Source organism: Sus scrofa, chromosome 9, assembly GCF_000003025.6.
Source record: "Sus scrofa isolate TJ Tabasco breed Duroc chromosome 9, Sscrofa11.1, whole genome shotgun sequence".
Taxonomy (NCBI): domain Eukaryota; kingdom Metazoa; phylum Chordata; class Mammalia; order Artiodactyla; family Suidae; genus Sus; species Sus scrofa.
The window spans coordinates 121,570,194-121,848,731 of NC_010451.4; the positions used below are offsets into that span (position 1 = coordinate 121,570,194).

Here is a 278,538-nt window from a genome sequence, read left to right on the forward strand (position 1 = left end):
GTTCTAAAGTCTTGGAGTTTCCATCGTGTCATAGCAGAAACAAATCTAACCAGGAACTATGAGGTTGTGAGTTCCATCCCTGGCCTTGCTCAGTGGATTAAGAATCTGGCATTGCCATGAGCTATGGTGTCAGTTGCAGAGGCGGCTTGGATCTGGCACTGCTGTGGCTGTGGTGTAGGCCGGCAGCTGTAGCTCTGATTTGACCCCTCGCCTGGGAAACTCCATATGCCATGGGTGTGGCGCTAAAAAGCAAAAAAAAAGTGTTTGTGCTTGTTTGTTTGTTTTAGGCAGAACTTCGCTGAAACCTTCCCTCATTCCCCACCCTGAAATACTGGTGCAGGTGCCTCTGCTTTACACTCTTGTTCATCTTAGATCGCCCCTGACGCAGCAGTTAGGACACTCCCACTACCTCTTGAGAGCAGGAGAGTGTCATCAGTCTACACACAGTGGAAATCACACTGAGTGTTCAAATATTCATTGAGTAAAAATCGCGAGTCCTACATAGCAAAAATAGGTAAGTTGTGTCTTTCTCAGTATTTTGCTTTTTTTTTTTTTTCCCTGTTATTCCTTGAGCCTTTTTCTAAAGCTTTATATGGACAACTTCAGCTTGGGATTCAGTCAGTAGGGCTGTGAATAAGGAAAGAGGAAGGGGACCAGTCTCAGGGGCACAGGGAAACCTGGCCCTTTTCTGGTAGAAGCAGGATCATTAGTGTGAGGCCCCCGAGGGAGAGGTGCGTGTTAAGAAAGAAAACTGAGTCCTCGAGGTCTTTCCCCAGTGACATTTAGAATTTGAGTCTTCATAAAAGAGCTACTAGCAAGTTAGCTTACATCTTTTTATGTTGCCTAAGAGGATAATTATAGTCCAGATAAGGAGATGGCTATGGATGTGGAGAGAAGATGGATAAGAAAAATATTTGAGGAGTTGCCGTCGTGGCGCAGTGGTTAACGAATCCGACTAGGAACCATGAGGTTGCGGGTTCGGTCCCTGCCCTTGCTCAGTGGGTTAACGATCCGGCGTTGCCGTGAGCTGTGGTGTAGGTTGCAGACGTGGCTCGGATCCTGCGTTGCTGTGGCTCTGGCGTAGGCCGGTGGCTACAGCTCTGATTCAACCCCTAGCCTGGGAACCTCCATATGCCGAGGGAGCGGCCCAAGAAATAGCAACAACAACAACAACAACAACAACAAGACAAAAAGACAAAAGACAAAAAAAAAAAAAAAAAAAATATTTGAGAGGCAGAAATGACAAGATTTGACAGTTCCATATAATATTACAGAGAAAATACCTCATAGAGGACTCTTCAAAGTGCTGTCCTACTAAAAATAGCGCTTGAATCTATGTAGCCCATCCGTCTTCTCCCCCGAGACACTAAGCACACAGTGGTAGACTAAATTCTTATGGCTTCATGTCTTTATGTTGACTTGTAGCAGTTTGAAGTAGGGAGTCACACAGTCAGGAATTGTTTGGTTGTGCGTAAAAACCTTGTTGAATCAGCAAAAAAGAGAAGGTGTTTTAAGAATGTCCAACTCAGACTCCAGAACTGGAAAAGAAGGGCACTGCGAGGACTGTTCTGGGTGGAGATTTCAGCAGCCATTCCCTTGGCTTCTCTCCTCCTGGTTGCCTTTGTGACTTACATACACCAAGAGGGTAAACCTGTTCAGCTCAGTCCAGGGTGTGGGTGATCCCTGAAAAGAATGTGTGATTAAACATAGCTGCCCAGGTCACCCCTTTAATGGAAACTGTGGGGCGGAGATAGTCTTCTGAGCTCAGGCCAACGAATGGGCAGATACAGTTAAGGGACAACTGAATATATCTTCACATTCATGGACCTTTATATAATGTAATGCTGCCCCTGTCAATTCATTTCATTTTGCCTTTAAAAACAAAACAAAACAGTGAAGGAGTTCCTGCTGTGGTGCAATGGAATGGCAGCGTCTTGAGAGCCCTGGGACACAGGTTCAATCCCCAGCCTGGCACAGTGGATTAAGGTTCTGGTGTTGCCACAGCTGAGGTTTAGGCTGCAACTGTGCCTTGGATCTGAACCATGGCCTGGGAACTCCATGTGCCACAGGGCAGCCAAAAAAGAAAAAACAGTGGAAAAAAAATCAGTGAAAGGAAATTAAAGGTAATGGAAATAACACAGAAGTTTCAAAATCTGGGTTTTGATCATGGCCCTGTCTAGATGAATTTAACCTAAGCGAGTCTTTTTGTAGTTTTGCTACAAATATGTTCTTATTTCCTCCCATTGCTTCTGTGTTTTATATGCTGAAAAAAAAAAGTGGGAGAGTTAACAAAATTTCATGTACTATTTTAATATATGATAACGATCATTAATTTGTTATAAGTCCCTCAAAAGAATCCTGAGCTTTCTTTTGTTTCGGTCTGTTTCTTGGGCAAGGGGTAGTAAGTGGCCATGTAACCCTGACTCAACCTTGATTTTTTAGGGCGTGTTTTCCCACTTTTAAAAAATACCATTCTTAGGCTAAACTAAAGAAGAGAAACTGATCCATTTTATGTAGCCGTCTATAAGAGAACATGTACCCAGTGTAGTTATGTGTATTTCTGGATGGGCAGTTTTTTTTTTTAATCCCTCCTCAATCTCTCTTACTTTATTTTTATTTTTATTTTTTTTGTCTTTTTGCTATTTCTTTGGGCCGCTCCCACGGCATATGGAGGTTCCCAGGCTAGGGGTCGAATCGGAGCTGTAGCCACCGGCCTACGCCAGAGCCACAGCAATGCGGGCTCCGAGCTGCGTCTGCAACCTACACCACAGCTCATGGCAACGCCGGATGGTTAACCCACTGAGCAAGGGCAGGGACCGAACCCTCAACCTCATGGATCCTAGTCGGATTCGTTAACCACTGCGCCACAACGGGAACTCCTCAATCTCTCTTACTTTAAATGGACTTTCTCTTACTTAGTCTACAATAAAGGTGAAAAAGATCTATGTAAAGATCTTTATATTTGAATATGTATTGTTTTCCATCACCCTTTTCTAGTTTTTGTTAACTAATAAGTGCTCATTAATGCTCCAAACACTGTTGCAACTGCTTTGCATGTCTTAACTGATTTAATTCTCATGATAACCCTGTGAGATGGTACTGTTATCCCAACTTGTAGACAGGAAACTGAAGCACAGAAGGGTGAAATGCTACTCGAGAATACTCAAGTAGGAGTTCCCTGGTGGCCCAGCAGGTTAAGGATCCAACTTCGTCACTGCTATGACTCGGGTCATTGCTGAGACATGGGTTCGATCCCTGGCCATGGGCACACACCCCCAAAACATACACATACATATATATAGTTCCCTGCACTATACAATAAATCCTTGTTTTTTATTTATTTCATATTTAGTGGTAGGTATGCCATACTCCTAGTTCATCCCTCCTTCCCTCCTTTCTCCTTGGTAACCAAAGTTAATTTTCTATGTCTGTGAGTCTGTTTCTGTTTTGTAAATCAATTCATTTGTATTATTTTTTAGATTCCACATGCAAGTGATAATATTTGTCTTTCTCTGTCCGACATATTTAGTATGATAATCTCCAGGTCCATCCATGTTGCTGCAAATGGCAATATTTCTTTTTGATGATTGAGTAATATTCCATTGTGTGGGTATGTGTGTATAGACACAAATATCACATCTTCTTTATCCATTCCTCTGCTGTTGGACATCTGGGTTGTTGCCATGTCTTGGCTATTATAAATAGAGCTGCTACGAACATTGGGGTACCTGTATCTTTTTTAATTAGGGTTTTTGTTTTCTCTGGATATATGACCAGGACTGGGATTGCTGGATCATATGGTAACTCTGTTTTCAGTTTTTTAAGGAACCTCCACCTATTCCCACCAACAGTGTAGGAGGGTTCCCTTTTCTCCACACCCTCTCCAGCGTTTATAATCTGTAGACTTTTTATGATGGCCATTTGGACTGGTATGAGGTAATACCTCATTGTAGTTTTGATTTGCATTTCTCTAATAATTAGTGATGTTGGGCCTCTTTTCATGTGTCTATTGGCCATCCTTATATCTTCTTTGGAGAAGTGTCTATTTAAGTCTTCTGCTCATTTTTTGAGCAGGTTGTTTTTTGATAGTGAGTTGTATGCCAATCTTGTAGGGTTTTTTGTTTGTTTGTTTGTTTGTTTGTTTGTTTGCTGTGCCTGTACCATGTGAAAGTTCCCTGGCCAGGGACTGAACCTGTGCCACAGCAATGACCCGAATTGCTGTAGTGACAATGCCAGATCCTTAACCTGCTATGCCACAAGAGATGCAAGAGAACCCCTGTAGGTTCTTATTTGTGATTTCCCTTTAAGCTCTTTTCTTTCTTTCCTTGTCACTCAGCTTTGTGGAATCCAGTATTGCACACACCAAGGGTCTAAAGAATTTGAGAACAGTGAGACAATCACACAGTCCTACCTGTTGACTCATATCTGCATACATTGACGTCATGCTTTTGTAACTAAAGGCCTGCAGTGTTGACTTACAGTTCATCTTTATCGAAATACCTTGTATATAACGTAGGTGTTTAGCTGTCCCTGCCTACTAAGAACCTTTGTTTGCTTGGTTTTTATTTTTATTTTTGTCTTTTTAGGGCCACACCCTTGGCATATGGAGGTTCCAGCCTAGGGATCGAATCAGAGGTGTAGCTGCCGGCCTACACCACAGCCACAGCCACGGCGGATCCTTAACCCACTGAGCCAGACCAGGGATCGAACATACATCCTCATGGATACTGTCAGATTTGTTTCCACTGAGCCCTGACAGGAACTCCCTAAATTTTTTTTTTATTAAAGTATAGTTGTTGTACAGTGTTGTGCCAATTTCTGTTGTACATCAGAGTGACTCAGTCATATAGATAGATAGATACACACACACACACACATACATTCTTTCCACAGAGCCTTTCTTTTTGCCTGCCCTTGGCCTTGATGCCATACAGCACTTCTTGGAATTCCCAAAGGAGGGTCCACTTGCATCAAAGGCATCAATGATTTCACAGAAACAGTTGGAAAAGGATGATTAAGAGCAAAGACCCTACAGTTTGGGGTCTGGAGTCTGACTGCCTGAGTCCAAATCCCAACTCCACACTTTTCTCACTGAATGACTTTGGCAGATGGGTTCTCTATACCTCAGTTTCCTCATCTCTAACATGGGGAAAATAACTTAACTACTACCTTAGTGTTGTGAGATTAAGTCAGTCTTACATACTGAGCATTTAGAAAGTGCTGAACACATCAAAGGGTACAATATTAGCCACTTTTGTTCACCTGAATTCTTTTTTTTTTTTAAGGGCCCCACAAGGACATATGGAGGTTCCCAGGCCAGGGGTCAAATCAGAGCTGTAGCTGCTGGCCTACACCACAGCCACAGCAACACCAGATCCGAGTTGCCTCTGTGACCTACACCACAGTTCACAGCAACACCGTATCTTCAACCCACTGAGTGAAGCCAAGGATCCAACCCACACCCTCATGGATCCTAGTTGGGTTTGTTAACCACTCAGCCATGAAGGGAACTCCCTTGTTCACCTAAATTCTTACCAGGGATTCTCACCTCCCCTTCTATGTGGTATTACCTCTGGCTGGTTTCTATTTCTACCTTTTAAGTGACCCTTGTGCAGAGTAGATGGTCCTTCTCCCACCTACACCTCCATCATAAGCCCCAGTCTATCACAGAGTTCATCAGACAAAGGGCTTCCGGTTACCAAAAACCACCCTCTCCAAAAATCTGAGAGTTTATAAAGAACAAAAAAGCTTTCTATCGCACATATATACATAGCTCTTTCTCTCATATTTCCATGGCTTATTCAGCTTCACTGTCCTACCTTCATCCTTAAAGAGGTCACTTTTATTCAAGCAGCTGTAATTTGTTGAGATTATTTTCCAAGTGCTGCACAGGCCACTCTGTGTTAACCACAGAGACGTCCCACCTAGACTGCCTTACAAGGAAGAACTTGTGTTGACTGCAGGGAGGAGTGCAGTCTGGGGACAGCCTCTCCTGTCAGCCACTTCATGGGTTGTCTCGGCTGCAGAGAGTCACTTTACCCAAGGTCATACCAGGGGAGGGGGACCGTGGTGCACATCCAGTGGCTGATTGGGCGAATCTATAGGCTCAGCCTTCTCAGCTGAACACAAGGCAATTTGGACGGGCCCTTTGCACTCCAGAGCTTCCCCATGATGTTGGCTGAGACTGTGGGACCTGCTTCACAGTGTGAATTCTCTCTCCCTGATCCTGCTTCCTTCTCTTCCCTTCCGCAGGTGCTCATACCCAGTGCATTTCCAGTAAACATCCAGCACACTAAATTTTTGTTTCCTTGTCTGCTTCTTAGAGACCCCCCACCCGTGTCACACTCTAAGGTTAGTGAAGTCTATCAATGGAGTAATAACAGCTAATGTTTATTGAACATTAATATGTGCCAAGCACTATGATAGGCATTGGGCAAAATTAAATAGTATCTCATTTAATTTTCTGAATCCTTTGTCGTCAATACTATTACCATCTCGCTGTTGCAGTTGAAGGAAAAAGAATACAAAGCTATACTGCGAATAACTGGGGAAACTAGAATTCGAATGCAGATTGTCTGATTCTACAACCTACATTCTTAACCATCACGCTACATTCTATTCCACCATCTACTTCTTAAGAAGCAAAAATAATATTAAATCATGTCCTATAGACCATAACATATAAGGATATAAGTCAGGGAAACATAGTGCATGACCTATAAGATCCTTTCATTATCTGATGAAACTTATACCTCTCTGTAGAGATAAAACCTGGTTAAAAGAAAAAGAAAAACTTTGGAAATTCTCTTAGGAAGAATACCATTCTAAGAACAAAGGCCTCCTGTGGTTCTGATTTCCAAATGTGAATGTAGGTTGAACTAGATATTTAAAATCTCTGTCAATGCGGATTCTATACAATTGGCAAAGATGATGTCTGAAAATACTGTAAAGGCCAAAGTATTTTGCTAGATATTGCCTCTGAAAGAGTCTTTATCTCTCATAGTCCATAATCTGTCCATTGTTCAACAGATGACTCAAGCTGGGTTCGAGTGATGTAATACTTGTCACTTGAAATACAACATCTCAGTGGGCAAATTGCAATAAAACCTTTCCCCTTGGAAACAGTCCCAAAGAATTAGATTTTCCGTTGTTAACTGCTAAGTTCCAAAGACCAAAGATTTGCTCCTCTGAACTATTTTTATTAGCCTTGGACAAGCAGATTGACAGACACAGAGAGAATGAAGTACTTTCGTGTTCAGGAAATGCAGCCAACTTCCTATTTCTGACCTCACCTCTAAGTTTTTATTGTTACTGAATCAGCAGCTCTGCTCTTTGAGTCATGTGGGTTATTCCTGAAGCAGCCCTTTTGCCTTTGCTGTTTTTCCTGAGACCAATGTGTGTTAGCTGGTTGGACTATAGGTTTAACTCAGATTAATTTTAGCAATTAATCTTTTGCCCTTATGTCATGTTATCTAGTTCCTCTAGAAAAGGGACGTAAACATCAAAATTACAGTGGTTTCAATATCTGCCCAAAACCTTTCACAGAGTGTTCAGGGAGTAGTATATATATGTACATGCTAAAATTATCTTTTATTATGAAATAAAATATAAATAACACAAATAAGAGAGAGGGATAGATAAAGCTAATGTAATTCTCATAGCTCTAGTTCTCTCCCATAATTACAAAAGGACCTTTTTATTTGTTTCAAATCTTTTTTTTTTTTTTTTGTCTTTTTAGGGTGATACTCTTGGCATATGGAAGTTCCCAGGCTAGGGGTCGAGTTGGAGCTGCAGCTGCCAGCCTACCCCACAGCCATGGCAACACAAGATCCAAGCCGCATCTGTGGCCTACACCACAGCCCATGGCAATGTTAGATCCTCAACCCACTGAACAAGGCCAGGGATTGAACCCACATTCTCATGGATCCTGGTCAGGTAGGTTTGTTACTGCTGAGCCATGATGGGAATTCCTATTTCAAATCTTAAATGTAAGCCAACGAGTTTAAATAAATGAACAAACCAAACATAAGACAAATTAAGTCAAAAAACACAAACAGTGCAATGAAGTTAAAATATATAAAGAGTATAAATGGATATGGATAATGCCAAAAAGCAATTGAACAGGAAAAATTTGGAAGTAAGGTGCTCGGATAATCGGCAACCCTGGTGAAGTTCATTTCTCAGCCAGTATGAGGTCATGCTTCAGATAACAAAATCCTTCTGGCGCCTTTCATCTGAGTTCTCCGAGTGCTTTGCTGACATTATCTAATAGCAAATATTATTACCCCCATTTTATAGGTGGAGAAACTAATACATTAGGATATTAAATAACTTGCTTAAGCATACACAAGGAGTCGGTGATGGAACCAGAAATTTATTTTAAGAATCTAATGTAAGTTTCTATTCATATCTACCAGGTCAGCTCTCCAGATAACAAAAGACATTTATTGGTGTAAATGTGTATTAAATGTACTTTTAAGACTCATATCGTCTTCTGTAAACAATTCAATGAATGCTTTTGTTGAGGGTCGTGATTGGTTTTTGTGGGAGAAATTTAAAAGGTGATTTAAAAATAAATTATCCCAGATTTAAAAAAAAATAGAGTAGAACTCATGTTTTTTTAATCTAATACAGAACCATGATGAAAGTATGTTAATTAATATCCAGTGTCCTAATGGTTATTTTGTGTGCGTGTTATACATTATTTTTGATAGGGTGGGGCACGAACAGGTCAGGTATAGGACTGATTCTATACTTTCTATCCCCACTCAATTCAGAATTGTCCCTGAACATTCTGTAATCTCTATGGGAACATATCATGGGAGAGTTCCCTTGTGGCACAGTGGGTTAAGGATCCCGCATTGTCACTACTGTGACCTGGGTCGCTGCTATGGCACTGGTTCACTCTCTGGCCTAGGAACTTCTACATGCTGAGAGCATTGTCAAAACAAACAAAAAAAAACAAAAAAACAAACACCCCTTGCTGATTTTTTTGTTGTTGCCCTTTCTCAAAAGTGTTACTCACTCTTTCACTTTAGTCCTAATCTCCAAGTTCCTATAGATCTTTTTTTTCTCCCACTGTACAGCACGGGGACCAAGTTATACATACATGTATACATTCTTTTTCCTCCCATTGTTCTGTTGCGATGTAAGTATCTAGACGTGGTTCTCAATGCTACACAGCAGGATCTCATTGTAAATACATTACAAGAGCAATAGTTTGCATCTGGTAACCCCAAGCTCCTGATCCCTCCCACTCTCTCCCTCTCCCCGCCCCCCCTCCGGGCAGCCACAAGCCTGTTCTCCAAGTCCATGATTTTCTTTTCTGTGGAAATGTTCATTTGTGCTGTATATTAGATTCCAGTTATAAGGATATATGTCATTCTTTTTTATGGCTGAGTAGTATTCCAGTGTGTACATATACCACATCTTCCTAATCCAATCATCTGTCGATAGATATTTAGGTTGTTTCTATGTCTTGGCTATTGTGAATAGTGCTGCGATGAACATGCAGGTGCATGTGTCTTTTCTAAGGAAAGTTTTGTCTGGGTATATGCCCATGAGTGGGGTTGCTGGGTCATTCGGTAATTCTATGTATAGATTTCTAAGGTATCTCCAAACTGTTCTCCATAGTGGCTGTACCAGCTTACATTCCCACCAACAGTGCAGGAGGGCTCCCTTTCCTCCACAACCCCTCCAGCACTTGTCATTTGTGGACTTACTAATGATGGCCATTCTGACTGGTGTGAGGTGGTGTCTCATGGTAGTTTTGATTTGCATTTCTCTAATAATCAGTGATATTGAGCATTTTTTCATGTGCTTGTTGGCCATCTGTGTATCTTCCTTAGAGAATGGTCTACTCAGGTCTTCTGCCAATTTTTCCATTGGGTGGTTGGCTTTTTTGCTGTTGGTTGTATAAGTTGCTTGTATATTCTAGAGATTAAGCCCTTGTCTGTTGCATTGTTTGAAACTATTTTCTCCCATTCTGTAAGTTGTCTTTTTGGTTTCTTTGCTGTGCAAAAGCTTGTCAGTTTGATTAGGTCCCATTGGTTTACTTTTGCTCTTATTTCTGTTGCCTTGGGAGAATGACCTGAGAAGATATTCATGAGGGTGATGTCAGAGAATGTTTTGCCTGTGTTCTCTTCCAGGAGTTTGATGGTGTCTTATCTTATATTTAAGTCTTTCAGTCATTTGAGTTTATTTTGGTGCATGGTGTGAGGGTGTGTTCTAGTTTCATTGCTTTGCATGCAGCTGTCCAGGTTTCCCAGCAGCATTTGCTGAAAAGACTGTCTTTTTCTCATTTTATGCTCTTGCCTCCTTTGTCAAAGGTTAATTGACCATAGGTGTCAGGGTTTATTTCTGAGTTCTCTATTCTGTTCCATTGGTCTGTCTGTTTCGATACCAGTACCATGCTGATTCTTCTTTTTTTTTTTTCTTTTTAGGGCTGCACCCACAGCATATGGAGATTCCCAGGCTAGGGGTCCAGTCGGAGCTGCAACTGCTGCCTTACACCACAGCCACAGCAATGCAGGATCCTAACTGTGTCTGCAGCCTACACCACAGTTCACAGCAATGCCAGACCCTTAACCCACTGAGCAAGGTCAGGGGTCGAACCCTCAACCTCATGGTTCCTAATCAGATTCATTTCCACTGCACCATGATGGAAACTCCCTCCTATAAATCTTTTATAGTCTGCCTTACAAACACAAACTTTTGGGTGCATAAATGATATTACTACTTATGACAAGAATAATAAACACAAATTGCTTATATTCTACTAATATCAAATACTGTTGCTAAAAGTTATACTGTTCATGGGACAAAAATAAAGTTGAATGATATTAACCTCATGTAAATTCTAATTACATTTCAGAATGGAGAACTAATAAATTTTTCCTTCATTTTGGCCTGAACTCAGGGTTAATCTTACCAACAGGAGGTCAAGGGCAGAGAGCTGCATATGAACATCCAGAGATACACGCTTCTTTTATCACCTGTGTGTGCTGGTTAAAAATGACTAGAGAGCTGGGGGGGAAGAGAGGGATCATGAACTCAGCAAATACAACTGTTTCTCACTTGGTCACTCATATCCTTTTTCGTTTGGCCGAAACACAGGAAGCCATATCCCAACATTCTTTCAAAAGAGTATCTAACTGCTTTGAGCAGCCATGTGGGGCAGTAGACAGGAATTTGTTCTGTATTCAGAATATGGGGGTTTCAGGAGTTCCCGTGTGGCTCATCAGGTTAAGAACCCAACTTGTATCCATGAGGATATGGGTTTGATCCCTGACCTTGCTCAGTGGGTTAAGGATCTGGTGTTGCTGCAAGCTTCAGTGTAGATCACAGATGTGGCTCAGATCGGGCATTGCTGTGGCTGTGGCGAAGGCTGGCGGCTAGGGCTCCAATTTGACCCCTAGCCTGGAAACTTCCATATGCCACAGGTACGGCCCTAAAAAGATCAAAAAAAAAAAAAAAAAGGGTCCCAGTGTGAGGTCTAGCATTTTCCAGTTGTAACCGAGTGAGAGCAAGCCACTTCACCTGTCCTCATCTCTGAAAGAGGGACAATGCTCATACCACTCAGGTTTTGATGAATATTAAGCAAGATGTGTGTGAATAGCAGAAGTTATTAGAGGTTATGTAATAATTATTTCTATAGTATATGCTATATAAATAAATACATCTACTAGTTATACAAAATACATATGTAATAGTTATACTATAACAACTTATATATGTAAAATAATTGTCAGCAAATGTTAGATCTGTATATCTGTTTGCTTTGCACAAAATTTTCAATTGGTGCTTGATATATGCAATCATGTATATTTCCAAAACCACCTACCTCTTCACCATCACTCTCATTTTCTTCCTGTCATTTTTTCTGTCGGACAGTTCTAGCTGCTTTTGCTCCCTTATAATATTTTGTGGACCTTCTGTTCATGCACCAGGATTTGTAACCAAATGCTCACACGTTCTCATTTCTTGTTTAACAGGTGGGAGCATCCAATTCTAGGATTCCAGGAGTGTTTTTAGTGGCTGATAAGCCTCATTAAAACCTGTAGGTCTTCTTCCCAGCTGCCTTTTTCTATTTTTGGAATGGCCACAGAAAATGTTCTGTCAAGAGTTTAAAACTTTCCACTGCCTGTAAATAGGGTAGTTTACCCCTTGCAAAGCATAACCTGGTTTGGTTACATATAACCTCTGACTTATATTCTTCAGCCTTTTTTCTAATTGCAGCTGTCTCAGTCTAAGATGTTCGTTGCACATTTCATCTGGATAATTAGTCCATAAATCAGCACTGAAACTGAGAGATGCTCTAAAGAGTGATATTCTTCTCTTTAAAAGTGTTCTAAGAAACAGGCTTTCTTGTTGTGTAGTAGAGGGATTACTATGTCTGTGAGGCTAAGCTATTTACAAGCAATGCCAATAGGGAAAATACCATAACAAAGTCACTCAGCATTGAGACTAAGCTTTGAAGATTCATGGAGATTAAGTATAGGAAAATATAATTTTTAAAGTTTAGAAACATTTCAAAATCACATATTTCAGAAGTATGCTTCTTCTTAAGAATAAAACTTAATTTGAGTAAAATGAGAATGATTTAGTACTTGGAATTAAACATATTGGTTTTCTCATTCACAAGTCCTGTTGAGGAAACCCAAGAAGATGGAAATAAATCACTGTGATAAAATAATCAGAAGTCAGCCTCACTGTAGTCCAGATCTGCTCTTCAACCCCAAAATTTATCATTTTTATGTATTGCTATACACTTGTATATACATATGTATCCACAGAATCAGTATAGACTCATTTTGGTTTTTATTTATTTAATTTTTTTTTTTTGCTTTTTTTTAGGGCGGCATATAGAGGTTCCTAGGCTAGGGGTCCAATCTGAGCTACAGCCGCAGGCATGCACCACAGCCACAGCAACTCAGGATCCAAGCCACATCTGCGACCTACACCACAGCTCACAGCAACGCCGGATCCCCAACCCACTGAGCGAGGTCAGGGATGGAACCCACTACCTCATGGTTCCTAGTCGGATTCGTTTCCACTGTGCCATGACGGGAACTCCGGTTTTTATTTAAATAAAAGTCAGGCTGCAGATATCTAAACGTTTCAGCAATTTAAAAAAAACGTTTAACAATGCTTTTATTCAACAATGTTTTTGAATGTACCAGTTGTTTCCCATGTCTCACAATTGCTGCAATACATTAATCTGTGATACTAATCCTATAATAATAATAATAATAATAATAATAAAGTAAACCTTAGGATTGTGCTAAATCCTGGTTTGCTTTTGACCTTACCAGAAATAGAGGAAGGAAGAGCCTCTCTAACCCCATTGTCTGGCTCTATTCCAAGAGCACTTCAGTACTCATCTTAGGGAGAGATTAGCCATCTAAAGTGAAATGTGGATTTGAAGCAATTTTCCAGATGATTCAGTCTCTCAAAAGCTACTTTTATCTGAACAACCAGATATTTAAGAAGTGGATTTCCTTCTTAGACTTCCAGCTAGTTCTCCTAGTCTACTTTATCGAGGGCATAAATTCATCTACCCATCCAATGAGTTTTTGTTAACTAAATGCAGAGCACTGTGTTAAACAAATCCACATTTTTTTTTTTTTTGTGATTGCTAAGAAGGGCATGCCCTTTGTGAAGGATGTGTTTGTCCTTTTCACGTCAACTCTACACCTTACAGGATGGGTTTCCTGAATCCTAGCTGCCTTTACCAACCACTATGAGCTAATAATTCAAAAACAAGATGAAAGAAAGTGTAGGTCCTACCACTGACTTAACTATTTGCCCCATAGTTCCATCTCTGCTTCAAGTCATAGCCTATATCTCAAAAATAGATATAGGAATTCCTGTCATGGCTCAGCAGTAATGAATTTGACTAGTAGCCATAAGGACATGGGTTCGATCCCTGGCCTTGCCCAGTGGGTTAAGGATCTGATGTTGCCATAAACTGTAGTGTAGGTCACAGATGCAGCTTGGACCTGGTGTGGCTGTGGCTGTGGCTTAGGCCAGCAGCTGCAGCTCCGTTTCAACCCCCAGCCTGGGAACTTCCATGTGCTGTGGGTGCAGCCCTAAAAACAAACAAAAAAGATATATACCAAAAAAAAAAATATATATATATATATATATCTAAAAGAAAAAAAAAGCTGTATACCTGTTAGAATGTCTGTCTTCAAAAAGATAAAAGGTAACAAGTGCCAATAAGGATGTGGAGAAAAGGGGACCCTTCCTTGTACACTTTTGGTGAATATGTGAATTTAGTGCAGCCACTATGGAAAATAGTATGGAGCTTCCTCAAAAAATTATATATAGAATTACCTTATGATCCAGTACTTCCACTTGTGGATATTTATCTGAAGAAGACGAAAATATTTAACTCAACTCATATGCATGCTCATGTTCATCACAGCATTGTTTAATAGCCAGGATTTAGAAACAAACTCTTTATCAAGAGATGAATGGTTAAAGAAAATGTCTCTCTCTCACACACACACACACATTCACACACACACTAGAATATTATTCAGCCATAAAAATAACGAAATCTTGCCATTTGTCACAACAGGGATCTTGAGGGCATTATGCCAAGTTAAACAAGTCAGCAGAGAAAGACAAATACTGTCTGATCTTACCTATATGTGGAATCTAAAAACAAGAACAAAAAGAAAAGAAAAACCAAACTCATAGAACACAGTGGTTTCTATCAGAGATGGGGTGGTGGGTGTGGAAGAAATGGGTGAAGGGAATCAAAAGGTATAACTCGCAGTTATAAAATTAGTCGTGGAGTTAAAATGCACAGCATGGTGACTACCGTTAATAATACTGTACTTCATATTCGAAAGATGCTAAATGAATCAATCTTAAAAGTTCACATCAGGGAGTTCCTGTCGTGGCGCAGTGGTTAACAAATCTGACTAGGAACCATGAGGTTGCAGGTTCGATCCCTGGCCTTGCTCGGTGGGTTAAGGATCCGGCGTTGCCGTGAGCTGTGGTGTAGGTTGCAGATGCGGCTCGGATCCCGCGTTGCTGTGGCTCTGGCATAGACCGGTGGCTACAGCTCCGATTCGACCCCTGGCCTGGGAAACTCCATATGCCGAGGGAGCGGCCCAAGAAATAGCAAAAAGACCAAAAAAAAAAAAAAAAAAAAAGTTCACATCACAAGAAAAAAAAATTTGTAGCTATGTATGATGAATGCTAACTAGACTTATTGCGATGATCATTTTGCAATATACGCAAATATCAAATTATTATGTTGTACACCTGAAGCTAATATAATGTACATCACTTACAGGTCTCCATTCAAAAAGCAATAACGAAATTGAAAATTGAAACTTAATATCCCTGTTAATAACAGTCAAAAACAGGTTAAATGCTGCCTTTATAGCTATTCTTGTTTCCTTTTACTCTCTGGATTTGATGTCAAATGACTTCTCTGACTAATATTACCTTGGCTTGTGTGCTCACACACACACACGTTCATATACATTTACGATGCATGACTGTGTCTCTATTTTCTTGTCAAGTAAATTTCTTATTAATACATTTTAGTGGTTTTTTTGAATAATTCTGCACATCAGAATACCAAACACCTTAGCAAATTCAAGACTAAGCCAAAAGACTGAATCTAGAAAAAGAACGTAACCAGAAAACCCATCCCTAAATTTGGTGTCTGCAGTTTGTCAGAATTGAATGGAGATTTGCAGGCTGAGTGGTTGAATTTATTATTGAAAAGGCGGTGGACAAGATTACAGATCAGATTTGATACCTAGGCTTGACAGTTCAATAGAAATATCTTTAGCCAATCCTGACACACAATTGCATTCAATTAACCTCAAATAGTGAATAACACGACTGCAGCTGTATTTCTCTTTTTCTCAATTTGTTATGTCTAGAGATCAATGTCAAATTTCACATTCTCAGGAGGGAAAACCTGTAGCTTTCACCCCAAATTTAATTAAACCCAAGAAACATTTAATTCAATTCAACACAAATTGATTGCCTAGTATATACAAGCATATATTCAGTTTTTATATTTATTTTATTATTTTATTATTTTTTAATTTTTAGTTTTAGTTTTTGGGTTTTTTTTTTTTTTTTTTGGCTCACACCCACAGCATTTGGAAGTTCCCAGGCTAGAGATCGAATCAGAGCTGCTGCACCTGCCGGCCTACGCCACAGCAACACTGGATCCGGGCTGTGTCTGTGACCTACGTACACCACAGCTCACGGCAACGCCGGATCCTTAACCCACTCAGTGAGCCCAGGGATCAAACTCGTTTCCTCACGGATGCTAGTCAGATTCATTACTGCTGAGCCATGAAGAGAACTCCGTTTTTTAAAAATAGCCAACAGTTTTGAGCACCTACTACGCGCCAAGTACCAAGCTCTGTCCTTTACCTGGGTTGTCTTTTTGATCCTCACAAAACCTTATGGTGTAGTAGGTACTACTGTAATCTCTACTAGACAGATGTAGAAACTGAGGCACAAAGAGGTCAAGTACTTTGACCAAAGTTATTTGATTTGACCCAGACCTACCTGACTACAGAGTTATCCTCTTACTCTCTATGAAGGAGACAAAGGGCTTTATAGTCTAATGTGCCAAAGGTGCATCAGATCAATGCAGAACTATCCGTAGTAGATACAGCCCTAAGGAGGTACACAGCATTGTGGAGTTTAGGGGTGCACTCTGCACATGTAGAGTATGAGCAATCATGGAATTTTTTTCTGTAATAAGTAGCTTTTGAGTTTATACTTAAGGAGTGTGATGGAAATGGCAAAGCAGGGTGATATGTGATCCAGGTTATGAAACAAAGGTCTAGAGGTAGGAATGAACAGGCCATGTCTGAGAGCCAACTTGGCTTGAACAGAACATCCAATGGGGGAAGTAATAATAGCCACTGTTGAGTTCTCTCTTTTATGTGCCAGGCTCTAGACAGATGTTATTTCTAACCTTTAAGACAACCCTATAGGGGACGTGTGTATATGTAGAACTGAATTACTTTGTTGTACAGCAGAAATTATCACACAGTAAGTCAACTATACTTCAATAACACTTTTAAAAAATGAAAAAAAGGACAACCCTGTAGTGTAAGTATCATTAGTCATGATTTATGGACAATAAAATTGAGGTTTTTGAGGTCATAGGGCAAGTCATGGAGCCAAGATTTGAACTGGAATCTTCCTCACACCATATCTCTACCCTTTCTATTTTTTTTGTGCTGCCTTACTTTAGGAAGATAGAAAGCTAGGCTGGTGTAACATTGAGAAAGGCTTTAAGGACTGAGATGAGAAATTTTTACTTATCTTGTCGGGCAGAGGCAGTGCAAGAACAAAACTCAAGCTGAACTCGAGGTAGACAACTGAAATCATTTGGGCAATAGAAATGAAAACCTAGATTAGAAAAGCAGTGGTGCATCTGGAAAAAAAAGGACTAGGTATAAGAAATATGTATTATTGGTATTTAGAGACAGTAGCTGATTGGGTAGAGCAAGGCATAGAGAAGAATATATCGTATTCTAAAATCTCTTATTTTATCAGTTCTCAAAGTATGTTTGCAATGACCACGAACAGGAATACAGGGCAGGAGGAAGAGCTGGTTTTGTGGGACTGAGGAGAGGGAAAACAATAAACATAATTTGGGAGTTGGAGGTACCAGTGACTTCTGTATCTCTGTCTTCGGTATCTATGTGCAGATGGGTAAGACAATGGAAATTCAGTCTGAAATCTGAGGCCAAGATCCAGTTATCCAAGAGAGTTGAGAGTCAAAGTTATAGTATGCAACAAAGAATATAAAGTTTAGAAAAATCCAACCTTGGTGTCTACTAAGAAGTAGTAGGAGTAAAAAGGAAGCCACATTGAATACCTATGATGCACCTGGTGCCATGGAAACTACTGGGAAGGATAACAAACCTTTTCTCATTAAGCTCCCAGTCTTTTTCCAGAGATTAATAACTTTTATGAAACTATAGGCAGTTAGTACAAAACAATATACTCAGGAGCAAATCTGTAGAGTATAGACAACAGGAGTTATGGGATGCTGAAAGGAGAGAAGTTGATGAGTTTGAGGCATTGTATTTTATTTATTTATTTTTTTGTCTTTTGTCTTTGAAGCATATGGAAGTTCCCAGGCTAGGGGTTGAATCAGGTCTACAGCTGCTGGCCTACGCCACATCCACTGCCAATGCCAGAACAAAACTGTCTCTGCGAACTACCCTGCAGCTCACAGCAACACCAGATCCTTAACCCACTGAGCAGGGCCAGGAATTAAACCTATGTTCTCATGGATACTAGTTGGGTTTGTTACTGCTGAGCCACAAGGGGAACTCCAAGTTTGAGGCATCTTTGAGACAAGGGGAGAGCAAAGATCAGTACAAGATGTAAGAGATGGAAGTTGCACACGAGCTGGTATGAGAGTACATTGCTCCCCACACAGTAACAGGAACTTTTGGTATTTCCTCTGCCTTCCAGGAGGAAGCACTGGTGTGAAAAATATATGAACAGCCTTTGGAGTAAGGGAGACCTCAAATCTTACATCCACCTTTTATTGATGTTTTCATATTGGTCAAATTACTTAGCTTTTCAGAACCCATTTTCTCTTTTTTAAAAAAGTGAGTGTAAGGAGTTTCCGTTATGGCTCAGTGGGTTAAGGACCCAGCTACTATCCATAAGGATGCAGGTTTGAGCCCTGGCCTCACTCAGTGGGATAAAGATCCAGTGTTGCCACAAGCTGTGGCATAGGTCACAGATATGGCTCAGATCTGGTGTTGCTGTTGCTGTACTGTAGCCTGGCAGCTGCAGCTCTGATTTGACCCCTAGCTTGGGAACTTCCATGTGCTGCTGGTGCAGTCCTACAAAGATAGAAAGAAAAAAAAAGTGAGTATACTACTTAATAAGATGGTTGAATAAGTTGTAATAACGTGAAAAACATCTATCCCACCGCCTCACACGGAAAGGTTGGGGGAAAATGTAAATAACTCTTTCCTTATCTTGTTTTTCTTGCTACCACTTGCACCACTGGGATACCCACATCTTCTGTTCTCTCCAGCGCAGCTTTCTGGAGACGCAGTACACGTTTTACTTATGTGCAGGATTTTTATAACTCTGTTTACCTCCTATTCAGACACAGTGGCCCGGCTCCCCTGACCAGGAGTCACTTTTCACACTCACTTTTTGGCCTACATTGAGGGGACAGTTATTGCCTTCTGCTTTTAAGATCCATTCAACAAGCATTTATTGAGCATTTATTGATCCACTCAACAAGCATTTATTGTTCCAGTTACTGTGCTAGGCCCTGTTGGGGTATGTATATACGTATGTGTGTACACACACACACACACACACACACACACACAGAAGAAAGGAGGGAAAAGAGTTGTTAAGACACTTAAAGATGAGAAACAGTCTCTGGATAAATAGCTATATGAGTTCAGAAGGTGGAGGAAAGTGATGGGTGGAGAGCTTGTGTGCAGAAGGTGGCATTATTTGCAGAAGAGATGTTATTTAAGCTAAGTCTTGAGAGATGACAGAATTCACCATGCAGAAGCTGGGGAAAGAGGATAAAGATATTAGAAGACATGATGGTCACAGAATCTCTTAAAGCACAGTTGTATCAATGCCAACATCTAAAGCGAGGAAACTCCGTTTTCCTTGTTCTGAAGTCCTAAGCCATTAGAGTCCTTGCTGAACAGAATTGTAACCCTCGCGAATAAAACGGCTACAGTGACAGCAGTGGGCAACTGCCGCAGCCGCAGAGCTGCAATTACTCTAAAACTGACTGGGGTACAGAAGATTTATTTAGACAACCACTGGTGAAACATCGTAAACTTTGGGAAGCTGCAATTTTCTGACTTCGAGTTCATCCTTGTCACAACCTCAGCTTGTGTGTTTTTTTTTTTCCGGCCGGAGAGTAGAAATGCGCAGCCAGAGGCCCAATTAGCTTCAGATGAAGGAGGGCGGGGGGAGGGGTGGGGGGAGGTCTCCGCTGCGGATCTACTTTAGCTCCTCCTGAATCCTGCAAGGAGAAAACTTCGCCACACTAAACATGGCGCCATCAAGTGTCCTTTCTTCGTTTTTTCTCACACTCACTTTTTGACCACACTCAACATGGCTCTAACAGAAGGTTGCATTCCTGTGGCAGCGTCTCGGGACAGTTCTCGCGAGGCTTGCCAAGACACCCGCCCCCACCACCCCGCGACTGCTCCCGCCCTGCCTCGCGCCGCCGCCACCGCCGCTGCCGCCGGCGCGGCTCCTCCTCCGTGTCAGTTGTTGGGCTGTAATGGCGACTGGGCCGCCGCTGCCGAAGTGACTCCCGGGCGGGGGAGCCGGGCCAGACCTGCGCCAGAGGAAACTGCAGAGAGCCGCAGCTCAGAGGGTGGCTTGCTGTGGGGGAGGGGAGGCAGCTTTTCCGCCTCTCCTTCCTTCTCTGCAGACCGGCGGATCCCGGGAGCCGGTCTGAGGCGGGCACCCGGTGCGTCCCCAGAGCGGAGAGGCCAGGCCGGGCAGCCCTGGGGCCAGTCGGGGCGGCGTCACTGCACCCTCCGCCAGGCCCCGCGGGATGCACCGTGGGAGCCGAGGGCGGAGGCGACATTCTCAGGTGAGCTGTGGGAGGACCTGGCCAGGACCGCGGACGCTCGCTTAGCCTCTGCTGTCTCTGTCCGCGGTCCCGGGTCCCCGGCGGCGGTGAGAGGCGGGGCGGGGCGCGGGGAGCCCTGGCCCAGCTGGGCGTCCCCGTCGGGGAGCCTTCGTGGGTCCTGAGGCTTTGCTAGGAGGGCCATTCCGAGACCTGGGTTTTAGATCCCGCTGTTGCCGGCGGTAGACGGGATTTTCTTCCTCACCTGCCAGTGCCTGCGCCTCCTCCCCCGCCCCTTCTCTTTTTTGAAAGATGTGAGATACCTTTCGCCTTTGGTCTCCGGAGAAGTGACCCTTCTTCTTTCGGAGATCAGGCATATTTTGGGAAATTCCGGGGAACTGGCCCCCGTAGCAGGGATGACTAGTTTCTGTTCCTTTTTGGTGGGGAAAAACATTCTCAAGTATTAGGGAAAACTTTCATCTTCTGCTCCAGTCTGGCGGTTGCTGAATGTAGTCTGTCCGTTTATTCACCAGTGATGTAGGGGGAGATTTTAAAAGCTTGTACGCTTTGAAAGTTGTCAGTATTTTCCCCGCCCTCTTCTAAGTGGAGCCTAACAAGCTCAATGATATTTAGCTAATGTCACACATATGGGGTTGGAATTTGGCTGGCTATCCTAAAGGATAGGAAGTTGCACATAGGCATACATTTAAATGTGGTTTTAGTGTAGTAGCAAATCCTCCATGTAGGAAAAAAGGCATTGTCAGGAATAGTGATCTGTATCCACCTATGTACCTACCAGCTTGTTTTGTTTTGATGGTGATTCTTGTTTTGAATTTGGAAAAGTCGTTAATGCTTATGTTGCCATGTTAATGAAACCTCCTACAGCCCTGTATCTAAAAGGTTTTAAAGGAAAGGCTATCTTAGGCAGTACTAGTAAGAACTTGAAAAGGTTTGTAGAAGTAATGATAAAATACTCGTCATTTAAAACATTTCTTAGTTTAAAATTTTGTTTTTAAACAAGGCAGAATGCCGCTAATAACATGAGATTTTAACTTGGGGGATTGGTTGTTAGACCAGTGGTAGAAGTTACTTTAAGTCCATGGGCGTGTAATAATTAGTTTTGGTGCGCTAAACTGACCAACTCCATTCATTGTAATAAAAATGAATCTGAACCATTTGAACCTTCATTGCATTGACTTTGATGCTCTAATCAGAAAAATAAATATCAAGCTAGAATACATTGTATGTGTGGATAAATACATGTGTATCTCATCTTTTCCTAGTGAGTAGCTTGGGCTTGTGTTTGTAATGATGGTGCGTTATAATACATAAACAATTTCATACACATGTGGAAGAATTTCTGTTTCTCTTTAGATATATTGGTGTGTAGTGTTATGTAAGAGCATTAATACTTGAATAGCCAGCCTTCTGTGGGGTAGTCAGTTTTATGAGTTATGAAGTTCCTGGACCAGGTATAGAACCCGTGCCACAACAGCGAACAGCCGCTGCAGTGACAAGGCTGAATCCTTAACCCACTGAACCACAAGAGGACTTAACTCTTCTGTTGCCCATTTTGTAAACATACCATATCATGGACAGAAGAAAGATGAAGTCCCTAATGAATTTTGTTGCTTAATAGCTGTGAGTTACAGTAGGAGCAAAAAGAAATTGTTTGAAATAACTTACATCATTTTTTGGTGTGCTTCCACGTTAACTGTTTTATTTAGTCCTCATAGCAGTTTTGTCAGGTAGATTTGATAAATGTCCTAATTTTGAGTTGTGAAGATTGACACACAAGAAAGTTCACTTATTATTGTGACTGATGCTCTTATTTCCGCAGATCTAGGACTTTAAAATTTTTCTACATTTACTTTTATTGAGGTATGACATTGGTTTCAGGTGTACGAAATAATGGTTCCGTCTTCGTGTATATTGCAAAGTGATCTCTGTAAGTCTAGTTAATGTCATATAATTAGTTTTATTTAAAATTTCAGCAAGTAGTATTTTTGTTTGTTTTTAGGGCTGCACTCGAGGCATGTGGAAATTCTCAGGCTGGGGATCAAATCGGAGCTACAGGTGCCAGCCTACGCCACAGCCACGGCAATGCAGGCTCCAAGCCGCATCTGCGACCTACACCACAGCTCATAGCAATGCTGGATCCTTAATTCCCTGAATGGGACCAGGGATCAAACCCGCATCCTCATGGATCCTAGTCAGGTTCGTTACCGCTGAGCCATGACAGGAACTCCCTGGGATTTAGTTTTTTAAATCAAAAAAAAGTTAACTTTTTCTTTCTTTTTGACAGGCCACTGGTTCTTTATGTTGATGTCTGTTAGTTCTTTAAAAACATTAATGTTTCCATAGCATTACGTTAATTATTAAGATTGTCTGTTAACTGTTGTGCACCCAGTGCCTAGCACATAATAAAATAGTCAATAAATATTGGCTGACTAGAGAGTGGTCTTGACTAGAGAGTGGTCTTGGCATAATACTTAAACAGAAAAACCCACGTTAGTTTCATGGTTCCTAGGCACACATCAACTCTTAAGAATATACTTACTTCAGGGAGTTCCTGTCATGGCTCAGCTGTAACAAACCTGATGAGTATCCATGAGGAAGTGGGTTTGATCCCTGACCTGGCTCAGTAGGTTAAGGATCTGGTGTTGATGGGAACTATGGTGTAGGTTGCAGATGTGGCTCAGATTTGGTTTTGCAGTGGCTGTGGTGTAGGCCAGCAGCTGCAGTTTGGATTTGACCCCTAGCCTGGGAAGTTCCATATGCTGTGGGAGTGGCCCTAAAAAGCAAAAAAAAAAAAAAAAAAATCTACTTAGAATAAGCCACAGGTAGGTCCTGAAAACTTTATTGACTTTTAATGATTTGCTTAGGTGTTCTGGCAATAGGTATTGTAATTTAAAGAAAATGGGAGCTTTAAGACCCTGACCTGTTGTACTAGTACTATAATTATGGGCTTGTAATAACTTTAAGTCATTTCTTAATTATAGCATTGAGAGTTTTAAATCTTAAAGGTCAGGTAGTCCAGTTCCCACGTTTTATACCTAAGTAAACAAAGGGTCATATAGAGGAAATATCTCACCCATAACTGGATGAAGATTCTACTACACAGCTCTTAAGTCTACATTTGTTTACTATGTCAGATAATTATCAAATCAGAGGATACTTGTGAACAAATTGGCACTCTCTTCTACATAAGTATTAATTAAAAACTCAAAACAGGCCTCTCTTTAAAAGAATCAAAAATACTTTAAACGTAAAAATGATTCTTAGCCCTCTCCTCTATCTTTCGGACTATAAATTGGTACAACTGATCTTGGAAATTTGGCATTACCTATCAGAATTAAAAGTGCATATGTTCTTTGATAGAGTCATTTCATTTTTTGGAGTTTATCTTACAGAAATTTTAATACAAGATCACAAGAACGAATCCATAGGGAAGTTCATTTTAGCATTATTACAAATAAATGTCAATAACATTTTTAAATAACAAAAAGTCCTAAATGTCCATTGGTAGAGGAATAGTTAAAATTATAGTATATTATGCTGTGAGGTACAATGCATTTGTTAACAGATTGAGGGATATCTACTCTTCATGAAAAGTAGATGCGTGTATCTTTGAGCACAGGGACCTAACAGTCAACTTTCTGGGTTCAAATCCTATTAGCTGTAACCATTAGCCGGTTACTTAAACTCATCTATAAGGTGGATATAATTATAGTTCTCACCTGACAGGACTGTTGTGCAAATTAAATGATTTAATAGTTAAGCCTTAAGTAAGCACCTCATAGGTATTTTCAGTTACTATTATGTACTCACAAGGAAGAATGTTCATGATGTAATATTGAGTGAAAAATAAGTTGGATTGCTCTGGGGAATGTGATTCAATTCTGTAACATCAAACAAGTGCATAGGCAAAGGAGTGTAGTTTGATTTTGTTTTGATTTTGTATGTGCATAGGAAAGGCTCTGTAAGGATAGACATTAAACTATTAGCTGTCCTTATCCCTGTGAGAGTGGATGACTTTTTTTACTTATATACTTTTGCGTTGTTTAAGTTCCACTTTTATAATTTTTGAAACTTTTATGAAAAAGAAAATATTGAGGCAGAATTTGTCTTCTATTATACAGCCATATAAATGTTTTTTGTTTGTTTATTTGTTTTTAGGGCCTCACCTGTGGCATGTAGAAGTTCACAGGCTGGGAGTCAAATCAGAGCTGTAGCCGCTGGTCTACACCACAGCCACAGCAATGCCAGATCCTTAACCCACTGAGCAAGGCCAGGGATTGAATCAGTGTCCTCATGGATACTAGTCAGATTCGTTTCTTCTGACCACGAACGACAACTCCAGTGTATTTGTGAATATAGTTTTTCAGAGCTACATATTTCATCCACAGAATATCACATGATTAGATTCTATTTGAAAATGTTGTTGATGGAAAGTTAAAATTAATCTTTGAAAATTCCTAATAAATCTGTTTTTCTACTAGCTTTGTCACCTTACATCTCATGTCTTAATTTACAAAGTAAGCACATAGATGGTTGTTTCTTAAACTCAGGATCCCACACTGTGCTGTTGGGTACCTTGGAGCACCATAGTAAACTCACATGGGGACTGTGGAATATTTTTAAATTTTTGTGGGAAACAGTAGTATTTGACAGCTGTGGGTTATCTGTAGGTTATTTTGACATCTGTGGGGCCATTGCTCAAACTATTAGTTTGATGTAGTATGCATGAGATTGTGTTACATTCCTTTTATGGAAGTATGTCTTCCAAGACCTAGGTTTTGGGGGTTGCTGTGATTAAAAAGCAAGTACTGTGCAAAAATCAGTGTGAAACAGTAAATGAAAGTGGTGGTATCAAAAGTGATTTCAAAATTTGAGAAGTTATGTAATGTCTATTAGATGTACATGTCCCACTAATAAGTAATTGTTATTTAATCATTAAAATATTTCTTTTAATTTACATATCTTTTTCAAGCTGCTACTAAGTTACTAGGGCATAAATACTTATATCTTAACTACCTAATAACTGGAACTGTTAGGGTTTTTTTTTTTTTTTTTTTTGACCTAGGAGTACCATAAAAAGAGTTATTGAGACACAAAGGGTTCTGTGAACTGAGAAAGCTTGGGAACCTCTTGAACCCTTTTGACGAGGATACCTATAATTAAAAAAAAAAATAGATGTTTTCATGGGGACATAATGTACATAGATAAGTATAAATCTATATAAAAAATCAAATGAAAATTTCATTAAAAAAACCCATTAGCCTTGTTAATACACTCTTTTTTTGGGTTTTTTTTTTTGTTTTTCTTTCTAGGTTAGGGGTTCCCAGGCTAGGGGTCCAGTTGAAGCTGTAGCCACCAGCCTATGCCATGGCCACAGCAACACCAGATCCAAGCCGAGTCTGCAACCTATACCACAGCTTATGGCAGTGCTGGATCCTTAACCCACTGAGCGTGGCCAGGGATCGAACCTGCGTCCTCATTTATGCCAGTCAGGTTTATTAACCGCTGAACCACAACAGGAACTCCCACCCTAATATTTTCAATTCAGTTCTGTTTGTCTTTATTTAAAAAATGCTCACTCCAACCTACCAGATGGATTTTTTTTTTTCTAAATCTACATCATGGTACTATTAAGCTGCATAGTTGAAAACATCAGGCTACATGATCCCTGACTTCTAGCTCTAATATGTTTTGTTCTCAGATTAGCTATAAATGAAGTTAGACTACACTTGTGTAATAGATGCATCTCTGAATATTCGTGTAGTTGCTACACTGTTTTTGGTATGATGAATTATTTAAAATTCTATGGAGAAATAACTATGTAAAGATTTTTTCCAGATGAAAGGATGTTTTCATAACTATAGGAATCTGATTTATCTTTGATAAGTTTGGAGTTTGTTGATTTTTTAAAAAGTTCCTCCTGTGGCACATTGTGTCCAGGATCTGGCAGTTGTCATTGCAGCCTCTCTGGTCACTGCTGTGGCATGGGTTCAGTCCCTGGTTGAACTTCCACATGCCAAAAAAAAAAAAAAAAAGTTAACCACTTAAAGTTTCTGTCGTTGTAAGTAGATTTGTAAAAGCTGCTTTGCAGTTGTGGCATCTCTCCCTTTTTAAAAGTAGATTTAAAAATCATTCATGAGTGATAACACTGGTTACAAGTTAATAGGCTTCATTTCATTCATGATTTTCATGTCTAAATAAATAAAATAAGAGTATTTGTTTAAAAAATCCTTTTTAGTTTTGGTGTGTGTTTGCTTGATTTTGGGTTTTTTGGGACATGTCTGTGGCTTATGCAAATTTCCAGATTAGGGGTGCATTTGGAGCTGCAGCTGCTGGCCTACACCACAGCTATAGCAACACCAAGTCCAGCTGTGTCTGCAACCTACACTGCAGCTCATGGCAACACCAGATCCTTTAAACCACTGAGCGAAGCCAGGGATCTAACTCAGATCCTCACGGATACTAGTCGGATTCGTAACCCTGCTGAGCTGCAATGGGAACTCCATTTTCATCTTGTTTTATAAAGTATAAAATGTGTATGTACAGATATAACTATTATTTTTTATATGATGTAAGAAGTTTTCTGCTTACTGATGGTCAGCCTTTTCATATTATATGAAATAACTGTTTTTGTTTTTTTTGGTTGGGTTTTTTTTTTTTTTTTTTGCCTGTTTGCATTTATGAATTGGATTCTGAGACTTATCAATGGGGTCATAATTCAGCAAACGGGTCTGGTGCACCTAGTGTGTGCTCTCTCCTGTGCAGGACTAGGGATATAAAGAGAAATAAAACAGCCTCGAAGTCCCATGTAAGGGACAAATATGTAAGTTGTAGGAAGGGGGGGGGTGCTGGGGCGGGGTAAGAGAATAAGAGGGAAGATAAAGTGCTGTGACTCCACAAAGTGGGTGCAAGTGTACTGTGCCAAGAAGTCAGAGGCTTCAAGTGAAAGAAAAAGTTGTATTTGTTTCCCTAACAGTCTCTAAATTATCTAAATTACTGAATGTGGAAGGAAACTTTTCAAAAGTATTTTTTCCTGTTTTTTTCTTCAGCATGTGATAAATGGATCTGTTTTAGAAAAGTTAACATATCCACTGAAAAATCTGTCTCTTTTCCTGGATCCTCTCTCCTCCTCAGAGTTAACCAGTGTTAATGGTTTCTAATGTATCAGGAAAGCTTTTGTAGTGAAAAATTTCACGCTATAGGTCATAAAACAGACCTGACTTGGAAACTATAAAACACTTCTGTGGGGATATATTCCTTGAAATTACTTTAGAAGAGTAGTTAAACTAATGGATATTCAGAATAACTAAATAGTAAAGTATAGACTTACTAGGGTTTTAAAGTAAAACACTAGGGGTACCTTTAGTCAGGCTCTAGTTTAACTCTTTGTTTCATTGGGGACATTGTGTTCTTTGTAATCCTTACCATGCTTCCTATAGTCCCAACTGGTGCCAAATGTTACAGTTTCTTCTGGATTTCCTGGACTATAGAGGTCATCCTTGTGTTTGTGAAAGTAGTTGTTGATGGTTGTATTTTATATGTAAAAATTGGTGAGGCTAAATTTTCAGGTCTTTTGTTTTTGAATATTTTACTAGATTATGGGAATGTTGGTTATTCTGAGAATTTACATGACGCAGTATAGTCGGTCTGATTTAGAGCTGGAATGTTTTCTACTTTTCCTAGCTTAGTCCCTACTAAATTTGTCTGTTTTATATTGAGACTGGATGGTATTACTGTTGCAGGGTTGTTGTTGTTTTTTTTTTTTCTTTCAACCTTTCAGGCAGAGGTGGTGGTTACATAGGGTCTGATAGAGATGAAAGAACTGAAATGTAGCAAAAGTATGGAAAATACTCTCTGGGAGAGCCAGGAGAAAGAGAAAGTCATTTCTTTGATCTTTATCCCCAGTAACTGCACATAGTAGGAACCCAGTAAATACTTGAGCTGAAGGAGTCTGAGTGACTGAATGAGAGCACCGTCAGTGAATGTGAAAGGAAAATTTGCTGCTCGAAGATAAATGAAAATTATGCATTTCAGAATGTCATTTTAGGAGTTCCCACTGTGGTAGAGCAGGTTAAGTATTGGGTGTTGTTTGTGCCATGGCACAGGTTTGATCCCTGGTCCGGTGCAGTGCATTAAGGATCTGGCATTGCCATAGCTGTGGTGTAGTCACAGCTGCAGCTCAGATTCGATTCCTGGCCTGGGAACTTTCATATGCTTCAGGTGTGGCCGAAAAAGAAAAATGCCATCTTAAATCTTTTTTATGTATATGTATATACACACACACATACATACATGATAGGTATAGGTCATCTTTTCTCAAACTTTTTGGTCATCAAGAAGACACGTTAGGAGTTACCATTGTGGCTCAGTGGATTAAGTGCCCGACATTGCCTCTGTGAAGACGTGGGTTTGATATTGTGGGCTATATCTATTGATATTTATTGTATTAGAAACATTTAAACATTAATTTAGGAGTTCCCATCGTGGCGCAGTGGTTAACGAATCCGACTAGGAACCATGAGGTTGCGGGTTCGGTCCCTGCCCTTGCTCAGTGGGTTAACGGTCCGTGTTGCCGTGAGCTGTGGTGTAGATTGCAGACACGGCTCGGATCCGCGTTGCTGTGGCTCTGGCGTAGGCCAGTGGCTACAGCTCCGATTGGACCCCTAGCCTGGGAACCTCCATATGCCGCGGGAGCGGCCCAAGAAATAGCAACAACAACAACAAAAAAAAGACCAAAAAAAAAAATAAATAAATAAACATTAATTTATTTAAAACAACATAAACTCACATCATTAACACATTTTTAAATAAAAAATAATTATTTTCCAAAACAAACAAAATTAGTGAGAAGAGTGGCATTGTTTGACATTTTTCAAATCTTTTTAATGCCTGGCTTAATAGAAGACATCTGGATTCTTATATCTCCTTCTGCATTCAATCTGTTGTGATATCATATATCATGTAGTCTTTGGGAAACTCCACTATATACAGTCCCAAGAAAATGAGAATGAAAAATACAAATAATGTCTTGATATTATTACAGAAATAGTTTTGACTTTAAATAGACACCCTTGAAAAGGTCTCATAGACCCTCACAGATGCTTGGACCACACTCTGAGAACTGGTGGTACAGATGATAAATTTAGGGTAGAAAAGGATCGTAGAGGTCATATAGTATAATTACCTCTTGTGGATGTTTCTTGCTTCTGCAACTGGAGTGACAGAGGGAATGCCTCAGGTTTGTTTTTTGGGAATAATTATGAGTTGGCTTCTGGATATGATGAGTTTGATGTGCCTTTGAGATTTCTGAATAAGCAGTGGGGCTATGTGAGTTAGGATATGAGAGATAAGATCTGACCATCATTTCAGAAACCAGTAACATAGAATCCACGTCACTGTATTGTTCTTTGTCTCCTAACTATACTGCAAGCTTAACTTTCAGAATACTTTTACTATTCATTTAAGTGATCAAAGAGTTTTATTTTCGTGTCCAGTTTGCAGTGAGTTTAACTGTCATATTATAAAGAAGTTGTTTCATGTAAAAGTCAAAGCATAAATGAACAGTACTGCTTTGTTCAGATTAAAGTCAAGTATCACAAGGACTAAAAAAGAAACTACATTTGATAGGGTTCTAATTGTATCATGTAAAATATAAGTGAAAGCTCCAAACAGTGGCCTCAGAAATAAAAACGGTGTATGTGTGTGTATGGGAAGGAAAGGGGTGCGCAAAAGCAGGGGGAAGTGGGGGCAGGGACAGACAGCTAACTTCCAACAGTTATTGAAGGATGACTCTAACTTGAAATAGAAAGTGGAAACGATTTTTTTTTTCTTTTTCTTTTTCTTTTTTTTTTTTTTGGTCTTTTTAGGGCCCCATCTGCTGCATATGGAGGTTCCCAGGCTAGGGGTCGAATCAGAGCTGTAGCCTCTGGCCTACGCCACAGCCATAGCAATGCCAGATCTGAGCCACGTCTATGATCTACACCACAGCTCATGGCAATGCCAGATCTGACCCACGTCTGTGATCTACACCACAGCTCATGGCAATGCTAGATCCTTAACCCGCTGAGCGAGGCCAGGGATCGAGCCTGCTGCGTCCTCATGGATACCAGACAGATTTGTTTCTGCTGAGCCATGATGGGAACTCTTGGAAACACAGTTTCATTAAAGCTATAGTAAATGACATAAAACGAATTTAAAGCGATATAAATAAAAAGCATTTATAAATCAAATAGGATGCAACTTAAAAAAACTGCTTAATAGCAAACTTAATCTGAAGCCAAGAAGAAGTCTATATTTCATGAATCACCAAAACAGTCACTTCATATAAGAAGTACAAAGGCTCAGAGAAAACTAATAATAGCTGAGAAATTTTAAAGAATTATATTTACCATTTAACTTTCTCTCTTATTATGCAGGCTAAGAGTTCATAAAGAGGGAGAATGGGAAAAGAACAGAAAAGGTAATTTTTAGAGGGAAGGAGCCATAAGAAAACCTCACCTATTTCAGTATTTCTTCATCTCTAAGATAAATAAAAAAGAAAAAAAAAAGGAAAAGAAGAAAAAGATTTACCTGCCTCCAGATTTTCTCAAGAATCTTCAACGATTAATTATTCTCTTGTACATATCTCTAGCTTCCTCTCCTCTGAGATTCTTCCTGTCAGCATTTATACTTAATCAAGCCTACTTAAAACAAGCACAACCCAGCACTCTCCTCCACTAGTGCTCTTTTTCCTTCGCAAACTTCTCAAAAAAACAAAAACAAAAAACCCCAAATTGGTTGAATACTCTCAGTCTGCGTTGAGATACTTTTCAGTCATTATTCAAGCCATTCCAGTGTAGTTGCCGCCCCCATTTCTTCATATTTAGCCCTCACTAAACTCCACCAAAGACCTCTTCACCTCTAAATCTAATGGGCATTTTCAAATAACCTGCATGGCCTTTTGGCAGCATTCATCACATTAGACTATTCTCTTGAAACACTATACTATGATTTTCCACCTCCTCTCTAGTTCTCTTTTTCAATCTCTTTTGCTAGCTAGGCCTCTTTTAAATCTTCAGGTTCAAGAGGGTTTGACCTTGGGCTCTTTTCTAACACTACACTTTATCCCTGGTGACCTCACTCATGCCCAAAGCTTCAAATACCATCTATGCCAATGACTGCCATTATGTGAATGACCATTAGAGGCTTTCAGAGGTTTGAGAGAGATCTAGATTTAATTTCCAGTTCTATTAGCTGAATGACCTTGGACTAGTTCCATAGTCTGTCTGATACTGTTTCTTCATCAGTGCAATGAATATATGGATAGTTGCCTCATGAGATTGGAAATAATGTATGGAAAACAATGTCCCACATAAAATGAACATGGAAAATATTAGGTATGATTATTATTATCTGTTTTCTTCTTTATGGTCATCCCCCATAGTGTTAGAGGTCTTCAATTTTGGCTTCTGGTTTAAAAGGATTGTTCTGGAGCTTTAGAAGAGAGTTGTTCTCAGGTGGTTGGGGAATGGGATTAGTTTTCTCCACTAATACTTATCTTTATGAAATCAACAGTGTTTTGGAGCGTCTGGCTTCACAAAGTAGACTTGAAGATGATCTCTAGAGCTATAGTTCTCAAAGCTCACGGTGCATTGGGATCCCTATAGACTTTTAAAAATGCAGGGTTTTCGCTTCTTCTCAGACCCACTGATTTCAGAATCTCTTGGGGGTAGAGCCTTGGCATCTGTTTTTAACATGTTACCTAGATGGTGGTTCTTCTAGAGCTGCTTGAGAAAATGTGCTCAGGAGATAAGAACTCTGTAGCTGCTTGGGGGAAGGTGTTGCATGGCTGCTCTGAAACTCACAGTGGGAATGATTGTGAATGTAGCTATGAGTTATTTTGGAGAGATTATAGGTGTAAAAACTAGTTGCAGAGGTTGAGCATAGGGAGTAATGATTTTAAAGCATAATATTTAAAAGATATTTAAATACAAAGGATGTTTTCTGTGTGTCCCTATTTGCCATGCATTAAACAGTGAGTGGGTATGATGACTATGACTAAAGGTGCATTTTGACATGTTATACTGGCATTTTAAGATTCATGTTTTGTGGTTTATTCTTTTTTTAATTTTTTGTTATTTTTTAATAGTTATTTCTGTGGTTTATTCGTATACCTGTTTATATCACGTGCTCATTTTTTAAAAAAAAGAAGCCAAGCATATTATTATGTTTCACTAAGTGTATATTCATCCATGTATATATGTGTGCATCTGTATATACATGTATATTTATGATTATATTGCATATCTCTGTGGTAAAGGTCTATTATAAACATGTATACATATAAATAGTAGATATAAAAATAGGGGAATTAAAGCTGAGGAGGGGAGGAGAGGAAGTCAGATAAGAGATTATTGTAGAAAATAGAAGAGGGGAGTTCCCATCGTGGCTCAGTGGTTAACGAATCCGACTAGGAACCATGAGGTCGCGGGTTCGGTCCCTGCCCTTGCTCCGTGGGTTAATGATCCGGCGTTGCCGTGAGCTGTGGTGTAGGTTGCAGACGCGGCTCGGATCCCGCGTTGCTGTGGCTCTGGCGTAGGCCGGTGGCTACAGCTCCGATTCAACCCCTAGCCTGGGAACCTCCATATGCCGCGGGAGCGGCCCAAGAAATGGCAAAAAAAGACAAAAAGAAAAAGAAAATAGAAGAGGGAAAAATATAGAAGAAAATATATGACTGGATAAAACAGATAAAATATTAATATACTATTAATATTTGAAGAGAGTATGCCATATTTGTTTTTTAGAGAATGAGTATAAATATTTTCCTAATTTTAAGCAAATTTGTTTAAATGAGACTATACTAGTGAATGAAAGGATTGGAGATGATAATAGAGGAAAAAGTATTAGGAACCCCGCCTCCCCCTTTTTTTTTTTTTTTTTTTTTGTCTTTTTGCCGTTTCTTGGGCCGCTCCCGCGGCATATGGAGGTTCCCAGGCTAGGGGTCTAATCAGAGCTGTAGCCACAGGCCTACGCCAGAGCACAGCAACGCAGGATCCGAGCCGTGTCTGCACCTACACCACAGCTCACGGCAATGCCGGATCGTTAACCCACTGAGCAAGGGCAGGGACCGAACCCGCGACCTCATGGTTCCTAGTCGGATTCGCTAACCACTGCGCCACGACGGGAACTCCCGCCTCCCCCTTTCAGCTCACTTTAACCTGGGATTTTAGGAGAAGGGATGGTATGGTATGGGTTTTAAGAGGAGAAGTATATTGTTTCCTGATTGAAGTAATTGAATATGATCTTGAACAGTGGGACTAGACTTCTCATTCCATTTATTTCATCCATGTTAGGATTCTGGCTTCTGACTGTCCATTGGATCTTGGAAGTTTTGTTACTGGATTTCAGTATAGGTTAGAATGAATTTAGGTCTTTTCAGGATGGGTACTCAAAACATCACCATACTTCCAGAATCAGAGAACTTGATTGCTAACAGACACAGAATTCTTAACAAGGCAGATGTGTTTGCCATATTGTAGCCTGATAGCACAGGTACCCCTCTAGTGATTCCCACAAAGGATCTGTTCAGCTGGAGCTATACCGTTCCCCTCTAATCCAAGAAACACTAGGATTTTTTGTGCAGTTTAAAGCCATGGGTCTAGTTAGTCTTTTGCCTGAGTAGCTGGGAGAAATGTCTTCCTTTTTTTCTGATGACCACATCTGCAGCATATGAAGTTTTTGGGCTAGGGATTGAATCTGAGCTGCAGCTGCTGTAACACCAGATCCTTGAACCCACTGCACCAAGCCGGGGAATTGAACCTGCACCTCCTCAGTGACCCAAGCCTCTGTGGTTGGATTCTTAACCCACTGCACCACAGCAGAAACTCCTGTCTTCTCTGAATGGTTTCTGCAGTTCAGTGAATCTAGATGACAGTGTTTTATTGTTCCAGTTTAACTGCTCATTGCCTTGTTCATGTCCAGAGAGTGAATAAATGAACCCAAATACAGTTTATACATAGTTCTTTTTTTTTTTCTTTCTTTTTTTTTAGGGCCGCACCCTGACTTGTACTCTGAAAACCGTAAGACATCAATGAAAGAAATTAAAGACACAAATAAATGGAAAGATATATACCATGTTCATGGATTGGAAGAAATAGTATTATTTTAAAAAGTCCATGCTACTCAAAATAATCTACAGATTCAGTGCAGTCACTGTCAGAATGCCCATGGTATTTTTTTTACACAACTAGAGCAAATAATCCTACAATTTGTATGGAACCGGAAAGATAACAGTTTTGAAAGATTAGATTCCCTTCTTTCTATGAAGAGATTTTTTTCATTGTATTTATTCCTCAGTGACTCTTTTTTTCTATTATTATAGAAAATGGTCATATTTTACATATATTCTTATGTGAAGAATGGATGAAAATACATTCTATTAATAACACTCATTGGGCCTGGAATAACCAGGGATTTTGAAAGGTGTATTATTGAAAAATTGAGGTGCTTCATGAGACTAGACGTATTATAGAACTGAATTGAAATTATAGGTATAAACCTAAACCAGGATATAATTTTTTTTTATTACTCATGAATTTATCAAATCTGTAGTTGTATAATGATCATAACAATCCACTTTCACAGGATTTCCATCCCACAGCCCAAGCACATCCCCCCACCCACCAGGATATAATTATTTCATGTTATCTGAAAATACTTTGAAATATAATATACATTGAAAAAGTATATAAGTTTACAGTTTGATAAAGTGTTGTAAACTGAGCATACCCACACAATCACCCAAATCAATAGACAATACTATTAGTACTTCAGAAGCCCTTCCTTGCTTCATTCTAATCACGCCCCAAAAAACTCACATGTGTAATGACCGTCCTTACTTCTAAAACAATGGACTGCTTTTGCCTGTTTGATACTTAAAAAATGGAATTATGGGAGATCCTATTGTGGCGCAGTGGAAATGAATCCACCTAGGAACCATGAGGTTGTGGGTTCGATCCCTGCCATTGCTCAGTGGGTTAAGCTGTATTGTAGGTCGCAGACATGGCTTGGATCTGATGTTTCTGTGGCGTGGCGTAGGCTAGCAGCTGTAGCTCCAATTCGTCCTCTAGCCTGGAAACCTCCATATGCTGCAGATGATGTTTCTCTTTGAGTCATGATATAATTTCTCTCTCTCACTCTCTTTTTTTTTTTTTGAAACAGAGAAAAGTTTATTGTAGGGCCAGGCAAAGAGCATCTGTGGCTCATGCTTAAAAGACCCAAACTCTAGTTTTTTTCTTTTTTTAAATTTTTAAAAAATTGTAAGATACACATAACATAAAGTTGACCTTTTATCTTTTTTTCTGTGTACAGTTTAGTAGTATTAAGTATTGTTGTTCATTCATCATAACCACCCATCTCTAGAACTCTTTCATCTTGCAAAACCGAAATTCTGTAGTCATTAAACAATGACTCTATTTTCCTTTTCTCCAAGCCCCCGTTACTTTCTGTCCTCATGATTTTGACTGCTCTAGGTACCTCATATAGTATTTGTCCTTGTAACTAGCTTATTTCACTTAGCATAATGTTCTCAAGGTTCATTTATTATAGTGTATGTGAAAATTTCCCTCCTCTTTAAGGCCGAATGTATACAGCACATTTGACTTTTCTTTTGTTGATGGACACTTTGGTCGCTTCTGCCTTTTTTTTTTTTTTTGGTTGGCATGTGAAAGTTTGCAGGCTAGAAATCAAACCCATACCACAGCTGTAACCAGAGCTACAGCAGTGACAATGCCAGATCTTTAACCTGCTGAGCTGCAAGGGAACTCTTCATCTTTTGATTATTTGGACAGTGCTGTGAACATGAATATATATCCAAATCTTTTTAAGACTCTGCTTTCAATTCTTTGGTTCTGGACCGTATTATAATTTTATTTTTAATTTTTTGAGGAACTGCCCTTCTCTTTTCCATAGCAGCTGTACCATTTTCCATTCCCACAAACAGTGTCCAAGAGTTCCAATTTCTCCATATTTTAGTCAACACCTTTTTTGAGGGGGTTGTTTTTTTTGGTAGTAGCCATCCTAGTTTGTGTGAGGTACATGATATAATTTTTAATGGTTTAGTTTTTTAAGCAAAAATAAAGTTATTAGATTATCAGGAACTCTTGAGAGGTTATAAAGCTAACTTTTAGAGATGACAGAATTCTGGCTTTCACAAAAGGCAAGATAAGTTTTTTTCACTAATATTTTAATATTGATTTTGAGTAAATGATGATGATGTGGTTGCAGGTAAATTGGCAGGATGAGGAGCAGCAAATCAAAAGAGGTGCCTTTACCAAATCCAAGGAACTCTCAAAGCACGGATACTCTTCAAGGTATGATTTGTTTTTTTAAAAAATGAACTTAATGCTTTATTTAGGCATATGCCTAAAAATCTGGGCTAATCAGTGCATGAAAATTATACATATGCTTTGATTTATAAGCAAGTGGATAAATAATCTTTAAAATTCAATTTTGTTTTAAATATTTAAAATACCTTGCCTTCTAAGGCTCTCAGTAGTAAACTGTTTTGTAAAGGAGACTGTCCTTTAAAAAAAAAAAATCACTTTGTGTAAAATTAGTCGTATATGGTAGCTTACAAATCCTGACTTAAAGTCAATAAATGGTATCATGTAGCTCCCAATGTAGTTACAGATCTATAGTACACAGATAACAAAAATAATAGTCTCATTGAACTCTTTTTTTCTTTTAATGACGTATTTGGGGTAACTATAATTTAGGGCATGGTATGTATACTTTTTAGGGCTGCACCATGGTGTATGGAAGTTCCCAGGCTAGGGGTGAATTGGAGCTATAGCTGCTGGCCTTTGCCTCAGCCACAGCAATGGCCAGATCCGATCCGCGTCTGTCACCTACACCACAGCTCACAGCATCGCCGGATCCTTAACTCACTGAGCAAGGCCAGGGATTGAACCTGCATCCTCATGCACATTAGTTGGATTCATTTCTACTGTACTACAGCGGGAACTCCAGGGCTTGATATTTTTTGAAGGACATTGACAAACTGAAGTACATCTCAAGCAAGATTATTGGGTTTGTGAGGGATTTGAAAATCATGTCACATGAGGAACATTTGGAAGAAACGAAAATATTTATCCTAGAGAAGGATGATTCAAGGTAAATATATGGGCTTATAGTCCTTGAAGGGCTATTATCTGATAGATTAAATAAATGTTACCTTTGTTTCTACTGTTATATCAAAGGTGGGGGTAGTTTTCTAATATTTTCATATTATAATATGAAATAGAGTATAATACAAGATTTTGTATTTGTTCAGCTCATTGGGATAAACTGAGGATATTGCTTATTGATGGAGATGTCTGATGGGCGTGTATGTGGGGATGTTAGTCCAGTTGTCCTAAGGACTAATGGGATCAGTGTCTAATACAACTCTAAACCATGTATTGGGAATCTTGCCTTTACTGGGTGGGAGAGAAATCATGTTTTGGTTCGATATAATAAAGTGCTTGCTGAGGAATAGTTCCGCCTAATAAGGTGGTTCTTAAACTTTTGAGTGCATTGGGACCTTATTAAAATGCAGATTCCAAGATACACTTCAGAGCTTCTAATTCAGTAAATATTAATGTTGCCCAGCAGATGTAACTACGACATGGGATGCACTTTCTCAGACCAAGGCTGCTGTAAGTAGTTACAGGTTCCATTTATTTCTTTCTGATTTAAAATTGATTTCCTGTTATGATTGAATAGATCCAAGATTAAAATTTTTTTCTACAGTGCTTTTTGATAAGAAAATAAAGTTAGAAATTTCAGTAAGAAGTTATTTACTATATATGTCAAAATGAACATTAATGATAACTATTTTTTTTGGTCTTTTTAGGGCCACATCCTCAGCATATGGACGTTCCCAGGCTAGGGATCAAATCAGAGCTGTAGCCACTGCCATATGCCACAGCCACAGCAGTGCCAGATCCGAGCCGCATCTGTGACCTATACCACAGCTCATGGCAACGCCAGATCCTTAACCCACCGAGCAAGGCCAGGGATTGAACCTTTGTCCTCATGGATACTAATCAAATCATTTCCGCTGAGCCACCACGAAACTCCAATGACAACTATTAAATAGAGAAGCAGTAAATAAGTTATCATGAACATTAATACTATGGCACATAAAATCTTCAAATAATTTGTTATTCTTTAATAAATTTGCTCATTTGGTGTGTTGAGATGAAGTTTAAAACATAGCATGTATTTGAGAATGTGAGGCTGTATCTATATAGAAGGCTCAGGGTCAGAGAGGAAATGAAAGGAGCAGCTTTTCCCTGAGTGGACTGTGAGTTACCTCCTCTTTTTTGTGTCAGTGATAGTCTCTTTTCTCTTAGCACTGCTGAAGGGAAATGATTATGGGCAACTCTTCTCATTTGTGTTCTGTCCAATCATGTCTGGAGTTTAGGAATCCAGATTTGACAAGTGACGCATAGCTCCTTCAAAGAGAGGCACTTTGCTTTTTCATTTGCTCTCTAGGCAAATTACTTTTTTAGTATACATAAATTCAGGTAGCATACAAAAGAAAACAAATGTATGTATGCTATTTTCTGTCCCCTAAATCTTTTGAACTGGTTTGAAAGTCAGTCTGGAAAAGAAGTTTTGGTCGTAATGCAGAGTCAGATTTTGGCTCCATGAATAGAGCAATCAATATATATTTTTATCTCTTCTGTGTGAGCCCTTATACATCTACAATGTAGGAATAGTTTTTTTTTTTTTAATTTTTTTTGTCTTTTGTCTTTTTGTCTGTTGTTGTTGTTGCTATTTCTTGGGCCGCTCCCGCGGCATATGGAGGTTCCCAGGCTAGGGGTCCAATCGGAGCTGGAGCCACCAGCCTACGCCAGAGCCACAGCAACACGGGATCCGAGCCGCGTCTGCAACCTACACCACAGCTCACGGCAACGCCGGATCATTAACCCACTGAGCAAGCGCAGGGACCGAACCCGCAACCTCATGGTTCCTAGTCAGATTCATTTCCGCTGCGCCAAGACAGGAACTCCTTTTTTCTGTTTTCTTTAAATTTTATACTGTAAATACGTAAGGGGAAAATGCTTTTTAAAATCACTTGTGGTTATATCAAAAGTTGACTTAAAATGTAAAGTGTACGGAAACCTGAATTCTATCTTGTGAATTTTGTCCTTAATGTGATACTTATTTAGTAGACATAAAACTATAAAAAGTTGTGGGCTATTTGGATAGTCCTAAATTTTAGTATAACTGGATCATTCTTTGCTCACTTTTGCATGTAAAATGCACAAAATATATAGGAATCACAAAGTATGTAGTGTAATGCTATGTAACACAATGCCAAAACTTACTGCTTAAAAAAAACTCAATAATTAAAAAAAAATAGGTCAACATAAACTCTTCGATATTTTTCAGACTTTTTTTTTTTTTTTTTTTTTCTTTTTAGGGCCATAGCTGTGGCATATAGAAGTTCCCAGGCTAGAGGTTGAATTGGAGCTGTAGCTACTGGCCTACACCACAGCCACTGCAACACCAGATCCAAGCCGCATCTGTAACCTACATTACAGCTTGTGGCAATGCCAGATCCTTAACCTACTGAGCAAAGTTAATGATCAAGCCTGCATCTTCATGAATACTAGTCAGGTTCTTAATCTGCTGAGCCACAATGGGAACTCCTTCAGACTCTTCAATTTTCTTATCTAAATTTGGGCAGCATTGGGCCAGTTAGTATAGCTTAAGTAGTAAATAATGGAAAAACTATTTTTTAAAAATAAAGCATTCCTGAGTTTTTTTTTTTCTGTTGGAGAGAGAAAAAATAGTTGGTATTGGAAAAAATAGTTTTAAATAACTAATTAAATTGATGGTAGCTGGTTTATTTACAGAATTAACATTTTGTTTTGATGGTGTTTAAACTTTAGCTGAGACACATTGAAAACAAATTAGAAGTAGCCCCTACGAGTACAGCTGTGTTTGATTCTGTCATGGATACCAAGAAACCTTCTGCAAGTGCTACCAGAAAAATAAGTAGAAAAGGTATGTATGAGGTTGATTCCAAATATATAAATATATTAAATATGAATTTTTATATTTTGTTTCAATTTAATTTCTTCTTTAAGTCCCATGTATTTCCTTGCTCTTTAGTCACAGACTGTATACCTCATCAGTATTTTACTTTTTTCCCTTTGGTACTGACTAGTTGTGAAGCAGCCTTGTATTCAGTGGCTATAGGTGATGTTTCCACCATCTTTTCATCAGGGACTTTAGCATCACTGGATCATCTTTGACAGAGAGTTTTCATTTGTTTTTAGTGTGAATTTGATTTTGAGTCTTTAAGGTTGTGTATGTCTTTTTTTTTTTTTTCTTAATTCACAGGTATATCCCTTGAAATTTAGTTGTTTTAAGATTTATATTTTTTTGTTGGGGTTTAAAATCAGAATTGGAATACTCTCATAAATTGACACAGTGTAAATATTTTCTTTGGTTACCTTTCATGGATTTAATTCTGTGGTTGCTTAATTGGTGAGCTAAAACCTGCAGGTTGGTGCTTTCTACTGAAACTCATTTAAAAAAAAATCTGTGAGACTGTTGGATTTTTAATTGGATACATTTTTTTGAGTGAGAGCCTTTGTTGGAAAGAAATTTTATTATTGATGTATGTATGTAAGTATATCTTTTTTAAGGCTGCACCTGCGGCATATGGAAGTTCTCAGGCTAGGGCTTGAATCAGAGCTACAGCTGACAGCCTTGCCACAGCAACAGCAGTAGAGATCTGAGCCACATCTGCAACCTATGCTGCGGCTCACAGCAACGCTAGATCCTTAACCCACTGACCGAGGACAGGGATCAAACCCACATCCTCATGGATACTAGTCTGGGGTTCATTACCACTGAGCCATGATGGAAGCTCCCAGAAAGGAATTTTATATATAGAAATTTATTTTGTGTTGTATGCTCAGAATACAGTCTTTCTGTACAGATTGAATTACTGTAATAAGTTAACCCGAATTTTTTCCACCTTGCATAATGTCCACCTAGAGGTTAGATACCTAAATCATTTTCTGGAGTTCCCGTCGTGGCGCAGTGGTTAACGAATCCGACTAGGAACCATGAGGTTGCGGGTTCGGTCCCTGCGCTTGCTCAGTGGGTTAATGATCCGGCGTTGCCGTGAGCTGTGGTGTAGGTTGCAGACGCGGCTCGGATCCCGCGTTGCTGTGGCTCTGGCGTAGGCCGGTAGCTACAGCTCCGATTGGACCCCTAGCCTGGGAACCTCCATATGCCGCGGGAGCGGCCCAAGAAATAGCAAAAAAAAAAAAAAAAAAAAAAAGACAAAAAAAAAAAATCATTTTCTTAAATACTAGTCAAATTCAGAGACAGTCGTATTTTATATAATATATTCTCATAGATTTCTTTTTTCTTCAGATGGTAGATACCTGGATGATTCTTGGATTAATGCTCCAACCTCCAAATCTTCTAAATCACGAAAAGAGAAATCTCGTAGTCCTCTCAGAGCTACCACCCTGGAGAGTAATGTAAAGAAAATTAATCGTGTGGAGTTTCGTGAACCTTTGGTTTCTTACAGGTTAGTGTTTTTTTTCCTCCAGTTATCATATAGGGTTAGCCTATAGTGTCTATGGTAAGATTATAGTTTTTCTCAGTTTTTCATAGCCCTTTGGATTTGGTATTACAACCTTTTTCATTTTCTAAAATGATAAAATCTTTTATATTATGAAATGCTGGCTTTTTGTTCTTTTACAAATTGAATATTTGTTGAGAAGTAATAATATTTGCTCCAGGCCACTGTCATTGTAATAAATATGTTTCCTACAGACGATTTTTTCAGTTTCTGAAATGTGAACTTTTTTCCCTTATAGTTCAGATTGGGTGCTCTACATAGTGAAATTTGTATTGCTGAATTTTCTTGTTCTTTTTTTTTTTTTTTTTTTTTTGGTAGCATTAATCAGTTATATAAAATTCCTTTCTCCTTGAGAATGTGAGTTGGTTTGTTGTTTTATTTTGTTGCCAATGGCTCCTTTCAGCAGTTTGATCAGATTTCAAGATTGATATATGAATTTTAATAGTATGGACAGTGTAAAATGCTTTGCATTTTTGTTAGCTAATTTAGAATATTCAGCAGATAAAATTAGAGATTTTTGAATTTGAGGGACATTTTACTAATGGTGGAAATCTGTTTATGCAGTTAGAATAGCAAATAGTGTTAGGTAATGGACACTGGACCTTATAGTTCTTAGTTTCATTTATAAGCATTTTTAGTAGTTTAACGTGTCTATTAGTAAATCAAGGTGTTTAATGTAGTGATGCTTGGAAGTACTGGGTTTGTAGTCTTAAATTTGAGATAAAAAATTTGGGTGACGAGGTAAATTATGAATTCATTTTTCAGTATGTTTAAGTTGATGCAATTTTGAAATGTCTACGTGAAAATAATTCAGTAGACATTTGGAAATTTAGGTAGGAATGTGAAAAGGTCAGGGCTGCAAATAAATTTGGGACTGGTCAGTAGTGTTGAAATGATAAAAATGGTGGAAAAGAAGTTCCCATTATGTCTCAGTGGTTAATGAATCCAACTAGGAACCATGAGGTTGCAGGTTCGGTCCCTGGCCTCCCTCAGTGGGTTGGGGATCCGGCATTGCTGTGAGCTTGTGGTATGGGTCGCAGATGCAGTTCAGATCCCGCGTTGCTGTGGCTGTGGTGTAGGCCGGCAGTTATAGCTCTGATTAGACCGCTAGCCTGGGAACCTCCATATGCTGTGAGTGCGGCCATAGAAAAGACAAAAGACAAGGAAAAAAAAAAAAGTGAAAAATTGAGAAAAGGCCAGGGACTTACTTAATCTAAGTAAAATTTTATAGTTTAGACAAAGGAGAAGGGAAAAATTTGAAGAATAATAAGATGCCTAGAAACAATCAGCATCAAAATTGAAACTAAATTATTGACTGTATTCTGATATTCTTCCTGCAAAGAATACTCATGTTTAAAGTTGTATAAATTGTCTTTTTTTTTGACAGTGATTTTTATTTTTTCCATTATAGCTGATTTACAGTGTTCTTTCAATTTTCTGCTGCACAGCAAGGTGACCCAGTCACACATACATGTATATGTTCTTTTTTCTCACATTATCATGCTCTATCACAAGTGACCATAGTTCCCAGTGCTCTACAGCAGGATCCCATTGCTTATCCATTCCAAAGGCTATAGTTGGCATTTATTAACCCCAAATTATGTCTTTTAAGAAAAGGAAAGAGTACCGATAGGATAACTGAATAGAATGCTCTTCACCTGGCCACCTCTGATCATCACTTAAAACTCATCTTTTATCACCTTCTGTATGAAACATTGCCAGATCTGTTTCTACTCCACTCCACTCCTCAGTTTATTTAACCCTTCCTCTGTGCTCCCATACTATTTATCTTGCTCTGTTAGAGCATTTTCATGTTGCATTATATTTTGATTCCATATCTACCCATTATGTTAGTTTATATAAGGCCGTCTTATTCTCAAAGCATTATCTTAATTCTTGTCATTTACTAAGTATCCTAAAGAGTGAACACACTTATAAGTAGTAAATATTTCATGGGCGAATGAAAGATTTTGTGAAATTACGTTTTTGGGGGTCAGTTGTCCTTCCCATTTTAAGACTGAGGCATGATATGTAAAGTACCATTTTATGCTTTATTTTATTCTCTACATGTGCTAATTTTAGACCTTAATCATTTTAACAGTGAATTGTTGCAATCTGACCAATAGGGTGAATGTAGTTTGATTCTAATAGAAGCTGCAGAGTGCACTTCTCAGGCCCTTGTGTAATAATCAGCTACTCAGAACAGGGTAAAATGTTTTTTGGGTCATAGACCCCAGTGACAATCTGATGGAAGCTGCAGACTGTCTCCTTAGAAAAATGCTCACACTTATGCACTCATGATAGATACAGTTACCATATTATGCTGTAGTAGAGTCATGACTTTAAGAATTTTTGTGATATTTAGAGTTTTAGGCCTATACACGAAACACCTCGATCAGTGCTATGCAGTGGAACCATTAATAATGCAACCCAGACACATGTGATTTCAGAATTTTTAGAAGTCACACATGCACGAAGATGCTTTACCCTCTTTATTTATTTTTTTGTTTGTTTTTGTTTTTTTGCTTTTTAGGGCTGTACCTATGGCATATGAAAGTTCCTAGGCTAGGGTTGAATTGGAGCTACAGCTTGCAGGCCTATGCCACAGCCACAGCAATGCGGAGTCCAAGCTGCATTTTCGACCTGTACCACAGCTCACAGCAACACTGAACTTAACTCACTGAATGAGGCCAGGGATTGTACCTGCATCCTCAAGGATACTAGTTGGGTTTGTAACTTGCTGAGCCACAATGGGAACTCCCTTTCTTTCGTTTTTGTTCTAAATCTTTTAAATCTGCTATGTAATTTACAGCACATTTCATTTTGGACTAGCCACATTCAGGTGCTCAATTGCCACAAGTGATAAATGTCTCTTTCAGATGTTGTAGGTCCAGATGGTTGTTATGTCTGCTTTTATAGTTTTGGTTGGATAGTTTTTCATGTACTCTTCATACTGCTGAGGCTTGTTTATATTAACCTCCCTTTTAATAAACTGCTTCTGTTCATAAAATATAACTTATTAGAATGATGTGTAAAATTAAAAATAGTTTGTGGAGGAAGACTTTTGCTAGTCTTTTTACGAATAGAGAATATGGACGTTGTGGTATGTGGTTTAGCTATGTCCGTTCTTTGCTTACTCCGGAGTTTCCCAATGTGCTTTATATAATTTGATGTTGTCAAAAAATTGTCTGTGGTTCAGAGAGGTTTATTAACCACACTTTTTTTTAGCTGCACCTGTGGCATGTGGAAGTTCTCAGGCTAGGGAGTGAACCTGCACCACAATAGCAACCCAGAACCACTGCAGTGACACCGAATCCTTAACTCACTGTGCCACAGGAGAACCCACTAACTACATTTGTTTGGAGGACAATATTTATTGTACTTCCATTTGTTTCTAATCCAAGTCTGTTTGTTAATTTGGAACATTATTTAGAAGTAACACATATGAAAGGCCAGAATTTGAGAACTTTTTTCCCTAGTACTTAAGATTTCACGGAGAAGTAAAATGTAGATTTTGGTTAATGCGTCTCAAGTGACTATCCAAGTCAGACTGTAATCTTAAATTCTGGGGTTCTTAAGGAAATTTCTCCATACATTTTTACATATTTTTTATTTTATAATATGCAGATTATGATATAGATTCTTATCACTATCTAAACTTGATACACAGGGGGCATTGAGATTTAATATTAGTGATGGTTATTTTGTTATTTTATTTTACTGTACTGTACTTTACTGTACTTTTATTTTATTTTATTTTCTTCTTTCTTTTTCTGCCGCCCTGCAGCATATGGAGTTCCTGGGCCAGGGATCAGATCCCGGCTGCCGTTGTGACCTGCACTACAGCTGTGGCAATGCTGGATCCTTTAACAGCTGTGCCAGGCTGGGTATAAAATCTGCATCCTGGCACTGCAGAGACACCACCAATCCCCTTGTGCCACGTGGAACTCCTATTTGTTATTTTCAACCTACTGGAATTTCTATGTTTTGGGGGCCTATAATGTTATCTTAGAGTTCTCCATTCAGTTTATATGACTGGTTTTTGTACTCTTTATTCAAAGCTTATTATTTTTTAATAACAGGGAAGTCCATGGCACACCCTCCAGTATAAGTCCCAGCCGTTTAGAGTCAAAGCATGTATATTGTGTGGATGTTAATGAAGAGAAGCCTGAGAGTGGGAACCGGATGATAAGCAATCGAGAAGATCGGGATATACGTTATTGTGATTTTGAGAGTTCCCAGACATCTGTCATCAATGATACTGTTGTTAGGTTTTTAAATGATCAGCCAACAATTGATGCATTGCAAAATTCTGAATGTTTGATTAAGATGGCAGCTCCTATAAGAACTGATGAAGAAAAGCCTAACAGAGCAAAAGGAAATGAGAACAATTTGAAGACTTCTGGGAGTAACATGGGTCATGATGTTGATCCAAAAATGTTACGGCTAACTGACTCTTCTCCGTCTTCTACTAGTACTTCTAATTCCCAAAGATTAGATACCTTAAGGCGGCGACAACATGATGCTAAACTAGAAAAACTCAAGGAGCGGATTAGGAAACAGTGGGAACATTCAGAAGAAACAAATGGCCAGGGCCAGAATCTCGGTCATATTGACCACCCAATAATGGTTGTTAATGTTGATAACTCAGTGACAGCAAAAATCAGAAAAGTGGCAACAGCACCACCTGCTCCAGCATATAAAGGTTTGTAATCAGTCTTTATATCTTTTTCTCTTCCTGCCTCCTTATCTCCCTTTCTTCCTAGAATGTATTTGAGTAGAAAGGATAATCTTTAGAAGAAAGTGTGATTAAGAAATCAGATGCTAAAAGATTAATTCAAGGTGCACGTTAAAAGTGCAGATTCCTGGATCGTATACTAAACCTAAACTAGAGTTTCTAGAGATGGAGTCCAGAGTTGGAATTTTAAGCCACTCCCTCAGGTGATTTCTTCTAGTTTGAGAATTTCTAATGAACATTTAATAAGTTGAACAAAAGAGAAAATAAAAATTAGTACAGAGAATTGAAAGGCTATTGTTCTTTTGCCATTATATTTGAATCATTATTAGGAATTCTCTCAAATGTAATATTAAAAGATAATTCAGTCAATGCCAGTTAATATTTGGTTACAGAATATTTTGGCACTGACATTTTGATCCTAGTGTTATTTTAATCTTTGAGTTTTGACATTAGGCTCTCTCCATGTTTAAGAAAACAAATATTTAAATCAGATTTATACCAAGATTGATAGATTTCCATTGAAAACATGTTTGTAAATCAACTATACTTTAATAAAAAATTTTTATTTTTTATTTTTTAAAAATTTATTTGATAATTTTTTTTTTTTAATATAAAGATGTTTTTCAGAGAGTATTTCTGTTGTCTGCCCAACTCAAGTTTTTATGTATGGTGGTTTTTATGCCTTTTTATGATCCTGAAGTTATCTTCACAGGGTCATCCATATAAAATTTTAGAGTTGATTCATTGGGAGTTCCCGTCATGGCACAGCAGAAACGAATCCGGCTAGGAACCATGAGGTTGCAGGTTCCATCCCTGGCCTTGCTCAGTGGGTTAAGGATCTGGCATTGCTGTGAGCTGTGGTGTAGATCGCAGATGTGGCTCGGATCTGGTGTTGCTGTGGCTCTGGTGTAGGCCAGCAGCTGTAGCTCTGATTAGACCCCTAACCTGGGAACCTCTGTATGCCGTGGTTACGGCCCTAAAATGACAAAAAAAAAAAAAAAAAAAAAAAAAGTCGATTCGTTGATGATGTCACTGTATGTTATACTTTTGTCTTAAACTTTTGCCATTTGGCTTTCTTTTGTGGATTTTTTTTTTCACGTTCAGTTTCTCTAGATAAATGTGTGAAGATCAGAGTATAGCCAAGATTTGTTCCTTCTGTTAATTTTAACAGAACAAATTTTACTGTGTACAGTTTGAGCAATTGCCAGTGTTTTGTGTTGCTTATTATGTTTTGGTAGTGATATTCATTGTGCATTAGATAAAAGGTAGATTGTTAGCATTTTATTAAAAATAATTTGTGATAAAATTGTGGACAAGTCCCTTAATAAAATTCTTTCATATGCTTTTAGTAATACGTGTGCCATGTGGAAATTGTCCACACTGGTGACAGAGAAAATTGCAAATGGTGGGGTCAAAATGTTCTTTTTGATTCTCAGATAGTGATTATCCAAAACTTGGGCTGTACTAATGTTAGACCCATTAAATGAAGATTGAACATTTAATTAAGGTTGTTCATTCTAGAAGTCAAAGTTCTGAAATTCTGAAAGTTATTCCACTAAGGCAAAGTTAAGGTGGTCAATTTGCATCTTTATTTTATTTAATAATTTACTGGGAGTTCCCATTGTGGCGCAGAGGAAAGGAATCCGACTAGGAGCATGAGGTTGCGGGTTCGATCACTGGCCTTGCTCAGTGGGTTAAGTATCTGGTATTGCCGTGAGCTGTGGTGTAGTTGGCAGATGCGGCTTGGATCTGGCATTGCTGTGGCTCTGGCACAGGCCTGAAGCTACAGCTCCAATTAGACCCCTAGCTTGGGAACCTCTATGTGCTGCGGGTGAGGCCCTCAAAAGACAAAAGACAAAACCAAATATATTTAATAATTTACAAAAATCCAAAAAATTAAAAAACAGAACAACCTTAAACAACCAGAATGAAAATGTTAAGTATAATTTTCTTTGAGTTGGCAACTGGATTTTGTATATTCCTTTAACTGACTAATTTTTAACACATTAGTTTTTATATTAAAATATGAATATAACTTTTGGGAGGCTAACTCATGAAATGTAGTATACATTTCAGAAATCATAACAAAATGTGGTTTACAGTATCTTGAGAAATGGATTTTTTTTCCAACAATGAACAACAGTTTTTCTGCCAGTTTTGTCAGTGTAAATTAAATGCATCTAATAATACTGTATTCTGAAGTGCCTTTTTTTTTTTTTTTTTTTTTAAACTGTTGTACCAGTGGCATGTGCAAGTTCTCGGGCTAGGGTTGAATTGGAGCCACAGTTGGAGCCTATGCCACAGCCACAGCAACACCAAATCCGAGCCACATCTTTGACATACACTGCAGCTCACAGCAGTGCCTGATCCTTAACCCACTGAGTGAGGCCATGGATCATATCACATCCTCATGGACACTGTGTCGGGTTCTTTACCCACTGAACCACAGCGGGAACTCCTAAAGTGATTTAATTTCATTTGTTCAAATACATAATAAATTCACTCGGTTCACAGTTCAGAAGATGAAAAGAATGTACTTTGAAAAGCTTTATGACTCTTGTCATAAAGACTCAGCCACCTCCAACCTTTCTGGAGGTTACTTGTGTTAACAATTTCTGTATCATTCCAGAGACAATTTTCTTACACACAAGTAAGAGGGGTGTGTGTGTGTGTGTGTGTGTGTGTGTGTGTGTGCGCGTGTGCACGCACGCCCGCGCTTCTTCTTTTTTTTTTTTTTTCCCGTAGTTAGCATATGAAACCCATTCTAAACTTTGGTTTTTCTTCTTTTTGTTTATCTGTTTAAAATTTGAAGTAATGAACACAATGGTGTTTTTGTGATTCTTTCTTGTCTTATACCTAGTTGTTTGCATATCTTTTACTTTCTGGCGTGAATGCCAAAATTGCTTAAGAGCCAGTATTGGTCATCTGTATTTTATTTCAGAGGTTGGTTTTGTTTCAGAGGTTACAGTATCTTGAACACAAGTAAATGCACAGTGTATTTTTTTTTTTTTTTGTCTTTTTGCTATTTCTTTGGGCCGCTCCCCGGCATATGGAGGTTCCCAGGCTAGGGGTGCAATCGGAGCTGTAGCCACAGGCCTACGCCAGAGCCACAGCAACGCGGGATCCGAGCCGTGTCTGCAACCTACACCACAGCTCACGGCAACGCCGGATCGTTAACCCACTGAGCAGGGGCAGGGATCGAACCTGCAACCTCTTGGTTCCTAGTCGGATTTGTTAACCACTGTGCCACGACGGGAACTCCCTTTTTTTTTTTTTTTTGTCTTTTTGGCAGTGTATTTTTAAATTCTATTCAGTAAGTTCAACTAGAAGGAAAAAATGTAGACAAAGAGTGGAGATAAAGATTGGGAGCAGAAAAAGAAAGCGATATAGGTATTGAAAGCTTCTAAAGTTAACTTATAAGTAAAAATGCAAATATAAAGAAAGGCTCACCCTCACCATATTGTATGGAATTGCCATACTCTTTTGTTACAAACTGTAGTTTGTAGTAGATTGGATACTATGTTTATATAAAGTTTCTTCTTATGTAGGTATAGCCATAGTTGTGTGTCCAGTGCCACAAATATCAGGCTCCTGCTGTTGTTCCTAAGAGCTGAATAGATTATTTTCTATTGGGCACGTAATTAATTTACTGATACATTTAATCTAACACTTCTTAAATGCTCTTATCAATTTTTGACTCCATTCTTTACATTGACTTAATTTTACAAAATATTTAATGGCAATTCTTTGGTAAGTTGAGCTCATTTGAAAATGTAGATCTTTTTACTACTCTGGTTATTATCTATATTCATTATTTTATCATTTTGCAAAATAGATTCCAAGTTCATTATATTTTCTTAAAGAGTAGTGATAAATTTGAAGTAGGAAATTAGAATGGTAATTTCTAAGAAAAGCACATGAGTAATGTTTGTGAGAATTTGAACAAGTGTGTTTTACAGACCTGTTTTCCACACTTTGGCTGCATTTTGCCTACTGAGGCAGAAGCCATGTCCATTTGTTAAGCTATAGGCAAAATCAGACAGATGGCAGCAATTAGTGCCTGTCTTCAAAGAAAAGAATGAGTAGTGTTGTCTCTCTCTTAGTCTTGAGAAGGGTAGCTTGTATCTCTGATATCTATAATTTATGATTGACATTCTTTTATCATTTAATTTAGTGCTTCTCCATTTGTGGTCTTTTTGAACAAATGTGTATTGCTTTATCTCACTGAAGCTTACTTTTTCCAAACAGTATTTGTTAACAGTCTATGTGGTAGTTAGTTATTCATTCCTCTTGTAAACAGCTTATAAAGCTGTTCAGCATCATTGGTTATTAGGGAAACACAAATCAAAACCACAGTGAGATACCGTTGCGCACATGCTAGGATGGCTATAATAAAAAAAGACAGACAGTAATAAGTGTTGATGGGGCTATAGAGAAATTGAATTCTCATACATTGCTGGGTGAGAATGTAAAATGGTGCAGTCCTTTAGAAAACAGTTTGGCAGTTCCTCATAAAGTTAAACATGGAGTTACCATATGACCCAGAGGTTCCACTGCTAGGTGTAATACCCAAAGGAATTGGAAACATATATCCACACACACACTTGTGCATGAATTTTTTTTAAATTTTTTTTTTTGTCTTTTGAGGGCCACACCCATGGCAATGGAGGTTCCCAGGCTAGGGGTCTAATCGAAGCTGTAGCTGCCAGCCTACACCACAGCAACGCCAGATCTGAGCCGCATCTGCGACCTACACCACAGCTCATGGCAACACCGGATCCTTAACGCATTGAGCAAGGCCAGGGATGGAACCCACAACCTCATGGTTCCTAGTGGGATTCGTTAACCACTGAGCCACGATGGGAACTCCAAGCAACATTATTCTTAATAGCCCCAAAGTAGAAGCAACCCAGGTATTCATCAGCTGATGAACGGATAAACAGATAGTGGTATATCCATACAATGGGATATCATTCAACAGTAAAAAGAAAGTTAGATATGTATTATGAGATGGATGAACTTTGAAAACAAATTGCTGAGTGAAAGAACTAGACACAGAAGGCTGCATATTGTGTGAATATGTTGAAATGAAATGTCCAGAATAGGAAAAATCCATAAAGATGGAAAATAGATTAGTAGTTGCCAGGGAATAGAAGGAGTGGTGTAGGGAGTGACTGCTGATGGTATAGGGTTTCTTTGCAGGGTGATGAAATGCTTTGAATTTAGATAGTGGTGATAGTTGTATAACTTTTTTTTTTTTTTTTTTTTTTTTTGTCTTTTTGCCTTTTCTATGGCTGCTCCTGTGACATATGGAGGTTCCCAGGCTAGGGGTCTAATCGGAGCCATAGCCGCCGGCCTACACCAGAGCCACAGCAACACGGGATCTGAGCTTTGTCTGCAACCTGCATCACAGCTCATGGCAACGCCAGATCTTTAACCCACTGAGCAAGGCCAGGGATGGAACCCACAACCTCATGGTTCCTAGTCAGATTCCTTAACCACTGAGCCACGATGGGAACTCCCCACTTGTATAACTTTTGAATGTACTAAAAACTGGAGTTGTATACTTTGATTTTTAGAGTATATTAATTACATTTCATTTTAAGAGTATAACAAAACTTTTAATGCACCTTTGGTAAGAATGTTCTGTATTGGTTATACATTAGGCTTTAATCCTTCTGAGACCAAGATTCGAACACCTGATGGGAAAGTGTGGCAGGAGGCTGAGTTTCAAAACATGAGTAGAGAACTGTATCGTGACTTAGCACTTCACTTTGCAGGTGAGAGTAAGAGCTTTTTTAGATTTTGAGTGTTTTATCATGCATACTATGTGATTTATAGTACTTAAACATAAGATTGTCACCAAACTAAAGATATTCTCCTTTCCAAACTGCATGGTATACTAAAGTAGTGGTAGTGCCAGTCATATGGCCCTCTTAGCCTCTAGGCTCTGCTCCAAGGTCAAAATTAGCATACATAGCTGATGAGACAGAAACTGGGCTATTTTTAAACTGAGGGACTTTCTGAGTTGGGCTGGTCTGATTGGAGGTAACATAGCAGAGTCTAGTTGAAATTTACTTCTACTAGACCTCTGAGATCTTTGAAATGTCAGTAATTTGGCAGGCAGCAGATGAGAAGATACATGAGGACGATTTGGAGAAAGAAAAGTAAACATTATTGGAAGAGATTAATGCTAGAGAATTGAAAATAAGAGAAACTTATGAAAGACTGGAAGAGGGAAACTAAAAGGTCACACTCATAATGTTATTACTTATTGAACACCTCATGTGATTTTGGGCAAGATGCTGCTGGTACTTAATCTTCTGAATTTTTTTACAGTTGAGGAAATGTAGGCTCAAAGAGTAATTTTCCATAGTTAAATAGAGCAGTTAAGATTTGAAGCCAAGCAGTTCCTGTCATGGCTCATCGGTAACAAACCTGACTAGTATCCATGAGTTTGATCCCTGGTTCTGCTCAGTGGGTTAAGGATCCGGTGTTGAGTGGCTGTGTAATAGGCCAGCAGCTGAAGCTGCCATTTGACCCCTAGCCTGGGAACTTCCATATGCCCAGGTGCAGCCCTAGAAAGCAAAAAGCTGTTGGGATTGTAGTCCCCTGGTGGCTCAGTGTGTTAAGGATCTGGTGTTGTCACTGCTGTGGCTAAGGTTCCATCCCTGGCCGTGGAACCTCCACATGCTGCATGTGCAGCCAAAAAAAAAAAAAAAAAGAACCAAGATTCAAAACCAACTCTGTCTGACTCTAAAACCTTAGGTTTTTCTGGTAATAAATATTGACATTAAGTGTCCAGTCCAGTTTTCCTGCTGTTACTGTTGGAACATTGTTTGAGAAATTTTTTTTCTCATGTGAAAGGAAGTATAATGTGATAGGAGCAAAGAGTTTGGAATCAGCTTACAGGGGTTCAAATTCTGGCTCTGCCACTTACCAGCTGTTTATGCTGCCTATGTTACATAACCTCTCCTGCTTGGTTTTCTCATCTGAAAAATAGGAATAATAACAGTATACCTCATAGAACAGTATCATTATAGACTAGGTGAATGATGTATGTCAGAACTCTTAAATAGGTCTGCCTGTTAGTCTGTCTTCCCTTTTGTTATGGTGGCTAACATATACTCTGCCTATGCTCTTATCTTAAACAAACCCATCTACTGTGTTTTAGATTTCATTTGCTCTTGTGTATTTAAGGCCATTATTTTTTACTTTTATTTGTATTATTATTTTTTGCTTTTTAGGGCCACACCCATGGCATATGAAGGTTCCCAGGCCAGGGGTTGAATCGAAGCTGCAACTGTCAGCCTACACCAGAGCCACAGCAACGCAGGATTCCAGCCGTGTCTGCGACCTACACTGCAGCTCACAGCAATGCCAGATCCTTAACCCACTGTTGGAGGCCAGGGATCGAACTTACATCCTCAAGGTTACTAGTTGGATTCGTTACCACTGAACCATGACGGGAACTCTAAAGGCCCTTGCTTTAGCCCTGTTTTCTTTCTTTTGCATCTTCAAGTTTTCCCTCTCTAAGAGGTTATGCCCATCAGTATACTGTTTGATAACATGCTGTTATCTTAGCCATCATAAAAGAACCTCTCTTTTGGCCTTACTCTTTGCAGCTACTGCCTTGTTTCTCTCCTTTTACGTAACAGCACAACTTCAAAAAGTTACCTTACCTTTATTGTCTCTAATTTTTCTCCATTTTACTTTTAAACCCTTTCTGTTAGATTTTTGCTTCTACTTCTCTCTGTGGACTGCTGTTATCAAGATCATCAGTGACTTCTGCATTGCTAAATCCAGTGTTTAATTCTTATTTGTCATCCTGCTAGATCTCTCAGCAGCATTGGCCATGATTGATCACTTCCTTGAAATTCTTCACTTGACGTCTGTCTAGGATACCATAAATGTTTAGTTTTCCTCTTAAGTCTAGCTGCTCCTTTTTAGTCCTATTCCCCCCCCCCCCGCCCCCAATCACCTCTGATCTCTAAACATTGGCATGCCCTGCTCTCGGTACTCAGATCTGTTTTTCTCTTTTTAAAATTTTTTTCTTTTTTCTCTCCCACCCCTTTCATTTTCATTTTTTTTTGTTTGTTTTTTAATTTTTTATTTATCTCTGTACAAACTAGGCAGATTCATCCATCATAGTTTGAGGATTTTGCTGTTTCTAATGATTCTCTGTTGTTCAGGACTGTGTGCTCTGCTGCTGTGATTCCCAGATTTATGTCTCTGGCCAGATTCCTCTAAACTCTAATTCATATCAGCTGCTAACTATGCACCTTCCCTTGAATGTATGATAGATTTCTTCAGCTTAATATATCCAAAATGGAGCTAGCTATCTAACTAAATGGGGTCAAGATATACCCCTTAAACTTACTCCCCTGGTAGTCTATCTTAGTTAATTCTATCCTTCTGATTGTTCGGCTCTCAAATCTTGAGTCATCCTTGACCCCTCTATTTCCCTCATAACATATCTAATATTGTTTGAAATACATCTAAAGCTTAACCACTTGTCCCTACCACCTAAATCCAAGCCATCCACTGTCAGTCACTCCTTTCCTCAGTCTTAGAAAAACTTCTCATCTTACTCCTGAGTAAAACCTGAAGTTCTTACAGTGATTTATAAAGCCCTGCATGATCTGGCTCTCAGTTATATCTCTTGGTTTTTACTGTTCTTCTCTTTGTTCACTTCTTTCACAATGACCTTGCTATTTCTTAGGCACTAGGTGTACTCCTGCCTTAGGGCCTTTGGCTCACACTTACTTCTTTTTTCAGAATGCAGAGCTCTGCATGTAATTTAAAGTACATTTATTCAGATCTGTTAATTGAGATTAATTTTTAAATTTATGTGTCTAGTCAGTATATTTCTCCATGTTGAAATGTAAAAATTAGTAGTAATTTATAAATGAAATTATCCTGACATTTTTCACTAGCATAATCATAAAAGGGCCCAATTTAGGAGTACTGAGTATTTTGCAAAGTTTTATTCTAGAAGTTCATAAATATCTCAGTTAAGTAGCATTTTTTAATGAAATAGTAATCTGTGAAAGTGCTTACTCTGAGATTTTAAAAATGCTATGATCCTGGCTTGGAAAGCATTGCTGTTGTAATTTCTTCTAGTTTGTGAAAATGAAGTGAATTTTCTCAAGGGTTTCCTGGGAAAAAAGAACAAAAAACAAAAACAAAACAAAGAATCGGAGTAATGGTGATCTTTAGACCTTTCTATAAGAGGACTTGTTATTGTAGCTTTTCAGTCATAGAAATAGCATCAGTGAAGTTTTCTCTCTCCCTCTCTGAACCATATACTTTATACACATTTTTCATATTAAGGGGAGAATGAATGGATAGGTAACAGTTGTTGTAATATTTGCTATAAATGTTTCTGTTTTTCAGATGATGGCTCTATGAAAGAGAAACCTGCTGATAAAACTAAAGAGAAGAAAGCGGTCAAGCCAGTACGAAAAGTCCAAAAGGTAGCACAGTTGTCAAGTCCAGAATGCAAAACAGGTTAGTTTTCTCAATATTAGGCCCATCCTCAAGTTACACATTAGTGAAATAGCATCTACATGGAAATAAATGTTCTCATTATAGACACATACAAATTCAGTATATTTCATGTATCTTTATTTTGTATATGTGTGCTTTATTGAGGTATAATTGACAGAGTAGTTGGTACATATTTAGAATGTATAGCTTGATATGTTTTCATATATGTATATACTCATGAAACCACATGTTCACCATGATGCTGAACAATGCCCCCCATTTTTTTCTGTCATTATTTTTAATAAAATTAACCAAATTAAAGGTAATGATTTTTATGTAGTGAACTTTTATATACAAAGGGATGGCTTAGGACTGTAGCTAAGTTCCTTCACTTATTTTCAAAAGAGTATAAATGTTACATAAGAGAAGTATGACAGTCCATGTCAGTAGTGGTCAGGCTGAATTCTGAATAAATCAAGATGGGAAAAAAGGGAATTCCCTAGTTCTGTAGTGATTAACATTTCAGGCTTGATACAGATTGCTTGAATTTATAACCTGGCTCTCTTATGTCTAGCTTTGTTCCTTTGGTAAACGAGTTGTCTTGGTTTTCCTATGTAAATGGGAAGGCAGTATTTTTCTCGCAAGTTGTTGTGAGAATTAAAATAGTACCAAAAGCACTCAATGTAGTATTTGGCACATGTTCATCACTCACTTGTTGGGTATAATTCCACTACAACTAATGATTATTATTCCTAGCTATACTGCACAATGGCTATTTAGTATGTCATATTTAAGTCAATGAATAATTTGGTCCGAGAGAGAATGGAGAAAGTTGGGAACTTGTCACTTTCAGTTTGGAGACATTCATACATTCATTCACTATGCAAACTTTTTTTTTTTTTTTGCTCTTTAGGGCTGCACCCATGGCGTATGTAGGTTCCCAGGCTGGGGTCTAATCGGAGTTACTTTTATCGGCCTACACCAGAGCCACAGCAGTGCCAGATTCAGGCCGCGTCTGTGACCTACACCACAGCTCATGGCAATGCCAGATCCTTAATCCACTGGGCGAGACCAGGGATCGAACCTGCAACCTCATGGTTCCTAGTCAGTTTTGTTTCTGCTGTGCCACAATGGGAACTCCCACTATGCAGATATTTTTGAGCACTTGCTATATATGAGGCACCAGAGTATTCTAAGCTTAGGCAATACAGTGGTAAGCAGAATGCACATAGCCCCTGCCCTCCTGGAACTTACAGTCTTGTCAGGAAAACAGTATCTACGTAGTTATAATAAAGTATAATGAATGTAGGGTAGGGAACATACAAGGTCTTATGGGAACGTAGAACAGTAGTGATGGGGCACTGGTTTTTGACCAGATACTTGTTTTTCTGGTCATGAACTCATCAGCAGTGGCAAGCGATATGTTTTGAGACCTCTTTGTTAACCCTTGATGTCATACGAGAATGACCTTGGTTATATACAAATCAATAAGATTTGGTAGGAACATGAAAAAAATATATATATGAATATGTATAAAATAAACTAATTCTTGGATTTAAAAAAAAGTATTTTTCATTTTTTTTTTTTTTTCCCTCTTTTTTGGCTACCTTAAGGCATAGGGAGTTCCCAGGCCAGGGATCAGATTTGAGCTGCAGTTGTGACCTATGCTGGAGCTGTGGCAGTGCCAGATCCTTTAACCCACTGTGATGGGCTGGGACTCAAACCTGTATCCCGGCACTACAGAGATGCCACCCATCCTGTTGCACCATAGCAGGAACTCCTCATGTAATATTTTTAATGTAATAGTAGTTGTCAGGGGGCATAATTTGAAATGAATTGCTTCGACTGCTATAACTTATAAACATTGATCTCGGATTGTGTTTATCCACTTTTGTGGTAATTCCCATGTGTGTACTGTGAAAGTGACTGAGGCAGAGTGTCATTAAAATGTGCTAAGCCTATATTAATAGTTTATCTGTAGTGAAAGCCCTCTTTTTCTACCAAAAACTGCATGAGAATATTACAGAAAGTCAGAATTGAGAAAGAACCACCCAGCATATCTGGAAGCTAGTATATGCAAATAACTACCCAGCGTGTTGATGGTGACTTGCTCTTGATTCCGAAAATTAAGCTGAAATTGAAGAGCAGCCTGTTCTCACATTTTCCTTAAGAACACAAAATTTCTTATAAATAGATTGAGCAGTAGACTGAAAACTTTTTAAATATTCTAGATAGACTGTTTAAGGTGCAAAAAAATTTCTAAAGGAAATAGCACACATTTATAATTCATTTTTTTAATAATAGATGTTTTCATTAGAATTGTACTCCCATTTAAACTTTTAAAGCCCCTTTAAGTGAAATTCTAAATAGAATTTTTAGAATTTATATATACAATAAAATTGTATCACAGAAAGCTTAAAAAATAGAAGAAAACAGATAAAAATCACTGCCCTTACTTAAAAGTACTGTTTTGTGTAATACCTTACAGTAATTTAAAAATCATAATAGTATAGTAGGTGATTATAATCATTGTATACATAAAATTTTATCTTTATCTATTAATATCTTAGTACAGGAACATTTCTGTTATTTTTTACAGAAATTGCCGTTTGAAGTGGCCACACAGTACTCCTTCTAACAGAAACATTGTTTAACTAAGTTCACTATTCAGTGTTTAGGTTACTTCTGATTTTATTTAAAAAAAAAAATTATACAGTAAACATTTTCCTTTATTTTTTTTCTTTCTATTGGATACATTTCTGTTACTTGGATTATTTGATCAAGGGAAATAAGCCTTTTGAGGGTCCCTGACATGTAATACTATGTTGTATTTTTTTTAGATGAAAGTATATCCACTTATATTTTGATTAGCAAAATATTTTGTATAAGTAGAGTGATTTTTTTATTGTAACTTTACCAGTTTGGGCTATGAATATAAAAGTATTTTTCCTAATTTAATTAGGTTTAAAGTGCTATGTCATTATTTTCATTTCCATTACATTTCTTAATAAATACTTTTATATATTTGTTTTAAAAAATGATTTTTATTTTGTAAACTGTCATGTCATTTTTTTGTTTTGTGAAGTTATCTGTTTTTTCTTTTGTTCTTTTTTAGGATTTTTTTATTAAAGTATGGTTGATTTATAATGTTCTGTCAATTTCTTTCTTTCTTTTTTTCTTTTTAGGGCTGCACCTGAGGCATGTGGAAGTTACCAGGCTAGGGGTTAAATTGGGAGCTACAACTCCTGGCCTACATCACAGCCACAGCAGCGTGGGATCCAAGCTGTCTCTGCAACCTATGCTGCAGCTCGTGGCATTGCCAGTTCCTTAACCCACTGAGTGAGGCTGGGGATTGAACCTGCATCCTTATGGATACAAGTCAGGTTCTTAACCTGCTGAACCACAAAAGGAACTCCTGTTCTGTCACTTTCTTCTGTATCATCTGTTTTGAAAAAAACGGTCTAATTTTAATTTTTTTACAATCTGAAACTAATAAATGAAAAGTTTTTCTCAATAAACAGCTACATTTGTTGGAATATAATTTTATTTTTATGAGCTTTTATAATGACATTTTAAAACTATGATATTGGCTTTTTGAATGCCATTGTTCTATGCAAAGAAAGTAGTGTGTGGTTTTGGTATATGTCTGTAAAATATTATGTGAAATTCCCTGCAGTACCATCCTCTTCAAAGGTAATCACTCTTAACTGTTGTATGTTTCCTCAAAATTTTTTTCTATGCTTAGCTTAATCATTTGTTCATTCAGCAGACATATATTTTACTGTGTGTCAGGTACTGTGCTATTTTTGGTAAACACTTATAGTTAAGACATGTTTTTGTTCTGTGCCAAAATTGTTAGATTCAGTGCCCTAGTTCTTGAGCTTTCAGAAATCATTGATATTTGGAACTTAATTTTCAGAGCATTTTACACTTAGTATTTGAGGTATGTGGGTATATCAAGATTTAAACAAACAGTTAATTGATTTTGGGGACTTAAATTAAAAATATAATTAGATTATAAACCTTTTGATTTTGGTATAAGATGAGCAAAAGGTTAATTACAAATACCTGTATGGTTGAATAAGATGTACTTCTTAGAGGTAAAATTTAAGTTTTAAATTCAATCCTATATGTATGCATATATATATATATATATATGTATGTATTTTTTTTTTTTTTTTTTTGCCATTTCCTGGGCTGCTCCTGCAGCATATGGAGGTTCCCAGGCTAGGGGTCTAATCGGAGCTGTAGCTGCCAGCCTATGCCAGAGCCACAGCAACGCGGGATCCGAGCTGTGTCTGCAACCTACACCACAGCTCTCGGCAACGCTGGATCATTAACTCACTGAGCAAGGGCAGGGATCAAACCTGCAGCCCCATGGTCCCTAGTCGGATTCGTTAACCACTGTGCCACGACGGGAACTCCTATTTATATGTTTTTTTATTATTATTTTTTTTTATTTTTTAGGTAGCAGTCATCTGATAAGTACATCTTCTTGGCGAGATGGGCAAAAATTAGTAAAGAAAATTCTGGGACCTGCACCCAGAATAGAGCAAAAAGAGCGAAGAACAGCATCAAGTGACAGAAGTGGAAGAGAAAGAATTACTAAATCTGGTGAGTAATTACATTGTTAAATTATCTCCAGTTCCATTAAATATTGGTTGTTGGTGAAAAGGCCAACTAAAAAGGTTGCTTGGTCCTAAAATACTTCAAGGAGAGGGTGAAAAATACCTTTTTTAAAGAATGCTCTAAGACTTTGTTTTATAATTGAGAATGTAGCTCAAAAAAAAAAAGTTCTATTGGGCTTGCCTGTGGATAATTTCTTTATATGGATGTTATAATAATCTTTATTAAGAATTCTTCTTGTGCTATATTAATTTCAGCTGTCATTATGAATAAATAGCAAAGCACCATTTAATCAAATCTTATTAGACTTTTAGGGACCTTTAGAGAATCAGATCTGTCTGTCTTATCTCTGCATACACAAACACAGGTTAAACATTCACAAGGTTGAATTTTTTTTGTTTGACAGATGAGGAAACAGGCCCTAAGAGAGAAGTGATTTTTCTTCTGGATATACATTCAGTGGGTGGCAAAATTTGATCTAGATTCACAGCTCCCTAGTTTGACTCTGAAATCCATTGCTTTTCTCTTTTTGAAATGCTTTGAATGCTATTTGAAGTAACTAGTTACTTTTTCATGAACTCTAACTCAGGGAAATGAAATATAAATACCTACAAGCCAGTTTTCCTTTTCAGTAGCAAAAACTTGTCTCAGTTAATTTGAGCTTCTGGAATGGATTCAGTAAGAAAGGCAATTTGATATGTAGAAGTCAGTATATATTTTGTATTTGCTCCTCTTTCATCTAGCTTAGAAATAAATTCACATGCATTTTCAATCTAAATTTAAGCCACATCAACATTTAGATGATAAAATGATTGTTTTTCTATATATATATATATATATATAATATTTGCTGTTACTCATTGGAGAGTTGTGGCATCCTAACATTGTTGGCTTTTTATAAACAGCTGTTTGGGGGTTTGGGGAGGGAAAGAAATAATAACATTAAATATGCCTATGGGAGAGAAATGGTAATTCTATGGTAATAGTTAATTCATATCAATAGCAAGATCTATCCTTATTTCAGAAATATAAAAAAATGCAGTTTTTAAAAGTGCCAAGGAAGTATAGTTTCTAAGAATATTGGTATTCTTCTTGTACTGTTTTTCTTTCCTTCTAAAATATTCTTTATAAGACTTTATAGGATATTCGAATTTGAGTTTAAGATGAAGTGAAATTCCCTAGTTTTCTCCTTTGTGCAATAAATTTTAGGAGTGAATATAGAATTTTAATACATCATTAACCGTTAGTCATACTTTTGCAGGAGGTCATGTTGGAAGAGCAGAATCAGATCCCAGATTGGATGTTTCACATAGACATCTTCCACGAAACTCAGAACGTTCTAGAAGTAGAGCTCGGTCAGAAAATAATGTAAAGAAATCAGCCCCACCTCTTCCAGATAATAAACAGGAGGAAAATGCTGCCTTAAATAAGGACTTTTTACCTGTTGAAATTCGTGGAATTCTTGATGACCTGCAGCTGGATTCTACAACTCAGGCTACCAGGCAAGAGACGGGAGAGTTACAGAATCAGAAGTCATCAACATCAATACAAGCTCCTAGGAGTCACAGCCCAATAAAAAGAAAACCTGACAAAATAACAGCTAATGAAGATCCACCTGTAATTTCCAAAAAGCGCCACTATGACACAGATGAGGTACGACAGTACATTGTTAGACAGCAGGAGGAAAGGAAGAGGAAGCAAAATGAAGAGAAGAAGGCTCAAAAGGAGGCCACTGAACAGAAGAACAAACGATTGCAGGAGCTCTACCGGAAACAGAAGGAAGCCTTTACTAAAGTAAAAAATGTGCCTCCTCCCGAGCCATCAGCAGCTAGGCGACTGCAGGAAACTTATTCCAAATTGTTACTAGAAAAGTCATTGCTTGAAGAGCCAACTCATCAACATATTACACAGGAAACACAGGTAATAAATAGTGACAAAAATACAAAAGGGAGTAATTCATGGTTAGAAAAACTCACTTGCTATACTATTTAAAAATTATTACTTGTAATATTCAGATGTATGCTCAGACAATGTTTATAGTAATGATGGTCTTTCATGAAGTTTATTTTTATGCAGAGTAATTTGATAAACATGATTGAAAATAAGTGTTCAGTTTATTTCCTAGAGTGATTGTTATTGATCTGTCTCATTGTTGTTACGTCCTTGCCTAGTTTTTATTTTATACTTAGCAAATAAAGTTAAACTATGTTAATAATGAAAAGCTTTATTTTATTATCTGTGCTGAAATTTGAGAATATCCTACTTTAGTGTGCCAATTTTGTGAGTATTGCTGTTTTTAAGGATAATAAGAATAGCATTTGAGTATGTACCATGTGCCATATATTATTTTAAAGACTTTAGGACTTAAGTGTCAATAAATCCTCAGAACCCTGAGAAGGGGAAGTGCTACTGGTTTTTCCATTTATTAGGTGAAAAAAACTGAGGTTTAGAAAGAGTATTGCTTCCTCCAGATTATGCATTTACCATTATTTGCCCTTGTTGGATTTGAGGTGTAATTTTGCTGACAACTGTAATGGCTGTTTTTAAGACAAACTAAATTTAAATTGGTTTATTTGAGAGCAAAAAGCTCCTGCACTTTATGATCTTTTAAAGTTGAAGTGACATAATACTTACTTTCTGTGTTCCTTGAATATGTCTTTGTGATGGCAGTCAGATAAATTTGATGTCCTTTTCTCCTAGACCAGACCAGGGTATCAGCCATCTGGAGAATCTGACAAAGAGAACAAAGTACAGGAACGTCCCCCAAGTGCATCTTCCAGTAGTGACATGTCTTTGTCAGAACCTCCACAGCCTCTTGCAAGGTAAAAAGGGAAGAATGAAAGATGGTTAAGGTTCTCTCTTTTCTTGATATTTAAAATAGTGGTCTATGCTCAGTGAATTTTTTAAATTGACCTTCTGTGTGAATGGAGGTTTATTTAGAAATTGGTTAATATCCTCGATGGGTACTTAAGTGTGGAATAATCTATACTTACTGCATGCCCTATTCCCTTGTTCAGCTTTTCTGTTGTTCAATTTCCAGTGTAGGTGTCATTTCCTTCTGGGGGATCACCTGCACTTGGAAGCACTCTTGTCTTCTCTGACCTAAACCCATGATAAAAATTTGTTGGATAAATGAATCACTGTGGAATTAATATTTTAAAGCATTTATGTCGAATACTTTTTTTAATGATATTTTTTTATTTAGGCTGTCACTTATTGCTTTGAAACATTAATTCATTGGCACTCAGAAAAAGCAGATAAAAATCTTGGTAGGGTTACCATCAAACTAAGAGAAAAGACTAGAAATACATCAGTGTGTGTTGGATAATTTTTAAAACGCATTTCTGTATTTATTATATTCAGAATTTCTTCATATGTCTCATATCAACAAATCTTAACATCTTAAAAACTAGATTTAGATGTGCATATGAATACATGGACAAGGACTTGGGATTTGATTTGAATTCAGATTGGTGATTGAAGGCTATTTTACTTAAATAAGAAAAAATTTTTTTTGCTGTAATATAGTGTTTGCACTAAAGTAAAACAAAAACTATTTGTGCATGAAAGTTAAGAAGATGATTTTCAGATTATAATATGGTTATAAATTATACTTTGAAATAACCATTTTAAGAAAAGAAAGACTTTGAAATTCTTCTTTGAGAATGTATTTTCCGGTTTGGGTTAATACTTCTAGTCCTCTCACCCCCTTGCCATCCCCCGCCCCAAGAGAATAATAATATTGATAAAATAGCTAACATTTATTGTTTGTTAGGTTTCAGGCACTGATCTAAGTACTTTGCATGTATTATTTTATTATTTATTTAATCCTTGTAATTCTTTGAGTTATCTCAGTAACTTTATGCTTAAAAGTACAGGATTTCTTTTCTCTTCATGTTCCATCATTCTCTGTTAGCTACCTTGAAAACTCCAAATTATGTATCTGACCTTGAGGCCTTGAAGAGCCAACTCATAAGTCACTTCACTTGGCTAGCAGAGTTCATTGTTTCTTATCTGCACCGTCCTGGACTTTATTTATTTTTGTATTAATGCTTCTGACATCATATTGTAGCTGTTTATTAGTCTCTCATCCCTGCTAGATCTTCTGAAACTGAAGAGTAAGAATTAAGTGTTAACTGGATTAAGTCTTTCCATTTTTGTTTACCGTCACCATACAACCTGCCAGAAAATTGCCATTCTGGTTACTTGAATTTCAAGATCTTGGATTTTTACTCAACACTACCTTTTCATTTATAATTTCCTTTGTATTTCTGTTAGTGCCAGCTTAGTTTGGGCTAATAACCTCACCCCTTTTTTACCTTTGTAATAATCTATATTCTGTGGAGTAGAATTCACTAGTCTTCCTTTATTCTATTTCCATAGCAGTCCTTACATATAAAAGACTGCTACAGCAAAACCTCCAACCAGCCCTTTCATGACATGCTTTTCAGTTCCCTTATCACCTTGGTTACCCTTTTCAAGATGATTTTTTTGAACTTAATTGGTAGAACTTCACATTTATTCATGCTAGTTTGGTTTAAGTTTGCAACCTGTCTAAATAACTTTGAATCATAATTTGATAATTTGTTGGGTTAGCCACACCTCCCAGCTTTCTGTCATCTACAAATTTGATAAGCATATCTTGATGTCATCCAGAAGTAATAGACAAGACCAAGGACAAAACCTCAGGTTATTTTTTCTAAGGATCTTCTTTTTTCCCCCCATTTTTGGCTGCCCTACAGCATATAGAGTTCCTCGCCAGCTGTGGCAGTGCAGGATAAAGATCTTCTTAATAGTTAACACCAGCCTTTAATCATTATGTAGTATTCCTTAATATACAGAGTGTCTGTAGTCTGGAAATAAGTGAATTGTATAATGTCATCTAAGACAACTTTATTCTGTTTCTAGACTTTATGGACACCCTATCCTGTATTGTATATTTCTTATTGGTACTCATAGTTTCTCATTGATACTTGTTTGGTGTTCATCAATTTTTCTAAGAGCTAGATTTTATTAATCTCATTTTTTTAGTATGTACAGTGTTAAACATAACTGGCATTTATTAAATATGTATTGATTACAATAATATCATGCCTATAATCTTAAGCATTTCTCTCTTATATAACATTATTTTTGTATGTGTGTATGTATGTATCTATCTTCTATCTACCTATCTACCTACCTACCTATTTTTTAGGGCCGCACCTGCAGCATATGAAGTTTCCAAGATAGGGGTTGAATCGGCATGATCCTAGCTGTGTCTGTGACTTTCTCCACAACTCATGGCAGCGCCAGATCCTTAACCCACTGAGTGGGGCCAGAGATTGAACCTACCTCCTCATGGATACGAGTCAGTTCATTACCACTGAGCCACAGTGGGAACTTCCTGTAACATTATTTTTAAAGGGAAAAGTAGAGCCAATATTGTAAAAAATGTTGCCCACAGAGTTTTAAAGGTTATAATGCCTTCTCTTTAATTAATTGCTTTAAAAAATATATCTTAGTTGAAGAAAGCAGCTTATAAAACAGTATGTATGATAAGATTCCTTTTTTTTTTTTCGTCATTTTAGGGCTGCACCTGCAGCATATGGAGGTTCCCAGGCTAGAGGTTGAACTGGAGCTGCAGCTGCTGGCCTACGCCATAGACACAGCAATGCCAGATCCGAGCTGTATCTGTGACCTACACCACAGCTCATGGCAATGCAGTATCTTTAACCCACTGAGCGAGGCCAGGGATCAAACCTGCATCCTCATGGGTACTAATCAGATTTGTTTCTGCTGAGTCACAACGGGAACTCCAGGATTCCATTTTTGTGATGATAACAAAACCAAACACAACGTACACATAGAAAAATGTTTGGTGAGATACAGTTCTGAATGAAATAATAATGTTGCCTCTTTCTCATTGTTTATTATGAGTGATCTTTATCCTTTTTATTCTTTGTCTTCCTTTTGTTTAAATTAGCTGTGCACTACCCTTATAAATAGAAAAAACAAAACTTGAAAAAAATGTGGCTTAGTTATGAGGTCCTGTGTTAACTAACGTATTGTGACTTTCATTTCCAGAAGGGACTTGATGAATCCTACATGGATGCAGCCTGACAGACTGAGTCCAAGAGTCCTTCATTCTCAACCACAGCCTCTTGTTGGAACAGCAGGAAATTTACTTTCCCATCTCTTGAGTCTAGAGCATATAGGAATTTTGCATAAGGATTTTGAATCTGCGTTACCAACTAGGAAGAATCATAATATGGCTTCAGGACCATTGACTTTTACACCTCAGCCATATCTGACCTCACCAGCTGCTCATCCAGATGCCTTGTTAAAACCTAATGCTAGCCAGTATAAGAGTAAATTAGATCGTATTGAAGCCTTGAAAGCAACAGCTGCATCTTTGTCAAGCAGAATTGAAAGTGAAGCCAAGAAATTAGCTGGGGCTAACATTAACTATGGCTCAGTATGGAACACTGAGTATGATGTGCAGCAAGCACCCCAAGAAGATGGACCTTGGACCAAGGCTATAAGTCCACCTGTGAAAGAAGATGCAGAAGATGTCTTCTCTGCTCGAATTCAAAAGATGCTGGGAACCTGTGTATCTCATGCAACTTTTGATGATGATCTTCCTGGTGTAGGCAACCTTAGTGAATTTAAAAAGCTTCCTGAGATGATTAGACCTCATAGTGCCATATCAAACTTCAGAATGAGATCCCCGGTCCCAAACCAGCAGGGCTGCTGGCACAGTTGTGTAAGAGGCAGGCTGACTCTTCTGGCTCTGATATGCAAGCTTGTTCTCAAGATAAAGCCAAAGTGTCCCTTGGTTCCAGCACAGATTCAGTCAGTGAGGGGCCTCTTCTTAGTGAGGGGAGTCTCTCTGAAGAAGAAGGAGGCAGAGATGGACGGTCCCCTTTGAAGTTAGCAGAAATCTTAAAAGAAAAGGAATTCTGTGCTGAAGAAAGAAATGCTTATGAACCCATCAAAGAGTTTCAGAAGGAAGCTGAAAAATTTTTGCCACTCTTTGGGCACATAGGTGGTACACAAAGCAAAGGACCATGGGAAGAATTGGCAAAGGGAAGTCCACATAGTGTCATTAATATTTTTACAAAATCGTATAAGTTATATGGAAAAGGTGAGAAAAATGACTAAGCCTCATAATATTGTGTATTAAGATAAATTATTTCATAACTCTGTACAAAATAATACTTAATACAAATTTTCATTGTTCATTCTGAGGTAATAGAGATTTATTATTGTCCGAACTAGTCCAAATCATCTGCAAGCTTCAACTAGAGTATTGTAATTTAATATTTAAAATTGTATTTTTCAGCTAAAACAATAGCTGATTGGTAGTTACAGAAATTTTGGTCTAATTTGGAGAATTTCATAGTGATGTTCACGATTGGTACGTATCAAGTGTATAGTATGTTTTCTGTGACCAGAGTTATATATTTAGATGGAAAAATACGTATACTTCCTAAATACAGTGATTTGTATGTGAATCATTGGGATATAGTGGTTAAGAATTGAGGCGGCAACTGTAGTAACATTTTAATATAGAAACAAATCTACTACTCTTTGTCAAAATTAATTTTTAAAACAGATTTTGAATAGTAATGTAGCTATCTATGTATTTGGGTCTTGAAACAGTAATTTCTAAAGGTCCCTTCTTATCCCCGAAATGCTGCAGCACAGCTTTACTTTTCTGTGATGGACTCAAATTCCTTCAAGTCCCTTTCTCTTTGCTTCTTGCCATGGGTGATTTATACTATAACCTTAGAATTCCCAGGTTGGAGAGAGATTGAGCACTGAGTCAGCTGTGGATACTGTGGTTTTTTAATTTCCATTCTACATAGTGAACAGTTTATCTGACAAATGAATTTCATCTGTTCATCTTATGCTTAGTTGCGTGTAAATTACATTTTTCTAGAGTTCATATTTAGCCACTTCATTATGATCTTGTCCAGACCTGTATGTGATATTGATCTCTTTTGTTTAATACTTCTATAGGTGGTAATTTTAAAGTGCTTTGGATATTAAAGTTCTTTTGATGAAAGCAAAGTGCTTTTAATCAATACCCTCAATTGTTTTTTATAAGAAAATTGGATTTGTTCCTAAATCCTTCTGTTACATTTTCATTAAAATACTATAGTATACCGAAATATTTAGAATTGAAATGATAAATTATCTTGGATTTGCTTCAGAGTAATCTTTGGGGGAGTTACAGGTGGAGAGAATAGGAAGTTTAACTGAATCTAGATTGATCATTTATTGATAATTGTTAAAGCTGAGTGATGCGATGCATTGATTTCATTATATGATTCTCTCTACTGTCATGTATGTTTGAAACTTTCTCTAATAAAATGTTAAAAGTGTATTGTTAGATAAAGGCATTTCCATTGTGGCTCAGGGGTTAAGAACCTGACACAGTGTCTGTGAGGATGTGAGTTCAATCCTTGACCTTGCTCAGTGGGTTAAGGATCCAGCGTTGCTGCAAGCTTGGCGTAGGTTGCAGATGTGGCTCTGATCTGGTGGTGTGGCTGTGGTGTAGGCTGGCAGCTTTAGCTCCAATGGGCCCCCTATCCTGAGAACTTCCATATGCCTCAGGTGCAGCCCTACAAAGAAAAACAAAAACAAAAATGTGTTGTTACACATAGAGATAACTTGAAAAGAAGCACTAATAAAAGCAAACTAAAATTTACCTAAATCCGGTTGCTAATCACAGTGTTGTAGAATGCTTTGCTTGTAGTGTTAAAAAAATTTTGTTTTAAAACACATTTCAATTGTTATTTTTGACAGGATTTGAAGACAGGTTGGAAAGAGGAACATCAGTATCGCGGCCTTTGAACACCATCACAACCCCTCTAAGCAGCGTTTCATATGAAGATGATTTTGTCTCCTCTGCAGGGAGTGGGACTTTGACAGAAAAAAAGTCAGCTCTTGAACCCAAGTAAGATGTTAACAATATGGAGTAAAATCCGAAGAGTGAGGAAAATGTACAAATCAGAACTATGTTTTGTATATGTCAAGTTTTGGTGGTTTAAAGATAATGTAGAGGCTGCGTAGCATAATGGTTATTAAGAGCATGGGCTCTAGATTGAGACTGTGATTTAAATACTGCCTCTTCTGATTATTAGCTGTTTGTCTTGGGCATATTGGTTAATTTCCTTGCACCTCATTTTCCTTATCTGTTAAATATTCACTGAAATACAAAGGGCCTGGCACATAATAAGTAAAATATAGGTTGTAAAATCAATCTGTGAATCCCTAGTAAAGGTTAGTATTGGGAAAACTATTCCATGGTATATTAACTTGAGATGATTAAGCAGTGGTTTTCTGTGATAGATTTGAAGATAACTAATAGATCCTTGATTCCATGATCCTAAGTAGTCAGTAAATTTTTTTTATAATTGGGATAATATATAAAATTGTGCAAATCTTTGAAAAACAACAGTGTTATAATGTTAATATTTATTGAACACTTAATGTACAAGGCACTGAGAGGACTGGGTGGGCTTTACCGGTATTAACTCGTTCTTATAATATGCTGATATGATAAATATTGTTACTATTCCTACTTCAGAGAGAAAACTAAAGTACTAAAGTCATTTCTTATGCAGGGTCACATAGTGAATTAGACTTTGCTAGAGAGAATTTCCTCTCTAAATTTTGTTACCATATAAAATAATCTGGGAGTTACTCTCATGGTGCAGTGGAAATGAATCCAACTAGGAACCATGAGGTTGCGGGTTCGATCTTTGGCCTTGCTCAGTGGGTTAGCTGTGGTGTAGGTGCGGCTTGGATCTGGCGTGGCTGTGGCTGTGGTGTAGGCCAGCAGCTACAGCTCTGATTAGACCCCTAGCCTGGGCTCCATATGCGAGGGTGTGGCCCTAAAAAGCCAAAAAGCCAAAAAAAGATAATAATCTGGGAGTTCCTGTGTGGCTCAGTGGGTTAAATACTCGATGTAGTGTCTCTGAAATGCAGGTTTGATCCTCGCCTTGCTCAGTAGGTTAAGGATCCAGCATCGCTGTGGCTCTGGCATCAGCAGGCAGCTCCAGCTCGGATTTAACCCCTAGCCCAGGAACTTCCATGTGGTACAGATGCGGCTGTGAAAAGAAAAAGAAAAAAAAAAAAAAAAAAAAACACATACAGTTGGAGTTGCTGCTGCGGCGAAATGGGTCAGCAGCATCTCTGGAGTGTTGGGACACAGGTTCAATCCCTGGCCCAGCACCATGGATTAAGGATCAGGCATTGCTGCAGCTACATCATAGGTCGCAATTGCAGCTTGGATCTCATCCCTGGCCCAGGAACTCCATGTGCTGAGGGTGGCCAAAAAAGAAAAAATTAATTAAGAAAACTCTGTAGCTACTCATATAGAATATAATTTTCTTCACAAATTATAAATTGTAATGCATATAAACTTATTGGATATTCTTTTAAAAATTAGTTATATCTAGTTGGATTAATGAAAATAAGTATTAAAATTATAGCGGGAGAAGTATAAATTTTGAGCTAAAAAAAGATTTTTTTTTTTTTTTTTTTTGCTTTTTAGGCCTGCACCCACAGTATATGGCGGTTCCCAGGCTAGGGGTCAAATAGAGCTGTAGCCACTGGCCTACACCACTGCCACAGCTACAGCAACACCAGAACCGAGCCACGTCTATGACCTACACCACAGCTCATGGCAAAGCCAGATCCTTAACCCACTGAGTGAGGCCAGGGATTGAACCAGGATCCTAGTCGGGTTCATTAACCACTGAGCCACAGAGGGAACTCCTGTTTTATTTATTTATTTTTTTGAAAAGGTTAATTTTTAAATCAAAACTTGTAAGGATTTAATTATGACATTTAGTATACCAATCAATATGATTTATTACTTTATTTCTAGATTGAAGTAGAGCATATTAAATTATTGTTCTCCGTAAGAGTATCAGAAGGAAAATAGAGAGTTCCTGTTGTGGCTTAGCGGAAGCAAACCCAACTAGTATCCATGAGGATGCAGGTTCGATCCCTGGCCTTTCTTAGTGGTTTAAGGATCCAGCATTGCTGTGAGCTGTGGTGTAGGTTGCAGACATGGCTCACATCCTGTGGTTGTGGTAGGCCAGCAGCTGCAGTTCTGATTTGACCCCTATCTAGGAACTTTATATGCTGCATATGTGGTCCTAAAAAAGAAAAAAAAAATTTTATAATATATCAAATTATAAATTTGAATAGAAATTGAGGCCACATTTTTCAGTATCCAGCATTATACTTTTTTCTCTTATGAGTCTTGAGTTACCCATTTTTACTAGTTCCACTTTAGTAAAAAACTGCCGGAGACAGTTCCCGTCGTGGTGCAGAGGAAACGAATCCGACTAGGAACCATGAGGTTGCGGGTTTGATCCCTGCCTCGCTCAGTGGGTTAAGGATCTGGTGTTGTCATGAGCTATGATGTAGGTCGCAGACACGGCTTGGATCCCACGTGGCTGTGGCGTAGGCCCGCATTGTAGCTCCGATTAGACCCCTAGCCTGGGAACCTCCATATGCCGCAGGTGTGGCCCTAAAAAGACAAAAGACAAAAAACAAACAACAATAAAAAAACTGCCGGAGACTTTTCTCAGTAATAAATTGAGCCATAGGGAATAATCCAGGCTTATGGTTATAGGAAAAGAATTGGAAAGCATCTTTGATAATAGTTTTCTCCTTGTGTCTAATTATATTTTAGAATATCTGTGTATTTAGCTCTGATTGGACACTTTTTATTTCTTTCTTTAATCGCTATTCCTTGTTTTTTGATAGTGTTGGTAGTAACAGTTTAGGTATTCAGGAGGACCATTCTAGCAGAAAGTCTGCCTGTGATCTTTCCTCTGTGGATGTTACCTCCCAGCACTCATCAGGGGCCCAGTCTTCTGCATCATCTCGTTCATCTTCTTCTAAAGGAAAGAAAGGAAAAAAGGAAAAGATGGAATGTAAGTGGAATTCTACATTTTTTTTTTTTTCCCTAACCAGTGATTTTTGTGGTAGTGATCTAAATTATGATTTGGTTCCATAAGTTAGATGAATTTCTTTATGATAATAATTTAATAGGCTTTCATATTTATCATCACAATATCTTTTGATGTATAACATAAATCTTTTGCTCAATACAAAAGGAATACATTAATAAGATAAAAATTAAGGATTATAGATAAACAATCAAACAAGAAATATAAATCCCTATTGATTCTTCTGCTCAGAGATAACTACAATTAATATTTTTGGTGCCCGTTTTTCCAGTATATACATAAAACCATGCATATTCCCACATACATCCTTATTTAAAAAACGGAAGTGAGGAGTTCCCTCCTGGCTCAGTGGATTAAGGATCTGGTATTGTCACTGCTGTGTTTCTGGTTATAGCTGTGGCATGGGTTCAGCCCTGGCTTGGGAACTTCTACATGCAATAGGCAGGGCCAAAAACAACAACAAGTGGCATCATATTGTTTTGTAAGTACTTTTTAAACTTTATATTGTGTACATTTCTGAGTGTCATTAAATGTAATACTAAAATTTCCTTATCTATAAAATAAAGTTGCTAATAGAAGCTTCATATGATAATTTTGAAGCTGACATATGTAATGTGTACATCTCAGTACTTGGCACAGTAGCTGTCCCTTTGGCACTCTTATTTTTGAGTGCTTGAGTATACCTTTCAGTCCCCTTCTACTCTTGGTTATAATTTGCTCTGTATACTTAAGATGACAAGATATACTGATTAGGCAAGGGCCTCTTAGCTCACAGGATGGTGCCTAGGGAATGATTTTGCTTCCAAAATTATTTTTTCTAACAGTAAAAATTGCTCATTGAGTTTAAAAAAGAGAGAGAGAGAAGGAGCAGGAATCTATAAATATAGAAAACCTATTTAAAAATTTTAAATCACCTAAATTCTTCCATCTAGAGATAACCAATATTAACATTTTTTAGATTTTATTTTATTGTGGTAAAATATACTGAACATAAAATAACAGATCATTTTACCTGTTTTCAAATGTACTGTCACAGAGTTGCACAACCATCATCATTACCCAACTCCAGAACTTTTTCGCCATCCCATGGTGAAACTCTGAACCCATTTAACAGTAATTCCCTCTTCCTCCCTTCCCCCAGTCCCTGCTAACCGGTGTTTTCTTTCTGTCTCTATGAATTTGACTACTCTAGATACTTCATATAAGTGACATCATCCAAAATTCATCCTTTTGTGTCTGGCTTTTTTCATTTGGCATAATGTCTTTACATCCATGTTTTTTATAGAATGTGTCAGAATGTCTTTTGTTTTTAAGGATGAATAATATTCCACTATATGTATATACCACATTTGGTGTATTCATTCATCAGTTGATGGACATCTTGGGTTTTTTTTTTACCTCTTCGGCTGTTGTGAATAATGTGGACATAACATTGCTGTACAAATACTGTTTGACTTACTACTTTCAGTTCTTTATATTTATACCCAGTTATAGACTTGCTGGATCAAAAGGCATGTCTATATTTTTTTTGAGGAACTACCATACAGTTTTCCATGGCTGCTGTAACATAATACATTCTCACCTGTAATGTGCAGGAGTTCCATTTTCTCCACATTTATGCGAACACTTGTTTTTTCCTGTTTTTTTTTTTTTGGCTTTTGTTTTTTTAAAGACTTAGATATCCTTATGAGTGTGAAATGTTAACATTTTTAGTAAGAATCCTTCCAGATGATGGGTAGACATATGTAAATAGAAAATGTTACATGTATGAGATCACAGTTTTGTTCTGTCACTGGGTTGCAGATACCTTTCTGTTAGTGAATATAGATTACCCATTGTACCTACCTAGTGTTCTGTTATTTGAATATATTGAAATTTATTTAGCCAGTTCCCCATTGCTGGATATTTAGGTTCTTTTTTGTAATATAAATACTGCTGCATTGAGTATCCTTACAAATGCATCTTTATGCATTAATCTGGTTTTTTTTCCTTTAGGAAAAAATCCTAGAAGTGAGATAATGGGAGAATGGTATGCCATGCTTAAAATTTGGATGTATTTTGTCAAATAGCTCTTCAGAAAGCTATTGCTAATTTAAACTGTTTACTTCCAATGTAAGAGTGCTAGGAGAAGTTGTTTTTTAATCATTAACCTAGTATAACTCTGTTGCAGATTCTAAGTGTTCTGAAAGTCTTCGGCAGGAACATTAGATATCATTTCATCAACACTACCCAAAGTGTATCATTTCTTATGAAATACTGATTCAGCACAGTAGGCTGTTTCATAGGTATTCTGAGGATAAAAGAGCTCCATGTTTCCATAAACTTGGGAAATACTTTTAGAGTGAAACAGACTTTTTTCTCACAAGATTCATAAACAATTTTAATATGCAAGTATGCATTTTTTATTTTAGATGGAGGATGAGGCTGTAGTATCAAGTATTTTTCACATTTATTTGACCACAGAATCATTTCTTCAATCAGCGTGTTACAATGTGCAGAACACATTTTGGGAAGTGCTTATTAACTTGCTTAGTTCTTTTATTTGGGGGTTGTTGTATTTTGTCATGTTAGTATCTCACCTAAGGTGATTAACCAGTTATTAGCAATTCTATATATATATATATATATATATATTTTTTTTTTTGTCTTTGCCATTTCTTGGGCCGCTCCCATGGCATATGGAGGTTCCAGGCTAGGGGTCTGATCGGAGTTATAGTGCCAGCCTACGCCAGAGCCATAGCAACGCGGGATCTGAGCCACTTCTGCGACCTACACCACAGCTCACGGCAACGCCGGATCCTTAACCCACTGAGCAAGGGCAGGGATCGAACCCGCAACCTCATGGTTCCTAGTCGGATTCGTTAACCACTGCACCACGACGGGAACTCCTTTTTTTCTTTTTTCTTTTCTTTTTTTTTTTTTTTAGCAATTCTATGTTCTAACTCATAAATCAAGTTTACCATCTACTATAATATACTGTACAACTGAAGATATCATGATATGTATAAATAATGTGATTTGGTATAGGTTTTAAAAAATTATAATCTAAAATGTGATTAAATGAGATATAGGTGATATTTTGTGGCTTTCAGTTTCTTTGATCCCCTCTCACAATGCCTTACAAAAGAAAATCTGTATATTTTACTTTCCACAATGGCAGCTTAAATTTAATACTTCATTCCAAGTTCTCAAATGTGTACATTTTGTTGTATATGCTCCATCTGGTGGTAAAAAAGAGTGTCTGCATGCTCACTATAGTTGAATATAGTTGGTAGATTAAAGTGGTAATCATAAGAAAATTAAATTATTATAATTTAATTTAAAAACATGAAAATATACTTTCATTTGGCAGTCTTTTGAATTAAGAGTAAACATTTTCTTTGCATACGGATCCTTTGATTAGAGTTTAGATGTTTCTTGCATAGAACATTCCTTGTATTGTCTACAATTTCTAGTTGTTTGAAGCCAAGAACAATTTTTAAATATGAATTTTCAAAGAAAAATATATTAAATGAATAAAGGGTCTTTTGGGATTTTGTTTTTGCCACACACATGGCATGCTGACGTTCCTGGGTCAGGGATTGAACCCATGCAATAGCAGTCCAAGCCACTGCAGTGACAGTGCTGCATCTTTAACCTGCTATGCCACAAGAGAACTCCTTATTTTTTCGTTTTTTAACCAAATTTTAATGAAGAATTTTTACCTAATTACTATTACTGTGGCATAATAGAGCAATTTAAATTTTTATTTAAAAAATTATTAAAAAATTTTTTTTGACTATGTGATGAGCAGTGGCTTGATGTGGGATCTTAGCTCCCAGACCAGGGATTGAAACTGGGCTGCAGCGGTGAAATCACTGAGTCCTAACCACTAGACCACCAGGGAACTCCTTAAAATTTTATTTTTTATGTGGTAAAAATAAGTAGTATTTGCCATTTTTAACAATTTTTAAGTGTACCATTCAGTGGCATGTGGAACTCCCGGGCCAGGGATCAGATCTGAGCTGCAGTTGCAACCTACTCCACAGGTTCGGCAGCACTGGATCCTTTAACCCACTGTACCAGTCCGGGGATCAAACCTGTGTCCTGGCGATGCAGAAGCCACCAATCCTGTTGTGCCACAGCAGGAACTCTGAAATATCTTTCCTTTTTAAGGCTGAATAATATTTCCTTATATGTGTATATCATGTTTTGTTCATGCATTCATTGTTAAAGGACACTGAGTTGCTTCTGCCTTTTGGCTATTGTGAATAATGCTGCTTTGAACATGGATGTGCCAAATACTTGGGTTTTTTTTTTTTTTTTCTCTTTTCTTTTGGTCTTTAACCATATATCTACATTTAAAAACTTTTTAAACTGCCATTAAAATGTCTTCACAATTCTTTTGTCTACCCTTTGTTTAAACATAGCAAATGTTTTTCCATGCTGCTATTGAAACATATCATCAATGTGAACAGCCCTAGACTTAGAGTAATGAGGCCTGGGTGTGTGTCATATTTCTGTTACTGAATCTGCTTCCTTAAGTTATTTAGCCTCAGAGATCTCTAGTTATCTCATTGGTATATGAAGCATACAGTACCCACTTCATGGGAGCAATAAGATAATATAAAGTGCATTTTAAATCACAAAGTTTTATTTAAATACTCACATTACTGTTATCTATGTAATTTAGACAATTCTGTTGTTGGAAATGTAGCTTGAAATTTTTGTATTGTATTATAAAGTTATGTATTGACTTATGCGTAATTTTTATTTTGTTTGTTTCAGTAATCTCCTTAACATACCCCTTTAAGTAAGACTCTTCTGAGTCAGAGAATATGAACAGTCTTATGAATCTGGCTACATGGTTCTTACCATAGAGTTTTCTAAAGAATTGTCTAGGTCACTTGGCAGCTGATACCATTTTTCTCTCCTGTGTTTTAATCCTTTGAAAAACTTCTTTTCAATTAATCTTTTTATAGGGATAGAGTAGTACTTCATTCTTGTTGAACATCCTTTTTTTCCCTTTGGCCCCCTCCATGTCGTGTGAAAATTTCTGGGCCATGATCGAACCCATACCATAGTAGCAACCTGAGCAGCTGCAGTTGCAACGCTGAATCCTTAACCTGCTGCACCACAAAGGGACTTTTTTACCTTTAGCCATTAGATCTGAGAACAGTGTTTTATAAGGAAGTGGGAGATATTCATGAAAGAAACTTCACTTTCCTTAAATGGAAACAGAGTGAACAACTTATCTTAGATAGGAAAAATGAATTTTTTAAAAAGTCCATTTTAAAGTATTCTGGTGTATACTTTTTGTTATTTTATTGAAATTTAAATATCAGTGATCTCTCATAGTTTCTAATGTTGGGAATCAGTTTTGTAAGAAATTTACTTTACAGGGCTAGATTCACTCACTGGAAATATTCAGAACTCACTTGATGAAGAAAAAGTACCCTCTGGTTCAGAACGTGGCTCTCATCAAGGAAAGAAATCTGGGACCAGTAACAAACTTTCTGTTAAAGATTATGAGCAGACTCTTGACACTGATAGCACTTTGGAGGATCTTTCTGGGCATTCTTTGAGGTAAAATAATGTATATTTTATATTGTCATTCATATTTAATTACAGTTATAATATCATTGATATTTAGAGAATTCACTTAATAAATTTCTGTATTTTCTATATTTTTTTTCAAAGCTCTAGTCTTTATTTTGGAATACAGCCATCTCTTACAACCTGTACACCAGGAATTCTCTGCCTCTAGCACACCCACCTTTCCATTCTAAATGCTATTGCCGCAGTTGATTTCTTGACTCAGACCTTTGACCAAGCAACTACTCTTCTTAGGGTACTCTGGGAGCTCACAGTTACTCCATAGATGAACACTAAGAACTTAACTTTATTTGCATATAGGCTACCAAAGACTAATTTCCTTTGTTTATACATTTTTCTTTTCAGCTATATTCTCTTGCTCTTTCAACACAACCACTTAGTGTTGTTTTGGTAGCATTGTTTATTTGCATCTCTGAACTTTCTCTCCGGCTCAACTTACTGGACGACTTCAAGCAGATTTTAAAATCTTACTCTTGTATTGATTATGGAGTTTGTATACTCTCTGTTTTTTTTTTTTTTTTTTTTTTTTTTTTTTTTTACTACTTTTAAAAATAATATATTGTGCGCTTAGCCTCTTGCTTACAAATAACTATTGTGTGTATAGTTCCTACTCTGTCCACATGACTTTTTATCTGTCACACTGGTTTTGTCTTTCCGGAAATACTTTTTTTCTTTTAAAACTGGGTTTTTTCTAGTACAGTATCATATACAGATAATCATTTTTAATGCTTTCATGTTGCAAATAATGTATCATTGATACTATCATCGCTATATTTAAAATTGAATTTTAATTTCTTTGTCAATGATTTCATAATTCAGAAGACTTTACTCCTCAATAGATGCTCTGATGATTTAATTGGCAAAATCTACAAAGTTAAACATTTCAAAAAAAGAATCCATAGCCAAATTAGTAAATTAAGTGCCTCATGTTATAGTCTAGACCCTCACTTTTTCACCCGTGGAGAGTCACTATAGATAAAACAATTTGAGGCTTTAATACAAAACAATCCAGGTTTTAAAAAAATTATTTAACCAATTTTTTCTTAACTTATGTGGCTACAGAGACTCTCAGTCTCTATGTTCTTTTCTCTTGTTTTCTTTTTATTTTTTGGAAAACTTATTATATCATTGGAAATACTGGTCTAGATGAGTCTTCTCTGAAGAACAAATATAAATTCATCTTGTAAAACTGTATGGTGAGATTGGCAGAGTACTTTGTTTTGGTGTTGTGTTGTGATTCTTCCATGGAAATCTAATAGGAGACAGAAGTAATAATGATTCCTTTTATATTCCATAAAGGAAAGTGTCAGTTTTTTTTTTTTTTTTTTTTTTTTTTTTTAAGGGCTGCACCTGCAGCATATGGAAATTACCAGGCTAGGGGTCAAATTGGCCAGCTTACACCACAGCCACAGCAATGTGGGATCCGAGCCGCATTTGTAGCCTATACCACAGCTCAAGACAACACTGGATCCCGACGCACTGAGCAAGGCAGGGATTGAACTTGTGTCCTCATAGATACTAGTCGGATTCGTTTCCACTGTGCCACAATGGGAACTCCTCAGATTGTTAAAGATAGTATTTCTCTAAACCATCAGTAGAAAATTCAAGGTCTCTGTAAACAAATGAGTGCCTCTCAAGACTGCTTTTATTCAAATATTTAAATGCTTGTATAAGGGAAATGTTTACTTTTTTTTTTTTTTCCCCTATGGCCACATCCGCAACATATGGAGGTTCCCAGGCTAGGGGTCTAATTGGAACTACAGCTACCAGCCTACACCACAGCCACAGCAACACGGGATCTGAGCCGAGTCTGTGACCTATACCACAGCTCATGGCAATCCTGGATCCTTAACCCACTGAGGAAGGCCAGGGATGGAATCTGCAACCTCATGGTTCCTACTCGGATTCGTTAATCACTCAGCCATGACGGGAACTCCAGGAAATGTTTACCTTTAAAGCTATCTCATAGTTTTATTAAAGTTAAAGTAAGTTTGTTTTAGTATATTAGAAATGTGCTAATGTGCTTTATAAAGTATCTGAGTAATTTAGTCAATAAATGTTTAATATGCTTCTTGTTATGAGATACAATGCCTTTAATGAGCTTAATTTCTCAGAGAGGGGCTAGACATGTGCCTTGTGTTGAATTAAATGCTTTGAGTAGTTCTAATCAAACTGCTGTGAGAGGGTACTTCTTTGAAAGTTCAGAAAAGAACTATAGCATTAAAAAGTGGATAGAAACAAATGAACATATATAAAGTACCTAGAGATTGTTAGTATGAAAATTTTTTGCTGTGACTCTTAGGTTAAGAGAAATAAGAAGAGTAGTTCTTGTCATTTACTAATTTTTAGCACAAAATGGTGTTTTATTCTTTTGAGAGGCATGTTTTAAGATTTTTTTTTATAAAATAGGCTTGACCTTACTTTTTTTATATGGTTGTGATTTTTATTGCTTTATAAGGTCTAAGTATTTTAGAGGATATTGCCTGATAGGCAGTGATTCATGATAATTATGCATAGTAAAGAAGAGTGACTTGCCAGTTTAATCAAGAGACTTCTTTCCATGTTATTTTCGGTAGAGTTTGCCCCTAGCTTGTTCCTCACTGTAATCTAGTAATAAGAGAAGTACTCACAGTTGTTCACTCAGCATAGCAACTCTGTTAAGTGAATAATGCCCGAATCACAGCTTTTTAAAGCTAATGTTAATAAAGTAATGCACGCTGCTCTTATTGTTTAGATAGTTCTTGAAGTAGTTTTCCTTTCCCTAATGTCTTTATGAAACAAAACTTCTAGCGTCTCATCAGACAAGGGAAGATCTCAGAAAACTCCAACTTCTCCCCTGTCTCCAAGTTCTCAGAAATTGTTGCAGTTTGACCTTCCAGGAATTTCATTAGAAAGATCTAAATCTACAGTAATAATGACTCCACCTATAACAGGATTTAAGCCTAATGCAACTTTTGCTGATGTGAACCCGGCTGCCAGCAGAACTGCAGCAGAAATGACTTCAACACCAGGCAAGTAGATCCATGCAGCTGTAATTTTAAAAGTAAGATATTATTTTTTTCTGAAAATTTCTTTTCCTTGTCTTAAACCATGCGGAAATGTTATTTCGAGTGAATGCAATTACTTTTTGAAGTGTTAAACAAAAATCGTGCAAGAAAATAAATGTTGAAAAGCACAAGAGATTCAAGAGTGGTGATTTTTCCCATCTTGCTAGTATTAGTCAAAAGACACCTGAAATATGTGTCCCATATATGTACTTCTGAATGTTTATAGGCATATATGTGTCTGTATACATGCATGTATGCAAGTGCATATACACACAAAAGAAATACTATTAAATACATTATACTCATAAGTCACTGTCTTTCCTACAAAGGAAAGTGGTGTTTTGACCTTAAAATGAGAAACGAATTTTAGAAGTTGAGATGTAATTTCATGTGAACTTTCATATTTGACAATTGTATGCCTTCCAGGTTCCAAGCGTTTTTCCCCTGCTGGCCTCCAGCATCGTATGGCAGCAGAACTGAATTATTTGAGTGCCATTGAGGAGTCAGTGCGCCAGCTCTCAGATGTAGAAAGAGTTAGAGGCATTTCACTTGCCCAGCAGGAGAGTGTATCTCTGGCTCAGATCATAAAGGTATTTGTGGAGTTTTCTTCTTTTTTTTTTTTTTTGTCTTTGTAGGGCCACACCTGCGGCATATGGAAGTTCCTAGGTCAGGGGTCGAATCAGAGCTGTAGCCACTGGCTATACCACAGCCATAGCAATGCAGGATCCGAGCAGCATCTGCAACCTACACCACAGCTCACGGCAATACCAGATCCTTAACCTGCTGAGCGAGGCCAGGGATTGAACCTGCATCCTTGTGGATACTACTTGGGTTCATCATCACTGAGCCACAGCACGACAGGAACTCCCTGGAGTTTTTTCTTTAGGTTTCTGAATTTTTTCTTTTTCTTTGCTATTTAAGGTAGTCTTAATGATGAGTTTAAAAAAGAAAAAAAAAAAAAAAAAAAAACACACAAAACTTTATTTAACCTTCCAAGTAGAAAAAAAGTCTGCCATACAGTATCTATAAATAACCCTGAGAAAAACTATCATACACTAAAAAGATAATTAACCATGCAGTATTTGGCAGCTGAACAATAATAAAGTCATTCTCTTGCAAATAGCTCATTTTTCATGTTCTCTACCTTTTTTTTTTTATGACAGTGAGAAAATCAGTTTGTCAAATATTTTCTCTTTTTGTGACAAGTCAGAGACATGAGTTTTTATTTTTTAATTTTTTAAGATTTTTTTTTTTTTTCCTTTTTTAGGGCTGCACCTACAGCATATGAAAGTTCCCAGGCTAGGGGTCTATTCAGAGCTGTAGCAGCAGGCCTGTGCCATAGCCTCAGCAACACCAGATCTGATCAATGTCTGCAACCTATGCTGCAGCTCACAGAAATGTCAGATCCTTAACCCACTGCGCGGGCCAGGATCGAACCCACATCCTCATGGATGCTAGTCAGGTTTGTTACCACTGAGCCACAACAGGAACTCTGAGGGTTGTTTTTTTTTTTTTTTTAACTAAATTTTTTTTCTGTCTATAAAAGTAATTTTTAAAAAGTGTTTGGAGTATAGTTGGTTTACAGTATTAGTTTCAGGTGTATAGCAAAGTAAATAAGTTATACATGTACAGATATCATTCTTTTTCAGATTCTTTCCCATATAGGTTATTACAGAGTATTCAGTAGATTTCCTGAAATATACAGAAGGTCCATATTACTTGTTTTATATATAGTAGTATGTGTATGTTAATCCCAAACTCCTAATTTATCCCCCCCCCCCATTTCCCCTTTGGTAACCGTAAGTTTGATTTCAAAATCTTTGAATCTGTTTCTGTTTTGTAAATAAGTTCTTTTGTGTCATTTTTTTAAATTACATTCCGCATATAAGTGATATCATATGATACTTTGATTTATTTCACTTAGTGCATAATCTCTAGGTCTGTCCATGTTGCAGCAAATGGCATTATTTCACTCTTTTTTATGGTTGAGTAATGTTCCATTATATATATGCACCACATCTTCTTGATCCATTACTCTGTTGATGGACATTTAGGTTGCTTTCATTGTCATGGCTACTGTAAATAGCACTGCAATGAACATAGGGTGCATGTGTCCTTCAGATGTAGTTTTCTCTGGGTGTATGCCCAGGTGTGAGATTATTGGAGCATATGGTAATTCTAAATTTAATTCTTTTGAGGAACCACCATACTTTCTCTACGAAGAACAATGGAACCAATTTTCATTCCCACCTATAGGATAGGAAGGTTCCTTTTTCTCTACCTTCTCTAGCATTTATGTTTGTAGACTTTTTGATGATGGCCATTCTGACTGGTATGAGGTGATACCTCATTGTAGTTTTGTTTTGTTTTGTTTTGTTTGTATTTTTGTTGTTTTAGGGCTGCACCTGTGGTGTATGGAGTGTCCCAGGCTAGGGGTCGAATCGGAGCTGTTGCTGCTGGCCTATGCCAGAGCCAAAGCAATGCCAGATCCTAGCGTGTCTGTGATGTACACCACAGCTCACAGCAATGCTAGATCTTAACCCACTGAGCAAGGCAGGGATCGAACACACAACCTCATGGTTCCTAGTGGATTTGTGAACCACTGCGCCACGACAGGAACTCCTGTTGTTTTTTTTTTTAATTAGTTTTTTTTTGTTTTGTTTTTTGCTTTTTAGAGCCAGAGGTGTGGCATATGGAAGTTCCCAGGCTAGGGTCATATCAGAGCTACAGCTGCGGTCACAACCTCAACAACACAGGATCTGAGCTGCGTCTGAAACCTACACCACAGCTCATGGCAATGCTGGATCCTTAACGCCCTGAGCAAGGCCAGGGATTGAACATGCAGCAACACTAGTTGTATTCGTTTCTGCTGCACCACAATGGGAACTCCCTTAATTAGTTTTTTTTAATGCTTTACTAGTACTAAAAAAGAAGTTTCTGAGATCTTAGTTTTTTGTTGTTGTTTGTTTTTTGTTTTATTTTATTGGGCGCTATCCACCAAGCTGTAGGTTTAAACTCCTAGAACCAACCTTAGAGGGAAGAGCCTAATCACAACCAGCTATAAGCAAAATATAGTAACAGCTCTCTCCAGAGAGTCCAGCTTCCCTTATCTGAGATCCTACTTTGGTAATGCCATGATAACATGGATTTTTCCTTAGCTAACAAAAATCCAGTGTTCCTCAGTGGCAGTGCTACTGGTATCTTTTTGTTGTTGTTGAAGTAGTATTTACATATAATAAAATACAAAGATTTTAAGTGTACAGTTTGATGAGTTTTGAGCATGTAACAACCACCCTAACCAAAATATAGAACACTGCTATTACCCCAGGCCCCTTTCAGTTACACCCGCCAGAGGCAATTAGTACTCTGATTCATATCACCATAGTTTATTTTTGCCAGTTCTATTAATTCATCAAATAGAAGTATTACTTTGTACCCTGTTGTATTTAGCTTATTTTATGCAGCATAATATTTTTAAGATTCATCTGTGTTGTTGCATCCATGGTATTGCTTTTGGATTTTTTTTCTGAGTAACATTCCATTGATGACTATATCACAGTTCATTTATCCATCTCCTGTTGGTATACATTTTTTTAATTTCCAGTTTCTGTCTATTATAAGTGTGCCTACTCTGAACATTTTTTGCAGTTCTCTGTCTACAACACATACTTTTCTTGCTTAGATACCCAAGAATGTAATTGCTTGTGTTAAGTATATGTTTAACTTTATTAGAAACTGCCATACTGTTTTCCAAGATAGTTGTAACACCTTATGACTATCAGCAGTATATGAGAGTTCTGGTTGTTTTCTATCTTTGCTATCATTTTGTATTCTACTCATTCTAAGTGAGGGTGAAGTAGTATCTCACTGTGGTTTTCATTTGCATTTCTGACCGCTGAGATTGATGTTTCGGTATATTAATCAACCAGCCTTATGTCATCTTTTATGAATATCTGTTCAGATCTTTTGCCTATTTCCTAACTGAGATGTTTGTTTTTAAATTAATTATTGAGTTGTAGGAGTTCTTTACATAGTCTAGAAACAGTCCTTTTCAGATATATCACAAATATTGTTTTCCATTGTTGGCTTGCCTTTTCATTTTTAAAACAGTGTCTTTTGAAGAACAGAAGATTTTATTTAAGTGTGTGAACCATTTCAAGTTAATTATGGATGTGATGAAGGGGGTCAAAGTTCATTCTTTCCCCCCATATGGATATTCAGTTGTTGTAGCACCATCTTCTTAAATTACTTTGGCATCTTTATCAACAATTAAATAGTCATTTATGTGTTGGTTTGTTTCTGCACTCTGTTCTTTTCCGTTGACCTATTTGTCTATCCTCGATGCTGGTACCATGCTCTTTAACTATAGCTTTGTAATAGTGAGTCTTGAAATCAGGGAGTAACTTCGTTCTTTCTCAGGATGGTTTTGTCTCTTCTGTGTTTCTGAATTTCTATATAACTTTTAGAATCAGTCTTTTTCTACAAAAAATTTTAAAAGCCTAGTGAGATTTTTTTTTTTCTTTGTCTTTTTTTGCCATTTCTGGAGCTGCTCCCATGGCATATGGAGGTTCCCAGGCTAGGGATCAAATCAGAGCTGCAGCCACTGGCCTATGCCAGAGCCACAGCAACGCGGGATCCAAGCTGCGTCTGTGACTCAAACCATAGCTCACGGCAACGCCGGATCCTTAACCCACTGAGCAAGGCCAGGGATTGAATCCGCAACTTCCTGGTTCCTAGTGGGATTTGTTAACCACTGTGCCACGACGGGAACTCCCTTTTTTTTTTTTGTCCCTAGTGAGATTTTTATTTGTGTGGCATTGAATCCATAGATCAGTTTTGGGAGAATTCCCATCCTAACAATATTGCATCTGCTAAATATGAAGATAATAGTCTTTTTCTATTTGTTTAGGTTTTTAAATGTTTCTCTCAGCAATGTAGTTTTCAGTGTGGAGGACTTACTTAAAAGTTATTCTTATATATTCTGTCTTGGAACTCACATGATGGCTCAGCAGTAATGAACCTGACTGCTGTCCACGAGGATGAAGTTTCAATCTCAGGCCTCACTCCGTGGGTTAAGGATCCAGTGTTGCTGTGAGCTGTGGTGTAGGTTGCAGATGTGGCACAGATCTGGAATTGCTGTGGCTGTGATGTAGGCTGGCAGCTATAGCTCCGACTCAGTCCCTAGCCTGGGAACTTTCATATGCCATGGGTGTGGCCCCAAAAAGACAAAAAAAAAAAAAATATATATATATATATATATGTATATATCTTTTGACAAGTTATGTATATATTTTTCAATTTCATTTTCTAGTTGTTCCTCTTAAAATACCTATAGATAGTTTTCTGTGTGGAATTGTTGAGCCTTCCTACTCTCCTCTCAATAAATAACAATAATACTATCCATTCATTGTGACAGCAAAAACTCTAGACATTTTCAAATGCTCACTGGTGGAGAGTGGTTAGAAGGGCTGATACCACCTTTGTTAAAAATCACTGAATTGGAGTTCCCATCGTGGCTCAGTGGTTAACGAATCCAACTAGGAACCATGAGGTTGTGGGTTCGATCCCTGGCCTTGCTCAGTGGGTTAAGGATCCGGTGTTGCTATGAGCTGTGGTGTAGGTTGTAGACACAGCTGGGATCCCACGTTGCTGTGGCTCTGACGTAGGCCGGTGGCTACATCTCAGATTAGACCCCTAGCCTGGAAACCTCCATATGCCGCGGGAGTGGTCCAAGAAAATGGCAAAAAGACAAAAAAAAAAAAATCAATGAATTGAGGAAATGGCTCAACTGCATTTGCCATCCTTACTTGAAATCTGAAGAACCACTGAGATTAATCTACCATTTTAGCAATACATTATAATTCTAGGTTTCCAAATATGGTCAGGGCAGTGTATCACTATATATATATGGCCTTACCACCTCTAGAGAACCTATATTATTTAGCGCTCTTGCAGAAGAAATGAAAATATATAAAATTAGATAGCATTGTATGGAATAATTGTTAGAATGAGTCCTGTTAGAAAGGAGACTTTCTGGGGGCAACATTTTTATAAATCTGCTCCTTCACATTTAGAATAAAGGAATTATAAAATTGTGAGGGTTGAAGCATTTTTACATGTGGGATTTTTTTTTTAATCTCTTCCAAAGACGTAGGTACCATAGCTTTTATTTATTTATTTATTTTTCATAGCTTTTACTTTTTTATTTTTTATTTTTATTTATTTATTATTTATTTTTTATTATTCAAATGCATTTATCATATCTGTAGTTATATAATGATCGTAACAATCCATTTTCACAGGATTTCCATCCCATAACCCAAGCACATCCCCCCACCCCCCAAACTATCTCCTCCGGAGACCATAAGTTTTTCAATGTCTGTGAGTCAGCATCTTCTGCCAAGAAGTTCAGTCTATCCTTTTTTCAAATTCCAAGTCAGTGAAAGCATTTGATGTTGGTGTCTCATTGAATGGCTGACTTCACTTAGTATGATAATTTCTAGGTCCATCCATGTTGCAAAAAATGCTGGTATTTTGTTCTTTTTAATGGCTGAGTAATATTCCATTGTGTATATGTACCACATCTTCTTGATCCACTCCTCTGTCGATGGACATTTAGGTTGTTTCCATGTCTTGGCTATTGCGAAGAGCGCTGCAATGAACATTCAAGTACATGTGTCTTTGCGAGTCGTGGTTTTCTCTGGATAGATGCCCAGGAGTGGGATTGCTGGATCAAAGGGTAGTTCCATTTTGAGTTTTCTGAGGAATCTCCATACTGTTTTCCGCAATGGTTGCACCAATTTACAATCCCACCACATAGCTTTTATTTTTAAACCAGTTTTTGGTATCAGTTCTTAGTCATGTATACCTTGAAAATTTTTTATATTACTACATTATTTGACACACAGTAGATGGTCACTAAGTATTTAGATAAATGATGAATGATTGATGTCTGTGTCATTTACTATCTTTCCTTTAGGCTCTGCTTTGTTGCTTCAAAGGATTTGTGTTATGAAAATAATATTCCATTTAATATAGTCACTGTGCTGAAATAGTTTAGTATTTTAGAATTAATGGTTGATCATTTCTTTATTTTGAAGGCACAGCAGCAACGCCATGAAAGAGACTTGGCCCTTTTGAAATTGAAGGCTGACAAGAGGCCCTGGAATGTCAGAGGCAGTTAGAAGAAACTCGAAGCAAAGCAGCTCAGGTAACTTATTTTGCAAAATTTCTATCCTTGAAATCACTTCAGTATTCTTTTCATAATGTAATAGTAAAAAGGAAACATGTAAATAATAGTATTTTAGTATGTATGATTTAATTTCATGTCATTTTGATTCTTGTAGCAACCCCTGAAATTAAGTAGTCAAGACTTATCCTTTATTTATTTATTGAATTTATTGAAGTGTGGTCGATTTATGGTATTGTGTTAGTTTGTGCCACATAGCAAAGTGATTCAGTTCTGCTTTTATATATATTCTTTTTCATATTATTTTCCATTATGGTTTATTTAAGGGTGTTGAATATAGTTCCTTGTGCTATACAGTAGGACCTTGTTGATTATCCATACTAAATGTAATATCAAACTCCCAATCCTTCCCTCCCTCACCCTCTGTCCCCCTGGCAACCATAAACCTGTTTGTGTTTGTGTGTATTTTTGTGTTTATCTGTGAGTGTATTTCTGGTTCATAGATATATTTGTGTCATATTTTACTGCTTTTTTTCTTTTTCTTTCTTTTTTTTTTTTTACAGCTGCACCTATGGCATCTGGAAGTTCCCAGGCTAGAGGTCGAATCAGAGCTGCAGCTGCCAACCTATGCCACAGCCACAGCCACACGGGATCCAGGCCGCATCTGTGATCTGTGTTGCAGCTTTAGGCAACACCAGATCCTTATCCCACTGAGTGAGGCCGAGGATTGAACCTGCATCCCTACGGAGACTACTGAGCCGCAACAGAAACTCCATTAGTGTCATGTTTTAGATTCTACATATAAGTGGTATCATATGATATTTGTCTTTCTCTTTCTGACTTATTTCACTTAGTATGAAAATTTCTAGGTCCATCCATGTTGCTGCAAATGGCATTATTTCATTCTTTTTACTGGCTGAGTAGTATTCCATTTGGTATATATCTATCTCTAGATAGATTAATAGATACCATGTCTTTTTTTTTTTTTTTTTTTTTGTCTCTTGTCTTTTTGTTGTTGTTGTTGCTATTTCTTGGGCCGCTCCTGCGGCATATGGAGGTTCCCAGGCTAGGGGTTGAATCGGAGCTGTAGCCACTGGCCTACGCCAGAGCCACAGCAACGCGGGATCCGAGCTGCGTCTGCAACCTACACCACAGCTCACAGCAACACCGGATCGTTAACCCACTGAGCAAGGGCAGGGACCAAACCGCAACCTCATGGTTCCTAGTCGGATTCGTTAACCACTGCGCCACGACGGGAACTCCGATACCATGTCTTCTTAATCCATTCATCTATCAGTGGACATTTAGGTTGTTTTCATGTCCTGGCTATTGTCAGTAGCGCTGCTGTGAACATAGAGGTGCATGTATCTTTTTGAATTACAGTTTTCTGTGGATATATGCCCAAGAGTGGGATTGCAGGAACATGTGGAAACTCTATTTTTAGTTTTTGGAGGAACTTCCATACTATTTTCTATAGTCACTGTACCAGTTTACAGTCCACCAATAGTGTAGCGGGGGGGGGGGGTTCCCTTTTCTCCACACCCTCCCTAGTATTTGTTATTTATAGCCTTTTAATGATGGCTATTCTAACTGGTGTGAGGTGGTACCTCATTATAATTTTGATTGACCTTTCTCTAATAATTAGTGATGTTGAGCATCTTTTCATGTGCCTATTGGCCATCTCTATGTCTTCTTTGAAGAAATGTCTATTTAGATCTTCTGCCCATTTTTTGATTGGGTTGTTTGGGGTTTTTTTGTTTTTGTTGTTATTGAGTTGTATGAGCTGTTTGTATATTTTGGAAATTAAGCTGTTGTCAGTTGCATCATTTGCAAATATTTTCTTCCAGTCTGTGGATTGTCTTTTCCTTTTGTTTACAGTTTTCTTTGCTGTGCAAAAGCTTATAAGTTTGACTAGGTCCCATTTGTTTATTTTTTGTTTTATTTCCATTGTCTTGGGAGACTGACCTAAGAAAATATTTGTATGGTTGATATCAGAGAATGTTTTGCCTATGTTGTCTTCTAGGAGTTTTATGGTGTCATGTCTTACATTTAATTTAAGTCTTTAAGCTATTTTAAGTTTATTTTTGTGTGTGGTGTGATGGTGTGTTCTGACTTCATTGATTTGCCTGTGGCTGTCCAACTTTTCCACCACCGTTTGTTAAAGAGACTGTCTTCTTCCCATTGTATGTTCTTGCTTCCTTTTCTGAAGATTAATTGCCTGTAGATGTGTGAGTTTATTTCTCTTCTATTCTGTTCCATTGATCTGTATGTTTGTTTTTGTGCCAGTACTATGGTGTTGATTGCTGTAGCTTTGTATTATTTTCTGAAGTCTGGTAGGTTATACCTCCTGCTTCGTTCTTTTTCCTCAGGATTGCTTTGGCAATTCTGCGTCTTTTTTGGTTTTATATAAATTCTAGGATTGTTCATTCTAGTGCTGTGAAAAATGTCATGGGTAATTTGATAGGGATCACATTAAATCTGTGGATTGCTTTGGGTAGTGTGGCCATTTTAACTGTTAATTCCTTCAATCCAAGACTACGTATCCCCAATTTAGAGAAGTAGAAACTGAGATCAGTGATAGTTACTTGTCTGCAGACACAGAAACTTGTAAACAGTAAAGACTTAAACTCCAGCAGTGATTTTAAGACTCCAGATTTCAAACTCTGAATTTTAAGACATGAAATCCAGATGGTAGTCACATTTTTTTTTTTTTAAACAAGGCTTTTGATCCATGAAACAAATTTACAAGTTAGAACTAATTTGGGTAGGAAGATATTGAGACATAAGTTTTCTTTTCACTGCCCCCCCTTTAACAGGTCCATGCAGAATCATTACAGCAGGTGGTTAAATCACAGCGGGATATAACTGAAGTCCTGCAGGAAGCAACCTGTAAAATAGCCGCACAACAAACAGAGACTGCTCGCCTCACTACAGATGCAGCACGCCAAATCTCTGAGGTGAGAGCCACCAAGAACTCTTTTCTTTTTAGATCTTTTTGTCAATCTGAGTACCTTTGGTCTTAGCAGTAATTGGTTTCCAACATCTACCAAATGCATATTTTTAATTAGTAGACTTTCAGTTAGGGCCATACCCTATTGAAATAAGAGGCACTATGTATGCATGTATGTATGTATGTGTCTGTCTGTCTGTCTGTCTATCTATCTATCTATCTATTTATCTATCTTTTGTCTTTTTTAGGACTGCACCCGGGCGTATGGAAGTTCCCAGGCCAGGGGTCAAACTGGAGCTGTAGCTGCTGGCCTGTGCCACAGCCACAGCAACATCAGATCCGAGCTGCATCTGCAGCCTACGCTACAGCTCACGGCAATGCCAGATCCTTAACCCACTGAGCGAGGCCAGGGATTGTACCTGCATCCTCATGGATGCTAGTTGGGTTTGTTAACCACTGAGCCACGACGGGAACTCCCAGGAGGCATCATTTATTGAAGCGTGTTGACCATGTGAGTGATATAGGGGCAGTAAAAAAGATACAGAGGAATACTGTATTTCTACCCCGAGTAAGCTTTTAAAAAATATATTGATTTTATTGATGAGTAATTTACAAACAATAAAGTGTATCCATTTTAAGTATAAAGTTTTATGAATTTTGACAAATATACAGATATAGGCACCTATATATATTTCTTTATCATATCTGTCTATCCCTCTAAACCACCATAATCAGAAAATAGAGGAGTTTCCTGGTGGCTCAGCAGATTAAGGATCCAGCATTGTCACTGCTGTGGCTCAGGTTGCTGCTGTCGTGCAGGTTCAATCACTAGCCCTGGAACTTCTGCATGCCAAGGCATGGCCAAAAAGAAGAAGAGTAAAAAAAGAGTATTTCCAGCACCCTTAAAAAGTTCCCTCATGTCCCTTTGCAGTCGGTCCCCAATCTTAGTCCCAGGGAGCCAGGGATCTGTTTTGTATGAAGCCATTTCATTGTTACCCAGAGTAAAAATAATTTTTTTCTTTTTACTATGCCAAGGATAAAGCCAGAAGTAGTTTTACTGCTGTTTCTCTATAGGATATCATAATCTATAATTTCAGTTTATTTTAGCATTTACTGTTCAGGACTGTTTGCAAAATGATTCTGTTAATAAAAAGCCATGAGCCTGCTCTATGATGGCTATTATGGGATTGTGCAAATAAGTCTGAGGTATAATCTCTTTTCTCAAGAAAGTTTCAGATTACAATTAACAGAATTTCAAAGACATTTCAGTTGGTCAAAGTGATTGAATAAATCACTTGGATTTAACTGAATAAATATCAAAGGAATCATACGTAGCAATAGTCGCTAAGAGTAGGGAAAATGTAGTTCACATGGTTGGTCACTTTAGATAGAAAGTTCTATTTGAATTGATTCTTAAAGAAAGATTTAATATTTGATTTACTATGGCTTCTTATAGGGCTTGGAAGTTTTCTGTCTAGTAACTTATAGATTGTTATATCTGGGTAAAACCTTAGAAATCATGTGATCTAGCTGTTTTTATAAGGAGGTTGTTGAAACTTAAAGAGTCTAAATGACTTAGAATGTTTTACCTACCATGGCAGAATTTGCTTGCTCTCAGTCTAGTGATCTTTCCAAGACACTCTGCTTGCCCTCAGTTCTTCTGTGATGTTACCTTTTTACATCTGTTTTGCTGTGTTTGTGTTCATATTAGATGGCAGAGTTGACTCGAACTCATATCTCAGATGCCATCACTGCTTCAGGAGCTCCCTTAGCAGCACTATATGACCACCAGCGGCAACACACTTCAGACTTCAACAAACAACTGAGGACCAGAGCCGAAACAGATAGGTTAGTATCCAGTCATTCATCACATGTGTTATGAGTATCTGTTACGTCCCAGGCACTGTTGTGGGTACTGGAAATACAGTTCTGGGCATACCGTCTGGAGGGGAAGAGAGATGTTAATCAAACACTCATTTAAGTGAATAAATACTTATAAATTAAGATAAGCATTATTATGGAAAGAACTTATGTCTTTGAGATATACAACAAAAGGATTTTAATAGCAAGGAGGTCAGAGAAGGTTTTCTGGAGGAAGTCAGTTAAAGCTTATGGTGATATCTAATGGATAAAAAGGGGTCAGTGATGTAAAGGGAATAAGGAATAGGCAGGTCAGTATATGTAAAGCTAGGAAGAATGAATGAAAGAAGACCAATGTGCCTGGAGGCAGAGAGCAAAGAGGATAATGGTAAGAGATGATGCAGGGATTAGACCATGGTAGAACTTTGCATACTTTACATATTTTTGGAGCAATGAATAGTCATTAGAGGGTTTTTTAGGCAGGGCTGGATGATTTCATCATGTTTATGTGTATCTTTTAAAAAAAAATTTTTTTTTTTTTTTGGCCATCTTGCAGCATATGGAGTTCCTGGGCCAGGGATCAGATCTGAGCTACAATCATGACCTAGGCAGGAGCTGTGGCCATGCTCGATCTATAAATCACAGTGCTGGGCCAGGGATCGAACCTGTGTCCCAGCACTCCCAAGACGCTGCTGATCCCATTGCGTCACAGAAGGAACTCCATGTGTATCTTTTTCTACATCACATTTTGACTATCTCTAATTCATAGATATTTAAATCTCCAGTCGTGTTTATTGATACTTGGGGTGGTTATTTCTCATAATAAATAGAAGCTATGTAGTGTCTTGTACACTTTTCTAAAATGAGTAAATGCCTTTCTCAGATATTTTCTAACATTTATTTCATAATATCTATTCATTCAAGATTTTATCTCATATTAAAATAATGCTAAGCAGTATTTTAAGTCTTTCTGTTATTTGAGACTTTAAATGTTTTAATCAGTTTTTATTTTCTTTGTAGGAAAAGTCAGTCTGTTTCACTCTCTCAGAGTCAAGAAGGGACCTTTGACTCAAAGCATCAGAGGTTTTCCCCTTCATATGGTAGTTTTTCTGAGTCTTCAAGATACAAGAATCACGATCGAAGGTGAAAAGAGTTTAATTTAGTAAAGTCTGATAAATGGTTTAGCATTAACTTTTTTTTTTGGAACCTATTTTTTCCAACACCTTACTCTTGTTTCTTTAAATGAAATAGTGTCCTCTCTGGCTTTCCACACTTAATTAGCTGATTTACAAAATAGTTTTTCCATGTAATAATACAGTCTACACTGTACAAACAGTGTGTAAGTTGTTTTTCCTACATTAAATCTTTACAACAACCTTCCAAGACAGATACTACCTTCATTTTATAGATTAGGGAGCTGAGGCTCATGGAGATGTTAAGAAACTCACCCACAGTCACATAGCTCATGGCACTCCAAGGAATTGAACCATGGTTTCTCTGACTCCAAAGCACATTGCTCTGCTGACATCCCTGTTTTTGACATTGCTGTATGTACTAATTCCACCATCACTATGAAAGAAGATTGAATACTTTGTCCTTGGTACGTGGCACAGTATCAGCATCTATAATTTTTAATTATGGTTCTGTTTTGGATTAAAAGGTTTTATGGACTCTTTTCCATCCTTCTTAGAGGTAGGATACCTGTGTTGTCAAAGTATATATAGTAAAATCTAAATTAAAAATTTAAATCATGAGACTAAAAAACATGAAACTGAATGCAGGTTAAGTACTGAAAGTTATTAAGTACCTACTATGTGTCTGAAACTATGAGACTTTCATCGACACTTCATTTAGGCTATCATCTGGGTTACTGCAGTGGACTCCTAATAGGTTTCCTTGTCCTCTTGCTTTACCCACTCTATTCATTAGCCACTTGGCAACCAGGTGATTTTTCTGAAATTTGCAGCCAGTTGGTTATTTACCTGTTTGAAACCTTCAGTATTTCCTCAGAGCCACTGAGCATAGCATGAAAGTCCCTTTATTATTGAGCCTTTAGGCCATCTCCAGCCCTGTCACTTGGCATTATCTCTCTTACCATATTCACTAGTTCTGACTGCTTCTAGTTCTCTAAAAGAGCCATGCTCTGTCTCCTATGCCATCACACACTGGCATAGGCCTTCTTTCTAGACCCTCCTCCATTTCATTTATTTTGCTTTTACATCCTCTTTGCAAATCAGTATTACCCCTCATCTGCTTTACAGATCTCTTCTGTGTTCCTCCACAGCCCTCCAAGTGTAACCGGCACAGCCTTTACCACTGTCTTTATCCTTACTCTTTACTTGTGAGTTATATACTAGACTTGAAGTTCTTTGAGGGCTTTATTTTCACTACCCCCAAAAGAAACCCTATACCCTTTCACAGTCACTTCTTATGTCCCTTCTTCCCTAGCCTCTGGTAACCACTACTCTACTTTCTATTTCTATTCTCTATGGATTTTTGTCTCTTTCGGACATTTCCTATAACTACAATGTGTGGTCCTTCGCGACTGGTTTCTTTGACTTAGTGTCATGTTTCAAAGTTTGTTTATTATGTGTCAGTACTTTATTCCTTTATATAGCCAAATGATCTACTGCATGGATATTCCACGCATGTCAGTCAATGGATGCACATTAGAATCATTTCCACTTCTTGGCTCTTAGGAATGAATGGTGTTGCTGAATGGTATATTTACACACAAGTTTTTGTGTGGCCATATGTTTTAATTTCCCTTGGGTATATACTTAGGAAAGGGATTGATAGGTCATAGTAGTAACTCTGTTTAATATTTTGAAGATTAGGCAAACTGTTTTCCAAAACAGCTTCTCTGTTTTACATTCTTACCAGGAATATAAAAATGTTCCACATTCTCAGCAACACTTGTTATTGTCTATCTTAAATAGCTACCCTAATGAAGACTGTCAGTCTTATATCCCTAGAACTTAGCTAAATGCCTTGCACATAGTAGGCAATTTCCTGCATGTTTATTGGATGAGTGATTACAACATAACTGCTAAGTGGGAGAATTGAAATTAACCCCATATCCTTCTGACTCCAAAGCACTTTCTGTCTTACATTGTCTTTTACCTTATAGCTTTATTATATACCATTTATCTGTTAAATATATATTTAGCCAAACAAATAATTGCATAATTTCTGATAAATAAAAACCATGCACAAAACCTATATAAACACAGAGACAGAAGTGACTAAAGCTTTGGGAGTGAAGAAGGGGTCCGTAAACAGTTTGCAGAATTGATAGTTCAGCTGAGTCTTGTATTCATTAGGCAGAGGGGGAAGGAAGGATATGTCCAAGAGAAAATAGCTTATTCAGAGGATCTCAAAACCTGGTTTGTGATTAGCTACATATATGTATATATTTAGTTAATGGTAAATTAAAGAAAGCAAAGGGGGAGGAAGGAAAACATTGAACCAGAAAACAAATTCACTTAGTGTTTGTAAATTTGAAGCCTAAGAGAAAGTCAAGAGAAGGTCAGAGCTAGTGATAACAGATTTGAGGCTCACTCCAGATGGTAGTAGTTGAAATTACAGAGATGCATTAGATTTTCCAGGGAGTATACGTAGCAAAAAGAACAAAGGGACCAAAAACAAAACTTTAGGAAGCACCATCATTCTAAGAAAAGATAGAAAAATTAACAAAAAATGGAAGACACACAGGAAAACTTGCTGGGGAGGTAGAAGAGGAGATGAGAGTAAAGTCAGGGAAAATAAGAAAGGAGAGCCCTTTTATTTATCATTTAATTTCGATATAATTTCAAACTTATAAAAACATTGAGAGAATAATACAAAGTTCCCAAATATCTTTCATCCAGGTTGTGTTAGTGATAACATTTTACTACATTTGCTTTAGCAAGTGGAGTTTTTAAAGAAGGAAATAAGGGAGTTCCCCTTTTATTTAGCTCAGTGGTCATGAACCTGACTAGTATCCGGGAGGATGCGGGTTCAATCCCCGGCCTCACTCATGGGTTAAGGATCCAGAGTTGCTGTGAGCTGTGGTGTAGGTCACAGACGTGGCTCGAGTCCTGCTGCCTTGCTGTGGCTGTGGCGTAGGCCGGCAATTCCAGCTGATTCAATGCCCTAGCCTGAGAACTTTCATATGCCACGGGTGCGGCTCTAAAAAAAAAAAAAAAGAAAAGAAAGAAAGAAAGAAAAAGAAAGAAAGGAAATAAGAGGTTAATAACATCATGATGAAGGAAAAGAAATTTTATGTTTGGATTTGACAGAGCTTAAGTAGAGTTTATAAGAACAGTACTAGTGGACTAGTTAGGAATTGAAGCATATTGATAAATTGTGAGGTTGATGAAAAGTAAGGAAGTGGAAACAGCAAGTAGAAATCCCTTTTCCCAATAGAGAGATTTTTAAAATAAAAAGCAAAAAGGAGTGATAGCCCGAGAATAGTGCTTACCATCATGACTTTTTTTTTTCCTTTTTTATGGCCGCACCTGTTCCTGGGCTAGGGGTTGAATCAGAGCTGCAGGTGAGGCTTACACCGTAGCCATGATAACACCACATCTGAGCCACATCTGTGACCTGTGTCTCAGCTTGCAGCAATACCGGATCTTTCTCCTTAACCCTTATTTGAGCAAGACCTGTGATTGAACCTGCATCCTCGCAGAGACAGTGTCAGCTCCTTTACCCAATGAGCCACATGAGAACTTCTATCATGACTATTTAGAAGTGAAACCTTCTCTTTTACCCACCTCGTCTAAAACAGTTTCTTCTCAGACTCTACTTAGCATTTTTGTGTTAGAGGTCATTTCATATCTTGATCATAAGGCACATTCTCTTAGCTAAATAAATTTACTTTGCGCTTATGATTCTTATTTTGTTGCTTTTTCCCCCCTGATTTGTTTCCGTAATATCTATAAAAAGGAGTAGTAGTGGTAGCAGCCATCAAGAAAGTCCTTCACTTCACTCTTCTAAGGAAAATGAGAAGAAACTTCATGGTGAGAAGACAGAGAGTTCTGTTGATGAACAGGTTCAGACTGCTGCAGATGATTCTCTGCGAAGCGATAGTGTGCCATCTCTTCCCGATGAGAAAGGTAACTTTCTTTGCACATATGTGTATAATTGCGGAAGCTTCCAGAACCCTTTGCAGTATTTTTGTCTGAGCTACTTAATATAATTAGAACATAGTGATGTTTAAGATAGGGTTTTATGTCCGATATTAAATGTAGCCAGGTGAAACTATGTCAAGTCCATATAGTATGCCAGTGACCTTGCTAATGTTTTACATGATTGTGTGTCGTGAGCCTAAGGGGAGGCGAAACTAAATCTAGGAGAACATGCATGTGAATGGAAAATATATACTCAACACTAAGAAAAATCACTTTTTCCTATTATAGATTTAACATGATCCTAAAAAGGATACATTATTAGTACTTCAAATTTTAAACAATGTAATAAAGATGGTTTCTTATAAATAGTGATAACATGACATATACTCAATAGATTAAAATATATGCTTAACTTTTCCTAGATCATAAACTAAAGTTGTATTCCTATCAAATCAGGGGTAGTATATAATATAGCAAAGAAAACAGAATCTGACAATAAGGGGTACTTTTAAGACATGAAGTCAGCAGATTAACAGCCTCCATTCTAGAATTTATAAGTAACTGGCAGTTAAGCAGTGGTTTTGATTGATAGTTTAGAACTATAGTCTTCAAAGCAGGATGTAGACAGTCTTTGGCATGTAAGAATTAAATATTTAAATTTTAATTTTTTTCATCCTTTAAATTTTTTTGTAAATTTTTATAATGAATACAATATATGGGTATAGTAGTCTATAGCAATGGCAGTCCTAGCTTGCTAATGCAGTTATTGGTACCTAGAAGTGGATTGCCACTATAACAGATACTGAAAGTGTGGAAGTGGCTTTGGAACTGGTTAATAAGTAGAGGCTAGAAAAGCTTTGAGGTGCATGCAGATAAAAGCGTACATTGCCTTGCAGATTGTTGGTAGGAATATGGTCATTAAGGGTGATTCTTATGAGGTCTTATGAAGAGGGAAATGAGGAAAATTTTATTGGAAACTAGAAGAAAGGCAGTCTTTGTTATAAAGTGGCAAAGAACTTGACTGAACTTGTTCCAATGTTTTGTGGCAAGTGGGAATAAAAAGTAATGAACTTGGATATTTATTTAGCTGAGGAGATTTCTAAGCAAAGTGTTGATATTATGACCTGGTTTCTCCTTCCTGCTTATAGTAAAACTTGGGGGGGGGTGAGAGAAGAAATTGAAGGGATAATTAAGCACAAAGGAACCAGAACTTGAAGAGGTTTGGAAATTTTTCAGCCTCTCCATATTGTAAAGAGTGAGAAATAGAGTCCTGAAGAGAACAGCAAGGGTGTGACTGGATAGTCACTTCATAAAAAGATTATTCGTAGATTTAATCAGCCATCTCAGCAGGAGCCAAGAGCAGAGATGGGATTGTACCAATGGAGACACAGCCAATTTAGACTAAAGTGCAAGAGACAGGATGAAATATAGGAAGGCTTCCAGACTTTTGGGATTTTTGGGGATTAGACAAGCGAACTATCCAGCTGTGAACATGTCTGTCCTTCAAGAAGGCTAAGGTGGCTAGAATTCACAAGGTAATCACAATCAAAGAAATTAAAACATTAAAAAAACAGTTTGAAGAAGAAAACGTAGGAGAAATTCTAGGTCACTTAGGTTTGGCAATGATTCTTTAGATATAATACCAAAATACATGAAGGAAAAAATGGGTAACGTATACTTTGTTAAAATGTTAAAAGTTCTGCTGTGTGAAAGACATTGTTAAGAGAATAAAAAGCCACAGGCTGTTAGAAAATATTTGTAAATCACATATTGGATAAAAGACATATCCAGAATGTGTAAAGGACTCTTAAAACTCAACAAGGAAATCAACAACCCAGTTAAAAAATGTGCAAAAGATCTGAACAGGCACTTCATTGTAGGAAATATACAAATGGGAAGTAGATATGGGAAAGGTCTTTAATATCATATATCATTAGGGAAATGAAAATTAAAATCTCAATGAGATACTATAACTTGCTTATTAGAATGGCTAAAATCCAAAATGACAACAGATTGGTGGCAAGGATGCTGAGCAGCAGGAACTTGAATTTATTACTGATAAAAATGCAGAATGGGACCTTTGGAAGACATTTTTAGTATTTTTTTAATGACCCAGCATTCATATGCCTAGGTATTGACCCAAGTGATTTGAAAACATATGTCCACACAAAAAGCTATATGCTAATATTCGTGACGTCATTATTCATAATTGCTCAAAATGGGGAGCAGTCAAGATGGCTTATGGGGGAATAGATAGACAAACTAGTAAATGTATACAGTAGAATATTATTCAGCAGTTAAAAGGAACAAGCTATTGATTCATGCTTCAACACAGAATTTTAAGTGAATTTTATTAAGTGAAGGAAACAAGACCCACAAGCCCGCAGATCATATATATTGTATGATACCATTTATATGACATTCTAGGAAAGGCAAAACTATAGGGATGGAAAATGGATTAATGGTTGACTACAAAGCGAATGCAGAGGAGAACTTTTAGTTTGAAACAACTGTTAAATAAATAAGGTATTACATTTTATATGGAATAAGGTATTACATTTTATATGGTTCTGTACGTCCTGAGAGGTTCCAGGATGGAATGCAGCCTGTGACAAATGAACCTAACCATAGTACAAATGAACAGCATAACCACACTGGAGAGGGTAGGGAGGGAAAAGTTGCTGAGCCAAATAACTTTGGAAAATGGTGTTTTTCAGTAGAAATTTTAAGCCTAAATACAAAAGGAACAGTATATAAACACTGTATTCTCTCTCTCTCTCTTTTTTTTTTTTTTTTTTTTTGTCTTTTTAAGGCCATCCTCAGCAAATGGAAGTTCCCAGACTAGGGGTCGAATCGGAGCTGCAGCTGCCATCCTCTGCCACAGCTACAGCAGTGCAGGATCCAAGCTGCCTCTATAACCCACACCATAGCTCACGCAGTGCTGGATCCTTTAACCAACTGAGCAAGGCCAGGGATTGAACCCGTATCCATATGGATACTAGTTGGGTTTGTTACCGCTGAGCCTCAATAGAACTCCTAAATTTTTTTTTTTCAGAGGTGGAAAGGTTGGGAGTTCCCGTTGTGGTGCAGTGGAATCGAATCTGACTAGTTTCCAGGAGGATGCAGTTTTGATCCCTGGCCTCACTCAGTGGATCAGGGATCCCGCATTGCCGTGAGCTGTGGTATAGGTTACAGATGCCATTCAGATCCTTCATGGCTGTGGTGTAGGCTGGCAGCTGCAGCTCTGATTCGACCCCTAGCCTGGGAACTTACATAAGCATCAGGTTCACCCTCCCCACCCCAAAAAGCAAAGATGGACAGGTTAACAGTTCTTTACATATATATTAGGGTTGAACAAATAAGTAAATGGATGTTGGATGATGAGAGCTAGGTGTCTCAGTGTTGGAGATGAAAGTTACAGATACACAAAGGGAAGACTAGAATGAACCCTCTGTATTAAATTAGAATCAGAAACATCAGTGTGAATCCATGTTTGGATAGGTGGATGGGTGAAGGAACAATTGTGTGTGTTAATGTGTGTACATGGGTTCATGTACATGCATATATTATTTAGTTCTGTCCACTGATAAAGAAGCAACAATACTCCCAATAGTTGCAAGGACAATCAGTGCCCAGATTATGAATTCTGAATATTCTCCAATAAAAGAAAGCAGAGCTCTTTGGAGATACTACTGATTTTAGGACTGTGCAGGGAAAATATGAAAACCTAGAGTATCTCAAGGTACCAGAAAGTAAGGATGTTCAGGAAACAAGGATTGGGGCAGAGGACATATCAAAAGGCATACAGGAACTGACCTAAAAGAGGTTCATATTTTTAATTGAGCATGAGATTGATGAGTTTCTAATTTTTTTTTTTTTTTTTTTTTTTTTTTTTTGTCTTTTTTGGCCACACCTGTGGCATGTTGAAGTTCCTGGGCCAGGAATTGAATGCTGCAGTTGCAGCAATGCCAGATCCTTAACATTGCTCCCAGTTGGGGATTGAACCCATGCCTCTGCAGAGACAATGTTGGATCTTAACCCACTGGGGCCATGAGGGGAACTCCCAAGTTTCTAAAATTTTTAAATTTCCTTTTTTTTTTTTTTTTTTTTTTACCTCTAGTGATGTTAATCTTAAAAAAAAATACTTTATTTTGGCCATTTGTACTTTCTTTGTGAATCATCTGATCATGACAATTTCTCATTTTTCTATAGGGATATTAGTGGTTTTCTAATTGATTTGAAAGAGCTCTTCGTATGTGAATGAAGTACATCACACTTTTGCCATATGTCTTGTACTAGTATTTTTAGATATATTAGCTTTTTTCTGTTTCTTGTTTGTAAGGTGAGTGAATTTTGCTTATTATCCCATGCCTATTAATTACTAGTGATCAGTTCTGTGAATTTGTTAGATTATCCCATAAAGGTGTAGCAAGGGCTACTAATTGGGTATCTACTGAAAACTGTTATGATGGCACACTTTACTTGCTCTGTATTCTTTTAGATTCAACTTCTGTTGCAACAGAATATTCCCTGAAATTTGATGAATCCATGACAGAAGATGAAATAGAAGAAAAATCATTTCGATCTTTACTACCTTCTGAGAGTCATCGCAGATTTAACATGGAAAAGAAAAGAGGCCATCATGATGACTCTGATGAAGAAACTTCACCAGAAAAGCCTACACTGTCCTCTGCCAAGGTGTGTTTCAGTTTACCTGTGGGGATACTTCATAAATAGTTGTGGATGTGTCCTTTCAAAGGTTTGAGGGGTCACTTTGTACTTGAACTCAGTTTTGAGCTACCAGAATGATTTTCCTAAGATAACAGTTTTATGTTATATTTTTGGTATAGAATCTGGCTTTACTTTTCTTATAAAGTAGCATACAAACTTATTCCTTGCAATATTTAGGGCCTTTGAGAATCTGAAGCAAAGTTCATTGGTAGTCTTCAGCTTTTTCACTCGTTTTACTCTTATAGCACCTTATTCCATTTAAAATTTGCATTTATATCATGCTTCTTATTAAATTACAAGCCTTTTGGATTACAGGGACAAATTCTTACCCAGCTATACATTCTTGGGACAGTACTTCACTAGTTGGGTGAATAAATTAACAGATGAATGTTACTCTTTCTCCTGTGCCTTTTTTTTTTTTTTTTTTTTTTTTTAAGAAAGTTCTCTTCTTACATGGTTGGCAACCTTTTTATATAAATAATTTATTTTTATAAGTACATACCTCTTTTAATAGAGTTAATTACATTCCAGAAGGTTTAGATGGTGGTAAACATGACCTAAACTCTCTGCTTTAGGAGCTGAGCATGCCATTCTCAGGAGGACAAGACAGCTTTTCTAAATTTACTATGGAGATGGTTCGACAGTATATGAAAGAAGAGGAAATGAGGGCAGCTCACCAGTCTTCACTCCTGCGTCTCCGTGAAAAGGCTTGAAGGAGAAAACTAAAGCTGAATTAGCCTGGCTAGAGCATCAGAAAAAGTAAGTTCTTTCTGGGAATATAGTTTGACTTCAAAACTGAAAGGAAATGCTTTGTTTTTAAAGATGTTTTAATTTCCTCATTTAATTTGATTTGATCAACCCAGTTTTTCAAGTTAGAAATATGGCAGTCCTCCTTAATCATGTTGCTTTCAGGACCTCCTCATGTAAATTTTCTTTGCATTTCTCTTTTGTCACTTAACAGGCTCATATTGTATTTTATAATTAAGTTCTTTACTGTGCTGTAAATTTCTCAAAGCTATTTTATCTTTAAAGGACATAGCCTGGGGTTTCCATATATCACATATGCAATAAAATATTTGTTAGAATACGAATTATTACATGCAGCAGCTGTTTTCCACATTTGAAAATCTTAAATGGGTTATAGACATTTTAGTGGTTGAGAATTCTTGACATTAGAATAGAAATTTAATCTAACCTTTGTCTCAATGGGAAATAATTGCAGACATCTACGAGATAAAGGAGAAGATGATAAAATGCCCCCACTTCGCAAGAAACAGCGTGGTTTGCTCTTAAGGTTGCAGCAAGAAAAGGTATGTTAGGAAAAATACTCCCTTTTTTTTTTTTTTTTGGTCTTTTTTGCCATTTCTTGGGCCTCTCCGCGGCACATGGAGGTTCCCAGGCTAGGGGTCGAATCAGAGCTGTCGCTGCCAGCGTACGCCAGAGCCACAACAATGCAGGATCCGAGCCTCGTCTGTGACCCACGCCACAGCTCATAGCAACGCCAGATCCTTAACCCACTGAGCAAGGCCAGCGATTGAACCCGCAACCTCATGGTTCCTAGTTGGATTCGTTAACCACTGTGCCACGATGGGAACTCCTAGGAAAAATACTCCTTTAAGAAGACTTGAGATGACAAGTTAGATTGTAGAATCTATTAATTTGCCTAATCTCTTTTTCTTATTATTATATTAAAGCAAATTTAGTGAATTGCCACTGCTTATGCCTACTACTGTAACTATAGGAAGTGCTTGGTAGTCTATCATATTTCTTCTAAATTAGGATTGTGTTTCTCTGCCAATTTAATACAATATAGAGTCAAACCTGCCTTCATTTAGTTTGAAAAATAGTGTTTTGAAATGCATAATAAAAAATTAAGATGTTTGTGAGTCTACTTGGATTAATATTCTAGTCACTTTTTCTCCAAATAGATTTTGAAGACATATTAATTATGAATTGACAAATATTTTGGCTTAGTGGACTCAGAAAGACCTGTGATTTGGATCCCAGAGAGGCAGCATGGTGTAGTGGCTAAGAATTCAGGCTCTAGAGTCAAATTGCCTAGGGTTAAAATCCCAAATCTACCAATTAGTAGTTGTATAACATTGAGAGTTACTTAACTTTTCTGTGTCTCAGTATCCTTATCTATAAGCTGAGCATGATAATGATAAGATACTTTGTAGCATTGTTGAGAGAAATAAGTAAGGTAATACATAAACTTAGAACAGGCCTTGGCACAATGATAAGTACTCAATAAATTTAGTTATTTGAATTCCAGCTTTGTGAATTCAGCTGTGTAATCAAGGTCAAGTTTAAGCATCTCTGAAACTTAATTTCCTCGTCTGTTGGAGTGAGATTATACTTCATATGGTGGTTGTGAGGATTAAATGAAGTAACATTGGTAAAATGTGTTTCACTTTGCCTGATAAGTATTTCATAGATGCCAGTTTTCTTTTCCCTTATTGACCTGTTGGCAAGTACTAGATACTGTGTTGGATGATCTACGAACTTAGTCATTTGAGTGGTATATTGAGATATTACTTAAATTTTTTTCTAACTTCAACTAGGAAACATCACTGATCATACGAAATTGACAAACTTTTCTTTTTTTTTTTTTTTTTTTTTTTGGTCTTTTTAAGGCTACATCCACAGCATATGGAAGTTCCCAGGCTAGGGGTTGAATTGGAGTGTAGCCACTAGCCTGTGCCACAGCCACAGCAATGAAGGATCCGAGCCACGTCTGCAGCCTACACCACAGCTCTGGCCAACGCCAGATCCTTAACCCACTGAGCAAGTCCAAGGATTGAACTTGTGTCCTCATGGATACTAATCAGGTTGGATTCCTCTGAGCCACGATGGGAACTCAACTTTTTTTTAAGGAGTTACATCTTTATCATCCAGAAAAACTGGTTTAAAAATAACATAGAGTTCTTCCTTAGTTAAAATAAATAATTTCTTACAATATTACAGTTTTCTTTTGTAAAATTAAAAAAAACAGCTGGATTTACAAATATTTTCTCAGTCTGTGGACTTGTTTTCACTTTCCTAATACTGTGCTTTGAGGCACAGAAATTTTAATTTTGGTAAATTTTTTTCTCAAATATTTTTATTTTTAGGGGGGTGATTTTTTTTTCCATTATAGCTGATTTACAGTGTTCTGTCAGTTTTCTACTGCACAGTGAGATGATTCAGTCATACATACATGTATACATTCTTTTTTCTCACATTATCATGCTCCATCGCAAGTGACCAGACATAGTTCCCTGTGCTATATAGCAGGATCCCATTGCTTATCCATTCCAAAGGCAATAGTTTACATCTATTAACCCCAAACTCCCAGTCCCTCCCACTCCCTCCCCCTCCCCCTCGGCAACCAGAAGTCTATTTTCCAAGTCCATGAGTTTCTTTTCTGTGGAAAGGTTCATTTATGCCATATATTAGATTCCAGATATAAGTGATGTCATATGGTATTTGTCTTTCTCTTTCTGACTTACTTCACTTAGTATGAGAGTCTCTAGTTCCATCCATGTTTCTGCAAATGGCACTGTTTTGTTTTTTTTATGGCCAATTAGTATTCCACTGTGTATATGTACCACATCTTCTTAGTCCAGTCAGTATGAGAGTCTCTAGTTCCATCCATGTTTCTGCAAATGGCACTGTTTTGTTCTTTTTTATGGCCAATTAGTATTCCACTGTGTATATGTACCACATCTTCTTAGTCCAGTCATCTGTCAGTGGACATTTAGATTGTTTCCATGTCTTGGCCATTGTGAATAGAGCTGCAGTGAACATGCGGGTGCATGTGTCTTTTTCAAGGAAAGTTTTGTCCGGATATATGCCCAAGAGTGGAACTGCTGGGTTATATGGTATTCTATGTATAGTTTTCTAAGATACCTCCATACTTTTCTCCATAGTGATTGTACCAATTTACATTCCCACCAACAGTGCAGGAGGGTTCCCTTTTCTCCACACCCTCTCCAGAATTTGTTATTTGTGGACTTACTGATGACCATTCTGACTGGTGTGAGGTGGTATCTCATAGTAGTTTTGATTTGTATTTCTCATTCAGTGATGTTGAGCCTTTTTTCATGTGTTTGTTGGCTGTCTGTATATCTTCCTTGGAGAAATCTCTGTTCAGGTCTTTAGCCCATTTTCAACTGGGTTGTTGACTTTTTTGCTGTTGAGTTGTATAAGTTGTTTGTATATTTTAGAGATTAAGCTCTTGTTGGTTGCATCGTTTGAAACTATTTGCTCCCATTCTTTGAGTTGTCTTTTGTGGGTTTTTTGTTTGTTTGTTTGTTTTTGTGATTTCCTTTGCTTTACAAAAGCTTGTCAATTTGATTAGGTCCCATTGGTTTATTTTTGCTTTTATTTCTGTTGCTTTGGGAGACTGACCTGAGAAAACATTTGTAAGGTTGATGTCAGAGAATGTTTTGCCTATGTTCTCTTCCAGGAGTTTGATGGTGTCTTGTCTTATATTTAAGTCTTTAAGCCATTTTGAGTTAATTTTTGTGCATGGTGTGAAGGTGTGTTCCAGTTTCATTGATTTACATGTCTGTCCAGTTTTTTCAGCACCCCTTGCTGAAAAGACTGTCTTTTTCCCATTTTATATTCTTGCCTCCTTTGTCGAAGATTAATTGACCATAGGTGTCTGTGTTTATTTCTGGGCTCTCTGTATTCTGTTCCATTGGTCTTTGTGTCTGTTTTGGTACCAGTACCACACTGTCTTGATTACTGTGGCTTTGTAATATTGCCTGAAGTCTGGGAGTTGTGCCTCCTGCTTGGTTTTTGTTCCTCAGGATTGCTTTGGCAATTCTGGGTCTTTTATGGTTCCATATAAATTTTTGGATTGTTTGTTCTAGTTTTGTGGAAAATGTCATGGGTAATTTGATAGGGATTGCATTGACTCTGTAGTTTGCTTTGGTAGTATGGCCATTTTTGTAATATTAATTTTCCAACCCAGGAGCATGGACTATCTTTCCAATTCTTTGCATCCTCTTTAATTTCTTTGATTAATGTTTTATAGTTCTCAGCATATAAGTCTTTTACCTCCTTGATCAGATGTATTCCCAGGTATTTGATTTTTTGGGGTACAATTTTAAAAGGTACTGTATTTTTGTATTCCTTTTCTAATATTTCGTAGTTAGTATACAGAAATGCGACTGATTTCTGAATGTTAATCTTATATCCTGCTACTTTGCTGAATTCGTTGATCAGTTCGAGTAGTTTGTGGGTTGAGTCCTTAGGGTTTTCTGTATATAGTATCAGGTCATCTGCACACGGAGACAATTTTACCTCTTCTCTTCCAATTTGGATACCTTTTATTTCTTTTGTTTGTCTGATTGCTGTGGCTAGGACGTCCAATACTATATCGAATAACATTGTAAGAGTGGGCATCCTTGTCTTGTTCCAGATTTTAGTGGGAAGCTTTCAGCTTTTCTCCATTGAGTATTACATTTGCTGTGAGTTTGTCATAAATGGTTTTATTATGTTAGGTATGTTCCCTCTGTACCCACTTTGGTAAGAGTTTTGATCATGAATGGATGTTGGGTTTTGTCAAATGCTTTTTCTGCATCTATTGAGATGATCGTGTGGTTTTGGACTTTTCTTTTGTTAATGCGGTGTACGATGTTGGTTGATTTGCGTATGTTGAACCATCCTTGTGAACCTGGGATGAATCCCACTTGGTCGTGGTGTATAATTTTGGTGAATCTTTTATTACATGCCTGTGATAACACTTTCAGTTTTTGTTAGTTTGAGGTTATACTTGTTTTGCCTTCATTTTTTTACTTCATTTTTGAAGGTTATTTTTACTAGGTATAGAATCATTTTCTTTTAGAATTTTTAATATTTTCTATTGTTTATTGCTTTCCATTGTTTTTATGGAGAGGACAGTTGTCTTGATGTTCTTTTGAAGACTGCTTTTGAGATTTTTTAAAAGTTGTTTTTTATTTCAAGTGTGCAGCACAGTGACTGAGTTATTCATGTGTATTCTTTTTCAGGTTCTTTTCCTATATAGTTTATTACAAAATATTTAGTATCGTTCTCAGATCTGTTTAGTAGGTCCTAGTTGATTATTTTATATATAGTATTCTGTATATGTTAACTCCAGCCTCCTAATATATTCCTTCCCCCTCCTTTTTCTTTTTCTTTTTTCTTTTTTTAGATTCCACATTTAAGTGATATATGGTATTTGTCTTTGTCTGGCTTATTACTTTATTTAGAATGATAATCTCTAAGTCTATCCATGTTGCATGCAAATGGCATTATTTCATTCTTTTTTACGGCTGAGTAATATTCCTATGTGTGTTTTTTTTTTGTGTGTGTATGTGTATGTATAAATCATATCTTCTTTATCCATTTATCTGTTGATGAAAATATAGGTTACTTCCATGTCCTGGCTATTGTAAATAGCGCTACAGTGAACATTGGGATGCATATATCTTCTCAAATTATAGTTTTCTGTGGGTATATGCCCAGGAGTAGGATTGCAAGATCATATGGTAACTCTTGTTCAGTTTTTTGAGGAACCTCCATACTGTTCTCCATAGGGGCTATATCAGTTACATTCCTACCAGTAGTGTAGGAGTGATCCTTTTTCTCCACACCCTCTCCAGCATTTATTACACTTGATCTTAGCCAAAAGGCCAAGAAGTGATCCCAGCATTTATTATTGGTAGGATTTTTGACGATGGCCTAACAGCATATTTCTGTAAGAAAATATAGCACTACAAGGAAAAGAATACATTAAATATCAGGACTCTCCAATCCCATGCAACTGTCCAGTAATGGTAATGTTCTATATCTCGATTATCCAGTGTGGTAGCTATTAGCCACATGTAGCTATTAAGTACTCATGGATGCGCGTTGTGTTCATTAACCACTGAACCACAATGGGAACTCCTGGAATACCATTTTTACTTGAAAGAGTTTTATTCAGAGACAGACTGTGCTCATTCAGTTAGGGTATTTAACAGTCATTTTTTCAAAAATGAAGAAAGTGTGCTTGTCACTTAAAAGAAGGCAATTGACAGTATTTGTTACCAATGATAATATTCAAACTTTCAAGCAAATGTCAGATTTTTAAAAAATTTTTACATATTGCATAATAATACTGAAGATTTTTTGAGATTACAGTGATATTAATAAATGCAATTTGTTAATTCTGTATAATATGTCAACATTTGGAAGATCTGCATAACTCAGTGAACTAAACATTTTCCAAATGACCAATGCATGGTCTTTAAAAAAAAAAAAAATCAAGCCATGGTCAGGGAAGGGATAAATTAGGAGTATGGGACTAATAAATACAAACTACTATACATAAAATAGATAAGCAACAAAGATTTACTATATAGCACAAGAAATGATATTCAATATCTTGTAATACCTTTAATGGGAAATAATCTTGAAAAAAAAAGTATCACTGAGTTACTGTGCTGTGTCCCTGAAATTAATGTAATGTAAATCAACTATATACTTCAATAAAAAAATTAAAAAATTTAAAACCCCCTAAAAACAAACAAATCAAACCACACAATAAATAGACATATAAACATCTAAATACTATTCTTTCACTAATTGGGGGGGGTTGTTTTAGAAAATATAGTTATTTTCTTAAAAATACGAATAATGCTATGGTATATTCATGAGAGAATGAGAGTGAAAGGGCAAATAGTATCTTAGTATTATGAAGATAGTTTGACCCTGAGAGTCTCCAGAAAGATCTCAGGAGTCCCCAAGGATCCATGGATATTCTAGGAACTGGTGCTTAAAAGGAACTCATGCATGTGCCCAAGAAGACAAAGAGTATAAGGCTGTTGCTTATAGCATTGTTTGTAATAGTAGACAACAACCTTTTCTAACCATATGGGTAATAGATAAATGAAATACATATACCTCCAGTGTAATTTTATGCAGCATTTAGGCAATGTTTAGCAAATAAAACAAGATTGAAAATAAGTATGTATCGTATTATTTATAAAATATTTTAAAACATACAAACCAAATAGTATATATATTTTTACAGGTAAGTACAAATATTTGTAGAAGAATTTTAAAAGAATGTCCTGGAAGGATATGTACCATGATAGTGGTTACCTCTACGGAGTCGGGGTAGATGGTTGCAAACTGGTGTTATCTGTAATGTTTATTTCTTTACCAAATTAAAAACTAGGTGAAAATATGACAGAATATTAACAGTTGTTAATTTGGGATTTTAGAAATTAGGTGTTTATTGTGCTCTTTTTGATAGTTTCAGAAATCAAACATGATTAAAAGAAATTATAAGTAGCAAGTTATTTATATCTGTATTATGCTTACTTTATTGACAAGAAAACAGATTACTACAAACTTATGAAAACAAAAATAGTCTGTTAAATTTTAACCGTCATTAACAGTGAAATGTATCATTTTTTTCTACTTAATTAGCAAGAGAAAACAGTAATAACCTGTGTGGAAAATTTGGTGCAATGTAGTCTTAAATTTTCTGGTGTCATTTTATGTGGATAAAATTTCTTTTTGAAAGCAATTTTTTAAACTTTTTTTTTCCTTTTTATGGCTGTATCCGTGGCATATGGAAGTTCCTGGGCCAGGGGTCGAATCAGAGCTGCAGCTGCAGGCCCACACCACTACCACAGCAACACTGGATCTGAATTATATCTGCAACCTATGCTGCAGCTTGTGGCAATGCCTAATCCTTAACCTGTTGAGCGAGGCCAGGGATCAAACCCTTATTCTCAACAGAGGCAAAGTTGAGTCCTTAACCTGCTGAACCACAACTAGAACTCCTATTTTAAGGGCATTGAAATGATATTCTCTTTGACTTGTTCATCCTAGTTTCTGGAGTCTCTCCTAAAGAACTGATCTATAGTATGAAACAATTATAGGTATAAAAGCATTATTTGGGATGGAGTTTAGCAACAGAATAATGGTTACATCAATTAGTTTACTTGTTATGCAGTTTTTAAACAAATAATGTAAAGGCTGAATGGCACTATGAAAAAATGTGAAGGGTATGTTAAGTTTTGAAAGGAGATATGAAATTATCTGTCTGTTGTAGTTATAATGAAGCGATTGTGGGGAGGTCCTGTTGCGGTTCAGCAGTAACAAGCCTGACTAGTATCCATGAGGATGCTGGTTTGATTCCTGGCCCCATTCCGTGGGTTAAGGACCTGGTGTTGCCGTGAGCTATGGTGTAGGTCGCAGGCGAGGCTCAGATCCTGCATTGGTGTGGCTGTGGTAGAGGCCGGCAGCTGCTGCTCTGATTCGACCCCTAGCATGGGAACCTCTATATGCTGCACGTGTGTGCCTAAATAAATAAATAAATAAATAAAAATAATAAAAGCCAAAAAAATTAAGGAATCATATTAAATTATTTTAGAGCGATGGAGTTAACATGACTTTTTCTCTCCTTCACTGCTTAAAAGTTTTCATTGTTACTTTTATCTTGAAATGCTATATATATTTATTTTTGATATATGTGATGATTTGAGTTTCTTTTTAAAATATTACTTTGGACCAGTCTTAAACAAATTTCAATCCCTCCCCTAACTCTTTAAACCTTAGGCGGAAATTAAACGTCTTCAAGAAGCCAATAAGGCAGCTCGGAAGGAAAGACAACTTATTCTTAAACAGCAGGAAGAGATTGAAAGGATCCGACAAACCACCATAAAACTACAGGAGAAGTTGAAGTCTGCGGGGGAGAATAAATTGGTAAATTACAAAAAAATTATTCTTAGTTTGTTTTCTGCATCATGTTTGTTGGTAATAGCTAACCCTACCTCATCTTCTCATATGATGGGTATTTTCATTTTAGCACTATGATACAGCAATGCCCCAGGTTAAAATTCTGTGTAATTTGCCTTTATGTAAAGTGAGAAGTTTTTTTTTTCCCCATAGAATATTCAAGTTTTAAAAGGGACACTTAGCTTATATGTTAGTTTAATTTTTTTTTCCATTTATATACTTAGTTGGGATAGAGAGTCTTGGTTTTGTTTATCAATCCAAATATATGCCTCAGAATTAATGGGAGAGATTATTTTTGCTCTTTATAGAGTACTTATTTGAGCTGTCTAATGTAATGATAAAAGGTTCAAAGGAGATATTCAGACAAAAACAAAATTTGGACCTATTCTGAAATACTATAAAGTCCAGTATAGTGTTGGAAAACCCAGACCGTATAGCAATATAGGTAAATAAATCTCTTAATATTCACTGATTTGCTTTTTCAAATACAGTTTAAATTTTGAGACAGTCTCAAATTTATAGAAAATTTCAAACACAGTACCAAGAACTTTGTTGCCAACAAATTAAAACTGACACATTCCTACTCTTTAATCTAAAACACTGTTGAAGTTTCTCCATCGTCACAATAATATTCCTTATATCAAAAGGAAGTTCAGAAGCACATATTGCATTTAGTTTTCATATCTGATTAGTCTCTTTCAGTCTTGAAATGTTCCTTGACTCTCATTACCTTCACACTGTGGAAGATTACATGCCAGATATTTTGTAGAATGTTCTTCAAGTTGGATTTGTCTGATGTTTCCTCGTAATTAGATTCATGTTGTGCATCTTTGGCAGGAATATCACAGAAGTGCTGCTTGTTCATCTCTGCATTTGATCAGGTGGCACCTGACTCTGAGTTATCCCATTACTGGTGATATTGACTCTATCACTTGATTAAAGTGGCATCTGTGATACTTCTTTGTATAGTTACTCTTTCTCTTTGTTATTAATGAGTACTTTGCGTGGAGGTATTTTGAGACTATATCAATTCTGTTATTCATCAAACTTTATTCTTTATATCAGTATGGACTCACAGATTCCTATTTTACTCAGCATTATAAAATGTTACTATCATTATTTGTTTTGATGCTCACAAATTATCCCAAATTGAGCCATTAGGAGCCTCTTCAAGCAGGTTTTGGTGTCCTTTTGGCATGTATCCATCAGTCTTTGAGCACTTCCATGTTTTTTGGAACAAGGTGTTTCAGGGTTATCTATCTTTTACTTTCCCTGCCTCAGCCTTGGAATCAGCTGTTTCTCTAAGAAGGATAGGGTTTTTTTTGAAATTATTAGTATATTTATTTGGCCGTACCCACATCATACCAATGACCCAGGCCACTGCAATGACAATGCCAGATCCTTAACCCACTGTGCCACAAGGGAACTCCCAGGATAGTTATTTAGAAATCAAGATCTAATGGTAGGCATGCTCATTGCTATTAAGATTTTGTTTCTTCTAAGCAACAAATCTAGGTCTGTTTAAGTACACATGTATACATTTTACCTATGTGATATAATTTTGTCCTTTAAGTAATATCTTAATTTCAGCTATTTTACCAATATTTTTTAAAGGTAAATTAATTTTGAAAATACAGTGTTTAAATCAGTTTAAGATCTTAAATTCCAGTAAAATTATAACACTTTACCCCTTTTTGTTTGCAGGACTCTCACAGCGAAGATGATACAAAGGATAATAAGGCCACTAGTCCTGGTCCAACTGACTTGGAGACCCGCAGTCCTTCCCCCATATCAATCTCCAGCAGTGAAACTAGCAGCATTATGCAGAAACTGAAGAAAATGAGAAGCCGCATGGATGAAAAGTAATTCATTTTATAAATATATCCTGTTTACACTGAAAGCAACAAATAATATAGTATTTTATGGATTCAGTTGCATTTTAGCATAGTTATTAGATCAACCTAGAAGTCAGTAACTGTAGACCTTCCTTATAAAACAAATTTTCTTGATTTTAAATACAGCCATATTTCTTATTCTAAAAACCCAAGTCATATTTGCACATATACCCATGAGAGTGTTTTCTTTCATTAAAATTTATTTAATTTTATTATTACTATTATTATTATTTTTAGTCCTTTGTCTTTTTAGGGCTGCACCCGCCACATATGGTGGTTCCTGGGCTAGGAGTCAAATCAGAGCTGTTGCTGCTGGCCTATGCCATAGCCACAGCAATGCCAAATCTGAGCTGCATCTGTAACCTATACCACAGTTCACGGCAACACCACATCCTTAACCCACTAAAGGAGGCCAGGAATCGAACCTGCAACCTGATGGTTCCTAGACAGACTCATTTCCACTGTGTCACAGTGGGAACTCCCTTTAAAATTTATAAGTGACTATGAAATTTTTATCCTCTCTGAAATCTGGATATGTCTGTTGACTTGGGGGAGCAATTTAATTGTATATTTTGAAGTATTGTCCTGTGATTCTCTGACAACTTTCAGGCTTATTCAAGTAGAAGAGTGAAATTTTAACCTTATGAGTGGGTCTGAATTGCTCAACTGAAACCAAGAAGTCTGAAATTCTCCTGGGCTGGTGAATGATTTGGCAGTCTACCATTCTTATAAAACATTGCAAAGTATTATTTTTTAAAAGCTCTTAAAGAAAGTTACTCCTGGAGTTTCCTTTCGGCAAAGCAGGTTAAGGATCTGGCAGTTGTCACTGCAGTGGGTTGGGTCACTGCTGTGGTGTGGGTTTGATCCCTGGCCTGTGAACTTCTGCATGCTGCAGGTGCTGCGGAAAAAAAAGAAAGCTCCTTCACCTTTGACCATACAGGATGACCTTTACATGAGAGTTTACTCCCTTGCATGTACATTTAATTAAATATGCTTGTAAAGCAGCTTGTTAGTGGACTATTCTCTACTTTCTGTATATATGCAAGAGAGATTCATTACAATTTTTGTTGATTGCTACTCTATTTTGGGTTAGCAATTTGAACCACACATTGAACTTAAGTCTGTACCTTGATATTCTTTAGCAATATACTACTTACCACCAAATTTAATAATACTCTATATGTGACATCAGCCTGTGATTTAATTAGTTCCTAAAGAGTCAAGCAGTTGAAAGTCAAAGCTTACTTATCAGAGGTACAGTGTTGTACACTGGCACTTCATTGCTTAATTGAAATTGCATTTCAGTAACTTAAAATTAGCATTTTATAACTTAAAAATACCTAAATTGATTGTGAGAATAAATTTTAAAATATAAATACAAATTTTTGAAATAAAAAATATAAGGGAGTGAACACTGAATATTTGTAAATATTAAGTATTCATTTTGTATGATATTCATGGGATAGACCAATTAAGGCTTATTCAAATAGGAATTCTTTCTTCCTTTCTGATAACATTTTCCAGTAGCCTATGTGGGCATACTGGATTGCCCCAAGGATCTTTGAATTTAGAATAATCTATTTTACAGATTTTCATAATTGATTTGACATTTTATATCTACCTCTTAATGTCTTTGGATCATAAATGCTGGTGAAAAGACAGCTTCAGGAGTTCCCATTGTGGCGCAGTGGTTAACGAATCCGACTAGGAACCATGAGGTTGCGGGTTCAATCCCTGGCCTTGCTCAGTGGGTTAAGGATCCAGTGTTGCCGTGAGCTGTGATGTGGGTTGCAGATGCGGCTCGGATCCCACGTGCTGTGGCTCTGGCGTAGGCTGGCAGCTCAGCTCCGATTCGACCCCTAGCCTGGGAGCCTCCCATATGCCGCGGGAGTGGCCCAAGAAATGGCAAAAAGACAAAAAAAAAAAAAGAAGAGACAGCTTCAGGGGAAATTTCTGCATTGATTCTTTGTCTATACCAGTAAGATCTTCATTGCTAGTCTTTATGAATAATATTCTAATAATTTAATCACATCTGTAGAAGGAACTTGCTAAATCCTAGTCTGTGAGATTAGTCAGTTTATGTGGTGTTTATTTCAGATTTGGTTAAAGCTGTAACAGTCCTAAATAACAAATAAAAGGTTGAATTATTGACTTTGTTTTAAATTTTGTTATTTTATCAGAATCCAAAATATTAAACACCTAGACTTTTTGTATTATTGCTGTATTTTAGTCAACTCCCGCAGTAAGCTTTTGGGAAATTTGTCAAAGAGAATAGGCCTTGAAACATTCAGTGACTTCTTGATTCGTTGTTTGAAACTTTGCAGTTGTGTTTGTGGTAGAGAGTGGGTAAGAATAGAGGTTTCGGAGAAATTAGTTTTAATGTTTGGAAGATGATGCTGAAATCTGAGAATGAACTGGAGTATTTTCCATTATTAGCAATGCATTAAAAAGGAAAATTACTGTTAAGTACCTTAAAAAAAAAAAAATCTCCAGAACAAAGTACAGTTGATCTTTTAACATGGGTAAGGGGGAGGGTGTGTGCTGAAAGTGCCAACCTTCCATGTAGTTGAAAATGCACCTGTAACATGTAGTTGGCCCTCCATGTTCATGGTTCCTCTGTATTTGCAATTCTACATCTGCAGATTCAACCAACCACAGATCATTTAGTATTTACTATTGACATGGTCCTGTGCACTTCAACCCCCGTTCAAACCCCTGTTCAAGGGTGAACTATAATGTGAAAACTAGTTTTTGAATACCATTCAGATTACCAAAGCTTTAGAGTTAGATATCCTTCAAGAATGTTGGAATGTCAGCTCAGTAAATAGAGCGAGTTAATTTTGTAGTCATTTGCTACGGTAGACAACAATAATAAAATCGCTTGAGCCTTTGCTATTAGGCACTATTATTCTGTAGATTAGCAAAGGTGATCTTATAAAAGATTACTATTTTATTAATATAAAATACCTGAAAGTAGTCATCCTTCTCACTAAGTTTAGTTAACTTTTGGGGGAACTTTTTCATTGTATATTACTATTTATTGTTAGCTCTGAAGCTTGATTTTGTAGTAAGTTCTTCTGAAGTGATCAAACTATTCTTGGCTATAATGAAAGATAAGATTTCCTTCTGTAATGTTTCACTGAAACAACAATGCTTTTTTTTAACTTAGAATTTCTAATCTCTGGCTTTTCTTGACCTCTCTACTGAGTTGACATCTTAGAAATAGTTTCCATTTCTCAGGATGGTGAAAAGCAAAAGAAATTTAAACTATGAAAGAGGTTAGTAATAGTGAAAATATGTTCACAGAAGCCACAGACTGAATAGCCCTCAGTATTTTGATAATTATTGGTAAATGAAAATTGAATTTTGTTTACTGTTGTGAGGGGCATTGTTTACAGTATAAAGTGGATCACCTATAATTAAACAGATATTCATGGGAAAAAGAAAACATGCAATTGACTTTTCCTGTTGTGTTGCCAATTCTATTTTAGAAACATTATTTACCGAGCAAATGAAACACTGAAAGAATAGTGTTATCTTTCACTTTAAGTGTTAAAATAGGACACAGTGCATTTTTTCTTTCATTTATTAATAGAAGCTTGTTCTTCTATATTATTTATTAATTGTATACTTATTTCCTCATTATTTATTGGGAAATGTGTGCCTATGCTAGGCTGCAAGGGATATGAAGATCAATCAAACATAAAACCATGTCCTTGAAAAGCTTATATTGTAGATGGAAAAAAGAACAAATAGCAGGTTCCTTCAGAGAAGTATGTATAAATCCATTGCTTAGGAAGATCAGAAAAGGAAGAAATTTTTACTGAAAAGAGTATATCAAAGAAATTTTCATGAATGATTGTCCAAAGAGTTAAAAACACTTTGGATTTGCTAGTGAAGAATTTGCTATTCCATTAAAGAAGACATTTTTATTAGAATTTCAAGTAATATAATAAATATCAACGCCTTAAATTAGAAATGTAATTTTCTTAGACTAAGTGTGGTGGATGAATAAACCCTGATAGTCTAATAATGTGCTTTTATTTTCTTCCTAGACTAGGGATAATGTACCTGTATTATTTTATTTAAGTATATGCAAATTATTACACAATTTAAGGTAATAGAATAGATTTTGCTGTGGAAAAATAGATTGCATTTTCTTTTAGGTTAGTGCTTATCCATATCCTCATTTATCTTCCTTCTAATGTATTCTAATTGGAGCTACAGCTGCCAACCTACAGCAGAGCCATAGCAACAGTAGATCCGAGCCAATATTCAACTTACACCACTGCTCACAGCAACACCACACATCCTTAACCCACTGAGCGAAGCCATGGAGAACCCACGTCCTCATGGACACTGGTCTGATTTATTACTGCTGTGCCATGACAGGAACTCCTACTTTTAATTTCTTAAACTTTAACATTATAGGAACATACTTATTTTCATACTAGATTAAATCTATCATATATCTAATCCTAGTCTAGTCTTCTGTTACTATCACAGTTCTCGTGGAGAATGCCTTGATAACTACCATAAAGTGAATTAGTAACATTTTCTGTTCATAGGCCTTTATGTCTCCATCATTCACAAATTGTGTTTTTCATTTGTATAGCACCTTGAAGGATTGTTTACTCTGGTGTGAAGTACTACTGCTTCTTTTATCTCAATTTTATTCGTCTTTTTAAGAAAACTCTTAGTTTCTAGAATGCATGTATATTAAATAAGGAACGTGTGTTTTGGGGAAGAAGTTCCAACTTTAAGTTAAACTTTTCTTATACTATTTCTTAAACTAGTTTTTTAGCCATTTTTTTGTTGTTCGTTTCTAACCCAAAACTTTTAAATGCTTAAACCTCATAAATTAGAAGTAAAAAAAATCAATATTTGTTCTACTAGAGAAAATTATTATTCTCTATGTTGGGATGGACAAAAAAAATTAATTTTTTTTACAGTTTATTTCATATGTTCCAATATTCTTATTCTTTGTACTAGGTCATGCATGCATTTAGCTGTTACATACTTAAGAGGGTGGGTGATATTTGAATGTTATGAATATATTTTTTGGACCTTTTTCCAAATAGACTTGGTTTTGATAATATTTTGATAATTGACATCAAAATAAGTTTATTATACATTCATAAAGAATGGCAAGGAAGATTTCAGTGTCTTATTGAAATTTGGCAAAATTGTTTTTCCTTAAACTTCAGTGTAGAAAATCAAGGCATCCAGATCTGAGAGGGAGAGAGAAGGGGGGGCCAGAGGAGAGTTTGTGTATGTGTGTATATGTGGTCTGTGTGGAAGTAAACAAAGGGGAGGTGAGATATTAAGTGGTATGTGGGGAAGCAGACACTGAAAAAGTCTGTTATCTAAAGATACATAGCAAGATTCTACATACTTTTTAAAATCCAAATGAGTGACTAGATTTATACCTGGATTTTTCTCACTTCTCTGACTTACTGATATTATTCCTTGCCCTTCCAAGGCAATAAATGTTGCCTTGATCTGCAAGTTACTGTTGTGTGCATGTGAACAGGAGCATGCTCTGTCAAAGAGAGTTAACCTTTCCAAAGCTATTGCTAGACTTATTTATCCTTCCATATGTAAAATGATCTATTTACTGTTTAAAAAGAGGAGAAACTATTGGTTTTTTCCCCGATTTTTAAAATTTAACATATGGGAATTCTTTTGCTTTTAACCTTTTGATTGATTGAACTATCAATGGCATGATTTAAAATTTTTTTTATTACTGATAATATTTATTGGGAATAGCTTAGTTTATTCTTAATTATGCATCCTGGTATTTTGTAGACTGGGTATTGTATTTCATTATTATTATCATTATTGTTGTTTAAGTGGGCCTTTGTTAAATGTAAAGCAGCATACCTTCAGTAGGTCCTGTTGACAGTAAGTTTTATGTTGTAGAGTTGAACAAGGTACTTTTACTATAAATAAATCTTCTAAAAAAACTATATTACTATTTTTAAGCTAGATTATGATGGTAAGGTTAAGTAAGGCAAATGTATCGCTTTTAAAATTTAAATTCAAGCTTAAAATATATGACAAGATACAGATATAAAAATCACTTGTTCAAGATTACGTGTGTATAGAATTGCCGATGTGCTAGGTTCATGGCCATAATTGTTGTACTCTATGTTAAAGCTTATGAGAAAACTTGTTTAGCTCCATATTCTACTTCTCATTACTTTACTCACAAACAAACAAATTACCCGAAGTGTAGATAATGGTTCAATAACATGAGGAGAACGGCATGTTTATTCAGATATTATTGGTAAGCTCTATAAAAATACATGTTTTATATTTCACACAAAGTGTAACACTTGCTTTAACTGAGTAGCTTATAATGTTATTCAGGAAGCATATTAAAAGTTCTTCACTCAGCTCTTATGCTTTCCCTTTCTCATTCTTTGCCTCTTGATCTCTTGGTTTTAAAATCTTCCTCCTTATTTTGTAGACACTGCTCTCCTGTTCACTACTTCTTCTCTGTCTTTACGTCTCATCACTGGGCCTCTCTCAGTGTCTGTTTTCCCAACCTTCATCCCAAATTCCAGCTGTATATCTACAACCAGTTGGTCAGGTAACTTTGCACCTTTTTCAGTGCACTCTTTGATAGAGCATGCTCTGTTCTTTTTGTTTGTTTTGATTGCTTTTTTTTCTTTCTTTCTTTCTTTTCAACAGGCTACAGGCCTCTTGTCAAACGTCCCATAGATTTTACCTTTTTGTTTCCACATTTATTTGACATGCTGATTGTTCAAAAAGTGGAGTGACAGTTCTTGTGCCTTTTTATTAAGTGTTTGTTGAATGTGTGAGTGCATTTTGTTGATTAGCTACCTCTATAGATCTAACAGTTGTAACGAGAGCAGCACCCACCTTTTATTTAACTGTGGCATTAACATTTGAGGAGAGCTTAAGAGTAGCCTTTAACTACTCAAATAACTTTTTCCTAAATCATTAATGTCTCCTAACTCTTTGGAGCTATTTAATTTCAGAGATTGGGTTAAATTGAGAAATTTGAGGCATTTGATGTATCCTTTTGCTCAAGTAAATAAATAGTTATATTTAGCATAAGGTATCTAACTGTGGTACTCAATGTTCTCTTTAGAAAAACAGTTAGATTATCACTGACATTGCATCTCTTAGGTGATGGGAACCAAACTCACCATACCTGAAGCAAAACCCGACTGAATTTGAAAATGAAAGTCAAAAGGGACATGAACATGTTTGCTTGCTTGTTTGGCGCTTTTGGGGTTTGCTTTTTGTTGTTGTTTTGGTCTCTTTTGAGTTTGTGTGTTTTCTGGTCCAAGCCTTCAGAATAAATTCCTTGTATCTTCTGTTATGAAAAAGAGTCACCTATGAAGAATGAATATATAAGTATTATTAGTTATAGTTGACCAGATATTCTGAAGATTTCTTTTTCTGAATATATGACTGTTTTTCCTTTGATAATCTTCCAAATAATTAATTACAAGAAAAACATAATTCTCTCATTTTCTGAATAAGCTTGCTTATCAAAGCTCCTATTATCTCAAACGTATCAGGGGAGTATTATGAATGTCCTGTTTTTACACAGCTTGTTAATAAGGGAATGAGTAATAGAGCTCTCAGAGTGATTTCAGCCTATAGATTTGTCCTCTCACTATTCTTTATGGTGTGACCATAGGTTTCTGACAAAGCGAGAGCAAAAGCTAATGCAGCGACGCCAACATGCGGAGGAGCTACTAGAGTGGAAGCGACGTTTAGATGCAGAGGAAGCAGAAATTCGTCAAATGGAAAAACAAGCTTTGGCTGCCTGGGACAAAGAGCTGATAAAACCTAAAACTCCTAAGAAAGAACTGGAGGACCAGAGAGCAGAACAGAAAGGTAATAAATATTAACTCTCTTCAGACTACATGCTACAGCCTAACTGAAAGATTTACTTCATTATTTTTTAAAAATATGACTGATTATAAGTGAAGAAGGTGATCCAACTATAAATGCTACAGATATTGGAAAGATAAGGGAATATTGTGAATTACTTTATGCTAGTATACTTGAAAACTTAGAAGAAATGGGTAAATTCTATGAAATGAAAGCAGGTTATTCCATGACCAGGTAGGGTTTAACACATAGTAAAGATTGATGATGTGGTGAATTACTTAAACAGATTAAAGGAGAAAAATTACCTGATATCTCAATGGATTCAGAAAAAGCACTTGAAAAATCAAAAAAAGCATTTGTTATAAAATACATAAATCTCAGATCTAATTAGCGCTAGAAGGGAACTTTCTTTACCCAGTATAGGATATCATTAACAAAAACAAAAAAACCAAACCTGCAACAGACTTTATGCTTACTGACAAAACAGATTTTTTTCCCTTTGAATTTGGAGATCAAAGATGCTTATTTTCACCTACAAGGAAAAAGGAAGAAGCAAAACTTTCCTTACTACAGATTATAAGGCTACGCACATAGAAAATCCAGCAATTATATGTCAGTTATTAGAATTAATGAGTTTAGCATGTTGTTGGATATAAAAATCCATAAACAAAACTCAGTTGCATAAGTCAGAAATTGGTTAGGAAAATCTAATTTTTAAATGAGATGCCATTTGTAATATAAATTAAAAATATGAAGTACCTGAGGATAAATTTAACAAAATGTATACATTATCTTTATGGAGAAAAATTTAGAATTTTATTAAGATGTTAGAAGACCAAAATAAATAGAACGTTCCCATTTGCATAGATAGATTCAGTGTCTTAAAAATGTTAATTCTCTCTGAACTTAATGGTTGATTCAAGACAGTTTAAATCAGAAACCAGCAAGATTTCTTCATAGGGCTTGATAAACTCATTTAAAAATTTATATGAAAGATCAGAGGAACGAAAAGCAAGGCACTCCTGAAGAACCACAAAATACAGGAATTTACCAGATATCAAATCTTATAAAAGTGTAATAATTAAAACAATATTATATTTGTTATCAGAAATAAATAGACTATGAAACTGCACAGAAAAAGAGCTGTGCATATGTAGAAAAATGACTTCTGATACCAGTAACTTAGAAGACTAGGGAAGAAAGGGCAACTCTCCAATAAATTTTGTGAGAGCTGAAAGTAAAGTTGGGTCCCTATATGACAATATAAAACGATTCCTATCAAGGAGAACAAAAGTTTAAATGTGAAATTTAAAATGTAAAACTTTTAGAAGACAACATAAGAGAATATCTTTATGACATCAAGAGGAAAGAAAGATCTCTTTCGCGTGTTATACAAGGCGAAAACCATAAAGGGAAGATTGATAAATGTGACTTTAATAAATTGAGAATTTCTGTTCATTAATGCACCATAAAGAAAGTAAAACAACAAAATAAGAGAAGATATTTGCAACACATATGACTGACAAAGTAGTATTATCAAGAATATATAAGTGACTCCTATGAATCAAAAAAATGACAAACACATAAATAGGCAAAAGAGCTGATCTTTTGCAAATTTCATATGGTCAATAAACATATGAAAAGATGTTAAGGTTCATTAGTAAACAGAAAGAAATGCCATTTTTAGGAGTTCCTGTTGTGGCTCAGTGGTTGAACCCTACTAGTATCCACGAGGGTTTGGGGTTTGATCCCTGGCCCTGTGCAGTGGGTTAAGGATCTGGTGTTGCTGCGAGCTATGGTATAGATTGCAGATGCAGCTCCCATCCACTGTTGCCGTGGCTGTGGTATAGGTCAGCAGCTGCAGCTCTTATTCAACCCCTAGCCTGGGAACTTCCATATGTCGTGAGTGTGACCCTTTAAAAAAATATGCCATTTTTAGAGCATAAAAACCATAAAGAAATACCATTGCATGCATATGTTCATTTCCTAAGACTGTGTGACAGATCACTGCAAATTGGCTTAAACCTTTTTTTTAATTCTTTCGCTTCTGGAGGCTATTGTTTTCCACCTTCCAAAATCAAGGTGTTGGCAGGAGACAATTCTTTCCTTCCTTCTTCCAGCTTTTGATTGTATGCTGTAAGCATTCCTTGTTTCTCTTTAATTCAGTCTCACATAGTCTTCTCCTACATATCTGTCTTCTCTTTTGTTTCATAGGGACACTTGTCTTTGCACATAGGGCCTACTGAGATAATCCAGGATGACCTCATCATTAGATCTTAATTACATCCACAAAGACTTTTTTTTCCAAATAAAATGATATTCACAGTTTCAAGAGGTGGCGGCGTGGTCATAATCTTTTTAGAGGCCATCATTCACTCCATTTACCATCCCATGAAACTTCTTGGTATGTAGGTGGAACAGAGAACTGCTAGTATAGTGTTGTTAAACCTAGTTTGAAAACCAGGTTGAAAGAAGAGGCATTAAAAATAATCAATGAAGGAGTTCCTGTTGTGGCGGCAGCAGAAACAAATTTGACTAGGAACCATGAGGTTTCGGATTCTATCTCTGACCTCGCTCAGTGAGTTAAGGATCCAGCGTTGCCATAAGCTATGGTGCAGGTCACAGATGTGGCTCAGAACCTGAGTTGCTGTGGCTGTGGTGTAGGCTGGCAGCTATAGCTCCGATTGGACCCCTACCCTGGGAACCTCCATACGCCACGGGTGCTGCCCTAAAAAAGCAACATAATAATAATAATAGTAATAATAATCAGTAAAGGAGCTCCTGCCATGACTCAGTGGAAACGAATCTGACTAGTATCCTTGAGTACTCAGATTCGATCCTTGACTTCACTCAGTGGGTTAAAGGTCTGATCTTGCTATGAGCTGTGGTGTAGGTCGCAGAGGCAGCTCAGATCCCGAGTTGCTGTGGCTCTAGTGTATGCCAGTGGCTACAGCTCCATTTCAGCCCCTAGCCTGGAAACCTGCATGTGCTGCAGGTGTGGCCCCAAAATGACCAAAAAAAAAAAAATCAGTAATAAAGCAGGGTACACATGTTCAGCAGTTCCATTGCCAAGTATAAATCTTAGCACAGTGATCATATGGGCTATGGTCTCTGAGATCCTTTCAAGGGTCTGAATAATACTGATATATTATTTGCCTTTTTCACAGTGTCAGCATTACGTTGATAGTGTAAAAATAATAGTGGGTGAGATTGCTGATGGCTTAGTGTGAACCAAGGCAGTGGCACCAAATCATATAGTAGTCATTATATTCTTCACTACCTTGCACTCATAATAAAAACATACATTCTTACATTTTATGTGATTTTAATTTGCATACTTGCATAATTAATTTAAATAATTTATTGACTCAACTTTGAGAACATAACATTTTAATATTCTGTATGACAAAATAGGAAATATTCATAAGACACTTGTGTTTGCCAAAACGTGATAGTTATCTTGAAGCAAAGCACTTAATACAGTTGTTTGGTTTGCATCTGAATTAGCCTTTTTTTTTTCATGAAGTTCTATTTTTACTTAAATGACTAATAAACTATGATTATTCATACTTGAGTATTTGCATATAGTTCTTCAGAAATAAGTGAAGAACTCTGACTTTTAATGTAGAATGATAGTAGTTTTTGTCAGTGATAAAATTTAAACTTTCAAGTGGAGATTAGGAATTTTAGAAATGCTGTTTCCCCTGCCATGAGCTTGGGAGCTTTCCATTCCTTTAAAGGCTTTACAGGTAAGAGTGATCATATTAATCAAAGTCATCTTTTTTGTATTGCATAATAATCAGAATTTGGAAGATCTTCCTAACTCAGTGAACCAATATTTTCTAAATGACTAGTGATGATTTAGAAAATCATGTCTGGGTAAAAGATCCATTCAAAATGCAAGGTAGACCAATGGTTTTTGTTTTGTTTTGTTTTGTTTTTCTTTTGAGTATTTGAAATGCAAATTTATTTATTTATTTATTTATTCCACTGTACAGCATGGGGACCAGGTTACACATACATGTATGTGTAACATTATGAAAAGGTCATTAATATGGTTTCAGATTCCACATTACAGCTAACATTTAAGAAACAAGCAATCGGAGTTCCCATCTTGGCTCAGTGGTTAACAAATCCAACTAAGAACCATGAGGTTGCGGGTTTGATCCCTGGTCTGCTCAGTGAGTTAAGGATCTGGCATTGCCTTGAGCTGTGGTGTAGGTCGCAAACATGGCACAGACCCTCGTTGCTGTGGCTGTGGCATAGGCCGGTGGCTACAGCTCCGATTAGACCCCTAGCCTGGGAACCTCCCTATGCCGTGGGAGCGGCCCTAGAAATGGCAGAAAGCCAAAAGAAACAAGCAATTGTCAAGTTTTGATGTAGCATCAAAAAAGATATCCAAAATTACCTGTAAATAATGATCAAATACTCTTCCGTTTTCTAATTACGTATCATTTGTGTGAGGCCAGATTTTTTACATATATTTGGGCCAAATCAACATATAGCCACAGATTTCATACAGAAGCAGATATGAGAATCCAACTGTCTTCCGTTAAGCTAGTCATTAAAGATTTTTTTGATGTAAAAGAATTTCTCTGGAGTTCTCGTCGTGGTGCAGTGGAAACGAATCTGACTAGAAACCATGAGGTTGCGGGTTTGATCCCTGCCGTTGCTCAGTGGGTTAAGGATCTGGCGTTGCTGTGAGCTGTGGTGTAGGTCACAGATGTAGCTCGAATTTGGCATTGCTGTGGCTCTGGCGTAGGACAGAGGCTATAGCTCCAGTTCGACCCCTAGCTTGGGAACCTCCATATGCCATGAGTGCGGCCCTAAAAAAGACCAAAAAAGACAAAAAAAAAAATTCACTCCTTTCAACTAAACCTTTTTTTTAGAAAAAAATGTAGCTATTTTGAATTTTAGAAAATGTAATTTATGTTAACATGTAGAAGTTTATTACTGTTGTTTTTAAATGAATATTTTTAATTTTTCCATTCATTTATATTATGGTAAAATTGATAGATATAACCATATCTATAACCACATAAACTAAAGCTTTTTAAGGTCTTCAGTACTTTTGCAGTGTAAAGTAGTCCTGAGGTCAAAATGTTTGAGAGCTGCTGTCTTAGAACAATGTTTTTCAAGTTGTAGGTTGTCCCATTAGAGATGCAGTTGAAACCCATTTAGTGGATTTCAGACAGCATTGTTTAAAGTTGAAACAGAGTAGGAAATATTATGTCACACATGGTAAGGATAAATATTATGATTAAGGTAAAAACATCTGAAAGCCATTGCTATAGAGAATAGATGGATGGGTAGATGAACAGACAGTCACAGGCAGGCAGGCAGTCAGACAGACGTATCAATCTATTACCTACAAATACATTTATAGAGAGAAATATACATACAGCTATCTATAGATATTTATACTAGGAGATGTATATGACATTGGTAGCAGTATTTGAAATAGCAGGAAAAAAGGGAGAACCACCCACATCAATAGGAGGATGTATAAATGTGGTATATTGACATGTCATACCATGCTCACTGAAGATGAAAAAAACACAGCTATATGAATCAGCATACAAGAATTGAATATCAAATCACAAAAGACCACAAAGCAGTTTGATTTCTTTTATAGAAAATTCAAAGCATACAAAACTAAGTGATAACATTTTTTAGCTACATAATACATAAGGAAAACCAATGATGAAATAAAAACAGTTCATACATGTGTTCCTTTTTTCTTCCACGATTTTTTTTTTGTTTATACAGCAGAGACTTATACTTTTTTTGTATCAGCTTCCACATCCTCATTCTGTAGCCTCAACTTCTGCTATAGATTTTTCCATCTTGAAAGGAAATTTAAGAGGACCTGGAAAAGAGATTCAGTTTCTCAGGTTTCATCGTGGGCTGTAATAGAAGTAGAAAATATTTTTGACTGTGACTGAAAGGCAAATCAAGACTAGTTGTTCAAGCCTCCATTTATCAGGAACTGTTGGCCTGTATAATCATAGAGTGTACGTATAGAGAGTACTGCATAAATGTCATAAAGACAATTTTAATGCAATTTTAATCTCATCAAATATAGCTCAGTGTAAGTCTATTTAATAAACTAAAATGACATAAACAAAAGAAAAAATCTAGAAAAAACATTGTAATGAAATGATAGGGTACTCATTGGCACATTGCTGCCACAGTTGAAGCTAAGACCAAGCAGAAAATAACCTAGTAAGGGCTATGCACTGAGCGGTTCATAACATTTTCGAGGTGGCTTCAGAGCAAGCTTCCTAAACTTCTAGGAGTAGTGCTAAAACCACACCACAATACTGGCCTGATGAGAAAACTGCTCTAACTGCTTCTCACCAGATCCCTATGGAAACCTGCTGTTGTTTTTTTTTTTTTCATTTCCCTACTAATGCCACTTCTATACCAGGGACTCACTTTGCACTGAAAAATCCATTGTCATTACCAAAAGCCACCTAAAAATAGTCTATGTGGAACCTTCCTCTGCAGGTTACTCAATTTTAAAATGAAGTCTTCTGCCGGGACATCAGATTGGAGACACCTAATTCCAGTGTCTAAATTCCAAAGCCCAGTAAGGTGGCTGGAAGTTTCATTTCCTGAATTCTGTCTTGAGTGACAAGGAACTCTCGTGGCAGGAGAGTTAAATTTATCAAATATCAGTGAGAGATTAAAAATAAGCTTGGGCTCCAAGAAACATGACAGGTGTCCATTTGTAAGGAGTTTATGCCATGTATCTTTCTTTCATAAAGCATTATAAATTACTCTTCAGGAAAAAATTCTGACTTTTTTCCAGAGCCTGATTTTTTTTAAAGTTTAGTTGATTTACAACGTTGTGTCAATTTCTGCTGTGCAGCAAAGTGACTCAGTCATGTGTGTGTGTGTATACACACACACAAGCACTTTTTTTTTTTTTTTTTTTTTTGTCTTTTTGCTATTTCTTTGGGCCGCTCCCGCGGCATATGGAGGTTCCCAGGCTAGGGGTCAAATCGGAGCTGTAGCCACTGGCCTACGCCAGAGCCACAGCAACGCGGGATCCGAGCCGCATCTGCAACCTATATCTCACGGCAATGCCGGATCGTCAACCCACTGAGGAAGGGCCGGGACCGAACCCGCAACCTCATGGTTCCTAGTCGGATTCGTTAACCACTGCGCCACGATGGGAACTCCCACTTTCTTTTTTAATACTATTTTCAGTCATGGTCTATTCCAGGAGAGATTGAATATATTGAATATATTTCCCTGTGCTCTACAGTAGGATCTTACTGTTTATCCATTCTATTTTTTTTTTTTTTTTTTTTTTTTTGGCTGCCCTGTGGCATATGGAGTTCCTAGAACAGGATTCAGGGATCAGATGCAAGACACAGTTGCAACCTATGCTGCAGCAGCACTGGATGCTATAACTAATTGTTCTGGGCTAGGAATCAAATCTGTGTCCGGGCACTCCAGAGATGCCATTTAGTCCCATTGCGCCACATTGGGAACGCCTATCCATTCTAAATGTAATAGCTTAGAAATTCCCAGTCCCTCCCATTCAATCCCTCCTCCCCCTTGGCATCCTCAAGTCTGTTCTCTATGTTGGTGAGTCTGTCTCTGTTTTGTAGGTAGGTTCATTTGTGCCATATTTTAGATTCCACATAAGTGGTATCATACGGTATTCATCTTTTTCTGACGTACTTCACTTAATAAGATAATCTCTAGTTGCAACCATGTTGGCTGCAAATGGCATTATTTTATTATTTCTATATGGCTGAGTTAGTATTCCATTGTATATATGTACAACATTTTCTTAATCCATCCATCTCTTGATGGACATTTAAGTTGTTTCCATATCTTGGCTATTGTGAACAGTGCTGCTATGAACATAGGGGTGCACGTATCTTTTTCAGTTATAGTTTTGTCTAGATATATACCCAGGAGTAGGATTGCTGGATAATATGGTAGTTCTAGTTCTATTTTTAGTTTTCTGAGGAACCTTCATACTGTTTTACATAGTGGCCATACCAATGTACATTCTACCAACAGTGCAGGAGGATTCCCTTTTTGCCACACCCTCTCTAGCTTTTGTTCTTTGTAGACTTATTAATGATGGCCACTCTGACTGGTGTGAGATGATACCTCATTGTAGTTTTTATTTGAATTTCTCTAATAATTGGCAATGTTGAGCATCTTTTCATGTGCCTACTGGCCATATCTGTATGTCTTATGCCCATTTTCAAATTAGGTTGTTTTTCGTTTTTGTTGTTGAGTTGTATGAATTGTTTGTATATTTTGGAGATTAAGGTCTTGTCATTTGCATAGTTTGCAACTATTTTGTCCCATCCCTTATGCTGTCTTTCCTGCACTTTATGGTTTCCTTTGCTGTGCAAAAGCTTGTAAGTTTGATTAGGCCCCATTTGTTTGTTTTTGCTTTTATTTCTATTGCCTTGGGAGGCTGACCTAAGAAAGCATTGGTATGACTTAATGTTAGAGAATGTTTTGCCTATGATCTCTTCTAGGAGTTTTATGGTATCTTGTCTTATGTCTTAGCACTATTTCAAGTTTATTTTCGTATATGGCATGAAGGTGTGTTTTAACTTCATTGATTTACCTGCAGCTGTCCCGTTTTGCCAGCTTCATTTGCTGAAGAGACTTTTTCTCATTTTGTATTCTTGTTTCCTTTGTCAAAGATTAATTAACCATAGATATGTAGGTTTATTTCTGGCTCTGTGTTCTCTTCCATTGATCTGTATGTCTGTTTTTGTACCAGTACCACACTATTTTGATTATTCTAGCTTTATAATACTGTCTGAAGTCTAGAAGAGTTATACCTCCTGCTTTGTTTCTTTTCCTCAGGATTGCTTTGGAAATTCTGGTTCTTTTATGGTTCTGTATAAAATGTGGGTTATTCTATTTCTGTGAAAAAATGTTGTGGGTAATTTGATAGAGATTGCATTAAATTTGGGTGGTATGGCTATTTTAACCATATTAGTTCTGCCAGTCCAGGAGCATGAGAAGTTTTTCCATTTCTTTGAATCCTCTTTAATTCCTTGATTAATGTTTTACAGTTCTCAGCATATACTTCTTTCATCTCTTTGGTCATGTTTATTCCTAGGTGATTTGTTTTTGGGGGTGTGATTTTAAAAGGTACTTTTTTATACCTTTTCTAATATTTCATTATTAGTGTACAGAAAGGCAGCCACCTTCTGAATGTTAATCTTGTATCCTGCTGTTTTGCTGAATTCGTTGATCAGATTGAATAGTTTTTGTGTGGAGTCCTTCGGGTTTTCTATATGTGGTATTATCTGCACATAGTGACAGTTTTACCTCTTCCAATTTGGATACCTTTTAATCTTTTTTTTTTTTTTCTGGTCTGATTGCTGTGGTTAAGACTTTTAATACTATGCTGGAATGAAAGTGATGAGTGGGCATTTTTGTCTTGTTCCAAGAAGGCTTTTGGCTTTTCTCTGTTGAGTATATATATGTGGTTTTGTCATAAATGGCCTTTATTATGTTGGCCTATGTTCCCTCTATATCCACTTTGGTAAGAGTTTTTATTATGAAAAGATGTTGAATTTTATCAAGTGCTTTTTTTGCATCTGTTGAGATGATCATGTGGTTTTTGACTTTTCTTATGTTCAACCATACTTGTGAACTTGAAGATGAATCCCACTTGATTGTGATGTATGATCTTTTTTATGTGTTGGATTTTCTTGGCTAAAATTTTGTTGAGAATTTTTTTTTTTTGGATTTTTAGAGCCTCTCCTGTGGCATATGGCAGTTCCCAGGCTCGGGATCAAATCAAAGCTACAGCTCCCAGCCTGTGCCACAGCCACAGCAGCACGAGGTCCCAGCTGTGTCTATGAGCTGCGCCACAGTCACAGCAATGCCAGATCCTTAACCCACTGAGCAGGGCCAGGAATCAAACCCACATCCTTGTGGATACTAGCTGGGTTTATAATCCACTAAGCCACAGCAGAACTCCTGTTGAGAATTTTTGCATCTATATTCATCAAAGATGTTGGCCTATAATTTTCTTTTTTGGTAGTATTTTGTCTGCTTTTGGTATTAGGGTGATGGTGTCTTTGGGAGTGTTCCTTCTTCTTCAGTCTTTTGGAAGAGTTTCAGGATTACTCTAAGTTCTTCATATGTTTGGTAGAATTTGTCTGTGAAGCCATGTGATCCTGGACCTTTATTTGTAGGGAGGTTTTTTTGCCTTTTTTTTTTTTAACTGCATATTCAATTTCATTTATAGTAATTGGTCTGTTCAAATTATCTATTTTTTTTTCAATTTTGGTGAGCTCTACGTTTCTAGCAAATTAGCTATCTAGTATAATATATCTCACAGTATCCTCCATCATGTTCCATTTGTCTCACAGTATTCTCCATAATGTTCCATTACAGATGGCTAGATAGAGTTCCCTGGGCTATACAGCAGGATCTCATTGTTTTTTTTTTTTTTTTGCTATTTCTTTGGGCCGCTCCCCGGCATATGGAGGTTCCCAGGCTAGGGGTCGAATTGGAGCTGTAGCCACTGGCCTACGCCAGAGCCACAGCAACGCGGGATCCGAGCCGCATCTGCAACCTACACCACAGCTCACGGCAACGCCGGATCGTCAACCCACTGAGCAAGGGCCAGGACCGAACCCGCAACCTCATGGTTCCCAGTCGGATTCGTTAACCACTGCGCCACAACGGGAACTCCAGGATCTCATTGTTTATCCACTCCAGATGCAATAGTTTGCATGTACTAACCTCAAACTCCCAGTCCATCCCACTCCTTTCCTTCTTCCCCTTGGCAACCAGAAGTCTGTTCTCCCAAGTCCATGAATTTGTTTATTTTCTGTAGATAGGTTCATTTGTGCCATATATAAGTGATATCATGTGGTATTTGTCTTTGTCTTTCTGACTTACTTCACTTAGTATGAGAGTCTCTGTTTCCATCCATGTTGCTGCAAGTGGCATTATTTTGTTCTTTTTTATGAGTAGTATTCCATTGTGTATATATACCACATCTTTTTAATCTATTTATCTGCTGATGGACATTTAGGTTGTTTTCATGTCTTGGCTATTGTGAATAGTGCTGCTGTGAACATAGGGGTGGATGTATCATTTTCTTTTTCTATTTTGTTTTCTTTTTAAAGATTTTTATTTTTTCTATTATAGTTGATTTACAGTGTTCTGTCAATTTCTCCTGTGCAGCAAAGTGACCCAGTCATTCGTGTGTGTGTGTGTGTGTGTGTGTGTGTGTGTGTTACAGTGAACATAGGGGTGTGTGTATCTTTTTCAATGAAAGGTTTGTCTGGATAGATGCCCAGGAGTGGGATTGATGGTAGTTCTGTGTTTAGTTTTCTGTATTACTTCTATACTCCTTTCCATAGTGGTTGTACGAATTTACATTCCCACCATCAGTGAAGGAGAGTACCCCTTTCTCCAGACTCTCTGTCCAGCATTTGTTATTTGTTGACTTGTTAATGAAGGCCATTCTGACTGGGGTAAGTTGGTACCTCATTTTAGTTTTGATTTGCATTTCTCTAATAATTAGTGATGTTGAGCATTTTTCTATGTGCCTATTGGCCATGTGTATATCTTCTTTAGAGAAATGTCTATTCAGGTCTTCTGCCCATTTTTTTTATTAGATTGTTGGGTTTTTTTGCTATGAAGTTGTGTTAGTTGTATATTTTAGAGATTAAACCCTTATTAGTTGCATCATTTGACACTATTTTCTCCCATTCCCTAGGTTGTCTTTTCGGTTTTTTTATGGTTTCCTTTGCTGTGCAAAACTTACCAAAAAAAAAAAACAAAAAACAAAAAAACCCACAAACTACAAAAAAAAAAAAAAAACCTGCAAAACATACAAAAACAATCCACTTCTTTTTTTGTCTTTTTAGGGCTGCGCTCATGACATATGGAGCTTCCAGGCTAGGGGTCAAATCAGAACTGTAGTTGCTGGCCTGTGCCATAGCCACAGCAACATCAGATCCGAGCTACATCTGTGAGGTACAACACAGCTCACAGTAACACTGGATCCTTAACCGACTGAGCGAGGCCTGGGATCAAACCTTTGTCCTCATGGATGCTAGTCAGATTCATTTCCGCTGAGCCATGACATGAACTCCTTTTGTTTAGTTTTGTTTTTAAAATCTTGGAAGTTCGATTAGGTCCCATTGGTTTATTTTTGTTTTCATTTCTGTTGCCTTGGGAGACTGACCTAAGAAAACATTTGCGTGGTTGATGTCAGAAAATATTTTGCCTGTGTTCTCTTCTAGGAGTTTTACAATATCTTTGCTTATTCTTCAGTCTTTAAGCTATTTTTGTACATGATGTGAGGGTGTGTTCTAGATTCATTGATTTATATGCACCACTTGCTGAAGAGACCGTCTTTTTCCCATTCTGTCTTCTTGCTTCCTTTGTTGAAATTAGTTGACCATAGATGTCTGGGTTTATTTCTGGGTTCTCTGTTCTGTTCCATTGTTCTATATGTCTGTTTTAGTACCAGTAACACACGTCTTGAGACTATAGCTTTGTAGTATTGTCTGAAGTCTGGGAGAGTTATGCCTCCTGTTTTTGTTCCTCAGGATTGCTTTGGCAATTCTGGGTCTTTTATGGTTCCATATAAAATTTTGGATTGTTTGTTCTAGTTCTGTGAAAATGTCATGGGTAATTTGATAGGGACCAAATTGAATGTGTAGATTGCTTTGGGTAGTATGGCAAATTTAACAGTATTAAGTCTTCCAATACAAGAGCATTGAATATCTCCATTTCTTTGAATCCTCTTTAATTTCTTTGATTAATGTTTTATAGTTCTCATCATAAATGTCTTTCACCTCTTTCAGCTATTCCTTTTCTAGTATTTCATTGTTAGTATACAGAAATGCAACCAGTATCTGAATGTTGATTTTTATCCTGCTACTTTGCTGAATTCATTAATTAGTTTGAGTAATTTTTATATAGAGTCAGGGTTTTCTATATATAGTATCATGTTATCTGCATACAGTGACAGTTTTACCTCTTCTCTTCCAATTTGGACACCTTTTATTTCATTTGTTTGTTGGATTGCTGTGGCTAGGACGCCCAATACTATGTCAAATAAAAGAGGTGAGAGTGGGCATCCTTGTCTTGTTCCAGATTTTAGGGGGAAGGCTTTCAGCTTTTCTCTGTTGGGTATTACATTTACTGTGGGTTTGTCATAAATGGCTTTATGTTAAGGTATATTCCCTCTATACCCGCTTTGCTAAGAGTTTTGATCATGAATGGATGTTGGGTTTTGTCAAATGCTTTTTCTGCATCTATTGAGATGATCATGTGGTTTTTTACTTCTCTTTTGTTAATGTGGTGTATGACATTGATTGATTTTGCATATGTTGAACCATCTTTGTGAACTTGGGATGAATCCTACTTGGTCATGATATATGATCTTTTTAATACGTTGCTGGATCTGATTGGCTAAAATTTTGTTGAGAATTTTTGCATCTATATTCATCAAAGATATTGGCCTGTAATTTTCCTTTTTGGTAGCATCTTAGTCTGGTTTTGGTCTTAGGATAATGGTGGCTTCATAGAATGTCTTTGGGAGTGAACTTCTCTCTAAGCACTGCTTTTGTGGCATCCCTTAGATTTTGAATGATTGTGTTCATTTATCTTTTTCAATGAAAGTTTTTTCCAGATAAATGTCCAAAAGTGGGGATGCTAGGTGATGGTAGTTCTATATTTAGTTTTACTTAGTCCTCTGAGAAACCTCCATACTTTTTCCCATAGTGCTTGTACCAATTTACATTCCCACCAACAGTGAAGGAGGGTACCCTTTTCTTCACACCCTCTCCAGCATTTGTTATTTATTAACTTGTTAATAAATGATGGCCATTCTCTCTGGGGTGAGGTGGGACTTCATTGTAGTTTTGATTTGCATTTTTTAATAATTAGTGATGTTTTTTCATTAGTGAGCATTTTTTCATGTGCCTGTTGGTCATCTGTATGTCTTCTTTAGAGAATTTTCTCCTCAGTTCTTCTGCCCATTTTTCAATTGGGTTGTTGCTTCTTATTGCTGTTGAGTTGTATGAGTTGTTTGTATATTGTCTGAGAAATTCTTGGTTTCTCCTACTAGTATAAATGATAATCTTGCTGGATAGAGTAATCTAGGTTGCCAATTTTTCTGTTTTAGAACATTGACTATATCTTGCCAGTCTCTTCTGTCCTATAGCATTTCTGTAGAGAAATCAGCTGATAGCCTTATGTGGATTCCCTTTTAATTTACTCTTTGTTTTTCTCTTGCTGCCTTTAGAATCTTCTTGTCTTGAACTTTTGCCATTTTTATTATATCTTGGTTTAGGTTTGTTTGGGTTCATCTTGTTGGGAACCCTCTGTACTTCCTGTATCTGGATATCTGTTTCCTCTTTTAGATTTGGAAGATTTTTCAGCCATAATTTCGTCAAATATATTTTCAATCCTCAAACTCTTTTTTCTCCTTCTGAGATCTCTATCATGTGTAGATTGGCACACTTTATATTATCCTATAGATGTCTTATATTGCTTTCTTTTTTTTTTCTTTTCTTTTTTTTTAATTTGGCTTTCTGTCTGCTTTCCTAATTGGGTGATTTCCCTTATTCTGTCAAGTCGTTTATTCCTTCCTCTGCACCATTCGTTCTGCCATTCAATGCCTTGAGCTCAGCAAATGAATTTTCTAATTTTTGGCTCCTCCTTACACTTTCTGGTTTGTTTTTAAAGTAATATGTGTTACTGTTGATATCCGATAATTCCTTCAGTATTTTCATTACCTCCTTTTTTTTTTTTTTCGTCTTTTTGCGTTTTCTAGGGCCACACCCGCGGCATATGGAGGTTCCCAGGCTAGGGGTCGAATCAGAGCTCTAACCACTGGCCTACGCCAGAGCCACAGCAACGCAGGATCAGAGCCACGTCTGCAACCTACACCACAGCTCATGGCAACGCCAGATCCTTCACCCACTGAGCAAGGGCAGGGATCAAACCCACAACCTCATGGTTCTTAGTTGGATTCGTTAACCACTGTGCCACGACGGGAACTCCGAGTATTTTCATTACCTCCTTTTTTAACTTGGTGTCTATTAGACTGCAGAGATTTGTTTCATTGTTTCCTCCTTCAAGAGAATTCTCCTGTTCTTTGAACTGGGAATGGGTCCTGCACTTCTCATTTTGTTTATATTTTTCTTACCCTGTGGGTTTAGGGAAAGCAGTTATCTACTTGTCTTGGAGGGTTGTTTATAAGAGTGAGCATCCCTGGGTAGCTTATGTGAGTTTACTAGTTTTTTGTTGTGAAGTCTTCTTTGGTTTGGGTGTTTGGTGTCTGTTTCCTCAGTGTTTGGTGGCCTTTATCCCTTTGATAGAAGGTGTGCAGGTGCACAGCCTGTGTGTGGTTCCAGGGAGTTTATGGCAATGGGTGGTGCCTGGTCATTGGGCCCTCAGCAGTGGTGACAACCTACAGGGATATAGGGGCAGCAAGTGGCCCCTGGAATCAGGGCTCTTGGCAGTGGCAGTGACCCCCAAGGAGGTGGAGCCCTTAGCAGCAGCAACATTGGGGTGTGTGCCTTCCCAAGTTGCTGGCGACAACGGGCGGCGCTCAGTTGCAGAGTCCTCTGTGGCAGAAACCCCTGTGGTGACTGGGTGGCAGGCAGTGCCTTGTCTTGGGAGCCTCAGTGGTAGTGGGCCATGTCCACCTCTGAAGTATAAGAGGGCTGTGGCAGTTTGCATTTGTCCTTATAGCCCTCATGAAAGGTGCTCTGCCACCTGAGAGCATGTGTTTGTGTGCGCTGTGAAAGAAGTCCTCATTGTGGCTCTCCCCTGCACACACACTCCCCAACAGTGGCACCTTGCTTCTCTGAGAGGCCCAGGCCTCCTCCTGTACTCCCTTGGCTAGCCTCCTCAGGCTCTTTCCTCAACCCCAACTCTAGTTCTCTCCCTGGAACTGACATCCATAGCCTAGCTCCTACCCACGTGTTTTAGGCTGGGGTGCACTTGGCGGTGGTACCGATTGTGCGGTGCCCACCTTAGACTGGCTACTGTGCTTTTCTCTGAGGCTTTGAGGCTCCCCTTCTGTCCCAGCCGACCTCCCCACTAGTCAGTCTCCCCGTGTGTAGATTCGTTTCCTCTTTCACAGCTCCTTCTCAGGAATGCTGATCCTGTCTTGATTCCTTTTTTCTCTTCTCTTTCTCTTTTTTAAAACTTTTGTTCTACCCAGTTATGTGGATATTTTCTTGCCTTTTTTGGAAGTTTGAGGTCTTCTGCCAGCAGATGTTCTGTGAGAATCGTTCACATGTAGATTTTTTGTGTGTGTCTGTGTTTGTGGGAGAAGGTGAGTTCCACATCCTACTCCTCTACCATCTTGATCTCAGTCTCAAAGCCTGATTTTTTAAAATGCTGTTGATCACTTGAAATTTGGCTAGTAGAACTGAGGAACTGAATTTATTTAATTTTAATTTTAATTGATATTTAGCACCATGAGGCTGATGGCTATCATATTGGACAGTACCTACAGATTACTTTTACAAAGTTTTAGTGTTTTTTCCATTTCATTTTATGTTGCCTTACATAAGGATGTATTTTAAAAGAAATGCTGAAAATTGACTGAGGTAGTCCATATAGCTTTAAAAGTTTTCATATATTGCTAGACTCCTCTCTACATGTAACTTTGTCTTCGAAAGTCAGTGATACAGTGAGATACCACCTCACATCCGTAAGGACGGCTGTTTCCCAAAAAAAATGTTGATGAAGATTTGGAGAAATTGAAGCCTTTGTACAGTGCTGGTGGGAATGTAAAATAGTTGTAGCTGCTATGGAAATAGTACAGCAGTGCCTCAAAAAATTAAAAATAGAGTCACCATATGATCTAAAAATTCCGCTTCTGAATATATACCAAAAAGAATTGAAAGCAAGTTCTCAAAGAGATATTTGTACACCCATGTTTATAGCAGCATTATTCACAATAACCAAAAGATGAAAGCAAACGAAGTTTCTATCAAATAGATGAATAAACAAAATGTAGCATATACATACAGTGAATGTTATTTAGCCTTAAAAAGGAAGGGAATTCTGGCACGTGCTAACATGGATGAATCTTGAATACATTGTATTCAGTGAAATAAGCCAGTCACAAAAGGGCAGATATTGAATAATTTAGCTTATATGCAGTACCCTTGTAGTCCAGTTCAGAGAAACAGAAAGTAGAAGGTTGAGGAGAGAAGAGAATGGGAGGAGTTATTATTTAATGAGCATAGGGTTTCAATTTGGGAAGATGAAAAAGTTCTAGAGAAGGAAGTGACGGTTATAGAACAATGTGAATGTACTTAATGCCACCGAACTATACACTTAAATTTGACCAAGATAGTAAATTTTATGTTTTATACATATATTTTTTCATCTTTTTTTTTTTGTTGTGTGTGTGTGTGTGTGTCTTTTTCTAGGGCCACATCACGGCATATGGAGGTTCCCAGGCTAGGGGTCGAATCGGAGCTGTAGCTGCCGGCCTACGCCACAGTAACACAGGATCCGAGCCGTGTCTGCGACCTGTACCACGGCTCACGGCAACACTGGATCCTTAACCCACTGAGCTAGGCCAGGGATCGAACCTACAACCTCATGGTTCTTAGTCGGATTCATTAACCACTGAGCCACGACAGGAACTCCATATGTTACATATATTTTACCACAATTTTAAAAAATAGATCTTTTAAAAAGTCAGAATATAGGAAAAGGTCTAGAAAGACATTTACCTTTCCTACCTGATTGACATTGGTTTACCTTTGAGGTGTGGAAATTGGGCAGATGGAAGTGGTTGGAGATGAGCATGTGAAGTAATCATTGTACATCCTTCTATCCTATTTGAAGTTTGTTTGTTAAAAAACTACTTTCTTGTACTACTTATTTAATTTCAAAAATAAGGGAAAGGACAAAAAATGAAGATTTCCAAAATGAAATCTGCCGTAAAGATCAGATTGATGGGGTCCCCATTGTGGCTCAGCAGTAGTGAACCCAGCTAGTATCCATGAGGATGTGGATTTGATCCCTGGCTTTGCCCAGTGGGTTAAGGATCCGACATTGCCGTGAGCTGTTGTGTAGGTCACAGACATGGCTTGGGTCCTGTGTGGCTGTGGCTGTGGCCAGTTGCTGCAGCTCTGATTCAACTCCTGGCCTGGGAACTTCATATGCTGCAGGTGCAGCCCTAAAAAGTAAAGAAAGTAAAACCCCCCAAAAGTAAAGAAAAGAAAGACATCAGATTGGAGGAGCTTTGTGGTTCTCTCTCAAGAGGTTGTGGTACAGGTGAGGTTCATCTTTTTTTTTTTTTTTTTTTAGGGACCATACCTGCAGCATGTGGGTGGAGGTTGCCAGGCTAGGGGTTGAATCTGAGCTGCAGCCACTGGCCTACGTCACAGCCAGAGCAACATCAGATCTGAGTCGTGTCTGCAGCCCACACCACAGCTTATGGCAATGCTGGATTCTTAACCCACTGAGCGAGGCCAGGGATCAAACCTGTGTCCCCGTGGATGCTAGTCAGATTCGTTTCTGCTGAGCCACAATGAGAACTTCAAGTTCATCTTCTTTATGCAATTTTTATTTTGTTTGAACTTTTAAAATCAGTATATGTTGCTTATTGAGCAAAAATAAAATATGTTGAAGGGCTATAAAACAGAAATGTAGAGGATTCTTCTGTTCCTAATACATGAAATTAAATCATTTTCTAAACCATTTAAAATTTTACCCACATTCTATCTTGGAAAAGATGAATATTCATGAGGATTTTTAGAATTCCTACATTATTTATTCAACCATTCTGATTATACTACACATACACAATGTAAAAATATATTTTAAATTTTAAATCATCTTTGTTTATTAAAGCAAAACATTCTTTGGGGTATAGGAAGTTCTTTTGTTAAATGAATTTATTTTACAGATTTCAGGCCCAATATCATAAGTGACATTTTTGGAATTGAGTATATCAAGTGTTGTCGTTGGTATTGATACAAAGTGTGATATAACCTAATCCCATGGAGCATTATATCCATAGTGACAAAGTAGGAAAGCAGTGTACATTCTTCAGATTTACAAGTCTAATATCAAGAATTTTTTGTTTAGTGTCAAGAGTATTTTTTTTCTTAGAGGAGGCCATAATGGACAGGAAATTCCAGAGGCAAGACAGTGCTACAAATTCTGAAAGTACTAAGTAAAATTCATAGTGTATCTCCATCGAAGCAATTCATTCATTTTTATTGCTGTGTAGCATTTCATTTTATAAGTATACCACAATTTATTCATTCAGCTTTTGACTATTATAACAATCCTGCTAATAACTGTGCATGTTTTCTGCTGCATGTATAACAGATTTCTCTGGGAATGTATACTTAGGAGTGGAATTGCCAGATCATAGAGTGTCTCATCTTTGCCCAATACTCCCAAATGGTTTTCCAAAGTGGTTGGACTAATTTCCATCCTACGTGAAGATATCCAGTGCAGTTGCTCTACATCTTCACAGACATGCAGGGTGTCAGTTGCTACCATTGCTGCTTACATATTATATAATATAATCCTCTCAGTTCACATCAGCCCATATTCTTAGACTAACAGATGCTGTGGTAGATGAGATTCATTAAGTGATGGAATTAAAAATCATATCTAAATGACACTAAAAACAAATTTTAAGTGTAACAGATGAACATTTCCCTTGACCAAGATTGTATACTTTTTCTTGTTTTCACCCTGTCTTCTAGAAATAGTGAGTGAAATGGAATCTCCAGTACCTTCCTACTCACATCTACACAGTGAAAGCTCTATTCCAGAGAATTGGGCAGCCCCGCTGCCGAGTATATACCATCTGAGTCTATAGTTCAAGAGCAGCCTGGAGTCCAGATCACAGTGTACTTACCGAGGATATGGTTTTTTCACAAGAACTGGAATCTTCTACCTCTCCTAGTAAAAATGTAAGTTATTGTTTATTTATATCTTAAGGCTTCTTTAGAAAAAAATCTTGTCTGAAAGGTATATTATTAATAGTTATATTCTTGCTATTAAGGACAGCATAGACTATCACCCATACCTGTAACGTACAGTATATGACATTTGAGTAGAAATAAAGCTTTTCATTGACTACTGAAGATCTATAAATATATAAATTTTAGCTTTAATGGCAGTTATAAAATTATATGCTATTAAGTTTTTAATATTTAGGGGATAGCTACTTCAGTAAAAATAATATGTGGAACAAATACAAGTTCTTATTAAGGTCTGTGTTTTGTCATACAGTAGAAACAATAAGACCTTAATCCGTACTGGTGAGCCTTTTCTATAATTTGGTTAATAACTCTGTAAGTCTTTATCAGAATAGAAGTAATGGTTTCTTTCTTTCTTTCTTTTTTATGGCCGCACCTGTGGCATATGGAAGTTCCTAGGCTAGGGGAGTCAAATCGGAGCTGCAGCTGCCAGCCTATGCCACAGCAACGCCAGATCTGAGCCACATCTGCAACCTACACTGCAGCTCATGGCAATGCCAGATCCTTAACCCACTGAGCACAGCCAGGGATTGAATCTGCATCCTCATGGATACTATTCAGATTCTTAACCCACTGAGCCACAATGGGAACTCCATGGTTTTATTTCTTTAAGGCATATCTGGAATGAATAGAGAATCTAAATTAGACTAATGGTCACTATTAGAATAAAAAGGTTTTCCACATTTGTCTTTAATTCTATACATCAATTAAAAAAAAAACTCTGGTAAAAACTTAAACTAGCAACTTTTTTCTTTTTAAACTTGATTTTATAAAGTATATGAGAGGATTAGCATAACAGTATTAAATATTATAGGTGAACACAAACATTATTAAAGCCTCTTTGTGTTTAAAAAAAGAATCTACCTCAATTCAGAATGGAACATATAAGAAAATCAAAGCTAATGTGTCTTAAAGTTGCTTTTATAATTAAAAAGTAATACTGATTGAGTGCTAACTTCCCAAGTGCCAAGAAGTATGCTAAGTGCCTTATAAGTAGAGTATCCCAACAATAATACTTTTTTTTTTTTTGTCTTTTGTCTTTTGTTGTTGCTGTTGCTATTTCTTGGGCCGCTCCCGCAGCCTATGGAGGTTCCCAGGCTAGGGGTCTAATCGGAGCTGTAGCCGCCGGCCTACGCCAGAGCCACAGCAACACGGGATCCGGGCCGCGTCTGCAACCTACACCACAGCTCACGGCAACGCCGGATCGTTAACCCACTGAGCAAGGGCAGGGACTGAATCCGCAACCTCATGGTTCCTAGTCGGATTCGTTAACCACTGCACCACGACGGGAACTCCTCTTTTCAGTTTTATTGACATATAATTGACACACAGCACTGTGTGAATTTACCATGAACAGCCTAATGACATACAAGTATTGTAAAAGGATTACTACAGTAAGTTCAGTTAACATCCATCACCTCCTTGGGAGTTCCCATCGTGACTCAGTGGTTCACGACCCAACTAGCATCCATGAGGATGTGGGTTCGATCCCTGGCTTTGGTCAGTGTGTTAGGGATCCTGCACTGCCATGAGCTGTGGTGTAGGTCACAGATGCGGCTTGGATCCTGAGTTGCTGTGGCTGTGGTATAGGCGGGTGGCTACGGCTCTGATTTGACCCCTAGCCTGGCAGCCTCCATATGCCACAGGTGTGGGCTCACAAAAAAAAAAAAAAAAAAAATCCATCACCTCCTATAGTTACAAAAAAAAAAGTTTTCCTTGTGCTGAGAACTTTTAGGATCTGCTCTTTTAGCAACTTTTAGATATACCATACAGCATTGTTAACCGTAGTCATCATGATGTATGTTATGTCCCTACTACTTGTATGTCTCATAATTGGAAGCATATACCTCTTGACCAATTTCACCAGTTCCCCCCCTCTCCTCCCCACCTCTGGTAACCACAAATCTGATCTCTTTTTCTATGAGTTTGGGTTTTTTTGGATTCCATTTATAGGAGAGGTCATATAGTATTTGTCTTTCTCTGTCTGATTTATTTCACTTAGTACACATAGATATTTAAAAGCATACTTTCTATAGCCTTTTTTCTGTACCTTTAAAAATGAGATCCTTTGTATGATTTGCAAACTTGTTTCACTTTTTATTTCGTAGTTATTTAAAACTCCTTGTAAACGTTATCTTTAACTGGTTAGTATTTTAAATAGAATTTTACAACTATCACAAAATAATTCCCATTTGATTTTCTGTTTGAACAGTCACCTCCCAAAAGCTGTACACCTGTGTCAAAGCAGGAGTCTAGCAAAGCAAGTCACAAGACTGGAGGACAATGTCGTCTACCAATCAAGTCCCATCAACACTGTTATAGTTGGTCTGATGAGTCATTATCTATGACACAGTCAGGTAAGACTAACAAGGAGGAGCTCATTTCCTTTGCAGTATATTTGAATTCCTCTTTAATAAACTTTGTCTAACTATATCTGGTAAAGTGTTATTCTTTGTTTCATTTGTAAAGGCTTTTTTCTTGCCAAAATTGAATCATATGATTCTTTGCTTTTTGTTGATCATTATATTCCTAATTACGTAAAATATGATAAATCATTATATTCTTGGGTTTAATGGAGAGTCATTTATTTATCAGACATTTGTTGAATTTTTTCTGTGTGTTAGGCACTGCTTATGTGTTACCCTAGTGCTCTGTGTTTCAATTTGTCATACCAGACAACACATAAATTGTAACCAGACTTTACCCAGCATGTCTCCCCTATTAGAATTTAAACTGCTACAAAGGAGAGTCTATATTTTGTGTCAGCCCCCAGCAGGTACTTTGCATTGCCCATAGTAGACATTTATTAAGTGTTTCTTGAGTGATTTAATGATGACTGTGAGAGAAACAAGAAGTGATAGAACAGGAGAGCCTAAGTTTCAGAGAAGGAGCGGTAAAGAAGAGACTGCACATGGCAGTGGGAAGCATTATCTGTTCTCCCATAACCTGTCTTCTACTGTAAATCTCTGTAGTAATATATAGATTTGAAAGAATGAACAGCCTTTACACTAAAAGACTTGGTTCAAGGAGTGATCTTGGGAGGCATATCTAGACAGACAGTGTTTGGTTTCCAGAGGATTCTGAGGAAGATTAATACTTACTGAGTATATGTCTCTTGAACTCATTTTCAGTTTTCTTTTGAGAATAGGCATTTAGTAAAGGAAAAGTCAAAAATATTATTAATTTTTTGATCTTTGACCCTATTCTGTAACCTCTTTGTTTTCAGCATTTTAAACAGTAGTAAATCATGATGTTTTCCCTTGCCATATATAGATCTCCCTTATTCTTTGAATAACTGCATAATATTTCAAAGGGTAGATATGCCATTATTTATTTAACCATTTTCCTAATGACAATCATATAGATTTTCTCAAATTTTTCAAAATTTCAAATAATGCTATAATGAACATCTTTATTTTTATATATTCCTGTTGAATATTTCAGTAGGAATAAATTCTTAGAAGTGGAATTACTGGATCAAGCCAGTTGAAGAATGTTATCTGCCCTACTTATCTGTTGAAAATGATTAATATTTTTATATATTGCCTTTCATGTACTCTGGTGAAAAGTTACTGCCAGTAGAGTAACGTGTCAGTGGACCTAAACTTAGATACTTGGAAACATGGGTTCTCATCTTAACTCAGTTGGTGATTTTCTTCAAATGTCCGTCCCATATCAGATAATCTTCTGTATCTGTAGGAATGCAGTAATATCTTAACCATCCTTGCATGAGTTATGCAGCAAGGATTAGTGATAATATTTATAAGGTATTGTTTATTGGTAAAACATTCAAGTAAGAATAGCTCTAGAAAAGTAGCTCTGAGATTTCTCAACTTTAGACACCATCTACCTGTTCATGATGGCATCATTATTATGCAGTATTTATGGAAGTGGTAATTCAGTCAGCATGTGTCAAATAGTCAGAAACTTAATTTTTGATTAAGTTACTCTATCTTGATGTGTTTCAACAAACTGAAGTATCATTTACCTGCCACCTCTCCTGCCTCCCACCTTCCAAAAAACCCTATAGGTGAGAATTACGTAAAGACAGTATGTTCATCTAGAGAGTTGCCTGGATAAAAAATAAAATTTCTCAAGATTCTCTTAGTTATTACTGATGATAAACACTATGTAGTAATATTAGATTGGGGCAGATATAAAATGTATTCCCACTCACTCTCATAGACTTTTATTTAATCTCTAATTACCCTTCATTTGTACAATATTGGTTTCTTTAATATATAAAACTGTAAACAGTTCCCAAAGTCTTTCATCTGAAACTTGAAGTTTCTCATAATCTGCTCTCAAATCTTTATGATCATAGATGATAAAGGTATTTTTATTTTTAAAAATAACTGCTCACATATCTAGTTTTAAAAATACATTAATTTAAAATAATCATTTGGGGAACAAAAGTGAAACTAAGTCTGTGGGAGTATAATGGTCTCCTGTAAAGTGTTATCAAAGTAACACCTAAATTTTTAGAAGCGCATGAAGCCTATCAAGCTAAAAGTATACACAGCTTTAGAAGGCAGAAAGGTATGGGTTTATACTTCATTCTAGAAGGATTATAATTTTTAGCTCAGCCTGCAGTCCTACTACCCCCAATTGTTATACTAGAATTACCAATTGAATCACTGTAAAGCCTACCACTAATGTTCAGAGACTTTTAACTCTGAAACCAATTGATTATTTTCTTCAAAAGTTAAAAGAAAGCATGAGGAAGATATCCTATTCCTCATGCTTTCTTTTAATTTTTTCCATGCCTTTTTATAGTAAATATCCTCCAACTTCTGATTCCAGAAGCCACTGATCTCTTTTCTGTCACTATAAATCATTTGGCCTTTTTCTTTTTGGCCATGCCCCTGGCATGCGGAAGTTCCGGGACCAGAGATGGAACCTTTGCCACAGCAGTAGCCCAAGCCACTGCAGTGACAATGCCAGATCCTTAACCTGCTGTACCACAAGAGAACTCCTTCTTTTAATTTTTTTTAATTTAAATTTTTTCTTTTAATTTCTTCATATTCTCTTCTCACTACTACCTTTTTTAGCTTTAACCCAAAAAGTGTTCTATAAAATATGGCTACATAAAAGTGTTTGTTTTATGTGTACTAATACTACTGCCAATTATGAAGCTTTATGGTATTCCACGTACTGTGCTACATGCTGTATATACCTTATTTAATTTCCACATTAGTATTCAAACATCTTACCAATTATTAGTAGTAGATCCAGAGTGGAAAATGGCCTTTATTATTACTTCATATTATGAATATTGATCAATAAATCATGAAGTTTGGCCATGCTAAGGGCTCAGTCTGATGCCCCTCCCAATAAAAGATGGGTATAACTTTTCTTAGGTTAGCATTATCCAGGACATTAGTTAGGACATCAGTCAGTTTTCCTAATGTAACATTAGTCCTAAATTAGGACTTGGGTTTCATTCTTCTAACCCAGATATTTAGATCACATTTCAAAAAAATACTATTATTTACTGAAAATAAATTCTGTGACTAATTCTATGCAGTTTAATCTGAAGTATTTGAAAAAAACCTGGTTGTTTATGGTATAATGTTATGGTGTACATCTGAGTCTTCAGATTATATGCAATAGTATTTCTCTTGTAAGACTATTAAATGTCTCACTCGCCATTGGTGTATGGAAATAAAACTATTGTGTTATTCAAGGAGATGTAAGGAATAGTCATTTTCATTCTTTGTAATTTCCATGTGTAGCAAAATAAACAGTATCTTTAAATGATACTCATTTTCATAAGATGTGCATGATACAATTAAATGTCTTTTTCATTATTTTGCTATGACTGGACACCTGCTTTGTATGTGCACATATATGTGTCTGAATTGTTGGGAAGAAAATAAGATTTGTCTAGCTTCATTCAGTTATTTTAAATATTTTAAGAACTTCCAAAGAAAGGTTACTGCAGAGTATGTTTCTTTATAATTTTTTTCTTTCCTTGTATGTGATAGTAAGATGTCAGCTGATGCCTCAAAGTCTAAAGCAGTAAAATTCCAGTTTGATTTTAATATGACTTTAAAACTATCTGTAATAACCAAGAGGAAGTGCAATTAAATAGGGCTATGTTGTCACCGGGAAATAAACCGTTACAGAATGTGCAAATTTTACTAACCAAAGGTTTTTCAACTTCAGTCTCTTTATCTTATCAAGACAGGGTACCTTGAGAGTTATTTGCATTTTCAAATAGTGCGGTTAGAAAGTGAAAATGAATAGGAAGACAGATTTAGGGAAAAATAAATATGGAAATAAATAGGAAAACAGATTTAGGGGAAAGGATGCAGATCACTAATTTTTTCAGAAGCTCAAATTTTGATATTTTAGATATAAGGTTGACTTTACATTGGTGTTTTTTATTAGTAGTTACTGACTTCATTTTTAAGTTAAAATTAAATAAAAAGATTTTATATCTCTTTCAGAAACTACATCTGATCAGAGTGACATTGAAGGTAGGATCAGAGCCCTGAAAGATGAGCTGCGCAAAAGAAAATCAGTTGTGGACCAGCTGAAGAAGGAACAGAAAAAAAGGCAAAAGGAAAGACTAAAAGCCCAAGAAGCCAGTCTGATCAAACAGTTGGAGGTTAGACATAGGATGAAAGGGGGTTTCATATCAAGGCTAATGTATATGTGACTGTTTTTAGTATTGTTAATAAAGTAATTGTTTAGGATTTTTCACTCTGTTTGCCACGTTTAACCTAAAAGATTTAGGGTTTTTGTTTTTTGTTTTTTGTTTTTTTTTTTAAGAAGAAAAAAATCTGAGGCTATCTAAACAAACTCCTACTTGAAACATTAAATATTAAATTAAATGTTAAGTATTAGATCAAGTATTAAAGTAAATAGTATTCAAGTAAGGTTTTTTTTCCTAAATAAGAAAGATTAAGACTATGAAAGAAAGATTGATATCTGTGTCTTACGCAAAGAGCCATTAGACGAATAATCTTAGTTATTGGAACTGTTACTGCCTTTTTTTTTTTTAAATAAGCAGCATGATGTTTCATGCCACACAACTTATTAGTATGACTCTGTACTATTTGAATGGCTCCTAAATAGTAACTAATTTGACTTCCCTTCCAAACTCTAGCAACCGTCCCTGATTTCTGCCCCAGTCTGGAAGCCTGGTTTTTATGTTTTCTTCAATCTGTTTTCTCCTATCCATTCAGTCACCAAATCCCATTGGTTCTTTTTTTTTTTTTTTTTTTTAAATAAATCTTCTTGCTTGTTCCTTTCCATTCCTACTACCATCAGGCTATCTGGGGCCCTTGTGACCTCTTTGGGGCCCTTGCCTCTGTTGTATGCGTAGCCTCTTAAATCTCCCTGCCTCTAGGTGCTTCCCTAGAACATACTTGCATTCTGCCAACCTGGTGTTCCTATACCACTTTCATTATAGAATTGGTCTGAACCTCTTACATAAGAAACCCTTCTAATGGCCTCACCAGAGATCATTCAGCTTCTACCCATATACTTCCAATAATAACAAATTTCAGATTTTCAAGGCAGCTGGTTTCACCGTTGGACTGTAGGTGCTTCAGGAGTTAAAAAACTCATTATGTTTAGCCAAAATTTCTGGGTTTTTAATTATCCTGTGTGGTAACACCAGACATATTTCTCCTACATTTATTAATTTAATCATCAGATGTTCAGATACCTGTTTATGTGCTAGGAACTCAGCTAATTACTTTTTCATTTTACCCTCAAAGCAGCAAGGTGTGGATATCCTTGTTTAACAGGTGAAGAAACTGAGTTTCAGTGAGATTAATGATATCTAGAGAAACACAGCTCACATGTGTTAAAAGTAGGATTTTAGTCTGGCTCGGATTCCAAATTCTGCACCCTTATTACCATTATACTACACTATCTTCCACATAGAAAATAGACCTGCTAACAGATGTGGAGAAGATAGTCATTTATACAGGTACACACTACAGAGACGGAACAGGAATTGTAACTTGCTTAAATGTTTAGAAGTAAGAAAAGTGGTTCAGATTCAGTGGCTATGGAATTCCGTCATGGTTCAGCAGTTAATGAACCCAACTAGCATCCATGAAGACACAGATTCTATCCCTGGCCTCACTCAGTGGGTTAAGGATCTGGCATTGCCGGGAGCTGTGGTGTAGGTCACAGATGCAGCTTGGATCCAGAGTTGCTAGGCCAGCAGCTGCAGCTCCAATTCCACCTCTAGCCTGGGACCTTCCATGTGCTTCCCTTAAAAAAAAAAAAAAAAAAAAAAAAAAGATATGTCAACCAAAAAGATAGCTAGAGAAGTGCCATATGGATCCCTCTCACTCAACATTTTATTAAATAGTTTAATTAAAGATAAAACAAAGTTCTTTAGTTAGATTTTACAGTTGTAGTATATGGTAGAAAAATGTATAATACATAGCCGTTCATATGAAAAAAACTTGTGGATTTTATTTGATCACATTTTTAATTAAGAACCGCACTCATTATTAAGTACAGCTTTCAGGTCTGAGAAGTCATAGTCCTCATATATAGCTAGCTAACCAGATCATCTAGCTGTTGTATATGTTTAATACCAGAAGTTACTTTGGCAAAACATTGAGAATTTGGAGGAAGGTAATATAGATGGTAATAGTTATAAAAATGGTGATTTTAGCCCAAGTCTTAAATGTGAGAGATAAAAAAATAGGGATTTTAGCCTAGAATTGAGGTTTTTCTTATAGAAGGAGGGCTTCCCATCCTAATACAAATTAGAATTAAAAATTAGTGAAGTTTTATTTGCAGAATGGCTAATGACTAAGAAATATTTTTGCAGTGCTATACTTTCACACTCCCAACCACACCTTTCTCTCTCATTGGGATTTGTATTCCTAAGTGCTTACCCCTTAAGACACTTACTGCCATTGAAGCTCAGTGTAATGTCTAAACTTTTAAAAAAAATTGTCAGGAAAGTATTAGGACACCCTTTAAAGAATAGTTATATTATCATATAAAGAAGTTTTTTAATGTGACAGGGCCTGAATTATTGCTTTGTAAGTATTAAAATTTTATAGACTGAGACTATCATTTCCTAATCGATATTATTATTATAATTATACATCTTAATTATACATAGAATATACATAAGAATATACAAGTAACTGATTTTAGAACTCTGGGGAATGATATGCAGGTAAAAATATTTTTATATTACATCTTCTTTACTGTTTGAATATTTTACGACAAAATATACTATTTTATAATTTAAGGTATTTTTTAAAAATTCTGTATAGTAACTCCTCTGATTTTTCTAAACTTAGTCATATGATGAATTCATTAAGAAAACTGAAGCCGAGCTTAGCCGAGATTTGGAAACGTCACCAACAGCCAAGCCTCAGATTAAAACACTCTCCTCAGCTTCTGAAAAACCCAAGATCAAGCCCCTTCCACTACACAGGTAGAAAATTTTGATAACGTATATTCTGCTTTATATGAGAAAGGAGTAAGGAAAGATTTTTAGTAGAAGCTATTTTTTAAGTTAACTGTAAAATTATAAAAGTAAAAATATTGGTTTATATTTTTAGGTTTAGTAAAATAAAATTGTTATGTATGATATAATCACAAATCAAGTTTATAATGTACAGATTTAAATATATATTTTGAGTCCTGAAAACTGGTGAGTGCAATGAAAATAATACTCTCTAGAATTGCTAGTATAGCATTGTAAGTTGGTGTGATTCTTTTGAAAAACAATTTGGCAATGTTTCAAAAGTCAAAAACAGTCTGTAACTTTTGACTCAGTAATTTCACTTCTGAATATCTAGCTTGAGAAGATATGGGCAACCAGAAATACCTATTTGTATGAATATGTTTCTCATAACATCTTTTTAAAGTAATAAAACATTACAGGATTCCTGTCATGCCTCAGCAGAAACGAATCTGACTAGCATCCATGACGACACAGGTTCGATCCCTGGCCTCACTCAGAGAGTTAAGAATCTGGTGTTGCCATGAGCTGTGGTGTAGGTCACAGACGTGGCTCAGATCTGGCTTTGCTGTGGCTGAATGGCTAATGACTAAGGAATATTTTTGCAGTGCTATACTTTCACACTCCCAACCACACCTTTCTCTCTCATTGGATTTGTATTCCTAGTGCTTACCCTTAAGACACTTACTGCATTGAAGCTCAGTGTAATGTCTAAACTTTTAAAAAAAAATGTCAGGAAAGTATTAGGAAAGTATATAGGCTGGCAGCTATAGCTCTGATTCGACCCCTAGCCTGGGAACTTCCATATGCCGTGGGAGCAGCCCTAAAAAGCAAAAATAATAATAATAAAACATTGGAAGCAATCTTTATGTCCAAAAATGGGTGAATAGCCCAGTCAGTGATGGTTGTTTCCTGGGGTAGAGTATTATGCAACCAGTGAATGCAAATACAGAAGATACAAAGCAGTGCCATTAGAATGTATAATATAGTATGTAAAAAATTCAAGTTGTAATATTTAAATTCTGAATAATGAGTAGAGGTTAGGTAGGTGAGTGTGACTGAGAAATAAGGGCTGTTTCAGAGAGAGGAGTGCTCATGAAGGAACAGAAGCCACAAAGAGCTTGGCATATCATGAGAACTGACCATAGTAGTATGTTGCTGGAGTTAGAAGTTTTCGAGACTGGAAAAATAAAAAACAAATTGTGATAACCTTGTACTCACTCATTAGTAGTTTCTGTTTTACTTTTGGAAGATACGAAGTCTTTAAAGGTGAAAAAATACAGGTTTATTATGATTAATTTAGCATTACCTGGGTTGTCTTCTGTACCAGCTAGCTATTTAATTTTAGACAAGTTATTTAACCTCTGTGTACTTTAGTTTTTTAATATAAGGGATTTATATCCCTATAACAACATCTGACTAATAAACTTGTTATGAGGGTTAAAAGACTTAACTTAGGACCTAGCACACAATTAGTACTATGTATTAGTTGTTATTATTATTACTACTAGAATATTGAGGTAAGTGGTAAAAAGAAAAAAGCTAACTATCCCAAAACAGCAAATGTCAAAAATTAGATATATTTCCTTCTGGGATTTTTTTATACTTAGATTTTGTATGTATTTTTGTTACTTATGTTTTTCCATTATATTACATTATATGTAAGTTTTCTTTTAATTTGTACATAACGTACTATTGAATGGTCTTACAGTTTTTTTAACCAAACTACTGAAGGATTTTAACCAGAGAATGATTGAATCAGCTTTCTATTTTTAGAGGTTTTTCTAACTATAATATGAAGGAAGGATAGAAGCAGGGATAATAATAGTTTAGGCTGTAAAAAGCAAGAAAGAAGTTCCTGTTGTGGCTCAGCAGATTAAGAACCCAACATAATATCCATGAGGATGTGCATTTGATCCTGGCCTTGCCCAGTGGGTTAAGGATCTAACGTTGCCACAAGCTGTGGTGTAGGTGACAGATGCAGCTTGGATCTGGTGTTACCATGGCGGTGGTGTAGGCCTGCAGCTGTAGCTCTGATTTGATCCAAACCTGGGAACTTCCGTGTGCCTCAGGTGCAGCCGTAAAAAGAACAAAGTAATAATAGTAGTAGGCCTCAGATAATCCACTGTAATAAGAACAGAGGGTAGGAGGTAGATTTTAGGAATATAGGTATACATGACTAATTAAAGTGCTAGATAGGGAAGCAGGGTAAAGCTGGATGACTCCCATGATTCTTTTGGATAGTAGTTGATTGAGTCAAAGTTCTGATAACCTAAGAGGAAAGTGGGAAGCTTATGATTTTGGTTCTAAAATGTTACTTTTAGGTATCTATAGTTCATCTAAGTGGAATTATCCAGGAACGATGCCAGGGTTAAGATACATGGGTATGATCAGCGTATAGATGGTGGTAGAAGCCATAAGTATAGTGACAGTTGGATGAACCTTCTTCACCCAAAGGAGGTGTGCGTTCAGAGAGAATAAGAGGGAGCTGAGTATTAAGTATGATTAAAAATAGCTCCATTTAAGGGAATTATAAAGAGGTAAGAGTAGAAGCCAAATATTATCATTTAGCAAATAAAAGGAAAGCAGGAAAATGAAGATGGTGAATGTAGTTCTTCTTGTCAGCATAAAGGATAAAAGAGGACAGTAGCATCAGGTGGAGGAATAAAGAATTGAGAAGGGGACTATTCCTTGAGGCTTGAGGCATACAGATAAGCTGAGGGGGGGATCTCCAGACTGAAGGACTAAAGATTGTAGGAAAGAGAATGGACAGTTGAGGAGTACCATCCCTGAGGCTGTGGAAGTGAATGGGATTTGGGGCAGAAAGAAGTTTGAACAGTGTGAGAGACCCATCTTTTTCTTCCCTGCAGACAGGTGGAAAGGCAGTTGGGATGGCTGTGAATACAGATAAGAAAGTTCTTGCTGATGACCTCTGTTTTTCTCATTAAAAGAGGCAACATCATCTACTTAGAATGATGATGGCAGTAATTGGCTTGATGAACGTGGCAAAGGTTGGAATACTTCCTTTCATGAAGAAGTAGTTGTCTAAGAATTGGCAGGTTTTTGTTACCAGTTATTGTAGTTATCAGCAATACATTTATTTCTGTTCATTAATTTTTCTACTTCAGATCTGAAACAGCGAAGAACTGGAAATCACTGACAGACTCAGAACGTTCCAGAGGATCCCTGGAATCTATTGCTGAACATGTTGGTATGTAACTAGAAAAAATAATCTCACTGTATCTACTAGAGATTTACACAAATGCCTACACAATGCTACCTCTACAGCTTTTTGATTAAACAAAGGAATTTCTTAAAAATAATAGATTATTTAATATTTTAAGTTACTTTTATATTTTAAAGTGATTTATTGGTTATGCTTGAGTTATGTGAATCAGTCTTTATTGTCTTAGCAACTGATAAAAACTGAGACATAAAGACATTAAAATGGCTGTGAGTATATTATCAGCATCTCTAAATTCTCCCTTAATCAGATTTTGTATCTAATTATGTACATTTTCAACCTATGCTATTTCTCAGGATAAGTAGTTACAACATTTCTCTCAATTCAAAGAAAGATAAGAATTATTGAAAATCAAGTGTAGTTCAATGTGGAAATAAAACTGAGACATGAAAAGGCCCACCTAGCAACAATGACAAACTAGATATTTTAATTTAAAACTTTTAATTCCTGGCTTGTTAGCTTATCAAATCTTATTTTCTTCTTAATTTGCAATTTTAGCTCTTAAAGTACTATATTTACCAAAATAGTTGGTTTGTTTTTTTTCTCCATTTTTTGCATTCAAGAGGTTAGTTGAAGTCCCCAGAGAAATCCATTCTTTTAGAAGTGTATGTAGAAATGCATTTGGCCCTCCTTCATTGCTTTCATACTTGAAGAATGTGTGTAATATCCATCATTCAGTTCTGTTTTTGTGTGATTTGAGAATCTACATCTCAGTAAACTTTGATCCATTTTTCTTCGTAAGTTAAAAACAACACAAGAAATTATACAAACTTTAAATTTTCAGTCATTTTAAATGTTCTGTTTACTTGTTGGTGTAGTGTATTCTCTTAAAGGAAAAACTTACCTTGTATGGTAACCTGTAAAATAGGTCATATTTATTGACCAGAGTTTTTTCTCACTAAGATTTGTCTTTCATTAAACTTTGGTTCCAGAAATTGAAAGTTGCGATTAGATAATTTTGATGTGATTTTTTCCCCCCTTTAAGATGCTGCATTGGCAAGTTCTGAAAGATCACTATCAGAAAGGTCTTTATCTGCATATACAAAGAGAGTGATTGAATTGGACAGTCGAGCAGAAGAGCATTTTCAGACTTCCTCTCCAATTCTCAGACCGTCAAGGAGAACTGGAGCAGAATCTGGAGATTCTCTAGAAAATGTCCCTTCGTTACATCTTCTCAAAGAATTAAATGCCACTAATAGAATTCTGGATGTGTCAGATGCCAAGGTTGAAGAGGAACCTAGTCAGAAGTCAGAAGTACAAGAAATGGGGTATGCAAAATTGGAGGAGAGTGCAGTTGAAGATGGCTATTCTAAACAATCTAGGACGACTGATGACTTCCTGAAACTAGATCTGGAACAGGGAGATTCGTGTGAAATTCTTTCAAAGAAAGATCTTCATTTAGATACTATAAATGTTCAGAAAGATTTAGTTAGATTGGCCATTGAAAATCTTCATAAAAAAGAATTAAAAGAGAGACAGTCAGATCAAGATATGGGTCATAGTTCAAACATCCAATCAGAAGAAGACACTCATGTACAAAAGAACATAAAGGACAGGGACTTATCTTGGTCAGAACGTCTTTTTGCTCCTAAAGAGATACCATACTCTGAAGACTTTGAAGTATTTTCTTTCAAGAAAGACATTTCATCTGAATTTTACAAAGATGACTTGGAGGTGGCATCTTTGTTGTCACTCAGTAAAGACTCTCAGTCTTGCAGAGAGAAGTCACAGCCAACAAAGAGCTCTAGAGGCAGGGCTGTTAGTTTTGGTAGTGATGATGAAATCATTGAGTGCCTCAGTGAGAAAAGCCTTTCTATTCATAGCAGTGTCCACTCTGAAAGGCTGTTAGAACTCAAGTCCCCTACTGAACTTATGAAAAGTAAGGAGCGCAGTGATGTAGAGCATGAATACGGAGTTACCGAGTCCCCTTCCTTGGCGTCAGCTTCTGTTGCAGATGAATTACCTGATTTCCACATCGGTGATAGGGTGTTGATTGGCAATGTTCAACCAGGAACTCTTCGATTCAAAGGTGTGACTAGTTTTGCGAAAGGGTTTTGGGCTGGAGTGGAGTTGGATAAACCCGAAGGAAATAACAGTGGAACATATGATGGCATTGTATACTTTGTGTGCAAAGAGAAGCATGGGATTTTTGCTCCTCCTCAAAAAATATCTCACATTCCAGAAAACTTTGATGACTATGTAGACATAAATGAAGATGAAGACTCTTATTCGGATAAACAATATCAATGTTATAATCAAGAACAGAAAGACACAGAGGGTCCCAAGTTTGATCAAGAAAAGGATGCAATCGAGTATTTTTATGAGAAATCTCTCCCTGGTATGCACGACACAGAAGCCTCAGTTGGTAGAAGCCTTAAAATAGAAGCACACAATATACAGGACATTTCTGGGGTACTTGAAGCCCATATTCACCAGCAGTCTTCAGGGGATTCACTGATTTCTTCAAAAGAAAACAAAGACCTTGTTTCTGGTGCCACAGAAAAGGCTTCCACTGCTGTAGAAGATGACGCTTTGAATAATACCTTTTCTGAGGACTTAAAGAAGCAACAGCAGTTTACAGAAAAGGAAGAGAACCTATATCCTGAAATTTCAGAGACGCTTTCTACCCCACTTCTGGACCTTTTAACTAGAGAAAAGAACCAATTGGAGGCTCAGCTGAGGTCAACACTAAGTGAGGGGGAAAAGTCCAAGGAACAGCTAGAAACAGTCAGCTTACTGACAGACAGTTTATTAAAAGTCTTTGTGAAGGACACAGTCAATCAACTACAACAAATCAAAAAAGCTCGGAATGAGAAAATCCAGCTTAGCAATCAAGAACTTCTTGTTGATGATCAAAAGAAAGTACCACCCCAAGGCCTATCCCAGAATCTTGAGGAACAGTCACCAAGTATTCCAGATTGCTTCTTAAGGTCTGAATTGGAAGATGAGAAAGAAGAGATTTCCTCACCAGATATGTGTCCCAGACCTGTAAGTATTTTGTATAGAAAAAACTGTCAATTAACCTTACCTTTACAGTACATGTTAATTCTGTAGCTCCTGTTAGGTTTTTTGGTGGCTTGTTGTTTGAGATAAAGATCACTTTACTATTTTTTTAAAGGCCATGTAGCTGTTTTTCTGTCTGAAATATAATTGTCCTCTGTTATGTCATGAGTAGTCACCATAGGGTTGTCACAAACACTGGCAGGTTTATGCTGGATTGAAAAACCCCTGTATACTGTCCGCAGATTAGAGTACCTTCATTCACTGAACAAATTTATTTCATGGAGATTTCCATTTGTTCCCAACCTAGTTCTTTTCTTCCTATGAAATTATTTGTTTACAAATCTACTCAGTCATAGTTGCCTTGCATAAGGTGTTGTGGTGTTGATTCTGGTGAAACTGAAATAGATGCACTGTGACATGTACTCAGACCATCAGCTTATTTAGGTTGTCCATGGACAATTGGACAATAGTAATGATTTTGAGTAACTTGAGCCAGATAATCACCAAAGGTGAGAAATTGTCTATCTCCTTTCCATATCCCAGAGGCAAGACAGTCCTTCAGGGAGAGAATAATAGTGATACAACAAGTAAAAAATTAATCAATAAACATTTTATAAAAATTCAGTTTTAAGGCTTATATAAGCAGAATTGCTGGTAACAGGATAGTTTTTTTTCTTAAATTATTTATTAGTAGCCACTATTTTGTTTTTGTGTTGTTTATTTATAGAGAAATAGTAAATAGGTAAATAGTCTATTTGCTTTGTCTTAAAGAATAACTGAAACTTAAGTGGTCTGAGGTTACTAAATGATGCTCTGTTTGAATGGTTCCTTTCTGTAGGAGAGTCCAGTATTTGGTGCCAGTGGGCAGGAAGAGCTTGCTAAAAGGCTTGCTGAACTTGAGATCAGCCGAGAATTTCTGAACGTGTTAGGAGATGATCAAGACTGGTTTGATGAAGACTTTGGTTTGAGCTCTTCTCACAAGATCCAAAAAAACAAGGCAGAAGAAACAATTGTACCTCTTATGGCAGAACCTAAAAGAGCTCCTCTGCAAAAGCCATGTGAAACGTTACTGGCAGTCCCACATACCACAGAGGAAGTAGAAATGCTTGTACATAATGCAGCAGAAGAACTCTGGAAATGGAAAGAATTAGGTCATGATCTTCATAGCATCAGTATTCCTGCAAAACTGCTTGGCTCTGCCAGTAAGGGTCTAGATATAGAAAGCACTAGTAAAAGGGTGTATAAACAGGTATGTAACGTGGAGGGAAGATAATCCTGATTTTTAAATTGCTCTTTTTTGTCTGAAATTTGGATTCTTAGCCATTTTATTTTGTTTTATTTTTTCTATCAAGGCTGTTTTTGATTTAACAAAAGAGATTTTTGAGGAAATATTTGCTGAGGATCCCAACTTGAATCAACCTGTCTGGATGAAGCCATGTAGAATCAACTCTAATTATTTCCGACGAGTGAAAAATCCAAATAACCTTGGTGAAATCAAGGTAAACTGCTAACTATACAGTATCTTCTCTTTTGATTTGCTCTTCATTTTTACAGATGTCGTAAGAGCAAGTAGTCTTCTGTATTATTCACCATGTTCTCCTCAAGGCCTGTCCCATAGTAGGTTCAAAATAAATATTCAGTAAATATTGGTTGATTCATTGAATCCATGAGCAGTGGAGGGATGGGTGTGAGAGGGAATTCTGAATCCTCAAATTTTTTTGCAAAATGAAACTTAACAGTCATTTCATATATATATTTATTTTATGATACTTAGGAAAAAATTAGTAAATGCTTAGGGGATTTTAGGTAGGTTTTTAATAATTTAGAGATAGTTATACTATTCTAGAAGTACACCTGAAAACATATATATCAGACATGCAGTCCTAGACACATAAATGTTACCTTTCCATCTTTGATTTTGGAGGTTTCACATTGGTTATGTGGTTTTGAAATAATGTGGGATAGTAATTTGGTATGTAAAAAATATTGCTTGTTGTCCAAGAAGCTCCTGGAAAGATTAAGTGCTGTGACAAGGACTCTCAACAAACCAACTTTAAAGTCCAATTGATAGAAATCTCTGCCTATTCACCTGTTTTTTAAATACAGCAAAGGTTATATTTCCATTGCGGTGCCTCTCAAACTTTAAAGTGCATCTGAGTCATCTGGGGGTTTTGGTAAAATGGCGAATCTTACTGAGTAAATCCATAGTAGGACTGGAAATTCTGCATTTCTGTTAAGCTCTCATATGATGCTGAAGCTGTTGCTGTTAATCCTAGGACCACTTTGAGCAGCAAGCAAGGCTTTAGAGTTCTGTTTCCCAAACTTATTTGATCATGGAAAGCTTTATTTTTTTTTTCCAAAGAGCATGCCTCTAGTTACTCATCATACTGGTGTAGTTTCTTATATCATCCAGGAGTATATGTGGACTATCAAAATACATTAAAGGAAAACACACATTATTTTGGTATATAACATGGAGGCATCGTCTAAACTAGTCTTTTTTTTTTAAGATGTAATCGACATGTAACATTATATTAGTTTCAGGTGTACAGCATAATGGTTCGATATTTGTATATATTGTGAAACAATTACCAGAGTAAGTCTGGTTAACATTCATCACCACACATAGTTATAATTTTTTTTTCTTGTAATGAGAATTTTTAAGATTTTCTCTGTTAGCAACTTTGAAATATCTAGTACAGTATTATTAACTATAGAAAGCTTTTAAAAACATTTTGTACTGTTAGAACGCCAGCAGATACTTATGAGATGTAATGTTTGCTTATATTAAGGGTAGGAAAACTATGCCCCACAGCCAAATCCAGCCCACCACATGTTTTTATAAATAAAGTTGTATTAGACCATAGCCACACCTAGTTATTTAGATAGTATCCATGGCAACAGAATTAAGTAGTTGTAATAGAAACAAAAGCCTGAAATGTTTTTTGTTTGTTTTTTAACTTTTTTTTTGTTATTATTATTCTTTTTTTGCCTTTTGTCCTTTTAGGGCCGCACGCACGGCATATGGAGGTTCCCAGGCTAGGGGTCCAATCAGAGCTGCAGCCGCTGGCCTACACCACAGCCACAGCAATGCCAGATCCAAGCCATGTCTGCGACCTACACGACAGCTCACAGCAACGCCCAATCCTTAACCCACTGAGTGAGGACAGGAATCGAACCCGCAACCTCATGGTCCCTAGTTGGATTCATTTCCACTGCGCCACAACGGGAATTTCCTGAAATGTTTACAGTCTGGTCTTTTACTGAAAAAGTTTGCTGGCCCCTGCTTAGATTAAAGTTAGCAGGGGGGAAAATGTTTTCAAAAGTGTAATTTGTTGATACATTAAAAAAAAAAGAGGAGTTCCCATTGTGGCTCAATGGGTTAAGAACCCAACTAGTATTCATGAGGATGTGGGTTCAATCCCTGGCCTTACTCAGTGGGCTAAGAATCTGTCGTTGCTATAAGCTACAGCATAGGTCACAGATATGGCTTGGATTTAGTGTTGCTGTGGCATGGGCGGCAGCTGCAGCTCCCATTCAACCCCTAGCCTGGGAACTTACATATGCCATGCCTGTGGCCCTAAAAAGACAAACTTTTTAAATGATTTTCAACTTGGAGGAATGGAGCATCAAAACTACCTGAGGAGCTATTTCTGTTGATACGTCTTTGAACGCATGTATGTGTGCCTCTGCGTTTGTGTGGATGGGGAGTGGTACAACTTGGGAGCACGTTGGTAGTTTGAGTATATTCTCAGATGATTCTTATTCAAAAACATGTCCTTCTTCCCTTTAAGACATTGTGTTTTTAATAGAACAATCATAAAAAGTAATAAACTATTATTTTATTAATACAAAGAGCAAATACGTTGAAGTAAGACAGTACATGCTGTATTCTAGCAATCATCAGAATGCATATATCAATATAACACACTGATGTTGCCTGCCAGTTTTGATATTGCTATTTTGTTAAGTTACTTTAGAGGTGATAATTCAAGTATTGTTAGCAGTAAAATTACCATGCTTCTCATACAGAAGTATTAATATTTTTTAAGTGTAACATACTCAAAGCTTGGTGCTTCAAAATAAGCTATCCTAGCCTAAGCCTTATGCATTGCTCACATGGCAAAGTTCATGTTTCAGGTTCAGAGATTTATTTTATGCTCGCTTTTGTAGTTTTGCCAGCTTGAAATTAGTTAATGGTGGTTCTTGGGTAGAGGGGACTCTAAAGTGATTTTTCTTTGCAGATTCATCAATGGGTTTTACTTTTGTATGTTGTGTAAAAACAAAAATTCTATAAGTGAATAAAGTCTGAGCATTTGGGAATGCTTTTCTCTTCAAATTGCTAAGTGGAACTGTAAGTGGAAGAAATTCGTATGATCTTTTACTATAAATATTATATTCTTAGCATAAATCTGTTTACTGCATTATAAGCACGAAATCTCAAGAACTTTTAGTTTCATTCATTCCTCTTATTTTCGCAGAACTTCATAGCAACTGAAGTACTCAAGTTGTTCAGTCTTAAAAAGGAGCCAAACCACAAAACAGATTGGCAGAAAATGATGAAATTTGGAAGAAAGAAAAGGGACCGAGTAGATCATATCCTGGTCAGTGAATATAACTGAACTTTTTTGACTGTCTCTCTTTTTTTTTTTTTTTTTTTGCTTTTTTAGGGCCACACCTGCATCATGTGTAGGTTCCCAGGCTAGGGGTCGAATTAGAGCTACAGTTGCCAACCTATGCCATAGCAACACGGGATCCAGGCCTCATCTGCCACCTACACCACAGCTCATGGCAACACCCGATCCATCCCTAACCCACTGAGCGAGGCCAGGGATCGAACCCGCAACCTCATTGGTTCCTAGTCGGATTTGTTTCCACCGTACCACAACAGGAACTCCTTGACCCATCCTTTTTTGTAATTAGTTTTTTGAAAGGAGAGGGAATATAATTGATCTTAAGTCTGCAGTAGTAAAGTTTTAAAGCCTTCATTTACTGCATTTCTGCCCCTCAGTTTTGGAAAATTTTTCTTCTCACCTTTGCCAATACTGGCTATTATCAGTGTTTCTGTATTTACTAAAAGAATGAGTTCATTTTGCTTTGTACAATTTTATTATTAATGAGGTTAATTTTTTTTACCTGTTTATTGGCTGTTCTAAATCTTTTACGTGTTTAATTATTAAATACCTTAAAAGTACAAAAAAGAACTGAAAATAATACAGAAGCCATTGTTTCTGCATCTCTTTTGTTCTGATTTCAGTTTTTGTCTTTGTCTATAAATGTTTTTATTTCAACTCTGTCTCTGGAATTATGGTTTACCTGAGTACTGAATTCTAGGTTCATAGTTGTTTTACTTAAGCAATATGAAGATATTATTTCATTGTAATCTGACATCTGTTGTTGCTCTTGAGAAATCTGCGGAAAGTCAGTCCTTTAGGGGGAATCTGTCTTTTCTTTTTGTTTTCTATTTAAGATTGTGTGTATGCATTTGTGGTAGTAGTTCTGCAATTTCTCTGGGTGTGTCTAGTCATGAATTTATTTTTGTTTTTCCTGCTTTGACTTGCTGTACTTATTGAATCTATAGATTCATATCTTTATTCAGTTCTGGAAAATTCTCAGCTCTTGTCTTTTAGAATATTGCTTTTTCCCAGTTCTTCCAGTTCCTAGGGTACTTCTTTAGACACCCTTTTTTTTTTTTAAGGGCTACACCCGTGGCATATGGAGGTTCCCAGGCTACAGGTCGAATCGGAGCTATAGCTGCCGGCAGGCATACACCACAGCTCACAGCAACACCAGATTCTTAACCCACTGAGCGAGGGCAGGGTTCAAACCTGCGTCATCATGCATGCTAATCAGATTTGTTTCTGCTGAGCCATGATGGAAGCTCCTAGCCACTCTTTTTAAATCCCTATTTATTTTGGTCTTTAGGATTTCCCTCCTTTCTCATGATTTCTTTATGTATTACAAAATTTTTAATGTGTTTATATGAGAACTTTTTTGCATTATCTTACACTACTATTTTTGCTGGAGTTGATAGTCTCGCCAGCTAGTTTCTTATACAAGGTATGGATTTTTTTCTTTTTTTAGGTACTCCAAGAGCTTTTCATAATTTTATTTATAAGTAATATTTGGATATTATAATTCAAAAAAGCAGGAGAAAGAGTTCCCACTGTGGCTCAGGGGGTTAAGAATCCAGCTGCAGTGGTTCAGATCACTGTAGAGGCACAGATTCAATCCCTGGCCTGGCACAGTGGGATAAAGGATCCAGCACTGCCACAGTAGTGGCTTGGATTCAGTCCCTGGCCCAGGAACTTCCATATCCTGCAGGTGCAGACATTGGGGAAAAAAAAAAAATTAGAAGACAGTGGTTAATATTTTGGTTAGCTTTATGCTATAGATAAAATGAACCCATCTTATAAAATTAATGGTTTTTATTGTTTCTCTAGAGTTTCAACTATTGGTAATTTTGCTTAGGATCTTGCTTTTAAAGGGCCTTGAAATTTACTGAGCCTCATTTAATATTTTTGGGTATAATAATCCCCAAAATTCTCTCATGGACATTAGTATCACTAAAATAAGAGAGTGAAGCATAACAGTTAAGAGCAAGATATGTGCAGTTAAGGCGCCAGTCTTATCTCTTCCACTTAACTAACAATGTAACTTTGGGAAAGTTCCTTTTCTGTGCCTCAGTTTCCTCGTTTATAAAATGACAGCTTCATAGAGTTGTTCTGATGACTCAGTGAGATACTGTATGTATTAAGTGGCGTATAGGAAGCTCTAAAAATATTAGATGTTATTAATTAATCATTTTCATTCATTCGTAATAGTTTTCTTTCTTGTTTAGTGAAGTATAGTTGATTTACGATGTTACATTAATTTCTCCTGCACAGCAGAGAGATTTAGTTATACATACACATACGTCTTTTAAAATATTCTCTTCCATCATGTTTTATCATAGGATATTGAATATAGTTCCCTGTGCTGTACGGGAGGACCTTGTTGTTTGTTCATTCTAAATGTAATAGTTTGCATCTGTCGACCCCAAACTCCCAGTCTCTCCCACTCCCTCCCTCCTCCGCCTTGGCAACTACAAGTCTGTTGTCCATGTCTGTGAGTCTGTTTCTGTTTTATAGATAGGTTCATCTGTGCCATGTTTTAGATTCCACATATAAGTGACATCATATGATGTTTCTCTTTCTCTTTCTGACTTCAGTCAGTATGATTATCTCTAGTTGCATCCATATTGTTGCAAATGACATTATTTTGTTCTTTTTATGGCTGAGTGGTATTCCGTCCTTCATATGTACTACATCTTCTTAATCTGGTCATCTGTCAGTGGACATTCAGGTTGTTTCCATGTCTTGGCTATTATGAAAATGCTGCAGTGAACATAGGGGTGCATGTATCTTTTTGAATTATAGTTTTGTCTGGATATATATACCCAGGAGTGGGATTGCTGGATCATATGGTAGCTCTATCTTAAGTTCTTTGAGGAACCTCTACACTGTTTGCCATAGTGGTTGTACCAATTTATTTTCCTACCAACAGTGTAGGAGTCCCTTTTCTCCACACCTTCTCCAGCATGATGGTGGAATGAGTAGACAAGTAATTAGACCAACTTTCATATATCCTCTATATACAGTAGCCTTGGAAAATCTCTCTACTGTAAGTAGAACTGCACTTAAAGTGACAGACCACCTAGCTTATGATTGAATCTCCTAATTAGTTTAAGATCTGATAAGGTAATCAATATCAATAGCTCCTGAGTTCTTACTTACTGTTGATAAATTCTTTCTCATATTAAGCCTAAATTGGTTTTCATGTAGGTAATTACAATTTGCTTCTACAGCTTTAAGGCTTTACATAACAATTTTAATTTTTCTTACACACCTTCGAAGTGGCTATAGTGTTTCATTTGAGTCTTTTTCTCCCTTTTAAACATTGGTATTCTCTCCTATTGTCTGATAGCTGGTTTTGAGCCCCTTTCAACATCATCAGCTTTAGGTTTTTAAATGTCCGTCTTTAAATGCAGTGCTCAGAACCAACCATGTAGAGGCTTACTTCATTTTATTGAGCTTTGCTTATTGTGCTTTGTAGATATTATGGGGCTTTTTTTGTTTTTTTCGTAAAAATCAAAGGTTTGTGGCAATGCTGCATTTTCAAATAATGGGTAGGTTTTTTAACAATAAAGTATTTTTTAATTAAGATATGTACATTGACTTTTAGATACAGTTCTGTTGCATGCTCAATAGACTACAGTAATGTATAAAACATACCTTTACATGCACTAAGAAACCAAAAAATTTGTGTGACCAGCTTTATTGTGATCTTCGCTTTATTGCAGTGGTCTGGAACCAAAACCATAATATTTCCGAGGTACGCCTGTAATATTTTTGTGTTGCTTAATTAGTAAAATCACATAACCTCTTCCCTTTTTCTAGATACTGTACTTTGATTAATGCAATTTATAATCACTTTTGTTTTGTGAATTTTTAGCTATGTCATTCTCAGTGGGAGTCACAAAAGCCTAGGGAAATTCCAAGACCAAAATCTCAACCTGTGCTTTGTAATTTTTTTTTTTTTTTGTCCAAGTACAGGATCTTACTACATTCCTTCATCTTGTTAAATTTGGCCCATCATTCCAAGCTTATCAATACATTTGTAGGTTCTTTCTTTAAAAACAGCTATTATGTTTCTCAACTTCCATGTTACCTATAAAATTGAGGTACTTGCCTTCATCTAGGTCATTGCCAAAAATGATGAATTGAACAAAGCTAAAGGCAACCTTAAAACACTCACTGAGCAATCCATATGCCAGATATTTATTTAGCGCCTCTATTTGTACTGCCCTAATCAGTGGAAAGTTATTAAAAACAAAAACAAACAAACAAACAAACAAAAGGAGTTCACAGCCTAGCGGGAAAACAGATACACAGAGTACAAAGCTCTATAGGATAGTTACTGCAGTGGAATATGAACAAGATGGATTAGAAGCACAAAGGAAAAAGCTCCTGAGTCTCCCAGGTGGAAACTTCCCTTCAGGTTGATAGTTGTCTTGTCCTTTAATCCAAAAAATACACATCCACATAACCTGTCTCTCTTTCCCCATTTTGTTCCCAAGGATATGGTGAAAGGTTCTGACATGCTTGCTGAAATCTAGCCACATTCTGTTTACCACATTTCTCTCTTCTACCAGCCCTGTCCGGGGGGGGGAGTTATTGTTAGGCTGACTTTTTAATGTAAATTATTTAGCTTACATATATTTACATATAATATATATTTACATACTTACACACATACATCTTCAGGAGCAGCAGCAGGGGAAATGCATAGTTGAATGTTCTCCCGAAACCAGAAGAAAATGGAGGCAGATTTGCAAGCTGTGCGATTCCCTCAGTTGTCGAGGTTGGGGGTCCAAGCTGGGCTTTTTACTTTCTCATGGCCAAAGCAAAAAGGAAAGTATGATGTCAGTCCTCACTAGCTGGGAGGGAAGTAGTTCTTGTTCTTGGAGGAGCACCCCCTTGCTATAACCGACGAGGGCCCTTGGGGCTCCTCAGGGTTTCACTGGGAGGTATAATGGATCATGTCCTGAGCATATGTTTTTGCTCTAAGGGCTAAATTGGTCTCATTAGGACAGTGCTTCCTAAATTTTGTTATTGGGTAAGAAATTGGTCAGGAACAGATTTAATACTGAAGACTGAGGGACCTTATAAAAGGGAAAGCTGGGAGTTCCCGTTGTGGCGCAGTGGTTAATGAATCCGACTAGGAACCATGAGGTTGCGGGTTCAGTCCCTGCCCTTGCTCAGTGGGTTAACGATCCGGCGTTGCCGTGAGCTGTGGTGTAGGTTGCAGACGCGGCTCGGATCCCGCGTTGCTGTGGCTCTGGCGTAGGCCGGTGGCTACAGCTCCGATTCAACCCCTAGCATGGGAACCTCCATGTGCCACGGGAGCGGCCCAAGAAATAGCAACAATAACAACAACACAACAAAAATAAAAAATAAAAGGGAAAGCTGTGCAACTTTGAACAAATAAACAAATTTATGAGTATGAGATCTTTTATAGGAAACACACTCACTAGCTTTCCCCTCAGCACCAGTTGAGAAGCGTTGCATTAGGGTGTTGTTTATAGCATAAGAGAACACAAATGCCTTTGTACCTTAGTGGTATTTCTTATGTAGCCACACAAAATGGTTCTTTGATCAGATTCATATAGGATACTCTGATTTAATCAAGTTTCTTTACTTGTGGACTTCTCTTTAGAAAAAACTGGTGTACATTGTGAAACTTCCAGAGGGAGTGTTCTAAAACTTATTTGACCATAGAACCCTTCTTGGTGGCATTTCTGTGTGGGGAGCATAAGTTAGGGGACAGAGGAATGAATATTTTACATATCTTTCAAACAACTCTTCTCAAAGAGTAGGAATATGGCAACCACCTTGTCACGTATTTGTCAGCTTTGACCAAGGCTGTATGTTAGGCAGTACTATTCTTCCTTCTCTTGCTCTCTCAACCTCTTGGACGATGTGGTCTCTTTTATCCAAGAGTCTTCGCATTTCCTCGTAACAAGTACCAGAATCCAAGTTCTCCGCTTCACTTCCTCTGCCTTTTTCAAGATGAATTTGTGGTCAGTGCAAGTCAGGAGCTTATTGTCACATGACTTTTTGCCAAGTTAGACTTTTAGTGAGAGACCTTTCAGTTAACTTTGCTGAATTTGTGACGAGATCAGGGCTTGCAATCTACTTTCTCCATCCGACCTCCATCCCACTCACAGTATCATTACATATAATAAGTCTAACATGTTTCTTTTATAAGTAGTTTTTTAAAAATGTGCTGTGAAGAGGTCAAATGTCATTGGCAGTTAGTTTTAATTTGATTTGTTTTACCTTAGAAATCCCAAAATCCTAAAATGTAGAAGAGCAAGTATTATGTAACAGTAACTTTTCAAACAAACTTAAGCAATAGTATATTTAAAAATACTCCAATGAATGTGAAGTTTTATTCATTTATTTTTATATTCCAAAATCATATCCAATATTGTCTTTTGTCTTTTTGTTCTTTGGTTTTTTTGGCCACACCCGTGACATGTGGAAGTCCCAGGCCTACGGGTCAAATCGGAGCTGCAGCTGCCAGCCTATGCCACAGCCACAGCTACACCAGATCTGAGCCACATCTGTGACCTACCCCACAGCTTGTGACAATACCAAATCATTAACCCTCTGAGCGAGGCCGGGGATCGAGACCTGCATCCTCACTGATACTACTTGGGGTCTTAACACACTGAGCCACAATGGGAACTCCTCCAGTATTGTCTTTGGATGTATGCATTTTATAATTATAAATCCGTATATGTCTAAAAATTTGCATTCTTCTCTCCACCTTAAATTCCTATACATACTCTCTTTGTTGACATTGAAGACACTTGTAATTGTTAATATTTATAAAATACTAGAATATTGTCAAATTCTATTTTGACAGACTTGAAGCCATTTGACAGTTTTTGTTGTTGTTGTTGTTGTCTTTTTGCCTTTTCTAGGGCCGCTCCCGTGGCATATGGAGGTTCCCAGACTAGGGGTCTAATTGGAGCTATAGCCGCTGGCTTACGCCAGAGCCACAGCAACGTGGGATCCGAGCCACGTGTGTGACCTACACCACAGCTCATGGCAACGCCGGATCCTTAACCCACTGAGCAAGGCCAGGGACCAAACCCACAACCTCATGGTTCCTCAGATTCGTTAACTACTGCACCATGACGGGAACCCCTATTTGACAGTTTTTGAAGCCACTTTTTATTTGAGAACTGAGTTTTTCAAACTTTTTGAAGCTTTAAAAGAGCTGTTAATATTATCATATAAATTACCTTTTTTCTTTGACTTATTTCCTTGGGCTGTATTCCCATGAATGGGGCTACACAACCAGCAAATATCATTTCCTAGCTTTTGTGTGACAGTGATCTTCTAACCCTTTTGTTTTCTAAATTCTAGGTACAGGAGCTCCATGAGGAGGAGGCACAGTGGGTGAACTATGATGAGGATGAGCTGTGTGTGAAGATGCAGTTGGCTGATGGGATCTTTGAGACCTTGATCAGAGATACTATTGATGTTCTGAATCAGATCAGTGAGAAACAGGGGAGAATGCTACTTGTGTGACATCTTGCAAATAAATCGAACACTGAGTGCTAACATGAGTCCTGGGCCTTTCTGCCTCCTGATATACACCCCATCTCCATCATAGCAAGAATGCTTCTGGACTTTGTACCTGTTCTTAAAGACTACTGGTTTGGAGTTCCTGGGACAATGTGGTATATCTGGTATTACAGCCTTTGCCTTTAGAGACTGTCCACTGGATTAATTGGTTGGTTTTGGTGGGCAGAGTTGCACTCCTGATGTTGACACACAGTCTAATCCTACACCTTTTGTTAGCATCCCTGCTGGGTCTCAGATGAGGGCTGCAAACACCAGACTTACCTCTCAGCTTGGGCTAGGGTATCACTTCCTTGAGTCTGAAGTCAGGCAGGAGACTGATAGGTGTGTCATACCATTTTTGAAATGTAATCCTCCTAGTTTATACCGTGAAAGTCGTAAATGGATATTATAGTCTCTTAACAGTGTTAAATCCTTAACTGCTTTCAAATAGGCAAGTTTAATAACGTGTGCCTATTTCACATTGTGGAGTTCAGTTCATTTCTTTTTGAAAATCATTTTCTTCCATCACTGCAATTGAGCAGCACCAAGTGGACTGTCAGGTTAACAGAAATCAGTGGTAGCCTTGCTTTCTGAGCACCATCTAAAGAATTTTTAACTTTTTGCATTATTTTTAGTTTTGTCTCTGTGGGCATGAAAGCAAAGAAGTGCCCCCACTGAAGACTGGGCTCAAGGGACTGGTGCAGGGCTGTTCTTCTACCCCTTGTCTACCCCTGCACTTTTCTTCCCTCCTCTGAACCTCTGCCAGCTGCTCCCAGAATCACAGATCCTCAGGACCATCTCAGGCATCCAGGCATGGCAGAAGCGGAAATCATTCATTTTGGCCTTCAAACTTCCAACTCCCGTATCTCCCCAAGAAGTCATAGACGCTGTTACTTGAATGATTTAGGAAACGAGTGTGTGCACCAAAGACAAAAAGATATTGTCTATTGTTTGTGTGCTTGTTTTGCGCTATAGAACATTTTTAATTTATTTTAAGATAAATTATTAAGTTGAAAATGTATGTCCCTACTCAGAAGTGAAAATTCTTCTTGTAATAGTTAAACTTGCGTCTTGAAGCTTCTATGGTTCGTAGTCTTTGCACAGGAAACCTATGATTTTAACAAACCCATACACATATTGAAGAAGGCAGTTTAATTCAGTGAAAAGAGGATGAGCTTTTCTAAGATCATCTGTAGTAGCAGGAATGGGACAAAATGGTTTAAAGACACTGTAAAATTCAATTCTGCCTCTCCTGCAGCATTGCTTCTCACAACAATTACCTGTACCTGAAAAAAATATATATAGACAGCTGCTACATTAGAGCATATGTGATGCTCTCCTGGGACCTCAGTACCCTGCCTTCTGGACTGGTTTCTCTTAATCAGTCCTCTCCTTCTTCAAGTGGTCTGGAAGAATGTGGATAATCTTAGGCGTGAATGTAAATGCCTTAATATCGAAGGTCCTGATTAGAAGCATGATATAAGACATCCACTGGATTCATACTTACAAACACCCTGGAATGTTAGAGCTTCAAAATACGTTAGGAAAACCCCAAGGATGGTGTAATCTTTCAGTATGCACATGCGTTCCTCTCTGCATCTTTCCTCCAAACTTGCCTTTGCGTCTCAAATGTTCACTATGCACACTTCCATTCCTCTTTGGTTTCATCTTGTCGTTATGAGAAGCTTACTGAAATAATCATTGGAATATTTGCATTTTGCACAATGACTGGTATGATCGCTCTTGACAAATAAGGAAAGCACTGAAATGTTGTGATTGGGTCGTGGGAAATGCTCAGACTGACGTTTGCCAGCATTTCTTCTAGGCTTTTGATCTTGAGCTCTAGTCTTGTAGCCATACTGAGCAAATTGACGAAGAGAAACTAGGGTTTCTTGGGGTTATTAACCAGTAGTGTGGAGATATTATTTTCATGTGGCCAAGGAAAAGTGACGCCTTTCTTTTCAGTTTGTGTTGTGTAGAAGATGGAAAAACATCTTGTCTGCATCCTTTGGCTGTTTGTAGGATTGCATTGTCGTAATGATACTAAAACTTTACAGCTGCTATAAATTTTTTATAAGTGAATATAAAAATGATATAATAGGAATATAGGTTGTTTTGCTACATCCCATTATTTGAAGCTAAATCAATTTTTAATGAACTTTATCTTTGCTCTTTGTGACGTTGTGATTCCAGAAAAAGGACACAAATGGTGTAACCCTTGGAATCAGCAATCTGGACTTCAAATTCCCTCATAAGAATGCTGCCAAGAATGTGGCAGTAGCAGCCCTGTCGTACTCCAGCTGTCTTTACTCTCTTGAGAATCCTGGGTTCCAGATGAGAAGCAGGAATGGATCAGTCTTACCCTTTGCTAGAAATGATTATCCATAGTTTGATAGCAGAAAACAAAGGAATCTATACTTAGCAAATTTCTTATTATTTTAACTATTTGGATATAATTGAAAAGGGGTTAGTTGTTAGAATTAGGAATGATAACATGTGGATTCCCAGCCACTCATTCCTTATTGGGATCTTTTTAATCAAGCTCTGCCTCTTAACCAAGAATCTAAATATTCCCTCTTTGTAATCTGTGTTCCTTCTCCCCACACTCCCCTCCTTTTTCACTCTTTCTTCATAATTCCTCTAAGAAAAAAAGATCTTTGCATCAGCAGTAATACCTTTTAGAATAGCACTATCAGAGTTTAGCAGTAAACCAACATATAGGCTTCAGATGTATTTCTGAGTCCAAAATAATTTGTGCTCTCCAGGGTACTACGCTCTGGGTTAAATAAGTACAGGGTATGGAGTCCCTCTTCAGGTCTAAACAGAAATTTTTACTCTAGGGAAAAGTGGGAAGAGCTCAAAAAGTAGTTAATGAAGAAGGTAATTTGTTTTTCTTTTACCTAAAAGAAAGGAAAATTCCTTCTGTGACTACAGGTCTCTGAGAAATCATCTTTCAGAAGAGATTTCATTGCTCATAAGAGTGTTGTGGCCTATTGATAAAAACAATTTTGTTCACTTTCTTGTCTTGAAAAAAAGTGGCCTTAGCTTTTTGCAATACTTGAATAAAGCGTGTACTCGCACAGCGTTAGAGACTCATAACTTTTCTGCAAGAAGTTCAAACTTACATCTTCTTTTACTACCTTAAGAATACTAGTGAATTAAACATTAATTCAAAGAGCAAATGATAGGAACTACAATGATGTTTCATGCGAATTGTAGAAATTTACATGTTTACAAATCATCTTAAAACTGGTTGTGCAGCAATTCAATAAAATATCTTTGTATTATAAAAATGTGAAGAAAAAAATGTAAACTGATGTAAAGGAGGTACTGTCATTTTAATTAACCTATGTTTAATAGCTTTTCCTTCCGAACTTTGCAAAGCCTTCTCGGTAAACACATTGCAAAGCGTTCCCTGGGAGGCCCGCCTTCCTGTGTGTACTGTATTGTGCAGACATGAAAAACAAACCCGTTTACTGTGTATGTGTAAATAGCCTGGTCATCAGGCCATTTTCAGCCAATAGTCACATCCAGTGCAGCTTTGCACAGAAGACTTAGGGTGTGGTTTGTAAGTATGATCTATCTGTAAAATAACTGGGATGAGTTCCCATGTACACCTGTGTAAATAGATTTGTTAACTGAAATGTACTTTAAGAGAAGATAAAAAATCTGTAAATAAACTGATTTGTAAATTAATTTTATGTCAGGTGTTCTTTTTTTTTTTTTTTTCCCCACCTTTGAGCCAAGTTTAGAGAACTAGTTCTCCATAAAATTCACTTCTGATTTCTTATTGGGTGGCAGAGCCCTTATGCTTGAGCAGAAGAGTAAGGCGAGCTGTGTAGGAGCTATGTGCTCTACATAAATGCCATCCCCATGCGCATCTGAGCTGCCCGGGCCCTGACCTTGATCGATCACTCCTTCAACAGTCGTGGTGCACACCTTCGCGTCCTGAGCACTGCGCCCTGGGCAGGGGCGCGAGCACAGACGACAGACATGGTCCCCGACCTTGTGGAGCTTAAAGTCTAAATGAAAGAAGGTCACCAACAAATAATTTAAGAAACAGTGCCTGACAGATTGAGATAAGGGCTGCGAAGGACACATACACCAATTTGAGAGATGTAATACAAGGACCCGACAAGAGTAGGGGGTGAGTCAGAGAATTCCCTGATAAATCCTAACTTTGTGTTCGAGATCAATCAGCTTCTTCCCTGTAATTCATGGCAAATGTCTCTTCTCCCAAATGACCTGAAATCTGATCCCCCTTACAAAATAACACATACAGAAAAGTCACGCAAGTAAGTGGGCCATGAAGAAGAACGACCATGTGGTGACTAGGTGTGGCTGGAGTTTATTTCTAGAAATACGAGCTTGGAGAAGAATGGATTTAGAAGAACAAAACTATTTCAAAGGTGGAAATGGATGGCGCTCAGGATAATGAATCATTTCTGGTCCAACGAGTTTAGAAGTGACTACCACCATCTCGCCTGAATTCCTCTGGTAGCCTCCTGATACACTCCTGCACGGCCATGAGCATTAAAGAAATTCTCAGAAAAGGATTCCATGTTGCAGCAAGTTCTAAGAAATTCTTGGACTTCTAAGATAGCCACCTACTCTGTGCCAGATACATGCATTTGTGGGCAAGTCACAACATTAATGACAGCTTGAATCTTGGGGGAAAAAAAGACCAAAACCTGTATCCTTGAATCAAAACACAGGAAAATAATGGATGGGAGGACGGCAATTGACACAGCAGAGCCAAGAGTAGTGAGGCCTGCAGTGCTGAGTGCCTACAGAGGTGAGTGCTGGAGGAGCAAGCCAGTGCTCTACAAATGCCCAGAAAAGTTTAGAAATTGGCAGCAGCTGCCACCAAGAAAGGTGGGAAACATTGGATCGTTTCACTGGGTGGCCAGGCTGTGGGGCCAAGGTTAGAAGGCAGGTAAGTGACATCCAGGGAATAGACCAGGCATAATCCAAGGGCGCTGAGAGCAGACAGCAGCACCCCAAGCTCAAGTGGTACCACATTTCCTTACAGAAAGAAAGGAGAGAAAGCGCACCATATCCAGTCTCCTGCATGGTTCCCCGTGGCCAGTGGGTCCACTCAGAAGCCTGGACGCACCCCACTTGGTGCTGTGTGGAAGGACCCCGGCCGCTCCCACGGATCTGAAGTACAGAAAGCTGGGGGCATGCCTGAGGGCCACCAACACATACGCTTAAGCAGAACAAAGTTAAGTTCGCGCTGAGTCTGAAGCAGTGAAAGCTGATGAGCCTGGCACAGGCCGTGAGGACACTCTCTTAGACTCTCTCTTGGTAACGAAGTGTTCTGGACCCAGGCCTGTCCTTATGTGACCATGCAGGAGGCAAGAAGTTGCACATGACTGCCTTTCCCAACAGGCCACCTCCCCCCAGCCACTGACAGAGCAGACAGAGCACACCAGGTCCAGTAGGACCATCATTTGCCTCGCGTGTGTAGGCAGAGCTGAGTGGATGGGCCCCTGAACCACCTGCAGGGATACAGTTTGCTTGCAGAGCCTCCCTGTCCCTTTGAGACAGCACCTTACCAGAGTCACTGGGAGAAGCAGACACAGGACCATGCTCAGTCCTCCCCGGAGAATGACCCTCAACCAGAACCCCCAGTGCTGGACGAAGCCAGCTGAAGAGGTCAAAAATTGAGTCAGGGGTTGGGGGGACGGCGTGTGCACAGATAATACCCATCCAACCCGAGTGAGGTGCTTCTCCTTCCCCACACCGTCAAACCCACAGCCAGAGGCACTGGCAAGAGAACAAACACCACCCCATTCTGCCAGCAGACAAATGAGGGCCATTCAGGTGTCCATCACCCCCTTGGCTCATGTGTCATGGTCCTTGTGGGTCTAGAGGAAAATCCACGTCACAGTGTACCGGCCAAGCCATTAACATGGACGTGCGGGACAAAAGGGACCTTGTTCTGGGATGACAAGCCCAGCATTGTTTGAATCTGCCTCCTCTCCCGCTGGCTGTGCTAATTCTTATCAGAGTGGCACCACAGAGGCTTCTTAGAAGTGAGAAGAAGACAGATTGAAGTTAGCACCTCATTCCCATGCCAAGAAACTCCTGAAGCCAAAGATGCTCTTATCTACCTCCGTGGGATCCACCGCCTCTGTTGCTTGACCCAAATCTTTCAGCCCAGTCATCCAACTGGGGGTGAGAAGTCACACCCTAAATGACCTTGACATACCCACCACTTGAGTCAGAGGTCCCAGCACGACCAGGGAAACCCTAGTGCGCCGTGTCCTGCATCCTTTCCCCATCCCTGCAGGGTCCCCAGTGAGAGAGGCAGCATTGCCTGATAGTAGCATTGCCTCCACATTTGAACTGGGAGGCCCTGCTGGTGACGCCACTGTGACTCCAATCACAAATCACCCCCTGGAAGTGTGTTCCAGCAGGAGCACAAGAATGGTTGGGTGTACTGGGGCTTCGGCCAGTGCAGCCTAATCAGCAACTGCCTGGTCCTCCACCCACTCCGTATTCACCATCGCTGGAATGCAGTGCTTAAGGTTCAAAGGACTTTCTTTTTTTTCTTTTTTTCTTTTTAGGGCCGCACAGCATATGGAAGTTCCCAGGCTAGGGGGTCTAATCAGAGCTGTCGCCGCCAGCCTACACCAGAGCCACAGCAATGCGGAATCTGAGCCGCTTCTGCAACCTACACCACAGCTCACGGCAGCGCCGGAGCCTGAATCCACAGCCTCATGATTCCTAGTTGTATTTGTTTCCGCTGCACCACGACAGAAACACCCCCAAAGGACTTCTCTTAAGCAGGACTACCATCCAGTGAATTGCTTTGTTCGAGGTCTTTATCGTAGTTGTTTTGAGCCACTCGTATTCTTTGCCTCATTTGTCGGGGGTGATAGGGAGCACGGAAACTCTAGCTATGTCACAGGCACCTGTCTTTTGCTGATTTGGGGCTATACATGCGGTGTCTTGATAGCATGGAATTTTTTGATATCCGAACGTACAGCAGAAGTGGTTTTTAGAGCTGTAATAGTGGTTTCTGTGTCTCCATGGCACATGAATATGTGTCTGGTGGAGAGTTACTAGAATCCATGACTGGGGGCTAGTGATTTGCTGTCATCAACTTGCCGCATTTGTGTGGCCCTGTTTGCTCTGTTATATGGCCTGCCCTCAGGAGTCACATGACTGTGGTATCTTTAGCTTTCATTTTGGAGGATAAGCTATTGTGATTTGGTCTATTTTTGTATCTGAGGTAGACTTTTATGTTCCATGCTGTAGTGGGCCCCATGGGCCGTCATAATGACTTGCTGAGTGCATGTTAGTTTTAGTTCTTTTGTTCTATTTGCATGTTTTTTTAAAAATTGTTTCTTTGTTAGAAGCATTAATGATGAGTGAGGAGTAGCTTTATTTTTTAGCCCCCGCTGTTGTCACAGCTCTTGTCCCCCCACACAGTGGCGCCCTGAGCAGTTCAGTCATTAATCTGTCAATTTCTGGGCCATTCATAATGCTCCATGAGTCTGTAAATAAGGAAGCTGCTGCTGGAGAGGCCTGCGCAGACATCATGATTGCATGGATTTTAGCCTGTTGGGCAGAGTGTTCTTCTCTGGTCTCAGCTGAGAGGTGGCGATTCTTGGAGAAGAGGCCACAGAAGATTCTATCAGCTTTGAGTTCCACAGCTGGACATCTTTGAACCAAGGGCCCTGCTTAGTTGAACGAGGAGTGGGAGCATCCCCTATAGTCGTACAGCTCCTCTGGCCAAACAACTACTTGCTTATGGAGCCAGCTGGCTCCCTGGGTCCTAGATGGGCTCCATCTTGGATGTGCTATTTTCATTTCATGATGGAGCTTTGTTGAGCCTGTGCTATTTTATGAGTGGGTCCCCACATGCAGATGGGCTACTTAGGTTGTAAGGACCCAAAGGGGGCGTCTGTGCTCAGGCACCCTTCAGTAAGTCCCAGCAGTAGGCTAGAGGATAGTGTATCTGGTGGCTACCTCGGTTTACGTGTCCAAACCTCAGGAGCCAACCCACGGGCAGCAGTCTCTTGGGATCCCGGGTTCCAATCCTCATGGAGAGAAGTCACTGAAAGCCCTAGTTTCAAAAGGCTGGCAGGCTTCACTGGCCCAATGGCAGGGCCTGTATCACTGTATGTTGCATGGCTTCTTGGGTCTGTTGCTGTTGGAGATGCCACAACTTGGGTAACCTTGAAAAAAAGGGGGGCAAAAGAATATGCAGACATTGTGCATATTGTCTTTAGTAGCTACGTGGACCTACCAGTTACTGAGTCTCTTTTTGTGTGTGGGAACTGTCAGTAACTTTAGTTTAGTCTTGTTGGGATTGGTTTTTTGACTACTGGTCCCCAGGACTTCTAGGAGCTGCAATTGTTGAAGGAGCTTATGGCCCAGCTGCCTGTATCAGTGTCCATGACCTTATGCACGACCTGGTCAACTGGTTTCTCAGTTGACTGGAAATTGAGGACTCTACCCATCTAGTGTATGACAAGTGTCCTGGCAGTTACTGGGCTTGTTTCAGATCTAGCCCTACCCACCGTGGGCATATTGCCGGGGGACTGAGGTTTCCCTGTTGAAGTACAGTGAGAGTACACTATGGGCCGTTCCAGGTGAATGCAAATTGGCCCTGATCCTTGTCCTGCAAGGGGGTTGAGCAAAAGTCACTAGCCAGCTCAGCTCCAGCACCCCAGTCTCCCACGTGCACCACCACCACCCAGGTGACGGCAATGATGTCTGGTTCGGAGGGGCCAAGGGTGGCACCTCGGAGTTTAATTTCTGGTTTCCCACTGCTGGCTTCCAGGCCCCTGAGGCCTTTTTAATGGGCTGGACTGACCTATTAAACTGCAATAAAGTGGCGTGTAATGTCACTGCCTACAGCCAGACCTGAATAGTAATGTCTTCTGTCCCCACCTGGTGTGTAGTACTGCTCCTGTTGACTATTCCGGGGGAGGGGGTTGGGTTGGGTAACTTAGGTGGCAGGTGGTAGAAGATGTCCCACTGTTACGTCTCTGAGTTTTTTGTCATCAGCCTTCAGGCAGCAGAGATGTTCTGTGTCACAAGCAGCCAAAATGTCAATGTCTATGACACCCAGTGCTGAAAACCATGTCACAGGACCTGAAATGGCCCAAAGCACATGCGAACCTGTTTTTTCTCAAATCCCTCATTGTCATCAGTTGACCGCTATCCCTGTGGGGACCCGTGATTATTGTGATTTGAGCACAAGTATCCAAAACCTCCATAGAAGACTGAATCCTCCAGCCTTTTTTTATCCTGACAGAGATACAGGGCTGCTTCTCCTTGGTGGGGACCCAGAGACCCTGGCCCATCCCTAACTGTGCCATTCAGCTTGGGCCGTTTGCGTTTCAATGCTCCTTCGTCAAACAGGCATACCAATCAGGCTGCATGAGACCCTCTGGCTTTGGTCCATATCTATGTTTCGGTTTTTGTGTTTTTATTTTCAGAGAAGAACCTCATTTTTAAAAATATTTTTATTAAAGTACAGTTGATTTACAGTGTCGTGCTAATTTCTGCTGTACAGAATAGGGACCCAGGAGTTCCCGTCGTGGCTCAGTGGTTAACGAATCCGACTAGGAACCATGAGGTTGCAGGTTCAATCCCTGGCCTTTCTCAGTGGGTTAAGGATCCGGCGTTGCTGTGAGCTGTGGTGTAGTTTGCAGACGCGGCTCGGATCCCGCGTTGCTGTGGCTCTGGAATAGGCCAGTGGCTACAGCTCCAATTCGACCCCTAGCCTGGGAACCTCCATATGCTGTGGGAGCGGCCGAAGAAATGGCAAAAAAAAAAAAAAAAAAAAGAATAGGGACCCAGTCATGCATATATACACATTCTTTTCCTCATACTACCTTCCACTGTGGTCTTTCCTAAGAGATTGGATACGGTTCCCTCTGCTACAGAGTTGGACCCCACTGCTTCTCTATTCTAAATGTAATTGTTTGCATCTACCAACCCCAAGCTCCTTGTCCATCTCACTCCCTCTCTCCTACCCCTTGGCAACCACAAGTCTGTTCTCTATGTCTGTGAATCTGTTTCTGTTCTGTAAATAGGATCATTTGTGCCATACTTCAGGTTCCACATATAAGTGATGTTCTATGGTCTTTGTCTTTCTCCTTCTGACTGACTTCACTTAGTCTGAGAGTCTCTAGTTCCATCCATGTTGCTGCAAATGGTTTTATTTTGTTCTTTTTTACGGCTGAGTAATATTCCATTGTGTGTATGTACCATTTTCTTAATCCATTCATCTGTCGATAGACATTTAGGTTGTTTCCATGTCTTGGCTATTGTGAAAATGCTGTAATGAACATAGGGGTGCATGTATCTTTTTGAATCATAGTTTGTCTGGATATGTGCCCAGGAGTGGGATTGCTGGATCATATGGTAGTTCTATATTTAGTTTTCTGAGGAACCTTCCTTCACTGTTGGTGGGAAGGTAAATTGGTAGAAGGTACAACCACTATAGAGAAGAACCTCATTTTAACAACTTGGTTTTCAGCGATGCCATCAATGGTTTGGGGGTTGAGTGAAAATAAGTCTTACTTGAGGCCTGCAAATGACCCAGACCTAACATAGTTAGTTCCTGGGGCCCCTGCTTTTCCGGGGACATCACCTGTGACCCTTGGGAAACTGTGGGAGTTGGCAGGTAATGTGGGAGTGTGAAAGAAGCCAAGAGCCCAGGTATAGTTTTCCTTTCTTTCTAGGCTTCCTCTTGTGTCTTCACTCCATCGAATCAATACATCAAGGGGCACAGGAAGACTCTTGGTACCCCATTTGCTCTGTTGGCAGACCAAAGAGTACCCAAGGCTCCTCCAGAGCCTCGGCACCCCTAGAGAGCTGGCATTACTCTGGAATGAGGTGACGGAGGAGTTCTCACACTTCTAGCATACCATGCCTTCTCAGCAACCCTGACCATAGTACCACGCATATTTCCCCCATTCACTGGGTGGCCAGGCTCTGGGGCCACGTAGGTAAGTGACACCAGGGAAGAAATCAAGGAGTTGCTAAGAACAGACAACAGCACCCCAAGCTCAAGTCGTACTGCACCTCCTTACGGCAAGAGAAACTGCATAAGATCCAAGCCCCTGCAGGGCCCCACATGGCCAGCGGATCCACTCAGAAGCCTGGACGCACCCACTTGGTGCTACGGGGAAGGACTCCAAACCCTCCCGTGGGTCTGAAGTACAGAAGGCTGGGGGCATGCCCGAGGGCCACCAACACATGCACTTCAGCAGAACAAAGAAGTACAGGCTGAGCCTGAAGCAGGAATAGGTGATGAGCCCGGCACAGACTGTGAGGTAAGAAGTGTTCCAGGCCCAGGCCCATCCTTACGTGATGGTGCAGAAGGTGAGAAGCCATGCATGATGGGGGTGAACACAGAGAAACTGATTGAAGTCTGAAAGGATCAGGTAGATGGCCCTGGTACCCAGCCCTGCCCAGAGGATCCAGGCCACTGACCATGCCCTCTGCAGTTCCCTCAGGAGACATTTTTGCTCTGCAGAAGCTGAACCTGAGAGGCCCTGAACTTGAGGACTCCAGGTACAACAAAGACTGGAAGACCCTCTGATGAAAAAAATGGAACCGCTTGGGAGGAAGGAAAGACATGTCGTTATTGACATTTGGAGATTCCTCCAGAGAAAACACTGGATGGCCAACCTGATCCCCTTCCAGTAAAGCTGACCCGTCAAAAGCCCGCCCAGGCACACTGAGTTACTCATTACATTTTAAGACATCACCCACACATGAACCCATAGGCAGCCACCTCCAGGCATTCGAGGGAAGCCTCCTATGTGAAACAGACCAAACCAAAAAGGAAAAAACCAAAGGAATTCTGGTCAAATAACAATGCATGGCACAGAAGGAAATATGCCAGGGAACAAAAAATGTAATTAAAACAAAAATCCTAAGACAGCAGAAGCAATAGTGCATCCATAAAATAGGAATGAGACACTCTTAAAAGAGTAGAGGCAGGAGCTCCCCTTGGGGCGGAATCCGACGAGGAACCATGAGGTTGCGGCTTTGATCCCTGACCTCACTCAGGATCCAGCTTTGCTATGAGCTGTGGTGTAGCCCACAGATGAGGCTCGGATGCCAAATGGCTTGGCTGTGACTGTGGCATATGCCGGCAGCTGTAATTCTGTAATTCTGATTCAATCCTTAGCCTGGGAACCTCCAGGTGCCACACATGTGGGCCTAAAAAAGCAAAAAAAAAAAAAAAAAAAAAAAAAAAAAAAAAATTAGAGTCAGACCACAAGATAAAGCTCATGCAAATTAAAATTATAGTAGCCATAATTTAAAATTCAACAGAAAGTTAGAAGATAAAGTTGAGGAAATCTTCCTAGAAAGTAAACCAAAAAGGTAGATAAAAATAAGAGAGAAACATTAAATTAGAGAACCAGTCCAGGAAATCCAACAGCTAATAAATTGGACCTAACAAGGACAGAAAAAAAAACAAGGAGAAATTATTCCAAAAAAAAAAAAAAGAATCTGGAACTTAAATATATGAGTTTCCAGTTGGACATGGTCCAGTGAGTACCCAGTACAATAAACAACCCCCCAGGAAGGCCTGTCACTGTGAATTATCAGGACACTGTTGGTAAAGAAACTATTCTAAAAGTTTCTGCAGAGAAAAATAAAATATTGCATATAAAGGATTGGAAATAAAATCAGTCTCCTGAAAAAAAAAATGAGAAAATACGGCAGAATTTTCAAAACCTGAATGGAACTTCTTTTCATCCAAAAGTCTGTACTTGGCCCAACAATGAATCAAGTGTTAAGGCAGAATATGGCCACATTCAGAAGTGCTGCATCCTGACTTCTCAAGCATCCTTTCTCATAAACCATGAAAGATCACAACTTGGGATCCAGACACAAAGGATCTGTTCCAGGAAGACTGTGAGGGGAACCCCCAGGATGACTTGGAAAGGGCAGTCCCAGGATGACACCGTATTGCACACCTAGAGAGCCGTCAGTCCAGGCTGGAGCAGGGCACAGAAACTTCTAGAAGGAAGCCCTCCAGGTGCGGAAGAGGCAGAAGTAAATAACCGGATGTTTTAACAATGTGAAACTTTTAATTGGGGAGCTCTTGGAAGGTGAACAAAGACTGAGTAATAGGTTCAAAGAAAGAGTGAGCAATGAGAAAAAATCAGGGAAGACAGTGTTGGACAAATTGGGAAGCGTCACGATACACTTCTTGGCTCAGCTATGAACACCATTGATAGTTATAATAATGCAAACATTGAATATTGTGATATCATTATATGGGGGGGGAGTATCAGGGAGCTAAATCTGCACCTCCCATGTTAGCAAGTCTGATGGTTAATTTTATGTGTCCACTTGGCCAGGCCACAGGACCCTCTGATCCGATGCCAATCTAGATGTCTCCATGAAGGTACGTCTTCGATGAGATTCACATATAAATCCGTAGATGCTCAATAAAGCCGATTACCTAACATAGCGCAGTGGGCCTCGTCCAATCAAGGGAAGGACTTAAGAGGGGAAAAAAGACTGAGCCCCCACGGGCAAGAAGGAATTCAGCCCCCAGTTTGCCTTTGGACTCAAGCTGCACCATCAACGCTTCCCTGGGTCTCCAGCCTGCCCAGGTATTTGCAGCCTTTGTACTTACCAACCCCTGCGATTGCACACGCCAATTGCTTGATCTCACTCTCTCCACATACACATTCCACTGGTTCTGTTTCTCTGGAGGCTCCTGGGAAATACAGGGAGTCAATAGCTAAAGTGTGAGAATACCAGGCAAAGACTGGCGCAAAGATCTGAAGTGAAATGGTGAACAGTGGGTGCTTCTGGATGATGGAGAAGAAATGAGACTGAAGTCTCGTGTGTGTGTGTGTGTGTGTGTGTATGTGTGTGTGTGTGTGTGTGTGCATATATGTGTTTGTGTGTGTATATGTGTCTGTCTGTCTGTATGTTGAATTAAAAGCCTTTCTTTGCAATATACTGGTATCACCTTGATAACAAAAATTAATATTCCCTCTCCTCCAACGTATATCATCACCCCAAAAGACATATTCGGCCTCCGTTCATTTACTTCTCTGAGCACAGAGCCCATTTAGATAGAATAATACTCCCTTTCCTCTTATAACTTCAACACTATGCCAACAGTATTGTCTGCAGAAGCTAAATTTAAGTCACGGATTGTCAACCTAAATATTTTCCATTTTGACTAAGAATTAGACTCAAGGTAATTAAGAAGTGTTGCTGTTGCGCGTAATATAAATGACGCATTTAACATAATTAAAAATATTTTAGTACTTTTGTGTATTTTAAAAAGATTAGGAATTCCTGCTGTGGCATAGTGGATTAAGGAATCCACGTTGTCTCTGTGTGGTGGTGTGTCTATGGCAGCTTGGGTTACTGCTGAGGCTTGGACTTGATTCCCCTGCGGAGAACTTCCATATGCCATGAGCGCAGCCAAAAACAAAAAGATTAAAGATGTGCATTTGATTTTAGGGAAGACAGTCATCTTGTTGTGTCACTAACTCGTGGCCTTAGTGTGTCTGTCCACTTGCACAGAACAGTTTGCAGAGGTCAGTTTCCCTCGGCTCTGTAGCTCTATCACTTAAAGTTTCCTTTGGTGTCATGATACTGGCATCTTCTACAAGAAGATATCAGATTTTCTTGTGCTCTTGTTTTGAACAGGAATATCCTTTAAGAATACATTTTATGCAATTTGTCTTAAGAATGCATGTCAGGGGGTTCGCTTTGTGGCTCAGTGGTTAACAAATCCGACTAGGAACCATGAGGTTGCGGGTTCGATCCTTGCCCTTGCTCAGTGGGTTAAGGATCCAGCATTGCCGTGAGCTGTGGTGTAGGTTGCAGACGTGGTTCAGATCCCGTGTTGCTGTGGCTCTGGCGTAGGCCGGTGGCTACAGCTCTGATTCGACCCCTAGTCTGGAACCTCCATATGCCGTGGGTGTGGCCCTAGAAAAGGCAGGAAAAAAAAAAAAAAAAAAGAATGCATGTCAGGAAACTCAAAACCACTCTTTTAATTCCAAACACATTCCAGGATTCTGAGTTTCTGCAACCCAAAGAGGCATGTGTGATGACCCATTTTAAGCACCGTCAAAATATTTTGAAAATTAATAATCATCTAAGTAACTTCCCTAACTGGTCTGTCAGTGTTATTACTACTATTTTGAGAAAAATTAAACAATTAGATGGGCTACGTGGAATTTTGTTTTTTGTTTTTCTTTGGCCTCATGTGCAGCATGTAGAAGTTCCCAGGCCAGGGCTCAAACCCAAGCCACAGCAACCATCTGGGCCCCTGTAATGACGAGGCCTGGATCTTCAACCTGCTGCGCCACGAGATAACTCCAATTGCTTTCCTTATTGGGGGGAGTGCTAAGTGGAATTTTAAAACTCCCAATTTCTAGAATTCCCATCGTGGCTCAGTGGAAACGAATCTGGCTAGTATCCATGAGGACGCAGGTTCGATCCCCAGCTTTGCTCAGTAGGTTAATGGTGTTGCTGTGAGCTGTGGTATAGGTTGCTGCAGCTCGATTGACCCCTAGCCTGGGAACCTCCATATGCTGCGGATGCAGCCCTAAAAAGATAAAAACAAAACAAAAAAACCCCTCCAATTCCTACTGTAAGTTTCAAGGTTGGGAGTCTTCAGTTAGAGAAAAGGCATTTATTTAAGAATTCCTTGAAACCTGCAGTATTGACTGGCTCTACTTCTGGCCTTTGAGACCATATCTTGTTAATTCTCCTTCCTTAAAAGTAGAATTCTCCAAAATATACAGAACATGAGAGGTTGTTTTAAGAAGTATCTGTACTGGAGTTCCCATCATGGCTCAGTGGTTAACGAATCCAACTAGGAACCATGAGGTTGTGGGTTTGATCCCTGCCCTTGCTCAGTGGGTTAAGGATCTGGCGTTGCCATGAGCTTTGGTGTAGGTCACAGATGTGGGTTGGATCCCGTGTTGCTGTGGCTCTGGCGTAGACCGATGGCTACAGCTCCGATTTGACCCTTAGCCTGGGAACATACATATGCCGAGAGTGCGGCCCTAGAAAAGGCAAAAAGACAAAAAAAAAAAAAAAAGAAGTATCTGTACTGTTTTTATTATTTTGGGGAAACCCAGAATGGAAGACAGGAGATTCTGCTAGTTTCTGGTGGAGAAGATGAACCATTTAAGAGTTTTGCTCTTCACTTAAGGGCCAATGACTAGAAACGAGACCATTTTGGTTTCTACATTTTGCTTATAAAAAGAGCTCAGGGAGTTCCTGTTGTGGCTTAGAGGGTTCAGAACCTGACACAGTATCTCTGAGGACTTGAGTTCCACCCCTGGGCTCCCTCATTGTGTTAAGGATTTGGCTTGGCCGTAAGCTGTGGTGTATGTAGGTCACAGATACGCTCAGATCTGGCATTGCTATGGCTGTGGTGTAGACCGGCAGCTCCAATTTGACCCCAATTTGAACTTCTATATGAAAAAAAAAAAAATCTAAGGATTCAATGTGTGAAATAAGCAATATGAAAAATAAATTTTACCGAGAACTACAGCAGCTAGCATGCATTTGACTGCAAGGAATAGAATATTTGACTAAAAGTAAATCAGCAAAAGATGCTTTTGTGTCTCCACAAGGAATCCAGGAGCAGACAATGCCAAAGTTGGTCAGTGACTGAGCATCATCAGAGCTTTGTGTCAGCTGATTCTCTTTGATTCTCTTACTCATGAGGGCCAGGTGGCCAGAGCAGCTCCGAGTACCTTGTCCTTACACAACATCCAAGGTGAGAAGGGAGGGAAGGGACTTCTCTTTACCTTACTCTCTCTTAATCAGAGAGTGAAGTTATTTCCAAAAATTGCAATGGGTAGTTTTTAAAAATGACGTTAGAGAATGAAGATGGGTTCATTGATGCCTAGGGATCAAGGCTTTTGCCTTTTTTTCTACCTTGATTCCCACTTTCTCTAATTTCTCTTTATTGTTGTTATTATTATGTTCTCTGCTATTGTGGTAATTTTTGTTAATTAAATGTCTCGGTGAGAAAAAAGAATTGAGAAGTTATTCATACAAACAAAAAAATTGCTTATATATGTCAGCCAACAAAGTTCAAAATTAAATGTTTTTTTTCTTTTTAGGGCCACATCCATGGTATATGGAAGTTCCCAGGAGAGGGGTCAAATTGGAGCTGCAGCTGCCAGCCTACACCACAGCCACAGCAACACCAGATCCGAGCCTCATCTGCAACCTACACTGCAGCTCATGGCAACCGGATCCTTAACCTGCTGAGTGAGGCCAGGGATCAAACCGGCATCCTCATGGATACTAGTCGGGTTCTTAACTCACTGAGCCACAATGGGAAATCTCAAAATTCAGCATTTTTAACTTAAAAAATTATTCCCACAAGCCTTAGCAAACTTCTCCGTATGTGTCACTGGCCACAATGCCCTCCCCAAATTGTAGGTGAGACTCAGAAAGCAACTATCCAGAATTTTCAGCTTCTGCGGGCAGGTCCCGCAGGTAAGGAAGAATGGGGATATGGCTGTTGATTTCACAACCAGCAGTGTCTGCCAATGCATCTACCCCAAGCTGCTGACTTTCTTGGCAAAATTATAAGTCTGTGACTAAATAAAGGTGTCACTGAGGAGCCCTTGCTGACCTGTGGTGTCATCAGGCCGACACCCTTCCGTGTGCTGTATTGTCACCAGAAGGGCTTTGAGGGCTCACCTTCTCCATCCCTCCACCCCTGGGCGCAACCGTGTGCCACACAGCCCCAAATGAAGCAACTTCTCCAGCTTTCAAAGCACCGAGAAGAAGCCATTGTTCTTGCTCATTCATTAGCTGGAAGATCTTCAAATTTCCCTGGCATGACTTATGATCAGGGTGTGGCGACAAAACACACGTGTTAGGTAAAGGACACTATGAGGTCACAGCCATCCAGGGCTAGGTTCATCTGTCCTTCCCGTCATTCCGCCTGTCTGTGATGCTCTGGCACTCTTCCATGTGCTGTGGATTCCAACAGAAAACAGAGCTTGAGGTCCCCATTCGAATGGCTTACAGTCTTAATAAAACAAGCCGTGCATAATAAGAGAAGGGGTAAGAGCTGCGAAGAACAGGTGAAGGGAGAGACGGGGTGGGGCAGGGACTACGTTATACAGGAAGGTCAGAAAAGGCCTTGCCGAGAAGCAGACATGTGACCTGAGACCTGGGTGGCCAGAAGGAGCCACTGGTGAGAGGATCTGCGGGAAGAGCATTCCAGGCCGAGGGAACAGACAGTGCAAAGGCTCTCTGGTGGGAATGAGGAAGAGAATAGATGGGTGTGGCCACAGCATTGGGAGCAAGGGAGGGAGAGAGATGCTGAGACGGGCCCTGCCCACCCAGGGCCTCGCAGGTGGTGGTGCTGGGCCGGCACTTATTCAGGTATCCCATGTCACCTGGAGAGGCACCTGTCACCTGGAGGGCTGTAACTAGGGCAGGATACCATCCAGTCTGTACTTTTTTTTTTAAATAATGATTTTCATGTTTTTTCCCATTCTAGCTGGGTTACAGTGTTCTGTCAATTTTCTACAGTACAGCATGGTGACCCAGTTACACATACATGTATACATTCTTTTTTCTCACATTATCCTGCTCCATCATAAGTGACTAGATAGAGTTCTCAGTGTGACACAGCAGGATCTCATGGCTTATCCATTCCAAAGGCATAGAAATAAAATAAAAAATAAACCAATAAGACCTAATTAAACTGACACGCTTTTGCACAGCAGTGGAAACCGAAAAGAAAACAAAAACACAACTTAGAGAATGGGAGAAAATAATTTCAAATGATGCACCTGACAAGGGCTTAATCTTTAAAATACACAAAGAACTTCTACAACTCAACAGCAAAAAAGCCAGCCACCCAATGGAAAAATTGGCAAAAGACCGAAACAGACATTTCTCCAAAGAAGATATATAGATGGCCAACAAACAGTCTGTACTTTTCAAAGCCCCTTCTGGCTTCTGGGTGTAGAATGGACTTTAATGGGTTAAGTGGTGAAGCCAAACAAAGATGGAAGAAGCCATTGAGGGTGACATTGCTGATGTGGGCTAGAGAGTGAGCTGTAAGGAGATCTGGAGGCAGAGGGCCATACCTTTTAGAGGAGATGCAGGACCGCTGCTCATTGAATGAGTGCTGATGGGAAGAGGAATTTGGGGCCACAACTTGCGAGTGACATGACCTGGACTCGCCTGGGTCTGTCTGACCCCCAGGCCACGCCTTTATCCCCTGTTTATTTTTGGTCATTGTCCCTTCTATTGGAGCATCTCCCTGAAGATACAGAATGATTCAATCTTCTCCCACGTAATTCTGGGAGGGCACCTCAGGCCCCAGGTCGCCACATCTGAGACAAGACCCCCAGAACTGTCCACAGTGAAGTTAAAATCTTTAAATCCCACCCATTTGTTCAAAATGGAAACAAACCCATCAGCACAGGTGGCAAAGCCCCCACAGCCTGGGCTTGTGACCTCATCACACACCCACACTCAGGTCAGACGCATCAGGCATTGGGAGGTCCTGAGGTGGCACCATTTCCCACCTGGTCCCCTTGGATGGTCCCCTTGGCTGGTGAGTAGTAATGATAAGCAACACGACGCAGTATTCAGAAGTCCTTCCAAGAGTCTTGCATCTAAATGATTATGTGTAGCAATGTACATGAATTTGCTTCATTGGCACATTGCCCTATGAAACAGATACTATGAGCAGACCCATTTAATAGGTAAGATGACTGGGGCCTAGGGAAGGTAATTAACTTACCCAGTACCATTCAGCTACCAATGGTGGCTCTGAATCCAAACAATCGGATCAGAACAATGTGTCTGCCCATAGCCTTCTGGCGTTAGGGCCCGGGGTCCTGAGTGTGGGGGCTTGTTTTCTTCTGAAAACAGGCTACTGGGGCCTGACTTCCACATTTGTGCCGAGAAGCGAGAAAACTGCTTGGGTCCACAGCCAGCACTCGGACCAGGTCACCGAGCCTGGGTTGGGGCCACGCAAATTCAACTCCTGCCTGTCCACTCAGAGCCCACATCTGCCCGAACAAGACAGAGGAAGGAGTCTCAGCTTCAGCCTCCTGTTCTTTAGAACTCTCTGGTGCTTTCTTCCTCAACCCCACTCCCAGGAACATCTTGCTTGAGATGGGTGTCACCATGAGATGAGACATCTTGTTGATGTTTCCATAAGAACATTAACCTCTTGTCAAATGAAGGTCTATATTTAGCCACTAAAACTTACCCAAGACAATGCCTGTGCCTGTGTCTGTGTGTGGGTCTGAGAGTGTGGGGCAATCATTCTCAGCAAAGGGGAAGCCGCAGGCTGGCACAGCTCACAGTGGAATCATCTTCAAGGGAAGTAGGGAATTCTGAAGGTGGAGCCCAGAACTGTGGCTCCCGACAGCCGCCAGAGTCCTGCCGGGAGCCCAGCAGGGCAAGCCCAGCCTGCACCCCTCCCACTGGGCTGTGCCTGAGCCTCCAGGATGTGCCATGGGGAATCATGCTGCTGTTGACTTTGGTTCCCACCAGCTCTGAGCTATGAGGTTGACCTTGGGCTTCACCTTGAGAGGTAGCTGAAGCACGCAGTAGTGCCCTGGGGCCTTGGCACAACATCTCCAAGTGTTTCCCACATAATCCTTGAAGGAAGAACCCGAAGCGTCTAAGAGCTTATGTAACTTGCCCAAGTTAGGGAGCTGGGCTTTGAACCCAAGGCACATGCTGTGTCAGGACGTGAGCCAGAGCAGGCTTCCCCCAGCCCGCAGCCTCATGGGGCACCAGTGAGAGAGCATCACAGGGTCTGCTGCATCCAGTGGAAATGACCAATCTTTGAGGTTCCAGGGAAGGGACACCTGGAGGCCAGGACTGGACAGGCGTTGTGCTGAGCCTTCCCTGGAGCAGAGGGCCCTGACCTCTGGGCAGGTGCATGATCCAGAGCACAAAGGCAGGACCAGAGCATGACCCTATTATAGCAGGGACATCTGTCCCCAAGCCAGGTGGCCTGGGTCCACTCAGACCCTCCCCCAACATTTGTGAGTCCAGGGCAAGAAGACAGATGGAGGCCACAGACCGTGTGTCTAAATATTTAAAGTATTTTAGGGGTTCCCAACATGGCTCAACAGTTAACAAACTCAATTAGGATCCATGAGGATGTGGGTTCGATCCCTGGCCTCACTCAGTGGGTTAAGTATCCAGTGCGGCCATGAGCTGTGGTGTAGTTGGCAGACACGGGTGGGATCTGGGGTTGCCATGGCTGTGGTGTAGACCGGCAGCTGTAGCTCTGATTGGACCCCTAGCCTGGGAACCTCCATATGCCACCGGTGCGGCCCTACAAAGCAAAATAAATAAACAAATAAATAAATGTTATCAATCAAGCTCACAAACTGTTAAGAAAATCACATTTTCTCCTTCTGTACAAGCCTCCGTGACGGCCTGGGAGGCAAGGCTGGGATTTAGAGTTTTTGGACCCCGCAAAGCTCTGTGTCTGACTGAGGAGGTGTGGGGAACGTGGGCCCCAGCCCCTGGCCCAACCTTTTTCCTCTCGGGCCACTCTGTCCACCTCATGAGGGGCCTTCCCATGCATGTGCGGACGCTGGGCCTGCATATTCAAGCTCTGCCCTTGGCTTTTGCAAAAAGCTGCTGCCTGGCCACCAAGTGGGCTCCCTCCAGAGCAACCCCCTTCTCCCCAGGGAAGAGGAACCCTGGGGAAAGCTCTGGAAGCTGACTCATGGCCAGTTGGGTTGGAATTCCACAGTCCCAGGTACCCCATCGTGGTCTAGAAGGTGGTGTGGGCTTTCCCCTTGGCCCCTCGGATTCTCGGCCCTGCAGGGAGGGGCACCTCCAGAGCAGGGCCTTCGACCCCCTGAGGCCCAGGGCAGAGCACCTCAATCTGGCTCTAATGAGACTGTTGTTGCCACGTCCTTCCTGTGAGACTCTCAGCACATTAATTAAGCTCTCTCTTCCTTGTTTTCCACATTTGTTTAAAAAAAGAGAGAGATGGATGATTGCAAGAAGGAATAAGTGAGCTTATCCAGTATGCATAAAGCGCTTAGAACAGTGCTTGGCACACAGCAAGGGCTATGTAAGTGCCACCAATTAAGCATAATTATTATTTGCACTTAGACATTCTCAAAGTAGTCAACAGGTTGAGTGCTGCCCCAGAAAACTAATTTCTTGGCTGATAATGGGCAAAGGACTCTTCCTGGAGACCTGGAGAATTCCAAGAGTCAGGCACTCTGCTGATCTGTCCTCAGGCCACAGTGTGTAATAGAACAGAAACTCTGGAAAGGCGGGAAGAGAAGGGAGTTGGACAGAGGGGTGGGTTGCTAATTCATTCAAAAAATATGTCTTGGGTGAGCACTTTTTCAGGCCCCAGGTAATTGGGGTGTGCAAGACAGACAAGCATCTCTGCCTTCATCAGTCTTAACCTTCTCTGGGCCTGGGAGGAGGAGTGAAGGAAGTTATTTAACAAGAAAGCAAAGAAATAAAGATAACAGGAGCGAAGGGAATCAAAGAAGGTGAAAGGAGAGCAAATGACTTGGAGTTCCCGTCGTGGCTCAGTGGTTAACGAATCTGACTGGGAACCATGAGGTTGCAGGTTTGATCCCTGGCCTTGCTCAGTGGGTTAAGGATCCCGTGTTGCCGTGAGCTGTGGTGTAGGTCGCAGATGCGCTTGGATTCTGTGTTGCTGTGGCTGTGGCATAGGCCGTGGCTACAGTTCCGATTGGGCCCTAGCCTGGGAACCTCCATATACCATGGGAGTGGCCCAGAAATGGCAAAAAGACCCCCCAAAAAAGGAGAGCAAATGATTAGAGAAGGAGGGGAGGGAATGACTTTCTATAGGATGTTTAAGGAAGCATCTCCAAGGAGGTGACATTAAACTGAGACCTGCACGATGAGGAGACAGGCTGCTTAAACAATCAGGAAAAGGTGCTCCAAGAAAAGAAATTGACTCATGCAAGGGCCCTGCGGTCACAGCATACTTGACATAATGTAAGAAACAGAGGGGAGACCTATACAGCTTGCAAGCTGTTTGCAAGGGGAAGAGTGACAGGAGACAGAAGTCAGAAAGGAACAGAGGAACCAGACAGACGGTGCCCTTCTCGAAATGTCCTTTGCCCACAAATCCTGTCAAAGCTCAGGTTCAGAAGGTCTGAGGTGGGGCCTGAGATTCTGCATTCCTGATACGCTCCCAGGTTAGGCCAAGGCCACTCTCCGTGGACCACTCTGTGCAGTGAGAGGCTCGGCCACAGATTTCATTGTAACTATATCCAGAAGACTTAAACGATCTTAGGTAGGAGGGGGACTTGGTTTTATCTGCATTTTTTTTTTTTTTGTTTTTTTGTCCTTTGAGGGCCACACCCGACGCATATGGAGGTTCCCAGGCTAGGAGTCTAATTGGAGTTGTAGCCGCCGCCCTCCACCACAGCCACAGCCACACCAGATCAGAGCCGCATCTGCGACCTACACCACAGCTCATGGCAACGCCAGATCCTTCACCCACTGAGCAAGGCCGGGGATCGAACCTCAACCTCATGGTTCCTAGTCAGATTCGTTTCCACTGTGCCACGACGGGAACTCCCCTGTCTGCCTTTTTAAAGCTTGCTCTGGTTGCAGCAGTGAGAATGGGTTCGGGTAAGAGAGAAGCCTGGACACCAGCCAGGAGGCAACGGCAGTGGTCCAGGTGGAAGGCGGAGGAGGCCTGGGGGTACTGAGGGCGAGGGGAAGTGGATGGAGCACAAGGCAACGAGTCTGGCTGATTGCTTGAATGAAGAGGGTGAATTAAAGACAGAAATGCGGCCTAACTGAGCACAGCTGGGGCCAGCGCAAGGAGCTGGGCTGACGCCTTTACTGACGGGGCCGAGGCTAAGGGGGCAGAGTTTATCAAGAAAACCTAGAACTTCAGTTTGGATATGCTAGGGTTGAGATGAGTTTTATATCCAAGTGGACCTGTGTGTCAGCTGATTGAATCTTGAACTCAAGAGTGAAGTGAGGGCTGACAATAAAAATTTAGGAGCGCTGCTTTGCAGATGATGTTTTAAAGGTGCAAGAATGGGTGGGCCTTGGAGTTCCCGTCGTGGCTCAGTGGTTAACGAATCCGACTGGGAACCATGAGGTTGCAGGTTCGATCCCTGCCCTTGCTCAGTGGGTTAAGGATCCGGCGTTGCCGTGAGCTGTGGTGTAGGTTGCAGACGAGGCTCGGATCTTGCGTTGCTGTGGCTCTGGCGTAGGCCGGTGGCTACAGCTCCGATTCGACCCCTAGCCTGGGAACCTCCATATGCTGTGGGAACAACCCAAGAAATGGCAAAAAGACCAAAAAAAAAAAAAAAAAAAAAGGGTAGGCCTTCTTGTGGAGAACGGGTAGGCAATGAAGAGGAGAGCTGAGGGCTGGGGCTGTGGGTCTCTAACATTTAGAAGTTTCAGTGAAGTAGGACATAGATGGGCCGCTGGGCTGAGACCAGCTGGGACTTGTCAGGCGGAGTAAATGGGGCCTCGCTTCTCTTTGACACCTCAAGGAAAAAGAGTGGCAGGAGCTGAGCTCTGCTGGAGTAGAAAGGTGAGATGAACCCTTCCATCACTCCTGAGGTCAAGGAGACCTCCCCAAATACACATGCGCAGAAAGACTCCTAGAAGTCAAAAGGGAGGGGCGGGCAGGCCATAAGAAGTCCTGATACTGTCCCAGAATCCTTTGCTCTGGAATCCATCTTGGTCAAAACAAGCGCACGCAGATCACGGAGGGCCCTGGGTCCAGCCAGGTGTGGGAAATAAAATAACTGGCCAAAGGAAAACAAAGACCCAGGAGAACTGTCCTATGCAAGTGATTTAAAGTCCCTCCCTGGTGTGTTCCTCATCCAGGGGGGATGGCCACGCCCTCCCTCCTTTGGGCGTGTATTGCTGCTTCCTTCTGCTTTAGACAGACCGTTTCGCTGTGAGTTTTCCCTCCTGTTGTGCTGTTTCTAACAATAAACTTTGTACCTGTTTTCACAATTTCTGCCTCCTTGAGACATTCTTGCTTTCCACAGGGGGCAAGAATCCGGCAACTCTGCCTTTAGCCAAAACTAGTCTGGTGGCTAGGATGCCTGGGTTTCACCCAGGCTGCCCAGGTGTGGTTCCTGAGCAGAGAATGAAGATGGTGCTTCAAGCCGTCACTCACTGCTGCCTCTCCGAGATCCGTGGGGGTGATGCAGAGCCAGGAAAGCAGGCGGAGGCGGCACTGGTGAGGTAGCAAGGAAACAAGGACAGCTGAAGAGTGGACTCCACGCCTCATCCTCAAAACCTGCCAATGACGCGGCAAAAGGGGCCTTGCAGATGCCATTAACTTTAACACTCTTGAGATGGAGAGATTTTTCTGGAATTATCTGGGTGGCCCCATCTTACCACTGGAGTCTTTAGAAATGGAAAAGGCAGGCAGAGAGAGGGGTCAGAGAGACACGATGATGAAAGCGTCAAAAGAGGTTTGAAACATGAGAGGGACTCGTCCTGCCAGTGCAAGCTTTGAAGACGGAAGAGCCAAGGAGAGTGGCGGCCTCCAGAAGCTGGGACCAGCCTTCAGCTGACAGTTGGCAAAGACGTGAGACCTCAGTCCTACAACCACAAGGAATGAATTCTGAATGAGGGAGGAAACAGATTCTCCCCTAGAGCTTCCAGAGGGAACACAGCTCAGTGGGCACCCTGATGTTAGCCCGTCAGACTAACGTTGGACTTGTGCCCTACGGAACCATAAGATGAAAAACTGGTGTTGTTTGCAACCACTATGTTGGTGCTCATTTGTTACTCTAGCAACAGAAAAGGGATTCACGTGGTTTAAACTAAAAGCCAAAAGAAGAAAGAGTTTCAGGAAAGAGGAAAGCAGATGGTCACAGGCGGCAAGTGAGAGGGAGGCAGGTGTGGGCCCTGGACCATCGGGGTGGAGCGTGGAGGTTGACCTTGACCAGCAGTTGCAGCTGCGCGGGGAGGTCAGAAACCAGACCAGACCCGTGGAGGAGCAGAGGGCGAGGTGCAGAAGGGGAAGCAGCACAGACAAGACTGCTGTAAGTCTGGCTGTCAAGAGAAGGGAGGGAACAGGACCGTGTCTGGGGGAGGGTGTACGTTCATCCAGGAGTTTTGCCCTCTCGGTTTCAGCAGGAGCCACAGCGCAGGTTTGGTTTCCGGGTGGGATCAGCCTTGAACAGAGCAAGAGGTAGGTTTGCGGGGGTGGGTGAAGGGAATCGGAGCAAAGTTGTTGAGCATAAGCGAAGGGGTTGGCGGCGTCGCCCGGAGGAAGGAGCTGGAAGGAGACTAGGAAGATGAGCGCAGGTGCAGGGGGTTTGTGGTTTGATGGTGGGAGGAAAAGGCCTTCCCGTCTGATGGCTTCTATTTTCCCATCCAAATGACGAAGCGAGGTCTCAGCTGAAGGGACAGGGGAAAGAAACGTGTTGGAGGTTTGAGGCGAGAAAAAAAGACAGAGAACGGTTTATCTTGAAATAGAGGAGACCGCCTGATGATGACGTGGTGTAGCACTGATCCAGGAAGGAGGTGGCCTTTGCTATTTCTTTCCTCTCTCCCCCGCGCTGGGACGGTGGGTGGGCCGCTGGGTCCAGTTTGGGCTGGGGAGTATCTTATTTATGAGACATATAACCCGGAGCAACTTTCTTCGCCTGCTTAAGCCTCAGGTCTCTGTCATCCTTGTCATGGGGCTCACCCCACCTACTTCCATCAAGGGACATGACATGTGCCAGGGAGCTTCGTGGACTGTCCAGCCCTGTCCGAGTGTGAGACACGTTCTTTCATCATGGGCGGGACCCATCTTCTGATTCCTGGCCCCAGAAGGTGGGGATCCCCCAAGACTGGAGAGGAGTGTCGGGAGGGTGCCGGTCTAGCAGCAGCCTCTGCATTCTGAGATCACTGCCTTCCAAAGATGAGCAATTGCTTCCACCTCCACCCAGTCCCAGGACTCAGGCTTGAGTTTGCTCTCCTGGTACCTGGAGCAAAGGGAGTGAAATTCTGTGTGGGGGAGCTCTTTCAGCCATACTGTCTGCAGTGGTCACCTGGCTGGTTGCTTGCTGAATGACCCCTCCCGGGGTGGCCCCAGAGTAATAAATAATACGTTTTCCAATTCAGGTTCCTTGCAAAAGCTGTCTGGTGGATTAGGAGACATTGTATAGATTGTTTGGAGAAGGGTTACTTTATAAACAGTAGCTAAATAAACCTTATTGTGACCAAAGAGAGGGAGCCTTCTCCCGTGGAACTCAGGGATCAGAAAGCAAGAGGACTTGACCAGGGTCAGACACAGGTCAGCTGAGGACCTGCGGGTCCAAATCAGGTCTCTTTGACGCCAAGCTCATGTTTTTTGTTTTTATTTTTGTTTTTTCCACCCCTGCCTCCTGGGATCCAACAAGCTTGCTGCTTCCAGGAAAGGGAAGAGGAGGGAAGGCACCAGCATTCAGAGTGTGCCTGCCTGCTTCTGCTCTGGCCCCCTTTGCAGGAGGGGAGTGGGGAAGGTGCATACTTGAGAGTCATCCGTGTAACAGGGACAGAGGCTCTTTTGTGATCAGCTGCTGGCCATCGGAGGTCGATAGGAAATGGATGTGCTCTGATGTAGAAGCCAGGCTGTGCTCAGCCTTTGATCCTGGTCACTGAATCAGACAGAAGCACCAGGAAAATAGCACCAGGGCACACGATCTCTTCTGCAAACACCTTCTCTGTGCCTCCTCCCAGTCCCCTCTTGCCATGAAAATGATGCTGTTTTTCCCCTCCAAAATGGGAAACAAGGAGACAAAAGGAAATGATCAGGAGAATAAAGTTGGAATAGACTGTCTGCAAATGTCACATTCAAATGGTGGAGACGAAAGGCATAGAAAAACTAGATATGGGCTATAAAGCAGAGACAGCCCTTCCAATACGTATTACCAGAACCCTCCTGCTGTTTCTTCCTTGCGATATTTCTTGATGACATAAGCCCATTTGGCGGCAGCTCTATGGACTTTTCGCATTGCTCAGGGCCAAGGTTCCCAAAAGGAGCTGGAGAGGAGCAGAATGTTGAGCCCAGTACTTTTCTCAGGCATAAAGATTTATGTTAGAATTTTAATAAATAGGAAGAGAAGGAATGAGCTGATAATACTTTTTATATTCACAGTGAGATCCATGGTAGAAGGTTTTGGTACCCTTTTCAAAAAGAAAAAAAGTTTGTACGTGCGTGTAATGCCCTGGTCTTATATCCAATTGACACAATAGTTTTGGAAAGTACAGTCTATCTCATGAATCATAGAATTGTTTGCATTTGACCCAATGAATTTTTTTGGAGGAAAGGATTCAGACACTAAAGGTATGCCCAAGTGCTTATGACTATGAAACATTAAAAGTAGTCACTGTATTCAGTGTTGTGGGAATAACTGGGGAAATTGTTACCCACTCAGATGATGGAATATCAGACAACCACTATAATTAGGAGTGCACTGGGGCCGGCCCACACTGACTAAAGAGAGTCAGTTGTGTGTGTCCTTCCCAAGTCCATATTCAGTGACGTGATGGTGGTTGTGTGAAGTCAGACACGGTGGGAGTATTTCACCAGGGAAATTGGCAAAGGCGACAAATAAAGCCACCCCACCTCCCCCCCAAAGGGCAAGTCCTTAAGCATTATCCAGCACACGTTGATTAAAGTGTTACCTTAAAGAGGATACAAAGTTGGAGTTCCCGTCCTGGCGCAGTGGTTAACGAATCCGACTAGGAACCATGGGGTTTCAGGTTCGATGCCTGGCCTTGCTTAGTGGGTTAAGGATCCGGCGTTGCCGTGAGCTGTGGTATAGGTCTCAGATGTGGCTCGGATCCCGCGTGGCTGTGGCTGTGGTGTAGGCTGGGGCTACAGCTCCAAGTCGACTCCTAGCCTGGGAACCTCCATATGCCACGGGAGTGGCCCTAGAAAAGGCAAAAAAAAAAAAAAAAAAAAGATACAAAGCTGTTTGTGTGCCACTGTCATCACAGTGTTAAAGCTGGATATGAGTAAAGCCAAGAATACGGGCAGATTGACAGATTATTGTGGGTAAATTTTGTCTTTAGTTTTGAGTTCTGTTTAGTGCTCTGATCTTGTTAACATAATAACACATTTTAAAGTCTTAAAGCTGGACTTCTTTTTCCACTGTAACCAAGTCTCAGTTGGAATGTTCTCGCTTGAGATCTTGCCTGGATCAGCCTCTCCAGAGCTCCCTTTATCCTGCATAATCATGTCTTTCCCACATCTAAGCAATGTCACTGTGGTAAGAAGCCTCTACCACATTTGAGCATGAACTTCTAATTCCATGTTTAGTTCTGTTTTCCCTTACCCTGGCTTGGAAAAGTTTTGTTCTCATTTTCCTTGTGATATTTTCTTTGACCCATGAATTATTTAGAAATGTGTTGGTGTTCCTGTTGTGGCTCAGCCAGTGAAGAACTGGACTAGTATTTTAAAGAAAAGGGGGGGTTGTTTAATTTCTAAATGTTTGGAATTTCCCCAAATATTTTAATGTTGCTGATTTCTAATTTAATTTCAGCAAGCTCATTCTTGGAAATCTGTATGGTTTTAATCATTAAAAATGTACTGAGATGTGTCATATGGTCCTGCATTAGGCCTCTCTAGGTGGACATACCATGTGCCTTTACCATTGTTGGGGGTAGCGTTCCTGCAGATATCAAGGTCAAGGCCAATTTTAGTGGAGGTCAGTGCTATAGTCTTTATTGACACGGGGTAATTCCTACAAAATGAATGCTCCTTAGGGCCAATGACAGTCTTCAAACGAGTGCAATGGGCACAGGTTGGTGGCTTGGGCAGCGAGGGGCACAGCAGCAGGTGTGGGAGATGGGGTCTGAGGGACAGGGAGGGCCTCTAAGCCATGGCACACCATGTGGATTCTCTAAGTGGATGGGAAGTCACTGGAAGGCTTGAAGCAGGGAATGTGGTTGCTCTGAGAAAAGATCTAGAGGGGAGAGATGAAGAAGAAGTCTGGGTTGAGGGGGACACTAGTCTCATAAGTGACAGTGCAGCAGAAGCACTAAGACACTCCCCCCCATTTCCCAGTTGCTGTCCACCTCCTTCCAGCTCTCAGTTCAGGGAAGCTTCTCTGACCCCTTCTCTATTACTGCACTCATGATACTCTTTGGTTCTCCTTCAGAACCTTTGCACAGTTCAGAATTGCATATTTATTTGTACAGTTCTTTGATCAGTGTCTCAGCTATAAACTCCTTGAGAGCAAGGACCATGTCTTGTGTTCACTCCCAGGGGCAGGTTTTGGGACGGCTGAAGACTTTACCATGGCGGGGGGGTTCTTTAAGAAAAGAAATACACAATTATAAATATAGCATTACCTATAATGAATATTCATTGAGAGGAGACTAGAAATCACCGCTAATTCCAAGAACTTAGGAGAGCTACATCCCTTCTGAAAAGCTTGCTGGGACAATTTAGTAGAAATACTAACACGGAAATGTTTCCTGCTGGTAACCAGGCTTCCTCTGTTTACCTTGAACACTCCGCAACTCCCGGCACTCACACGGGATGTGCAATGAGGCACCTGAAGTTTCATCTTCATGAACTGTCTAGTAACGTCCATCTCTGTCATTGTATTCCCAGCATCTAGCACCATGCTGGTTATCTAGTAGATGCTTAATAATTTCATAGCTGTTCTAAGGATAATGGTTATCTTTTTTTTCCCTTATCAAGCTGTGAGCATCAACCAGGACACCCAAAGCCAAGCCAAGAGAGATTTCACATTCCGCAGTCAGTGAATGGGCAAGGAAGACCACCACAAGTGTGAAGACTTTTAAGACAAGAGTAATAACCTAAACGAGTTTCCAGAAAGGAAAGGAAGAGAGGTACCTTTTGTTTCAGATGGTAAAGCAAAGTTGGGAAGAGGAGAGCCTGCTGGTCAGCTAGAAAGATTCAGGCTCACCAAATGGCCAACAGGGCATTGTACATTTTTATGGGAAAATGGTAGCAGACAGTGCATCCAAACTCCCCTTCTCGACCAGAGGTTCCAGTGCCCAGCAGCAGTTGAGGCAGAGCCAGTCCCAAACCGCAGAGCTTGGCACTTAGGGAGATAGGATGGTTATGTCTGGGCACAGCCCGTCTAGAAAGTCCATCTGTCCAACAGAAGCATCCTCTCAAGGGGCTGGGCAGGAGGGTGGAAACCAGGGCTGGACGGGTGTGACCAAACCATGCCCGACAGCATAGAGCAAAGTGGGTTCTGTAACGAAGAAGCAGGTGGAGACTTGCAAGTCCTTCAGGGCTTCTGATGATAGTAAGACCGTCATAAAATAAAAATGCAACATCTGGATGCTGATGTGGTCCTCTGGGAAGATAAAAACACTCGGTATTTCATTTGGGCAGTTGAATGCCTGCCATGGACAATGCAAATTCTTACAAGTTATCCTTTCTTCTCTATGTAAGCTCCTCCCCCTTTTGCAACTGAACAGCCTAAGTCAAGTTTACCTGGACCCTTGAAAATCTCTGGTGCATTCATGAAACATCTCATCCTAGGTATGGTGACCTTCAGATGTACTCAGACCTCTCAGCCTTTCCTACAATTTTTAAAAATGTCTTAGTTGGGCCCTGGTGTCCCAGATATTCTCCCATTTGACCCTTACACGTCTGCCTTCTGATGCTGGTCATCAAGTACTCTGGCCTGCAAAGCCCACCTGCCCACTTCCCCTGGTAACCATTCTCCTTTTTCTTTGGAAAATTGATCCTGTCTTTCTCCAAACTTGTAGTTATGGTTGGGGCTGCCAATTGCAGTGTTCAGCCCACTGCCTTCAGGAATGGGTGTAGTGACTGATCTAGGAATAAATAACCCAAGCCTGGCCAGAGTTTTCCCCAGTATTTTTCAAACTAGGGTCAGGATAGACGATCTGGTTTTTTCCCCTCTGATGTCAAGGTTGAAAGCATTGGACCAGAGTTCTGAACTTGCAGAAACAGCCCAGAATAAAGCCAATGCACAGAGATTAGAAGGGCAGAGCAGATGGTGTCATGGCGGCTGTGAGGCCAGGTATGGCTTTACCCTCCCCTTGGTTGGGTTCTTTGAGGCAATGGATTTCCTTGCCTACTGGAGCTAATTCAGTTCAGGATTTTCTTGAGTGTAACCAAGAGTCCTCCTGAGGTGCTTGTTTATTCAGACAAATCCCAGCATCTCAGGCAGCCCCTTTGATGGACTTAGAGGCTCAGAATGTGTTCCTTTGAGTTTTGACATGCCTTCGAAGTTATCTTGTTTCCTCTGTAGCTACTACCCCCACCGCATTGGCTCCAGCTCATAGTTTTGGACTAAATATTTATCTTAGCACTGCTAAGACAGCCTGGAATTTTCAAAGACTTGACTAAAATTCTGAAGGCTAACAGCAAGCAAACAAGTAATATGAGGTAATAAATGTATGAAACAGACCCGATTACAGAAGTCTTCCCCTGCTTACTTCAGGGCCTGCAGGCCTGTTTCACTGCATGAGCGCTCTTGAAATTTCTTCATGCTAACCCTGAAAATGTGGCAAAAGGTTTTAGCAATTCAGCCTTGCTTCCTAGCTATGGGTCTGACTCCGTGTTTAAAAAATTCGTGAGTGAGTTCGCTGGCGGTCTAGTAATTAGGACGTGGTGCTTTCACTGCTGTGGCCCAGATTCAATCCCCGGTCTGGGAGCCGAGATTTGCCACATGATACAGCAAAAATAAATAAATAAATAAATAAATCGATAAATAAAAATAAATGCAAAAATTAAAATATAGCAAACCAAATTGATTTAGGATGTAGTGCCCTCCCAGTCAAATTCCTGGCAGGCTTTTTAAAATTTTAATGTTGACAAGCTGATTCTAAAATTCACTTGGACTAGGGACTCTCATACTAAGTGAAGTAAGTCAGAAAGAGAAAGACAAATACCATATGATATCACTTATATCTGGAATCTAATATACGGCACAAATAAACCTTTCCACAGAAAAGAAACTCACGGGCTTGGAGAACAGACTTGTGGTTGCCAAGGGGGAGGGAGAGGGAGTGGGATGGACTGGGAATCTGGGGTTAATAGATGCAAACCACACCACAGCTCATGGCAATGCCAGATCCTTAACCCATTGAGCGAGGCCAGGGATCAAACCTGCATCCTCATGGATGCTAGTCGGGTTTGTTTCCACTGAATCACGAGGGGAACTCCAATTTTTAAAAAGTTTATAAAACTCTATGCTTCCATAGGAATAGTGTTACACTTTACATGCACTTATCTGTGATGTAAGAACTCCAGTAAATACCCTTAAATCATGGCAGGAACTATTTTAAATTAGGACATCAATTCCAGAGGCCTAAAGTTCCCCCACATTAATCTCACAGTACCACAATGTTGGCAAAGTGCCCAGAAGCCTGCAATGGGGAAGACCACCCCAGCAACTCAGCTATGTGGCCTTCTTGCTTTTGACTTCAGGCCTCATTTGATGACTTGAGGTTCTCCAAAGCCTTCACTCCCACTCTTGGCCAGAGAGCCCAAACAACAAGGCCTCAAGTGTACGGCCTTATATCTTCATTCCACTTTTTTAAAAAAGATTTTTATTTTTTCTATGATAGTTGATTTACAATGTTCTGTCAGTTTCTGCTGCACAGCAAAGGGATCCAGTCATGCGTATATATGTGTGTGTGTGTGTGTGTGTGCATGCATATATATACATATATATATACATACATTCTTTTTCTGACATTATCCTCCATCGCAAATGACTAGATATAGTTCCATGTGCTATTCGGCAGGATCTCATTGCTTATCGACTCCAAATGCAATAGTTTGCCTCTACTAACCCTGAACTCCTAGCCCATCCCATTCCCTTCCCTCCCTTTTGGCAACCACAAGTCTGTTCTCCAAGTCCGTGACTTTGTTTCTTTTCTGTGGAAAGGTTCATTTGTGCCATATATTAGAGTCCAGATATAGGTGATATCATGTGGTCTTTGTCTTTCTGATTTACTTCACTTAGTATGAGTCTCTAGTTCATCCATGTTGCTGCAAATGGCATTATTTTGTTCTTTTTTATGGCTGAGTAGTATTCCACTGTGTATATGTACCGCAATGTTCATCTGCAGATGGGCATTTAGGTTGTTTCCATGTCTTGGCTATTGTGAATATGCTGCATTCATTCCACTTTAAATAATCAGCTTGTCCTTAGGGGTGAGGGTGGGGGTTGTGTGCACGTGGGTAAGGAATGTGCGGATAGGGTGCTTATTTCCTCTGAATTGCCACCAGTGACCTGGGGATAGGGAAGCTCGATCTAAACTTGGGGTTCTACCCCCAATATCCCTTTCACAGAGGCCCATCTCAGTAGTTCAACAGCAATGTTGGAAAGCCTGACCAAAATGGACTCTACCATTACTTTGCTGGGTGGCCTGGAGCAAGTCCCTTCACCTTTCTGGGCTCCAGTCTCCTCTACAGATTAAAGAATAAGACAACTAGGGAGTTCCCACTGTGGTCCAATGGGTTAAAGGACCTATGCCACAGCTGCAGCTCAGATTCCACCCCTGGCCTGAAAACTTGCATATACTGTGGTGTGGCCATAAAAATTAAAAAAAAAAAAAGACTCGTTAAATGTGAACAGGAAAGGAGGAGGAGCTGAGTGGGAATTGCTGAGCTGCCTTCATGTGCTGGTTCTCGAGCGACGGGTAGGTTTCTACATCTCTGCTCACACCCAGGAGATTCATAGAAGGATGGTCAGGGATTTTTTGTGTTCTCCATTCTCATGTCTAAGGCCTTGAAGGGCCCCAGTTTAGGGACAGAATTCTGCATTCCCCACCCTCTTCTAACCTGCCTTTTGTCTCAGAGGCCCACCTTTATGGACTATAATCAGGGCACCCTCCCCTCCGGCTTGGATTGGGTTTGGCCAACAGGAGACACTGGCAGGTCAATGATGGGGGGAGAAAGAGGTGCAAGGGAGGCTTTCCCGGTACCTCCCCACTCTGAGTCCCTGGCAGTGGTGACATTTTGCGGTCCCTCTTCCTGGACTCCAGTTCCCACGGTTTTCGCCACAGAGTCCCCTCCCCTTGTCTCCTCTGGTGGAGGAGTGCTGAAGGGACTTCCTGCTGTCGTCCGTCACCAGGGACCTCGTATCTCTTGCCATTTCCCTCTACCCCCCCCACACACACCTCTGTAAAGAGTCCATCCATTAAGCTCCCCTTTGCAAGCCTTTTGAATGCAACTTGTCTTTCCGGCCGTATCTGATACAGGCTACTGCCCCTCTTCCTACTTTCAGAACTGGTATCCTAAGCGACCCCAGCTATGGAAAGTTCATCTGGAAGACCTAGAGGCAAAGCCCAAAAAGATAAAGCAAAGATCCCTTCTCCCCTGCTGGGCACTTGCCTTCCTGGGGCACACACCCTCTCTGATCCTCAGTGCTCATGAGTAAGTGGAAAGTCACCTAATGCTCGGCTACCGGGTGACATATTTTACCAAACACTCTTCCGTGGCTCACCATCATTATCTGCATTGGTGTATAGACTGCATTCCTCTGACCACCTATCTCATTTTTTGGTGGATACATTCCCTCTCTTTTATTCACACATAACATGTGAATGAGTCACAAGTGGGAAAGTCAACAGGGCTCCTTTGACCTCAGTCTTCTGATCTGTAAAAATGGGACACTAATACGCTCAACCTCATAGAATTGGCATGAGGATTCAATGAGTTACATCTGCTAGTGCTCAGAATAGCAGGTGCACACTGTTAGCCAGTACTGTTATTATTCTCTCACCTGATTTATCCTGGCTCACTTTCCTATAGCTTGTGCACAAGGGGGACCTGGGGAGGAATTCCTAAGTCTTCCCCACTACTTTCAATGCCTTCCTCAGCACACCTTTCCTCTCCTCACCCCACACCTGAGTAGATTTCCTTCTCTGCCCCCTTTTCATCCCAGGAAGCCCCTGGACGGGCAAGCAGGGAAGTTGCTGAGTGGAGTCCATGGATGTTTTCTGCTTTCAGTTCTAGACCAGTGGTTTTCAAATGGTGGCCTAGGGAACCCCTTGGCTCCCAAGAAGCCTCATGGACCACAGAAAGTGTGTATTGCTATAGGTTGAAAGCAAGTAACTTCAGCTTGCTTTTATCCAAGACTCCTTTTAAGATTCTGTTTGAGGAGTTCCCATCGCGGCTCAGTGGTTAACGAATCTGACTAGGAACCATGAGGTTGCGGGTTTGATCCCTACCCTTGCTTAGTGGGTTAAGGATCCTGCGTTGCTGTGGCTGTGGTGTACGCCAGTGGCTACAGCTCCGATTCGACCCCTAGCCTGGGAACCTCCATAGGCCGCGGGTTCGGCCCAAGAAATGGCAAAAAGACAAGGAAAAAAAAAAAAAAGAAAGAGATTCTATTTGAATAGACTTCTAAGACTTAGAGTTGAAAATCCCAGTATTGCTGTTCTGGGATATTGAAGCCCCCGATTTTACCACTCTCCGGGCTGATTTCTTTGACTCCATTGCCAAGAAACTTTATCCACTCTATCTGAATCGTTTGTGTTCGTTTCCATTTCGGATGTTCTGAAATAGATATGTGAACAAGCACATCTTTGTGTAGTTATGTGGGCTGTCCTTCTCAGGCACTCACCTTGTCCCTTTAATTCCCAGGGAATTCCCTGGGGAAGAGAACACCTGGGGAATAGAAATATTTGAAGGCACTTGACTTTTACTGGCACCTTATCCAGTTGCTGAAGTTCTTCCAACCTTTGGAATCCAGGGTTTCCAGGGAGCTGTCAGTGCAGTTCAAGACTTTGGCACAGAGACTATGAATGCACGAAGGGAGCAAAAGCCCCAACTGCCAGATCTCTGCCTGGAATGTTCTCATCCCAGATTACCACAAGGCTCTCTCCCATACATCATTTGGGTCTTTGGCTCAAATATTACCTCGTTAGAACTGCCGTAAGACTAGGGCGAGAGGAGCCTCTACCTTGTCTTCTGAGCTCTGTGGCCCTCTTCCAGCCACACCCCTTTCCACAGAGCTAGAAGCCCATGGGTCAAGGGGATGTGCCCACCCAAATCTCCTGTTTCTCACCCTTTCTTAGATCATACCGTGGATACTTGAGACCCTAGAACCCATTGCCCCAGCGGCACCAGATCAGCTTCTAGAGACAACATCGACCCAAGGTCTGTCCTCTTGAGGAGCCAAGGCGTGGCTATTTGCTGGAGATATGGATGCAGCTCAGATGTGCCGGCAAGGATGTTATAGGTATGGACACAAGGCCCCTTGATGGATGGGACAGACCTGGGGTGCAAAGAGTAGGAGGAAGGTCAAGGGCCAGGGACCAGTTACCACCTCAGTGGCCCCGTTCCACAGCGCATCTTGGGGGAGTCCAAGAATTCCAGATTATTATGGAGGTATACTTGTCAAGATGAAAGGATAGGAATTTTACATAACAGTTTAAATTGGTTGTACTTAAAAAATGTATAGGCACATGATATGTGTGCCTTCATGTGCATTATTGACCCTGGCCCTGCAAATATGAGGGGTGGGCCCACCCCTGACCTCATTGTCTTCTAAAATACCTAAAATACCGCTTCCTCTGTCACCCTATTTTTACCCTATTGCACATATCTTCATAACCTTTGTCAATACAGGATCTACATTTATATCTCTCTATCCTTACTAGAATGTACGTTCCATGACTGTGGAATCTTGGTTTTATTTACTGCCTTATCTTTTGTTCCTAGAACAGTGCCTGGTACCAAGAAACCACTCAATAAATGCTGGAATAACAAATCTAGTTTCCGATGGCTTACAGGCAAGGTGGGCTGACCCAGCAGACACAAAAGAAAATGATCATTTGTGATAACACTCTGAGGAACACCTGCTCTCCTTAAGATAACTCAGCATCAGAGCTGCAAAAGGTGGACCAGGGGAAGTTAATCATTAATACCTTAGTACACAGGAACACAAATGAGTTATAAGGGTACTAGTCAGAAGGATTTGTACGTGAAAATGGAGATCTGTGAGTGGGGATTTGGGCCGCTGGGAGCCCCAGTTGGAGGAATAGACCGAATAACCTGGACCTGTGAGTTGAGGAAACTGATTGCACCCAATGGGCCATGCAAATCTAGCCCAGCATAAGATGGGAGGGGGCTTCTCATTCATGATTAGGAAACCCTCAAACAATGTTTTCCTTAGATGATCACAGGCCTCCAGGGTGTGGGCACATCTGATGCCGTGGGGCTGTGGTGATGACACACTCAGAGACTGTCCTGCCACCTGTCCTTCTCCCTCACATGCATCTAATTCACAACCTCTTATCGTTTGGTGGGATCCCCAGAACTTTCCGGGAACAGCATAAATCGGTCCAGTCTATTCCAACGGACTCTTTTTCCGTTGGATTCGGGGGCCTGGGAGAAGCCAAATGACTTCCTCCAGTCCCCAGCAGCGACCGGGAACGCCGGTCCAGGATTCCGCCCGCGGATGTCGCACATCTTTCATTTGGCGGGTGGGGCCCCGCGGCCTGAGCTGTGCTCCCTGGCTCCCGGGGCCGAGGCGCGAACCGGCTAGCTCTGAGGTCTCCGCTGCCGGAACCAGGCGCTCTGGGCCGGGCCCGACTCCAGCGCCCAGCTCAGGCCCTCAGCTGCTCCCCCGCCCACTGGCCGCTGGCCGGAGGGCGGGGCGGGGCAAGGGGGCGGTGCCGGGCCTCGTTGGGCGGGACCACGTGGCTCCTCCTCCCGACGGAGGCAGGAGGTGCCGCCGAGCAGCTGGGCACCAACTCGTCTGAAACTTGCGAGCAGTGGTGGGCGAAGTCACCGAGGATGGGGTCGTGCGGCCGCGGCTCCGGGCCGCCGCTGTCGCTGCTGCTGCTGGCGGTGCTGCTGGCGGTGCCCGGCGCTGGCGCGGCCCCGCGCTCGGCTCTCTACTCGTCCTCTGACCCGCTGACGCTGCTGCAAGCGGACACGGTGCGCGGCGCCGTGCTGGGCTCCCGCAGCGCCTGGGCGGTGGAGTTCTTCGCCTCCTGGTGCGGCCACTGCATCGCCTTCGCCCCTACGTGGAAGGCGCTGGCCAACGACGTCAAAGGTGAGAAGCCGGAGGCGGAGGGGTGAGGAGGCCCGCTCTTCTCGCCACACCTGGGCGAACCTCCGCCTCGTGCCAGGCGGAGGCCCCTCCCGCGGCGCGCGCTTCCCCCTGCCCATCACCTCCGGCCGTCTTCCTCTCTGCCCCTCCCACTTCCCCCCCAGTTTCGCAGTCCTCAACTCCATATTTAGCTCCCGCCCCTCCTTGTCTTTTTCCCCTTGACGGGTGTCGAGAGTTTCTTTCCCCTCCCCGCGGCCTGGGTACCCGGACCTGCTCTGCTTTGCCTGTCGGCCCTCGGCCGGTTTACTGCCCCCATCCCTGCGACGTGGTCTCCTTTGTTCCTACTCGCTGACACCTTCCAGCTTCCTCTCGCCCAGCCTTGTGTCCGTCCCTTTACTACCAAGTTTCCCAGCTGCGATGGGATCAGTGCTGGGGAGAAAAGGAACTGATACTCATTCTGCTGTTCCCTCCCCCCAATTCCCACTCCCTCCTTTCTTTCCCCACCCCTGGTTAATTGACCCAGCTTTATCTTGGAGGCAGAGTTTCCCTGTCTCACTTCCTGGCCTCTCCGACCTGCTGCCTCCAGCTCTTAGCTTCTGGGCCACATCCTTCTCTGTCTTTCCGTTGGCTATGCACCCGCTCGGATCCTTCTGCTTTAACCCCATACGGCGAGACACTTGGCTGAGGGCAGCCTCTTCGTGTGTGTTTGGTCCTTGCTCCACTTTCCCATTCATTGGCCTGACCGCTGGTACCAGATTTCCTTGATTCTAAGGGAGGGTCAACTGTGAGGCCCACCATTCATTTACTAACACCTGAGGGGCTGAGCGGTAACACAAGCCAATAGATGGAGAGAGAATGACGGTGTAGTCTATTACAGAAAATGGTAACATTTTTGGAGTTCACCTGTGCGTCCATTGGTTAAGGACCTGGCGTTATCACAATAAGGGCTCAGGTCACTGCTGTGGTGTGGGTTCGATCCCTGGCCTGGGAACTTCCAAATGCCTGGTGGGCCAAAACAAACGAACAAAACAAAACACGAAAAAAGTAACATTTTTAAAAACGTAAGTTTTGAAGGGGTTCCCGTCATGGCGCAACGGAAACGGTCTGACTAGTATCCATGAGGATGCGGGTTCGTGCCCTGGCCTTGCTCAGTGGGTCAGCTGTGGTGTAGGTCCCAGACACGGCTTGGGTTCCCTGCTGCTGTGGCTGTGTAGCCTGGCAGCGACAGCTCCAATTTGACCCCTAGCCTGGGAACTTCTATATGCTGAAGGTGTGGCCCTAAAAAGCAAAAAAAAAAATTTGAGGTCGAGTAAATACAGTAACAAGAGCAATGAATGTTTATTGAGTGCTTTCGATATGGTATGTCAGACACCGTCCTGAGTAAGTCCCTGATGTACAATGTCTGAGAGTTTCCTTTCCGGAAGATGCCTGGCATGTCATCTGTCTGCTTAGCCCAGGTAGTGGGCATGTGGAGGGACAGGCATGGATGGGGTCGTGGTTTGCGTCTGATTTGCTGCTTCTGAAGGGAGTCACTTCCTGCTTGTGGTCCCTAGCCAGGCACCTGACCTTCAGTGGTCACTCAGTGAGGCCTGTGGGCATCTTAGAGAATAGGCCTCTTCCTGGAGAGGGGAAAACTGGAACCACTGTTCCCCTGCTGTCTTTTTTTTTTTTTTTTTTTTTTTTTTTTTTTTTTTTTTTTTTTTGCTTTTTTTTGCGTCCTGCGCATGTGGAGTTCCACTAGGGTCGAATCGGCTGTAGCTGCCAGCCTCGCCAGAGCCACAGCAACTCAGATCCGAGCCGTGTCTCACCTACACCACAGCCACGCAACACCATCTTAACCAGTGAGCAAGGCAGGATAAACCGCAACCTCATGTTCCTGTCGATTCGTAACCACTGCACCACGATGGATCCCCTGCTGTCTTTTTTGATAAACGCAACCGTTTTTGGTACAGGAGTGCTTTTGTTGATGTTGATTTTCAAATTCAGGCTCCCGCTTCCCTTGAGCAGCTTGTGCAGTGGTTCCTGAAGTGGCTAGACGGAAAGCTGTATCCATCTGTTATCCATATGGTGTTGGAAAGTATTTTTAAACAAAACCGATAAACCATTTTCCCTCTAAATTGCATGTAGACGTTTGCCTGCATGCCGCTCTGGTCCCATCACCCGCATGTGCTATGTCTCAGCAGTATTTCCCACTACTTCGCATCACTGTTTCGATGATGTCAGCACATCTGGTCAGGGTGGGAGGCAGGAAGAATGTTGAATGTGGAATTGGAACTCCTAAGGGGCATTAAGTGTTCAGGGGATACAGTGGGCCAGAACATTATAAAAATTCCTAGATCAAGAATTTTCCTAGCGGCCTAGCGCTTAAGGATTTGGCGTTGTCCCTACAGTGGCTCGGGTTCAATCCCAGGCCCAGGAGCTTCCGTAAGCCACAAATGTGCCAAAAAATAAAAAATTAAAAAAAAATATTACTAACATAAAATAAAAAATAAAGATTCCTAGATAAGTTTACACTGAGGCCATAAGACGCCGTTAATGGCCATAGATGGACTCAATCTAGAAAGTAATAACAACACAAAATAAAAAATAAACATTCCTAGATAAGTTTCCACTTTGAGGCCATAAGAAGTCTTTAATGGCCACAGATGGGCTCAGTCTAGAAGATTCTTATATCTTGAGAGTGCTGGACAGAAAGATTCACCTGCAGCTGACTCATGTGTTTGGCCTGTTGCAACGCAGAGTTTTCCAGTGAATTACACATCTAGATACTACCCCAGCCTGCTCTTGGATGAGTTGGCCTGCTTCCCACAGGGGTCTTTCTCCAGCGCATGGAGTAATCGTCTGTCCCTTAAAAAAAAAAAAAAAAAAAAAAAGGCAAAGTTACATCTTAACCTTCACAGGAAAATGTCTGTGGAGATGAACCACCGTCCATAGGCAGTGGGTGACGTGGGGAAACCTGGAGGTCCCCCATGAGCCGCGGGGGTGTCTGCCCTCTACGCGAGATCACGTGGCGGTGGGGGGAGGGCCCTGGCTGAATTGGGTGTTGACCTGCCTGTGATAAAGAATGCCTCCACTCCCATCCAGAGGGGTGTTTCCTGGTGAGGCCTTGCCAGGTCTCGGTATTCCGAGCTTCCTTGAGAAAGCGTGGTTGTGGGCCAGCAGAGGGCGGCTCTCCCACCACCCCGTGCCCGTGGGTGTGTGGCCTCTGCCCTCTGCCCTTGGTGTGTCTTGAGTAGGAATGGGAGCCTGTGGAAGGTCATGAGGGGAGAGAAGCCTTTTGCAACCTTGCCCAGCTGGCCTCGGGCATTGAATCGGACATTTCTTCAGTAACCTGCGGCCTGGCTTCTCTGGGGCAGTTACCGCGAGGGCAGAGCGCTTGTTCTCAGGACCTGGCTCACCCCTTTCTATTCCTGAGCAGCCCTCGTTGCCTTATCCTGTGTTTGGGAAATTGTGTTCATTTCAGACCTTTAGTCCTCTTCACTGGTTAATCAATCAGTAAATATTTATTGAGTGACCTCTGCGTGCAAAGCTTTGTTTACCTTACTCTTGGGCATCACACAGGGCAATGGGTACCAGTAAGAAGCTGTTTTTTAAAAAGAGTCAAAGGGGTGTAGCTCAGCCCTTTCTTGTGGGAGTTCGGGGAAGAGGGAGGTCACAGGTCCGGTCACCAAAGGCCTTCATCCAAGCAGTTATTTATTTATTACCCTTGCCTTATGCCAGCACTGTGCTAAGGGCCTGGACAGGCCACTGTTATGTAGTCTTTATGAGAAAATAGCTGAGCCATGGTTAGCTTTAAAACACGTACACACACATACACACACACACCCGTAACTCACCCAAGATTGCACAGATGTAGGAGAAAGTTCTTGAACCCAGAGCCAGAACTTCCTGACCCTCCAGAGCCTGGGCAGGTGGGCAGGTGGCCAGAGGAGGGAGAGTACTCAGGTGGGGAAATGGCCTTGCAGAGGCATGGAGATGAGATTTGTCAGGCATGGGTGACAGTGAGCAGGGCTGGTTTGCCTCTCTTTCTCTCCCAGGGCGTAGCCCGCCTCCCCTGCGGGTACCCCTGTCGTATGAGCGCAAGGCCTGGCCCAGGCTGGCACCTGCAGGTGCATGACCTGAGCCTACAGGATGCCACATGAGACCGGAGTGACAAGGCCTGCTGCTGCTGCAGCGGCAGCAGGTCCTCCTGACTCAGACCTCGGGGGTGAGCCGGGTGTGGGGGCAGGGGAGGCATTTTGTCCATGTCCTGACCTCACTGCCCAGAAGCCTGCACTGAGGAGGAAGGGATGTGAGGGTGACATCATAGCCCCGGCCGACTCCCTACGTCGGGAAGACTCAGGAGACTTGGGTGGGGCTGGTTCTGACCCCTCACCCTGACTGCCTTTCGGTGGTCTGGGTGGGTCTGGCCTTGATAGCAGCCCAGGCTGCTTAACACTCCGAGGCCTCATGGCCATTCTTCTTGGCAAGAGTGGTTTGCCATCCAGCACCCGAGTGCTTGTCAGGGCTGGAGAAGACTCCAGAAAAGTCTTCATCTGGGCCCTTGTTGGAGCCGCTTGGGAAACTGAGGCCCAGGATGATGTGTGAAGCTTCGACCAGTGACAGCCAGAAACAAGCCTTGTGACTCTGGGTCCAGTGCCCCTTCGTGGCCTTGTGATTGGGGGCGGGGATGCTGCCTGTGATTCCAGAAGGAGCCCGTCCTCCCGCCACAATGTCCCCCCCCACCTGCACAGAGTCCAACATCTGTCCATCCTGCACCTGCCGCCCCGCCCTTCCCCTCCACTTGCTCATTCACTCTGTTGTCAGGGGAGAGATGACCTGGCCAGGGCAGTAATGGCACCAGGAAATTTTTTTCTCCCCAAGAGTGGGGCTGGATGGAAACTGCCAATCCTTTTGGTGTCAGGCCTGCAGGTTGTGGTGTGAAGTCACCCAACACTTTAAAAGGCCTCTCTCTCCCTCTCTCTCTCTTCCCCTCCCTCCCTCTCCCTCCCTCCCTCTCTCTCTCTCTCTCTCTCTCTCTCTCTCTCTCTCTCTCTCTCTCTCTCTCGCTCACTCGCTCTCTCGCCCAGCCCTGGCCCTCTTCAACACCATGCACTGCACTGAAATGCAGCTTTGCTTTACCAGTGGGGCCCCCAGAGAAGGGTCCTCTCTGTTCTGGGACTGTTGGAGCATGATGAATCGTCAGGCCCACGGTGACACGTGTCAAACCACATCTTTATAGGTCATTATGGCTCATTAAGGTACTGACATTGATAGTCCTGAGAAACATTCCTCAGCCAGGGCTTTCCCAGCACCTGACTGGCCCCAGCCTCCCCCCTCCCCCTGCCCCCGGGGCTTAAAGAGAAGAAATCACAGACCTTCCAGAAGCCAGGGGCTGAGCACTCCCTGGCATCACCTCCCCGCAATCTGTTTACTAACACTCGCTCCACCCCGCCCCCTCCGAGAGTTTCCTGGTTGGGAAGCCAGCAGAGCTGTCTCTTAGGTCCTGGACCGTCTTGAGACCAGCAGGGGAGACTCGAATCCTGGGTTCAGACCTCACGTTCACCAGTGATGAGCTGTGCGCCTGGGGCGCAGTTGGCTGGGCTCTGTGTAACAGTCCAGGAAAGCAGGGGACACATCACACTACATGAATGAGGCACGTGATAAACTCCCTGGATGCATGATATTATCATCATCATCAGCTCACTAAGGCCCAAGCCTGTGATACTGTTGTGAGTTGCAGAGAATGGGGTATAACTGGCAGCCGAACTGTTTTCGCCATTCTCTCTCTTTTGCACAAGGTCGCGATTGGAGCACACAGCAAAAAATAGAAAGGTAGCGTCCTGACCCTGCTGAGGTGGAGGGAAGAAAGTGGGTTTTTGAGTCCAGTAGCCCTTGGGCAACGTGGTCTCTGTCCTCATTTGTACAGGGGAGGAAATGGTGCCCACTCTGCTGGGCTGGTGGAGTGAGAAAAATCAAGAATGCGCCGGGGGTGCCTGCTGCATGCCAGCTTCCTGTCCTCGCCCCTTCCTGACCTTTCAGAGTCTTTGTGCCCCGGGGCGCCCCAAGCACTGACTCTGGCCGCAAGGATGGCAGCCTACCCTCTTGGAGAAGAGAGGGGCAGTTGAGGCCTGCCGTCCTTGGTCACCCTGCCAGGTGGCCTTGTGAGACCCCCTGCCAGTGGCCCTGTCTGGTGGAAGGACACAAAATTGCCTCCAATCCGCCTTGTGTCTAATGACTTGCTGCCTCTTGAGAACAGGCAGGCCTCTCCTGAGGGTCTCCCCGAACAGAGTGACCAAAGCCCTTGATGCAGAGCCAAAGGAGCCAAGCTGGAATATCCCGGCCTTCGGGGTGACCTGTGCTTCCCACCCTCCCCTGGGCCTCCCTCCGCAGGGAAGGAGCCCTAGAAAGGAGGCCTGGGGTGCTCTGCCTGTGATCCAGGCAAAACCCTGTCCCTGGGCAGCTCCCTTCTTCTGCGTTCACGGATGACCCTACCTGGATCTGAGGCTAGAGGAAGTCTCAGAGAAGACGGTCCAGCCCTGGAGTAGCCCCTGGCCTGGGTCGGTTGGATAATTCAGTCAGTAGCCATTGAGCATCTGCTGTGTGCAGGGTAGTGGGGAAGCTGGGCAGGGAGGATGCAGGGAGAAAAGCCACCTAGCGATGGACAGGCTTGTAACTGTGTCGTAGAGATAAGAACAGGGCCCTGAGCCTGTGCTTGGAAGGCAGCTCTTCCTGGGGAAAAACTCCTATTGGAACTGAGTTATACCTGACAAACAGGAGTTTGTTGGGAGGATAAGGGTAGCTGTGGGAGTGGCCTGGACAAGCATTGTGCTTTCAAGGAAGGTGAAAACCCTCAGCGCTCCTGTTCCTGGAGCATAATTTAGGGAAGTGGGAAGAGGAAGCTGGTGGATGGGCAGGGACCAGATCAAGAATGCCTCTTGCCTGTAGGTTTTCTCCTAAGGGCAATGGGCGCCACCAACGAATATTGAATGGAGAGTGACATAACCAGATTTACAGACAGAAAATATCCCGCTGGCTGGGCAGGCTGGTCATAGAACACAGGAGAACCTTGGCCAGGAGGGAAATCGGACCTTTCATCTGGACAGGCGCTGCCCTAAGAAAGCCTGCCCTGGCTCACCAGGGGAGTGGGTTAGAGGTGAGGTCAGAGGAGAAGCTGGGAGCGGGGAGAGAAGTGGGGACGCAGGAAGGGACTTGGAGGAAGGGTGGACAGGAGACAGAAGCTGGCTGGGATGAGCCTTTCAGGTCCACGTGGCTGACCCGCCTGACCCTGTCCCTCCCTGGTGGCACCAGTGGGGGAGGGGGAGGGGGAACAGGGAAGGCAGGAGGGGTGCTGTCCCGAGCCCAGCATGGAGCAGACCCTGACTGCTGACCACAGCCACGTTTGCACAGGCTGCCCTGGCAGTTAGATCTCACGCTGCGGGAGACGGGCCAGTCCGGCCAGCAGGTGTTTGCCGCTCAAACAGCTGCCCTCCTGTACCAGGGGTGTGTGGTGAGATGAGGGGTCCAGAGTGTTGGGGAAATCGCATCCCAGGACATGGCTCAGCTGCATCTGTTGAACCCTTCCATTCGCCCCCCGCCCCTGCCACCATCCTCCCATCCCCACTCCCTCCCTCCCTCCCACCAGGATTCAGTGCCCAGAGCAGGTGTCAGCAAGAAAGGAGCAGGGAGAGAGGGGTGAGGAGAGACTGGGTGCTGCCTCCAGCCTGCCTCCCGGTCCCAGACCCTCTCTCTTGTGTCCGCCCAAGAAGGACCAGCTTAGTTGCTCTGAACCTTTAGAGCCTTTCCTTTGAGGGATGGGTTAGGGGTGTCTGGGAGGTACCCCGGTTCTTCATGCACCTGTCCCGGAAGTAAGAGTCGGGAACACTCCTCCCCTGGGCATCAAAGGTCCTTGGAGCTCTGGCGCCATCAGAAAGAATGGCTTTTCTGATGTCATAAGGGACAGATTCTGGGGCGAGGTAAGAGGTCCTGGCAAAGCCACGGGTCTCAAGGATGTTATTTGGATCTGAGTTTTCTGTAATTAGTGGGTTCTGGGGGGGCTGCCTGTGTAAATCCCCCCTCCCCATCCCGTGCTCCTGATGATGAGAGGAGGGCCCTGTGGGGAGCATATGTGCTGCCCCTCCCCAGGGAAGCTCCCTCCTTCCTTCATCTGCCCAGGATGAGGCTCTGCCTGCCTCTCTGCTGTCCACTGGTGTCCCCTCCTCGCTGCTCACACTGTGCCCTGTCAGCTCGACTAATGGTCAAGGCTCTACTCAGTTTCCACCTTTCCTGCCAGGCCCCTGCTTGGTCCCCAGCGCTTGGTCTCTCCTGCTGCCACATCCCTCCAGAGCCCGGTGCCACAGGACGTGGCACCAGCCCATCACCACCTCACCGTCTGCCCGGTTTCACGTGCACAGCCACCCTCCTGGAGGGAGCAGCCTCACTGTGACGTGGCACGTTGATGGGTGCCCCAGGGGAACCCGACCTGGAAGCAGAGTTCGGGAGGTCTGCCTGGTAGATGCGTTTGTTTTCTCTTTCTCAGCTCCTGGGCTGCGGCCCGGAACGGGGCCATTGTTCCCTTTGCCAGTAAGTTCCAGCGGAGGGAGGCCTTGCCGCCTGGGGTGGCTTCTTTCCCTGCGGCTTCTCCATCTCAGATATCTTCCCTTCCTCCCCTAGACTTCCTGCCTCGGTCTCTGGCAGGAGAGCCTGTCCCCAGTACCATATGTCCCACTCACCCTGGCTGGGCCCACTGCCAGCACCTGTGGCCGCAGAAGCCTTCATCAGGGATGAAGGGAACTCGAAACTGCTGAGGCTCGCCATTCACCCTCCTGGACCTGATCCTCCTGGAGAGCAGGCCGCAGGGACCGAGGCAGTGTCCCCGAGGCTTTGCCGCAGGCAGAGGAGCCTCTCACCCCCCTCTTAGCCCCTCCAGCCACCGTGCCCCTCCCCCACCAGAGCATAATGCAGAAAGACAGATGCCACTACGAGACAGCATGGCCCTCCTGAGCAGGTGGCTGGTGCTATTTCATTGCATCCTCAGCATGGGCTGTGTGCAGAATAACCCAACTGTCTCAGAGGTCCTTTTCTGGGGAAGGGGTGACCTATCTCCTAAGAGCTTTGGGGGCAGGTCCCCTGGGAGTTGGTGGCAGTGGGGTGTTGCACGGTGTTGGGGTGGGGGGCGAGGGAAGCAGGCAGAGGTGCCAGCCCTGCTCACTTAGCTCCGTGTCCTTTGTCCTTTCAGACTGGAGACCGGCGCTGAATCTCGCTGCCCTGGACTGTGCTGAGGAGACCAACAACGCAGTCTGCAGAGAATTTGACATCCCTGGCTTCCCGACTGTGAGGGTGTGTGACCAGGAGGGGCGAGGGACCTGGGGGGCAGCGCCGCTGGAGCGTGTTGCCTGCTGCTCTGAGCCACGCTGGCATCTGCCCGGCTGCTGAGCTCTGTAGGGTCCTCCCAGGCTTCTGGGCTTGACCTGTTTAAATCACAGCCCCTGGAGCACTGCTCCTGGATGAGCTGATTATTTTAGAGGCCGAAGGGGATGTGAGTTGGGAGGCAGAACAGAAAGAGGTTCCCTCGGTCTGGCCCAATCCCCCCCCCTTATAAGGGAAAAGGGGGGCTCCGTGTGGTTATGTTGGGATGGGCAGAGTTTAGCTGTTACGTGATCATCCCCTGGGCTGCCGAGAGCTCCCAGGGACCTCTTTCCTCTCCTCCTGACCTTCCAGCTGTAGAAGGCTGGTCTAACTCCTGTAAAACCAGGGTTCAGGCTCTGCCCCATCCGTGGGCAGGATCAGATGCAGGGAGCCTCATGGTCCCCCAGTAAATGACCCCAGAGACACTGGCAAGCCCCATCCTCATCAGGCAAGTGCCTCGAATCTAAGTGGCTTGGAAGTGCCCTGTCAGGAGAGCTTTACCCTGCTGTCTCAGGCAGCAGGGATCCCCATCAGGAGAGTTGTCACACCCAGCACATGAGGGCCCCGTCACCCCAGCTCTGGCTGCAAGTAGCATATGCTCTCTGATGATGCCTTGCCTGCCAGCCCGCTCACCGCAGGGCATCAGCTGCTTAGTCAACATCTGGGCCACTTCCAAGGTCTCACATCCGAGGCCCTGGGAAGCCCAGAGCCACAAGGCTTTGCCTTTAAACTTAGCGCCCTCCCCAGGGCTCAGGGCCAGCTATAATCCAGTTCTCTTCCAAAAGAATCCAAATCGCATCTCTCTCTACTGCCAGCAATAAATAATTAGTGTGCTCCCACCAGAATGGCATCTGGAATAGCGGTTTCCTCTGTGGCCACTAAGAATAATCAGGACATGCCTTTGAAAATAGAAAAGCCAACCATTGTCCCCAGGATAAGATATCTCTGAGTTTGATCCTGGAAAGAAGGTACCAGAATCTGGATTCTTGGTAGTCAAAGAATGAACTCCACGAACACACAGGCAGCAAGCAAACAGAGTCTTTATTAAAGAAAAGCAAATAGTTGGGAGTTCCCGTCGTGGTGCAGTGGTTAACGAATCGATTAGGAACCATGAGGTTGCGGGTTCGATCCCTGGCCTTGCCCGGTGGGTCAAGGATCCGGCTTGCATGAGCTGTGGTGTGAGCAGACGCGGCTCGGATCTTGTGTTGCTGTGGCTCTGACATAGGCCGGGGGCTACAGCTCTGATTCGACCCCTAGCCTGGGAACCTCCATATGCCGTAGGAGCGGCCCAAGATATGGCAGAAAGACAGAAAGAAAGAAAAAAAAGAAAAGAAAGAAAAGCAAATAGCTCCCAGGACGGGGGGTGGGGGGTGGGGGGGAAGAGCCCCGCTTTCCTATTGTCCTTTAGGGATTTTTATCTCTAAAGATGGGGGGGTGGTACCAACATGGGGTCCCCTTGGCCTTGCTCAATTACCTGTATCAGTCCTTGTCCAAGATGGGTTTTAGGGTTGGAAAAGTCCCCTGTACGTTTTATGGTTTCTTTGTCCTTTTCTTGGATTAAGTCACCATTCCTCTCATTCCTTTTTTATCAGTGGAGGAGTGGGCTAGAGATTCGCATTTCCTACAGTAAACAAAGTCTGTGGGGAGTTTGCATTTCCTATAAGAAGACAAGGCCTGCGGAGGGGTTACTGCCTAGAGCCCTTCAGCCACAAAGGTTAATCAAAATCCACATCAAAGGACTACATCGGAGCCCCTGCTCCTCCACTAACAACCTGAATTAATATTCTGCCTCAAGGTCAGGGCCTTCAGTCGACAGGCAGAACCCTGAGCTGGATCTGAGCCTGGTGATGCCAAGTAGAATTCTTCTCAAAAGCAAGCCTCCGGCCCCCTCCAGCCCCCGTCCAGCACTAACTCCATGTCAGGCTGTTGTCTGTTCTCGCAGCCAGTGAGATCCTGCTGGGTTTGGGGGCGAGCCTCCTGCCGTGCTGCTCCCATTACCGCTTAGGCTCCAGCCCGCTGGGACCAGGCTGCCTGGGGAAGTGTCCTGAGCCAGCAGTGACGGCTGTAACCTTTAGAGGTGGTGGCAGAGAGATTGTTTATCAACCCTCTCTTTTGAGTACAAGACTTCCCTGGCAGGGCCATTGCCCTGTCCTTGGCCCCAAGGTCTGTAACTTCAAATATTCAAAAACACTCTCCGAGGGGGCGGATGGAGCTCTCTGTTCCTGCTGCTGAGCCAGGGCCGGCAGCCCCGCCCGGGAAGCTGTGGGAAAACCATTGTGGCAGCCGGAGTCCCTGCTCCCAGGCCAGTGATTTTCCTCCCAGCGAGCACTCCACGCAGGGGTGCAACCCTGCCAGCACCCCACCCCCCCACCCCAGGCGAGGGAGGGCTTTCTGTTTCTGTCTGGGAGGCAGTGGGTGTGAAGCAGGCGGCCCAGGTACATCAGGCAATCCAGAAGCTTCTCAGCGCCTACCCCAGTCACGCAGCACACGCCGCCTGAGTGCCTCCAGCGATGAATCAGATTAATCATCTCCTCCGCCACCCAGCCGCCTGTGGGAGGGGTGCGGGGAGGGCCCTGAGCTGGTCTCCTTGACCTCCCCCTGCCTGGACATGGGCAGCCCCCCCAGGCTGGGCTGGGCTGGCAGTCACCTGTCCATTTCTTAAGAGCTGCAGAAACCAGTGTCGCGGCCTCCCTCGGCCAAGCCCTCCGAGGCTCCCGCTGTTCAGTTTGGGCAGGAAGAGGTAGGCAGGTTCTCCTTAGGGCTCCGGTCTAGGGCACAGTGGCTCGGGCTCCTGGTGGGTCTCTGCTTTAAGGCCCGAGCTGTTGGAACACATGTCACTCCTGTGACCCACAGTATTGACCGTGAGATCCAGAAATTGGTTTGTATCTGTTATCCCTAAACAACAAATGTTTCATAAAATCATATTCTTAGTAAGTGCAGCACACTGATATTTTCCGTTCTATTTATTTATTTTTTTTAAATACTGTGATTCACTAAAGCGATTTTACAGCTTACCACTAGATTGCTTCTAGTGTTTGGAAAACACTCCTCAGATTCCAGATCTCCAGGGATTCTGGCCCATTGAGAACCCGGTGTGCCTGTGGGCAGCGTGGCTGGACTCCCTAGAAAGCAGTGCAGACCTTGGAGGTGGGCCTGGCTGTCAGCAGGACGGAGAGACAGCCCTGTCCCTCTGTCTTCTGTCCCCTGTCCTTCCTCCCTCCCACAAAGGCTGCAAGAAACTCTAGGATGAGGACATGTTTGAACAGGGAGAAGTGAGAGTGTTGCTGGGGTGATGGGGACAGACCCATGCGAGAGTCTGGCCACCCCCAGTGACATCTGTCATTGTCCTCTTTCCTTTGCTTCCTGCCCTTTGTCACTGTGAGCAAACATTACGCTTCCACTAGCCCAGCCTGTTTAGCAAACACCTGGCCCTGCAGGGCGGACCAGCTATGTCAGGGCCCCATCAGCCTGAAGCCAGGGCCCAGCTGGAAGAGAACAGAGCCGGGGAGAGCCTTGTGGCTGGTTCCCCCTGGCACCACGGGGACCTAGAGGCTGGCATGGTCCATGACCATTTGTCATGGTCACAGGAGTGCCCCTCCATGGGTAATGGGACAGGACCCTTTGTAGCCAAAGGCTGGGCTGGGTCAGGATTACTGGAAGCAGCAGCATTGGTTGGGAGGGGACAGACGTTTTCCCTTCATAAGGTTCTGAGGAGCTAATTGATGCGACTTCATATCCCGGCTCCCCTGCTTACGTCTGTGACTCAGGAAGCCGCCCAGCCTCAGTTTCCTTGTCTGGAAAATGGGATGATGATATCTACCTAAGAGGATTGTCGCCGTGTGTGAACTGAGGTTTTTAGCAGAGACCCCAGTGTATGACTCCAGGCTCCATAAATGTTACTTGTCATCCTTCTCATCGCCCCATGGGCAGGGTAGCCCGTCTGTGATGCGGCGTCTGAGGTGGTCCGTCCATCAGCAGCTGTTGAGTGAATGTTTGCTGGGGGCACAGCACGGTGCTCACCGTAAACCCTGGCCAGAAACGCAGTTGAGGTCGGCCAGACAGGAAAGTGCCCTCTGCAGGGGCCCTGGGAGCCCCCAGCCAGTCGACAGGCGGGGGCTACATGTACACAGTGAACGCTGGGGGGATTTGCTGGGCTCACCCATCTCTTTTTCTCCCCCATCAGAGGGGGCAGCATGTGGCAGGAGGTGTTCTTGGAGGAGGGGGATTAAGGATGGGTGGGATTTGGTTGGGAGAGAGCAGAAGTGTGGGGAGGGGAGGAGGTGAGAGCAGCAGACGTGGGAGGAACTGTGGAGAGTTGAGAAGCCTGGCCTGGCTGGAGCAGAGTCTCCTGTGTGGGGCAAGACAGGGCCCTGAAAGCAGGGAGCCCAGGAATGGCCGGCTCATGAGTTCAAGGCCGGGAGGGAGGCTACAGAGTCTAGGCTGTTCTTTTGTGTGACTCTCATTAGATGGTGTGACATCAGGGATGGGGACAGGACTCAGATGTTCCTGCCTCTCTCTGGAAAAAGGGGGTCTCAGCAGTCACCTGCACTCTCCCAGGCATCTCCTTCACTGATGGTCCACAAGGTAGGCACCGTTAAGCTACTGCATCCTCACGGGTTCACCAGAAGGTATTTCAGGGTCATTTTCCTCAAAGCTTGTTTAAATGCTTGGATTCGGCACCATTGACGGTCGCCACTGGCAGGTGTGCTTTCTGCTTAGACTTACTGGGCCCCTGGGAAGCCAACTGTTCCTGGATAGGTTGGTAAAGACCTGCCCAACGCTATCTGGTCCCCTGCCCTTGTGGGGGACAGGGAGGATTCCAGGGGCTGCGAGGTTAGGGAAAGCGGAAGCTCCTGTGTAAAGTGCCGAGAGAAAGCAGAAGGGGTGCCAACTGCTTCTGGAGGAAAGAAAACTCACTGCTGGAGTTTTAATTGGGTCTGTTTCCAAGGAGTGGTGGCGGTTTCCTTTGGGTAGGGCCCACGCCTCCAACAGCTGACTTAATCAGGATGCATATTAATAAGGGGACAAAAATGCGCCCTGACTTGATTTTAATATGATTTTTACATGAGCTTCCAAGCTGATCAAAGGATAGAGATTCTCTGTTTAAATGAGCAGCTGTCTTTTGAGTGTTTCCAGGTCCTAGACACTGTGCCAGTCGCCGTGGGGCTTGTAGAGGTGAGAAAGCTATAGTTTTGCCCTCCCAGTTGGAGGTGGATGGATGGAAAATTTAGGCTCAAGTCCCTGTAGCTGAAATGTAGGGAATGAGGGGCAGCGGGAGGTAGTGTGGAGGCAGATCCTCAGACGCTGTGACGTGGGACATTATTCATTGGCAGTAAGTAGGGAGTCATGGGAGGGATTTGAGGACGAGTGATAGGATGAGTCCAGAGATGTCCCTTAGAAACGTAAGCAAAGGAGTTCCTGTTGTGGCTCAGTGGAAATGAATCTGACGAGTATCCATGAGGACGCGGGTTTGATCCCTGGCCTCACTCAGTGGGTTAAGGATCTGGCACTGCCATGAGCTGTGGCATAGGTCACAGATGCAGCTCAGATCCCGCGTTGCTGTGGCTGTAGTGTAAGCCAGCAGCTGTAGCTCCGATTCGACCCCTAGCCTGGGAACCTCCATTTGCCGTGGTGCAGCTCTAAAAAGCAAAATAAATAAATAAATAAATAAATAAATAATAAATAAAATAAAAAATAAATACAGGTAATGGCTAGAGAATGAGAAGATGGAGCATATTACCGCATGAGCTGGGGACAGGAAGTAGGTGGTAGGTCCTGGTCTAGACAAGGCAACTGGTCTCAAAGACTGTAGAAGAGACATCACAGAGGTCAAGTTCACAGAACGCAGGGCTTGTGAGAGAGGGAGATGATGGTCTGGGTGGCAGGAAGGAGGGCGATCACTGGGTGAGATAAGGAACACAGGTGGAGAAACAGGTTAGGGGAGGGGTGACTCAGTCCTGGAGAGTGTGTGTGTATTGGGTGGGGGGCCTGACACCTGGAAGAAACAGAAGACGGGTGAGGACCCGAGCCAGAGGGTCCAGATTGCAAGCCATTTAAATAAAAGAGTTGAGGAGTTCCCGTCGTGGCACAGTGGTTAACGAATCCGACTAGGAACCATGAGGTTGCGGGTTTGGTCCCTGCCCTTGCTCAGCGGGTTAAGGATCTGGTGTTGCCGTGAGCTGTGGTGTAGGTCGCAGACGCGGCTCGGATCCCGCGTTGCTGTGGCTCTGGCATAGGCTGGTGGCTACAGCTCCGATTCGACCCCTAGCCTGGGAACCTCCATATGCCGCGGGAGCGGCCCAAGAAATAGCAAAAAGACAAAAATAAATAAATAAATAAATAAAAGAGTTGACATTGGCAAGGGAGACAAACAGTGGGTTTGTTTGTATTTTCACCCATTTATTCACTCATTCATTCAAAAAAAAAAAAAAAAATAGACCAAGCCCCTCATTTGTGAAAGCGCCTCTTGGGCTTTGTAAACAGAAGAGTGTCCCGATCTGCTCCGTGGCTGGAGGAGAGACAGGGCAGGAGATGGCAAGGGCCACAGACACCGGAGCAAGGTCACGGGTGAGGTTGGGACAAGGACGAGGGACAGTGTCAGGCAGACTAATCGGAGTGGTGACATGATGGCAAAAAGGGAGCATATCGGGATGATACGGCACAAAGCAGTCTCGGGGGGAGAAGCAGGTGGTGATAGCATCAGATGCTGCAGAGAGAGCAGGAGGGCTGGATGGTCATCAGACCGGCCACGGAGAGGGTCCGCCAAGCCGTCCTGGAGCAGTCACAGCTCAGGGGTCAGGGCACGGGCCTCAGTCAGCTTCCCAGGAAGGCAGAGAGGAATTCGGAGGACTAAGCAGACAGTGTTTGGAGGAGTTTGGCATTGCGGGGAAACGGGCTGCAGTACCTGCAGAAGGAAGACGGCCTCGCTCTGTTCCCATCCTGCTGCCCTTCCTGTTCTTTCTTTCTTCTTTCAATATATATATATATTTTTTTTTTGGTTTAGTGTTCAAAAATTTATTTATTTGTTTGGCCGTGCCCAGAGCACGCAAAAGTTCCTGGGCGAGGGATCGAACCTGCCCCACAGCAGTACCACCACCAGGTTCTTCACCACTAGGCCACCAGGGGACTCCTCTTCTTTTTTATTTCTTAAAAAAATTTTTTTTTGGCTGTACCCACAACATGGGCAATTTCCCAGGCCAGGGCTCTAGCCTGTGCCCCAGTTGTATCCACAGCCACAGCAGTGACAATGCCGGATCCTCAACCCACTGAGCCACAAGGGAATTCCTCTTTCTTCTTTTTAAAAAAAGTGTAAGAGTTCCCTGGTGGCCTGGTGGCTATGGAGTTGTCACTGCTGTGGCTTGGCTTCAATCCTTGGCCCAGGAACTTCCACATGCATGGATGTGGCGAAAACATTTAGCTGAGGAGGATTTGCATCCATTGGCGGGCATAGGAAAGGAGCTGGTAGACAGGGGAAATGAAAGATTAATTGGTAGGAAAAAATTCCTATAGAATGTGAGGTGTGGGAACCAGAGCTCAGGAAGGTGACGAGGAAGCTCCTGGGGACAGAAAAGAAGTGTGGGATGTCACTGGAGGGAGGGGGAGGCCTTCCCTGAAGCACTGCACCCCGTGGAGGAGGGGACTTTGGGGTTCTGCACTCCTCTATCAGAGGCTCCGGCTGACCCCCCCTGCTGCACCTGGCTGGCGCCTTCAAAGGCTCAGCTGGGGCCTGGGGAGGACCTTTTGCTGGAGGTGATGCCAGCCCCTCTTCATAAAGCACCTGCTCAGATTTGAGAAGCCTGATGGTTGAAGAAGCGTCTCCACGCTGCTTTCCAGTAACTGACAATAACCACTAAGGGCGTGAAGATCGTCCTCCGGGTTTTTATTTGGGAGGAAACCAAACCCCACATCGGTGCATCTTTTACTCTGACTCTGAGAAACGATGTCAGCCCGTAAATGCCCTAACTTGCTTTGTCTGCTCGATCGCGTGTCACGATCTTAGAAATTAATGCTCGTTTGTCCAGTATAAGCTAGCATGTCATTTTCATTAATTCCAATGTGTTGAGTATCTGCAAAAACCACTCTTATAAATGTATGTGGCATGTGTCAATGGATGGTTGCCACCCAGAATAAAAGTTTATACTAACGCTCGAATAGAGAATAAAGCAGTGAGCAGGTGCTGGGTCCAGATGCGAGCAGAGGGAGCAGGAGAAGGTTGCAGGTGGGGAGAGAGGACGATTTCTCTGCATCTTTGTTTTTCACATGGGAGGGGCGGCAGGTGGGCCTCCAGATTTCAGCCGTCTGCCTACCAGTGGCTGGAACAGCGGATCTAGCTGATCAGGGTTTCCTAGTGAGTAAGAGGGAGGAGCAAGGGAAGGGATGATGATGGTGGCGATGACGTTAACATTTATTGATTTCTTACTGTATGCACCAGGGACCACGCTCACACTTTAGAGGTATTGTCCTTGCATCCTCATGGCAATTCTCCAAGGTCGATGATGTCATCCTCATCCTAAAGATGGGAAGGTTCAGAGAGGTTAATCGCTTGTCCAAGGTCACACAGCAAGAGCATAGCAGAAGCAGGCCTTGAGCCCAGGTCTGGTAGACCCTAGGGCCTACACTCAACCACCAGCTTGAGATAAGGCAGCACAGCCATCCTGTTGGAGAAGGAGTCTTCTTCCCAGCCTGTAGGCTCTTCCCCAGGCGGTTAAGAGGCTGTCTGCAAGGACAGCTGAAGTCCGTTCCCTCCTCAGCCCAGGGCAGAGTTCTGGCAGCTCTCTCACCCCTTAGAAGGGAGCCCAGATTCTAAGGAGTTGTCCTCTCTCCAAAGTGGTGACAGACTGGGCCTGGGTGTCGTGTACATGGGGAAGGAATTAAGCTGGCCCATCTGTAACAGGGCTTGTGTCTTCAGGGGTTCAGGCCACCCCTCCTTAGGACAGAACTGGAGGGGTGGCATCGTCCAGACTGGCTGGGGAGGACACTTCCAGGAAAACACAAAGTATCTCTGGAGCCAGGCTGGGAGTCCTCCGTGGCCAGAGATGCCAGCCCCCCTGCCCCTTTTCCAAGATAAGGAGCAAGGGCAGATGGCTTTGGGGGGCAGCTGGCAGCTGGCATCTTCCAGGGGGTGAGCTGGGGTATGAAGTGAGGTCGCTTTATTTTTCCAGAGGGATCTGCATCATTCATTCAGAGGATAACTCTGTGCTGGGTACCAGTCACCTCGTGCTAGGGACCAGTGCCGCATAGGAAAGTGTCCGAGCTGCAGCTCTCTGGGTGCTCCAGGGCTGGGGGGACAGGGATCAGGGGTGAGGATGCTGGGGAGGGGAACCAGTGCCCCCCTTGGCTGAGGCTCACGAAAGTTAAGTCATTTCCCCAGGGTCGCCCCGTCGAGTAAGCAGCTGGGTCTCAAAGGCAGACCTGGCAGGCGCGGGGGTTGTGCTCTGGGGTCCCCGTGTCACTCATTCTTGCCTGTGTGTCTGCTTCCAGTTCTTTAAGGCCTTTTCCAGGACCGGCTCAGGAGCTACCCTGCCAGGTGGGTGTCCCGGCTCATGGGGGATATGGGAACTGCCAACATTGTCCCCTCCCTCTCTCACCTGGGCTGCTTCCAGGGTAAAGAAAGCCCATCAGGGTCGGCGGGGTGAGGCGTTCCCCGGGGAAAGCCAAGTTTGTGTTTCCCCGGACCTGTCCTCCGCAGCCAGTCTGGACGATGCCTTTGGGAAGATGAGGCTGAAGAAGCGCTTGCATCTGGCTCCATCCTGGGAAGCGGGGAGGGTCACCTGTTCCCGGAATAACCCTTTGTGTCTCAGTGGGGTCGGCATCCAGAGGGGCAGCTGGACAGCATGGGGGAGCCCTGGGGGCCCAGAAGGACTCTCTCCTACCCTGAGGGAGGGGTCCCCCTGCAGTGCCTCAGGCCACAGGGGTGGCCCCAGCCCACACCCCTTGGGCTCTGTTGTGCTCAGAACTAGCTCCTGCCCTGGGACCTTTGTGAGGGAAGCTGAGGGGGGCACTGGGATTGATCTCCTCACATGCCTCCCTGTGTTCGTCTTCATTTGCAGTGGCTGGTGCCGATGTGCAGACGCTGCGGGAAAGGCTCATTGATGCCCTCGAGACCCACAGTGACACGTGGCCCCCCGCCTGTCCCCCGCTGGAGCCCGCCAGGTATTTGGGGCTGAGGCAGGCCTTGCTTGGGGGGTATGGCAGGACCACAGGCAGCGGGGCCAGGGCCCGGGTTGATTCTTCCTGTTGTCTATACAGCTGAAGCCCGGTGCTGCCCAGAGCAGCTGGTGGAGTCTTCCTGTTGCTGCAGGTCCTACCCCAGGAGCCCTGACTTCCTGGGGCTGATGGGGGCACAAGGGTGCATCGCAGTGGTGGGGAGGGAAAGGACGGGCGGGGATTCTCTGGGTCCCTCCTCCTGCTGCCTCTCACAGCCTGTGCTCAGAAACACTTGGGGGAGGCAGCGGGGTCTCAGACGATCTGACCCAGGGAGGGTCACTGAGAGGGTGGGCGTGGGGAGGAAAGAGGGAGAACAAATGCCATTTCGAGGAAAGGGAGTGGCAAACTGAGAAGCACAAAGCCCTATAAAATGAAGGTGGTCGTCTCCTGAGCAGTGGCTGCGACTGGGGGCTGCAGAGGTTACCCTGCTCTCCATGCCACAGAGCGTCCGGTGGCTGGCCTCCTCCTGTGTCTACCTGCCAGGCGGGCTGCCAGGATTGCCTGTTTTCTAGGGCATCAGGATAATGAGGTGCATGGCGTCTCACCCTAACTCCCCCACCTTTGCAGACAGGTGGATTGAAGACATGAGGTCCTGCCCTTCTGGATGAGAACGTAGGACAGGAGAAAGCCTACCTTAAAGGGCCAAGAAGGAACAAATCTAGGTACCAGCTGGGACTCCTAGAGGGAGCCCAGCCTCAGATCACAGTGAAAGTTCCAGGCGCTGCGAAGGCCTCATGCGGCAGGCACGGGTGCTGAAGGCCCCCCAAATTTGTGTGCTGGGGTCTTGAAAGCCATAGCCTTGCTAAGAGATTGTGTTTCCAGATGTCAGTTGGTGTCGAATCAAATTCACGATGAGTCTTAGCACCGTTCCCAATTCTCCATCTTCCCAGAGGGGCTCTCGGAGACCCTGGACTTGGTAGAGAAAGGGTCTTGGTGCAGTTTGGGGGCTCCACAGCCAGTCCCCACGTCTGCAGGAAACACTCATGCCAGCCTCCGCCCTGCCCCTTTCTTCCTCCATTTCTCAACGACTGCGTCTCTGTCCCTCTCTCTGACACCACCCCTCCCTCGTGGTGCCTTTTCGGCCCGGAGGGATCACCAAAGCAACCGATCCTTTGAACCTGCCAGCCTCTCTCAAAGGGATCCTTCGAACGAACTCTAGGGAGGAGGCAGAGCATGATGAGATGTGCGCTGCCTCTTCCAGCGTGAGTGGGAATGGATGGGGTGGGGGCGGGCTACAGGCACAGCCACCGTGTAGGCTGGCTCTCCTGCCAGCCTAGGGGAGGTTGGTGAAGTTGTCTGAAAGACCACCTGCCACCACCCCAGAGGCCGTCGTCTCCACAACACCTGTTTCCCTCCACCCACTGGGGTACACTCTGGCCCCCACCCTCTAGCGTGTCCTTTTGTACTGTCATAGGCTGGGCTGGGCTCCCTTGGCCCCGTGTGGTGCTTCCTGCTTGGAGGTAACCACTGCTGCGTCGTTGGGTCCAGAAGAGGAAATAGGTCAGGTAGGGGAGAAAAAGAAGATGCCGTCTCCCATTACGTGTCTGGTGATGCTCTGATTTTAACTGGAATAAGGAAACAAATTGTTTTTATATGATGTAATTGTTTTCTGCTTGAACTCTGAGTTTTTAAAACATCTTGCATCTTAATTCTTTGACTTGAGGGGATAATAAAATTCCCTTTCTTATTAACTTCCACCTTTGTCCTGAGGCCCTACTCCCTCTTCTTAAGATAAGAGCTTTGCCTTCCTTTTGTGACTGAGCAGGTTATGAACCCAACTAGTATCCATGAGGATATGGGTTCGATCCCTGGCCTCCCTCATTGGGTTAAGGATCCAGTGTTGCTGTGAGCTGTGGTGTAGGTCACAGACGCATCTTGGAGCCGGCGTTTCTGTGGCTGTGGATAGGCTGGCAGCTGCTGCTCTAATCTGACTCCTAGCACAGGACCTTCCATAGGCCACAGATGCAGCCCTAAAAAGCAAAAAAAAAAAAAAAAAAAAAAATTGGAGCAGACAGCTTCTAAGGTCTCTTACACCTTGGACTTTCTGATTCTTTAATTCCCTTTTTTTTTTTTTTTTTTTTTTTTTTTTTGTCTTTTTGCCTTTTCTAGGGCCACTCCCACAGCATATGGGGGTTCCCAGGCTAGGGGTCTAATCGGAGCTATAGCCACCGGCCTACGCCAGAGCCACAGCAATGTGGGATCCAAGCCTATCTGCAACCTACACCACAGCTCACGGCTGTGCCAGATCCTTAACCCACTGAGCGAGGCCAGGGATTGAACCCGCAACCTCATGGTTCCTAGTCGGCTTCATTAACCACTGAGCCACGACGGGAACTCCCTTTTTTTTTTTTTTTTTTTTTAAATTAGGGCTGCACCTGCAGCATATGGAACTTCCCAGGCGAGGAATCAAATTGGAGCTACAGCAGCAGGACCTTGCCACAGCCACAGCCACGCCAGATCCAAGCCACTTCTGTGACCTATGCTGCAGCTTGTGGCAAGGCTGGATCCTTAACCCACTGAGCGAAGCTGGGAATCAAACCCGCATCCTCACAGAGACAATGTCGGGTCCTTAACCCAAGGAGCCACATCGGGAACTCCTTAATTCCTTTTGTACGCCTGCTCCAGGAGAGGAAAATGCAGGTCTCCCAGTTGGTAGTGACTTGGCCCAGATTGTGGCTGATGGCTAGTGAACACCAACCTCTTAGGAGACCAGTAAAATCTGCACTCTCAGCCTGGGCCTTCCCAGGTCTTCTCCCCAGGCTGCCCATACTCACTCCGACTGAAAAAACAACCCACATAGGAGGGGGACATGGAGAGGCAGCTTTGGGTAACGGGCAGAGAGTCTTTTGAGACAAGGCTTGGTTTATTCCCACTGGAGGGCTGGCATGGAGAGGCTTCTGGGAGGCCTTGTGTGCAAACAGAGAAGGGATGGGTGTGGTTGGGTCAGCTCTGGTGTCACCAGCAGTTTTGCTCTATTCCCACGGGCTCTGGAGCGTGACTGCCAGCGTTGTCTCTTGCAGGTTGGAGGAGATTACTGGATTCTTTGCAAGAAACAGTGAAGAGTACCTGGCCCTGATCTTTGAAAAGGAAGGCTCCTACCTGGGTAGGGAGGTGAGTTGCCTGCAGGGTTCCCTCAACTCCTGGATAAATAGCCTTTGGGGGAGAGCCCAGTGAGTTCCCCAGCAGGGCTGTTCCTGTACACTTCTTAGCCCGGCACAGGGCTGACCCCTGCTGGCGGAAACTGGAAGTGTAGGAGCTGGACCTTCTGTTTAAAGCCTTTGTGTCTGTCTGGATCTTCCTCACGGCTACGGAATATGATAACACCTGCTGTTTATTGAGCATCGCATTAGGTTGCTGACACACATAGTTTCTAACCTTTACAATTAATGACAATGGTCAAATAACAGGTCTCAGATCACACAGCCGGTGAATTGGTGCCAGGGCTTTGAATTGGGTCTGCCTCCAGTGCTCGTGTTGTTGCCACACTGCCCCAGCCCTGAAGAACTGGAGTACAAACTTTGTGGGGAGGGAGCATCGGAGAGCATCCAGTCCCTCATGAGGAAATGAGGTCCCTTCCCAGGTGAAGCGGATAACAAAAGCTGGCAGATTGGAATCTCAGCTCATCACTTAATATGCCCGTGATCACGTTGCTTGGTTCTTCTGAGCCTCATTTCCCTGCCTGTGAAGCGGTGATAATTATCTTTCTTCAGAGTATTGTTGGGAACATCACACGAGGCAGTTTGGATGAAACTGGATGAGTAGCTGGCGCAGAGTGGGCGCTTGATGGAGATCCATCCCTGGCCTCAAGCAGAGAGCCAGCCACTCCACCACTGCCTCGTGGATGTCTCAGGCCACTGGGCTTCAGATGCAGAGGTGGGGCGGGCCAGTGCCCGGGAGACGCTCCGAGGCAGTGCAAGGAGATGGAAAGCAGGGATGAAATTAAACACCACGGTCAGCTCTGACTGGTTTTCCGCCTGAAACTCACCAAGCCCAGTTGAACGCTCTGAGCTGTCTCCTGACTTCTCAGCCCCGAGAGGGGAAGCATGGAGGGAGGATGGGGCAGAGGCTTTGCTGAAGGAGTGCCTGACCCTTCGGGGTTCCCATTCCAGGCTTGGGGTCGTACCTGGAGAGGTGATGGATAAATGTTCAGCTTTTCTCCTTATCCTCCTTCCAATCCCCTAGTAACCAGGGCAGGGGGTTGGGGGCCCGTGTCCATGCAGAGGTCCTCAGGGATGGGTAGTGTGAGAGGCTGGTGGGCGCGGTGGCCAAGAGTCCCGGCTCTGGAAGCGGATCAACCTGGGATTTATAGCCCACAGGTGCCTGAGGGCTATGTGATCTAGATCACATGATTTCACTGCTAAGCCTCAGTTTTTACATCTGTTGTACAACAGAAGGGGTTTTTTTGTTTTCGCCAAGCTCGCGGCATGCAGAAGTTCCTCGGCCAGGGATCGAACCAGTGCCACAGCAGCGACCAGAGCCGCTGCAGTTAACCCCCTGAGCCACAGAGAACTCCTGGAATTTTGTTCTTTAAATGAATGCTTCTGTATCAACTATTTATTATTTTTGTCTTTTAGGGCTGCACTGGCGGCATATGGAGGTTCCCAGGCTAGGGGTCAAATTAGAGCTGCAGCTGCCGGCCTACACCACAGCCACAGCAACGTGGGATCTGAGCCAAGTCTGCAACCTGCACCACAGCTCACGGCAATGCCAGGTCCTTAACCCACTGAACGAGGCCAGGGATTGAACCCGCAATCCTCATAGATGCTAGTCATGTTCATTAACCACTGAGCTACAACGGGAACTCCTGTACCAACTATTTATTAGTCACTATTAGAAGCACTTTCATCAAAATAACCCATTCAATTCTCTTAACAGCCTTTGGAGACTGGTTATTATTACAATTTTGCAAATAAGGAAGTTGAGATGGAGTGGTTTAGTCTGGTGGGGCCAGGATTCAAACCCAAGCAGCCACGGTATTCTCTGCCCCCTGGCTTGGTCCCCTAGCAATTGTTCCTATTTCTTAGTGTCATTTGAAGATGAAGTAAAGCGATCTATATACAGTACGTAATTCATGCTCAATAACTATATTTCTTTTTAACTCTTTCTAAAAATAAAATCATTGTGTCTAAGTAGGTTTTTCTGATTTGGAACATTGATGGAAAGCCTCATAAGAACGAAAATGAAACCGCATTTAATCATGTCTTTTACAAATTGTTTTCATTGGAAAGAGAATGACATTAAATTGGGACTACCCTTGAAGATTCCAGATGTGTGGTCCACAGAGTTCTGAGGAGGCTCTGTTTGCAGTTCTCAGCGTGGGCTGGGTGCGGGCTGGGTGCGGTTGGTGGCAGGTGACTTTCTGTCATCACAGTAGTTAGTCTACTCTTTGAAAAGTTTAGGGTCTGGTTAGAGCCCAGCTGCCAATCTAGGTACCTGCCCAGGACTTCCTCTGCCCAGTGGCTCGGCCCCCCAGATGTCCTACTGTCTTTGCAGGTGGCTCTGGACCTGTCCCAGCGCCAGGGCATAGCAGTGCGCAGGGTCCTGAACACAGAGCGCAACGTGGTGAGCAAGTTCAGTGTCACCGACTTCCCATCTTGCTACCTGCTGTTTCGGAACGGCTCTTTCTCCCGGGTCCCCGTGTGAGTGTCTCTGGTCTCCCGCCGTTGCCGCCCCGTCCTTTCTTCCTGCCGCTGCCCCCCTACCGCCCCCCAGCTCCCAAGTCCAGCTCAGGTCCCTGGTGCTTCTGCACCATCCCCGTCGCAGCCCGGGCCCTACTCCCCGTCCTCGCAGCCAGACTTGTTGGCAGGCTGCAAGCCTGGCAAGCACTCACATATGCCTGACCCTCCCTCCTTTGGTTTTCTAATTGCAGAAAAGTTCATTAGGAGCCAGACAATAGCCAGTTCCAAAATGCCAAGAGAAAACAATCAGGCCAGCAGCAGCCCCCCCGCCGTCCAGCTCCCGCTGCTGAATGGCCCGTTAAATGGCGCCAGATGGTGCCTCGGTGCCCGCCCCGGGCAGGTGATTGATGTCCGCCTGGAGGGCCAGGGAGACCCGGGCTGGCCGGAGATGTCCAGCGAGCCACTCCTCAGGGCCATTAGTGCCATCCCGCACCCAGGCTGGCAGCGCGGCCACGTGCCCTCGCCCGGTCCCCGTCACCCAGCAGCACGGGGCCAGGCCTTGTCAGAGGGCTGCTGGAGTCGGGGGAGCACGGTGGCTGCAGGGACAGGGAGGGGTGGGCAGTGCCAGTCCTGGTGGGGAGAGGAGGCATTGTTTCCTCACTTGGAGTTGGTGGAGGGGAAAATTGTTTGTGACGACGCTGCCACTGAGCCATCTGCTCGTTGATAAACATGGGGCCGGGACAGGCGAGTGGAAAGCAGGGCTTCCTGATGCCAACTCCCCTGGGGTGTCCCTTTCTGCTGCTGGCCTTCCCCCCTCCCTCTGTGGTCCTGACCAGGAGGCTTCGCCTGCTGTGAGAAGAAAGGCATGTGAAAGATTTGAGAATTTGAGTGGTGTGGGTGTTGCTGCTGTCTGTTTTTTAAAAATCACATATCAAACTCCCTCGACCTCCTCAGGGAGCAGCGTCACCTCTGGTATCTCAGAGCAAGCTTGCAAGCTTCCTTGAGGCCACCTGCCACTGTGCACCCTTGGTCTTTGGGGAGGGTTGTCAAACCCACCGCCATCTAGTCCACGGGCAGAAGTACACCTGCTGCTGAGGTGCCCTGTCCCCCCACCCGTCCGGGGGAGGATGAGGAGATCATGGGCCCAGCCTCTTTTCCAGGTGGCATTTTGACTTCCCACTGGTGTCAGAGAGGCTTCCCACAGCATGAGCCATGAGGGGAAAGGTTTATGTGAGGCCGGGTGCCCCGATTCTGACCTCACTGAGGATAAGACCAAAACAAGTTCAGATATTTCTTTTCTTTTGGCCGCACCTGAGGCATGTGGAAGTTCCCAGGCCAGGGAATGAACCCATGCCACAGCAGTGACCCAAGCCACAGCAGTGACAATGCTGGATCCTTAACCCACTGCATAACCAGGGAACTCCCAGGGTTTTTTTTTTTCTTTTTAGGGCTGCACCTGTGGCATATGGAAGCCCAGGCTAGGGGTTGAGTTGGAGCTTCAGCTGCCAGCCTATGCCACAGCCAGTTACGTCAGATTCAAGCCAAATCTGTGACCAGTGCTGTAGCTCACAGCAACGCCAAATCCTTAACCCACTAAGTGAGGGCAGGGATGAAACCCACATCCTCATGGATACTAGTTGGATTTGTTACCACTGAGCCACAATGGGAACTCTTTTTTTTTTCTTTTCCATTTTTGGCTGCCCCATGGCATGTGGAGCTCCCAGGCCAGGGATCAGATCCAAGCCGCAGTTGCGACCTGTGCTGCACCTGCGGCAACACTGGATCTTTAAGCCATTGTGCTGAGCCGGGGATCAAACCCATGCTGCGATGCTCCCAAGACATTGCCCATCCCATCGTGCCACAGCAGGAGCTCCAGGGAACTCCTTTCTTAATACACAATTGCTGTCAGATGAGCTCCTTGCCTCCTCCCCTGGCCAGAGTTGTTAGCTCTGGGGTCTGGTTCTTCCGTGCTCATCGGCTCTCTTCTGTGGCCCCCTTTCCTCACAGGCTTATGGAATCCAGGTCCTTCTACACCGCTTACCTGCAGAGATTATCCGGGGTCATCAGGAAGCCTGTCCCGACCACGACTGTGCCAACCACCACCCGCACGGTAGCTCCCACTGTGTGGAAAGTTGCCGATCCGTAAGGCTACTCCTGGTGCTCCTCTCCCTCCCCCCGATCCCCCCCCCCCCCCCCCCCGTTACATGCCCCGCCTCCTCCCATGCTTTGTTCCTTGTCAGGAGCCTGACATGTGCCATCCTGAGTCCAGGCCGCTGCGGGCTGGCCTTGGCCTTTGGGGGTCCCTGGCTGTTGGCCACGCGTAGGAGAGCCTTAGGTGGGTGCAGGCAGCAGCACTGACTGGCAGCCTCCCCGGCATGTGCTGTGTTCTTCATGGTGGAATGAATGATGCCCACATTCCTCAAGCTTAGCAATCTTCCAGACCAAGTAGAATCAGCTTGGAAGAATATTACTCTGCAGCTTCCCTAACAGCTTTCCACCCAAGCATGTATTCCTTCAGCACCTGTTCTTGTGCACCTGCTACGTGCTAGACCCTATGAATACCAACTGCAGGGCAGATATGCGTCCTGCCCAGAATTTATGATCCCTTCACAGCATCCCTCCTAGGAAGGCACCCAGCCTCACTTGAATGCCTCTGGTATTGGGGAGCTCACTACTTTTTGAGGTAGCCAGTGTCATCATGCACAGTTGTAAGCACGAGGAAGCTACTCGTCTATCTGAGGCTCCTCGGCTCTGCTCTGGTGGCAGAATTTCTGCTTGTTAGGAGTTGCCTTCATGGCTCAGTGGAAACAAATCTGACTAGCATCCGTGAGCACGCAGTTTGATCCCTGGCCTTGCTCACTGGCTTTAGGATCTGGCGTTGTGGAGAGCTGTAGTGTAGGCACAGATGCAGCTCGGATCTGCCGTTGCTGTGACTATGGTGTAGGCTGGCAGCTGCAGCTCCAATTCAACCCATAGCCTGGGACCCTCTATATGTTGCGGGTGCAGCCCTAAAAAGACCAAAAAAAAAAAAAAAAAAAGAATGTCTGCTTGTTGGGCAGGGAGATGGGGCTGCAGACCTCTTGCTCTGGCCCCCAGTGGCATTAACAGATGCAAATGGCTGGCCAGGAAGCTCAGAGCTGAATCCCGGGGGTGGCCTCCATGAGGGGGCTGCACAAGAGAATTGGGGGCAACGTCATCGGATTTCAGGAAGGATTTTGCGTCCCAGCGTGAGGGACTCCAAGGCTGGAAAGTGCTGATGGAGAGGTTTTTAGTAAATTAGGCAAGAAGAGGTACTAAGAGGTGGGAGTGGTTACTGTGATCATTCAAATTATGATTATTCAGAGTATTGACGTTGCTATGCAGCTGCCCCTTGTAGCCTTCTGTGCCAGGCTCTGCTGGGCGCTTCCATCCATTATCAGCTTGAGTCAGGGGGCCACTCCTTGAAGCAAGAAGAGCAAAAGAGAGGGAAACAGAGGCCCCAGGACACGGAAGTGGAGCGGAGAGGGGACTTGGGCACGAGGATAAAGCATGAGTGGCCACAGTGCCCTGTCAGCTGACCTTATTGGCTCCCCACCACCTTAGCAGGCAGGTGGGGCAGGAGAAAGCGGTCCATTTGACAGGTGGGATCACTGAGGCCAGAGGGATGGGTTGAGTTGCCCAAGCTCCCACCGTAGAACGAGGTGAGAACCTGGGGGTCAGGAGGCGGGGTAAGGAAGCAGCCCTGCCCATCAGGGCCCTGGGCCTAGATCCCACAAGAGTGTGATGGGCAGAGGGCATAGCAGCCAGTTGGAGTCTGCTGCCCTTTCCCCGGGGCTGGGGTCTGCCCGAGAGGTGTGAGATGGTGCCCCTCCTGATGCCCAGGGTCTGGCAGCTGCAAGGACATCAGCCAAAATAAATATAACCCCGCTTTCTCTCCCCCCAACCCTGTTCCCAGCCTTGGTGGGCATCCAAACCCTTGGCCTTTCGAAGAGGACCCAGCTTCTTCTGGCCCTAGGGGCCTTTGTTCAGAACAGAGAATGAAGCTCAACCTTCCCCGAGTGGCCCGATTAAAACACCTTTCGTGAGGGAGGGGAGGGGCTGGCCCTGGCCCTGCAGAGGGGGAACCCGCTCTATACCAGGAGCTGCTGAGCGTTTATATTTGGGCTCTTGTTTAATCCTTTTAGCAACCTACCTGTGAGCCATTTATTATTATCCGCATCTTAAGGACGGGGTATTGAGGCTCAGAGAAGTCAAGAAGTTCACCTGAGGTCACACAGCTAGTTCCTGGCAGAGCCCAGTGCTTACTTATAGGACTCTATGACCATTCGTAGTGCCTCCTCTTCTCTCCCTGTGGCCCCGGGTGCCCCTCTCTTGCCCCCGCCCCATGGGTAATACCCCTTTCTCTCTCTCTGGCTCCCTCTGGGTCCTCAGCTCCAAGATCTACATGGCTGACCTGGAATCTGCACTGCACTACATCCTCCGGGTAGAAGTGGGCAAGTTTTCCGTCCTGGAGGGGCAGCGCCTGGTGGCCCTGAAAAAGTTCGTGGCGGTGCTGGCCCAGGTGAGCTGGGCCCCAGCCTCCCTTGACTGGCAGCTCCACGCGGGATCGGTGTGCCTCCCTGCAAGCCAGCGCCGTGCTAGCCTGGAGTCAGCCCAGCCCCCTCCCTCAGGGGCTCACGGTCTGGCTGGACATCTGGACCCCGCAGCTGTCCTGGTCCACCACGGGCTGGTCTCAGCCGTAGCCCCACCAGCCCCACACCACCAGGGACGACCCCCACACCCCACCCCACCCAGGGCAGGGAGGTGGATGGGACGCAGGGCCAGATGCCCTGGAGACATTCTCAGCCGGTTCATTGCCTGTGGCTCCGCCTGCCGGAGTCCTCCACCTCACTCCCTGCCATGGTCCCTGGGAAAGCAGGACCGTGGACCCCTCTGTGAAGGAAAGAAGGCTTTTCCGCATCACCTCGTTTCCCTCCGAGATACTGGCCAGCACCTGGCGCAGCTCCCAGCCTTTGCCATGTCTTCCTTATTGCTTTGTAGTTTCCTGCCAGCATAGCTACCCCATGAAGGGTAGCTCCCACTTACTGAGCACCTGATGTGTTTCAGGCATTTAATCTGCTTAATCTCGCTGCACGGTGACACATATTCCCCCCATTTAGGAGGTGCAGGTTGCTCGAGTGACTTGCCTTTGGCCTCCCATTAGGAGGTGTCATGGCCAGGATCTGACCTGGGTTCCAAGTTTAGAGCCCATGCCCTCTGTCTGCCACGCCTCTTCCTCCTCGCTTCTCTGCACCAGCCGCCGCCTCCCTTCCTGCATCCTTCCCTGTGGCTCCAGGTCCACTGCCAGGGACGTCCTACTTAAATGCCCAGGCTCTGGCTGCCGAGGACTGCTGAGTCAGATGTGGGCTCTGGTCCCCTTCGGAGGCTGGCTGCTGACTCAGCCACCCTCTGCCCTGGGAGCCAGCTCTGAGCCCCTCCTTCTGGCAGGTCTGCAGGCAGCTCAGGTTTCCTCTGGGGGTGATCTGCGCTTCTCCCCGGGGGGCTGCACCAGCCTGGCCCCTCTTCCCCCTCGCCCGTCCTGGCCTTCTGGCCCACTTGACCTAGTCACGTGTACATGGAGTTACAGGGAGGACCCTGGGAGGTGGCTAGTGCTTGTCCGTGCTGTTCCAGTCTAAGGCAAGAGAGCCTCAGCCCCACGCAGCCTGGGCCCCTGTTCATGAGCCCCATTTGATAACAGAGCCTTTCTTCAGAGTCCCTGCCAACTGCTTTGTCCCCAAGTCACTGAGACCTGGGATGGCTGCAGAGGATCAGAGGGGCTAAGTCCTTGAGCAGTTCTGGGAGCTGTCTTCCTGCCTGACAAATAAGGGGGGGGGCAGAGTGCTGAGAGGGCCCCCCTTGCCCACTGTCCAGGCCACTCTGAAGGACTCTGCCCTGGGGAATTGTTTCTTGGGTGCTGCCTGCATCTCTCAGCCCCAGCAGGACTGTCGCAGCCGGTGTGAAGGGAAAGACTGAGACCTGGGAAGTGCCTGAGCCGGGCAGAGGCTTAAGCAGCATCCTTTCAGTGGTGCCTGCTGCGCCTCTGCCCCCATCAGTGCTGGGGCTGAGATCAGGGTGAAGGACCCCATCCTGCCAGGAGCCAGGGCTCGCAGAGAGGACAGGGCTGGCCTCAGGGCAGAGGCACACACAAGACCGGAGCAGAGGGCCTGGGGGCACAGGCTCGGGGCCTCTGTCTCAACTGTGCCCCGCAGCCTGGAGCCTGCAGAGTATCTGCACCTGCCGTACATTGGGCAGCTTCTTCCTGAGTGTTGTACTAGCAGCAGCGCCCATTTCTTGAGCTCTGACAGGCTGTAAAGTGCCCCTTTGTGTTTTAGCTTATCTGCGTTTCTGAGGACACACTCCACAGGGCATGAGCCATCACAGGGGAAATGGAGGCCCAGGGGACTAAAGCTCCTTGTCCAAGGTCCTCCAGCCTGTGAGTGGCTAAGTGGCACAGAGCATCTACGTCTCATCTAAGCCTCGCCCTTACCCACTCCGTGCAAGGGGCACCAAAAGCCTGAGGGTATAGAGCTCACCCTGCCCGTTCAGCCTGGGGACCTGTCAGCTGAGGGTGTGGCCAGTCCAGAGGCGCTGCCCTGCGGCCCAGCCCAGGCGCTCCCTGCTCCCTCGCGGAAGCGGCTGGCAGGACTGGCCACTGGGTGGCGTGTGGTCACCAGGGTTTCCCTGCTCCTGGCACAGGGTGACTCCCTGTAGTGCAGAGTCCCTTAATTCATCCTTTCTCCTGACACCATGGCCTTAGAGGGCGTCATCCTTCCAAACCAGGACAGCGGGTGAAGGTCAGGGAGAAGTGCTGACTTGAAGCTGTAAATTTGTGTGGAGCGCCCCGAGGCCCGTGTGTACAGATCAAGAGGGAGTGTGTCAAAGCACAGGATTCTTTCCAGCCACTTCTCCCACTGGGGGACACTGTCCAGCCAGGGGTCTGATAAGAATATGCCATGCCTTTCTCAGAGGACTGGTGCCCTTGGCAGGTTTTTCTGCGTAGGGCTCATTTCCGTCTCCAGCACCTTTTTCTTGCAAGTGTTTTTCTTGGCTCTTTTTCCTCTGAGTGTCTCCCCGTTGTCCTCCCGACCTGCCTTTTTGCAGCTTATCTGACTTGCTCTGCTCCTGCAGCCCCTTCCTTCCCCCTCCCGCCCCCACTCTGGGTGTGGGTGTGCACACGCATGCACACACACACACACACACACACACACGCACGTGCGCGCGCATCCATCCTGCTCCCCGGAGCCCTTGTGGTTTTAAAGTGCTGATACTAATCAGATTTGAGTTGACTTATTGTCAGAGTAGCTTTTCATGCTCCTCAGAGACTATTGGGAGTTCCCATCAAGATTTGGATCTCGGCTATAGCCCCTGGGCTGCCTTGTCCCTGTTGGCAGCCCGTAGAATACAAATGAAAGGCCATTTGCCAGCCTGGCCCAGCCTGTCAGTTCATCAGCGAGGCAGCTGCTCTATCAGAAGATCACCTGAACAGAGGCCCGGGTGGCCCAGGCTTCCCAGCAGCCCCAGGGCAGCCATACAGGTGCTCTGCCATCTCCCAGTGGGCATGTGGTCAGGGGTCAGCACAGGAGCCCACAGCCTCCAGAGGGGGCAGGTGGCCTTGGGGGCACAGCCCCCCCGACAGCTTCTCCCCACCCCTCCACCTCACCTTCCCAGGTGCCCAGAGCAAAGGTGGTGAGGAGCCCACATTTTGGATCTTTTTTTTTTTCCTCTCTTTTTCTAGGGCCACATCCATGGCATATGGAGGTTCCCAGGCTAGGGGTCTGATCGGAGCTGCAGCCGCCAGCCTGCGCCAGAGCCACAGCAACGCAGGATCCGAGCCGCGTCTGCAACCTACACCACAGCTCACGGCAACACCGGATCGTTAACCCACTGAGCAAGGCCAGGGACCGAACCTGCAACCTCATGGTTCCTAGTCGGATTCGTTAACCACTGCGCCACGATGGGAACTCCCCACACTTGGGTCTTGAGCAGAATGTCTTCATGATGCTTTTGGAAGTTCGGAGAAAACCGCCTCCACCCCCTTCAGTCTGGCCCCCCACCCTCCCTGGGAGTGTGGACCTCCAGGGAGTTGTTACTCATGTGCCACCTATTGCTCCCCATAGTACTTCCCCGGCCAGCCCTTAGTCCAGAACTTCCTGCACTCCGTGAATGACTGGCTCAAGAAGCAGCCGCGAAAGAAAATTCCCTATGGTTTCTTTAAGACTGTGCTGGACAACAGGAAGGAGGTGAGTCTGGGAGGCTAAGGAAGCCCTCTTCCCCCTCCTCCTCCCCCTTGATAACCATGGGAGTGGAAGGGGTTAACTCTGTCCCCTCTGACCCCACCCCACCCCCGTCACCAACCTGCATTCAGAACGGAGTCCGTGATCTTGGTTGGGTCCTTCCATTTGTCATGAGTGAACGGCTATTTATGGAGCGCTGTCTGTATAGACCTCATCTAATCCTCACAACATCAGTGGAAGGCAGACATTATCCCCATTTAACAGATGAAGAGACTGAGGTCAAGTCCCTTGTCTGGGATCACACAGCCAGGCAGTGGCCGGGCCGCGATGTAGACGCCGTGAGACGGTTGTTACCCACAGCTCTGCTGCCTCCAGGCACGTCTGCTCCTTGGTGCGCTTCTCTGCTGGAGCAGCCTTCTGGGCTCCTGCTCACACGGCTGCCGGCTGGACCATGTCAGCCCGCAGAGGCGCAAAACCTTCACTGTGGGCAGGTCAGAGCTGGAAGGAACCTAAGAGGTGAACCTCCTCGTCCTATGAAGGGGGACGTGGAGGCTGGAGTGAGGATGGGACTTGGTCTCTGTCATGGGTTTTCAGACATCCTGCTCCTTTGGCGGGTGTCGCCAGTGGAAGGGCCGGACCGAGAGAGGGACCGTTTGTTGTGGGGCTGGGTGCTGACCTTGGCATCTCCTGCAAGCTGCACCCCCCCTCGCATGCCAAGTCCTTTTTCTTTTCCACGTCTGCGCTTATGCTCCCGTGTGTCCCACAGGGTGCTGTGATTGCCGACAAGGTGAACTGGGTGGGCTGCCAGGGGAGCGAGCCGCATTTCCGGGGCTTTCCCTGCTCCCTGTGGATCCTCTTCCACTTCCTGACCGTGCAGGCGTCTCGGCAAAGTGTAGACCCCTCGCAAGAAACCGGTGAGTCGGGGCCCGTGCGGCCCCTGGGTCTCAGCCTGCCCCGTCCTGCCTTCCACCGGCTCCCTGCTATAGCCCGGATGTCGGGGAGCCCGCATTTGCAGCCGGCCCCACTCAGTCCTGCCCCGGGGTGTGCCCCACAGACTTGGGGGTGAGTGAGGTTGCTCCCTGGCTTTCTCATAGCCATAAGCCTGCTTTATTTTTAGTCTTCATGAGAAAGTTCTGGTTCCCTTCTTCATACTCCCATAGAGAAAGGAACTATGTCTGTTTCACAATTTATGGGGCTAAATACCATGGACTCTGAACACTTTTACTGTGTTTCCCACTGGAAAAAAAAATCATTTTCTAGGGGAAGCTGGGGAATCGCTTTGTCCCCTTTGCCCTGTTTTGTGCCCACACCACGTAGCTGCTCTCCACGACCCACACTGCCCCACAGCCCCACGTAACAACTGATTCGATTCAGTCCACCTTCATGGATGGACCAGGCTTACCCCAGGCCCCCGCTCAGCCTGGAGCATATAAAGGTGGATGAGACCATCCCTGCTCCCAGTGGACTGTGAGACAGGTGGGCAGAGGGCTGCCCTGCAGTGTGCCAGGGCCCAGGGCGAGAGGAGGACGTGCAGGTAGAAGAGAGAGAAGGTCCCACGCTGTCAGGAAGGGTAGGAGAGGAGTTCCCATCGTGGCGCAGTGGAAACGAATCCGACTAGGAACCATGATGTTGCGGGTTCAATCTCTGGCCTCGCTCAGTGGGTTCAGGATTGCCATTGCCATGAGCTGTGGGTAGTTTGCAGACACGGCTCAGATCTGGCGTTGCTGTGGCTCTGGTGTAGGCTGGTAGCTGCAGGTCCAATTAGACCCCTAGTCTGGGAACCTCCATGTGACCAGGGTCTAAAACGGGCTGGCCTGCTCAGACGCAAAGGGAATTATAGGACAGGTGAGCGGACAGCCAGCCACTGGGAGCCAGTGTCTATAGAGCCTCTTCAAAGAGCTGGACCTGCTCTGGGGTGGGTACAGAGGTACAGACAGGGAGACATCCTTGCCTCGAGGGGACAGTATCCCAGTGGTAGGAGACGCAGGCGGTAAACACCAGATCATTTCAGATGGGATGAAAATCTACGAAGACAGAGCCAAGCAGTGTGGGAGAGGGGCCGGGGAGGGGCGGCTATGTTTGGACCAGGTGATGGGCTGGGGGAGGCTTCTCCGTGGAGGTGTCCTGTGCCGAGGCCTGATTGCTGAGAGGGAAGCAGCAGTGGGCCATCCGGGCTGAAGGAGTCTGCTCAGGCCACCGTGACAAGGTGCTCCAATAGCAGAGATGTATTTTCTCATGGTTCTGGAGGCTGGAGTCCCTGATGAAGGCGTGGGCAGGGTTGGTTCTGCCGAGGCCTCTCCTCGGCTTTCTAGACGGCCGTGTTCTCCCCGTGTCTTCACCTGGTCCTCACTGCCGTGTGCCCACCTGTGTCCAAATGTCCCCTTCTTACAGGACACCAGTCGTATTAGATTAGATACACCTCTAACGACCTCATCTCAGTCACCTCTTTAAAAACCCTCTGTCCAAATACAGTCACATTCTGAGGCACCAGAGGTTAGGACTTCAACATAAGAATTTTAGAGGACACAGTTCAGCCCATAACACAGGTCAAGGACTTGCAAGTGCAGGGAACACATGCCGTGTGTTTGCAGCACCGAAAGGAGGCCAGCGCAGCAGAGCCTGCGGCCGGGGGAGGCAGGAGGTGGAGGTGTGGACCCTTGGAGGTCCTGGCGAGGGAGGGAGTTGGCTTTCAGTCTCTGCAGTTGGAGAATCTACTGGAGACCTTATCCAGGGGAGTGATGCACACAGTCAGTGTTTTAGAGGGTTAGCGGGTGCAGGGCGGGCAGCCACGTGGGAAGTTGCAAGGCTTGTCCAGGGGAGGCGGTAGTAGCCCGGACTCGAGTTGTAGGTGTGCACGTGGAAGCAGTGGGCAGATCTGGGAACGTTTTTAAAGATAGAGCTGATAGGATTCAGGGGTAGATTGGCTGGAGCACATGCAGGATCGAGGACTTGGGTTGGACCCTGGACTTGTTGGACCTGAACTTGGGCTGGACAATGGTCCTTCGAGCCAAGAAATGAGAAGGCTCGAGGTGGGAGGGAATGGAAGTGGGGGAGAGGGGACACTTAGTGGTCTGTGCCCAGTGGACGTCTCAGCGGAGGTGTGGGTGGTGGAGTCTGCAGTTCTGGAGAGAGGCCCAGGATAATCTCGTGGTCATTAGCATATGGCTGGTAGTTAAGGTCTCAGGACTGGAGAAGCCCCTTCATGGGTAGGCAGACAAGACTGCTGAGGCCTGAGCTCTGGGCCGTTCAGCATCCCAGACCTCTGCTAGGGGAACAGGGAGGCTGAAGGAGCGGCTGTTGTGACTTCAAGAGAGCTCCCCAAATAGAGTTTCGAGAGGGAGGACATAGCTGAGTGGGTGCCGCTGTGCTGGGGGAGGTGGCACAAGGCGAGGCCCACTCCGGCGAGAGCAATTTCAGCAGATTAGCGGAGAGAAAGGCCTGGTTGGATTGGGCTGAAGTGAGAAGAGCAGGGAAGAAGCTGGCGATGCTGGCGGAGTGGCTGGGATGTGCTGGGGTCGTCTTTATTATGGTTATTTTTACCTGTCAGAAGGAGTCCATACGAGGGACAAATTGATGATAGAAAAACGCAAAAGAAAATAGTTATAGGAGTTCCCGTCGTGGCGCAGTGGTTAACGAATCCGACTAGGAACCATGAGGTTGTGGGTTCGGTCCCTGCCCTTGCTCAGTGGGTTAACGATCCGGCGTTGCCGTGAGCTGTGGTGTAGGTTGCAGACGCGGCTCGGATCCCGCGTTGCTGTGGCTCTGGTGTAGGTTGGCGGCTACAGCTCCGATTAGACCCCTAGCCTGGGAACCTCCATATGCTGTGGGAGCGGCCCAAGAAATGGCCAAAAAAAAAGACCAAAAAATAAATAAATAAATAAATAAATAAAGTATCTCTAAAAAAAAAATATATTAACTATGCATATAGGTGTTCCCCTAGTCGCGCAGTGGTTTACGACTCCGTACTAGCATCCATTCGGTTGTGGTTTACGATCCCCACCCTCGCTCCGTGAGTTATCTATCTGCACTCACCGTGAGTCACGGAATATGGCATCCGTCGCGGATGGTATCTCGCAGCTGAGAGTCTCGGAGTAGTCTGGCGGCTACAGCTCCGATTAGATCCCTATCCTGGGACTCTCCATATGCTGTGTGAGCGCGCCCATGACATGGCCAAAAAAAAAGCCCGAAAATTCAGCAAGTACTTTTATAAATGTAGTATTTGTGAAAAATAGATGTGTTGGAAAAAAAAAAAAGATAATAGTTATAGACGGGACGTCTCGGTGGAGGCCAGAGGGAGGAGGTCTAGAGCCTGAGGGCAGGTGGAGGAGGCAGGGCAGGTATAGCTGCAGGGCAAGCAGGGGTGGACACAGGAGCTGAGTGGGCCCGGGAGGCGAGAGGCAAGACACACCTCAATGTGGGCATGGAAGTCGCTAGAACTCCTGACATGGGGAGTGTGGTCAGCAGGACAGAGAGCCAGGTGCTGAAGTCCCCGTGGCTGGAGGGGCAAAGCTAGGAAATGGGGTTTTAAAGGGCTTGGGGGGTGCGGTTGTAGCTGGAAGGAGAAAGAGTTTGGAAGCAACTAAGAGTGGGGAGGGTACCGTGGAGGGAGAAGGGTTTAAGAGGGGTGGGTTTGGGAGAGCAGTTGTATATTCAGAGAGGAGTCTGTGTCAGAGCAAGAAGGCGGGGGGTGTCCAGAGCCTGTGCTGATGCCACTCTAGGGGGCCAGTCTCTGGTCCTCCGATGCCATTGCTCACAGGGAATGGGGGCACCGAGGAGAGACGGAGACAGGTTAGGGGATGTGTGGAGTCAGATCAGGATGGGCTGTGGCCGGAGCGCCCAGGGAGGGGGCATGATGGGCAGGGAGGCAGACCAGGGAGCCTAAAGCAGGAGGGGCAGAGCAGGGGCCCCGGGGCTGGGTGGTGGGCACTCTGGCCCCCGCCTTCTTCTCCAGCCTCGTCTCAAGAGGCCCGAGTATCCTGATGATGAGTTTGGACTTTATCCCAAGGGTCAGAGGGCGATGAGGGCCTGGATAAGAGGCAGAGAAGGGACACTGGGGTTTAGGAGTTTAGGAGGAGATGCTTCTGGAAGGTAAGGTGGACCAGGAGCCCATGGGCTGGGCTGTGCGTTCCCTCTGCAGCGGTGACCGTGGTGGGACTATGGCAGGTCGGTGGCAGCAACGGTCGGGGGTGGGGCCGGAAGGGGCAGGCGGCCTGAAGGGCCCCTGTAACTGGCATCTCCTCTCCCCGTAGCCAAGGCCCAGGAGGTGCTCCAGGCCATCCGGGGCTACGTACGCTTCTTCTTTGGCTGCCGAGACTGCGCTGCCCACTTTGAGAAGATGGCTTCTGGCTCCATGCACCGGGTGGGGAGTCCCAACAGCGCTGTCCTCTGGCTCTGGTCCAGCCACAACAAGGTCAATGCTCGCCTCGCAGGTAAGGAAGGGCCACCGCCAAGGCTGGAGTCACCTGCAGAGGGAGGATGAGGTGGGGGAACTTTGGCGTCTTGGACCGCAGGCAGGAGACGGGACCTTCTTGTCCTCCAGGGACCAGCCTGTATTTCATGGTGCATCTCAGCGCCCAGAGCCCTTTCCCACGTCACACCAGCCCTGCTGTGTGTGTCAGGGTCTAGATGAGAAAGCCGAGGCTGTGACACCCCGAGACGCTGGTCCTCCGATGCCATTGCTCACTCTTTCCCCAATACCAGGGCCCCTCCCTCTGGCCTGTTGGGGGTCCCTTTCCTGCCTCCCTCGTTCTGTTTTCCGGCCCCATCTCAAACCAACAGAGAGGAGTGAGCTGGGCCTTTCCCCTCCCTGGGAGGGGTCTAATGATAAAATGTGCTTGACAAGAAAAGCCAGGTGCTTACGAGAAATACTAGGGACCGCTTCTCCTGGTGAGGACTGGGCGGGCGGGGGCGGGGGGGCTTGTCTTCTGTCTCTGTTATTTGCAGTGTTTTCTATTCCCCCTGCACAGGGGTCTGAAGGGTCCAACAGACAAAAGCATTAAACTCGGGTGCTGAGAACCTGAGGGGTGGGGAAGGGGGTCTTCTGTGGACGGAGCCTGGGCTTGTCTTTGGGGGAGGGTGTGTTTGGATGCACAGACCTCCCCAGGCCAGGGGCGGTGGGGGGGATAAGGCCCGGGGTGGGGCCGAGGCGAAAGGAGCCCAGCGGAGCAGGTGGTGGCCGCAGCAGCGGCAGCACTCGATCTGCCTCTCCTGGGGCCTCTGGTGAACTTAAAAAGGAGACACGTGCCTGTCTCTCCTCCCATGCCTTTTCTCCCTGCCTCTGCCCCGCCCCTGCCACCAAATGCTCCATTTGACTCTCTAGCCCCATGACCCTGGCAGCCTCCCAGCTTCCCTGGGGGCCCAGATGCTGCTGGAGGGCCTGGAGCCCGTGCCTCTCCCTGAAAGCAGGCGCTACCCTACTCTCTCTGGGGGTGGGCAGGTGGGGGGGGTCCTTTGAGATCAACTAATAGCAGGTGCACATGGAGCCCTCCCCTGGCAAGGCCCAGTCACTATTACTGCTCCCTGGACCCGAGGAATCTACTTGCTGCTCCTTCCCCAAAGTAACCATTCGGAATTTTCTATCACTTGCTTCATTCTCCCTGGCAATGTTTTTTCCCTAGTTAACCCTTTAGGAGTGATGCTGCCCTCCACAAAAGATGGACTGATTGGCATTCCCCAGGCCCCCGCTAGGTGAGGGCCAGGAGCTCAGCCTAGTGCCGGCCCTGCTTGGTGTTCCAGCAGCCTGGTGGGCAGGGCAACTTCCTGATGCTCCTGAGCGCCCTTTTCCCATCCAGACCCCTAGGCCTCCCCACCCCCTACTCCTCGGGGGCCCACCCGAGGGAAAAAAACCCCACTAACTCCTGCCTGCCCCAGAGGGCCACAGGGGGTAAAGGAGAATGCCTTATAACTACCGTGTGCCTTGAAATCTTGTTTTTAAAACATCTTCCCTTTAATTACTGAAAGACTATAGCATGGCTGTATCAAACTCGGGAAATTTCAGAAAAAGGCAAAGTTGCTAAGTGCTAGCGGACCAACCAAAGTCTGCAAGACAGACCCTTCTGAGTCTCCTCACTGGCCTTTCCCCTGTCTGTCCGGGGCACATGGTGGCAGTGCGGTGGCCAGAGGAAGACAGTGGCTTAACCTGGGCAAGCGGCTGGAAGGGAGATTGTCCGGGGGCGGGGGCGGGAAGGCACGTCCTTGCCCAGAGAGGCATTTTGGGCTCCGCCGTGGCCAGGCCCCGTGCCGGGTTTGTCATCCGCCCTCTCTCAAGCCCATCCTTTCCCAGATCACCTGTTTGCAGATGAGGATGCTGGTGTTCTGAATGGGGGAATGAGGTCTGGGCTTCCGCGTGGCCAGGGTGTCACAGCCAGCCCGTGTGTGCTTCCTCCCTAGGTGCCCCCAGCGAGGACCCCCAGTTCCCCAAGGTGCAGTGGCCGCCGCGTGAACTCTGCCCCGCCTGCCACAACGAGCTGCGGGGTGCGCCCGTGTGGGACCTGGGCAACAGCCTCAACTTCTTAAAGACCCACTTCTCCCCGAGCAACATCGTCCTGGACCTTCCTTCCGCCCGGCTGGGCCCCCAGAGGGGTGCACAGAGGATGGCGGTCAACCCAGAGCAGGTGGAGCTGGAGCTGGCCGCTGGAAATTTTACTCTGGGGCCCCCCGAGAAGGTTGAGATCATGTTGGGCCCAGGGACAGAGTCCCCTGGAGCCACCATCCCAGATGTTCCAGCAGAGGAACCTGGGGCCAGTCACCCCCAGGAGAGGCAGGATCCTCCCGAGTACATAGCGGAGCTTCAGAGGGATGAGCTGGAGCAGCCAGTAGGGCAGCAGCGCTTGACCAGGCGAGACACAGGAGCCGTGTTGCTGGCCGAGTTCCTGGCTGAGAAGACCCTCCCCAGAGGCCCTTCAGAGCTGAGGCGGGTGGGCCGCAGCTCCAAGCAGCTGGCCAGCATCCCTGATGGGGAGCCAAAGCCTGGGGCCATGCCGGGCCGAGGCCAGTGGCTGCAGGTGCTGGAAGGGAACTTCTCCCACCTGGACATCAGCCTCTGCGTGGGGCTCTACTCCCTGTCCTTCATGGGCCTGCTGGCCGCGTACACCTACTTCCGGGCCAGGATAAGGGCCCTGAAGGGCCATGCCAGCCACCCCGCAGCCTGAACCATCTGACTCGGGAGGGGGTGGGATAGGGAGCTGCTGGCCCTGGGCTCTTCCAGCCCCCTGCCCCCTCCCCTCCCCCCTTGCTCCTTGTCCAAGGAAATCCAGGAAAACCAGTTGCTGCAGTGAACCTCCCTGGGGCTTCTCGAAAGGATGGTCCATAGACAGAGACATGCACAGGGTCCAGGTCCATCTGCCAGCTCGGGGATGGGGGTGGGGGGGCAGGCTTGGGCAGTGCGGTTGGGAGGCTCCGTCCTTGGCATCTCAGCACCAAATTCCTCTTTTTCAGCTTATTTGAAGTCCTGCCTCCTCCTCCTTGAAGCTTCAATGTCTCCCGCTTGGTGTTGGCCTTAAACTGGGGCAAATGAGGCTGCCGTTTCCAAGGCTCCCCATCTCCAGAGGAGGCTCCGGGGCTGGGGGGCCCGGGATTCCTCACTACATCCTGGACTCTGTCCATCCTGCAACTCAGAGCCCTTTGCACCAGCGAAGGAAGGACTGCCTCTGGCTCCTGTGCCAGCCCCTCAGACTCTCTGGGGGGTGGGGGGTGACTTTAGGGAGGGCTCTGGAAGCTTCTGGAAGTATGCTGGTCTCCCAGGTGAGGTCTGTGGGAGGAGAGCCTCTGGCTGGCTCACCCCGCACCTCTGCAGCAGGAAGCCTATGGACTGGAATTGGTGTGATGATGGTTTGGGGCCAGGAGGGAAGGCTGGCTTGGCTCGGCGGGACCTGATGTGGGGGGTGGGGTGGGGTGGGGAACGGTGTGGGAGGGATGTTGGGGTCTCTAGTGCCTTCGCTGTGACAGGGCCTGTGAAGTGTTTGCTTCCAATGTGCTTTGGCTTCTCCCCGTTGGGCTCGACCCTTCTCAAGCTGGGTCTTTTGTCTTTTGATTTTAGTCTCCAAAATAGATGCTCATCTTTGGCTCCGGAGGGAGCCGAAGCAAGGGGAGTATCGCCCCTCTCAAGGGTCCACCTCCTGTGCAGAGGTTAAAAGGGTCAGAGGGGGGCGATGCTGCCCACATGCTTGATTCCCACTCTGCCCCACTGCTAGGGAGGGCTGTGGAATAAATTATTTTTGTTAAGGCAAGCGCCGGTGTGTTCTTTAACTTGCAACTTGAAGACCCAGCACCCAGGCCCACACAGAACGTGCAAAACCCAGCCTCACCTGGGATCCGGCCAGCTCACAGGTGACAAGGTGCCCTTGTCACAGCCCCTTTCCTGGGTGGGGCCTTCCCCCGCTGCCCACAGAGCTCTTGGGACCCCGGGCCCCTCAATCCCACCTCCGTCTGCTCCCCCACCCAGCCAGGGAGCCCCTGCCTGGGTGGTCTCCGTTCTGCTCCTGACACCTTTGCCTGCACCTGTCTGGCCCTCTTCAGCCAGGCCGCCTCCATCTCCAGCTCTATCTGCAGGAAGGAGAGGGCTTGTTTGTGAGAGCGGCTGGGCTGGCTGCTCAGCAGGGAGGAGTCAGCCAGCTTAGAGAGCCTGCCCCTAATCCGGCCTGCTGGGTTTTACAAGGATCAGAGCCGCCGATAATGAACCTCATTAAGGGGGAGCAGGGGCCTCAATCCGATTTGGGGTTTTCCCTTTGACATCTTCACTCTGCTCAGATGGCCTCGGCACTGGGTGAAGCAGGTGGGGTGCCAAGCACACCCCTCTGCTAGGGCAGCTGGGCTGGGGAGGGAGGGGGGCAGGCAGGGGTCTACCCCCCTTCCCTGCTCCTGTTAGCCCTGGGTTACCTCTTTAGCCACCCGCCTGGTTCCTAGGGTGGATGGCAGCCTGGAGCCTCTCTGCGGGCTTCTTGTCCATCCAAGAGGTGCCCCCGATGCCCCTGCTCCCGTCTTCCACCTGCCCCTCCAGCCTCCTAGGCCGGCTCTGCTCCTCTTCCCCTGTGCCACCTGGCCCGGCTGAGGGACTAACAGGCCCACAAGAGGGTGAAAGAGGCTCTGGGGCCAGTGCCCACTGGGCCAGGAGCACGCACCACCTGGTACCTGACCCAGTGCCAAGAGTGGAGGATTTCTCCCAGCCAGCCCTTATGGCTGCGGCGATCGGATTTTCTCAAACCAAGCTCGGGTGTTCAGAATTAGGACTCGGCTGGAAAAGCTGACAGGGGCAGCCCCAGCCCCACAGTGACGCCCCACTCTCGGGGGTGGGGGGAGGCAGGCAGGAGGCGGGGCCTCACTTGGGGCCACGGGGCGGGCGGGGGGTGGGGGGCTGGTTGGTGGTCGCTGGGGGTCTCTTTCCTCACCGCAGCCTCTGGCAGGCAGCCGAGCATCTTTTCACCCTGTCCCAGCCCCTCTGATTGATAAACAGGGGTGGGCGTCCTCCTTAGCAGGACCGCTGCCTTTCACCTTGATTTCCCCAGGGTTCCCGGCAGCATCGATAGATAAACCGGCTTCGCCCACCAGCTGGTCCCCTCCCCCACCCGCCCTGCCAGCCTGGGAGCTGGGGCGTCTGTGATTTGAATGCCGCTCGCTCCCCCGTTGTTCCAGGTTGTTCTCTGCACCTTGGGAGAGCTCTCAGGCAGGAGAGGGGTATCAGATGGGCCCTGCAAAGCCAAGGGCCTCTTTTTCTGGGGCTGGACCGAGCAACTCCCCTCTGCCTGGGAGGTTATGTGCTGAGTTCAGGAATGATTTCCTAGAGCAGGAGGCAGCTGAGCTGGGTTTTGCACGATGAGTGGGTGTTAGTGGGGAAAGCAAGCAGGAAAAAGGCATCACAGAGAGAGGCGGGCACGGGCCACGTCCAACAAAGAAAAATAGGGAATACAAGAAATTCTAAGCAGAAAACTTTAAAAACACTTCAAGGATTTTTTCTGTGCTGCAGTGAGCTAGAAGCTGGGGATAAACAGAGGGGAGAGACTGCTGTGGTGGAGCTTAGGCTCTAGAGGAAGAGACAGATGGAGGTGAGTGCTCTGACTCCAGAAAGGCAGGCGGATGGGGAGGCTTCCATGAAGGGGCCCCCGTGGGCAGAGACCCAGGGACCTCGAGCCTGAGGGGCTGCTTCATTCAGAATGCCCCTCCCCCTCCCAGGCTGTGGTGGTCCCAGAGAGGTGGCCCCCATCTGGCCTGGCTCATCCCCGGCAGCCTTGGCAACTCAGTTCATCGCAGAGGAGGGGTCCCCTCCCCAAGCCTGGGTCTCTGTCCCCATGAGTGGGTGCGATGCCCCCCCCCCGGGAGGTGGGGTGTCACTGTAGTGCATGGGCCTGATGGCCCTGGTTCTCTGCCTCTTCCAAGTGTCACCTGTGCCGAACATGGGTACTAGACAGGGAGGGAAGAGTCTAGAAGCCAAAGTCAAAGGACCTCTTCCAACACCGGGGGGGGGGGGGGGTGGCAAGTGCATGGGTATTGGCTTTGGGCGTGTTGAAGAAGACTCAAGGAGCATCTATTCAGATTCTAGGGTGAGACCTGCCTGCCAGGGCTGGCAAGTTTCCAGGTGCTTCTTTAGCAAGACGTGCTTATCTCTACACTGAGACAGCAAAAGGCCTTTCCCTGGGGTGGCTGGGCTCTGCCAGGGGGAAGTGGGCCTCAGTGCTGCCTGTGAATGTCCCTCCTCCACGCAGTGAAGGCAAGTCCTGCCCTTACGAGTGTCTTCCTGGAAGCCTCTGCCAGCACAGAATTGCACAGTTTAGCAAATGATGTTAAGAATATTGATTATTTGGGGGAAGACTCAGCTGAATCCCATCTTCACTCCATACACCAGAATAAATCCCAGGAATGTAAAAACTAAGGCATAGGATTGAGTTCTCTGGTGGCCTAGTGGTTAAGAATCTGGTGCTGTCATTGCTCTGGCTCAGGTTGCTGCTGTGGCCTGGGTTCAATTCCCAACCTGGGAACTTCCACATGCTGTGGGTGTGGCCAAAAAAAAAAGCCTAAGACATAGGAAAATATAGCTGAATGCTTCACTGTTTTTGCAAGCATAAAAACAATGGAAAAGATAAGGTGAGCGTTTGATCTGCCTGATAACACTAATTTTTGAAAATAAGTTAAAAATGAAATCAAACTATATACTAAAACATTGGGAAAATATATGCCATAAATACGGCAAAGGGATATGACTATTACAAAATATGCCATCTTTTTGGTGTGTGTGTGTGTTTTTAGGAGTGCCCTTGGGCCATGTGGAAGTTTCCAGGCTATGGGGTCAAATTGGAACTACAGCTGCTGGCCTGCGCCACAGCAACACAAGAGCCGAGCTGAGTCTGCAAACTATAGCACAGCTCGCAGCAACGCCAGATCCTTTAACCAACTAAGCAAGGCCAGAGATCAAACCCACATCCTCATAGATACTGGTTGGGTTCTTAACCCGCTGAGCCACAATGGGAACTCTGAAACATGTCATCTTAAGAATGAGGTCAGTTTGCAAATATTGACTTGAGATTCCAAGGATACATTTCTGTAAACATAAATATTACTATTTATTACTATCTTTGTTACTAAATATGTAGGTATTTAATAATGTAATTGTCCATTGTCATTTAATGTAAATTTCTGTATAGTATAATATATTCATATATATTAATAATGGAATTTATAACATTATGTACATATGCTAATGTTTGTCTAGAAAAAAGTCTGCAAGAATACACACCAAACTGTGACCAGGGTAGTTATATCTAGAAAGTGAGGTTGGGTGGACTTAAAATGGCCAAGACTAAAATGAGCAAGGGAGGCAAGGAGGGTGCAGAATTTAAGGAGGCACTTATCTTCAGGGTCCCACCAGTGCAGGTCAGCCCCTGAGAGCATGTGCCTCCTTAAAAAAGTTGGTGCCCAGGGAACTCTATAGCCTCACCCTAGTCCTGGCTCTGACTTAAATTTCTTAAGTATGTTTTTGAATTTTTGCAATACTCGTTTCTTTTGAAGAGAAAAAAAAAAGGAAAATAAATAGAATTAAAAGCTCTTAAATTTCTATTGTAAATAAGAAAAAGCACTAAAAGCCTATTGAAAGTAATGGGCCAAAGTATTAAAACCAAATGAGAGATGCCACTTTTGTCTATCCCATTGGCAAAAAGTGAAAGGAAAAAAAGACAGCGGTAGCTAGAGTGAGAGAAATGCATCAGTTATACATTGCTGTGGAACAAACCACTTCAAAACTTAGCAGTTTGAGGAGTTCCCATCGTGGCTCAGTGGTTGACGAATCCAACTAGGAACCATGAGGTTGCGGGTTCGACCTCTGGCCTTGCTCAGTGGGTTAGGGATCCAGCGTTGCCATGAGCTGTGGTGTAGGTCGCAGACGCTGCTCGGATCCTGCATTGCTGTGGCTACAGCTCCGACTGGACCCCTAGCCTGGGAACCTCCATATGCTGTGGGAGCGGCCCAAGAAATGGCAAAAAGACCAAAAAAAAAAAAAAAAATGCTTAGCAGTTTGAAGCAACAGCAACCATTTATTTTGATCATGAATCTGTACCTTGAACAGAGTTTAGCAGAGAATGGCTCATCTTTGCTCCATGCAGTGCATCTGAGTGTGGTCTATCTGGCAAGTTGATGCTGGCTGTCACCGGAAACTCAGTTGGGCAGTGGGCTGGAGGCCTCAGTTCCTCTCTCTATGGGCCTCTCCAAGGGCTGCTTGGGCTTCCTCATGGCATGGTCGCTTGTCAACAAGAGCAAATATCCAAAGAGAACAAGGTGGGAGTGGATGACATTTTTTATGTGCTAGTTTCAAAAGGCAAATAGTATTACTTTTGCCATCCTTCATTGGTTGAGGCAGACATAAAGGCTCACCCAGAATGCAGATAAAAAGGCCTGCCCAGGTTCAAGGGGAGGCGTCCTCGTCTCCACCTTTTGATGGGGCAATGATAAACTTCTGGAAAGCTATCTGAGATGGAAGAGATTGTTGAGGTCGCCTGAATACAGTTTGCCACAAAGCACTCTCACACACGGCTAGAGGCCGTATAAACTGATAGAAATTTTGGGAAGTATGTAATTTTTAATGTAATGTAACTGGTAATACGTTTTAAAAGCTTTAAGAAAGTATATGACCTCTGAGCCAACAATTCTCTTTCTGGAATTTATCCTAGGGAAGTTAATTGAGGAGATTTACTAAGATTTGCTTCATGATGAATATTTAAAATACCAAAATAAGATTGACCTAAAGTCCAAAGTAGGAGATTGATTTAATTCTGGTACATCATTACAATGGAATACAACACAGCCAACAGAAATCATTTGAATGTGTGTTTTTTTAACCTGAAAACATTTCTACACCATATTGGTAAGTGAAAATAGGAAGTTGCAAAAATCGTTCTGTATAGTATGATCTTATTTTTGAAAAAGAAAATGCGCATATAATTATAGATACTGAATACAGAGGTGAAAACCTGGGATATATACACCAACATGTTAATAGTGGTTAATAGTTATTGGTGGGTTTATGGGTGTTTCTTTTTCTTCTTACCTAGCTGTGCTTTCTTATTTTTCTGAGATAAATATTTATGACTTGTGCAACACTTTTAACCGGCCAAGAATATGAACTGTCAATTCATAAAGAAGGAATAAGGATCAGTAAATACATGAGACAGTATTTTTCGGTAATCAATAAAGTGAAAGATGAATGTGATTTAAGTTTTTAAATATCGTACAACAGTAAGATTTGACACTGGAAGGGTGATAATGTATGTTGGCATAATATTTCTGGAAAAAATCTTAAATATTGTTTATATCCTTTGATTCAGTAATTAAACTGCTCAAAATCTATCCTAAGGAGTAATTAGAGATCCTGAGCAAAGCCTGGTGCATGTCCACCCTCAGAAGACCTGCCCCCAGAGGGCGCAGTTCCCCCCGGGGAGCTGGGTCCCCCCACCCAGGACTGTGGTCCCCACATCATCCTTCAGCATTCTCAATTTGGAGGTTAAGGGGCAGTTACCATTGATCATCGTGTTTGCACTGTTGATTTAGAAGAAGGAAGTATTTCCCTGAACTCATCTCTCTACCGACACGAGTCATGTTTCAAGAAAAAGGAAAGCGCACTATCTATGTGAAGCGTATTCTATGTATTTGGTAATCAGGCAGGACTATCTCTGCCTGAGAATGACCCAGCTCACTTTATTTCTTACCCTCAGCTGCCTGCCCCATGGGCATTTGAGTTGTGGCCTGATTTTAGACTCAGCTGAGACCTCACTCCGTCAGGGAAGCCCCGGGAGCAGTCAAGTGCACCCACCACCTGGTAGCACGGTTACCTGGCTGTGGCTCCCTCCCCTAACCTCTGAGCTCCACGAGGACAGGGGCAGTTTCCCCTCTTCCACCGCAGCACCGGGAGTTAACATGGGGCCTGTCACATCACAGGTGGCCAGTGGATGTCTTTTGAATAAACGGCCATGCACGCTAGGACCTGCATCTCTCAGGCAGGTTGTTCCTTTTTATACCCCTTTCAGTGCTGCTCAGTGAGGGCTTTAGACATCAGAGATGCTTAATGATCTTAGGATGAGTGAATAACAAATGATGAAGGATTTTAAAAGTTATTAAGGCTACTATTATGGGAAAAGGATATTTTAGAGTCAAGGAGGCCTGGGATAAGCAATGAGATCCTGCTGTACAGCCCTGGGAACTATATCTCGCCACTTGTGATGGAGCATGGGGGAGGATAATGTGAGAAAAAGAATGTGTATATATGTTTGTGTGACTGGGTCACTTTTCTGTACCGTGTAAAATTGACAGAACACTGTAGAGCAACTATAATGGAAAAAATAAAAATCATGGGAAAAAAAAAAAAAAAAGTCAAGGAGACCTGGATTAAATCCCACTGCTGCTCCTTACTGGCCATGGAACTTTAGCAAGTGCTTCTCTGAGCCTGAGCTTCTTCGTTTGTGAAGACGGTGGTATAGGGTTAGAAGTGTGTGATAGCGCCCAGCACCTCATAGGGGTTCGGACATAATTTCACCATTAATACCATCAGCCTTCCCTCCTAATCACAGCAGGCCAGGGATTGGAAAGGGGGTGGACTTTAGAGACCCAAACAACAAAGGACAGCGCTTTGCGCCATATTTTAGATTCTACAAATAAGTGATATCATATGGTCTTTGTCTTTCTCTTTCTGACTTATTGCACTTAGGATGAGAATCTCTAGTTCCATCCATGTTGCTGCAAATGGCATTATTTTGGCTGGATAGTATTCCATTGCATAGGCACCACATCTTATGTTTCCATTCCTCTGTCAATGGACATTTCGGTTGTTTCCATGTCTTGGCTGTCGTGAACAGTGATGCTGTGAACATAGGGGAGCATGTGAGTACTATATCTCGAAGACCCTTCTATGTCAACATTTCCAGAATTGCCCCTACATGCATGATGTCACAGTCTCTTTGACTGACACATCTTTATCTGCTCCCCAGACTCCCTTCTAAGCTCCAGTTCCATCTTCAGTCACCACTGGCTCATTTCCTAGGAAAGTCTCTGGTTCCTGCAACTGTCCCCTTGTCCAAAGTCCAACTCCACGTCTTCCTCCCCAAGCCTCTTCTCTCTCTTGACAGCCAGCAGGGTCCCTGTTCCCTCTTAGCAGGACTGGACGCCTGTTTCCCATCCTGTGGGTGAATTCTCCTCTCCACTCCCCTTTGCTGCCATCTCTGCTCCATCACCTCAAGGCCACCTTCTCTGGCCTCTGCCCCACTGCCTGTGTGAGTCTCTGACTCTCCTTTTCCTGTCACCTGGCCCTTCTCGCAGTCTCTTAGACGCTCCCTTTTGCCCAGAGGCTTCAGGGCCAAATCTCTTAGCACCATGCCCTGCACTGTGTGACCTCAAGATGCTTTTCATTTATCTTCCATTGTGGACCTGGCCGTGCGGCTGATGACCTTGTGACCTTGAGAAGTCCAGCTTTTCTGACCCTTAGTTTCTTTTCGCAGTAAAGTGGGGTCAGTGACATATAGGCATGGGGGACACAGGTGAATAAAGAGGGATCTCTGATTATGTTTTGTAGCAAGATGTTAGGAAGAGGCAGACTGCAATCCGGTAAAGAAATACATGAATAAGATTATCACATGGTGTTCATGCTATGAAGAAAATAAAACAAGGATGTCTATAAAGGACAGAAACAAGGACCTCATTAAAAAGAAACAATCTGTGGTTTTGGATGAGCCGATCAACATGGTAGAGATGAAAGGTCTCCTCCACGTAACTTAAAATTCAATGTAACACCAATCAAAAGTCCAGACGCTGTAACTGCAGTAGGGGTTTGATCCCTGGCCCAGGAACTTTCACATACTGTGGGCGTGGCCAAAAAAAAAAAAAAAAGTCTAGATGGATTTTTCTTTGGTAGAACTCAGCAACTTTATTCTAAAATATATATATATAGGTGGGAGTTCCCTCTGTGGCACAAAGGGATCAGTGTCATCTTGGGAGCACTGGGATGCAGGTTCAGTCCCCAGCCTGGCATGGTGGGTTAAGGATCCCATGTTGCCGCAGCTGTGGCTTAGTTTGCAACTGCAGCTTGGATCTGATACCTGGCCTGGAAACTCCATAGGCCATGGGGTGGCCAAAAATGAAAAAAAAAAAAAGAAAATGTGATTAAAGGTCCATTGATTGTTATGTCAGTTTTGGGGAAAGGAAAGAGCAATGTAGGGGGCTTGCCCTCTAGGAAATTTTTTTAAGTGTGATTTTACCACAGGAACAAATAAATGGACCAATGAATCATGATGAAAATTTCCAAGGAAGACCCATGAATATATGGAAATGTGAGATCTGATGAAGGCAGCATCATAAATTGACCAGACAGTCCATGATGATGGGAAACTGGCTTATTATATGGAGAAAAAGAAAACTGGACCTTTGCCTCATACCAAAGATGGACTTGATCTGGCTTTTACATATACCTACTACTGTCTGTAAGTAGATAACCAAGAAGGAATTACTCTATAGCACAGGGAACTATACTCAATAACTTGTAATAACCTATCATGGAAAAGAATCTGAAAAAGGATGTATGTGTATATGTGTGTGTGTGTGTGTACTTTGCTGTACAGTTGACACCAACACAACATTGTAAATCCACTACACTTCCATAAATTTTTTTTAAAAGATGGGCTCTAGGTAGATTAAAAACCTAGAGATAAAAGATGAGAAATTCCAAAGCTCCGAGCTCCTGTCATGGCTTCGCGGAAACACATCTGACTGGTGTCCACGAGGATATGAGTTCGATCCTTGGCCCCACTCAATGGGTTGGGGATGTGGCGTTGCCGTGAGCTGTGGTGCAGGCTGGTGGCTGTAGCTCCAACTTGACTGCTAGCCTGGGAACTTCCATATGCTGCAGGTGTGGCCAAAAAAGAAAGAGAAAAAAAAATCCAAAACTCATAAAGGAAAATATGGGAGAACAGCATTGGGACACAGTGGTGGGGAAGGACCCACCCATCTAACAAGAAGGACTTCCGTGAATGGTTTCTGTCCGGTGGAGGACCCCGTGGGCTAGAGAGCAGAGAGATCACAGCCTGAGAAGGTGCTTGCAGTGTCTAAGGAGGCCTCTGTTGTCAGGGGTTGTGGCCCCAACGACATCCCTGTTAGGAAGGGCTAGCAGGAGGCTCTCCTTGCCCCATCAGGCAGGCCCAGGGCTCCGAGGTGGACACCCGGGACGCAGGGCACAGTGGGCAAGCAACGGTGCCAGGCCAGCTGCCAGCTGTCCACCCTCCCCAGCCAGGGGTGAGGGGCCAGCCCTTGATCTCCCCAAGGCCAGGTTCATGCCCGGCCCACCAAGGCCAGACCCCACCAGCCTGAAACGTGTGTGGTAAAATGGACAAATTACCCTGACTAGTTCCCATTTTTCACCCTCCGGGAGCAATTCCCCGCAGGCCTGTTCCTGAGCTGCAAGTGTGAAATGCCGCCTTCATGGTGGATTACCCGCCTAAAGGAAGCTGTCACCTCCAGGCATGGGGGAGAGAGTGGAGCCAATTTTGTTTCTTCCTGGGAGAATTCCTTTCTGTGTTCAGCCTGTGGCCTGAGCAACCCTTCCTGTCATGGCTGCGCTGTTTCTGTGACTGAAAAGACTGAATCCATGGTGTGGGTGTGGGTGTGTGTGTTTGGGGCCGAGCAGGGCCTTGCTAAGCCCTGCTCCTCACGCCTTTCCCCCTTCCAGAGGAGAGCCTTGGGTGGGCTGCTCCTGAGGTGTTTGCAGTTCAGAGCAAGTACGGATGTGGTGCCCTGCCTTCAAGGAGCGTGAAGTCTAGAAAGCGAGGCCCACCTGCAAAGAGGAACATTCTAATTCAGCCATGGAGTGTCTGAGGTGCTGTGGAGCCCCGGGCCTGTCACCTCCTCTTCAGGGGTTGCGAGGGGGGAGTCACACAGGAGAAGCAAGGCTTCACCAGGGTGGGAGCACGGGGAGGGGGAAGCACTGAGAGTAAGTGGGTGGGGTGTGGCCGAAGCAGAGGGCCCGAGGAATAGCCTCGAAGTCCAGACTTGATCCTGTAGGCAGCTGGGGCCAGTAGGGTGTCTCAGCAGGAGAGGGGACGGTCTCAGGAATATTCAGCAAGATGTCCCTGGTGTGACAGGCTCAGGCCTGAGGTCCCGGTTCTCCTCAGCCAGGAACATGTGAGAGCCTGGTACGATTGCCCAGCTGTGTTCTGAAGCCTACCTGCCCACCTCTCTGGCTGCCCCTTCAGCCACTCCGGGCTGCACAGGAGGACCTGTGGGTCCCCCAAGTCTTAGGATCTCTCATTCCAGGGACCTTCACGTGTGCTTTCTTCCCCACCTGAAATCCTCCCCCACTGAACTTCTGTCTGGGCTCCTACGTTGCCTCCTCTGAGAAGGCCTCCCTGGCCCTCCCCACAGCCCCCTGCCATCCGGTTCTTCTTCTCCTCCCCGCTGTGGGTCACAGTAAGCACCCTCTTTTTCCTCTCCTGTTGCTCCCACTGCATTGCTGAAGGCGTGTGCTGGCCACACGGCCTCCCCCAGCCAACTGTGAACTCTGGAAGCAGAGGGAGCTGCATCTGGTCCACCCTGTCTCTCTCACCCTGGCTGCTCAATGAGCGGCTGATGAATGACTACATGGCCTCGCTCGCACTGGTAGGTAAAACCCTTCCTGCCTTTGCTAGGACTCCTCTCGTCTCTGCCTCAGGCTGATTCAGCTCTCTCTGCCCTGGCTGCCCTCAATACCCTGAGGAGAGAGAGATGTCCAAACTATTTTTTATCTTTTTAGGGCCGCATATGCAGCATACGGAAGTTTCCAGGCTAGAGGTCGAATCAGAGCTGCAGCTGCCAGCCTATGCCACAGCCACACGGGATTTGAGCTGCATCTGTGACCGACACCACAGCTCATGGCAGCACCGGATCCTTAACCCACTGAGCGAGGCCGGGGATTGAACCCGCATCCGCTCAGACACTCTTCTTAACCTGCTGAGCCACAACAGGAACTCCCAAAACTGTTTTTTCAAAAATATTTAGGTTCTGGAGTTCTCGTCATGGCACAGTGGTTAACGAATCTGACTAGGAACCATGAGGTTGTGGGTTCGATCCCTGGCCTTGCTCAGTGGGTTAAGGATCTGGCATTGCCGTGAGCTGTGGTGCAGGTCGCAGACGCGGCTCGGATCCTGCATTGCTGTGGCTCTGGTGTAGGCCAGCGGCTACTACAGCTCCGATTAGACCCCTAGCCTAGGAACCTCCATATGCCATGGGAAGCGGCCCTAGAAAAGGCAAAAAGACAAAAAAAAAAAAAAAAAAATTTAGGTTCTGGAATTCCCATCATGGTGCAGCAGAAACAAATCCAACTAGGAACCGTGAATTTTCGGGTTTGATCCCTGGTCTTGATCAGTGGGTTAAGGATCTGGTGTTGCTGTGAGTTGCGGTGTAGGTCGCAGATGCGGCTCGGATCTGGCATTGCTGTGGCTGTGGCACAGCACAACTCGACCCCTAGCCTGGGAACCTCCATATGCTGCAAGTGTGGCCCTTAAAAGCAAAAAAAAAAAAAAAAAAAAAAAAAAAAAAAATAGGTTCTGGAGTTCCCACTGTGGCACAGTGGTTTAAGGATCTGGTATTGCTATACATCGCAGCTGTGGCTTGGATTTGATCTCTGGCCTGGCAACGTACATATTCCATGGGTGTGGCCAAAAAAGAAAAAAAAAAAATGTAGGTTCTCAGGAAGCACCATAAGATCTGTCCATTGGTAAACCCTTTGTGGTGAGTTTTTTGGCATGTGGTCTCTCCAGCAGGACAGTTGAACATCTTATATAAGGGGGGCCCCAAGCCCCCCAAGTGACATGCCTTCTTAAACCTTAGTCCCAGAACTGGCCCAGTGTCATCTCTGTTGCTTTTTTATCAGTTAACATAAGTCACCGTCCCAGCCCAGATTCAAGGGAAGGGGACCCCCCAAGGGCGCAGATACTAGAGATGTGGTTCCTTTGGCTGTGACACGTGACCACATGCCTTTTTTTTTTTTTTCCTTGTCTTTTTGCCATTTCTTGGGCTGCTCCCGCGGCATGTGGAGGTTCCCAGGCTAGGGGTCCAATTGGAGCTGTAGCCACCTGCCTACACAAGAGCCACAGCAATGCCAGATCCGAGCCGCGTCTGCAGCCTACACCACAGCTCACAGCAACACCAGATCCTTAACCCACTGAGCAAGGCCAGGGACCGAACCCGCAACCTCATGGTTCCTAGTTGGATTCGTTAACCACCGCGCCACCACAGCAACTCCCACGTGCTCTTTTATGACCAGTATTAACCCAAAGGTCTACCCCATGCATGAGAATGTGGTGCGGTGTGCGTCCTCTTGAAGGGCACGATCGTGTAAGCGACAACCAATCCTCGAGAGCAACTCATTTTTGTGTTTCAGGAAATAGTCAACAATCTAAATTACAGTTAAAAATCATAGTGTGTTTTGAAAAAGCAAAGCTCTAATTAGGAATTTTGGAGCTAGCTCTTCTCATTGTAGGCTAAAGACACGGTGGCAGAGCAAGTCACTCTGATGCTGAAGTTGTTTTGAAAGTCTTTGCAAGAACTTTCTTGCTAACTAGAAGGCATATGTAACACACACACTAGCAAAATCACACTTTCAAGTGAATGTATTCCAAGGCAAAACTCTACAGAAGAAACAGTCCTGGGCAGAAACGCCTGGAAATGGTCCCAGCTGTCTCTGAAAAGGGAGCCCCCGACACCTGCTGTGTTCACAGAGAGGCCAGATGCCCACCAGGCAGACTTCACGCTGTAGGGCAAGCAGTGGGCCAGATGTCCTCTCAGATGCGTCCTGCCTGAGGATCTGGTCCTGAGATGCCAGAAGTGGGCTTGAGGAGGGGCCAGGACCTAGAAAGGAGAAAAGCAGCAGCGTGCACTCTGGCCTGGGGCAGCATCCTGAGGGCTGTGTGGCAGGAACCCTCTAACCTCGTCCCAGGCTGCAGCCTGAAGCGTGAGGCTGGTGTGGCTTTTCCTGTGCTTTGGTGTCTGGGTCATTATTCCAGGCTCTCTGCTTCTTCTTTAACTCTCATCACAGGGACCACGTGGCACATGTAATAAAGTCCGAGGAGTGCCATGGGAGAGCAGGAAGTGCATAAAAAGCCAGGGACCATTAGGGGTGAGAGGTAAGTGGGGCCCTGACAGCCGAGTAAGCGTGTGTCCCAGCCAGTGACCACACCGATAACAGGCCCGGCGGCCTAACCAGGCCTGACAGGGCCACGTGGCTGCTCCGGGAGCAGCTGCTGAGGATGTGCTCCTCCAGGTCTCAGGCTGCAGCAGTGGATTACTCACAAATGCACTCGCTCCTTCACGGCTCACGGTACGTAGAGTTACTAAGATGCTGTCACATGCCCCGCCCTGCCCTTGGAGCTGGAAGCATATTGGTGAACAAGATAGTTCTTTTTTTTCTTTTTTTTCCCCCAAAGGCCAAGTTTCCCATTTTATTGTTATTGTTATTATTTATTTATTTATTATCATTTTTAGGGCCACACCGGTGGCATAGGGAAATTCCCAGGCTAGGGGTCAAATCAGCGCTGTAGCCACTGGTCTACACCACAGCCATAGTTATGCGGGATTTAAGCTGACTCTGCGACCTACCCCACAGCTCATGGCAATGCTGGATCCTTCACCCACTGAGCGAGGCCAGGGATCGCATCTGCATCCTCACAGATGCTAGTCAGATTCATTTTCCACTGAGCCACGAGGGGAGCTCGTTTTATTGTTGTGTTTTACTTTAGTTCACTTGAGTTGAGTTTCAGTCACTTGCAAAACGAGAGCCCTAAATCTGACAGGATACTATTGATGGACATTAAAGCACACTGCCATAAGTAGGGCTTCGGGCTCCGTGATCCGTTTTGAGAGAGTCACTTCCGGAGTTCCTGTTGTGGCTCAGTGGTTAACGAATCTGACTAGGAACCATGAGGTTGCAGGTTCGATCCCTGGCCTTGCTCAGTGGGCTAAGGATCCAGCGTTGCCCTGAGCTGTGGTGTAGGTTGCAGACGCAGCTCGGATCCCATGAGGCTGTGGCTGTGGTGTAGGCCAGCAGCTGTAGCTTTGATTGGACCCCTAGCCTGGGAACCTCCATATGCCGTGGGAGTGGCCCTAGAAATGACAAAAAAAAAAAGAGAGAGAGATAGTCACTTCCATAAAAAAAAAAAAAAAAAAAAAAAAAAAGCCAAATCCTGTGATATAGACAGCTGAATTTGGTTGGAAGGACTCAGGCTTCTGGCAAACAAAGCCAATGGATGTCATCAGTGACGGTGACTCAGAGAGAATGGCCCAACAGCAGGGTTGTACTCTCTTGTCAGGGGCTGATACCGCCCATGGACAATAATTATTTTGTTATTTCCTTTTCTTAACAGAGGGTTGATCTTTGTTCTAAAGCTAACCCGTCCATTGACGGGGATCTGCTTTATTCTTACAGCAGTGCACTGCCATTCCAAACCCTGACCAAGGAGACCCCACACCGATGTGTGTTTTTATGCTGGAGAGAAGCTTGCCAAAGCCAGGCCACCTTGGCTGCAAGGTCTCCAGATGATATTCTGTTGACTGTGAATGGAACAATGCGTTCACCCCAACCATGAACTTCAACTGACCAGGCATGTATTGATAAGGCTCTGCTGTTCCTTATCTTCTCACTTAAGATGCTACGGATTTTCCTCTTTCTCGCTGCCCTTGGCTCAGAAGCGGGGAACCGACACCGTCATGACGTCTTTCACACCGTCTTCTTCTGGAGTCAGCCTGACTTCTTGGTTCTGGCTATAGCGCTTGTTCAAGGCCGAATCTATAAATACCTCCTCTATAGATGCGAGGGCCCCTCTCCCAGAGTTTTGGTTATAAGTGGTCTGGAGGGCATCTAGGCATTCGTAGGCGTAACAATCTCCCCAGGTGATTCTCCTGTGCTGGCCCAGGCATCTGGGGTGGACAATATCATCCTGAAACTCCACAGAAGGGGAAGCAGCCGAGGCAGAGCCCAGGTGGGACATCGAGGGAGGCCTTGAGAGGTGGTGGAGAGAACTTTGGCTCAGTGCTGGGTTTGAAGCCTATCCTGCCGCTCAGGAGCTGGACAACCTTGGAAAAGTCCCTCAACCAATATGAGCTTCAGTATTCCAGCCTCTAAAACCAAGATATTGACACGCTCTTCAGAGGGTTGTACCCATTAAGCATACATAAAATTCTGGGCGTATGTTGGCAGTAGGCTGTGGGTGGCTTCCTGGCCCCAGCATGGCACGTCTCTGATTTCTTTGGCTGTGAGCACAGGGAAAGGGGATTTAGGAAAGAGCTAACAATTTTCGAATTGTTGTTGATTGTGAGCCCTAGAGTAAGTCAGAGAGGAAGGACAGGTGGTTTTGCAGGTTTGTCGAAGTTGTGTTACTCAGTTCATGTCATCAGAGAAGGAGAAAAAAAAAAAAAAACACTACTGGTTTTGGCCCATTTGCACAGAATTAATTAATTGCCTGCCAGCAAGACAGTTTCTCTACTGTCAGCAGAGAGGTGTCTAGAAAGGGGCCTGAAAGTGTCCTAACAACATTTATTACCATCTACGGAGAGCCTGTTAAGGGTCAGGCCCTGAGCACAGTTATTTCAGGTGTGAACTGGGGAGGCAGGTGTTGCTCCCTCCGTTTTCCTGGGGGTTGAGTACCTGGCCCAAGGGCTCCATTGCTGAGGCCTCTTTTAAACGAGCTCACCTTTGGAGAGCAGAGCCAGTGAGTATCAGCCACCCTAGAAGGCCTTCTCAGAGCCCCCAGGAGGGTCCTCGTGACTTGGGGGCCGGGACAAGGTAGGGGCACCCAAGTCAAGTTCAGGGTGGGAAGGTGATTTACCAGGGATGCTGTGGTCATGAAGATGCTGGAAGCCCAGGAGGGACCTGCCCCTTGTTAGCACAGGGCTGGGGGAGGGTGTTCTCAGGGAGCGGGGGCCTTGTGCCACTACTTGGTGTGTCTGAGGCCAGAAAGCCTAGACCCTGGGGGGCCTGGGTAGCCTCCACCAGGAGGGCACTAGCTCCCTGCAGCACAGCCAGCTCCAGGGCTCCCAGTACCTTCAGGAGCTAAATCCTTGCCAACAATTGGGCAGCAGCCAGGGGTGGACAAGGATCACTGGAGCCCATCCCTGCACAGGAATTGCTTCTCGGAGGGAGACCCTGGGCTGCAGGGCCTGGGCGGAGCAGTCTCGACCTTCTCCCTTCCTGTCACAATGAACAGCATGGCCATCCAGGACTCAGCCTCGAGACCAGGCACATCTGTACCCAGCACAGCAGGCACTGGGGCGGGGCGGGGCGGGGGGGGGGTGTTCCCTTTCTGAGCATCCCTTCTTCCCTCCCACCGAACACAAATTTTTCGCCCTTTGGGCTAGCGAACCCACCGCAGCAATGTACATACACGGTTTAACCCTTGGTTGAAAAGTCGAGCTCACTTGGGGCTGAAATTCTGTGTCCCCAGGGCACGCGGAGGAGCCTTAGATGAGCCTGTGAGAGGAGTCATGAGATTATCTCAGGCCGCAGGTTAGAGATGATGTTTTAGACTGCAGTACGTGTTCTCATAACGCTTTTTTTTTTTTTTTTTTGTCTTTTTGCCTTTTCTAGGGCGGCTCCTGTGGCATATGGAGGTTCCCAGGCTAGGGGTCCAGTCAGAGCTGTAGCCACCAGCCTATGCCAGAGCCACCGCCATGTGGGATTCGAGCCGAGTCTGCAACCTACACCACAGCTCACGGCAACGCCGGATCCTTAACCCACTGAAGAAGGACAGGGATCGAACCCGCATCCTCATGGATCCTATTTGAGTTCATTAACCGCTGTGCCACAACAGGGAACTCCAGAACTCATGTTCTGTTGCTCATGTGTGTTGATGTTTCTCCTTGTTCTGGAAACTGTGGGCTGGCTCTCTTCACGATATACGTGCTTTTGTTGAGCAAAGGAAATAAATTTATAGTCAGAAATGGAGGGAAATCGAGCAAAATTTTTCAATATGAAAGAAAGGAGGGACCAGCTCCCCAGGGGGCTGATGGCCAGCAGGGTCCAGAGGCTGGTCCAGCTTGTTGAGACTGGCCTGTGAATCAGGGACCTATCCCTGGTGAGTCAAGAAATAGGGGGCTGGTTAGTGGGCCTCGGTCAGGGGGCCTCCGTCTACACCCACCTGCCAAAGCTGGGAAACAGTGTGACGTGTACTAATATTTGACCAACAGCCAATAACCCCAAAGAGTTGCTGAACTCAGTATGAACCTTTAAGCAACAGAGCAGCCCCATACGTACATGTTGTTATTATGCCCATTTTACAGATGAATTTATTTTCCCATTTATCGTTGCATTAATTTATCATTACAGAGGACGTTCTGCAAGTGTCAGCCGCTTGTATTTCTCAGTCCCCAGTCCCTGGTTCCAAATTCTGCAGATTCAAACCTTGCCTCTGGTCCAGCTCCTTCCTTTTGTTCGTGCCCTTTGACTCACTGGACTGCCTTCACTTCCCCCTTCTCCATCTATCCAGACCCTTCCTGTCCTCTGGCCATCTGAGCACCGGGTACCCTGTGGTCTCCCTCATCTGACCTCTGACCTCCCTCCTCCCTGCCCCAGGCGTAAGCAGTGTAAACCCCGGCTCTCTCCTCTCTAGCCTTGTCTGTCCTGTGTTTGTTTAGCCTGTGTTCTAGAACAGCCATGTGCTCATGCCCTCTTGGCCACTTTCAAAGACCCTGGGGGCTGTGAGGGGGGAGAGAAGGGTCCTCCCAGGGTGGGCTGGGGGGGCAGGAGAGGGGCACAAGGGTGGCTTGGCCCCCAAAGGCCACAGGCCCGGCACCCCGAGCTGAGGGACACAGCGCATCAAGGCTCCGGGGTGGAGGTGCCGGGCTGAGCTAATCACTTAAATGGACGCAGGCTGTTGAGAGACAGGCTCTATTCCCTAATAGAATTTGCCCTGAAGTGCAATTTAATTTTCTCTGAGGCGGTCTCCAGCCCCTCTGCTGCCCTCCCCCAGACAGACCCTCATTCCCCAGCTTCCAAGGGGGAGCAGAGCACCTTTTCTCGGGGAAAAGAGAAGGGCCTCCTCCGGGCTCTGTCCTGATCTGTCTGTCTGGCCTCCTCCTTGGCAAAAGCCCCCACCCCACCCACCACGCCCTTCCCCCAGCTCCCACCCTAGATGGGGGTGCTGCTCCCCACCCTACCCAGACGCTCTGACTTTCCTCTAGAGCCGCCTGCACTCAGCGCTCAGGGAGGACGGCGGCTCCCAGCCTCCAGGGCTCACCATGAAGGCAGCTTCTTCCCCTGACCTCTGGTAAGTTCATATGCTTCGAGAATGCTCTTTGTCTGGCTTAGTGGCAGAGGCGTGGAGAGAAGATAGTCAGGAGGAGGGTGTGGGAGATATTGATGTGGGAGGGGAAGGGCCCCACGTGGACACACACCCGGGCCCCGGTGGAGGGGGCAGAAATCCACTCAGAGCCTGTGGTTTGGGGCAGAGCCCAGCTCCCAGCATCCCGGGGACCCTCCTGGGCTCCCACGGCCTCTGCTCGGCTGGCTTCCCTTCCCCATCCTTTCCTGGTCCTCCAGGTCTCAGACGGCAGTGGCCTTAAACCAGACTATGGTCCCTGGGAGTACTGGAAGATGTGGAAATGGGGCTGATTTCAGAGGGAACGTGGGGCGCATCTTTCGAAGCTGCTCGCCACTGCTTTCCCTAAGACGCCCTCGAGCTGTGACAGGGGCGCAGGGAGGGGTGTACAGGTTTGGACGTGATCTGTGCCCTTGGTCTTGGGCATCTCCCCCATCCTTCCCCTATCCCCCCGCCCCCCTCCTCAGCAGGGATGGGCGAGGACCACAAAGAGAACCCTGGGGGGGAGGAAAGCAGAGGAAAGGGATGGGGCCCTGGTGTTAACAGAGTGGCTTTCCGGGAGGGTAAAGAAGCCCTCAGGCAAAGGCTGGTCCCTGGATCGGGGTGGTCCTGTGACCATTCCCTTCCTCGGATGAGTCCTGGGGCGGGAACACTACAATTCCTTCTTCTTTGCCATCAAAGCCTTGAAAACAGCAGAAGGTGGGGTTGAGGATGATGGAGAATGGATGGGTGGCAGGTCAGGGTCAACGGCAGGGGGTAGATGGTCATTCTTCAGGCACAGCCACCTGCTCAGCCCCACCGGCTCCCCCTTGTGCAGCTGAGGTCTCCTCCCAAGTGCGTGGGGCCATCTCTCATGGGGCTGCATTTGTGGGCGTCCTCCCCACTCCATCCCCCAGTGTAGGCTTATTTGTCCCTTTTTCAGTGCTGGAAACGGTGCTGGGGGTCGGGGGAAGGGACTGCTGTAGGCACGTGTGCACCACTTGGGTGAGTCAAAACCCTGCGTGTGAACAGCACTGTCCAACAGCTAAGGCCAGCCACCTGAGTGATTCTAAGTTTCCTGGGAGGCATGCTGATAGAAGAAAGAAGTGAAATGAATAATCGGTGTTACTCATTATATCCCAAAGATAAATACTTTCATATAACCAAAAGATTATCCTCTCGACATGTAATTAAAGTTTAAAAGAATCTTAATGAGACACTTCACACCATTTTTCTTTGAATTAAGTCTTTGAAATTGGAGTTCCCATCGTGGCTCAGTGGCTAACCAATCTGACTAGGAACCATGAGGTTGCGGGTTCGATTCCCGGCCTTGCTCAGTAGGTTAAGGATCCAGCGTTGCCGTGAGCTGTGGTGTAGGTCGCAGACACGGCTCGGATCCTGCGTTGCTGTGGCTGTGGCATAGGCCGGTGGCTACAGCTCTCATTCAACCCCTAGCCTGGGAACCTCCATTGCCATGGGTGCGGCCCTAGAAAAGGCAAAAAGACACACACAAAAAAACCTCTTTGAAATCCAACATGTAACTTTATAGCACATATCATTTCTGACCAGCCACATTTCTCAGTAGTCACAAGTGACTAGCGGCTACTGTATTGGACAGTGGTGTCCTAGAGCATTCCCAAAGACAGTGAGGTCCACAAGCCAGCAGCAGGGCACGGGCCTGGCAACTTGTTAGAAATGGAGACTCTGAAGTTCCCATCATGGCGCAGTGGAAACAAATCTGACTGGTATCCATGAGGACACGGGTTCGATCCTTGGCCTTGCTCAGTGGGTTAAGGATCTGCAGTTGCCATGAGCTGTGGTGTAGGTTACAGACTCTGCTCAGATCTGGCCTTGCTGTGGCTGTGGCGTAGGGCAGCAGCTACAGCTCCGATTGGACCCCTAGCCTGGGAACCTCCATATGCTGTGGGTGCAGCCCTAAAAAGACAAAAGAAAGAAAGAAAGAAAGAAATGCAGCATCTCAGGTCCTAAACCTGCTGCATTAGAATCTGCATTTAAATAAAACAGCCAGGGGATTTATGTGCCTTGTCAATCTGAGAAACCTCTGTGTGCAGGGGGAAGGGAATAGAATGGATATTTAAGAGTCTTTGCTAAAGCCCCTAAAGGGGCTTTTCATAGCCATTCTTCTGTGATCCCCAACAACTCCTTCTCAGAAGCATCATTTGCGTATCATCATCCCCAGCTAACACAGGGAAACAGAGGCACAGAGAGTTCAGCTTCTCACAGCCATAAAGCTCCGATTTTGAATAATCCAGGGTTTCTATCTGCTGTGGAACGCTTCCTTGGTTGCATCTTGGGGAAATCCTTTGCCCTCCAAAGTTCTCAGTGTTTCCTCCTTGACCATCAAAAGTGGCCACAGTCACCACGTGTTCTGGCCCCTTCGCTGTGGGCCAGTGTTTTCCAGCAGAAACATTTAATGACCAAGGGCAGGCCTCTTCCCAGTGATCCAGGGCCATGAAGAGATGGCCAAGCAGTGAGAAACGTCAAAGGTCCCCAATTCCTTGTCCTGGGACGCTCACGATGGCTGGCATTTGGGGGGGGGGGGCTTTCTATGTCCCAGGCCCTCCTGAGACAACCCTATCAGGTAGAAACTATCACTATGTGAATGCCAGCCAGAAAGTGGAGGCTCAGAGGGGGTCACCCTCCAGGAGGCAGCAGCCGGAAGTCCATCTGGTTGCAGAGCGGGGAGTCTGAGCCCCTGCTTCCCTGCTTCTTACACGATCTGCTTCTTACCTTTCTCCTGTCGCCTCTGCCCACATCTAGCACATCTACATTATGTGGTTGTAATAAGTCCGTTCCTGAGAGGAAACTGCTGAGTTAAGCTCCTCCAGTGGAAGGAAAAAAAAAAAATCTTTCGCCAAGATGATGACGGGGTTGTTTTATAGATCAGCCTTGACACCTGCAGCTATTTTCAAATGGAGCCAGGCTGGACTTCCCACCCCTCCTCCCCCTTTATGGCTTCCTACTTAGAAGCTGAGAAAACGGGTCATCTGGTTAGAGGCCCTGGGACTAGCCCCTGGTGCAGGAGTACAGACACCCCACTTTTCTGCATGGTTTCCTCATCAGTAAAGTGGTTGGATTATGATGGGTCTTCCCTATCTTGTGAGGCTTGGGTGCAAAAAGGGGTATGAAGGCCCTTCATCTACTCTAAAGCATGATGAGAAAAGGGGCCTCTTTCTATGATGGAGTGGGAGCTTCTCACCAGACAGCGAAAATTTCACCCCAGTAATTCTGACACCTTGACCTCAGCTTGTGAGCACATCGTAAGAGTCGGTCTCCTCCACCCCCAAAGGGAAAAAAACAAGGAGTGGCCCCGTGATCATGGGGCGTCTCTCTCTCTCAACTGATATATTTAGGAAAGAAGCTCCCAAGTTCTAACCTTCGCTGGAAAGCATCTAAGAGAGCTTCTTGTCCCCTGGTTTCTCCCATCAATAAGAAAACAAGAAAAAGAATGATAGGCGTTCCCGTCATGGCGCAGTGGTTAACGAATCCGACTAGGAACCATGAGGTTGTGGGTTCGATCCCTGGCCTCGCTCAGTGGGTTAAGGATCTGGTGTTGCCATGAGCTGTGGTGTAGGTCGCAGACGTGGCTCGGATCTGACGTTGCTGTGGCTCTGGCGTAGGCTGGCAGCTACAGCTCTGATTAGACCCCTAGCCTGGGAACCTCCATATGCTGTGGGTGTGGCCCTAGAAAATACAAAAAAAAAAAAAAAAAAAAAAAAGACCAAAAGAACTATAGGCAAAATGGGGGTGGGGGTGGTTATAATAATGATGTCAACCCATGTTTCTAGGGAAAAGCTTCCTGGGTGCTTCAGGCGACCATCTGTAAAGGAAAGTCTTGTCATTATTTAGCCAAAGTAAGGCACTCCCCAAACTGTTGTCATTATTTGGCAAAGTAAGGCACTCCTCAAAGGATCCCCCAATCAGGATGTATACACGTTGGGATTTGAAGGCAGGCGCTGGGAGCCCAGAACCCAAATGTCTGCTAACTCATTCTCTGACTCCTTCCCAGCCCAAGGAAGGCGGACGCACCCGGGGAACTTCGCTGCTCTATTTCACTGGTGTGCTGGGGATAAAGTAAACTCAGGACTGTCTGCAGGTGGCACTCCCAGTCATTGTCTTCCAGGGCCCAGCAAGAAGCTGGCATTCAATAGATATTCAGCGAATGCATGAATTAAGGGATACTCTAAGACACTCCGGATTTTTAAATAGAAAATAGAAAGAATAAACCCTGGGATTAGAATGAGACCAGATTCCCTGATTCATTCCCCAGCTCCCCATACACATAGGCCATGGGGTGTGATGGCCACTTAGATGGACCTCAGAGGACTTGGTTTTGCCTTTAATATCCTCTGTATGGACTCTCCACCTGGCTTGGCCCGGGCACCTTCAAATAAGTTATTTGATAATGCCGATGGTGCTGACAAAAAGAGTCACACTACCTCTGACCGCACCCTGGCTCCACTGCTTACTGCCTGTGTGACCTTGGGCACATTACATGACCTGTCTGTGCTGACTTAGTATTTTCATCTATAAAATGTGGGTAGTAACTGTTCCTGCCTCAAAGGATTTGTGAGGATTATTAAGAGAGTTCATAGATATGGAGGGGAGGTCCTTGGTGGCCTAGGGGGTTAAGGACTTGGCATTGTCACTGCTATTTGATCCCTAGCCCGGGGACTAGCCAAAAAAAAAAAAAAAAAAAAAAAAAAAGATGTTTAGATATGGAGCCCTTAGAGCAGTGCTGGTGATATAAGTGTTAGCTATTGTCACTTTCCTCCATCCTCTAAGGATCCCAGGGCCCTTTCTTTCTTTATTCTGTTTCTCAGCCACTTACTGACTCGGCATCTCATTTTGAGAGTTAGGTACCCAAGTACAGGGCCATCCCTTTTCCATGTCCCTTCCATTCCTGTGTCAAGGACACAGGGCAGGTTTAAGATGAGCAGCAACTGCCTTCTGATCAGCATCCATCCCAAGAGGGAGAGATCCCTAGAAGATTCTGGGAAGAGAAGGAGACAAATGACAAAGTGGTGGGCTCACGAAAGGGGCCTGTGACAAATGACTGGGCGGACTGGGTGGACAGATGGAGAAGAGCAAAGGCCCCTGTCCTTTTATTGGAGAACTCCTTGTGGCTCCCTGAACAAGACAGTGGCTCCCCAGGGGCTGGGCTAAGGGTTGGGCTCCCTGGTTTTCGCTGCTGGGATGAGTAATATGGACCGGGGCAGAGGGTCTATATCAATCTAGCCCAGCAGAAAAATGAATGAAAATTGAATTCCCCAAGGAGAATCGGGGAGCCGTTATCCAGACAGAGATAAATCAAAGGATGCCACCGAGATGGGGAGAGCAGGTTTCCAACAGCAGGAGAATAATTAAGGGAACAGTTTCGAAATGCAAATGATAAAAGAGGATTAGAGGAATAAGGACACGGAGGGGATGATTGGAGATGGGGTGACAAGGAGCAGGGGCAGTGAATCCATTCCTCGGTGGAGAAGGAGATGGGGGTTCAGGATTCCTGGCGTCTGCGGGTGAACTCGCCCACTCTGCAAAGTCTCTAAAATGTAAGGGTTAGAAGACACGCAGGTCTGCCGTGTTCAGCAGCAAGAGCCCCCGATTGGGAGTCAAAGGCTGGATTTCATTTCCAGTTGGCTCTGCACCTTATTAGCAGTGTGACCTTAGGCAAACCACTTAACTTCTCCGTTTCCTGATCATCCTACCCAAGCCCAGGCATATGATTATGAAGATCAAATGAGATAAAATATGTGGAGAAACTTTGTAGAATGTAAATGCAAGCTTTAATCATTTTCTTAAATTGGGTTTCTGGAGATGCTTCCCTCAGAATTGGATCCACTGACTTGTTGGGTTTGGTTCCCAGAAATGTAAAATGTAAATGACCAGAAAGTACCAGACACTCCTACTGGCTACAGATCGACAGCACTGACAGAACGCAGGCCTGGGGGAAGGCCACACTGCCACCTACCCATCTTCTGGGACCCACCCTCCTCCTCTGAAAGGCACAGGTCTGAGGCGGGCTCTCAGGATCATTGCTCCTGGGAGGGTACCTGCCAGCTGTGGGCAGCCTTCTGTGGGAAAAACCCTGAACCAGCTCAGAGGGTTAAGTACAACCAGATCCACCCCATGGCCCTCCGTGGTTATTCCAGTAGAGGTTATATGCCCTCTGTGGGAATAAGCCCATCTACTATTCTCTAGTGGGTAGCGACCAGATTTTTTTCATCCATCAATACCACTTTTTTTTTTTTTTTAAAGGCAAGCAGAGCTTTTTATTAAAACGAGACAGCTTGCACACAAGGGAGAAGGCAGAGGGGAAAAAATGCCAGCTCCTAATAACCACTTACTGTTTTGAGCAATAGATGAAACTACACAGGTAGGAACACTTGGTGCCCAGCATTGTTTTAAACTTTCAGTATATGTTGGTTGTTATGGTTACTCCCATTGCTATGTGTGATTTTTATCCCAGCAGTAGACATTAAAAAGACATGTAAGGAAAGTTTTTATGGGAGTTTCATTATTAGATGGGAAAGCTGAGGCCCCAGAAGGAAAAAGGGATGAGATGCCTTGGCAGATGCAGGTGTTAGTGCAAGACCTTGGGAAGGAGACCCAGCTCACATCAGGAGGTAAATACCTCTAGAAAAGGCTAGGAGTGTGAAAAGGGCATTTGTTGGTGGAGCTGCATTTGTGTGTATGTGTGGGAATACAGAGGGGTACAGGGGAGCTGCTGCCCACAAGGTCAAGAAAAGCAAGTGAACCCGCCAGAACACTTTTGCCATTGGATAGAGTTGAAAGTGGCATCCCCTGAATCAGCCCTGGACACAGCAGAGTCCCCACCACAGCACTGCTGTCCCTTCACCCAGCAACAGGCTAGTGACATGCAGTGGGGAGAGGGCAGGACCTGAGCAGATTCACACCAGGGGAGCAGACGCTGCGGAGAGCATTTAAAATATGTAATATTAAAATTTAAAAGTAATTATTACATAGGTTCTACATTTCATTGCACTGGAGCATTTCATCTTTTACTAAGAGCATGGAAAACAGATAACAACTTTACCAGAACTCTGGAAAAGATAAAAGAAAAATTCATACAGTATATTTTTCTTATAGAGTTTTCCCTCTTGTGAATAGTGTGCTGATGTATTTCCTTCCAGTTTTTTTCCCCAATGTTTTTGAAAAGAAATTTTTATGAGTTTTTTCCCCTGCTTTATAAAATAATGTGCTCATTGAGGAAACTAAAAAAAAAAAAAAAGCAAAAAGAAGACAGCAAAAATTCCAATATACAGATAACCATTTTTATATTTTAGCATATTTTCCTACATTAAAAAA

At 42.6% G+C, this 278,538-nt stretch overlaps 2 protein-coding genes and 1 long non-coding RNA gene across 3 annotated transcripts; all 3 read left to right on the plus strand.

The window, feature by feature from the left end:
- CEP350 (centrosomal protein 350) lies at positions 20,481 to 174,667 on the plus strand. Its single transcript, XM_021063750.1, is given in 43 exon segments — positions 20,481 to 20,611; positions 36,872 to 36,957; positions 38,237 to 38,283; positions 40,531 to 40,645; positions 42,032 to 42,191; positions 46,328 to 46,950; positions 52,650 to 52,763; positions 56,380 to 56,493; positions 60,940 to 61,086; positions 62,360 to 63,018; positions 63,799 to 63,920; positions 67,165 to 67,802; positions 67,805 to 68,224; positions 69,892 to 70,042; positions 72,871 to 73,040; positions 78,458 to 78,641; positions 81,462 to 81,682; positions 82,145 to 82,308; positions 88,819 to 88,867; positions 88,870 to 88,928; positions 91,724 to 91,864; positions 93,569 to 93,705; positions 94,738 to 94,860; positions 98,647 to 98,816; positions 103,333 to 103,529; positions 104,138 to 104,267; positions 104,270 to 104,321; positions 104,785 to 104,872; positions 113,127 to 113,273; positions 115,011 to 115,168; positions 122,880 to 123,079; positions 142,810 to 142,875; positions 142,878 to 142,940; positions 142,943 to 143,019; positions 145,301 to 145,445; positions 149,541 to 149,701; positions 152,379 to 152,515; positions 155,674 to 155,756; positions 156,775 to 158,777; positions 159,631 to 160,041; positions 160,145 to 160,291; positions 163,274 to 163,396; positions 170,771 to 174,667. Coding segments are annotated over 42 exon segments (9,354 nt in total). The 5' UTR covers positions 20,481 to 20,611; positions 36,872 to 36,884; the 3' UTR covers positions 170,936 to 174,667.
- Positions 208,879 to 252,636, plus strand: QSOX1 (quiescin sulfhydryl oxidase 1). The gene is made up of 13 exons (XM_013989655.2): positions 208,879 to 208,951; positions 209,395 to 209,949; positions 219,164 to 219,264; positions 228,814 to 228,859; positions 229,383 to 229,485; positions 232,560 to 232,650; positions 235,033 to 235,178; positions 237,165 to 237,299; positions 239,568 to 239,697; positions 243,293 to 243,415; positions 244,176 to 244,323; positions 248,659 to 248,838; positions 250,799 to 252,636. Exons 1-13 carry the CDS (start codon positions 208,879 to 208,881, stop codon positions 251,557 to 251,559), a joined length of 2,592 nt encoding a protein of 863 aa, XP_013845109.2. The 3' UTR covers positions 251,560 to 252,636.
- On the plus strand, positions 268,526 to 272,384 carry LOC110262305. The gene is made up of 3 exons (XR_002347124.1): positions 268,526 to 268,679; positions 271,073 to 271,158; positions 271,431 to 272,384. It is a non-coding gene; the product is annotated as an uncharacterized LOC110262305 (long non-coding RNA).

Excerpts from the sequence above, each read along its gene's own strand:
- QSOX1 (XM_013989655.2), top strand. The coding sequence starts at position 208,879 with ATGGAGATCTGTGAGTGGGGATTTGGGCCGCTGGGAGCCCCAGTTGGA. Across the intron at positions 237,300-239,567 it reads GTGTGGAAAGTTGCCGATCC|CTCCAAGATCTACATGGCTG; the intron begins GTAAGGCTACTC and ends CTGGGTCCTCAG. Across the intron at positions 248,839-250,798 it reads GGTCAATGCTCGCCTCGCAG|GTGCCCCCAGCGAGGACCCC; the intron begins GTAAGGAAGGGC and ends CTTCCTCCCTAG.